The following is a 288,358-nucleotide window of genomic DNA, read 5'->3' as shown; positions in this document are numbered from 1 at the left end:
ATGAAGAATAAAGAATTTCTACAAATAATAATTTATTCTTTTGCAAAGTTGATCATAAAATTCAAATTTTTACTGTATTTAGGTCAACAAAAAACTAAATCATGAATATTAAGAATTAAAAATAGTTTAAAATTAATTTATTGAATGATTTAACTGTTATTTTACAGATTATGTTCTGTTTTGTTGAAAATAATGTCACCTCCAATCACAGAAATGATATAAATTTTAAATGTTGACTGTAAAAATTTTACAATAAATTCAACAGGTTCAAACTTTTCATTATGTCCACATAAATAATCTTTATTCCACAGATAATAAAGTTGAAATCATTTTACTGTATTTAAACCTACTGAAACAGAATTATTTTACAGATATTTGTTTCTTTTTTTCTCTGTTTTTACCTTTTTTGAAGGAGACAGTTTCATATTTTTGTTACATTTTTTTTATTTCATTGTATTTTTGTGTCTTTAATGAATTTCTCTCTCTGAAAACGGTCCTTTTCGGTTGTTTTTCTGTTGAATGAAGGCTCCGTGAAAAGTGGAGTGACGTCAGCACTTTGGAGACGGTGACGTCACGTGTTTGTTGACAGACAGCGGTGTGACGCATTCAGGGCCACGTGGGAAAAGTGAGTTACATAAGAGCAGCTTCAGCATTTACTCTGTTATCGACTGATCAGACATAAATAAAAACACCCAACTAGTCTGAATAATAATAACAATAATAATAATAATAACAATAATAATAATAATTAAAGGATTTAACTGTGGATTTTTCCAGGTCTCTACTTTTTGTCAGTGAAAGTTCAATATTTTACAGCTTTGAACTCTTTATGACAGTTTATCACTAAAGATTTACACTTTTTTGTGGACTTCTGTGTGATTTCCATGAATTTATTAAAATGTATTTATTTATTTGTTGGTTTCTGACTCACAGCAGGAAACAAAGAACAAACACTGTAAAACAACAACAACAATAAAAGCTAACTACATAAAAAAATCTATAGAAACTCGGCAGCAGCAATAAAAAAAAGAGCTTTTCTTAGGTTGAATTCATCAGTGTTTGTGAGGGTCGGTTGAAAACCGTTCAAAATAACTAAAGATGTCCAACAGTGCACTAAAGTGTTCCAAGATTATTTTAAAAAGTCAAAAAAAACTTCTAAAATGACTCCGCATTTCCCGAAATCATTCAAAAGATGTTCTAAAGCACCTGAAATTTTGTCCAAAATGACTCAAAGATTCTGGATTATCTTCAGACCGCAGCTCCTGATGGACGTAAAACTGATCCGGTTGGATGTAATCACATGGAAATAGAAGAAAAGCTGTTGATTCCAGTCACTTTGTGTTTGGATGTTTATTTAAATGATATTTTCATCACAGCATGTCGTTCTGTGCAGCAGAACATTCAGTGGATTCATAATTTCCACCAAAAAGCAGCAAATCTTCAACCCGTTGTTGAGACTTTCCACCACTAGATGGCGTCATTTCTTTGTTTTTCATTCAGATTCTGTGGAAATTCCATCAAAAAGCAGATTTCTGTTCTTAGAAGGTTAACTTTGGGTCTAAATGTTCTGAAATAAGAAACAAATCAGCTTAAAATGACTCCAGTGGTTTTTCTGCTGCATCGTTTAATAAATCTTGTGTTATTGGTCCACCGGGTGGCGCTTCAGCTGCTCCGTGCTAAAGTTCATCTTTATTTATCTCCAGCTGACAACCTTCAGCAGAATTTACTCCCCGATTAAAGAGCAGCAGAACACACCTTCATCACCTTCAGCCCACAAGAATTAAACTGTTTATCAGCAGCTCAGTAATGAGTTTTACCTCAGAGACGCTCAGCCAATCAGAGCCTCCGACCTCCTCAGAACCATCTGATCCTTCATCTACAGAAGCTCCACTTTATACCAAGTTCTACCTTAAGACTGGGAGAATTTGTGGACTTACAGGAGCTTAAAGGTCCACATTTCTCACTTTTTATGGACTTTTTCCATTATTTCTGAGCCTCATCAGTGCAGCAGGTAGACACGACATTTAGCAGGAAAACATTAAAACTAGAAAAGCACTCAGAGAGCACATACCTCCACCATGCCGTTTGTCTGTGTGTCCGTCTGTGTGTGTGTGTGTGTGTGTGTGTGTGTGTGTGTGTGTGTGTGTGTGTGTGTGTGTGTGTGTGTGTGTGTGTGTGTGTGTGTGTGTCTGTTTGTCTGTTAACAGCATAACTCAAAAAGTCATGGACGGATTTTCACCATATTTTTACAGGATGTCTGGAAGAGCAAGAGTAAGAATCGATTAGATTTTGGAGGTGATCCGGATCACCGTCTGGATCCAGGAATTTTTTGAAGGTCGAAGGACAATTGAGAGATGGCCGCCACTCTCCGAGTGCTCTCTCATTGCCAACAAATACATGCAAAACCACCAAAAAAGTAATAAAATGACCACAAAAAGGACTAAAACTACGACAAAACAGGTGAAAATGCAACAAAAATTCAAATTCAGCACAAAAAAATCAACCAAATCGGACAAAATTTCCTTCCTGACCTCCTCAGAACATTTTGAGACATTCTGACAAATATTGAAAAATCTGGGATGATTTTTGAATAATTTTAATCAAATTTCATGCAATTGGACCAATTTTAAATCAAACCCTATCTGAGTTCTGGTAAAAAGTGACACCAGATCAGTTCTACATCCATCCAGGTGTCTCAGTCTGAACTAAATGTAGTTCATTTTTTTTGTAGAATCAACTCTGAACAGCAATATTATGGGATGTGTCATAGTTTCATGTCACAAAGAGACAGAAAACAGGTGAAACGTCACAATAAATGACAAAAAACGTCTAAATCTAGACAAAGACAAATGATGGAAGAAAATCCATTAAAGAGTGATAAATCTGGACCCTCCTCTATGGACTTCAAGGACCAGGAATGTTCTAAGTGAGACTAAACTTAAAGACTGGAAGCAGGAAAGGAGAACGTCCAGTGGAGGAAGTTCTACAGTAGACCTACCGACAACTGGACAATTACCGGTAGGTCTACTCTAGAACTTTCTCCAGCTGTCGGTAGGTCTACTCTAGAACTTTCTCCAGCTGTCGGTAGGTCTACTCTAGAACTTTCTCCAGCTGTCGGTAGGTCTACTCTAGAATTTGATAAAGTTGACGTTAGGTCAACTCTAAAACTTTCTACTGTTGTTGGTAGGTCTACTCTAGAACTTTCTCCAGTTGTCGGTAGGTCTACTCTAGAACTTTCTCCAGCTGTCGGTAGGTCTACTCTAGAATTTGATAAAGTTGACGTTAGGTCAACTCTAAAACTTTCTACTGTTGTTGGTAGGTCTACTCTAGAACTTTCTCCAGTTGTCGGTAGGTCTACTCTAGAACTTTCTCCAGCTGTCGGTAGGTCTACTCTAGAACTTTCTCCAGCTGTCGGTAGGTCTACTCTAGAACTTTCTCCAGCTGTCGGTAGGTCTACTCTAGAACTTTCTACTGTTGTGGGTAGGTCTACTCTAGAACTTTCTACTGTTGTTGGTAGGTCTACTCTAGAACTTTCTACTGTTGTGGGTAGGTCTACTCTAGAACTTTCTCCAGTTGTCGGTAGGTCTACTCTAGAACTTTCTACTGTTGTGGGTAGGTCTACTCGAGAACTTTCTCCAGTTGTCGGTAGGTCTACTCTAGAATTTGATAAAGTTGACGTTAGGTCTACTCTAAAACTTTCTACTGTTGTGGGTAGGTCTACTCTAGACTTTCTCCAGTTGTCGGTAGGTCTACCCTAGACGTTTTGTGTGTTTTTCCTACTGAATTTGAATCTTTCAGGGTAGTTTTGTATCTTTTGTGGTGATTTTGTGTCTATTTGTGGTACTTTTGGCCAGTTTTGTGGTTATTTTTTGTGTTTTTGTGCCAAATTTGAGCTTTTGTTGCAATTTCACCTGATCAGTGGTAGTTCTTGTCCCTTCCAAGACAAATTTGGACATTTTTGTGGTGATCTTCCATGTTTTTGCTGGCACATTTAAATGTTTCAGGGTAACTTTGGCTCTTTTTGGGGTAATTTTGCAAGTTGTTGGTGCTGAATGTGAGTTTTTGTTGCAATGTCACCTGTTTTGTGGAGATTTGGGGTGTTTTTCCTGGCATATTTGAACCTTTCACAGCAGTTTTGTGTCTTTTTGTGGTAATTTTCTAGCTTTTTTCAGTTTAGTTGCAGTTTTTAGCAGAACTCAGATATGTCTGTCCTCCTAAATGTCATGTGTCTACCTGCTATACCGATGAGGCTCAGAAATGATGGAAAAAATCCATTAAAACGTGATAAATCTGGACATTGAAGGGCTGTAAGTCTGGAAATACTCACAGTCTGAAGGTAAAATTTGCCATAAATATACTAAAGTTACTGTAGATAAAGGATTAGCTGATTCTGAGGAGGTCCAGTTTTTTTATATATATATAGATTTGATCGGTTTTGTGTGGAGTGACACTGTTTTTAATGGTTTAGTCACATTTTCAACATTTAATTTCCTTCATTCTGGTGTTTTTTGTTTTTCCTTTTGCATCAATTTGTGGTGAAAATATAATAAATTCTGCATCAGTCTGGGCTGAAGACAAACATCAGGACAGAAACGATAGATTCTGAATCACTTTTATTGCATAAACAAGCAGCAGCAGGGTTACACGTGGTTCTGGTTCAAGGAATCAAACCGCCCCTGAAAAGGCACGTTTTTGTTGAAAACCTGAAAACTATACCAGCCGTTTGTGCATTTTGCTTTTTAAACCAGCGATCAGGATCTCGAGGCAGGATTTGGCAAATCTAGTGCATTTTTCTGTGATTTTCTTGAAATAAAATATTAAAATGCAGTAAATCTGGAGATACAATTCAGGCATTATTAATCCATCTGCTGCAGCTGGTTGAGAAACAGAAAAGCTGGATTCTGGTTAGTTGTTCGCTCATTTCTCTCGACTCTGCAGCTTCAGACAAACGTGTCTTTCTTCAGATTTCACCTTTTTCCTGCTGATTCGTGATTAACTTCCTTCAATCAGAGCTGCTTCACGTTCACCAACGGATAGAAAAAGAACAAATTATACATCCACGGCTTCAGATCAGACAGATTCTATAAACATCGGTGTTTCAAAAGGCAACAGGATAAATGACGTGTGATTGGTTAGACAGGCTGAAATGGATTGTGGGTACGGTGTTCGTGGAGCAGACGCCTCCTCTGGATCCTCGTCTGCTCCACAAACACCTCCTGCGCTGGGAGGAGCCTCTGCCACCTTCGCTCCAATCAGACGCCGGGACACGGGACCATAGAGCCTGCTGATGACATCACAGCTGCATGTCTGATGATGTCATTCTGATGTGTAGATGCGGTACATCAGCGTGACGACGGCCGCCGCCAGAGCAGGAATCACCAGGCTAGACCACCAGCTGGAAGACAGGACAGCTAGTTAGCCAACCAACTAACTAACCAACCAACTAACTAGACCACCAGCTGGAATACAGGACAGCTAGTTAACCAACCAACTAACTAACTAGACCATCAGCTGGAAGACAGGACAGCTAGTTAACCAACCAACTAACTAGACCATCAGCTGGAAGACAGGACAGCTAGTTAACCAACCAACTAACTATCTAGACCATCAGCTGGAAGACAGGACAGCTAGTTAACTAACCCATAATAATAATAATAATAATAATAATAATACCTTAGTGAACAAACTGACTAGAATACCAGCAGACTGATGTAGTTGGTTAGTCGGTCAGTTAGCTGGTTGGTTGGTTGATTGGTTAGTTAGTCATTCAGTTAGCCTGTTGGTTGGTTGTTAGTTAGTCGGTCACTTAGCTGGTTGGTTGGTTGGTTGGTTGGTAAGTTATTTGGTTGGTTAGTTGATAGTTAAATATCAAATAAACTAACCAACTACTCCATAGCAAAAGAGAGGTGGATAGTGAGCTGACTAACTATAGCTAGTTGACTACTTAGTTAACTAACTGTGGGTGGTCTGGTTGGTTAGTTATCTAACTACAAGCAGACAGCTGCAAAACTGGTCAGTCTGTTGGTCGGTTAGTTGGTTGGTTAGTTACTTGGTCAGTCAGTTACGTGGTTGGTTGGGTCAGTCAGCTGGTTTGTTGGTTAGTCAGCTGGTTTGTTGGTTAGTCAGTCAGTTAGTTACTTGATTGGTTCGTCATTTGGTCGATTGGTTGGTTGGTTAGTTAGTAGGTCAGTTGGTTGGTTAGTCGGTCGGTGTGTATGTGTACCTGTTCTCGTCCTTCACAGTCGTCACCATACTTTCCTGTAAAACAAACAGAGTTGACGTCAGAGTCGCTCATTTACAGTAAAAAGGAAGATATGAAGAGAAACCAGATTCAGAGTTCAGACTGAGACACCTGGATGGACGTAAAACTGATCTGATGTCAGTGTTTAATGAGTTTTTCCTCCTAAATGTCATGTGTGTATCTGCAGGCTCCGAAATGATGGAAAGGGTCCATAAAAAGTGATGAAAGTTTGAGGGCTGTAAGTCTGGAAATACTAAAAGAATGAAGGTAAAACTCTGATCTTTAATAAAGTTACTGCAGATAAAGAACCAGGTGGTTCTGAGAGGAGCTCTGTTCAGATTTAGTTTTTTTTATACGAAGTGATTGAACTCTTTCCGCCTCCATTTCCCATCATGCATCAGACTCACCGGAGGTTTCACCAGCTTGTGTCGGTCGTCCTGCAGACAAACACAAAAACACAGCGTCAGTGTTTGAACCTCAGCAGGTGAAGTTCACAGCGTCTCCTGCCTCCTTACTGACCGGGTGGACCTCTCCGATCACCATGCCGCTCGCCATCTCACGGGCGTCCGTCGAGTGTCCCACATCCTCGAAACTCTCCGTCGCGTCTCCTCCCGCTTGTTCCCTCAGGACCTCCTCTCCTCCGGGGTGCTGACAGGAAAAAACACAAAACAAAACACAAAAACATGTAGTTTCAGGTTTTAACCGGCCGCTGTTTCTGAAGAAAGCTACAGCCGAGATGGATTCAGACCAAACTTCCACCATTTACCAGCCACAAACAGGAAGAACTGCTGGATTTTCAGATTCCCAACCGTCCTTGAACTAATCATCAGTCACGCGCTGTCAACTCAGGAAAAGTCACCAAATCTAAAAATGTGATATTTTGTCAAAATCATTTTCTTCTACGGTATGCAGAAATTAACTGTTTCCTCTCATCAAAATTTTATTAAAAAATAAATACATTTTTAAAAATTCTGCTCTCAAAAGCGTTGAGCTACGACAAACGGTTGTAAAAGACAAAATGACTAAAAAGAGCTAAAATGACCACAGAAAGACAAAAAAAATTACCACAAAAAAGCAGCAAAATAATCAAAAAGCACACATAATGACCACACAAAGATGTAAACGGACCACAAAAATACATGAAATTACTCCAAAAAATCATTACCATTACTATCTGTAACTGAACACAACAATCCTTCTAAAAGTCATGATTGTTCTGTTTCCGTAGAGACAAAAACACCCAAAACCTGAGGATTACTGATCTGTAAATCCTCTTGTTGTTTTTGTTTCTGTAGTAAAACAACCTGTGGAGAGCAAATAAATGTCGATGCAGTCCAGAGTTGGACTAGCCTAGCCGCGCTAGCCCCATGTTCTGAAGGCACAAGGGTCTAGGAACACTCGACAGGGAGGGAGGCGGGCTAAAAGGTTGTCTATCAAATCACTCTGCAGCAATTGGGTAGGTATACAACCAATCAGCGCAACGAATAGGCTGACGTAGTTCCTGGAGCACCGGCGGATTGTGGCTAAGTCCCATTAGCTTCCCAACCAGCGGAGCCAACTGGTATATTAAGGATTTGCCATATCCCGTCGGCATAAGTCCAAATACATCTTTCTTCTCAATGAAACACTTCAGTGCCGTCCTTTGTTTATCTTTCAAGTTGAATTTTAGCTTCAAATCTTTAAGGGCTGTGGCCAAAGCCGAGTCCAAAGATAACTGTTTATTGTTTCCGGTTGTTTCTGTCAGAATCGTCGTGCCTGTCATCACTTAGTTACGCCTGCCTTCTGACTCTACACTTCATGGTGATTGGTCCGGCCAGTTTTAGGAGAATCCAGCCTCGAGCCTTATGGAGGGTAACTAGACCCACCCTGGCAGAGAATTAAATTCGTTGCCGTGGGTTGTCTAGCACGGCTAGGCTAGAGTTGGCACTGAACCAGGTTTGACTGAGTCTGGTCCCGTTTCACACAGTTCCTGCTGATGATTGACAGAGTTTACAGCTCAGACTGTTACCTGCAGAGAACCATGAAAACATCTGGATCCAAATGATGTCGTCAGGCTTCCTGATCTAGTGTCACCTCTGAACACACAACCCGACCTCTGAACACACAACCCGACCTCTGAACACACAACCTGATGAACAACCTGAACAACAGCCTAACCTCTGCACAGCCTGAACTCAGAAACCCGCCGATCAACTCGACTCTCAGCTCAAAGGTCCAAACCTTCTGTTTGTCTTTGTGAGTCGAGACGGCAGATTTCTGCAGCAGCTCCTCAGAGCGGTGTCGTCCAACAATTCAGACATTTTTTTTGTCATTTTCTGACTCTTTGAGGCCACGAGACACAAAGTAACTGCAACAAGACACTAAAGTCACAAAACTAAAACAAATGACCACAAAGAGAGACGGAATTAACACAAAGAGACACAAAATTACCAATAAAGACAGACAATGACATGAACAAAAGACCCATAACAACCATAAAAACACACAAAATGGTTATGTAAGGACAAAAATGACCACAAAAAGACAAAAATCTGCATAAAATGACCACAAAAATACACAATGTGTCAATAAAAACCCATAAAATGATCACAAAAATACACAATGTGTCAATAAAAACCCATAAAATGATCACAAAAGACAAAAATGACCACAAAAAGACAAAAATAGACACTAAATTTACCTTTAAAAGACATGAAACGACCACAAAAAGATGCAAAACAAAGAAACACAAAACAAACGTAAACATTTGCAAGAGACCCCACAAAACAATCAGAAAAAGATATAAAATGAACATAAAGGGACACAAAACGACCACAAGCAGATGCAAAATGACGACACAACCACCATGTAAAGGTCAATTCATGATGTCAACCATCATTGATGGCATCTAAAAAAAAAAAAAACCTTATCTGTTCTTTGGTGCAAAACTACAAGCCTGATGGATGTCAGAGAACATTCTTTGGTCAGATGATAAACTAGCTGGGCTCAGATGGAGTCCAGGATGTTTGGAGTGAACCACAGTGAAGAACGGAGGCATTCTGTATGACTTGGTGGTTGTTTATTTCTCTTTGTGGTCATGACAGAACATTCCATGATTCAGAATACATAAACATGAGCTAGAAAGACAATAAATACACACAACAACCCAAAACAGACACAAACTGACAACAAAGACAGACCAAATTACCACAAAAACACATCAAAATGACCACAGAGACAAAAAAAATACACAAAATGACCACAAAGAGACAAACGATACACAAAATGGCCACAAAAAGACAAACAATACACAGAATGACCACATAAAGACAAAAAAAAACACAAAATGACCACAAAGAGACAAACGATACACAAAATGACCACAAAGAGACAAACGATACACAAAATGGCCACAAAAAGACAAAAAAACGACGAAATCATTACAAGAAGACAAAAATTGACCACAACAACATGAAATGACCACAAAAAGACATAAGAAGAAGCTGGAAGAAGACGAACATTGCAGCATGAAAACGGTCCAGAGAGTTTCTACAGTCAGATATTAGATCAGATTATTGGACTGAATTTAACTCCAATGCTGGGAAATCTGACTTTATCGAGTTCTACTTCTTCTAAATTAATTGAACTTTAGTTCACTGGTTGTTCAGTCAACTCCTTATTTTAGATCAAAATGACTCAGGAACTGTAAATAAAAGACTTTTAAACTCTTATTAAGCGTTATGAACTACAGAAGCTGAGCTGACTGGATTCCTTCTCCGTTTGACTGTTGGAGTTCATCAGCTGCTTGAAGTCAGACAGAAAGTTTGTTTTTGGTCTAAACGAACACATTTATAAAAAGTGAACTGGTTTCCTGTGTTAATCTGAGCTGAGCCTCCGGTAGCTCTCATGTGATCCGTTTATTTCTACCAGAACCAGAACTAAGGACCCTGTTTGACCAACTTCCTTATTTCCGGTCCCAGATGGTTCTTTCTGGTCCTACTGTTCCATTTCCTGCTTTAAGTCTCAGAACCTTGTGGAACCGGACCGGGATGCTCACCTCCTCCAGGAACTTGGTCAAATCGTAGACTTTGTGGTGGACGATGATCCAGGTGGACTTGAAGGAGTTCTGCTCCTCGATCTCGGACAGTCGGAAGTACTTCACCCCGGCGGGGCTCTTCTGCTGCTGTTCCCCCATCTGTGCGCCTGGAAGTCGGCCTGTGTGGACGCGGAGAGCAGACGGACGGATGGACTCACGGTGCGGTTATATAACCCGACACGAACGGCGACATTTACTCTACTAACTATCTGTCAGCGCTGCTCGTTTCATCAGGTAAATCACCTGAGCTCAGCACGGGCTGCTGCCGCCGCCTTCAAAATAAAAGTCTCCTTTAGAAGGTTAGTCATGGAAGGACAGAAAATGACCACAAGAAGACCACAAAAAGACACAAAACTGCTATAAAAGAAATAAAATGACCACAGAAGACACAAAAATTGTCAAAAAAGACAAAAAATCAACAAAATGACCACATAAGAGACATGAAATGACCAAGAAAGACCAAAAATATGCAAAATGACCACAAAAGACAAAAAATTACCACAAAAACACTTAAAATGACCACAAAAATACACAATATCATGTGAAATACTGATTTACCAGAGTAGTTTAGTGTTGATGTTAAGTGGTTTTGCACATTTACTGAACAAATCCAGACCCTACAACGTTAAATAAGTATTTACCCAAGTAAAGACGCTATATAAATAATTGTAATTTGTTATTCTAATGAATTTGAATATTTAGACTAAAAGCCCACAATATTATTATTCAAACACTCTACAATATTATAAAAAAAATACAACTTCACCAGATTAAGTTAAATATTAAGGAAACAATATTATTTAAAACACAAAGTCCCTTCACCAAGTTAAATATGAAGGATAAAAGCCACCAGTATGGTTTATTATGTAAATAATTTTAGTTACCTGACAGTATTCAGTAAAATTAAAATGGACCTGATTAATTTAAATGCAATGCTTTGTTAATTATGCTTATTTACCTAAAAAACATTTAAACAATACAATATAAAATACACATTCACCTGAATATTTTTTAAAATAAAGGTCAAGACATAACAAAAAATAATTAGATTTTTTTGTTATATAATTTTCTGCAACAAGTTCAAATATTACGTTTAAAATCCTAATTTATTATTATGTAAACACTCTGCGAAATTATTAAAAAATGGTATATTGCAATTTATCATTTAAAATTATCATTATTTTAATTCCCTGACTAAGTTAAATATGAAATACATTGAATAATTAAAGCTTAGCAATGTTTTTATTATATAAAGTACTGAAGCTACCCGACAATATTCTATAAATTCAGGCCCTCTAATATTATATAAAATATGAATTTACCTGACTACTATAAATATTGAAGTTAGCGGTAAAGATCACAACAACAACAACAATATTAATAATAATAATACAGTTATTTAAAGCAGGCTCATACTCACTTAAATAGTTTAAATTTAATTTCAATTTTTATGTCTGAAGGTAATATTTTGAGGAGTTGTGTTTTATTTTGAAATCTCGCTCTGCGTTTCCTGGTTTGAGCGGGTCGATCTGCGCATGCTTCACGGCGTTTCCCAGTTCCTGGCACAAACATTCTGAGCCCGCCCCCCTCTGTCCCGCTGCCGCTCCTATTGGCTGACCGCTCCCTCACTGCTGGCTGTGGGGGCCTGTGATTGGTCAGCTGGCCGCCTGTCGTCATGTGAACTGTGGGCGAGGACGAGGCGAAAGTTCACTGGAGTTCAGCTTTCAAGGAAAAACCGCTTCTCACGCGAAGCGACGGCTCCGTTCATGTCTCTCACGTACCGATCAGGTACTGGACACACTCTGGTGTTTGTGTAGGAAAAAAACTGACAAAAATAAAAAAAATAAATAAACACTAATTGAAACAAACGCAAAGAGACTCTGACCAACACTGTAAATATCAACTTTCCCTGTTTCAATTTTCAGGTTTTTGAAGGCATTTTTAAAGTCAAATCACAGTTTTACAGAATTCCAGAAAATACTCTTTCAGTCCAGTTTGATTCCAAATGGACTAGACCAGTAAAAACAGAGCATAGAAACCTATAAATAAGCAGAACTCCAAAATTTTCATTTCTTTTAATGCTAAAATGTTCACATTTAAGGAATGATTACACAATATCTTGTGTAATCATTCCTTAATTAGTCAGGTTAATACCTGACTAATTTACATATTAAGTATGAGATCCTGCAGTATTAATATTAATGAAGATTAACTTCACTAATTTACATATTAAGGCTAAGATTCTACAGCATCTTTAATTTTAGAGAACAACCCTGCTAATGTAAGTAACTATCAAGGCTAAGGCACAAAAGTATGAATAATAATGGAGATCGACTGATTTACATGAGTTAAAAGGACACGTTATTGTTAATCATTGCTTTTTTTTTAACCAGTTGTAGATGTCAGGTTCATGTTAACAGTGTTAAATCTGAGCTTAGTTTGATGTGAGTTTGTTTTACACTCTGTTAAATACTAATTTTCATGTATTTCTTTATTTTTATTAGTCTAAAACTGGTCAGATTCAGTGTGAAAACAACAACAACACAAAAGCCTTTAAACAATCAGCTATAGTCACTGCGAACTACATATAAACCAGGAAATAAACTTCTGGTATTCAGATTTTAAAATCGTAATAAAAATCGACGCTTATAGTTCTGATCATATTTGTATAAATAAGAAGGAGTGAGAGCTCCTCTCCACTCTTCACCCATCTTTGGCTAAAGCTGCTTTTAATATCAAAGTTTTTTCCTCAAATTGTCCTTTTTTTGTCATAATTACAGTCAAACAGAGAGTCCTCACAGTAGATAACAGCTCGAACAGTCTCGTGTAAGTGTAAACATAACGTTGGTGGCTTAGATATAAGTGTAAAAAATATATATATTTAGCTAGCTCACTTAGCATGAGCTGCCGCTAGCTTCTTGGTTGTGTTCACAACTGCATTCTTTTGAGGAGGTACAAGGAGGTGAGTGACACTGATTCATCACCTTAACCAACTATTATTTTCATTACTTAATACCTTAGTATTTTTTCCGTTTCTCTGTAAAGTGTCAAAAATGTTGTAATTTTGATTACATGTTAGCTAAAAAAATGCTATTTCCATCGGTTAGCTTAATTTTCAGTCAGTGACAACAACTTAAAAAGTTGTGCAAACAGTATTTTATTATCATTTAGTCATTTTGACTCACTTCTTTGTGAGATTATCACTCATAAACAAAAAGATATTCAGCTTACAGTTATAAAAAAAAGCAAAGAATTGTTTAGCTAAAGGGAATATTTTAGTAGTTTTAAATTTTGTTTTGCATTAGCTACCACTAGCTTCTTGTTAGCGTTAGCTTGTTTTAGCTAATTGTTAAACTTTTTGTTGGATCAAGGAGGTACAAGGAGGTGAGCGAGACCAAAGAAAACCTTTTAAACCAGTTATTTTAAATAATTAGTACATTTTTGACTTTGTTTTTTGACTTGTATGGTGTCATAATGTTGTCATTTTGATTGTAAGTTAGCTAAAAGTGCTATATTTATTATTTAACTCAATTATCAGTCAGTGACAACAATAAAAAAGGGATGCAAACAATATTTTCATTATCATTCAGTCATTTTGCACTTTTTTGTGAGACTAACAGTCATAAACCCAAAGATATTCAGTCTACAGTTATACAAAACAAAGAAGCAATGATTTCTCACAAGCACGCAGCTCAAGAATATTATGAAAATATCATATTATCGCTTTACAGATTACATTTTTTTGTCATTCACTTCATGGATTAACTGAGGAAACATTTCAGCCGTAATTTTGTGTTTAAGAAGTTAATAACCAGCAAATATTAGTAATACCTGATATTTGAGTCAGTAAAAGATCTTTTAAGTTCATTTAAGCGTTGTAACGGTTTTCATTTTGTCTTTGTTTTAGTGTAGATATCTGCTAAACTAAAATCCACCATCACTGAGACGCTTTAGTGTCTCACAGTTTATTTAATCTGTGTGGAACGTCTGAAAAATTCACAAAAATTACATAAAAAGAGGCAAAAGTGACATAAGAGGCAATAACTACACAAAAAATAATTACAAAAGTCACGAGTGGACTCTTATCTGGTTGTTTTGTTCTTTGTTGTTGTATTTTTGAGCTCTTCTACATTTGGTGTTTTGTCTGGATGTATTTGAATGTTTTTTTCTCTGTGCAGCGTCCTGATACTTTGAGCCAGACTCTGTGTTTTGCCGGTAATGCGGATGGTTGTGGTTGTGTTTGTGTGTCTGTGAGCAGGATGAGTGGAGGCGTCCAGCAGTCGCTGTTTTTCCTCGGACTTCCAGATCTGAAGCAGCTGGTTTGTGTCACTCTGAGTCTTCAGGATCAGGACGAGGAGCCGAGGAGCAAACAGATCAAGACCTGCAGGTGAGTTAGTGGTTTTCCAACTCAGACTGAAGGACAGTGCCGTGTTTTCCCGGTTCCCCTGAATGCAGCGTTCTGATGTCTCCTCACAGGGAGCTGCTGCTGCTGTTCTCTGAGGTTCTGGCTTCTCCGGCTCTGGACTCCTTCACTGACATCACAGCGGTCATGGCTGTAAGAAACACACGCTTCACCCCCCTCAACACTTTTAACTGTGTCACACAAAAATAGACCAAAACAACACAAAAATTGGCAAAAATGACCCAAAAATAGGCAAAAACGACAAAAACAGGCAAAAATGACGCAAAAAGTCACAAAAATGACAAAAGAAGATGTAAAAATGGCTCAATGAAACATAAAAGCGACCCACAAAGAGACAAAAAGACAGAAAATGACACAAAAAGAGAAAAAATGGCACAGAAAAATACTAAATTGAATCAAAAAGACACAAAATACACAAAAAGTCACAAAAGTGACGCAAGAAGATGTAAAACTGAGATATCAATGGCACATGAAGTTGTAAAAAATAGCACAAAATGACACAAACAAGTCAAAACTGACACAAAAGTGATACAAACAAGGCAAAAATTCCATAAAAATTGCACAAAAAGAAGCGATAATTACACAACAATGATAAAAACAAGGCAAAAATGACACAAAAGAGGTAAAAGTGACACAATAAGACAGAAGAACAGGAAAGAATTCCACAAAAGTCACAAAAATCAGACAAAAATACACAAAAATGACACAAAAAATTAAAACAAAAATACACAAAACATTCAATATGACATAAAAAGAGACGGAAAAGGTAAACAAACACTTCTTCCACTATCAGACTGTGCGTTTGTGTTGCTAATGTGTGCGTTTGTGTTGCTAATGTGTGCGTTTGTGTTGCTAATGTGTGCGTTCGTGTTGCTAATGTGTGCGTTCGTGTTGCTAATGTGTGCGTTCGTGTTGCTAATGTGGGTGTTTGTGTTGCTAATGTGTGCGTTTGTGTTGCTAATGTGGGTGTTTGTGTTGCTAATGTGTGCGTTTGTGTTGCTAATGTGTGCGTTTGTGTTGCTAATGTGTGTTTCCGTTGCTAATGTGTGTGTTTGTGTTGCTAATGTGTGTGTTTGTGTTGCTAATGTGTGTTTCCGTTGCTAAAGTGTGCGTTTGTGTTGCTAATGTGTGTGTTTGTGTTGCTAATGTGTGCGTTTGTGTTGCTAATGTGTGCGTTTGTGTTGCTAATGTGTGTTTCCGTTGCTAATGTGTGTGTTTGTGTTGCTAATGTGTGTGTTTGTGTTGCTAATGTGTGTTTCCGTTGCTGAAGTGTGTGTTTGTGTTGCTAATGTGTGTGTTTGTGTTGCTAATGTGTGTGTTTGCATGTCTCCACTCAGGAAGAGTCGACACACAAACAAAATAGTTGGTCTGAATTCCGGACATTCTTGTTTAATCACACACACATCGTGTAACATAAACATTTATGTGACTCTGGCCTCATTATCCTGCTGAGAAAACCTAAAAAATAATGCAAAAGGACAAAAAAAAGACACAAAAAAGGTAAAAATGATGGCTCAGAAATATTCAAAAAAAATTACAAAAGAACAAAAAAAGCACATGAAAGATGAAAATTACAAAAAGATGAAAATAACACAAGAACGGCACAAAAAGATGCAAAAAATTCTCCAAAAGGACAAAAAATTACGCAAAAATATTTAAAAAAATTACACAGTGATGGCACAAAATGAGGAAAATGGACATTTTTAGTTGTTTTAAATGTTCATAAATTAATGAATAAATAAACAGTGATACAGTGAACGGTTTTTACTGAACAGATGAAGGTTCTTTAAAAACTCCTTCTTCTTCTTCTTCTTCTTCTTCTTCTTCTTCTTCTTCTTGTGCAGATTTCTTTTTTCCAGAGAGGAATCCTCCAGATGTTTGGAATCAGACACAGACTGCAGGTGGATCAATAGATTTATGGATTTATACAGTAATAGACGGACTGATTGTTGTGATTAAATCTGTGTGTGTGTGTGTGTGTGTGTGTGTGTGTGTGTGTGTGTGTGTGTGTGTGTGTGTGTAGCTGGGCCCTCCACAGTGTGTGTTTCCAGGTGTCCTCCAGTGTTGTGTGTCCTTCTCTCTGGTCACCAGGTTGTCTCCCAGCTGGAACAAAGCCGGACGCTACCTGATCTCAGGTAACTCCTCTGTGATTGGTTCATCTAAAACTACCTGATCTCAGGTAACTCCTCTGTGATTGGTTCATCTAAAACTACCTGATCTCAGGTAACTCCTCTGTGATTGGTTCATCTAAAACTACCTGATCTCAGGTAACTCCTCTGTGATTGGTTCATCTAAAACTACCTGATCTCAGGTAACTCCTCTGTGATTGGTTCATCTAAAACTACCTGATCTCAGGTAACTCCTCTGTGATTGGTTCATCTAAAACTACCTGATCTCAGGTAACTCCTCTGTGATTGGTTCATCTAAAACTATCTGATCTCAGGTAACTCCTCTGTGATTAGTTCATCTAAAACTATCTGATCTCAGGTAACTCCTCTCTGATTGGTTCATCTAAAACTACCTGATCTCAGGTAACTCCTCTCTGATTGGTTCATCTAAAACTACCTGATCTCAGGTAACTCCTCTCTGATTGGTTCATCTAAAACTACCTGATCTCAGGTAACTTCTCTCTGATTGGTTCATCTAAAACTACCTGATCTCAGGTAACTCCTCTGTGATTGGTTCATCTAAAACTACCTGATCTCAGGTAACTCCTCTGTGATTGGTTCATCTAAAACTACCTGATCTCAGGTAACTCCTCTGTGATTGATTCATCTAAAACTACCTGATCTCAGGTAACTCCTCTGTGATTGATTCATCTAAAACTACCTGATCTCAGGTAACTCCTCTGTGATTGGTTCATCTAAAACTACCTGATCTCAGGTAACTCCTCTGTGATTGGTTCATCTAAAACTACCTGATCTCAGGTAACTCCTCTGTGATTGGTTCATCTAAAACTACCTGATCTCAGGTAACTCCTCTGTGATTGGTTCATCTAAAACTACCTGATCTCAGGTAACTCCTCTGTGATTGGTTCATCTAAAACTACCTGATCTCAGGTAACTCCTCTGTGATTGGTTCATCTAAAACTACCTGATCTCAGGTAACTCCTCTGTGATTGGTTCATCTAAAACTACCTGATCTCAGGTAACTCCTCTGTGATTGGTTCATCTAAAACTACCTGATCTCAGGTAACTCCTCTGTGATTGGTTCATCTAAAACTACCTGATCTCAGGTAACTCCTCTGTGATTGGTTCATCTAAAACTACCTGATCTCAGGTAACTCCTCTGTGATTGGTTCATCTAAAACTACCTGATCTCAGGTAACTCCTCTCTGATTGGTTCATCTAAAACTACCTGATCTCAGGTAACTCCTCTCTGATTGGTTCATCTAAAACTACCTGATCTCAGGTAACTTCTCTCTGATTGGTTCATCTAAAACTACCTGATCTCAGGTAACTCCTCTGTGATTGGTTCATCTAAAACTACCTGATCTCAGGTAACTCCTCTGTGATTGGTTCATCTAAAACTACCTGATCTCAGGTAACTCCTCTGTGATTGATTCATCTAAAACTACCTGATCTCAGGTAACTCCTCTCTGATTGGTTCATCTAAAACTACCTGATCTCAGGTAACTCCTCTGTGATTGATTCATCTAAAACTACCTGATCTCAGGTAACTCCTCTGTGATTGATTCATCTAAAACTACCTGATCTCAGGTAACTCCTCTGTGATTGGTTCATCTAAAACTACCTGATCTCAGGTAACTCCTCTGTGATTGGTTCATCTAAAACTACCTGATCTCAGGTAACTCCTCTGTGATTGATTCATCTAAAACTACCTGATCTCAGGTAACTCCTCTGTGATTGATTCATCTAAAACTACCTGATCTCAGGTAACTCCTCTGTGATTGATTCATCTAAAACTACCTGATCTCAGGTAACTCCTCTGTGATTGATTCATCTAAAACTACCTGATCTCAGGTAACTCCTCTGTGATTAGTTCATCTAAAACTACCTGATCTCAGGTAACTCCTCTGTGATTGATTCATCTAAAACTACCTGATCTCAGGTAACTCCTCTGTGATTGATTCATCTAAAACTACCTGATCTCAGGTAACTCCTCTGTGATTGGTTCATCTAAAACTACCTGATCTCAGGTAACTCCTCTGTGATTGGTTCATCTAAAACTACCTGATCTCAGGTAACTCCTCTGTGATTGGTTCATCTAAAACTACCTGATCTCAGGTAACTCCTCTCTTCCTCCGTCACTTTCAGCACAAATCTGAGCCGCATTATTTTTGTGTCATTTTTGTGTATTTTGTGTCATTTCATACCATTATTGCATCATTTTTGGGGGGTTGTCGTCATTTTTGTGTATTTTCAAGACATTTTTTTGTCATTTTTGTCTTTTGTGAAATTTTTGTGCCATTGTTGTGTTGTTTTTGTTTTTCTGCTCTTTTTTGTGTTTTTTTTTTTTTTTGCCTTTTTGGGCCATTTTTTGCTCATTTTCAAGACATTTTTGTCTTTTTGAGCCATTGTTGTTTTGTGTTTTGTTATTTCGAACCACTTTTGTGTCATTTTTAAAACTTTTTGGCTCTTTTTTTATGTCAGTTCATGCCATTATTGTGTCATTTTTAGTCTTTTTGGGCCGTTTTTTTATGTCCGTTTGTGTCATTTTTGTGTCGTTTGGATCGAACGCGTCATACAAGGTGTGCTGTTCCTGAATAATATTTGCCAAAGGATCCACGAAAGAGTAAAACCGTTTTCACAACACAACAGGTGGTGTTTTAGGTCGGTGTTGTGTTCTAACATCTAATAAAGACGTTTTAGACTCGTTTCCTCCTTAAACAGACGCTGCTGTTTAAAGACATCCGGAGTTGCCAGAGAAGAAACTCCTAGCTGTGGTTTTCTGTCTGTTTATTTGTTTAAGGAGGGCTTTATAGAGTTTACAGATTAGATAAAGCGAGTAAGTGGCACAAAAGTATCCGTGTACAGATTTGGCTCCAGATTTATTGCCAGAAACAAAGACAAAAAACCTTATCTGCCTTTAATATCACTGACGGACTGTCAGCGTTGGAATGACTGTGCTGTTTTCTGTCAGCCTCAGCAGCAAAGTCCACGTCGTAATCGCTGCTCTCATACAGGATATTTGTAGTTTATCAGGGCCAAAGTTTGGCCGTCGTTGTGTTTGTGCGTTTGATCAAAGTCACAGCTGAGTGTTGCAACACCGGGGCGAGCCTTCACCTCGGACCAACTCTGACATAAAGTAGACGTGCGTGGGCGTTTACAGAAGAGCTTCTACAGAGTCTGAAGGAAAATCTGCCGTCAAACCGAGTTCAAAGACAAAGAGAAACATTAAATATGTCGACAAATCTGCAATTAAAGACTAACAATTCTACGTTTGTGTTTTGTTCAACAAATAACTAACAGCAGCTGAAACCAGGACGTCTCCTTTTTACGTTTTTATTTCTAACTGTGTTCACTAACTAAGATGTAACGTGTAAAGAAATTAACTCATGACTTAGACTTGAATGGGATTCAGTTCATGGATGTCATGACTTTTACAAATCTAAAAACAAAACTTGGTAACTTGATCTGGACTTAAACTTCTTTAATTGCACTTGAAATTTGACTTTAATTGGGACTAGACTTGGGACTTGCTAGTCTTATCTGAGACTAGATTTATGGCTTGAATTCAGACTTGTCTTGAGAGTTGTTAGTCTTATCTTGGGGCTTGAAATTGGACTAGACTTGGGACTTGCTCGTCTTATCTTGGGGCTCGAAATTGGACTAGACTTGGGACTTGCTAGTCTTATCTTGTGGCTTGAAATGGGAGTAGACTTGGGATTTGCCAGTCTTATCTTGGGGCTTGAAATTGGACTAGACTTGGGATTTGCTAGTCTTATCTTGGGGCTCGAAATTGGACTAGACTTGGGATTTGCTAGTCTTATCTTGGGGCTTGAAATGGGAGTAGACTTGGGACTTGCTAGTCTTATCTTGGGGCTTGAAATTGGACTAGACTTGGGATTTGCTAGTCTTATCTTGAGGCTTGAAATGGGAGTAGACTTGGGACTTGCTAGTCTTACCTTGGGGCTTGAAATGGGACTAGACTTGGGACTTGCTAGTCTTACCTTGGGGCTTGAATAGGAATCGGACTAGTGTTTCTAATCTTAGCTTGAAGCTTGATGTTGGGTTTGAGTTGGAACTTGACTGAGGACTTGTTAGTCTTGTAACAGGTCTTAAATTGAGCTTTGACTTGTGATTGGACTTGAACTTAAAACATGTTGGACTTGACTCAGGTCTGGATTTGGCCCTGGACTTGGGACTTGTTAGACTTGACATAGGTCTTGATTTGGAACTGGACTAAGATCATGTTAGTCTTGATTCAGGTCTGACACGCTAACATGCTAACAGCTTAGCGTGCTAACAGGCTAACAACATGGCTAACATTAGCTTCACTGTGTGTGTTTTGTTAGGAAAAGACTTCCTGACTGAAGGAGGGAGGCTCAACGCTGTCAGTAAGTTTCACCGTCATTTTTCCTTCTTGTTTTTTAAAGTTTTTCTCTGATGATGGATGAAATAAGCAGATAAAATGATATAAATGTGTTTGTTAGGTCTGGAGCTGAGCACCAGTGAGGGCCAGCTGTGCATCAGTGTTGAAGCTAACGCTGTCCGACTGCCTCCGACTACAGTAGGAGAACAGAACACTGACCTGATAAATGAAAGCAGCTAATTAGAACCTATAAAGGCTCATTTAGAGCGGTCATTAAACCTATTTACAGTCTAGCAATAAAACTAGTTCTGGGTGATGGTTTACTGGGTGAGGAAACATGAACAGAAAGTCGTAAACAGTGATACCAGTGACGGTGTTGTGGTCCCAGCTGGAGGACTTCCACCTCCCCCGCTGGTCCTGAGGAGGTTCTGCAGCGATCCAGACTCCGTCCTCGACCCCACTTCCACCGGAGGAGCCCTGTGGTGTCACGTCCTGCCCAGGTAGGACGCCGCCACCTGCTGGACGCAACACGAACAACACCAGAGAAGACAAACCTCAGAACTTGAATTTTTAACCTTCTGAACCCAAGAACCCACGGCCACGTTTGAATGGAGGCTTTTACAGCAAAACAATCACATAAATTACAGCATTTATCAGCCAGAAACTGTAAAAAAAAAAAAACAAATGTCACCTTAGAATGTGGTGTGGTGTGTGAGCCATTCTGGAGAATTCTGACTTATTGGTCAGATTTTGAGTTATTATGGAGAATTTTTGACTCATTTTAACCACATTTTTAGTCATATTGGAGAATTTTAGTCATTTTGACCAAATTTTGAGTAATTTTGGGAATTTTCTAAACTTATGCTCACCACATTTTATGAAGTTCTGGAGAATTTTTGACTTATTTTGAACACATTTTCATTCATTTAAGATTTTTTTTGACATTTGTTCACATTTTAAGTGATACTGAATTTTTTTGACTTTTTTTTTTTTTTTTACCAACTTTTGAATCACTTTGGACAATTTCTTTAAACTTATTCTCCCTACATTTTATGTCTAGTTGGATATTTTTTTTAAACTTATTTTTACCAAATTTTGAGTCACTTTGGACAATTTTTTAAAACTTATTCTCACCACATTTTAAGTCCATTTGGAGAATTTTTGACTCATTTTGACCACATTTTGAGTTACTGTGTGCAGAATATTGTCAGTTAGGACAATTTTTTATTTTTATTTTTGAATCTTTTTGGACAATCTTGGGTTGTTTTGGATATTTTAATTAGTTTTGCTGCATTTAAAGCTGCTAAAACAGTCCCATCATTCTACAGAGGTTTGCTGTCATTTTGAAAAGATGTTCCTGGTTGTATTCTGATGGCTGACAGGAGTTTTGTTTTAAAATATCTGCAGTAGGTAGACACTGATTTTTATTTATTTATAACTGTGTCATCCTGCACTACCGGCCTCTTTTATTTCTGCTCCTGGTTCTTGTGTTTCCATGAAGCTGCAGGACTTTAGATTGCAGAGAAAAATGAACCGACGTGGGTAAAACCGTGTCAGGAAGCCGCTCAGGGTTCAGCGGATAGTTCGGCGTTATTCCGACTGTGAGCAGCAGGTGGAGCTGCAGGCCTGCTTGATTTGTCTGCTGTTTGTGTGTTTTCAGCATGAAGAAAGGTCAGATCATCAGCATCAGCCGCCAGCTGCCCAGAGACGGACCGTTCAGAAGCTACAGGGAGCTGCAGAACCACTGGAACCTCCTGGTATTCATCCGTTCATCACTAAGGCTAGAGCAGGTTGGCATGGCAACGGGAGGCTGGACTCAGACTGGATCTGAGGAGTGAGGACAGAAGATGGAAAACGTGATTTAAAGTCTGGGAACTGACACCGGACTGTTTATTTATCCTGTAACCTGATTAAAGTCAGAGTTTACTCATCTAAAGCCTCATCTATATGACATTAAAATTAATTATTTACTGTTTTAAATGGATTATATCCTAAATGAAAGATTTTTTAACTGTAATTTTTTGAAAAACTTCCTGTTATATTACAGATTCCCTCTGTTCTAAGTGACAGATTATAAAAATATATTTTTAAAAATCATTTTTTTAAACAAATCATGATTAATACTTTTACATTTGACAATAAAAAAGAATAAAACTAAACTGAATTTTACATATTTACATTGGGTAGCACGGTAAAATTGCACATTTTTGCTGTATTTAAATCAGGGAAAAATCTTTATTGTACACAAAATAATTCAAATTAAATGTTTTTTATTTTGTTAAAGATAATGTGTATTAAAATCACTGAAAAATAAATAAATTACATGTTGGCTGGAAAAAAGAAAAAAAAGGCCATTAAATAAATAATATGTAAATAAAGTTCACATCAGAAATCAGTGTTTTTAAAAATAATATTTTTTTCTTCTTCAATGTGAGACCATAAAATTACAGTTTTTAGTAATTAGTGACTGACAGCTGGTGTTTTCAACATGTTTTTATAACTTGACAAAATTTTGAGTCATTTTGAAGAATCTTTGACTTATTTTGACAGTTTTGTGTCTTTTTTTAAACTTATTTTGACCAAATTTTGAATCAATTTGAAGAATTTTTGACGTATTTTGACTAAATTTTCAGTCATTTTGTAGAATTTTTTGACTTATTTTGACTAAAGTTTAAATCATTTTGTAGAATTTTTTGACTTATTTTGACTAAACTTTGAGTCATTTTGCACAGGATGTTGTCAGTTTGGACAATTTTTATTTATTTTTATTTTCACCCGATTTTAAGTCATTATTTGTCAAATTTTAGATTGTTTTGGACATTTTAACCAGTTTTACTGCATTTAACTCTGCTAAAATGTCATAATTTTAGAATTTTGCTGTTATTTCTACAGCTTAAAAACGATGTTCCTGGTTCTGTTCTGACGGCCGGCTGATAAAGTTTTATTTTATTTTTCCAGTACGGTTACAGACTGCCGGAGCAGGAGGCGGTTTACTGCAGCGTCTACTTCAGACCGGTGGGACAGAAACTCTTCACGTATCCTCAACTTACTGACTGGATCAGTCATGGCTCTTAATGTCACTTTAACCCTCTGAAGCCCCTGCAGCTGCTGCTTTTATTTCCCTTTACCTCCATCCTGACCAGATACCCTCTGAGCTGCATCCGCCTGCAGCCGGTGCAGCGCTGCCCTGGCCTCGACCTGCAGGGGGCGCTGGCCTCCTTCCAGACCGACATCAGAACTCGACTGCTCACCGTTTGTGGCTTCCCTGCAAGACTGAGCAGCAAACCCAGTTTCCACTCAGTCGGCCTGAAGACGGCCGCATCCCTGCAGGTAAACACCCAGAAGGAGGCAGAATTATCTGGGTTTTCTTTAGAGATATCTGGGTTTTCTTTAGAGATATCTGGGTTTTCTTTAGAGATATCTGGGTTTTCTTTAGACATATCTGGGTTTTCTTCAGAATTATCTGGGTTTTCTTCAGAATTATCTGGGTTTTCTTTAGAGATATCTGGGTTTTCTTTAGACATATCTGGGTTTTCTTTAGACATATCTGGGTTTTCTTCAGAATTATCTGGGTTTTCTTCAGAATTATCTGGGTTTTCTTCAGAATTATCTGGGTTTTCTTTAGAGATATCTGGGTTTTCTTTAGACATATCTGGGTTTTCTTTAGACATATCTGGGTTTTCTTCAGAATTATCTGGGTTTTCTTTAGACATATCTGGGTTTTCTTTAGACATATCTGGGTTTTCTTCAGAATTATCTGGTTTTCTTTAGACATATCTGGGTTTTCTTTAGAGATATCTGGGTTTTCTTTAGAGATATCTGGGTTTTCTTTAGACATATCTGGGTTTTCTTTAGACATATCTGGGTTTTCTTTAGACATATCTGGGTTTTCTTCAGAATTATCTGGTTTTCTTCAGAATTATCTGGGTTTTCTTCAGAATTATCTGGGTTTTCTTTAGAGATATCTGGGTTTTCTTTAGACATATCTGGGTTTTCTTTAGACATATCTGGGTTTTCTTCAGAATTATCTGGGTTTTCTTCAGAATTATCTGGGTTTTCTTTAGACATATCTGGGTTTTCTTTAGACATATCTGGGTTTTCTTCAGAATTATCTGGTTTTCTTTAGAGATATCTGGGTTTTCTTTAGACATATCTGGGTTTTCTTCAGAATTATCTGGGTTTTCTTCAGAGATATCTGGGTTTTCTTCAGAATTATCTGGGTTTTCTTCAGAGATATCTGGGTTTTCTTTAGACATATCTGGGTTTTCTTCAGAATTATCTGGTTTTCTTTAGAATTATCTGGTTTTCTTCAGAATTATCTGGGTTTTCTTCAGAATTATCTGGGTTTTCTTCAGAATTATCTGGTTTTCTTCAGAATTATCTGGGTTTTCTTCAGAGATATCTGGGTTTTCTTCAGAATTATCTGGTTTTCTTTAGACATATCTGGGTTTTCTTCAGAATTATCTGGGTTTTCTTTAGACATATCTGGGTTTTCTTTAGACATATCTGGGTTTTCTTCAGAATTATCTGGTTTCTTTAGAGATATCTGGGTTTTCTTTAGACATATCTGGGTTTTCTTTAGACATATCTGGGTTTTCTTCAGAATTATCTGGGTTTTCTTCAGACATATCTGGGTTTTCTTTAGACATATCTGGGTTTTCTTCAGAATTATCTGGTTTTCTTTAGACATATCTGGGTTTTCTTCAGAATTATCTGGGTTTTCTTCAGAAGTATCTGGGTTTTCTTCAGAGATATCTGGGTTTTCTTCAGAATTATCTGGGTTTTCTTCAGAGATATCTGGGTTTTCTTTAGACATATCTGGGTTTTCTTCAGAATTATCTGGTTTTCTTTAGAATTATCTGGTTTTCTTCAGAATTATCTGGTTTTCTTTAGACATATCTGGGTTTTCTTCAGAATTATCTGGGTTTTCTTCAGAGATATCTGGGTTTTCTTCAGAATTATCTGGGTTTTCTTCAGAGATATCTGGGTTTTCTTCAGAATTATCTGGTTTTCTTTAGACATATCTGGGTTTTCTTTAGACATATCTGGGTTTTCTTCAGAATTATCTGGGTTTTCTTCAGAGATATCTGGGTTTTCTTCAGAATTATCTGGTTTTCTTTAGACATATCTGGGTTTTCTTCAGAATTATCTGGGTTTTCTTCAGAGATATCTGGGTTTTCTTCAGAATTATCTGGGTTTTCTTCAGAGATATCTGGGTTTTCTTCAGAATTATCTGGGTTTTCTTCAGAGATATCTGGGTTTTCTTTAGACATATCTGGGTTTTCTTCAGAATTATCTGGTTTTCTTTAGAATTATCTGGTTTTCTTCAGAATTATCTGGTTTTCTTTAGACATATCTGGGTTTTCTTCAGAATTATCTGGGTTTTCTTCAGAATTATCTGGTTTTCTTCAGAATTATCTGGGTTTTCTTCAGAGATATCTGGGTTTTCTTCAGAATTATCTGGTTTTCTTCAGAATTATCTGGTTTTCTTTAGACATATCTGGGTTTTCTTCAGAATTATCTGGGTTTTCTTTAGAGATATCTGGTTTTCTTCAGAATTATCTGGGTTTTCTTCAGAGATATCTGGGTTTTCTTCAGAATTATCTGGTTTTCTTCAGAATTATCTGGGTTTTCTTCAGAATTATCTGGTTTTCTTCAGAATTATCTGGTTTTCTTTAGACATATCTGGGTTTTCTTCAGAATTATCTGGGTTTTCTTTAGAGATATCTGGTTTTCTTCAGAATTATCTGGGTTTTCTTCAGAGATATCTGGGTTTTCTTCAGAATTATCTGGGTTTTCTTCAGAATTATCTGGGTTTTCTTCAGAGATATCTGGGTTTTCTTCAGAATTATCTGGGTTTTCTTCAGAGATATCTGGGTTTTCTTTAGACATATCTGGGTTTTCTTCAGAATTATCTGGTTTTCTTTAGAATTATCTGGTTTTCTTCAGAATTATCTGGTTTTCTTTAGACATATCTGGGTTTTCTTCAGAATTATCTGGGTTTTCTTCAGAATTATCTGGTTTTCTTCAGAATTATCTGGGTTTTCTTCAGAGATATCTGGGTTTTCTTCAGAATTATCTGGTTTTCTTCAGAATTATCTGGTTTTCTTTAGACATATCTGGGTTTTCTTCAGAATTATCTGGGTTTTCTTTAGAGATATCTGGTTTTCTTCAGAATTATCTGGGTTTTCTTCAGAGATATCTGGGTTTTCTTCAGAATTATCTGGTTTTCTTTAGACATATCTGGGTTTTCTTCAGAATTATCTGGGTTTTCTTCAGAATTATCTGGTTTTCTTTAGACATATCTGGGTTTTCTTCAGAATTATCTGGGTTTTCTTCAGAATTATCTGGTTTTCTTTAGACATATCTGGGTTTTCTTCAGAATTATCTGGTTTTCTTTAGAATTATCTGGGTTTTCTTCAGAATTATCTGGTTTTCTTCAGAATTATCTGGGTTTTCTTCAGAATTATCTGGGTTTTCTTCAGACATATCTGGGTTTTCTTCAGAATTATCTGGGTTTTCTTCAGACATATCTGGGTTTTCTTCAGACATATCTGGGTTTTCTTCAGAATTATCTGGGTTTTCTTCAGACATATCTGGGTTTTCTTCAGAATTATCTGGTTTTCTTCAGAATTATCTGGGTTTTCTTCAGACATATCTGGGTTTTCTTCAGAATTATCTGGTTTTCTTCAGAATTATCTGGTTTTCTTCAGAATTATCTGGGTTTTCTTCAGAATTATCTGGGTTTTCTTTAGATATATCTGGGTTTTCTTCAGAATTATCTGGTTTTCTTTAGAATTATCTGGGTTTTCTTCAGAATTATCTGGGTTTTCTTTAGAGATATCTGGTTTTCTTCAGAGATATTTTTCTTGTGTAAACAAACCACAACTTCATCCAGACTCTTTAAGAAAACAACAAAAACACCATTTAGATTCTTTACTTCATTCAAGCACAAATAAAAACAGTGATTCTTTCTCTGATTTTGTTCTGATTTAACTTATATATTAATGTCGGACCAAAGGCACCTTCTGACCTTATCGGAACTTCTGATATTTTGACCACATTTTGATTCATTTTGGAGAATTTTTTACCTAATTTGGCAAATTTTTGAATAATTTTGGAGATTTTTTAGCTTGCTTTGACCACAATTTGAGTCACGTTGGACGACTTTTGATTTATTTGGACAAAATTTTGAGTCATCTTTGAGATTTTTGGACTTTTTTGACCACATTTTCATTAATTTTGGAGAATTTTTGACTGATTTTGACCAAATTTTGAGTCATTTTGAAGAATTTGTGACTTACTTTGAATGATTTTTGATTCGTTTTTAACGGCTGTTGTTTTATTTTGAATCACTTTGATTCTTTTGAACGATTTTTGATTAATTTTGAACTATTCTTGCTTTATTTTGACCATTATTTTTTGTCATTTTGAAGGATTTTTGTCAGTAATACTCAGTGAGACTACATTTCTGTGCCTCTGATGTGCTGAACTCGTTTGACTACAGCTCTGCTTCTTTGTCTGTTTTCTCACTCTCTCGCTGTTTTATGCAGAATATTTTATAAAAGACATTTCCCACGTTGTAAAATCCTCAGCAGCGGTTTTATGAGCGAAGCCGAGGGATGAATTTTCCTGGTACAGATGTTGGTGTGCGTCCAGAGGTTATTTCTGATTAAAAAGAAAAGTGTTGGGGATGCACGTCTTCATCCTGGCAGCCAATGAAAAGCTCTGCCTCTCTTCATAAAGACGATAGCCAGCGTTACTCATCTTCAGGGCAGCAGGTTGACAGTCGTTCATCATCGCGTGAAGAAGCCTTTCTGCAGATAAAATGCACTTTATGAAGAACAGATGACTTTTTTCTCATTTCCACGTGGTTTTTCTCCCACGAGATCAGAGTGAAACATCTCTGTTAGCATTTAATAGTTTTAATAATCGTGTTCATTCACTTCCAGTTCCCTGAGCAGCTCCAAACCCTCGGCGAAGTCTAAGCTGAAACCAGCCAATGAAGCGCAACGAAGCAGCTGGAATTAAAGCTATTTCTCATGTCGAGGGGAAAGAGGTGTTTCTTATTCACCCGGTGCAGCCGAAGAGTATTTTATCAGCCTGGAGAAACCCTCGGCGATAAAACACCCGCCGAGATCGATTCAGTTCTCACAGAATAAAACTAAAATATTTATGGTGCTCAGTAGAAGAAGAGAAAAGCTGTAAAAGTCTCTGTAGACTGAGCTGAGTGGGAGAAGCTGAAGTCTGTCAAACGTTGTGAGAGCCAGCTAGAATACAGTTCTTGTGTCTATTTTGGAGAACTTCTGATTTATTTTCACCACATTTTGCAGACTGAAATCTGTCCAGTACGACTCCACAGCTAGAACCAACGATGAAAGCTGTGCAAAATGACTCAAACATAGTCTAAAATGACTTAAAAAAGGACTAAAGAATTGTCAAGAATGACTTAAATATTGTCGCATATGATCCATAATGAGATGAACTCTGTCCACAGTTGTTCAAAATGACTGAAAATCATCCAAAATGGGATAAAAACCTGTTCAGAATGACTCAAAAATGGTCCAAAATGACTCAAAAATGGTCCAAAATGAATGAAAAATGGCCCAAAACGACTCAAAAGTGGTCCAAAATTACTCAAAAGTGGTCCAAAATGAATGAAAAATGGCCCAAAATGACTCAAAAGTGGTCCAAAGTGAATGAAAAATGGTCCAAAATGACTCAAAATGGTCCAAAATGACTCAAAAGTGGTCCAAAATGAATGAAAAATGGCCCAAAACGACTCAAAAGTGGTCCAAAATGACTCAAAAGTGGTCCAAAATGAATGAAAAATGGCCCAAAATGACTCAAAAGTGGTCCAAAGTGAATGAAAAATGGCCCAAAATGACTCAAAAGTGGTCCAAAATGACTCAAAAGTGGTCCAAAATGAATGAAAAATGGCCCAAAATGACTCAAAAGTGGTCCAAAGTGAATGAAAAATGGCCCAAAATGACTCAAAAGTGGTCCAAAATGACTCAAAAGTGGCACAAAATGACTCAAAAGTGGTCCAAAACGACTCAAAAGTGGTCCAAAATTACTCAAAAGTGGTCCAAAATGAATGAAAAATGGCCCAAAACGACTCAAAAGTGGTCCAAAATTACTCAAAAGTGGTCCAAAATGAATGAAAAATGGCCCAAAATGACTCAAAAGTGGTCCAAAATGAATGAAAAATGGCCCAAAATGACTCAAAAGTGGTCCAAAGCGACTCAAAATGGTCCAGAATGACTCAAAAATTATTATTAAACCTATTATTAATAATCCTATTCAAAACTGAAAAATGCAACAAAAAAATCCAGCTGTGAATCTTGTCCAAAATGACCCAAAAATCTTTCAAAATGACACGAAACCTGTGCAAAATTATTCAAATATGGTCCAAACTTATATAAACCTACTCAAAGTGTTTCATAAATCATCCAGAATGACTTACACTTTATCCAAAATGGCTTAAAAATGTCTGGAACACTTGAAATACTGTCCAAAATGTGGTGAAACCTGCTCAGAATGACTCAGAAAATGTCCAAAATACACAAAGCCTGTCCAAAATGACTTAATGACTCAAAAGTTGTCCAAAATGAGAAAGAATCTGTCCACAATTCCTCAAAAATGGTCCAAAATGACTCAAAAGTTGTCCAAAATGACTCAAAAGTGGTCCAAAGTGAATGAAAAATGGCCCAAAATGACTCAAAAGTGGTCCAAAATGACTCAAAAGTGGTCCAAAATGAATGAAAAATGGCACAAAATGACTCAAAAGTGGTCCAAAATGAATGAAAAATTGCCCAAAATGACTCAAAAGTGGTCCAAAGTGACTCAAAAGTGGCCCAAAATGACTCAAAAGTGGTCCAAAGTGACTCAAAAGTGGTCCAAAGTGAATGAAAAATGGCCCAAAATGACTCAAAAGTGGTCCAAAGTGAATGAAAAATGGTCCAAAATGACTCAAAATGGTCCAAAATGACTCAAAAGTGGTCCAAAATGAATGAAAAATGGCCCAAAACGACTCAAAAGTGGTCCAAAATGACTCAAAAGTGGTCCAAAATGAATGAAAAATGGCCCAAAATGACTCAAAAGTGGTCCAAAGTGAATGAAAAATGGCCCAAAATGACTCAAAAGTGGTCCAAAATGACTCAAAAGTGGTCCAAAATGAATGAAAAATGGCCCAAAATGACTCAAAAGTGGTCCAAAGTGAATGAAAAATGGCCCAAAATGACTCAAAAGTGGTCCAAAGTGAATGAAAAATGGCACAAAATGACTCAAAAGTGGTCCAAAACGACTCAAAAGTGGTCCAAAATTACTCAAAAGTGGTCCAAAATGAATGAAAAATGGCCCAAAACGACTCAAAAGTGGTCCAAAATTACTCAAAAGTGGTCCAAAATGAATGAAAAATGGCCCAAAATGACTCAAAAGTGGTCCAAAATGAATGAAAAATGGCCCAAAATGACTCAAAAGTGGTCCAAAGCGACTCAAAATGGTCCAGAATGACTCAAAAATTATTATTAAACCTATTATTAATAATCCTATTCAAAACTGAAAAATGCAACAAAAAAATCCAGCTGTGAATCTTGTCCAAAATGACCCAAAAATCTTTCAAAATGACACGAAACCTGTGCAAAATTATTCAAATATGGTCCAAACTTATATAAACCTACTCAAAGTGTTTCATAAATCATCCAGAATGACTTACACTTTATCCAAAATGGCTTAAAAATGTCTGGAACACTTGAAATACTGTCCAAAATGTGGTGAAACCTGCTCAGAATGACTCAGAAAATGTCCAAAATACACAAAGCCTGTCCAAAATGACTTAATGACTCAAAAGTTGTCCAAAATGAGAAAGAATCTGTCCACAATTCCTCAAAAATGGTCCAAAATGACTCAAAAGTTGTCCAAAATGACTCAAAAGTGGTCCAAAGTGAATGAAAAATGGCCCAAAATGACTCAAAAGTGGTCCAAAATGACTCAAAAGTGGTCCAAAATGAATGAAAAATGGCACAAAATGACTCAAAAGTGGTCCAAAATGAATGAAAAATTGCCCAAAATGACTCAAAAGTGGTCCAAAGTGACTCAAAAGTGGCCCAAAATGACTCAAAAGTGGTCCAAAGTGACTCAAAAGTGGTCCAAAGTGAATGAAAAATGGCCCAAAATGACTCAAAAGTGGTCCAAACTGACTCAAAAGTGGCCCAAAATGACTCAAAAGTGGTCCAAAGTGACTCAAAAGTGGTCCAAAGTGAATGAAAAATGGCCCAAAATGACTCAAAAGTGGTCCAAAATGAATGAAAAATTGCCCAAAATGACTGAAAAGTGGTCCAAACTGACTCAAAAATGGCCCAAAATGACTCAAAAGTGGTCCAAAGTGACTCAAAAGTGGTCCAAAGTGACTCAAAAGTGGTCCAAAGTGAATGAAAAATGGCCCAAAATAACTCAAAAGTGGTCCAAAATGAATGAAAAATTGCCCAAAATGACTGAAAAGTGGTCCAAACTGACTCAAAAATGGCCCAAAATGACTCAAAAGTGGTCCAAAGTGACTCAAAAGTGGTCCAAAGTGACTCAAAAGTGGTCCAAAATGTCACAAAATGTGCAAAATTGTTCAAATATTGTACCAAACACATACAAAAACATAAACCTTTTCAAAATAACTCAAAAAGTGTAAAAAAAAATGTTGTGAAGCCTGCTCGAAAGACTCAAAAATGTCCCAGATGACACAAAACCGGTGCAAAATTATTCAAATATTGTCCAAAATGACACGAAACCTGTTCAGAGTGTTCTAAAAATCATCCAGAATTACTTCAATAATGTCTAAAATGATGCAAAAATTGTCCAGAATGCGGTGAAACTTGTTCAAAATAACTCAGAAATCATCCAGAATAACTGAGACGTGGTCAGTGATGCTGTCAGGGAGTTTTCTTTTATCTGCTGCTGTTCTCCACCTGTCCACCAGGTGTCCTCAGTCTCCTCCTACTTCCTGTCAGCTCACCTGTTTCTGGTTCTCTGATCAGATCACCACCTGGTTCCTGTTCAGCCTCAGAGCTTCTGTTCTCATTTCAGCTTTAATTCTGCTGCGTTTGCTGTGAGTTTAATCAGAATTATTTAAAAGAACGTCAAAGATTCAGGAGTTCTGGTGGACAAATAGTTTGTTTTACGTCAGTGTTTAGTGGATTCCTTGAAAGTTTTACTTCATTAAATCTGGTTTTTATGGCTGCGCTGTTGGATGAAATGGAAAGAATCCTGAAGTAAGAGTTTAAATTCTGCTTCCTTTAGTGTCTGAGAAGAACAAATTAGTATTTCCTATATACTGAGTATCCTTTCTGACAAAAAAAATATTTTAGATCAAACATTTAAAAACAACAAATGACCATTTAAGGAACACGGATACATTTTTAATCCTTAATAAACAATTTTTCTTTCAAATAACGGCTATTAACTGTAAAATAAATAAATACTGTAAAAAGCTTGAGTGTATATTTTTCAGTGATTTTTGCTTTTTTGATAAATTTACTAGATATTAACTAGAATTTAACAAAATTGGGAAACGTAAAAATATTATTCACCCAATTTTCAAAAAATAAAAAAGCTCTGGTTTTGCTGATTTTATTGTTGTAAAAATGTGCAACTTTACTGTAAAAGAGTTATTTACAAAAGTACAGATTTCATCAGTTTTAACGGTAGATTTTTTTTTCTGTCCTTTTTTCTGTGTTTTAATGGTTGATTTTTCTCTTTTCTTTGCTTTTTTCTATGTTTTAATGGTTGATTTTTCTTTTTTAAAAAACTTTTCTGTATTTTAATGGTTGATTTTTTTTCCTTTTTTAAAAAAACTTTATTCTGTGTTTGAATGGTTGATTTTTCTTTTTTCTTTTTTAAACTTTTTTTCTGTGTTTTAATGGTTGATTTTTCTTTTTTTCTTTCCTTTTTTAAAAAAACTTTTTTCTGTGTTTTAATGGTTGATTTTTCTTTTTTTCTTTCCTTTTAAAAAAACTTTTTTCTGTGTTTTAATGGTTGATTTTTCTTTTTTTCTTTCCTTTTTAAAAAAAACTTTTTTCTGTGTTTTAATTGTTGATTTTTCTTTTTGCTTTCCTTTTTTAAAAAAAACTTTATTCTGTGTTTTAATGGTTGATTTTTCTTTTTTCTTTCCTTTTTTAAACTTTTTTCTGTGTTTTAATGGTTGATTTTTCTTTTTTTCTTTCCTTTTTAAAAAAAACTTTTTTCTGTGTTTTAATTGTTGATTTTTCTTTTTTTCTTTCCTTTTTTAAAAAAACTTTTTTCTGTGTTTTAATGGTTGATTTTTCTTTTTTTCTTTCCTTTTTAAAAAAAACTTTTTTCTGTGTTTTAATGGTTTATTTTTCTTTTTTTCTTTCCTTTTTTAAAAAACTTTTTTCTGTGTTTTAATGGTTGATTTTTCTTTTTGCTTTCCTTTTTTAAACCTTTTTTTCTGTGTTTTAATGGTTGATTCTCTTAAACAGGGAAAACCTGTACAATATTCCAAATATTTTAGCTAAAATTGTTTTATTTTTTATTGTTCTTAATTTTCTGGCCTCCTCAGGTGTTGGACGCTGAGCAGATCAACCCCTCCACCTCCACCTCCACCAGGCCGGTCCTCTCCCAGCTCCCTGCTCCTCCTCCTGCCCAGCCCCAGAGGCCCTCCTTTGGGTCTCAGCCGCCGTCCTGGACCCCCGTCTCCCAGCAGGGTGGAGCTGTGTGTCATGGAAGTGGATTTCAGAGCAGAGCGACGCAGACTTTCCTGCCGCTCTTCCAGCCGGCTTCATCCCTCACCTCCTCCTCCTCCTCGGTTCTCCCTCCTCCTCCTCCTCCTCCAGTAAACCCTCCTCCCAAACTGGTTCCCATCTTCAGGAACAAAACTCCGTCTCGTCACGTCAGCGTCGCCCTGCTGAGGCTCCAGGAGCAGAGGGAGCAGCTGAGCAGAGCAGCACCGAGGGTGACGCTACCGGCCGTCGGTAAGAAGACTCCCACTGCTCCTCCTCTTCCTCCTCCGTCCATCCCGACTCGTCCTCCACCAACCGTTCCAAACTTCAACCGTCAGCCCAAAGTCAAACGCATCTCCAGCCTCAGTCCTGCTTCCAGGCCCAAACCGAGCCTCGTCGTTCTGAAGCCGGAGGTCCGGATCAAACCCGAGTCCAGCTCCAGAAACGCCCAGCAGGTTGCCAGGGAAACGCAGGAAAAAGCAACAGAACAACAACCAGCAACTCAACCTGTGACATCAGCTGACGTCTCCAACGAGAGCACGTCCAGCAGCAGCAAAAGGGTGAGTCCGGTCGGTAAATTAAGGACCAAAACTACCACAAAGCAGGTGAAACTGCAACAAAAACTCAAATTTGGCGCAAAAACCATACAAAATAACCACAAAACCGGAAAGAATCACCCCTTAAAGAGCCAAAACTACCAGGAAAGGTTCAAATGTGCAGGAAAAACACCCAAAATCACCACAAAAAGTAACAAATCACCACAAAATGGACCAAAGCGACCACAAAACGTGAAATTGCAACAAAAACTCAAATTTGGCGCAAAAACCATACAAAATAACCACAAAACCGGAAAGAATCACCCCTTAAAGAGCCAAAACTACCTTGAAAGGTTCAAATATGCAGGAAAAACACCCAAAATCACCACAAAATGGACCAAAACGACCCCAAAACACGTGAAACTGCAACAAAAACTGAAATTTGGCACAAAAAACATCCAAAATAACCAGAAATAGACACAAAATCACCACGAAAAGAGGCAAAACTACCCTGAAAGGTTAAAAAAATGCCAGGAAAAACACTGAGAACAGGTGAAATTATAACAAAAACTCAAATTCGGCAAAAAAAAAAATTTGCAAAAAGAGCCAAAATTACCCTGAAACAGCAACTTAACCTGTGACATTTTGCTAACATCTCCAATGACAACACATCCAGCAGCAGCAAAAAGGTGAGTCCAGTCGGTAAATTAAAATTCATTACAACTTTAAAGGAGTTCTCTTTAGGTTTCTGGCCTCTACTAACTTTTAGTGGTTCAATTTATTTGTTTATCTTCATGAGTGGAACTCCAAGCAGCAGCAGCCTCTTTGCTCCTGTCACGTTTTTCTTCACGGTTTTATTCATTTTTTCACTGCAACATAAAGTCCTGCAGCTCTGTGGAAGCAGAACAACCATGAAGAACTGCTCAGAAATGTCTTCTGTTAGCTGGACACAGCAGAGTTTCTTCAATGATTTATTTTACAAGTATTAAAAAAAAACATAATTAACATGTCCAGCATTTTTCTGAGGTTCCCCAGATGTTACCAACACTGGAAAATAAAATACAAACTAATGTATGTTTATATTTTTCTACCTTTACAATCCTTTTCATAGTCGTCTGCTCATCATCTGTACACTGGAAAAAATGCTCCTCTAAAAACAAGAAAAAAAAAACTTATTTCAAGGAACTTTACCTTGAAATAAGTGTAAAAAAATCTGCCAATAGAACAAGTGAAAAATGGCTTCATAACATTTCTTGAAATAAGATATTTAGAATATTGAGATCTTAAAATTAGACTTATTTTCAGCTCTATTTTACCAGGATTGTCAAGCCTCCTGTTGTCCTCATTTATGGCACCAAAAAAATATTTTGCCCTGTCTGACAAAAATCCAAAAATTCAGCAAAAAATTCCCCAAATATATAAAAATTTGCAAAATCTTCAGGAGGAAAATTCCTTAAAAGTTTCCCTTTTATTTAAAAAAAATCCCCAAATTTGGCAAGAAATTTTTTTTAATAAATACAGAAATAGAATTGCAAATATTTTTATTTAAAGAATAAATAAAAATCTTCAAAAAAAATCCTAACAATGTCTAAAGTGATTACACATCTATCAGTGAAACTTTAATATTTTCTTTAAGAACATTCGTGAAAAAAATCAACCAAAATCCAGCGAAATTCGCTGGATTTTGGTTGATTTTTTTCACGAATGTTCTTAAAGAAACTTCTTTTTTTTTAACGTTTCTTTTTTCCATCAAAAAATGTTCAAAAATTTCCCAAAAAATGTTGAACATGTAAAAGGGTTCACTGTGAAAATATATTTTTTCCCCACATTTTCAAACTTTAAAACGGGTCAATTTGACTCGCAGGACGACACACGGGTTAAACAAGATAACTTGAAAATTGTTTGACTTGACGAGATATTTAAGATGCGTTGCCTTAATACAAGTCCGTCCATCTTGCTAGAATGTCACTTAAGTGAATTTATCTAAAGTCAAGTGGGATGAGACATTTTGACTAAAAATAAGACAAATAGACTTGGTAAGATTTTGAGTTTTTGCAGTGTAGAAAGATGTTTCTCCATGCTGGATGGATCTCCAACAACTAGAAGATGTTTCTCCATGCTGGATGTATCTCCAACAACTAGAAGATGTTTCACCATGCTGGATGTATCTCCAACAACTAGAAGATGTTTCTCCATGCTGGATGTATCTCCAACAACTAGAAGATGTTTCACCATGCTGGATGTATCTCCAACAACTAGAAGATGTTTCACCATGCTGGATGTATCTCCAACAACTAGAAGATGTTTCTCCATGCTGGATGGATCTCCAACAACTAGAAGATGTTTCTCCATGCTGGATGGATCTCCATCTACTGAAGATGTTTCACCATGCTGAATGGATCTCCATCTACTAGATGTTTCACCATGCTGGATGTATCTCCAACAACTAGAAGATGTTTCTCCATGCTGGATGGATCTCCATCTACTAGATGTTTCACCATGCTGGATGTATCTACAACAACAAGAAGATGTTTCACCATGCTGGATGGATCTCCATCTACTAGATGTTTCACCATGCTGGATGTATCTCCAACAACAAGAAGATGTTTCACCATGCTGAATGGATCTCCATCTACTAGATGTTTCACCATGCTGGATGTATCTCCAACAACTAGAAGATGTTTCTCCATGCTGGATGGATCTCCAACAACTAGAAGATGTTTCACCATGCTGGATGGATCTCCATCTACTAGATGTTTCACCATGCTGGATGTATCTCCAACAACAAGAAGATGTTTCACCATGCTGAATGGATCTCCATCTACTAGATGTTTCACCATGCTGGATGTATCTCCAACAACTAGAAGATGTTTCTCCATGCTGGATGGATCTCCAACAACTAGAAGATGTTCCACCATGCTGAATGGATCTCCATCTACTAGAAGATGTTCCACCATGCTGAATGGATCTCCATCTACTAGAAGATGTTTCTCCATGCTGGATGGATCTCCAACAACTAGAAGATGTTTCTCCATGCTGGATGGATCTCCATCTACTAGAAGATGTTTCTCCATGCTGAATGTATCTCCAACAACTAGAAGATGTTTCACCATGCTGAATGGATCTCCATCTACTAGATGTTTCACCATGCTGGATGTATCTCCAACAACTAGAAGATGTTTCACCATGCTGGATGGATCTCCATCTACTAGATGTTTCACCATGCTGGATGTATCTCCAACAACTAGAAGATGTTTCTCCATGCTGGATGGATCTCCAACAACTAGAAGATGTTCCACCATGCTGGATGTATCTCCAACAACTAGAAGATGTTCCACCATGCTGAATGGATCTCCAACAACTAGAAGATGTTCCACCATGCTGAATGGATCTCCAACAACTAGAAGATGTTCCACCATGCTGAATGGATCTCCATCTACTAGAAGATGTTTCACCATGCTGGATGGATCTCCAACACCTGGCTGCTCTGTTCACTGTTTCTGAGCCATGCTGCGTTTATTTATTGGTCCAGTAGCTGTGATTTTCTCCACATGAACATTTTGAGCATGCTTTGAGCCCTTTTGGACAAACCAGACCGTTATGTACCATCAGCAGCGACCTTCAGGTTTCCATCCTTGCTCTGCTCTGCTCACTTACTCTGGTGTGTTTCTGTGTCATTTTTAAGAGGGTCACTTTTGACGTCAAACCCAAGAAATCCAGATCTGCAGCACGAGACGTGGACGTGGAGAAAATGGCTCGAAGCAACCAGGTGAGGAGACCACCTGCACTTCTTTCTACTTCATCTGCCGTTGTCTCTTTATTTAATGAAGCAGAGTTCTGCCTTCAAACTGTGAATATTTGCAGAGTTCCAGGTCATTCAAGTCCATATAGGTGGGTCCAGGTTTATCGCTTTTTAGTGGACTTCTTGGATGGATGGTGTCAGTTTTTCATGTTTTTCCTCCTAAAATGTCATGTGTGTATCTGCTGTCCTGATGAGGCTCAGAAATGATGGAAGAAGTCCATAAAAGTGATAATTCTGGACCTTTGAGGGTCTGTAAGTCTCAAAATACTCACGGTATGAAGATAAAACTCTGCTGTATTAAATAAACTGAAGTTATTTTACATAAAGATGAGGCTGATTTTCAGTGGAAATCTCAGTGAAGTTAAGTTTCACCAAGTCGTCTCATGGTGCAGTGATGCTCTGCTCCCAGTGCTCCTGCACCGTTCCTCTGTGGACTTTAAGGACCTGTAAGTCTGAAAATACTCACAGCATGAAGGTGAAACTTGGGAAAAGTGAACTAAAGGTACTGCAGATGAAGAATCAGGTGGTTGTGAGGAGGTCAGGTGGGATTTTTAACAGATTTGGTTGGTTTTAAATCTTGTTAAAGAGTGAAAATTCTTCGTCCACGTGTTGTTTGGATGAAACCTGCAGCGTTCAGGAGGTGAAGCAGCCAAAGCTTTGTTCCAGAACAATGGATTTCCAGCGTTTCCACTCGATGTCCGAGCGTCCGCCTCATAAATGTCCTTGTGGAGGGCCGAGCGCGTTAGCGTGATGCATTGGAGAGCGTTAGCGTGATGAACAGCGTACACAGCATTGTCGGTTCCCTGCAAACATCCATCTGGAGGAGGGCGAGGACTGTTAAAGTGATGGATGGTGAGGAGGAGGCGGGAGCCCACGAGGAGCTGAGCAGATTAATAACAACATTCATCAGTTTTACAGCTCCACTGTGTCCCGGCGCATCGCTGGACACTTTGTTCTGCAGCTCTTCTGTCTTATTTTGTGCTCCATGCAGCAACATTTCCTAGATAAATATCAGCGTTTACACTTTGTTTTAATAAACAGGACAGATGTCAGGATGTTAAGTGAAGCTGACAGAGACTGAAATGAAAAGGAGGCGAGTATTTATGTTGTTAGGGGATATATAGTGTTTTTCTCTGGTAGATTTAGGGCCTTTTTGTTTTAACTTCACACTAAAGATCTTTACAAAATGATCTACTGTTAATCAATAACTTGATAAGTCTGAATCAGAATTGCTTGTTGCTCCCTTTCAAAGTCAGAAATATGAACAGCAAAAACTATATAAACGTAAGTAGAAAATATGAACTAAAATATAAATAAAAGTAGAAAATTAGGCCTTAAAGCTAGAAACAAACGCAGAAACAGTATCAGCATAAATGTAAAATGTGCTTCTCCTAAGAAAACAATGTAATGTAGCATAGCATAACAAAACAGGACATAACATAGCATAACATACCATAGCATAAATGATATAGCATAGCATAACATGACATAGCATAGCAGAACAACGTAGCATAACATAGCTTAACATAACACAATGTAGCATAGCATAATATAGCATAGCCTAAGAACATAGCATAACATAAAATAGCGTATCATAACAAAGCAAAGTAAAACGTAGCATAGCATTACCTAACAGCGAAACGCAGCATAACATAACATAGCACAACACAATAGTATGGCATGTCATAACATAGTGTATCATAGCATAACATAATGGAAATGTTAGCTACATTAGCCGCAAAATGGTGCTAACAGTAAGAATTTTGCTGTCGTTGTAGAGACACTCCCCTCAATAATACCCATAATCCACTGGGAGTGCATGAAGACTCGTGTTCATTCCTGCAACCGTAAACCAACCTGGAGGATTGAGAGGAAGCTGCTCGTTCTGATTGGTTGACCTGGAAAGTTTAGTTTCTAAAATCAGGAGGAGAAAATAATCCTGACAGTCCAGTCTTTCAGTTTTTCTCCTCTGCTGTAACATGTTATTGTTCCTGATGCTGCTGCTGTCTGCATCAATCTGCTGTTTGCTTTCTCCTGTCGGTGGAGATGTGTGATTTGTTGTTGTTGTGTGGGCCGGTGATGGAGGTGTGATGATGGCCGGCTGGGAGGTTTGCATTCTCCTCCCACGGACTGATTTATCACCTGTCGTGTCCAACATCTCAGATGACGCTGGAGAATAATGTGTCTCATTCCAGCATGTTTAACCGACTGGCTGTAAATATTAGCATGTTAGCTTCTGCACATTGACATTAATTTAACTCATCAGGAACAAATTAAAAAAATGTTGTTGCATGATTTTGATCATAGCGCAGTGTTAGCATTAAAAAATCCTAACTTAGCATTAGAAAATCCTAGCCTAATGTTAGCATTAGAAAATCCTACTTTAGTGTTAGCATTACAAAATCCTAGTTTGACATTAGCATTTGAACATCCTAGTTTAGTGTTAGCATTAGAGAATCCTAGCCTAATGTTAGCATTACAAAATCCTAGTTTGATGTTAACATTTGAACATCCTAGTTTAGTGTTAGCATTAGAGAATCCTAGCCTAATGTTAGCATTACAAATCCTAGTTTGACATTAGCATTTGAACATCCTAGTTTAGTGTTAGCGTTAGAGAATCCTAGCCTAATGTTAGCATTACAAAATCCTAGGCTGTGTCCCAAATCGCATACTAACGTACTACATACTACATACTCAATGAGTATATACTGTATACTACGTACTATAAATATGATTAGAATGCCGACCGTTCACACTGTAGTATACTACTCCGTTTCCCATAATGCATTTCAAACCTCCGACGACAAAACCAGAAGTACGGCTATCAAATATCTCGGCTGAATGCCGGCTTCAGGTCGATTTTACGCTAACAAACAGTAGCATAATTAATGTGGCAATTTCAAGCCGGCACTCCTCATGCAGTTATTAGTCAGATTATGCGAATCGTTTCAGTTGTAGCTGCAGGCTACTGGAGGTAGCTGCTACTTGTTCTGTATGCAAAACGAGCTGCTGCAACTAGCTGCTAGCATTCAGTAGCACGTTGTGAGGCGTCTGACAAATTTAAAACGTTGGTCAGAAAACACCTATTTCTCAAATCTGTGGGGTGATTAGGATGACTACTTAACCACATAAAATAAAATAAAAATCGCCGCGGTCCGGCCACATATCCCGCGGAGGCTTGCATTTTGGTGGATAGCTCACAAAGCATTATGGGGCGGTTGAGTATTACTAGTGTGGTCACCGCGCATACTTAAAAATTTTCCGGATATAGTATACATCCGGGTATTTCTCGCGTACTCAATCTATTCATACTATCCAGTATTAACGCACTACATACTTATTTTGACGTCACATTTAGTATGAGTAGTACGTTAGTATGCGATTTCGGACACAGCCCTAGTTTGATGTTAGCATTTGAACATCCTAGTTTAGTGTTAGCATGAGAATCCTAGTCTAATGTTAGCATTACAAATCCTAGTTTAGCCTTAGCATCAGGCAGCTTCTTTTGTAAAAACTTGATGCTACAGAGTAGATAATTACACTGTTGGGTTTTAGCCTTCATATTTGAATTATTCAGGTGAATCTATATAATAATACTATACTTCTGCGTGTCTGCCGTTGTCATCTTTCTCTGATTTTCTGACTTTCTTCTCCTCCTGTCGTCCTCCAGCTGTCTAGGCTGAACTCTGCCACTCTGATGCTCTGGCTGAAGGAGAGACGAGTTTCTGTCGGAGCCAAATACAAGAAGGAGGATCTGATGCTGAAGGTTATGAGCTGCCTGGCTGAGGCCTAACTCACACTAAAACACACACTAAGCACACACTAAAGCACACTCTAATCTGTCGTTTCATCTCCTCTAACTGAGAAGTTTCTCCAGAGTTAATTCTGGCGTCAGATAAAGTCCAGCAGAGACTCAGAGAAACCACAAAGTGAAATCTGAGTCGATGGAAGTTTTTCTTTTCCTTTTGTTTCGTTCCGGTTCACTGATGTTGCCTCAGTTCCATTTTTCTGGGTTGTGAAGTTTCATATTAGTTTGTTCAAAGTGTGATTTCTCCTCTTTAACGTCTGCTGATGTTTCTACGGCAGCAGGTTCAAGGTTCTGCTGTAAAAATGAGTTTTATTCCCCTGAAGCTTTAAATTATTCCATGTTGAACCGTCGGTAAAATATGTGCTGTTCAAAAAATGTGAATGATTGTTGTTCAGGAATGTGCAGTTCTGTTTGTTTACTGTAAAGATAATTTAAAAAAACAACTGATTGATTAAAAGCTGAAATGTGCTGCCAGATGGTTTAATAAGTCTTCAGTGGTTTGTTTGTATGTCTTAGGTCTGCAGGGCCAACCAGAGGTGATTGATCGCCTCAGAGGATGAACCTGAACGATCTGGTTTATCCTCATTTTATTCACAGGAATCAGACTAAACTGCTACATGAACCAGGTGGTGATGAATTCATGGGAAAATGGGAAATATAGGTATTGTATTAAAACCTGAAAAATGATTTTAGTAAAATTTTGCTTTAGTGTACAATCAGTGATGCTACTCGCTTGCCTATTGATGTTAAAACTAGCCTATCGACACTAGTGGCTAGCCTTTTGATGCTAGTGGTTAGCCTCTTGATGATAGCCTATTGATGCTCGTGGCTAGCCTATTGATGCTTGTGGCTAGCCTATTGATGCTAGTGGCTAGACTCTTGATGCTAGTGGCTAGCCTCTTGATACTAGTAACGAGCCTCTTGATGCTAGTGGCTAGCCTAGGGATGCTGATAGCTAATGTATTGATACTAGTAACTAGCATATTGCCTATTGACGCTAGTGACTAGTTTAGGGATGCTACTGGCTAACCTATTTATGCTAGAGGCTAGCCTGTTGATGCTAGTAACTAGCCTGGTGATGTCTGTGGCTAGCCTATTGTTCATAGTGATTAACATTGGGATGTCAGAGGCTAACCGAGAGATCCTAGTGATTAGCAGCCAAGGGATGCTAATGACTAGCCTAATGTTGCTTGGGACCAGCCAAGGGATGCCAATGATTAGCCTATTGATAGCAGTGACTAGCCTCATAATGCTAGTGACTAGTCTATATATCTAAGTGATTTACCCAGCAGTGCTAGTGACTAGCCTAATGATTCTGGTGTCTAGCCTATTGATGCTAGTGGCTAACCTAGTGTTCATAGTGGTTAACTGTGGGATATCAGAGGCTAACCTAGAGATCCTAGTGACTAGCCCACAGATTCCAGTGATTTACCTAGGAACGCTAGTGACCAACCTAAGGATTGTAGTGTCTACCCTAAGGATGCCAATGATTAGCCTTGGGATGCTAAATATTATGCTATCGTTGCCTGCCACTAGCCTAGGACTAGTAATGACTATCCAAAGGATGGTGGTGATTAGCCAAGACATGCTAGTGATTAGCCCATAGATGCTAGTCAGAAGCCAAGGAAGGATAGCAACTAACCAGGGATGCTAGTTGCTAGCTAAGACATGCTAGTTAATAAGGATCCTACTGACTAACCAGTAGATGCTAGTGACTATTCCTGAGCTGCTAAAGATTAGCAGCCTCTTCAGTCTGTGTATTTACTGTAATCATGCTAATATCGACACAGATGATTCACTGATGGAAAATGATCGTTTTAAGTATTTAAAAACAACTGAACGTAGTTTCAGTAAATGTTTTTTTTGCTGTCCAGTTATTCAGGAGACGTGATGAAGGCAGGCTCTGCTCAGTGTTGACGTGATGTGTTTGTGTAAACTCTACAAATCCATCTCTTCCTGGGAACAAGAGTAAAACAAATCAGTTTTTAAAACACACAGAGCTGAGATGATGGCTGATCCTGCCGTGTCTGGTGATTCTGAGGGGAAATATTTGTTCAGAGTAAACATCTCAGTTCTCCACTTAATGAGACAGTCATGTAATCTGCTCTGTTTAGCTGGAATAATAAAACGCACCAACATTAGTTGTTGGACCACTGGAGGGAGATTTGTGGCTGTTTGTTTTTCTTTGAAAGGAGGTTTTTCAAAATAAATCTTCATCTGTGAGTCGTCACATCAGTCAGACTGTAAGACGTGTTTCTGGAAACGCGGGACGTGTTTTAATCAGAATGATAAACCTCTCTGTGCTGTTGTTGAGACATTTTATAAAATATTCCTCCATTTGTCGACTGATGAGTTCCAGTTTGGTTCTCACATCAGTCAGAGTTCTTGGCTGCGTTCATCAGATTTTCATGTTTTATTTAGAGAATGTTTTTTTTTTTGCTGCCAATGTCAACAATCACGATAGTAATTTAATTACAGGATAAGTTGTTGCTGTTTTCAGCTTCAATCTGAGCTAATGTCGCCTTGTGTTGTCTGATGTTAGCGTTTCCATCTCACAGGGGTTTCCACATCTTCTAAATCACTGACATCCCAACAGTCTCCATTCTGGTAATGCTCATGGATGGTAGATGTTAGCCTAGGGATGCTAGCAACTAGCCCATAGATTTTAGTGACTAAGCTGGGGATTCAAGTGACTAAACTAGGAATGCTAGTCACTAGCCACAGAATGCTAGCAACGGACCAGGGGATGCTAGTGACTAGCCTATGAAGGCCAGTGACTACCCATTATGTTAGTGGTTAGCCTATATATTCCAGAGACTATCCTATAGATGCAAGCACCTAACCAAGGATGCTGGTGAGAAGCTCATAGATGTTCGTGAATATTCCACAGATGTTAATTACTAAACTAGGGATGCTAGTCATGAGTGAAGGAATACCAGCAATGACCAAGGTATGCTAAAAAACTAGCCCATAGATGCTAAAGTCTAACCTAGGGATACTAGTGATTATCTTAGGAAAGCTATCAACTAGCCTTGGGATGCTAGTGGCTTGCCTATAGATGCTAGTCACTAGCCTAAGGATACTAGCAACTAACCAAGGGATGCTACTGACTTGCCTCAAGATGCTTGTGACTAGCCCATAGATGCTAATCTGCAGGCAAGGGATGATAGCAACTAACCAAAGGGAGTCTAGTTGCTAGCCTGGAGATGCTAGTAATGACACCTAGGAATACTAGTGAGGAAGAAAAAAGTGCTAGTGACTAAACTAGGGAGGATAATCACTAGCTAATGAATGCTAATAACTAACCAGGAATGTTAGCGACTAGTCATTTGTTGCTATGACTGTTCCAGGGATGCTAATGATTAGCAGCCTCTTCAGTCTGTGTATTTACTGTAATCATACTAATATCTGCACAGATGATTCACTGATGGAAATGATCGTTCTGAGTACTTAAAAACAACTGAAAGGAATTTCAGTAAATGTTTTTTTTGCTGTCCAGTTATTCAGGAGACGTGATGAAGGCAGGCTCTGTTCGGTATTGACGTGTTGTGTTTGTGTAAACTCTACAAATCCATCTCTTCCTGGGAACAAGAGTAAAACAAATCAGTTTTAAAACACACAGAGCTGAGATGATGGCTGATCCTGCCGTGTCTGGTGATTCTGAGGGGAAATATTTGTTCAGAGTAAACATCTCAGTTCTCCACTTAATGAGACAGTCATGTAATCTGCTCTCAGTTTAGCTGGAATAATAAAACGCACCAACATTAGTTGTTGGACCACTGGAGGGAGATTTGTGGCTGTTTGTTTTCTTTGAAAGGAGGTTTTTCAAAATAAATCTTCATCTGTGAGTCGTCACATCAGTCAGACTGTAAGACGTGTTTCTGGAAACGCGGGACGTGTTTTTAATCAGAATGATAAACCTCTCTTTGCTGTTGTTGAGACATTTTATAAAATATTCCTCCATTTGTCGACTGATGAGTTCCAGTTTGGTTTCTCACATCAGTCAGAGTTCTTGGCTGCGTTCATCAGATTTTCATGTTTTATTCAGAGAATGTTTTTCTAAGCTGCAAATAGCAGCAAACAACACGTTTCAACACTTGTTTTTACAGCATTAGTTGTTGCTGTTTAATAATGCTAGTGGCTAACCGAGGCCTGCTAGTGACTAGCCAATGGATGTCAGTCACTAATCTAGGGATGCTAGTCACTAGCCTAAGGATGCTAGCAACCAACCAAGGGATGCTAGTGAATAGTCTAGAGATGCTAGTGACCCAACCATGGATGCTAAACTAACCTAAGGATGCTAGTGAGTAGCATATTGTTGCTACTAGTTTAGGGATGCTACTTCCTACTAATGGATACTATGATTTCTGCGTCTAGTCTGCTACGTAAATCAGCCTTTCATTTATTCCTGTGAACGTTTGGTTTGTCTCTGCAGCCTGCTGTTGGTTGTTCCGTGTAGTTTTATCGTGTCCTGTGTCGATGAGCCTCCGAGTGGAGCCCAACGTTTCCCACCATGCATTTTGATAGCCTCCCGGTCAGGAAACTCTACCCTGAGTTATGGGACGCTGTGGAATTCCATTATTTCAGCCTTTCGCTGCGTGTGTGCGTCCGGCCGGATTCCCTGCAGGTGAAATCACCGCGAGCCGTCGGCCGTTTTATCATTTCACGCTCTTTGTTTACGTATCGGCTGACGTTTGGAGCAGAGTGTGACACAAAGCTCTCCAGAGTCGAGAGGCTCTTAAGGTGGAAAAACTAAACCAAAGCTGGGGTCCGTTCCAGCATCGACTATAGATATATACACGGGCCAGAAACAGATTTAGTGCCTTCTGGATCCTCTGCACAGTTACATCACAGATCTGAACCACGTTTCACACTTCAGGCTGCAGCAGTTAAAGCATAAGGCACATTACTGTGACAAAGTAGTTTGTTTCAGCTGTGTACAAGTGGCAGGGAAGCTGCAGTAGGAAGTAAAAATGAAAAATATGGAACTTGGAAGGCAGGTCTAGAGTCCCATGCAACATTTTTGTGCTTTGTAATGACCACAAATGACTCCACTAGATGCAAAGTTACTGTAAAAAGAGACAAATCTAGAAAAAAAATGCAAAATAAACACAAATAGATGAAAAACTGATGTATAGAGACAAAACTACAAAGACACACATTACTCAAAATTAACACCAAGAAGCACAAAATACAACTACAGAGACCTACATTATCATAGAAATACCAAACCAAATAAAACTGAATACAACCAGACAAAAAACTACAGCTTTGACCCACAAAATGTCTCTGATTAGATGCAAAATTGCTGCAGAAAGACACAAACCAACAGAAAAAATCCTGCTAAGTTAACCCAACAACGGACACATTGTTGACCTTTTAATGTTGATAACGTGAGCCGTGTGCACACATTTGGTATAAAGTTTGACAAAAGTGTGTATTTTCATGGAGGGAGGGGGGAACAAAAGTTTTCACATTAAACCAGATATTTTTTCTGAAATTTTGGCTTTAAAACCTAATTTCATTATTTCATATTTGGCCTGTCAAGCAACTGACTTTAAAAAAAAAGAAGTGTGTGTGTGGGGGGGGGGGGTGTGTGTGGGGGGGGGTGTTACACAAGAGTTAAGGTGTAAACAAAGTGGCATTTAAAGGGTTAAAATCCTGAAAATTAATGAATATTTGTTTTTTATGATCAAGACTGCTGTAAATAACTTTAATATCTATAATTTTGTCCCTAAGAATTAAGGTTGAAGTTAAGAGATAGAGATAGATAATATAATGGTAAAAGAGATAAAATCACAACTTTGACGAACAAAATGATCCCTACTGGATGCAGAATGACTGCAAACTATATAGAGATAGAAATAGATAGAGGTTGACAGAGATAGATGGGGTAGATAGAGATAAACGTGTAGAGATTCAGAGATAGAGGTAGATGGATGTAGATAGACATAGAGGTAGATCAAGAATTAGAGATAGACATGGGCAGAGAGTAGATACAGATAGATGGAGATAGGTAGAGGAAGAGGAAAATAGAGGTACATAATACAATCACAATTTTGATGCACAAAATGATCCCTACTGGATGCAGAATGACTGCAAACTATATAGAGATAGAAAGAGATAGAGGTGAATAGAGATAGATGGGGTAGATAGAGATAAACATGGGTAGAGATAGAGTAGATACAGATAGGTAGAGGAAGATGGAGATAGAGGTAGATATAGAAACAGATAGGTAGAAAGAGAGAAAGCGATAAATAGAGATAGATGATAGAGATCAGTATAAATAGAGGGATTAAGGTAGAGGTAGATAGAAATATGAGTAAGTAGAGATAGACAGATAGAGATAAAGGTATGTAGAAAACTAATGTGTAACAGGTTGAGAAAGTAAAGTGTAAAAGTTGTCGATATTTACAATAGTTGCGAAACTGCTAGTGTTTACAATAATTTGTTTTATGAAATGGGTTCTGGTTTGTTCACTCATTTATCGTCACTGTTGTTTCATCGCTTTCTCATTTTTGGAGTTAAATATCTTAAATCCAACCCGGCCTGTGAGCGCTCAGATTCCTTCTGGAGATATTTATCAGAAATTAAGCTGAGACGTTCTGCAGGAAGAGAAGAACATCTGGACGGCACAAATGTTGGAAGCAGTGAGTTGATTATTCTCCTGATAAACTGCTTGTTGTTTAGCTGTGAAAAGAGTTTTCAGACTGAAATTGAACGATTTGCATCCCGTATATGAAAGAGATTTAGAAGTCGGCAGCAGGAGTTTTCTCTACATGACTGCCATTCTTCAGCCTGATGAAACTCTGGAGTTTATTCAGAGCAAAACAAAACATTTAAAATGTCTCTGGGTGATGAACGAGGAGAGTTGTGCTCCACTGTATACAACGCTGCAGTGTTTGATATTCAGTCCCACGGCTCCGACTGACGATTGATTGGTCTGGTGCAGGAAAAAAAGTCCTTCGTGTTGAAATCACTGGATGCAGCACAGAAACCAACCAGGCCACGTTTTGTTCTTCTTTTTCTGAGAACTACGATGATTCACCTGCCTCAAACCTCGTTTTTACCAGGAAACCTTTAAAAACCTTAAAGAAACAGAAAACAACCTTCAGGCTCCCATATCTCACAAAAATTATGTTTCTACACAACTAAACTGCATTTTCAGATGGAGATGTTAGATGGAGAAAAGACTGGAATTTGCCAGAAAGAAGCATGAGGCCGACAGGAAGCTCAGTCTTATGCTTTGTTTTCACTCACTGTTTGGTTGGTTCAGGCAAATTTAGTTTTTTATATCTCAGTGGTAGAGGTAGATAGAGATAGTTAGAGGTAGGTCAAGGTTGATAGAGGTAGGTAGTGGTAGATAGTGGTAGGTAGAGGTAGATTGAGATAGAAGTAGATAGACACAGGTAGGTAGTGGTAGATAGTGGTAGGTAGAGGTAGATTGAGATAGAAGTAGATAGAGACACAGGTAGGTAGAGGTAGATGGAGGTAGATAGAGATAAAGAAATATATAGAGGTAGATATATAGAGATAGATTGATAGTGATAGATGGTATGTAGAAAACTAATGTGCAATAGGTTGAGAACATAAGGTGCAAAAATTGGCGATATCTACAATAAGAGAGACAAGAGACAAAACAACACCAAAGACACACAAAATTACTGAAAACTAACACCAAGAGGCACAAAATAGACACAAAGACACCTGAACAAAAGCGAATGGAGCAAACTGAGATGACAGACAAACCTTTGGTGTTTCTGTATTTTCTTTAAACTGATGACCAAAAGTCAAGCAAGTCGCAGCTCATAAACCAACAACTAGATCCTGTAAGAACAGTAGTCTGTGTTGTGTTGACATGAAGAGAATCTAAACCTCAGCTCTGGTGCAGATTCAGTTTTTTCCACCTCAGATCTTGATTCCTGACTCCATTTACACGCTCATGTCAACGTTCTGCTGAAGCGTTGCTGTGATTAACGGTCGGATTTCTCTCCTTTTTTATTCCCTGATTCCTGAACGAGGAGAATCTGGCGAAGCTGAGGAGAGACTCGGCCCAGATCGAACACAAAGAATCCTTTGTTTCTGCACAAAGTCAGAGTGATGGATGTGCAGCAGCAGCGTGAGCGGGACGACAGTTTATTGTTTTTTATTGAGCGTTAGCGGGTCCAAAAGGTGGAACGCCTCCAGCTGTAAATACCCGTAAAGGTTAGCGGTGAGAAATCACAATGTAAAAGTGACTCTGTCACAAGAACAACCTGCAAATCAGACAATCAGCCGGTGAAACAGCTCTGAGCTCAGGTTTATTGGCTTTAGCACCAAGTGGTTCCAAATAAACGCAAATAGTTGCCAAATCAACATAAACAGAAACCAAAATAACAGCAAGGACACTCAGAATGACTCAAAAGTAACAAGAGAAAAATGACACAAAAAGATGCAAAAAATGACGAGAAAGCTACAGAACTAAATACAAATGGATGTAAAATGAACACAATCAGATGCTAATTTAATGGAAAAAGAGATAAAACCACAACTTTGACACACAAAATGACCCATACTGGATGCAGAAAGACTGCAAAGTATTTAGAGATAGAGGTATAGGTAGATAGAGATAGAGTAGATAAAGATGGGGAGATAAGTAGAGGGAGATAGAGATAGAAGTAGACAGATAGAGATATATAGAGAGGTGGAGAGAGAGAGAGATGGAGGTAGATATCGATAGAGATAGATGGTATGTACTGTAGGTCGACAAAATAATGTACAAAAATTGTTGATATTTCCAATAAAGTTGTAAAACTGCTTGTGTTTACAATAAAGAGGATCATAGTTTGTTTTCGGTTCTGGTTTGTTCACTCATTTATCGTCACTTTTCTTTCGTTTGTCATTTTTGGAGTTAAATATTCTCTTAAATCCAAACCGGCCTCTGAGCGCTCAGATCACTCTGGAGATATTTATCAGAAATTAAGCTGAAATATTCTGCAGGAAGAGAAGAACATCTGGATGGTACAGATGTTGAAATATCCAGCTGATGATGGAATAGTGAGATTCCAGACGCCATCCTGCAGCTACAAAGTGTTAAAAGCAGTAAAACGTTGTAGCTGTTGTGACCCAGAAACAGGAGGTGAACCGAGCCAACTCCAGGTTTCTTTTGTCCGCTGACATTTCACTGAGCTCCTTCCTCCCAGCCACCACTTCTCTGCTTCTTTTATCCGGCAACAGTTTTTCTTCTGGCCGAGACAGTCGAGTCCTCGGGCCTGAAATGGATTCGTCCTCGTCTTTTCTTCCCTCCTGTTTATGCAGACGGATAAAAGGCCAACAACGGGAACAAAAGAGTCGCTGACAGTCCAGGACAAAGACACAAATGTGTTGTTGTTGCTCAGAAGACTGTCTGGAGCTGCACATTTCCTCCTGGAAGTTTCCATCACACGTCCCACTCTCAGTTTTTGTTTTTGTTTTTTACTGACAGGAGGCACCAAAATTCAGTAGTTACTTTTCTAATCATAAGTTAGCAGATTCTGATAATCTGTGTATGTTCTGACGTCCTTCGTCTTCTGCTTTATTGGTTCATATATTATCTTATTAATTAACGTCAGTAGAAACCATCCAGCTGTGACTTTTGTATAGTCTCAATCATTCTGGTTTGTTAAATTACAAATAATAATAGAATAATCTCAGAAAAACTTAATGTACACGTTTCCTGTAAAATAAAACTGTAAAGAATCTGTATTTTTTTTTACAAATCGTTCTTTTCCAGTGTGTAATGTTTTAACTCTTTTGCTGCCAGATTTCCACTGTTTTCCCAGTATTATGGGATGTCGGTGGTGTAAACGGAGCATGCTCGGTGAGTCTCCTCCTGTTTAAAATGGACTCTGAGTCTCTGACGCCTCTGAGGATTAAAAACATCTTTTTAATGGATGCGTGTTTTTCCAGAGCAGCAGAACGCCTCTAATGAGCATCCAGCTCGTTCTTATTCATGTATCGATTCGCTCTCAGTGATCTTTCTTAAACTCGAAGCTGCTTCAGGGTTTTCATGTCTTCAGTTAAACTCTCTGACTTCACTGTTCTCAGCTCCACATTTATTTCCATCTGCTCTCTGCTCAACACTTTCCTCTGAATGTGTTTACTCTCGTACAGGAGAACAGAAAACGCTGTTTCATTATTAACTCCAAGAAACAAAAACAGCATGAAAGATGCAAGAGATGTAGAAATGACACGAAACAGGATAAGAAAGACACAGAGATGGCACAGAAATAACACAAAGAAACAAAACTGCCTGTTGTATTGTTATTTTATTGGTGTTGTGTTGCTGTTGAATTGGTGTTTTGTTGTCGAGTTGGTGTTTTGGTGTTGTTGTGTAGGTGTTGTGTAGGTGTTGTTTCGGTGTTGTGTTGGTGTTGTTTGTTGTGTAGGTGTTGTGTTGGTGTTGTGTTGGTGGTGTTTTGTTAAGTTGGTGTTATTTTGGTGTTGTTTTGTGGTGTTTCTGTGTTGTCTCGTTGGTGTTTGATGGTGTGTTGGTGCTGTTTTGTTGTTGTTTCGGTGTTTTGTTGTTGAGTTGGTGGTGTTTTGGTGGTGTTTCGGTGTTGTGTTGTTTTGTTGTTGAGTAGGTGTTATTTTGGTGTTGTTTTGTGGTGTTTCAGTGGTGTTTGTCATGTTTTTGTGTTATTTCGATGTTGTCTCGTTGGTGTGTGTTGGTGCTGTTTTGTTGTTGAGTTGGTGGTGTGTTGGTGCTGTTTTGTTGTTGTTTCGGTGTTTTGTTGTTGAGTTGGTGGTGTTTTGGTGGTGTTTCCGTGTTGTGTTGTTTTGTTGTTGAGTAGGTGTTATTTTGGTGTTGTTTTGTGGTGTTTCAGTGGTGTTTGTCATGTTTTTGTGTTATTTCGATGTTGTCGCGTTGGTGTGTGTTGGTGCTGTTTTGTTGTTGAGTTGGTGTTGTTTTGGTGGTGTGTTGGTGTGTTGCATCTTTTTAGTGTCATTTTGTGGTTTTTTTAAATCTTTTTGTCACTTTCTTGTTGTTTTGTGTGTCTTTGCTGTTGACTTTTTGCTTGTTGGATGTCATTTTCTGTCATTTTGTGTCTTTTTGGTCTTTGTTTCTTTCTGATGTTGACAACAGAAAGTGAAAATGCTGAATCTCAAAGTGTTTTCTGTCCTGCTTTATTATGAATATTCCTGTAACAGAGCCCTGGATCCTAGATTCAGTTTCTGCATCTCTGTGGTGTTTAAAATCTTCCTCCTCGGCTGCAGGACGTTTTATCTGTGACTTGATTCATTAGTTCTGGCTGTGATAATCCATCATGAGCTGCTGAGAGAATAATTCACATATTTCCCATGAAGCCTCTCAGCAGAACATTCGTCTTTCTCAGCGTTTATCAGCAGACGATCCTCCGAGCTAAACTCATCCGTCTCCTTCCTCCTGCTCAGTGACCAAATCATCAACTCCGCCTTCCCCACAAAAGATTTTCTTCTCCAAGCTCCGTCTGCAGCAGAACGAGGGCAGAAAGTTAAAGAAACCTGAAGGCTGTTCCAGTTTATTCCAGATAATCTGATTCCAGGAGGTTTATCTGTTTCCCGTAACACAAAGACAACTGAAAGGAAAACCGTGATCTGTTGAAGAACTGAGCAGAAACAGTCGATAAACAGGCTGATGGTCAAACAAACACCACAATGTTTGTTTTTCTCTGCTTCAGAGGTTTTCACTTGGTTTCTTTAAACCTTTAAACCGCCGTCATTTTGTTTTTTCTCGTTTTGGTCCTTTTTCTGATTCTGATTGGTTCTGGACCTGGTTCTGGCTTTGGTCCCAGTTTTGGTCCGATTCTTGGTCCTTGTTCTGGTCTGGGCCTTTGATTGGTCTTTGTCTTGGTTCTTGTCTTGGTATTGATATTGATATTGGATCTGTTCCTGGTCCTAGTTTTGGTCCTAATTTTGGTCCGAGTCCTAATCATGGTCTTGGTCCTTGTCCTTGCATTGAACTTAGTCTTGGTCCTGGTAATGTTATTGATCCTGGAGTTCCTGGTCCTGATCTTGGAATAGACCTTGATCTTGGTCTTGGTCCTGGTCTTGGTCTGAGTCTTAGTATTGGTCCTGGCCTTGGTCTTAGTATTTTTTGTGGCTTTTTTGTCTATTCTTGGTCATTTTTGTGTCTCTTTGTGGTCGTTTTGCATATTTCTGTGAGTTTTTTTTGGTCATTTGTGTCTTTTTGGGTGGATGTTTATATCTTTGTCTGTTTTGTGTCTCTTTGTGATTGTAATAGATCTGTTTAAATCCCTGTCGTTTTACCAGAGGCGTCAGTTGTTGGTCACAAATTCTAGATCTTGTTCTGCTTCTTGGAGGCTCGGCTTCGGTTGTGAAATCTGTCAGGTGTGTGGAGGCCCGCGGCGACTGTAACGTTACACCAACACTTAGTTTGACCTGCTGACCTTCTGGGGTCAGTAATTATCCCATGATGCTCCACTGGTTCCTGGAGGACTGTGAGAACATCCATGTGTTCAAAAAGTTACTGTGATTCAGAAATAAAAGCCGACTGGTGGTGAGGATGTTCCAGCCTCCTTCCTGCTGAGTTAATCCTCCTTTACAGCTGCCAACATCTGTGAACTCGTTGCTCTGAGGACTCTATTCACTGGGAGCCTTTACGAGGGTTTGGAGAAACATCTGGACAGATCTGCAGCTCAGAGACCGTTAACTGTAGCAGAATACATAGTAAAGGTTACAGTATGAAGTTTTAACAAGAAGAATCTGTGTATAAATCCTGATTTACAGTCAGATGGCTTCTAACACTAAAGTTCTGTTTATCCAAAATACAGGTAAATACTGGAACCTGTAACAATGAAGCTCTGTTTAGAGCAGCAGCTTGATTTAGCAAAGAATATCAAGTGATGATGCTGCCACCACCGTGCTTCATGATTGGAATGGTGACTTTGTGATTGTGTGCTGTGTTTGGTGTGAAAACAAACACAGCATCAAGTCTAAACTTTTTGTTTCCTATGACTAAAGATGCTTCTTAGATTGAATCCTATCTGCTGGGGAACTCTAGTCCAGATTTAATTGGAGCTTTTTCCATCAGAGTCTTTCTCTTTGTCTCCGTAAAGCTCTGACTGGTGAAGAACAAACAACAGTTGTTGGATGAACAGTCTCTAACATCTCAGCTGCTGAAGCTGGAACTCCTTCAGAGGAGTCATAGGAGTCTTGGTGGCCTCCCTCTCTAGTCTCTCAGATCTTGAGGGCGTCCTGCTCTAGTCAGATTTATTCATGTTCCGTCTTCCTTCCATTTCTTAATGATGGATTTAACTGGACTCCAGGAGATCTTCAGGAACTTTAAATGTTCTTGTATCATCCTGACTGATGCTTCTCAACAACCTTTTCTCAGAGTTTCTTGGAGTGTTCTTTGGTCTTCATGCTGTAGTTCTATCCAGGAGAACTGATACAGCAGAGACTGGACCTTCCAGATCCAGGAGTCTTTAGACTATAATCACTGATCCACATTCACTGACCTCAGATCATCATGTTCATAGACTTATTTTTACTTAACATCACTTTGTGGAAATCTGTTTTCTCTTTGACATAAAGGAGTCTTTCTTTGTGCTTTTATTTTTGCAACAAGAAGGGAAAACTTCCAAAGAGGGGTTAGTACTTTTTTTTAATCACCGCTGCACTGTTTCCAAGAATGAGGCTTTCAGTTTTCTGAGCAGTGCTGATCATCACAAACTCTGGGTTTGTGAGGACGTAAAATCTGCCTGCTCCATTAAAGATGATGAAACGTTGTGTTTGGAAGTGAACCTGAAAACAGAACGTCTTTATCCTCGAGCAGAACCACCTGAGGAGTCAGTGAGGGCTTCCAACTGGCATCAGAGGCTCTGACACGTCGTAGTGTTTTCACCGACGTATTGGTGGATTCACCGGTCGGAGCTGAAATCAGACACCTGAGCAGGTCTCTGGTTCCAATCAGCTGCAGGAAAATGGATTAGTGAAGGAGAAAGTGACGCATGTTTGAGCTTCACGGTGAATAAACTCTGAATAATGTACTTCAGCTGAGGTGGAGTTTACTGCACTGCGAGATTTTCCTGACTGTTGTACAACTCTTGTGTTGAGTTCTTTACACAACTATTATCTTTTTTATTCCCTCCTTTTTACTCATTTTCTTCCCCGTAGTCCAAATATTTAAATATTTAATGTATTGTTCCTTTAATACGCAGGTATGTTTGTTTGGTAAGCGTTATAGTGAGTATGTAGAGGTGGATTTGAGTTGCTTAGTTGCCTTTAGAGACACAAAATGACTATAAAGAGACACAAAATGACCACAAGGAGACACAAACCGACCACAAGGAGAAACAAAATGACCACAAGGAGACACAAAACGACCACAAAGAGACACAAAACGACCACAAGGAGACACAAAACGACCACAAGGAGACACAAACCGACCACAAGGAGACACAAAATGACCACAAGGAGAAACAAAATGACCACAAAGAGACACAAAACGACCACAAGGAGACACAAAACGACCACAAGGAGACACAAAACGACCACAAGGAGACACAAAATGACCACAAGGAGACACAAAACGACCACAAGGAGACACAAAACGACCACAAGGAGACACAAAACGACCACAAGGAGAAACAAAATGACCACAAAGAGACACAAAACGACCACAAGGAGACACAAAATAACTAAAGAGATGCAAAATTACTATGAAGAGACACAATAAAACCACAAAGAGACAAAATGACGATAAACAGACACAAAATGACTATAAAAAACATGATTGTGTTCTTACTACATGTCAACCGATGTGGACTACAGATTTTTTTAAAGATTTCATCCGTCAGAAATCGGACGATAACTGAGCAGCCTCAGTGGAGTTCAGCTCTCTGAGTGCTTTTCTCGTTGTTTGTTGTTATTATGGGTATATTTTTCATTTTAAAGCCCACTGGAGAAGCTGAGTGAACTTTTTACTCTTGAAGGTAAACTCTGCAACGGCTCCTATAAATATTCATCCTCATGTTCTCACACTCTAACTTTCCGTCCAGCTGTGACTTTGGTCCTGAAGGAAGCAGGAGAATCCGTTTTAATCCCGTCAAACTCAACGATGTTGGACCCGAGGTCGCTGAGGAAACCATCTGTGAGCTTCACGTTGTTGCATGGAGACACTCGGTCTCTGGTCCGGATGGTATCGGGTGATGAAAACACATCTGCAGTTCAGTCAGGAACATGTGAGAGTGTTTACCCAGACCATGACTTACATCAGCGCCGTGGCCTGGAGGTCGACTCGATAACTTCAGGTTACGTTAAAGCAAACACAGAAAACCCCACCATGAGGAGCGTGGAGCTGGTTTACCTTCAGTGGAGTGAAGATGAGCAGCTGGTTGGCTTTCTAATGATTGGTTAAATACGCTATAACCCTTTGATGTGCAACTTGGGTCAAAAGATACCCATGGTCAACGGATTATGGGTATGTGTTGACCCATGTGTATCAGAGGGTTAAAGAACAAAAAGTACATGTTGAGTGAAGTAACTCATTTTAGATGGTAAGAAAATGGAAAAGAACAGTTTCCAAAAAAGTGTAAATTCAAAGTTTAAAAGCTTGTGAGGAATGGGAATTTACAGTGAAATGCGTTTAGAAGTCTTAGATATTTTCATTTGTTTTTTAACCCTCTAAACCCCCCCAAAAACATGTTAGCTTTTAAAAATATCACACGGTTTATCAGAGCCACACTGTAAAAGAAGAATCCTGTGGTAGATCTGGTTAGGAAACACACAAAACCACCACAAAGAGAGACCACAGAGAGACACAATATGACCACAAAACACGTAAAAGGACAGCAAAGAGACACAATATGACCACAAAGACAAAAAATAACCACAAAGAGACACAAAATGTCAATAAAAAAGCCATAAAATGACCACAGACACATGACTATAAAGAGACCCAAAAATGACCACAAAGACACGCAAAATTACCACAAAGAGACACAAAATGACCACAGACACACAAAAGAAACCACAGAGACATCAAATGACTGCATAGAGACACAAAATAACTGCAAGAGACACAAAATCATTACAAAAAAAACACAAAATGACCTCAAAAAGACATAAAATGACCATAGAGAGACACAAAATGACCACAAAACACATAAAAGGACAGCGAAGAGACACAACATGAGCACAAAATAACCACGAAGACGACAAAATAACTACAAAGGGACACAAAATGTCAACAAAAAAGCCATAAAATGACCACAAAGACACCACAAACAGACATCAAATGCCTCCGTTCTTCACTGTCAGGACTATTCATTCACTTTTGCAGTTCTGGCCAGCTTCAGACCAGACTAGTTTTTGTTTTTATGTCCTCCGTCCATAGACGTAGATGATATGAAGTGTACTTAACACTGTCTGAGCTTCACTAACTCTGCTCTTCATTTTTTTACTTCCACTACTTTCTGGCTCCCTCTCGCCTCGTAGCTGGGAGGATTTACTGCTCAGAGCTAACACGGTGTGAAATTAGCCTCTGCAGAACAGAACCGATGTGCCGCCTCATCGTTCTCTAATTGAACTGGAGCAGAACTCAGACTGTGACAGAACCCGTGGAAATCAGACTCACAACAGATCATATTAGAAAAACATGTGAACACAGTTTGGGATTTCTAACCCGGTAGCCGGGGACGAATGAAGGACTGGGAGAGAAAAAACAGCCCAGACTCTGGTTTTTGGTTCTTCATTTGCTTCAGTGTGTCATGTAAAAGTCTGTAAATGTTCCATGTTTGCGTATTCATGGTGAAAGCAGCTGCAGCAGGGATTTGTTTCAGATATTTCAAAGTCAGATTCACATGTAATTTGTGAGGGAAATTCATTCCTCTGATGGATTCAAACACAAAATGTTTGCAGCAGACTTTAGCCAACTTATGGGTGATTTTTCTTGTAAAGTGACCACAAGAAGACACAAAATGAGCACAAACCCACACAGAATGACCACAAAGATACACAAAATGACTAGAAAATAGACATGAAATGACAACAAAGACATAAAATTGCAATGAAGAAACACAAAATGACCACAGAGACACGAAATGACAACATGAGATGCCCACAAAGACACATGAAATGACTAGAAAAAGACACAAAATGACAACAAGGAGACAAAAAATGACTATAAAGAGACATCAAATGAAAACAAAAAGACATAAAATGACAACAAGGAGACACAAAATGGCTATAAAGAGACATCAAGTGAAAACAAAAAGACACAAAATGACAACAAAGAGACATAAATGACTCCAAATGAGTGGTCATTTTACTCCAGAACTCGTACTTTATTTTATTAAATGGGTTTCGGTTGTAAAATCACTTTAAAACCTACCGTTGCGTATAAAATCTTCATTCTTGTTCTGTTTCCGTTTCTTTTTGCGAGCTACCCGTCAGAAGCCCCACTCTGAGCCTCGGGCTGCAGGTTTGTGTGTTCAGATCACGATGTGTTGAGATTTATGAATCTCCACGCCCAGCGATCTGCTTCAGGTGGTCCTGACGCCCACACAGATGGCGCTGGAACGTAATCGCTCTGACATCAGATTAAAGCGCCGTCTGAAGCTCACCGCTCAGGGATGTGTGGTGGCATCGCTCCAGCCCTGCTTTTATTTGTCACCGTTCACCTCGACTCAAACCGAAGACGTTTAAAGTGTGCTGAGGCTCCTAGCAGGATAATGAACTCCAGTTTGAGGCTGCTGGAAACCTTGGATATCCACAAAGTAGATGCAGATGACTTCACTGGTTCTCAGTCCAGGAAAACGTCGACGCTTGTTTCGGGCCAAACTGGCTTCGGTTGTATTTCCACTCAAGTGAAATCTCATCCGAGGCTGTGGTTAAGGCGGGAACCTCTGCTTTAGAACCAGACTGCTGTGTTTGACCAGCCTGAGGCCGACACCACTAACTGGCTCGGTTCCTTCAAATGTGATTGATCGGATTTTCTGGCTGAAGCATCTCGCTAAGAAACAAACGCCAAACAAACACGAGTCTGTAACGATGTCAACCTAAAGAGAAATGGAGTCAAACGGTGACTCTACTTGTCTCTTCTTGCATGAAAGGCTGCGAGTTTAGACTGGAAATTGACTTAACGTTATAAATCTTACTTGGTTTAATGAAAGGGTGTGGATTTGGTTTTTATGGCCAGGCTAAATGACATCCATTTAAATGTTCACAGATGAAAGCGTCTCAGACAGTTGATGATTCGTGATGCCAGTTTTTGTTCTCGTGGTACATCTACAGGTGTACACTAAAGCAGCCCCATATCATCACACTCCCACCTATGTTCTTCACTGTCAGGACTATACATTCACTATGGTTCAATCCAAACATTTTGGACTCCATCTGAGACAAACAAATGTATCTTATCAGACCAAAGACCGTTAGTTGATTCTCCTGGATCCTTTTCCATCTTTGTGAGGTCTCACAATCAAATCTCTGTCAGTTCTTTTCCATGTGGAGTCATGATGCAGACATAGACAGTCATTGGTCCACTAGCTGTAAATTTTACTGCTGTACTACTTGTAGAACTCTTAAGACTAGTTGTAAAGGCTTGATGACCAGTTGCGAAATCTGAGAACTAGTTGTAGACGTCTGCAACAAGTTGTAAAGGTCTGAAGACTACCAAAGGATGTCTGAAACTAGTTGTAGAGATGTGGGGACTAGTTGTAAAGGTCTAAGAAGACATTGCAAAACTCTGAATACTACTTGTAGAGGTCTGCAATGAGTCCTACAGGTCTGAAGACTACTTAAGTTCTGAAACTAGTTGTAGAGATCTGGGGACTAGTTGTAAAGGTCTAAGAAGACATTGCAAAGGTCTGAAGACTACTTGTAGATGTCTGAAAGTAGCTGTAGTTGCAGAGGTCTGCAGCAAGTTGTACATGACTAGTTGGAGCTGTGTGAGGGCTGGTAGACATCTGGAAGTAGCCATAAAGGTCTTGTGGTGTGTTGACATGTGTAAAGGAACCTGCTTTTCCCACACTGATTTACTATTAAACAGTAATTATCTCACCTTCTCTGGCTGAGGAACAATGAGGATTTAAAGCAGCGCTGCATGCTAGCGGCAGCATGAGGTAACTGTTAAACTCATTGCTCTGCTGTGCTTTATTTCACCACAAACCGAAGCTACAGCAGACGTTCTGTCCTCTGCTGTCTGCTACAGTCCCACGGGGGTTCGGCTCTCGGTTGGAGTTTGAGGCTTTACTTTATGGAAGCAGTGGAGCGACGCCAGCAGAGCTCTGGAGGACTTCCAGCTGAAACTTTCCTCCAAGAAAAATGCTCTGTCTGTCTCGGTTTCTGTCTTAAATGTCAAGGAATCAGCCTTAAGTGTAGCTAATGCACATCAGGGCCTCCTTCACATTTCTGCAGCGGTAATACGAGGCCTCAGCAGACTCACTTACACAAACAGCCGCCCAGTTTTTACAAAGAAATCCCCTCTGGATTCAGATACAAGTTTTACAGTGGAGAGTTTGGCTTGTTAGTTTCCTTCTTTCTTCTTTTGTTGCTGTGTTTTTGCTTCCAAGTTTGTTTTTCTTTTCAAAAACATCGTCCTGTTAACCCTCTGAACTCCAAGAAGCAGTTTGAGTGTTTTTAGCTCCCAATTCTTTTTTTCTTCACTCTGGCTTCGTTTTTCATTGCAATATAAAATCGCATAAAATGACAATAAAAAGACACAAAATGGCAATAAAGGGAGACACAACCATCACAAAGAGACGCACAATGACAACAAAACGAAATAAACTTACAATAAAGACACAAAATGACCACAAAAAGACACAAAATGACAATAAAAAGACACAAAATGGCAATAAAGGGAGACATAACCATCACAAAGAGACGCACAATGAGGACAAAACGAAATAAACTTACAATAAAGACACAAAATGACCACAAAAAGACACAAAATGACAATAAAAAGACACAAAATGACCATAAAAAGACACAAAATGACCACAAAGAGACACAACCATCACAAAGAGACGCACAATGACAACAAAACGAAATAAACTTACAATAAAGACACAAAATGACCACAAAATTTCGGAAACAAAATCCTACAGCTCTACGGAAACAGACTAGACAGAGAAAACTCCAACTAAACCAAAGAAAGGAAAAATAAGTTAATTTTCTTTATTGATTTTACAAAAATTAAAAGTCCTGTAGTCCACATGTACACATTTTTCCAAACATGTGTTCTAACAGTGGAAAATAAAGTGTCTCTTTGCATTATAAACACAGATTTTTTTGAGTTTTTTACATAATTTACTCAAATCAAACAGCTCATTTTTGGGCAAATATTTAAACATGACATGCAGATTATAATGGTTTTCATAAAATGTGATTTTTTTTTTTTTAGCTCAGATTTGTTTAATCTTTCTGATGGAACAGCACATCCTAGATCAGGATCAGTGGAAAGCTGACATTTTTGGTGATTTTTTTTTCTGTTTTTATAGTTTGTCTAAATGAGAAGTAAATTTGATGATCTTTTAATTTGGGATTTAACGCCAGAGGGTTCAAAGAAAATGAAAATAAACTCTAAAGCCATCGTTTCATCCACTTTGCTGCTATAATCTCTCTGTATATTGATGGTTTAGATCAGAACAGCCTTTTCCACTCTGCTCACAGCGACACTGAGGTCAGGAATCTCGTTCTGAACTGGTGAATGTTAGATTCAAACTTCCAGTGTCACATTTCTGGGGTCATTGTTGTAGAAAGAGAAGCTTCGAGTGTTTTGCTGCACTTCTAACCTGGACCTCGTCTCGTTCAGACATGTTACGTCTACATTCAGCCTCCTGCTTCTCAGTTTTCTTCTTCGTTTCTGCAGAAACCCTGAAACTCGATCTTGGCGGATGTGGAAATGCAGATGTAGGGAAAAACCCCCGGAGCTGGAGTCTTTCCTTCTGCTGAAATAAATGTGACAGATCTAAGAGCAACATCAACCAAACCGTCAGCATGAAGGCAAATGTCTTTATTTCCAAAACTTTTCCATGAGTTCGTACATTGTGTTTTAGTGGACAAATAATTAAATACAGTTTGAGGGAATTGAATGTGATCTTTCAAAAACAGATGAGATTAGCAGCTTCAGTCCATCAGTTATCTGCCTTCACAGTCTAGAATGACTAAATACAGGGAGTCATTTATAAACCACGGTTTTCAGTCATTCATACGTTGAATTATGCTCGTTACCAGATGTGTAAATGGTCTGTATTTATATAGCGCTGAAACGATACCCAAAGCGCTTTACGTTATACGTCACATTCACACATTCACACACCGATGGCGGAAGCTGCCATGCAAGGCGCTAACCACGACCCATCAGGAGCGTGTAGTGTGAAGGTGGACCGGTTCATTGGTTGGTCAGTATGTTCTCACTTCCTGTGAACACCCCCACATTTTTACAGCTGTGGACTGGTCCATCCTAATGAGACTGATAGGTCTGACTTTGTTGACATTTACTAAATGTTTACCCTCATCAGACGTGTGAGAGCTAGTTGTTGAGGTCTGGAACTAGTTGTGCAAATCCAAGGATTAGTTGTAGATTTGTGGAACTAGCTACAAAGTTGTGAGGACTAGTCGTAGATATCTGTAGACTACTTGTAGATTTTTGAAGCTAGCTGTAAAGTTCTGAGGACTAATAGCAGATGTGTGGTTGTTAGTAGAGATCTGAAAGTAACTTCTGGCACCGTTACAGTTGTGGAGGTCTACATCTAGCTGAAGACGTCTGAGGACTAGTCGTAGAGGTCTGCAACAAGTTGTACATGACTACTTGGAGATGTGTGAAGGCTAGTAGACATCTGGAAGTGGCTATAAAGGTCTTCAAACTACTTGTGGAGAATGGGTACTAGTTGTAGAGATCTGTAACTAGCTGTAAAGATCCAAGATTAGTTCTCGAGATCTGAAACTAGCTGTAAAGATCCAAGATTAGTTCTCGAGATCTAAAACTAGCCGTAGAGATCTGAGGACTAGAGAGTTCTACAACTAGGTGTCTGGAACTAGTTGTATAAAATTAAATCTGCTGCTACTACTGTCTGTTTATGTTTATTTAGAATTGAGGCTAATAAGTCTGCAGTTTGAGTGTTAAACATTCGTTTTTCTCATCAATTAGTTGAGAAGTACCTCCAGCTTCAGCCGACCAAGCTTGTGTTTGGTCGGATGTGTGTTAAACTGCACCTGCTGCTTTTAAATTGTGTGTAAATCTTTTACTTACTACAGTTTCTCTTCAAATGAGAGAGATCATTATAATCTCACTGAGACTAACTGGCTGGGTAAAGGAAGAGTAAAAGTGAGAGGATCCATGAGCACTGGATCAACAACAAATTCCTCTGAGGAGGACACGCTTGAAGCATCTTTCTGTTTCTTTTCTTCCATCCATTTCTGAATGTTTTCAGATTTATTTGGCGTCTTTCCACTGCAGGAACTCGGTTCAGGCTCGAGGTGACGGTTACAGAAACTGCCCTGTAATCTGACTTTTTGTTCTTTCTGTTTCCGCTGTGGCATCGAATGCAACGGCCTCAAACGTGATGGTAACTCAGAGTGTGACAAAACAACAACAAACTATAATAACTGGACGTCCAGTAAAATTAAACTGGTTGTCCTCTTTCAGGTTAATCCTCTGAACTCCAGAACAGTTTGCTGGCATTTTTTGCTCATTTTTCACACATTTTCGCTCATTTTCGTCACATTTTTCTTCACTGTAGTTCATTCATTCAAGTACAAACGGAAGCTGAAATAACCTGGAATCAACATGGGCCCAAGATATTAGCACTGTATTACAGGATTTCTTATTAGTTACGGTGTCTGGAAAGTCGTCATTCTAAACTAAGTCATAATTTTTGGATAAAAAAGATGGAAGGTACAAATTTGAGATACAAGCTTGAAATTTAGGTAAAAAAAACTCAAACTTCAGTGTTAAAAAGTCAAACTTTTAAGATATAAATGTGAAATTCAGATCAAAAAGTCAGGAAAAAATGGTGTTTCAAATCAACTGGTGGGTTTTGGAGTTCAGAGAGTTAACCAATCAGCTTCCAGGCCTCCACGGCTGTTTGTCACAGCTGCTAGAAACAGGTTGTTTATTCTCCTGAAAGACCTTCTGCAGCGACGGTTCCTTCAGTCAAGCAAATGCAGTGGAAAAGTGCCCACTGTGGTGAAATCCAACGTGATTCCATCTGATCTGTTCAGGAGATGGAAGAAGCTGAGGTGAAGTTCTGCTGGAATGAGATTTCTCCACTGTTGGCCTTTAATGAGCAGTGACCTGGAGGTTAACCTCAATCTTTATAGAAGTTGTCGGTTCTGTTTCACTGTATTTTGTTCTGTATTTTACAGACTGGACAGATTACATGATTAGAAGGTGGCAGCAGGACGGGTGTGTTTATAAAAGTTTGATGGTAGCTGCATTTAGTGGCAGCCAAGTAACCGTCCGTCCTTCTGCTTGTGCTTGAAACCTGCTTTTTTAAAATGGTGCCTGTGGAATTTTAGATTGATCTATCAAACACCTTCTGGGATATTTTTAGAAAATGCCCCACTTTGAGTCATTTCTTTCACACACTGAAGTTTGAGCCTATTTGAACGACATTATTTCAGAAACTATTGAAGCGAACAGCCTGAAATTTTCACTGTTTCTCATCATGTCGAACAAGGTTTGGAACTTGGATTGATTTTCCTAACACAGGGTTTGTTGACTTACGTTGGAATTCCGTTCCTACAGCAGGATGTAACGCGTCTTTTGTACATACGTCACTCACCTAGCAACTAGCCGATGTTCGTCAGTTTTTCGCCCTTTTCCAAGTTTTTTTTTTTTTCTATCTAATTTCACTTCTATGGAGATGACTTTCCTTTTCTTCGAAGCACTGCCATCAGAAGAGTCTGACTTACGCTTGGGAGCCATAATGAAGGGCAAAACGTTTCCAAAAAAACAACACAAACAGAAGAAAGTGAATGTAGCACAATCCAAGGTGGTGAATGTAGACCGCCTTCCTCGTATAGCGCCACGTGACGACGTATCCGTCCACTCCACTCGCCAACTAGTTCCCACGCAAAATTTGTTTTAGCGTCGCAAACACCGCATGTAGGAATGATGGAACAAGACTATCTGAATGAATTTATAGATGGTGACATGACCACGACCCCTGTAGGTCGAAGACGTCGTAAACCAAGGACCTGCTGTAATTAAACAATGGCTGATTCACTGATGATGCAATTTCCCAGAAGTCATGAAGCATCACAGAAACTTTGTCATGGTCATTATCTTCAATAGTTCTTGAGATATTGTCTTTCAAACATAGCCTAAAATTTTTATGGGTTCAGTTAGGTAGGGGCACCATGACAGTTTCTGTGATGCTTAATGACTCCCGGCAAATTATAAGTGAATCAACCATTGTTTGATTAGGAAAGTCATTCCAAGTTACAAAACTTGTTGACATGATGAATTACTGGAGGTATTTTAGATAGCAATCTGAAATTTCAGAATCATCTTTATAAATATCCATATTTTCTGCCACTAAAATTACAGTTGAATCAGAGATGGGTGAGTTGGAATGATGTAAGACCGTTAGACGAAGATGTCCGTATTTTATCTCTCTGTGGATTGAGAATCTTTTTGCTGAGTTAACTTCACCCTGGTGGCTCAAACTGTGGCTCTGGACCTTAAAATGAGCCACTGGACGAACAGTTTTCCATCGTTCGGGGCGTCTCGGCGCTTGTCTCCCAGCTTTCAGTGGAAAACCCGCCCTAGAAGGACCTGGAGATGCGTTAACATCAGAGTTTTGCTCCTGGAGAAGCTTCCTGAGGTCTTCGTGGGTCAGAAGTTCAGTGCCGTGTGGACGTGGTCTTTCCCCTCCCAGGCTCCGCCCCCTTCCGCTGAAGCCCTGCCCTCCTGGACGAGTCGGTTCAGGATGCTGAAGAGACGCTGATGGACGTCCCTGCCTCCTCCTCTTCCTCCTCCATCCTCGTCCTCCTCGCTCTGGTCGGTTTCTGAACACTCCTGGACGGCTCGCTGCAGCTCCACCTGGTAGGACGACTGTAAAGTTAATCCTCAGTTTAAACATGCTTACACCCACAACACTGAAGCTTCTGGAACATTTCTCTGCTGCTTTGGTGATCCTGGTTTATCCTCAGACGTTCATGATGCCTCTCAGGACGATACATCCACTGTGGTTCACTCAGACATACTAGACTTGATACTAGACTTCTTTGGTCATTCTGAGTGTCTTTGTGGTTGTTTTGTGTCTTTTTTTGAGTCGTACCTGCAGAGGAAGTCCTGCTTTGGCTCCGAGCAGAGTAGGAGAAAACCACGGCCTGAAAATCTTCTCACAAATCACCTGCAGATAAGAAGAAGAAAGTCAAGAAAGGATGAGTGAAGACTAGGCAGAAATTATGTTTAAGATTTGAGATGGACGAAAATAGACGAGTCGATAGAAGAACTGCACTTTATCAGTAACGGTAAGGATAGCATAGTGTGACAGACTGTCAACAAAAACACACAAAAGACACGAAAAGATTTACAAATGAGACAAAAACAAGACACAAAAGATGTAGAAAATGACACAAAAAGATGTAAATATAACAAATTATGAAAAGAGATGAAACTGGCATAAAATATTTAAAAATGACTCACAGAGACAAAAACAAGACAAAGGCGACACAAAAGATGTAAAAGTGACACAAAAAGACACAAAAACTGACACAAAGACATGTAATTGGAACACAAAAATAACAAAACGACACAAAACTGGGACAAAAGATTTAAAAATGACACGAATAGACACAAGACTGACACCAAAATAACTCAAAAAGTTGCAAAAAGACACAAAAACAAGCAAAAAAGACGCAAAATTGACGCAAAAAGATGTAAAAATGATATGGAAGCTGTGAAAACAACTCAAAAAGATACAAAAATGACGCAAAAATGTTTTGAAATGACACAAAAGTGAGACAGACATGAAACTGGCACTAAAGATTTAAAAATGACACTAAAAGAGGAAAAAACAACATAAAAATGACAAAAAAAGTTGAAAAAAACGACACAAAAACATACAAAACAAATAAAACCAACACTGAAATGACAGAAAAAGTTGCAAAAATAACACAAAACTGATACAAAAATGACACAGAAGATGTAAAAATAACTGAAAAAGGCACAAATGAGGCAAAAAGGCAGAAAACTGACAAAAAAATGCAACAATGACCCACAAACCTATAATAAAATGATACAAAAATACTGCAAAAATGAGCCTTTTTTTTCAGTACATGGTTGCTACAAACGGTTTATTTTTTGGGTTGTGGGTCAGACGGAGGTGAAACGGACGAAGAACGAGAGAAACGGCAGAAAGCTGAGGGAGCACGACGTCAGCAGAGAAACAGCGACGTGTCAGTGTGTCGTTATGCAGACGACGCCTCGCTTTTCATCGCTCATCTCCACACAATGGCTTCTTTCTCTGAGCGGCTGATTGGCAGGCGGAGGGTCGTGGCAGGTCAGGCCTCGGATCGACCAATGGGAGCGCGGCGTGTCATCGACATGTCATCGGCTCCGGCGCTCTTCACTCAGCTGCTTTTTCCTGCTTCCTCCCTTTTGTTCTTCGCCTCCTTTGTTCTCCATCTTCTCCTTTTTCCAGCTCGTCGTGCTCGTTTCTGATGCACCTCTGACTCTTTCTTTTTATTCTGGTCCTCTTTTATTTCATCTCTTTCCGTGTTTGTTCATCGGGACTTCATTCCTCATTTTGTTTCTTAAACTTCAGTTTTCTCATCTGATTTCGTTTGGTCTTCCACCTTTTTCCGTCTGTATTTCTCTTTTGTTGTGGTTTTCTGTTTTCTTGCTTTTCTTTAAATTTATTTTCCTTATCTTGGAAAATGACACAAAAAGCCAAAAAAATGACATGAAAGATAAAAAAATGACTTAAAAAACATAAAACTGACATAAGATTATAAAAATGACACAGAATTGACATAAAAGATTAAAATGTGACACAAAACTGACATGAAATATAAAAAAATTACACAAAACTGACAAAGATTCAAAAATTAAACAAAAAGGCACAAAACTGATATAAAATATTGAATAAAATGACAAAAAATGGCACAAAAAGATGCAAAACTGGCATAAAATATTGAAAAAATGACATGAAAGATTAAAAAGAAGACTTACGAAGACAGAAAGTTGACATACAAGATTTAAAAAATGACAGAAAGATACAAAACTTACATAAAAGATTTAAAAAATGAAAATACATATGAATAAAAGTGTTTAGTTCCACTTCTATTAGTATTCTGACTCATATTTGAGCATTATTAAGCAGGAAAACTGTCTATAATAATTATTAAAATGTTCCTAAACCTGATTTTAATTTAGTTTTCAGAATGACTTGATTAAAATGAGATAATTACCAAATAATTGTAATAATTAAATGAATTCTGCCGCTCATGACGCTGAATGTCAAATAAAAACCTGAAACCGTTATTTATTCTGTGTGAACAGAATAATAAGAAAAGGAAGAAAAATTAATGATTTTGATTAAAAAAACACAAACTAATGAACCAAAAAAGGAATAATTCAACAAACTCTCAGAGGATCCAGTAAATTCTTGGAATTTTGTTTGTATTTCTGGATATTTTAGTTTCTTAAATGAGTCGATTTAGTATTTGTAATTAATAAAACTAATTAAACGCAAAGATCCTTTAATATTTCATTCATTCAGGCAGATTTCAGCAGCTTTTATTTTCACTCCAACTTTAGTTGATGAGTTTATTTTGTAGAAACTGCTTTTATTTCCTCCTGACTTATTTTAACTATAAACTCAGTTATTCACTTAGTTTCTTTTTTACACAGAAAATTGAACATAATGTGAGGAAATGTTCTGAACTTCAGCGACTCAGTTTCTCTGTGCAGTAAATGAACCTTTCAAAATAAAACATAATTATTATATTAACACAACTGAAGTAAAAAAAATACACAGAACAACACAGAAATGAAGCTAACGGTAAACTGTCACCTTAAATCTGTCTGTCGGGGTTTGATTTAATTATTTCAGGTTTGTTCTGATTTATAGTTTTTGTCTTTTTAAATTAATTTCTTTCTGTTTTGTTTCATCTTTTTCTGAACTTTCTCTGTTTGAATCGTCTCCAGTTTCTCTGCTGCTCAGCGTTTCAGGTTTCTGGTGTCAGGAGACGGTCGGCACGGCGATGAGGGTCTGCGGCCTGTTGTCACGGCGATGAGGGTCTGCGGCCTGTTGTCACGGCGATCATGTCGGGTTTGGACTTTTTGGTTTCCTCAGTCTGACGGCCAAATTCTTATTTTAATAATAATAGTAAATTATTATAATAATAATTATTATTATTGTTATTAAATAAAAATATACTATTTATTATTTTTATCATTATCATTAGAATCACAGCTTTACTTGAGTTTATTTAGTTTTATTAATTGTAGAGATTAAACCGACTCATTTAAAAAACTAAAATATGCAGAAATCTGAATATTCTTCTCCTTCTTTTTATAATTATTCTGTTCACACTGATAGTTTATTTTTTATCTTGAAGCATTCAGAACATTTCTAACATGGATTATGTGGATTTTTCTGTGTCAAAAAAGGAACTTTGAATTAGTAACTGAAGGAGTTTACAGTTAAATGAAATCAGGAGGAAATAAAAACAGTTTCTACAAAATAAACTCAACTGTTGGAGTGAAAATAAAAGCTGAATAATTTAAATATGAAGGATTAAAGTCAAACAAAAATTATCTAAAACACAACTTTGCTTGAGTTTATTTAGTTTTACTAATTCCAGAGAATAATTTAAAAATCTAAAATATCAGAAATATAAACAAAAACCAACAAGAATTTACTGGATCCTCTGTGAGTTTAATTATTTCCTATTTTTGGGTCATTATTTTGTGTGTTTTTAATTAAAATCATTCTTTTTTCTCCTCATTTTTGTCATTATTCTGTTCACACTGATAGTTTTTTTTAAAATCTTGAACATTTCTAACATTAATTCTGTTGAATTTTCTGTCAAAACTGAACTTTCCGTCGCCTTTCTGTGGTTTTTTATTTCCAGCGACGCCTCCAGGCCTCGTCTGCTTCTTCTGCTCTCAGGAATCCGCAGCGATCGATCTTCCACAACTTTTAATTATTGTGGAATGAAAATGAGGGATAATTACGGAGCCGCTGACAGCTTGTTTTTCCTCTGATTTGGATCATTTAAAGGCTCCTGAAGACGACTTCAGTCTGAGGCTGAACCTGAACGTGTTTCTGCTGAAGCCGTAAAATAAAAGACGGCTTGTTGTTTTTATTTATTATGAGTTAAAGTCGCTGACGGATTAATTATTATTCTGAACATCATTAATCTGTCGCTGACTTTAATTCATTTTTACTGAAATTAATCACTGTGAGTAGAAACGTTCAGTTTAAAGCAAAAACCTTCATTTTAATCCACAAATAAATCATTTACATTCTACAATAAAAGTATTTATTCATGTTTTCATTCATTAATTATGAATCCGAAGGTCAGGAGAGGATTTCTGTTTTTGGTTAAACTTATATTTATCCTTTAAATGATCAGAAATTACCCAAAATTAAAGCTCAAATTCATTATTCTGATCATCATTTATTATTATTATTTTGTCATTCGGAGGTTTTTGTGTTTATTTAAATAATTGACACAAGAATAAGAAGAGAAGGAAAAGGAACAAGTAAAAATATTTCTGCATAATTTCATGTCAGTAAATTGTTAGGTGGGAATTATAACTGATATTAATATTTTTATTATAATTAGTGATTCATTGTGAGTGAATGAAGTCAATGGAATTAAAACGTTTGTTTGCCTGAAAACTGTAAAATGTGTTTGTTCTATTTCTACTTCTAAAAAGTGACACACTGCAGATCAAAGTTAGATTAAATGATTTACAGTGAATTATTCCTGCCTTTTCCATAAACTCGGACGTGTTTTATTTATTCTGGTTTATTTATTTCTGGTTTGAAAAGTGGCTCATTTCATGTGAAACCTCCAGAAAAGCGGTTGCTGCACCATTGACAGTTTTCTCAGGGTTTTATGTGCTGAAAGATAGTTACAATAGAACTTTCCATGCAAAATGGCAGGTCTCTGTCTGTACTAGTTCCAAAGTTATGACCTCTTCAAATCTCTGGAATTTGGACCTAAACCACCGCCTAAATCGTCGCCTAGGATTTTGGACTATTTAACTGCTTATTTCTGTGTAGCACACTTCAGTAAGCCAAACTGGGATTTTGTAGGCTTGTAGTAGCATGATGGAAGATATTTTATACAAATTTATAGATCTCTACCACCTGTGCCACATCGCCTTCCGGTCTCACCAAAATTGGTCACTTTTTGTGGGGTCCATACTTGAGCAGCTCATATCTTTCTCTATGATACCCCCAGAAGTCTACAACTTTGTACGTTATCATACAATTTTGTTGAGAATAGGACAGAGTGGTCCTTGGGTCAACATTTCTAACATTTCTAGTAATTTTAGACCCCTAAAACCTACTCGCGAGTGTGTTTTTCTTAATTTTTAGCATCTTTAGAAGGCTCCTGTAGTCTGTAGAGAGTAGCTAGGAGGCTGTGAGGCTACCTGTGATGTCAGATGGTTGCTGTGAGCTTGTCTGCCAAATTTCAGCCATCAATTATGTCTAAAAGCTGAGAAACAAGCAGTTAAATAGTGCAAAATCCTAGGTGAGGATTCAGGGGTGGGTTTAGGTCCAAATTCTAAAAAATTTAAGATCCAATAAGTTTGGAACTAATAGAGCTGGAGCTCTAATTGTTTGCATGGAAAGTTGTTTTGTGTCTGTCTTCCATCACAAGAAAATGTAGCAACACCATTATTGAAACCACATGAAATGACCCGAGTAGAATCTAAACGAGTCAGACCTGAGTCCAGCAGTGTTTTCTTTTTGCTTTCCTTACCTGCAGGTTCGTGTTCCGTCGGGTCGGGCTGCACCGGCGTTTCATCGGGTCACATCTGGACGAACAGTCGAAGAAGTTGCAGTCGTCGTCGCTGCTGCAGTTCTGGTCCAGGATGTCCCTCATCTTGGGCTCGAAGAACGCCATGTCCACGTCGATGGCGACCACCTGACGCAGGTACGGCAACGTTTAGGCTTCCATTTCATTTCACAACGACAACACAGTCAGAACTGAGAGATAACAGCCACGTTCAGAGATAAAAAGGCGAGAATTTAAGAGAGAAACTCACAATCTGGAGATAAAATGTCAAAAACGTTGAGAGAGAAAACTTCTAATTTGGTGATAAAAAAATAATCAAAATTTAGAGATAAAAAATGAGATAAACTAGAAATTCAGGTCAACATTTTTGAGATAAAAATTCCAAACTCATGCTTAAGTCAAAGCTTTTAGATGTAATTTTGAAATTGAGGGATAAGAAGTCAAAGTTTTAAGATGTAAACTTGAAATGGAGATCTAGAAGTTAATATTTTTAAAATAAAAAAGTTGGAATCCACAGATAAATATTCCAAATTTTGAGATAAAAACTTGTTCAGAGATTAAAAAAAGGCCAAAATTTTAAGAGAATAGCTCGAAATTTGGAGATAAAATGACCAATATTGAGATAAAAACTCAAAATTTATGAATAAGTTGTCAAAGTTTTGATATAAAAAGTTGAAATTTAGAGATAAAAAGCCAAAAAAAAATGAGAGGAAAAACTTGAAACTTAGAGATAAAAAAGAAAAAAGTTTAGATAAAAACCAGAATTTTAGGTGGAGAAGTCAACATTTTGAGATAAAAACAACAAATTCATGTAAAACAAGTAAAGATGTTGAGATAATTCAAAATTCAGGGATGAAAATTCAAAGTTTTGAGATAAAAAGTAGAAATTCAGAGAAAATCAATGCAAACATTTTAAAATATAAACTTGAAATATAGAGATAAAAAGACATTCTGAGATAAAAATCCAAAATCCAGGTGTCGACATTTTTGGATGAAAAAAAGAAAAAAAAGGAAATTCAAAATTCTGGGATAAGAAATCAATATTTTGAGATAGAAAATCTCAAAATTTAGAGATAAGAAGCAAAAAAAAAGTAAATAAAAGCTTTAAATACAGACTTAAAAGCCAACACCAAATCCAGGGATAAAAAGAACAAAAAGTGAAAATTTGGAGAAAAAAAAAATCAAAATTCATGAAGAAAAACTTTTTTTTTTTTTGAAAAAAATGAAAATTTTGATAGAAAAACTTGAAAATCAGCGATGGAAGACAAAATTTTGAGATAAAAATTTGAAATTCAGAAATTCTCTTTTTGTCGCTTTGGGTTTTTTTTTACATCTCTTTCTTGCATAATTCTGGTCTTTTCATGTCTTTTTGTGGTTCTTTAGAGTCACATTTTTGTCATTTTACATCTTGTTCTTTGTATTTTCTTTCTTTTAGGTAATGTTCCGTCTCTTTAAGGGTGTTTTTTGTCTTATGTTTGTTGCCTTTGACATTTCATTTCTAGCATCTCTTTCTGGCCATAATTCTTCTCTTTGTGGTCTTTTTATGTAACTTTATGGTTGTTTGGAGTCCCATTCTGCTCGCTTTGCCTGTGCTTTGTCGTCAAACCTTTCCGGACTCGGTGGAGCTCTCCTTTAATGTTCCACGTTTACGGTGTTGGCATTATAAACGGTGTGATCCTGCTAATCCTGGAGCAGCATAATGAGGATTCCTTGACGTTCTGTGGAGCCACGTTGAGCCGTCGTTTCCTCTTTTTCCCGATAATCGTCGGGCTGAGCAGATAAAACGTTTGAGTTTGGATTGTTGCTGGAAAAACAAACGGGCAGCTTAGATTCCCATCTGAAGGAAAGTCAGAGTTTTGTTTGGCTTTCCCCTTAGAGCTAAAATAAGCAGCTTGTAATTCCAGAAACGCTGCAGAAAGTCAGAATGAAGGATGAGGAGTGTGATAGCAGAGAGCTTTCCCACCAGAGCCACTGCTTTTATCACATTTTGGCCGTCTTATATTTCTCTGTTGCCATTTTACGTCTCTTTCTTGTCTTTTTTAGCCCTGTAATGTTAAATTTCTCCTTTGTGAGATTAATAAAGTCTATCTTATCTTATCTGTTTATTGTTGTTTTTAGTCATATTTTGGTCATTTTGCATCTTTCTATTCCCTGTTTTGTCCCTTGAAGATCATTTTATGGATCTTTGTGGGTGTTTCATGCCATATTTTGGTCATTTTGTGTCTGTTTGTTGCCTTTTTTTGTCTGTTTGTGGTTTTTTTGTGTCATATTTTGGTCATTTTGCGTCTGCTTGTTGCCCTATTTCGTCTCTTTGTGTCACGCTTTGTGTAAAAGAGCAGTTTGTTTATACCAAGAAACCTCATTTTTGTCGTATTTTGGACATTTTGTATTTCTTTGTTTTCATTTTATGTCTTTCTGATCTTTTATTTCAACCGAGAAAATAAATTTTTGTCATATTTGTGTAATTTTGCATCTCTTTGTTTCCTTTTTTCGGCTCTTTGTGGTTGTTTTGTGTCATGCTTTGTGTAAAACAGTTTGTTTACACCGAGAAACTTCATTTTAGCCACATTTGGGTAATTTAGCCTGTCTTTGTTGCCATTTTCTGTCTCCTTTACACTTTTTAAGGTTGCTTCCTGTCATATTTTGGTCATTTTTGCATTATTTTATGTCGCTTTGTGGTTTTTTTATGGCTCTGGGTGGTTGTTTTATTATCGTACGTTGGTCATTTTGCGTCTCTTTGTCGTCATTTTGCATTTCTTTATAATCATTTTGATTCCTTGTGGTCAGAATCTGCTGTTTTTTGTGTTTTTTACATAATCTGTTTCTAGCTAGCAGTTTATTTTGGGTGAATGTCTAAATTAAACTTGCAGAATGAAGTGATTTTAAGCTCAGATGTGGTAAAGTTTCCCAGCAGAATGACCCGTCACAGATGAGTAGTTCAAGGACCTGTGGAAACGGGACATTCTCTCTGGTAAACGGTGTCATTGTGGCTGTTTTTGAAGCTGACGTGTATTTTCAAATGGATGAAGGCTTAGACTTCCTGTCTGAGTCCTCACAGAGGCAGAAGCAGACCGGTGTTTTTCACAGTGACCTTCTCTTCCAGCAGCTTAAAAAAAAACATCTCTTCAACAAAAAGCTCACGTAATCCATCGTCCACCGTCTGATTTCCATCTCTGCTCTAATAGCGCTTTAAAACACGTCCTCTTATCTCTTTCCTGCCTTTTATCTCCTTCCTGCCGCTCTGCTTTCATCCTGCTCCTGGTCTTTCTGTCCTCTGAGGACCTTCTGAGGAGAAACGCTCTCAGACTCACCGTCAGGTCCTTCCTGATGGCGAAGTTCTCCGGCTTGATGTCGCAGAGGTGCAGCTTGTGGGTGAAGTCGTTGTCAAAGTGCCACACCATGTCCAGGAAGCTCAGAGCGATGCGGTGCACCATCTCCCTGGAGGTCCACCTGCCCCGGGCCCCGGCCTGGTTCTGGTCCTGCAGCCCGGGAACGGACACGTCGTCCAGGGAGAAGATGTTCTGGTCCCAGGCGTGTCCGGCCGACAGATACTCCACGGCGTAGAAGTGACCGCAGGAGCCCAGCACTCTGGCCACGTGGCTGCTGAGGTCCTGCAGGACTCTGGAGGACAGATGGAGGCTTTAGGGAGCAAAGAAGAACTCATCCTCACCTGGATGGACGTCAGAGGATCACATCTGACTCCTGGAACATGTTTCCTCACAGTCATTTTTCTGTTTAAAGGCTCGAACAACATTCTGAGACAAACGTCCTAATTTTGAGATAAAAAAACTTAAAATTCAGGCATAAGAACCCCAAATTATAAGAAAAAGACGTGAAGCTCAGAGATAGAAACTTGAAAGTCAGGAATAAGAAGTCAAAATAGTAAGATTAAGAGTTGAAATTCAGAGACAAGAAGTCAATGTCTTGAGCTAGAAACTCGAAATTTTGAGGTAAAGACACATTTTTTTTAGACAAAATGTTAAATTCAAAAATATAAACTGAAGCGTTTAAGATAAAAGCTTGAATTTCAAAATTAAGAATTCCAAATCTTGAGATTAAAACTTAAAATTCAGGTATAAGAACCCCAAATTATAAGAAAAAGATGTGAAACTCAGAGAAAAAAATTCAAAATCTCAAGATAGAAACTTAAAATTCAGGAATGAGAAGTCAAAATTGTAAGATAAAGAGCTGAAATTCAGAGATAAGTCAAAGTCTTGAGCTAGAAACCAGAAATTTTGAGGTAAAGACACAATTTTTAGACAAAATGTTAAATTCAGAGATATAAACTGAAACTTTTGAGATAAAACTTGAATTTCAAAATTAAGAATTCCAAATCTTGAGATTAAAACTTAAAATTCAAGTATTATCAGTCAGAAATTTAAAATACAAACTTAAAACTTAGAAAAAAGCAAAACGTACAGTTCAGTTTCACCAAAAACTCCCTGAATGCGCCTGTTGGTGTTTTATACGGAATCCTGAGAGTCCAAATAGTTTATTTTGGCAATTTTTAAATCAGAAATAAACTGATTTTCTGCTCAGATTTTCATCATTTCAGCAACACGCCACAGATGAGTTCAAAGACCGTCAGAAACTTGAAAATCTTTACTTTTTTAATGTTTCTACTCTGATAAATGACATGTTTGTTGATTTTATTTTTCCTAAAAGATAAAGCTTTGGGGTTCAGAGGTTTAAACTCTTACAGGCCAATAATAATAATCTCCATTTTTAAGGTAAGAAAATAAAGTCCATCAGAGAGAACAACGAGCTAACATCAGAGTTTCTATGAGCTCATGTCTCGTCTCTTCCAGATCAGAGATTCCTCAGGAGTGTTGTTTTCTGTCTGACCTCGTATCGACCGGCTACAGACTCGTCTCGTTGTGTATTCAGTCTGCAGATAAACAGCAGCAGGTGGACTTTATTTCTGGACTCGATGGACTTTTGGCTTCCAGCCGGCTGCTGTCTGACGGTAAACCTTTTGTATTGTTGCTCAGAACTCAAAACTTCTCACACTTTCAAGGTGAAACGAGTTTATTTCATCAAACCGCAGAACAAAGCTTTACTCACAGATCTCAGACGTTTGCTATGATGCACTGTAAAAAAAAAATGTTTTTAACCATTTGGAATTAGAATCTTTGAACAATTTGATATTTTTCAGATTTTTCATGTTTGCTAAATTACATTATAATAATACTTTAAATGCAGAGATAACATGTCAAAAAACTGAGATAGAAACTAGAATTTCAGAGATAAAATGTCAAAATTCTGAGATCAAAAAGTCTTTCTTGGAATTGGAAGACAAAGTCAAAACTCTTCTTGAAAATTCAAAAATTTTGAGGCAAAAGTCAAAACTTTGAGATTAAGAGGTTAAGATTTAAGATTAAATGTCGACATTCTGAGATGAACTTCACATTTTGAGCTGAAAACTTAAAATTCAGGGACAAAAAGTTTTGTTATGAAAAGGTGAAATCTTTGGATAAGTCACAGTTTTCATTCAAAATTCGACATTCAAAGAGAATTTAGAGATAAAAAGTCAAAACTTTAACATGAAATGTGAAATTCTGAGATAAAAGGTCAAAATTTTGAGATGAAAACTTGAAGTCTGGAGATGAGTCAAAAATGTAACTAAGAATTTAACATTCAGAGATTGAAAGTCATATTTATAAAATAAAACCTGAAATTCTCCTGTGAGACTCCAAATTTAGAGATAAAAGGTCAAAGGTTTAAGATAAAACATGAAATTCTGAAATAAAATGACAAAATTTTAAGATAAAACATGAAGTTCTGGGATAAACATTTAAACTTTAAAACACAAACCTGAAACTCAGAAATAAAAAGTAAAACCTTTGAGATTAAAAGTCTGTTTGTAGGAATTGCAAGATGTAAAATCAAAACTCATTTTGAAAATTCAACTTGAATTTTCAACATAAAAGTCAAAACTTTGAGATTAAACAGAGGAAATAATGTGAATTCAACAATTCGAGATAGAACTTGAAATTTAGAGATAAGAAGTCAAACTTTTGAAATAGTCTTTTAAAAGTACTGATTTTGACTTCAGTACTTGGAATTCAAAGATTAAACGTCAAAATGTTGAGATGAGAAACTGAAACTTTAGGACAAAAAGTCAAAGCTTTGAGAGAAACTTGAATTTCAAAATGAGATAAAAAAAAATCTTGAAATTCAGGGTTTAAAAGTGGAGCTTTTGAGATAGAAATCTTCTTCTTTACTGGTTAAATTCCTAACAATAATCAATCCTCCACATTCCTGGCATTGATCAGACAATAAATCAACATTTTCCTTGTAATAATAATAATAATAATAATAATAATAATAATGTGTAGAGTGCAGTGAGGCAGCAGCAGGCTTACCTCAGGAAGGTGTACTCCTCCTGCTGCAGCAGCGACCACAGTGAAGCCAGCTCTGCTCTGGAGATGCTCTTATCTCTGCTCTTCAGCTTCTTCCCCCACAGCCTGGCCAGAGAGCCGTTCCCTCCTCCTCCTCCTCCTCCTCCTCCTCCTCCGTCTTCATCCTCGTCCTCCCCGGCCAGCCCCAGGGAGTTCCGTACCTGAGGCCAGAAGAAGAAGAACACTGGAAAAAATGCTTCTCTCAAAACAAGAAAAAAAATCATTTCAAAGAACTTTTACTCTGAAGTAAGTGAAAGAAATCTGCCAATAGAACAAGTGAAAAATGGCTTGGTGAGATTTCTTGAAATAGGATGTGATATTTAGGCTATTGAGATCCTAAAATTAGCTGGAAAAACTTATTCCAAGCTCTATTTTACCAGGATTGTCAGGCTTAGGTGTCTTAAAATCAGACATGCTAAAAAATAGCAGTTTTCCACTCAAAAATAGATTTTTACTTTCATGTAACTTCTTAAATTTGATATGTATTAACCCTCCCGTTGTCCTCATTTACAGGCACCGAAAAATATTGTTTGTCTGAAAAAAATCAGCAAAAAAAATCCCCAAATTTCTGAAAATTTGCAAAAACGTCAGGAAGAAAATTCTAATAATTCTTTAAAAGTTTCCCTTAAAAGTTTTTTTGAAGCCCCCAAATTTGGCAAATTTTGCAAATATTTTCAGAAACTGAGTAAAAAACTTCCAAAAAAATATCTAAAGTGATTACATAAATGTCAGTAAAACTTCTTATATTTTCTTTAAGAACATTCAGAAAAAATCAACCAAAATCCAGCGAATTTCGCTGGATTTTGGTTGATTTTTTCTGAATGTTCTTAAAGAAACATTTTTAGCATTTCTTTTTTTCCACCAAAAAACGTTCAAAGATTTCCCAAAAATGTTGAAAATGTGGACATCAGAAGTTTCCCATATTTTCAAACTTTCCAACGGGTCAGTTTTGACCCGCAGGACGAATAAACAAGATAATTTCAAGATTGTTTGACTTAACAAGACATTTCAGATGCGTTGTCTTAAAACAAGTCCCTCCATCTGCTGAAATGTCTCTTGTTGAGTGAATTTATCTTAAATCAAATGGGATGAGACATTTAGACTGAAAATAAGACAAACAGACTTGGTAAGATTTGGAGTTTTTGCAGTGAAGAAGCAGCGGCGTGAGGTTTGAGTCCACAGAACGGTTCTTCATCAGCTAGAACCTGGCGTGACTCACCTCCAGAGTGGCGTAGAAGACCACGTCCAGAGGGGACAGCTCCTCCGCCGTGTCCTGTGGAGCAGAAAGGAGGTTTAGAAACGAGCCGAGCTCCCTGAAAGGACGAGAGGACCGGACGTCACCTGGTAGTCCAGGATCCCCAGCGGCTCGTACGAGGAGAAGTTCTCCAGCTTGGACTTGAGGATGACGGGGTTTCCCCTCCAGCGAGCCTCGATCACCTTCTTCCCGTTCTCGTAGTAGAGGCAGCGTTTGTACTCGACCAGACCCAGAACACAAAGATCCTCACACATGTCGCCGGTCACCGAACCCTCGCCGAACTCCAGACACTGTGGACAGCAGGCAGCATCATGAGACCAGAGCAGAACCTCCAGCACCTTTCCTTCTGCCTCCGTCACATTTTTATTCACCGTGGTTCATTTTTAACCTGCCCCTCTAAATGAACAGTTTACAAAAGGAAACTGGAATCAACATGTGGCCGACAGAGTTCAGTTTTTTGTTTTGTTTTTTAGTGACAGTATCTGAAAAGTCAACATTCTGAAACTGTCACAACTACAAGAAAACTAGATATTTAGAGAAAAAAGGAAATATTTAGATTTGAAAACTCAAAAGTTACAGATAGAAAGAAACATTTTAAGGTAGAAACCCAGAATTCAGAGTTAAAAAGTTAAAAATTTTACAATGAAAACTTGAAATTCAGAGATAAACGTTAAAATTTTACAATGGAAATGTGAAATTTGGAGATAGAGGCAGCAGTCATGATTTTTAGACAAAATCTTGAAATTCAGAGATCAAGAGTCCAAACTTGAGATAAAACGGTGAGTTTCAGAGACTAAAAAGTCTGAGAGATGAAGGTTTTTTTGTGAGGTTAAACATCTAAATTTAGTAGAAAAAATAAAATTAGGAGATGTAAAGTAAAAATTCTGAGATATCGTTATAATCTTGAGATAAAAAAATCAAGCAAAAGTCAAAATTTTGAGATTATTCGACCAAAATTGCAAATCAAACTGAAAGAATTCAAGATAGAGTCAAAATTCTGAAGTAGTTCTCGTTTCAGATGGAATATGCTTTTAGATGAAAACTAGAAGTTTTAGGAGTTAAAGTCAAAATGTTTTGAGATAAAAACTGAAATGTACGAGATAAATGTCAGCATTTAAAGAGAAAGATCTGAGATAAGATGTGGGTGTGCTGAGCAGAGCTTCATGTTTAGTTTATTACGTTGATGATTGTGTTTCTGGTGAGTTTCTAAATGTCGACATTTAAACTAAATGTTTCTGATGAAATGTGAGGATTTGAAGCTCAGATCTGGTTATTTTTCAGATAGAATGACTGTTCTCTGTCAGCACGGCTATCTGATGCTACGTTTATCCTCCACAGCTGTTTTCCTTTGTCCTAATCCGTGAAGGAGATGAACCGACATGTGAGTGGACACGGTAATGAACGTCTGAATCGCTCAGCGTCTGCAGGTGCCGAGGTTCTGGATCAGCGGCGTTTCGGTCGGAGATTAGCCGGCTAATCCTCGCTCTGCCCACATTCCAACACAAACATCCGTCAGCGAGGAGCTCAGAGGCTGAAGCCTGACATCAAACACCTGCTGGACGGTCGCTGGTGCCTCGTACCGGCTGGAAAGCAGGTTTTAGCTCTTTATCGAAGCGCTAAGATCCTAAAGTTTCCTCTGTTGCTTCTCAGCAGACCATTGATTCAGAATCTGTCGTAGATCTGAACGTAGATCAAACAATCTCCAACTTTGGATGAGTTGATATGAAAAAAAATTAAACCACCCATCTTTGAGGACACTCAGTCTCAGAACAATCAATCTAAAATGGTTCTAAAGCATGCAGAACTTTGTCAGTTTTGGACTTTATGGACTGTTTGTATCTTCATGTCTTCATCATGGCTCCACGTGGAAAAGAACTGGCAGAAAAGTCAGACTGTGAGACGCCACAAAAATGGAAAAGAACCCAGGAACATGAACTAAAACATCAGTGTCAGCAGTAATCAGGAGGTCTAGAAGGAGTCATAGTTCCACTAATCAGGAGGTCTAGAAGGAGCCATAGTTCCACTAATCAGGAGGTCTAGAAGGAGCCATAGTTCCACTAATCAGGAGGTCTAGAAGGAGCCATAGTTCCACTAATCAGGAGGTCTAGAAGGAGTCATAGTTCCACTAATCAGGAGGTCTAGAAGGAGTCATAGTTCCACTAATCAGGAGGTCTAGAAGGAGTCATAGTTCCACTAATCAGGAGGTCTAGAAGGAGCCATAGTTCCACTAATCAGGAGGTCTAGAAGGAGTCATAGTTCCTCTAATCATGGCTGCAGAAGGTGAACTACTTCCACAATCCAGCTGTAAAAACAGACAGCAGCTGCTTCAGACTTGGTCCAGGAGTTAGTGTGGAGCTCAGACTCTTCAGAACATCAACCTCTATGGACGGAGGACAAGAACAACGCCTTTGTCTGCTGTGCGGCCACAAAACTTCCAGATGGAACTTTGATAAAGAACATGATGGATGGTGGGAGCACATTCCTTCCTAAATGACGTCAGCATGAATTAGTTTGATTCATAGAGTCCAGCATGTTTGGATCAAATCTGACCAGGACTACCACAGTGTTAGTGAAGCATGGAGGCTTTTTGTGTGACTCTGTGGACATGTTTTTGTTGTTTTTAGTGGTCATTTTGCATCTCTTTGTGGTCGTTTTGAGTCTCTTTGTGGTCTTTTCAGTCTCTTTGTGGTCGTTTTGAGTCTCTTTGTGGTCGTTTTGAGTCTCTTTGTGGTCTTTTCAGTCTCTTTGTGGTCGTTTTGAGTCTCTTTGTGGTCGTTTTGAGTCTCTTTGTGGTCGTTTTGTCTCCTAACTAGAACTACCACAGTGAATGTATGATCTTGACGGTGAAGCATGGAGGTGGCGGTATGATAATGTGAGGCTTCATGAGTGCACCAAGAGTTGTGTAGATGATGTTTACAGATGGCAGCATGAATGTCTGTAGATAAACCAGAACACTGTCTGACAGGACGACTCCTAGAGCATCTTTGGGGTAGTTTAAAGAGAAAAACAGCAGCTGAACAGTTTAACTAAAAACTCTGCAGCTGTTTGAGACGAAGGTAACCCGAGTCAGGAAGCGCAGCAGACGGAGAAGACAGCAGGTATGCAGACAGGCTTAATTGGCCTGAGAGAGAGACGCTGATAAAAGCGATGACAGCCCAGCGTCCTTCATCTCCTCGGCGTCACACGGTTCATCTGGTGAAGGAGGAGTTCAGATAAGGTGGATACGACTCTTAAACATCTGCAGACGGTTTATAAAGTTAATCTGAACATCTTAACGAGGTGCGTTTGTCAAAGTGACACAATGATCTGTTGAAGACCAGAGTCAGCTGCTTTCACGTGGGAAAATAACTCCAGATTGTTTTTGTTCCGGTCTGCGATTCTCCACTGCTGTGATTTCTAGATATGCTGTTAATGCAGCTGCAGGAATGATTCAGAGGCTGACGTCTCTTAAAGAAAACACGGTGGGAACATGAATAAATACAGTTAACATAGTGTTAGATGTTGTTTAATGTTGGTAGAACTTCATGAACTTTGGTGGTGACGCAATTAAATGTCACAATATTGAACTGAGATTTGGTAAATTTTCATGAAAAAAATACAAAGATTGGATCTTTCCTTGTCTCTTTGTAGATGTGTGTCTTTTTTGGTCATTTTCTGTTTCTTTGTGGTTGTTTTGTGTCTGTGTGTGGTTTTGTGTTTCTAAGTGATTTGTGTCTTTGTGGTTGTTTTCTCATTTTTGTTGTTTTGTATCTTTGTGTTTGTTGTGTATTTGTCATCATTTTGGATTGTTTTGTGTCTCTGTGGTTGTTTTTCATTTCTTTGTGGTAATTGTGTGTTTCATTGTGGTTGTTTTCGTGTATTTGTCCTAATATGTGGCTATTTGTGGGGTTTTTTTTGTCTCTTTTAGTCCTTTGTGTCTCTTTCTGGTTGCTCTGTGTCTTTTTGCCATCATTCTATGTCTGGTTCTAGTTATTTTATGTGTCTTTGTTGTCATTTGTGTGTCTTTATGGTTGTTGTGTGTCTCTGTAGTCATTTTGTGTGTCTTGTTGCTACCTGATCTGTACTTGACATGAAATTGAGTTTCACAGTGTAACAGCACAAATAATTTTTTTTCTGTTCTTGTCTAGCCTTTTTTACGTTCTTAAACTACAAGCTTACGCTTACAGCACACACATACATTTTTATAAATATCTTACTTATTTCATGTGTTTTTATTTCCAGTGTGGAGCGTTTTCCCCCTCTGGGATCACATCTTTATTCTGGGTGTTTATTCTGGGTCTGCTGAAGGCTGCCGTGCATCAGCGAACCTCTTTCTTCTGATTCTGAAGCAGAGGCAGCGGATGAATATTTAGTTGAGGAATGATGAATTGTAAAGTCCTGACCTCAGACGACTCAGGAGACTTTGTGAAACACTGCGGCTGGAGGCTGACGCAGTGACCAAGCTGCAAAAACTAAATAGTCGAATCAGTACCATTAGATAAGAAGGCTGGTTTAGAAGATGTGTGTGTGTGTGTGTGTGTGTGTGTGTGTGTGTGTGTGTGTGTGTGTGTGTGTGTGTGTGTGTGTGTGTGTGTGTGTGTGTGTGTGTGTGTGTGTGTGTGTGTGTGTGTGGATGGACTCAACAGGTGTGGGAGGGGAAGTGTTGAGAGTTAAAGGAGACTCTACAATTATCGTCTCTTTTGATTCTCTAATGGCTCCTGCTGTCTTTCATCACAATGAATTACAGACACTGCTATGTGTGTTAGCGTGTGTGTGTGTGTGTGTTATCGTGTGTGTGTGTGTGTGTGTTACATCAGTTCTTCCTCAGTTCAATCACTAGCACTCCTTGGATAGTTGCTAGCGTCCCTGTACTGGTGACTAGCGTCTTTACTATATTTATTAGCATTCCTAAGTTAATCTCCAACATTTCTTGACTGATTAGTATCCCTGTACTAACAACTGGCTTCTTTACTTTATTTGTGAACATCCCTAAGTTAGTCACTAGCACTCTTTGGCTACTTGCTAGCATCCCTGTTCTAGCAACTAGCATCCCTACTTGATTTGCTAACATTCTAAGTTGATTACTAGCACCCCTGTACTGGTAACTACCATCTTTACTTTATTTGTTAGCATTTCTAAGTTAATGTCTAGCATTTCTTGACTGATTATTAGCATCCCTGTACTGGTAACTACCATCTTTACTTTATTTGATAGCATTCTGAAGTTAATCACTAGCATTTCTTGGCTAGTTGCTAGCATCCCTGTACCGGTAACTACAATTTTTACTTTATTTGTTAGCATCTCAAAGTTAATCTGTAGCATTTCTTGACTTCTTATTAGCATCCATGTAATAGCAACTAGCATCCTGACTTTGCTAACATCCCAGGACTACAAACTAACATCTCCAGGTTAGTCACTAGCATTCCTTCGTTGCTAGCACCCCCAGACACGTCCTTTTGTGTCTCTTTGACACTGATTTATCTATTTGTGGCTGTTTTGTCTTTCTTTGTAGTCATTCTGTTTCTTGTTTTGTTTTTTGTGTCTGTTTTCAGTCCTTTTGTGTCTTTTCTGGTTGTTTTGTTTCTCTTTTCAGTCATTTTATGTCTCTTTGAAGTTGTTTTGTGTCTTTTTAGTCCTTTTGTGTCTTGTGTTTGTTTTGTCTCTTTGTAATTCTATGTATATTTTAGGTTGTTTTGTGTCTCTTTGTGGTTGTTTTGCTTCTCTTTTCCGTTATTTTGTGTGTCTTTGAAGTTGTTTTGTGTCTTTTTAGTCTTTTTGTGTCTTATTTGTTTTTTCTCTGTAATTCTATGTATATTTTAGGTTGTTTTGTGTCTCTTTGTGGTTGTTTTGTGTCACGGTTACACACTAAGTTACAAACGTCCACAGTGATGTTTTCAGGCGTCTTTTGATTTGTAGGTTTTTACACCAAGACTCTTTTTTTTTTCTTCTTCTCGCCGCTGTTTGTGGCTCCAACTTGTGCAGCAAAATCTTTGAAATCCTCCGTTTTTGTCTCTTTTCTATCTTTAGCTTCTCGTCCGTCGGGGCCAGACGACTCCTTCTAGAAGAGGAGGTTCTCTGATATTCTCCCGGAGGACTGGGACATCTGCAGCCTGTTGTCCAGCGCTGCCTCCACATATCCGCTGTAATTCCCTGGATTTCCTCCGTCTTGCATCAGGTCAGGCCGTGCAGCTGCTGGAAACTGTGGACAGATCAGCTCCATGCCTGTTCAGGAGATTATGTCTGTGCTGCCAGAGCTCCACTTTTACAGATTTCTTGCAGTTAGTTGGACGTTTTCTGAGGTTTGAAGTGAGGCGAACAAAGACGATCAATGATCTTATTTACTACGTTGTTGTTGTACTGTCCAGGAACATGAACAGACCTGCAGACATTCTACTGTTTCCTCCTCATTTCTCATCCAACTGAAGTCAAACTTTACTGTCAGACCTACAAAACTTTATATCGTCCAGGTTTGTTCCAGGTTTCACTGCAACTCTTTGTTGTCTTTTGTATCTCTATAATGTCACTTTATGTCTTTATGTGGTTATTTTGTGTTTGTTTAGTCCTTTTACATCTATTTGTGGTTGTTTTGTGTCTCCTTTTGGTTGTTTTGTGTCTCTTTGTGGTTGTTTTTGTGTCTCTGTGGTCGTTTTGTGTCTCTGTGGTTGTTTTGTGCCTCTGTGGTTGTTTTGTGTCTCTTTGTGGCTGTTTTGTGTCTCTTTGTGCTTGTTTTGTGTCTCTTTGCGGTTGTTTTGTGTCTTTTTGGGATTGTTTTGTGTCTCTCTGTGGCTGTTTTGTGTCTCTTTGTGGCTGTTTTGTGTCTCTGTGATTGTTTTGTGTCTCTTTGAGATAATTTTTTGTATATTTGAGATCATTTTGTGTGTATTTGAGGCCATTTTGTGTGTGTTTTTTGTCCTTTGCGTCTCTTTGTGTTTATTTTATGTCTCACTGTCATTTTTTAGGTCATTTTGTCTATTTGTGGTTGTTTTCTGATTCTTTGTAGTTGTTCTTGGAGAGTTTTTTGTCTTTTTGTGGTCATTTTGTGTCTCTAAGTTCATTTTCTGTCTGTGGTCTTTTTATGTATATTTGAGTTTGTTTGGTGTTTATTTGAGATTGTTTTCTTTTTTTCCATCCTTTTGTGTCTTGCTGAAATTTTGTGCTTCTTTTTAGGTCATTGTGTGTTGCTTGTCATGAATTTTGTGTCTCGTTGTGGTTGTTTTGTGTCTATCATTGTTTCGTGTCTCTTTGTGGTCTTTTTTATGTCTTTTTGTGGTCATTTTCTGTTTCTGTTTTGCCATTTTGTGTCTCTTTATGGTCGTTTTGTGTTTGTTTGTGGTCATTTTGTGTCTGTATGTGGTGGTTTTGTGTCTCTTTGTGGCTGTAATGTGTGTCTCTGCTGTTGTTTTGTGTCTCTTTGCCTGTTGACGTGGATCATTGTGGATGTAATGTCAGATCTCAGTGTGTGTGTTGGTCCGTTCTGATGTATTCTTGTGGAAATGTTGCATCCAGCTGCTGATTTGAGACGCAGCAGGTGTGTGTCAGCAGATGTTCACGTCCGCCCAGTGGCAGTCTGGGAGCTTTTCTCAAAGTGGATCTGATCAGCGCCAACAAACGACGAATGGATTTGATTAAGGATCTGCTGCAGCCTGAGAGCAGCACAAAGCCTCGATGTTTATGTGGCCCGGGAGCTTCCAGCTAACAGCACAAACAAATAGCTACAAGAAGTAAATGAGCTCCAGACCGGAGCGTTAGCATCTGGTAATGAACTCTGGCTGCCAGGCTGCAGTGTGAAGGATTGGGCTTTAAACCAGCACTTTTAAATCACTGTGGACTCAGTTTTCAACATGAAGTCCTGCAGCTCTGTAGAAACAGAATGAAGGAGAGAGGACTCAGAAATGTCTTCTATGCAGGACGACACCGTTAGAATGACAGAAATCATCAAAAACTGGAACCAGCATGTATGTTTTTCCAAATGTCCACAGCTGTTACCAACGCTGGAAAACACAGAGGCTCCACATGCTGTAAATATTTAACTATTTCCACGTTTCCAGCCTCCACAAACTTTATCTCTACTCTGCTCATCATCTGTAGAAAAATGTTTCTCCATGCTGAATGTAGCTCTTCTCTGTTTCTGAGCCATGCTGACTTTATTTTACTCATTCAGTAGCTTTGATTTTCCTCCACATGCAGCCAAAACTTCAGATATGTGATTGCAGTACTTTAACTCCAGAGTGTTGTGTAGCACTTGTTGTGTAGTACTTGTTGTGTAGCACTTGTTGTGTAGCCGATGAGCAGAAAGCTGAGCCTCTGTGTGTTTCTCGGTCAAAGAGCTTCTTTGTTGTCTCCATTACATTCCATAATGGTAAAGCCAACATTAAAACGCCTTAATGACATTCCTGAGAGCCTGAAGCTGCAGCAAGGAGACTGAAACTAGAAAGACTGAAGCTAGAAGGTCTGAAACAAGAAGGTCTGAAAGTAGAAGGTCTGAAACTAGAAGGTCTGAAACTGGAAGGTCTGAAACTAGAAGGTCTGAAAGTAGAAGGTCTGAAACTAGAAGGTCTGAAACTGGAAGGTCTGAAACTAGAAGGTCTGAAAGTAGAAGGTCTGAAACTAGAAGGTCTGAAACTAGAAGGTCTGAAACTAGAAGGTCTGAAACTAGAAGGACTGAAACTAGAAGGTCTGAAACTAGAAGGTCTGAAAGTAGAAGGTCTGAAAGTAGAAGGTCTGAAACTAGAAGGTCTGAAACTAGAAGGTCTGAAACTAGAAGGTCTGAAACTAGAAGGACTGAAACTAGAAGGTCTGAAACTAGAAGGTCTGAAACTAGAAGGTCTGAAAGTAGAAGGTCTGAAACTAGAAGGACTGAAACTAGAAGGTCTGAAACTGGAAGGTCTGAAACTAGAAGGTCTGAAACTAGAAGGTCTGAAACTAGAAGGTCTGAAACTAGAAGGACTGAAACTAGAAGGTCTGAAACTAGAAGGTCTGAAACTAGAAGGTCTGAAACTAGAAGGACTGAAACTAGAAGGTCTGAAACTAGAAGGTCTGAAACTAGAAGGACTGAAACGAGAAGGTCTGAAACTGGAAGGTCTGAAACTGGAAGGTCTGAAACTGGAAGGACTGAAACTGGAAGGACTGAAACTGGAAGGTCTGAAACTGGAAGGTCTGAAACTGGAAGGACTGAAACTGGAAGGTCTGAAACTGGAAGGTCTGAAACTGGAAGGACTGAAACTGGAAGGTCTGAAACTGGAAGGTCTGAAACTGGAAGGACTGAAACTGGAAGGTCTGAAACTAGAAGGTCTGAAACTAGAAGGTCTGAAACTAGAAGGTCTGAAACTGGAAGGTCTGAAACTGGAAGGTCTGAAACTGGAAGGTCTGAAACTGGAAGGTCTGAACCTAGAAGGTCTGAACCTAGAATGACTGAAACTAGAAGGACTGAAACTAGAAGGTCTGAAACTAGAAGGTCTGAAACTTCTGGTTGTTTTGTGTCTTTTTGTGGTTGTTCTGCATAGTTTAGTTAGCCTAGCCGCACTAGACAACCCACGACAATGAATTTAATTCTCTTCCAGGGTGGGTCTAGTTACCCTCGGTAAGCCTCGAGGTTGGATTCTCCTAAAACTGGCCGGACCAATCACCATGAAGTGTAGAGTCAGAAGGCGGGCGTAACTAAGTGACGACAGAGGCGCAACGATTCTGACAGAAACAACCGGAAACAACTAGCCTAGCCGCGCTAGACAACCCACGACAACGAATTTAATTCTCTGCCAGGGTCGACAACAAAAACGACAACAGTCGTTGAGCTCCATTAGCACAGACTCTGAATAATCTTTCTGTTAACATGTCTATAATATACTTGAGCTTCACCCATTGACTGTATAAATAAGGCTTCACTGAACTCCTGCATCCTCTGATTTCCGGCGCTCTAGGAGCCTATTCGTTGCGCTGATTGGTTGTATACCTACCCAATTGCTGCAGAGTGATTTGATAGAACGTTCCTAGACCCTTGTGTCTTCGGAGCTGGGTGTAGCACGGCTAGGCTATAGTTTAGTCATTACTTTGTCCCTTTATTGTGTATCTTAACACTTGTTTTGTGTTTCAGTGTGTTGTGCGACTGGATGCAGCAGGTTAAGCTGCACTGAGCGATGCTGTCGATGACAGCTGGAGGCTGAACTCCTGTCAGGAAGTCAGCACCTCAGAAGTGTGGAGCAACAGCCTGACTGTCCCACAGCACCAGGCTGAATGAGCTGCTCTCACACAGACTCACACAGACACACACAGACACACACAGACTCACACAGACACACACAGACACACACAGCGTGGGCGGACCGGTCGACCTCGGGGTCGGTTCACTGGAAGTGTGGGCTGATCTCACAGCTGGTGAGTTCACAACGCTCCACTGTTCCACCATCAGCGCTCTGGCAGGTGACCAGGGTTAGTAGGTGTACGACTAATGAGGCTCTAAAAGACTCGACAACAGCGAACACACACAACGTTGTGGTCTTATTTATGCTGCACAGTTCAGATCCCTCACACAGCAGCAAAATAGTGAAACGGAAACATTCACTGCAAGCTGAAAGCAGCTTTTATTGTGGTCAGTTTGTCTGTCTGTGGTCGTTTTGTGTCTCTTTGTGGCCACATTGTGTCTCTCTGTGGTTGTTTTGTGTCTCTTTGTGGTCACATTGTGTGTCTTTGTGGTTGTTTTGTGTCTCTTAGTGGTTGTTTTGTGTCTTTTTGTGGTTGTTTTGTCTCTTTGTGGTTGTTTTGTCTCTTTGTGGTTGTTTTGTGTCTCTTTGTGGTCATTCTGTGTCTCTTTATGGTTGTTTTGTCTCTTTGTGGTTGTTTTGTGTCTCTTTGTGGTCATTCTGTGTCTCTTTGTGGTTGTTTTGTGTCTCTTTGTGGTTGTTTTGTGTCTCTTTGTGGTCATTCTGTGTCTTTTTGTGGTTGTTTTGTGTCTCTTTATGGTTGTTTTGTGTCTCTTTGGTCACATTGTGTCTCTTTATGGTTGTTTTGTGTCTTTTTGGTCACATTGTGTCTCTTTGTGGTTGTTTTGTGTCTCTTTGTAGTTGTTTTGTGTCTCTTTGTGGTTGTTTTGTGTCTCTTTGTGGTCACATTGTGTCTCTTTGTGGTTGTTTTGTGTCTCTTTGTGGTCACATTGTGTCTCTTTGTGGTTGTTTTGTGTCTCTTTGTGGTTGTTTTGTGTCTCTTTGTGGTCACATTGTGTCTCTTTGTGGTTGTTTTGTGTCTCTTTGTGGTTGTTTTGTGTCTCTTTATGGTTGTTTTGTGTCTCTTTGGTCACATTGTGTCTCTTTATGGTTGTTTTGTGTCTTTTTGGTCACATTGTGTCTCTTTGTGGTTGTTTTGTGTCTCTTTGTAGTTGTTTTGTGTCTCTTTGTGGTTGTTTTGTGTCTCTTTGTGGTCACATTGTGTCTCTTTGTGGTTGTTTTGTGTCTCTTTGTGGTCACATTGTGTCTCTTTGTGGTTGTTTTGTGTCTCTTTGTGGTCACATTGTGTCTCTTTGTGGTTGTTTTGTGTCTCTTTGTGGTCACATTGTGTCTCTTTGTGGTTGTTTTGTGTCTCTTTGTGGTCACATTGTGTCTCTTTGTGGTTGTTTTGTGTCTCTTTGTGGTCACATTGTGTCTCTTTGTGGTTGTTTTGTGTCTCTTTGTAGTTGTTTTGTCTCTTTGTGGTCCCATTGTGTCTCTTTGTCGTTGTTTTGTTTGTCTTTGTTGTTGTTTTGTGTCTTTTTGAGGTCGTATTGTGTCTCTCTGGTCCAAACTCTTGTCCTGCAGCCACCTTTTCATTCTTTATTATTTTCTACCTTCACTGTGTGCAGACAGAAACCTTCATGCTGCTTCCTGCTCTGACTGATAAACCAGCGACTCGACTCCCAGCGAGGCGTCTGATTGGCTGCTGTGAATCTCCTGTGGTCAAACGGCGTGTTCAGACTCTCTGCGTTCTGAATCATGAACCCGAAGGCAGAAATCCAGTCAGTAAAACAGACAGACCTGCATGTGAGCGGCTGCAGGTAAAATCCCATCGATTACCCAGAGCATGTCTGAGCTGCCGCCTCTCCCTGCAGGCATCACCACAAGTATGTACGACGAGCAAACACACATTTAGGAAACGTGTCTGAAGGCAACACAAACAAAACCAAGTGAGGGGTGTTCATAGTCACAGATAGGAGGTTTTAGAGAGAGTTTGTCAGCTTTCACAGTGAAATGTGACAGAAACTCAGTGATCAGACAAGAAAGAATGACACAGAAAGATCCTAAAATTTCACAGAAATATTGTAAGATGTCACCGAAGGACGTAAAAAGATGCTAAAATGACACAAAAAGACACAAAAATGACATAAAAAATGCTGAAAGGACACAAAAAGATCCTAAAAGTTCACAAAAATACTCTGACGTCACAAAAAGGCGCAGGAAGATGCTAGATTGACACAAAAATGCTGAAATGTCATAAAAATGCCCTAAAATGTCACAAGAAGTCGCAAAAGATGGTAAAATGTCACAAAAAGACACAAAATAACACAAATATATGCTAAAATGTCACAAAAATATTCTAAGATGTCACAAAAAGTTGCAAAAAATCCTAAAATGTTACAAAAAGACACAAAATAACACAGATGCTAAAATGTCACAAAAATATGCTAAAATGTCAGAAACAGACACAAAAGGGAACAAAAGATGCTAAAAATAAAAATCATTTTGTGTAGTTTTTGTATCTTTTTGTCATTTTAGCGTCTTTTTGTGCCATGTTTGTGACATTTGTCATTTTTGTCTTTTTCTGTCATTATAGCATCTTTTTGTGTCATTTATCATGTTTTTGTGTCATTATAGCATCTTTCTGTGTTATTTTTGTTATTTTGACATCTTTTGTTGTTTTTTTGTGTCATTTTAGCATCTTTTTGTAACTCTAGTCCAAGCAAACACTTTATTTTTGTGAATTTTTATCAATAAATAAAACTAGAATCAATAAGTCCAACGTGTCCACAGCTGCTAGAAACACTGGTAAAATAAATAGTGACTTTATGAACTACAGATATTTAACTTTCTGCATCTTATTTCATTTCCTGCTCTGTGTAAAAAAAAATAAAAATAAAAAAATTGTTGCAGATGAGTCCCTAAAGGCTTCTCAGCTGCACAGAAAGGTGCAACATTTTTAACGATTTTTACAGAATCTGATTCGAGCAAACTGTTTATTTTTGGTGTTTTTTTTTCAGTGAGCCTTGATTTTGAGCTCGAAGACGTCGGCAGGTTGGAATTATTAACCGTTATTTCTGTTTTCATAGTTTCTGTTGCTAACAAACAGTGTGATTTCTGGGTTTTTCTTTTAATATCCGGCTCGTCTTTCAGAGGGTTAAAGGGCCGTGAAGGCGGCTTAGCGTGTTTCCCTCGGTGGCTACAGACTAGATCTGTTGTTTTGGATTGGTTTCCTCTTTTTAAGCTCGTCTTTCCTCCAGGCAGCAGCTGGCTTCACTTCACTGGTTTCTGTGAAAACAAACTTGCACAGACTTGAGATTTCTGCAGAAGGTAATCTGCCTGTTTTTTTGTTTTTTTTTTGCCACATTTATCTTTGCAGTTACTTGTAGCTGCAAGTGTCTGTTTTTAAAAAGCGGTTTAACTTTTTTTCTGTCTCAGTGCTGCTTTTATCAACAGTTCTTTAGGTTTTCCTATATCTACGGTGCGTTCAAGGACAGCACAGACTTCAGAGCTACTTTTTACACTGGCTGCTTTTCTGCATCTTAACTTTTACATTTCTGTGAACCCAGAAGTTTTCATTGCAGTTTTTTTGTAATGTAAATGATTGTGAGCGGGAGCAAATATTTCACTTAAACTCAGCGCTGAAAATAACAGCATGGAGACGTGTGTGGTGTAAAAACCTCCCATCAGACGCAGTGAAACTGGTCCGATAAATCTGAACGTTATCACCTAATTACAGCACTTTACTGACTGAAATGACACAAAAAGACGCCAAAATGACAGGAAAATAAACAAGAATGATATAAAACGAGAAAAATTGCACAGAAAGATGCTAAAAGATGCAAAAATGACACAAAATAGACACAATTGCACAAAAAAGATGCTATACAAAGACAAGAATGGCAGAGAAGCATGTTAACATGTCACAAAAAGAAACAAGAATGACACAAAAAATGCACAAAAGATGCTAAGATTACACAAAGTTGCTAAAATGAGATGAAAATATGCTGAAGTGTCATAAAAAATATGCTAAAATATCTCAAAAAGACACAAAAGAGGCTAAAATTGCACAAAAAGATGCTGCAATGACACAAAATTGACACATAAAAGACAACAGTTGCACAAAAAGATGCTAAAACAATATAAAAAGACAAGAATGACACAAAAATATGCTAAAATGTCACAGAAAGATGCTACAAATGAGACCAAAATTACACAAAAATTGTTACAATGACACGAAATTGACACGACAAAAATTACACAAAGACAAAAATGACACAAAATCTGCTAAAATGTCAAAAAACGAAACAAGAATGACATAAAAAGGTGCTAAAATGATACAAAATTTACACAAAAAAATGCTAAAATGACAAAGATGTTAAAATGACAGACAAAATACACTAAAATGACACAAAAAGATGCTAAAATGTCAAAAAAACAAAACAAGAATGACATGAAAAGATGCTAAAATGACACAAAACGTACACAAAGCGATTTATAAAGAAAATGGCACTAAAAGACTTCCTCCATACCCCGTTTTTAGCTAACTGTGTCCTTTAGCAGGATCAGCTGCAGTCAGACCATTCTACACAGCACCATGTAGAATGGTCTGACTTTCAAAAGTCTCTGTTTTCGTTTCCCTGAAGCACTCAAACAAAGTGGATGTTCAGGGGAAAAGTAGCAGAATTAGCATGAATGTCACCCAAATCTCCTGCAGGCTTTTTACCCTGAAAACAAACTGAAACCAGCAGCCGCCTGGAAGACGGGAAATCGATGAAAAGCTGATGAGCTGAGTGGGAAAATGGATCAGGAATCCCAAACATGGCCTCCAACGCCCAGCAGCATGAGCAGAAAACCAAAACGGAGAGTCGCTATTGATCCGGAGACGAGCAGAAATTTAATCTGTTAGAAATGAAACGTGTTGGCAGGTGGCCTACATGTTCCTCCTCGTTTATGAGAACAGAGTTACTGCTCATCAGTCCCATCACACGCACCTTCTTCTTCATCCTCAGAGTGAATGGATGCTGTCAGGTAATATGAAGCTCACACAAACTACATATGAGTTAATGTAAACGTGAGTGATCCTCCTACTAATTAAAGCTGCAACACATTTAACCCCTGAAGACTCAGTTATCCTCCTACTAATTAAAGCTGCAACACATTTAACTCCTGAAGACTCAGTTATCCTCCTACTAATTAAAGCTGCAACACATTTAACCCCTGAAGACTCAGTTATCCTCCTGATAATCATGTGTGTATCAATTTAGTATCTTTTTAGGTCATTTTAGCATCTTTTACGTCATTTTAGCATGTTTTTGTTGTCTTTTTAGCATCTTTTTGTTGTCTTTTTGTCTCAATTTCGCATCAGTTTTGTGTCATTACAGCATCTTTTTTGTCATTTTAGCATCTTTTTGTTCTTTTCATGTCATTTTAGCTTCTTTTTGTGTCATTTTGTTTCAGTTCTGTTTTTTGTGTCAATTTCATGTTATTATAGCAACTTTCTGCGTCATTTTAGCATCTTTTCATTTCATTTTGTGTCAGTTTTGTGCCTTTTGTGTAACTTTGTGTCATTTTAGCATCTTTTGTTGTTTTCATATCATTTTAGCATCTTTTTGTTGTTTTTGTGTCATTTTAGCATATTTTCATGTCATTTGGTGTCAGTTCAATGTCTTTTGTTTGTTTTTGTGTCATTGTAGCATCTTTTTGTGTCAATTTTACATTAAGTTTGTGTCATTAGAGCAACCTTTTAATGTCATTTTAGCATCTTTTTGTTGTTTTAATGACATTTTAGCATCTTTTTGTTATTTTTGTGTAATTTTTGCATCTTTTTGTGTTATTTTATAATAATTTCTTGTCATTTTAGCTTCTTTTTTTGTCATTTTTGTGCCATTTTAGGATCCTTTGTGTCTTTCTGTTGCATTTTGTGTCATTTTGGCAACTTTTTGTGCTGTTTTTACCTCTTGTCATTGACCTTTCTGACTTCTTTCTCCTCCTTCATGTTGTTCTGTTTCTGTCGAGGTGCAGGACTTTATATTGCAGCGAGTGAAAGTGTGTCAGGAGCAAATAAAACACCCCGAGGCTCAGACGGTTAATGAGCTGATAACGGTGGAAGCAGGAAACTTTGCCAAAAACGAATACCTGCTCGATGAGAGCTGTTTTTCTGTCGGCCGGCGTGAGCAAACACTCGGCAGAAACTGTGTCAGGTTTGAGTGTCGAAGGATCACAATTCTGTTCAAACACCAATATCCAATAAATTAGAGTCAGGACAGTTTCCTCTGAGCACAAGATTTATGTCCTGGCAAGCTGGTTTTCCTACCTTCCAGCACTGAAATAAATAAAACACAACAGCAGCGTCGTTTCAGACACAGAGACACGATCACAGAGCTGAATTGGACATGATTTATGCGCCTCAGGATAAATTCGACCTCGCAGCATCGATCCTCTGGTGTAAAATCTGCTCTCAGCCGGTCTGATGTGATAAGAAAAGCCGATGTTCAGGCTCCCTGTTCTGCTCGGCACAGAGTTTAACCTTCAGGTAGCGGCTTCAGCTGCAGGCCGGGGCAGGAATGATCGCTGCAGGTTTTCTACTGCAGCTACAGGACAGAGTTCTCAGAGGGATTCATCGCGTTAAAATGGATCTCAGTGGTTTTAACACTGAGAGTCGACCAGAAACAAGGACACAAAGAGATGCTAAAAGGACTCGAAAAGACACAAAAATGACAAAAGAAGAAGCTAAAGGACACAAAAAGACAAAGGAAGGACAATAAAAGAAGCTAAAATGACACAAAAAGATACAAAAATGACAAAAAAAGAAGCTAAAGGACACAGAAAGACAAAGGAATGACAATAATACATGGAAAGTTGCTTAAATGACATGAAATTGACACAAAGACAAAAATGACTCAAAAGGAAGCTAAAGTGAGACAAAAACACGCAAAAATTGCACAAAAAGATGCTAAAGTTCTACAAAAATTGTCAAAATGGCACAAAGACACAAGAATGACACAAAGATGATACAATGACCAAAAGGATGAAAATAGACACAAAAACACGCATGAACAACACAGAAAGATACTAAAATGACACAAGAAGATGCTTAAATGACACAAAAAGTGCAAAAAAAGACACTAAATTACACAAAAAGATGCTAAAGTGAGCAAAAAAGACACAAGTAGACACAAAAATGACACAAATAGATGCAAAATGACAAAAAGTTATGAAAATAGACAGAAAAGGATGCTAAAATGGCAAAAACACATGAACAAAAAAGATATTAAAATGACAAAACGGTTGAGTGAAAATGACACAAAAATACACAAAGCTACACAAAAGGATGCTGAAGTGACAAAAAAGACAAAAATTGCACAGGAAATTGTCAAAAAGACACAATAAGAGCATAAAAAGATGCTAAAGTGACACACAGACAAAAATTACACAAAAGTATGCTATAATGACCAAAAATATGAAATAGACAGATGCTAAAATGACACAAAAAGTTGCTTAAATGGCATGAAAATTACTAAAAAATATGCCAAAATTGCACAAAGAATGATACAAACAATGCTAAAATGACCAAAAATGACACAAATGGATACAAAATGCACACAAAAAGAAGCTAAAATGACAGAAAAAGAAACAAAATGACACAAAAAGATGCTAAAATGACACAAAAGATGCTAAAGTGACACAAAGGATCCTAAAATGAGCGTTTTGAACCTTGTTTTTGTAAAAGCAGCAGCCTGTTGTTGAATTTTCTGCATGTTTTCTGATGTTTCAGTGCAGGTGAAGCTACGTTCATTCTAATGACTGCATCTCTGTGCAGCCTGAGGGCCTTTAAAAGCTGCTGTTCCATAACGAGAAACAAGCCCAGCGTCCCAGTTCACATTAATCACTGCATCTGAGACCTGCTTTCATTACACTTCAACCCAGCACCCAAAATAACGATGTCTCTGGTGGAAAAACCTCCCGTCTAACTCAGTGAAACTACTGCTGTAAACCTGAACATTGTCACCTAAACAAAACACTTAAGTGATTTTTTTTCATGACACACAAAGTTGCTTAAATGACACAAAAAATGCTAAAATGATATGAAATTGACACAAAAAGACAAAAAATATGCTAAAATGTCACAAAAATGACATAAAAAGTTGCTTAAATGACACAAAATTTACAAAAAAGACAACAATTGCACAAAAAGATGCTAAAATGACAAAAAAATGAGGTAAAATGACACAAAATACACAAAATGACACAAAAAGATGCTAAAATGACACAAAATAGGGTAATTTACACAAAAGACACAAAAATTACACAAAAATGCTAAAATTACAGGAAATTGACATAAAAGAAAAGAAAAATGTGTTAAATGTCTCAAAAATAAACAAAAATGGCACAAAAAGATGCTAAACTGACACAAAAATACACTAAAAGACACAGAAATGACACAAGAGAAAACAAGAATGACACAAAAATGCACAAAATATGCTAAGATTACACAGAAAGTTGCTAAAATGAGATGAAAATGTGTTAAAATGTCATAAAAAATACGCTAAAATATCCCAAAAAGACACAAAGAGACTCAAATTACACAAAAAGATGCTGCAATGACACGAAATAGACACAAAAAGACAACAATTGCACAAAAAGATGCTATAACGATATAAAGACAAGAATGACACAAAATATGCTAAAATGTCACAAAGATGCTAAAAATGAGACCAAAATGACATGAAAATGACACAAAAAATTGTTACAATGACACGAAATTGGCACAAGACAAAAATTACACAAAGACAAGAATGACACAAAATATGCTAAAATGTCACAGAATGAAACAAGAAATACACAAGAAGAAGCTAAAATAACACGAAATTGACACAAAAAGACAAAAGTTGCACAAAAAGATGCTAAACTGACACAACAATACACTAAAATGACACAAAAAGATGCTAAAATGTCTCAAAAGAAACCAAAAACTGCACAACCAGATGCTTACATAACATAAAAAGACGTGAATCCCACAGAAAGAACGAACGCAGTGAAACTATTCCGGTAAACCGACACGTTGTCGTCTAATTGCGGCTCTGTGTCGCCGTTTTCCTCCGCTCTCTTCAGCTGCTATCGGAGGAATCGTCCAAACCTCGCCACGGCTTCTTGATCTGCATTCAGCCGTGGAAGGAGGTCAGAGAGGGGGAAGATAAGACGAGAGCGGAGCCACTTAAAAGAGACGAGCGCCGCATACCAACGAGGAGGCCTGCAGGGTCGCAACAAAGAGTCGAGCGTCGTCTGACTGACCCCGGACCAGCCTCTAATGAACGAGTTCCTCTGATCTGCAGCTCCGCTCCACAGCAGCACGTTTCAGTTTGATCTGCAGACGGACCAAAGACGCAGCGCCTCGGGTCGTTGTCGGGACGCTAATTGGCCTCTGGTTGTCCCGACAACAACCAGAGGCGTTTTCTCTTTGGGCCGTCTGCACATCAAACGGCCAAAAATATCACAAAAGACGCAAAAACTACTCAAGAAGATGCTAAAACGACACAAACAGATACTACAATGACACAAAAGGACCCTAAAATTACACAAAAAGACCCCAAAATGACACAAAAAAATGCTACAATGACACAAAAAGACCCTAAAATTACTCAAGAAGATGCTAAAACAACACAAACAGATACTACAATGACACAAAAAGACCCTAAAATTACACAAAAAGACCCCAAAATTACACAGAGATGCTAAAATTATTCAAAAAGATACTAAAATGACACAATAAACCCTAAAATTACACAAGACACAAAAAGACACAAAGATGTCACAAAAATTACTCAAGATGCTAAAACAACACAGACACTAAAATTGCACAAAAACATGCTATAATGACACAAAAGACCCTAAAATGGCACAAAAGACACAAAAAGAAACAAAAATTACTCAAGAAGATGCTAAAACAACACAAACAGATACTACAATGACACAAAAAGACACTAAAATTACACAAAAACATGTTATAATGACACAAAAGACTCTAAAATGGCACAAAAGACCCTAAAATTACACAAAACACACAAAAATGACCAATTAATAAGCCAACATGTTCAACCAGTTTAATCTTTTTGTTGTTTTTGTTTCTTTTGTCATTTTAGGATCTTCTTGTGTCATTGTAGCATTTTTTGTTGTCTTTTGTGTCATTGTAGCATCTGTGTCTCATTTTTGTGTCATTTTAACATCTTTGTGTGTCTTTTTGTGTCATTGTAGCATCTTTTTGTGTCATGTCTTTCTATGTCATTTTTTTGTCTTTTTGTGCCCTTTTAGCATCTTTTTGATGTCGTGTCTTTTTGTGTCATTACAGCGTATCGTGTCGTTTTAGCATCTTTTTGGGTCATGTAAGCATCTTTGCGTGTCATGTCTTTTTATGTCATTTCTTTTTAGTCTTTTGTGCCATTCTATCATCTTCTTGTTGTCTTTTTGTGTCTTTTTACGTCAGTTTTGTGTCCTAGCCTCTTTTGTTGCGGGTCTTCTTTGTTGTTTGTGTCTCTTCCTGTCGTGTCACAGCCACAGGTTTCTGAGCTGTCTGTCCTTCACGGTCGTTTTTTAAAACTGACCCACAGTGAGTGAAAGCGAGGCGGGAGCCGACAAATGGCTGATTTGAGCCCGGTGGACTTCTTCATCTCTGACAGTTTGATGATTTGGACTTTTCTGTGCCGTGGCTCTCTGATTGCATCATTCTGTCAAACTGTTCTAAGAACTCATGAAATATTCAGAGCGGCTGCAGGACGCCCGAACAACAAACGGCAGCCGCTCTGTGTGCAGCAGCGTCGTCTTTTCTGAACAACGTAGTTTTCCTGCAGCTAAACACACCAGCGCAATTAGCTTAAAAATCTGCAAAACTTCATTAATGACGGTTCTTGAAATTAGCATAAAAGTCACTGAAAGAAAACTACTTTTATAGCTTGTGTTTGAATATCTGAGATGTTTAAAGATCAAAGATTTTTTAAATTCAGACTGAGCCCAGAACAGACCAGGTTCAGTCTAAACAAACATCTGTTTGTGTGTAAATTTGATCTGAATAACGACCAGAAAGTGACACAAAAATACCACTAAGAGACACAAATACATTCAAATAGACTTAAAGAACACAAAAACAAGATTGCTACAAAAACAAAGACACAAAATTACAAAAGGGCCACAAAACAACCACAAAGATTCACAAAACAACCACAAAGAGACAAAACAACCACAAAGAGACACAAAACACCAGACACAAAACAACCACAAAGGGCCACAAAACAACCACAAAGAGACACAAAACAACCACAAAGAGACACAAAACAACCACAAAGAGACACAAAACAACCACAAAGAGACACAAAACAACCACAAAGAGGCACAAAACAACCACAAAGAGACACAAAACAACCAGACACAAAACAACCACAAAGGGCCACAAAACAACCACAAAGAGATACAAAACAGCCACAAAGAGACACGATATGACCACAAATAGACACTAAACAACCACATAACGACAGAAATCAACCACAAAGTGTCACTATATTCCAACAAAAAGACACAAAACAACCACAAAGAGAGACACAATGACCACAAAGAGCCACAAAACGACCACAAAGAGACGAGTCATGTCAACACAACAACAACCAGCCAACCACTTTCAAAGCTCCGTTATCTTTTCAAAAAAAGCACCAAAATTTCCCCATTTAATCGACAGAAACTGTTCCAAAAAACTAATAAATCAGTGGATGTCCATCTTTCCAACAGTCCTTGAACTGCTCACGTGTGGCAACATCAGAAAAATGAACCAGATTTCAGTCTAAAGATGTGATATTTCCTTAAACATAACTTTATCCCACATGTCTCATCTGAAGGTTTGCTCCGGTAGAGTATTTCCACCCCTGTAGACCTGGACGGTCAGTAAACGTGTCTCATCTGAAAGGTTTGCTCCGGTGCAGTACTTCCACCTGGACGGTCAGTAAACGTGTCTCCTCTGAAAGGTTTTGCTCCAGTGCAGTACTTCCACCTGGACGGTCAGTAAACGTGTCTCCTCTGAAAGGTTTGCTCCGGTGCAGTACTTCCACCTGGACGGTCAGTAAACGTGTCTCCTCTGAAAGGTTTGCTCCGGTGCAGTACTTCCACCTGGACGGTCAGTAAACGTGTCTCAGCAGGTTCTAGCTGCTTCACTCAGCTCAGTCAGGACATGAAACAGTAAAGCTGACTTGAACTCAAGATGTTTCGTCTGTTTCCCCTAAATCAGAGACAGCTGAGAGTCGGGTCAGCTGACCTCACCGTCGTCACGGCAACGTGTTTGTTTTGAGTGTCAGGACCTTGAAGGAGGAGGAGGTAATGATGTGTCAGCCACAGATTCTTTGTCGGACTGAAGTCTGAGCTCTGACTCTCCAGAACTTCCACCTTGTTGTCTTCAAACCATCTGTGGCTTCAGCTCATTGTCTGGATGGAAAACTGATCTTCTCCAAGTCTCACTTCTCCTCCTGGATTATTTTGCCCTCAACCTTTACAAGCCTTCCAGGAGGGGATGGTGTGTTTGTGTTGATGTTTAGTGGTTGATGTCCAACAAACACAACATCTAGTCTGATGGACATAAAGCTCCATCCTGGTCTCCTCAGACCAAACAACCTTCTTCCAGGTGTCTTCAGAGTCTCCACATGTCTTCTGGTGAACTCTAGTCCACATTTAATTGGAGCTTTTTCCATCAGAGTCTTTCTCTTTGTCTCCATGAAGCTTTGACTGGTGAAGAACAGACAACAGTCGTTGGATGAACAATCTGAAGCTGAAACTCCTTCAGAGGAGTCATAGAGTCTTGGTGGCCTCCCTCTCTTGTCTCTCAGGTCTTGAGGACGTCCTGCTCTAGTCAGATTTATTCATGTTCCATCTTCCTTCCATTTCTTAATGATGGATTTAACTGGACTCCAAGAGATCTTCAGGAACTTTAAATGTTCTTGTATCATCCTGACTGACGTTCTTCAACAAGCTTTTCTCAGAGTTTCTTGGAGTGTTCTTTGGTCTTCATGGTGAAGTTCTATCCAGGAGAACTGATCCACCAGAGACTGGACTTTCCAGATCCAGGAGTCTTTATGCTATCATCAATGAGACATTCACTGACCTCAGATCATCTTATTTCACTGTTGGACTTTTAGCACCAACTGGCTGCTCCTGTGTTGAATTAGTGACTTTACAGGGGGTGAATGCAATCACTTCTCTTATGTTTTGCATTTTTAATTATTTCACATTGAATGGTAAAAGTCTGTTTTCTCTTTGACATGAAAGAGTTTTTTTTGTAAATTCTTGTCAACAGAGCTAATTTAAATTGATCATGAATACTTTATTTCGGCTCTTTATGTCCAGCTGTCTTTCATCAGTGACTGACTTTATAACCTCTGTGGTAGGAAATTCAGCTGCATGAACAAATTCTTCATAGAAAATCAAACAGACGGCCTGGACGGCCACACAGCATCATGCAGCGGCTGGTTTGTAGTGCAGCAGAGTCCTGGTCCACAACATAAAGCTCCTCTCTGTTCAGGAACAAACCAGGCTGCATTAAAAAACAGTTAAACCATTAAAAATGTCGGCCATAAATAGTCAAGGAATGCCAGAGACATGCAGGGACAGGGTGAGACCAGCTACCGACTATGAATAGAGCTGCACAGCAAAGACAGCGCTGATGAAAGGCTAGATGGAGGCGGTGGGATTGTCGGACATGAATTACAAAAGTCAATTATCCATCCAGACGTTTTATATCGGACTGAAGTTGATTCATTAATTAGTTAAAGAAAACAGCTGTAACTGTTTCCAGCTCCTCAGTTCCAAGATTTGATGTTTTTTCTTCCTTCAACTTGAAGCTCTTTGGGTTTTGGATTATTGATCGAGCAAAACAAGTCATTAAAGACGTCACTTCGGTCTGTAACTCATTATATTTTCTTCAAGTTGCCGCTGTTTTCTTGGCGTTTCAGAGACGAAACAATCATCGGAGTAACAGCACAAACCCCAAAACCTGTCAGTGGGTTTGAAAGGCATGCTGTTTTTTTAAAAAAATCACCAAAACTACACAATTTATGAGAAGAAGAAACTGTAAAACGGAAAGAATCAACGGATTTTCAGCCTCCCGACAGTACTTGAACTAATCGTCAGTGACTGTCGGTTCCAATATAATCAGATGTAAGTATTAGTTATAAGAACAATAGCTATTTAAAAGAAGAGAAGTGAACCACCAGCAACTTTCAAAACTATCAAGTGCTGAAGCTGCAGTTCCTCAGATGTCCACTAGAGGCTGCCTCAAAAGCGAGTCGATCCCCCATAGAACCTCCATGTTAAAACATCCAACATTGCAGCAGAAATAAACCTATTCACAGCCTTGGAGCAAACCTGGGTTTAGTTTCTGTAGCTAATTTACCCAATTATGACGTCTTGCTGGGGTGAATTTATTTACAACTCATCACTTTAATTGGTATTACGACTTAAATTAAGCATCATTGAGGAGGTTGCTGGTCTGTCATTACTCACGCTCCGCCTCTTTGCTCATTTCTGAATCATTCTGGAGATCGAAGACATCACGTTTTCCCCGTTAGATGGATAACCTCACAGATCTGTGCGTAGTTTTTAGCTTTACCCACCAAATTTCAACCCAACCAGGAGATTAGTCCCTTTCCGCAGAAGCAGCTTTATGCTTTCAGATGTCTGTTTTATCAATATCACTCTCTCAGAAATCTGACATGAATAAAAAATGTGCAGAAGGAACACAGACTGCAGGGTTTTTCCACCGTGGAGGCGTTTTAACCCGCCTCAAAAGAATGGAGAATAAATTACATTATTGCTCCAGTTTTTTAAAATCAGGCTCTCATTTACTCAAAAATAATTGACATTTTGCTCATCAAATGGTCAGAAATAATTATGAAAACATATATAAGCTAACACAGACTGTTTTTTGTAGTCGCCCCTAGAGGCCCATTGTGAGCCTGGAAAGAGCCCGACTTAACAGGGAATTTTACATCATAACTCAGTTCGATGTTGTAATATTGACATCTGGGTGGAGAGGAGGAACAGCAGAGCGAATACTGCTCCTCTTTGATGTGTGTTTCCTCCTAAAGAACGAACTTTTAGTTGTTTATCCTGCAGCAGGAGGAAACGAAAGGAATATGAAGCACCGAAAGGTGTGGAGGAACTTCAAATAAATCCAGTTTTATCTTTAAATTTAAGAGAGGTGAAGTCAGTCAGTGTTTCTAGTCGGCAGGAACTTTGTGTTTGTTTTAGGCAATAAAACTAATTTATCGGCGATGTGGACGCGCCAATTTTCTCAGCAGGATCTTAAAATAATTGTTTTTACGCTGGAGCTTCATGTTTTCAGCCAAGAGTTAATGTCTTGGAGATAAACGAGCTCCGACTAGAGATTCCCAGGAGTGTATTTTTATCTTTATCCCACGACATCACTCCTGCACTCAGCGGACCAATAGTATAAACGCTGTTAGAGAAGGGATGAGTTATCCTTTAAGGCTGTTTCACGATCATTTAATCATTTAAATTCACAGATATTCAAGATAACTTTACGTCAACTTTGAATCTGAGTCATCACTGCAACATGTTTTGTTTCCTGCTGTGTAACCATGTGTTCTTTGGTTCAGAACTGGTCCAGAATCAGTCTGAAAACTAATCTAAAACCAGTCCATTAGCAAGTCCAAAACCAATCTAAAAGCAAGTCTAAAATCAAATCCAGCATCAATCCAAAACCAGTTCAAAACCAGTCAACAAGCAAGTCCAAGATCAAGACCAAAACCAGCCTAAAACCCAGTCCATGACCAGGTCCAAAACCAGTCAACAAGCAAGTCCAAGATCGAGACCAAAACCGGCCAACCCAGTCCACGACCAAGTCCAAAACTAGCCTAAAACCCAGTCCATGACCAAGTCCAAAACCAGCCTAAAACCCAGTCCATGATCAAGTCCAAAACCAGCCTAAAACCCAGTCCATGATCAAGTCCAAAACCAGTCAACAAGCAAGTCCAAGATCAAGTCCAAAACTAGCCTAACACCCAGTCCATGACCAAGTCCAAAAACAGTGTGTTACCAAATCTGTAAACATACCATTACCAAGTCCAAAACCAGTCCAAAATGAAGACCAACAGCCAAAGCCGAGTCCAAAACTAAATGTACAATTGATTAAAAACCAGTCCAAAACAAACCCCAAAAGCAAGTCCAAATCCAGTCCAAAACCAGTCAAAAACTAGTCTATTAGCAAATCCAAAATAAGTCCAAAACCAAATGCAAAAAAATCTAAAATCAGGTCCAACACCAGTTCACGACCAATCCAAAATCAGCCTAAAACCAGCCAACAAGCAAATCCAAGATCAAGTCCAACACCAGTCCAAAACCAGTTGAGCTATCTGGACACCCTACAACTCAATAAAACCCAGTCTGAGTCCAAAAAGAGCCCAAAATAAAAACCAAAACCAGTCCAAAACCAAATCCACTTCTGATTAAAATGAGCCTAAAACCAGTCCAAAACCAGTCAACAAGCGAGTCCAAACCACGTCCAAAACCAAGTCCATATGAAGTCCAAAAGCAAATCTACAACTGATCAACAACCAGTCCAAAACCAAATGCACATCTGATTAAAACGAGTCTAAAACCAGTTCAAAACCAGTCAACAACCAGTCCAAACTACTCTGTAAGCAAGAGGCCAAATCCAGAACCATTCATCCAAACTGGAGCGTGTTTTTGTTGTTTGATGTTTTCCTCGTTGTTCCTCTGAAAATAAAAGCTGAATGACCCGCAGGATTCCAGTTGTTTGACCAATAAAATGTGACTGCAGCCTTTGGTGGCTCAGAGTCAGGATGAGTCAGTCTGTCCTGAACCGCTGAAGGAATCCAGACGTTAAAGCTGCTGCTGTGGTCGATGTTTGGCTTGTGACTTTCTCTGTTTGTTTGGGATTTGGTCAGAAGGAAGCGTCGCTGTCTGCGTGATGGATAAAGTATTTCCTGTTATTAATCCGTTACAGCAGCGTTTGTACAATGCTGGATTTCATCAGCAGGTAGAAAACAAAAGAGGACAAACCGACTTAACCTGTTAAATCCAAAAACTGTTTAATGTTTCTACAGACTTTCTCTGTTCGATGTTCCACCATGCTGAATGTGTGGCTGCTTTTATCTGATTCATCCGCTGGCTTTTTTGTCGTCATCTCTCTGCTTTTTACATCAAACTTTATTTTTTTTGCAATTTTTTCCAAGTATTCATTTAATGTTTTTGTCATTTTAGTGTAATTTTAGTATCCTTGCGTCACTTGTGTCATTTTTCAAACTTTTGTGTCTTTTTGCGTCATTTTCATGTCAGTTTTGCAACTATTGTACAATTTTGGGGTATTTTTGTGTCATTTTGTATCATTTTTACATCTTTTGTGTAATTTTTGTGTATTTTAGTGTCTTTTTTAGTGTGATTTATTTGTCATTTAAAAAAAAATCTGTTCTTTTTTAGCATCTTTTGTGTCAGTTCTTGCGATTTCTTGTGTAATTTTTTGTGTCTTTTTGTCTCATTTTTACAACTGTTGTGCCATTTTGTGTTATTTTAGCATCTTTTGTGTCCATTTTGGGGTATTTTTCTGTCATTTTGTATCATTTTTGTGTCATTTGTGCATAATTTTACATCTTTTGTGTAATTTTTGTCTTTTTGTCTCGTTTTTACAACTTTTGTGCCATTTTGTGTTATTTTAGCATCTTTTGTGTCAGTTTTGTGTCGTTTTATATATTTGCATGCCATTTTTGCAACTTTTTTGGAATTTTTGTCATTTTGTGTCATTTTCATAGTTTTAGTGTATTTTTTTTTAATTTATTTATTTTTGTATTTTTTCAGTTTATTAATTTTTAATTTTTTTTGCCCCCTTTATGCATTTTTCATCCCATTTTCGCATATTTTTGTGTCATTTTGGCAACTTTTTGTCTCATTTTGGTGTATTTTTTGTGTAATTTGTCATTTTGACGTCCTTTGTGCCATTTTTGTGTATTTTAGTGTCTTTTTTGTCATTTTTGCGACTTTTTGTGTAATGTTTTTGTTTTTGGTGTCATTATTGATTTTTTGTATCATTTATGTGTCATTTTCAGCATCTTTTGTGACCGTATTAATGTTCTCTTTTCTGTTAATTTTGGGTTATCTTTAGGGTCATTTGTAAGCAACATTTTTGATGTCCTTTTCTGTCATTCATAAGTGTGTCGTCACTGCCTTATCACAGGAGACAATTTTGCTGAGTCTGCTTCTTTTCATGGTTGTTTCGTTTCCATGAAGGCTGCCAGGACTTTAGATTGGAAACTTAGAAACTCTATGTCCAGCGAAACTCAAAATTCCCCATAAAGTCTGAATAATTGTGAACTTTCGCTAATCGAACCAAAACTCTCAAACCAAACCGAGTGGCGACTCACCAGCCTCATGGCAGGATCCTTCTTGCTCTGTGGTCGTCACGGTGCCAGAGTAGTCGGACAGGATGGCTCCGGTGGATACGTAGAACCAGGCGTTCAGGGAACCAACCGATCGACCGAACCAAGAGCAGAGCGGAGACAGGGTCCCCCGGGCGGACCACAGCCGGAGGCCCAAGCCACCGGAGCAGCAGAGACCGCCGCCGCGACCCACCTCCTCCTGACGCCAGCCCCTCCAGGGAGCATGGGCGGCAGAAACTCCTGAGTTCAAGCTGGAGACGAGCTTCAGGTCCTCAGACATCTGCAGAAGCTTCAATAATCCACCAGGAAGGAACTCTCAGGGGTTTCAGAAAGCCTCAACAAACTCCAGCGTCCATCGACGGGCTTTCATTGGCTGCCTTACGTCTCCCATGATGCTCGGCGGGTCGGTATCCAACACCCAAGAATGCGCATGAAAAATATCCTCATGACCAAACTCTGCTGACGACCCAGAAACAGGAGGAGAAGAGCGCCGTCTGTAATCATCCAATCAGAGCAGCAGATTCCAGCTTCCCACCGCAAACATCCCGAAGCTCCGATTGTCCGTGAACAACATCGGCTGCTTTCATATCTGATGCACTGGTAAAAAAATGAGCAGTTTTTATCTGTTTATCTGCAGCATTTTACTCTAATTTCCCAGATTTCTCCCTGCTTTGTTTCTCTGATGTCAGGAAATCAGAACATGGATTCATACAGAGAGACTTCCTGCTCTGATCTGTGGAAGAAAGATGCCAAAGATCTGCATTAGATTCCTCTTTTGTTCAAGTAAACAATTAAAAACTCGTTAATCGGCTCGTCGTCGGCTACAAGACCTGGACTCCAGCTTTGGAGCTTCGTTTCTTTTGCAGCCTTAAAGTCGAGTTTTCTCTGCAGTTTTAAAAGGATAAAAGCTCAGCGGAGGGTTCAGCAGAGGAGAGGAATCTAATTATTTCTCCTTTCTGTGGGTTCGGCGGAGCTTTAGAAGATCTGAAGTAACTAAATATCTGAAGAAGGAAAAGCTGCTTCAAAGACTCGCTTCCTCGTGTGGTCGTCGTTTCTCCTCAAAACATCAGCCTCAACCCTCTGCTGACGGAAATTCTACCAGTTTGAAGTCATTTGGGACATTTTTCTGGTTATTTTGGAAAAATCTTCAGTCAGTTTGGAGATTTGATGCAACTCTGGACATGGTTTAAAATCACTTTGGACAGAAAAGAAACCAACTGGATCAGTAAAATAAAAGCAGCCCGGCTCAGAAACAGAATGGAGCAGCAAGTTGTTGCAGAAACATTCAGCATGGTGACACATCTTTCTACTGATGATGAGCAGAAGTGAGAGGAAACATAGGGATAGAAGAACATCTACAGTATGAGGAGAAAACAGAGAGACACACCCAATCAGGAAAATCGAGATAAAATTACACAAACAGATAATGAAACGACAAAACAAGACAAAATGACAAAAAACAAGAACCAAAATGATAAAAACAGAGACACAAAATAAGAAAAACGAGACACAAAATGACAAAAAGAAGATAATAAAAATGACAAAACCAAGACACAAAATAAGAAAAATTAGACATAAATGACAAAACCGAGACACAAAATCAGAAAAACAAGGACATAAAATGGCAAAAATTTGACACAAAATGAAAAAAAGGATCACAAAATGGTAAATCAAGGCAACAACAACAACAAAACCGAGGCATAATATGACAAAAACGATACATAAAATAAGAAAAACGAGACATAAAATGACAGAAAACCAGACACAAAACTGAGACAACACGATGCAAGTAGACACAAAATGGAGATGTCAAGAGAGACTGAGAGGAAATCAAAACTACTGGATGAATAAAATAAAGTCAGCGTAGCTCAGAAACAGTGAACAGAGTAAACTGTTGGAGAAACATCTTCCTACTGGTGATGAACAGAGAGAGGTTGTAAAAGATGTAGCCTGTTAGATTGCAGGAACTTTTGGAAAAATAACTAATCAGAGTAATTTGAGTTTGTTTTTTTTCTTTCTCTCTTGTGATCTGTGTGGTTGGAGGTTGAACTGGTTCTACGCTAAAGTGACGATCAGCAGCAGAAGAACGTCAGCAGGTGTCAGACCTTCAGTCTTCTCTCCTCAAAGGGTTAAACTGGTTTTCTCTGTACCGGAAAAGTTGATCTGAACAGTCGGTCGCCTGCAGCTCTGTCACGGCTGGATTAGAAAAACAAACTCACCCTCTCCTGCTGCGGTGACGAGAAGATAAAGCCCGGATCGGACTGCTGAGGACGTTCCCTGCAGAAGCTCCTCTGCTGCCTGGAGAACGAGAGGAAGCTGCTACCTGTGGATCAGGACCGGATCAGGCTCTTCTGGAGCTCCCAGCCCGGACCATCCCGTCCAGATGAGCAGCAGGTCTGCAGAGGGAACCGGAGGACTTCTCCTCCCGGCAGCAGCAGCGGCTCTGAGCCCAGAATGTGGACTGACAGGAGGCTGCAGCGAGCGTCTGGAGCCTCTGCTGCTGCTGCTCCCACTGCACGACTGGAGCTCCAACGCAGTCTGTGAGGGAAATGTGTGTGTGTGAGGCAGAATGTGTGTGTGTGTGTGAGGCAGAGTGTGTGTGTGAGGCAGAGTGTATGTCGCGCTCAGGCTTGTTCGTTCAGCCTCATTCTTTTTCCTTCTCCCTTCAGTCAGCTTCCTTTTCTTTACTTTCCTACCAGCTCTATATGTGTGTGTGTGTGTGTGTGTGTGTGTGTGTGTGTGTGTGTGTGTGTGGTGTGTGTGTGTGTGTGTTTTAGCATTTGCTACATTGTGGGGACCAAATGTCTCCACAACTGTAGGAAATCCGAAAAACTATGTCACTTGTGGGGACCTCATTTCTGTCCCCACAAGTTTAAACCGTGTTTTCCTTGGCCATGTTGTTGTTACTGAAAAAGTAAAAGTGCAAAAACGTTTCTTTAGGGTTAGACATTGTTTTGGTCTGAGTTAGGGTTAGATATGAATGGGAGTCAATGGTAGATCCCCACAATGATAGGAAACCACAGTATGTGTGAGTGAGTGTGTGTGTGTGTTTGTGTGTGAGGGAGGAAGCCGCCTCCCCCTCTCTCCTCCCCTCTCTCCTCTCCTCACCCCTTTCTTTTACCCCCGTTTCCACGGCAGCCGTCCTCTGTTAAGGTCCGGTCTCCACACTGAGCTCCTCCGAGCCTCGCCAAATTAAAACCTCCTCCACCTCCTCCACCTCCTCCACCGTTTATCTCACTTTTCCTTTTCCTCCCCTCTTCCTCCCCCCCTCACCCCACACAGCCAGCGCTTCAATAAAAAGGCTCAGAGGCCCGTGGCATGTCGGTAATTGCCCTATTTGTAAAAATGCCAATAAAGTTCAGCAGACATAAGCAAGGGCAGCGGTTTGATGCCTTCAGGGGCCAGAACATTGGAGGAGGTTTTGTTTTTAATTGGCCTGGTGTGTTTGTGTGTCTTCTGTAGCTGCACATACCAGGCTGCTAATTAGTGCGGTTGTACCAGAAAGTAAAGCCGTGTTTAGTCATTTTTAGCCACTAGAGGGCAGAAAACATGTCTGACATCAGTAACGTGTTTCCACTGATGTTAATGCTAATAAGTAGAAACCAAAGGGAGTCAATGGTTCCAGCTCAGTCTGTGACACGGAGTAAAATACTCCTCCAAGTCTTTTCTTTGGATTTCAGCTCCAGATCCAAAAAAGATTCAAGATTTCTCATGTAACATTTGAGCACAAACAGTCGAGTGAAAACAATCAAAATAGGAAGTAAAAGCCTCCAAAACACTCCACAGAGCGGCTTCATTCCTGAACTGGAGGACATTTGGGCTTCAAAACGTTAGAAAAATTAACATTCTCTTTCACAGTTTTTTGCTCCATATTCAAAATGAATCGAAAATGATTCAGAATAACTAAAAATTTGAACAAAACGACTGAAATTTGACCCAGACGACTCAGAAATGGTCTAAAACGTTCAAATACATGCAGTATGTAGTAAAACATGCTTTAATTTGTACCAGAAGAATTTACAGACACAACTACAGAGTTCACATCGACAAAGTTAATGCTCATTATTACTTAAAATACGGACAAACTTAACTCAGAAACTGTCCAAAATGAATCTGGACCATTGCTGATTCATTTTGAAATCAAAATAATCCAAAATTTGGACCAGCTGACTGAAATGTGCCCAAAACGAATTAAAAAATGATTCAGAATTACTAAAAATTTGGACAAAATAACTTATACATGCCCAAAATAACTCATAAATTGCCCAAAATGAATCAAGAATGACAAAAAATTCGGACAAAATTAATCAGAATTTTGACAAAATAGCTCCAGTTTGACCGAAATGACTCAGAAACTGTCCAAAGCAAATCAAAAATAGACCAGAGTGACTAAAAATTTGGACAAATTGATTCAAAATCAAAACAAAATAACTCAAACTTGGCTCAGAAACCGTCCAAAATAAATCTGGAACGGCTTTGACTAATTTTGGAATCAAAATGATGAAACATTTGGATAAAGTAATTCAAAGTTGACCTAAATGACTCAGAAACTGTCTAAAATTACTCAAAAATGTTCCAGAATGACTAAAAAATCTGGACAGAATGACTCAAATTTGACTCTAAATCGCTCCAGAATCCCCAAAATTGGCTAAAAATGATTCCAAATGAGTTGAAAAGGACTCAAAAACTGTTGAAAAGGACTTGTCCAAAGTGTCCAAAGACGGTTAAACGCTGTCCATGGTCACTCTAAACTTTTAATGATCTCAATAATTGGAATCGGAATATATTTCTTTGACCAGAAATCTACATGACAATGTGACAGCAAAGATTTACAAGAAATGCAAGTAAGAAATAATCCTGTAGAATAAAGAAACAAGAGATAACTTTAAGAGACATGAAGTCTTTCTAATGGGACGGTGGACTAAAACGTAGGAACCCGAGTTTTGTTCAGACTTTCTGGAAGAACCGGCAGCGCTTCACATCCTCTAATTACCATTTAAACCTCCCGGCTGTGCAGCGAGCTCGTCTCTGCAGCGTTTTGGCCTTCGATCACTGAGCAGCTTTCTCGTTAACGTTACCCACTGGTCTGAGGCGCCATGTTGCAGCCCGCCACGTGTTACAGCCTCCTCGTTAGCCGCGGCCAATTATCTGAGGTCGCTCGTTAGGGGCAGCTACAAACTGTCAGGTTTGTTAAAGCACTAAAACACCGTCTGAGAAGCTGCTGAGTCTCACCGTCACACTTCCTCAAGTTCTGTTTTATGGGGCTTCATTTGTATTCCCAGAGACAAGAAAGACGGCGAGGCTTAAAGCGGTGGAATAATTCATAGGAATACCTGCATTCATTTGCATTGGCAGAATTTACACACAGAAGAGTCACATGTTTTATTATTACTGCCTTAGAGACTGTCCAAAGTGAGTCAAAAATGATTGAGAATGACTAAAATCTGGACAAATTGATTCAAAATGAGTCAGAAATGGCCTAAAATGTATCAAAAATAGTCCTGAATGACTCAAAATCTGGATAAAATGATTGAAAATGAGTCAAAAATAGTCTAAAATGTATCAAAATAGTCCTGAATGACTCAAAATCTGGATGGATTGATTCAAAATGTGGGCAGCATGACTCAAATGAGGCCAGAATGAATCAAAAAAGAAAAAGAATCGGTCAAAATTTGGCCAAAATAACTCAAATTTGTCCCAAATGAGTCAGAAACTGTCTAAAATGTTGATATATGTGCTGTATGTAGGAATACATGCTTTTATTTACACATCTATGACATTAATGCACATTTGCATCCACCTTCTCCACGGTTCCTGGGTCATTTTCCACTTAAATCGTGAGTGTTTTAATGTGGAATGTCTGACAGGTCTCAGTCAGGCTGTTTAATCCACCAGAGATACAGAAGTGTTGTTGCAGCACCCCCTGGTGGTCAATGATGATAACTACAGGACAGCAGTGGAGGAGAGAGGAACGAAAGAGCAATCAAGAAAAACAACAAATTTAGGAAAAATGCGTCAAAATTTTGACAAAATGACTCAGAAACTCTCCAAAGTGAACTAAAAATCATTCAGAATGAGGAAAAAATTGGAAAAAATAACTCAAACTTGCCCAAAATGACTCAGAAACAGTCTAAAATTGATCAAAAGTAGTCCTTGAATGACTAAAAATCCAAACAAATCGACTCCAAATTTGGACATAAAGGTGCCCAAAATTAATCAAAATTTTTTCAAAATGACTAAAAATCTGGACAAAATTCATCAAACTTTGGACAAAATAACTCAAATGTGCTCAAAATGACTCAGAAATTGTCCAGAAGGAATCAAGAAGGTCAACAAATCTGGACGGAATGAGTCAAAAGTTTGAAAAAATAGCTCCAGTTTTCTGCAAATTACTCAAAACTGTCCAAGATTCATCAAAAAAAAAATGTTACAGAACAACAACAAAAACTGAACAAAATCCCTCAAACTTGACCCAGAAGCTGACAGAAGGATGGAAATGAGCAAGAACAAGTTAAAGTTGCTCAATATTAATTAAAATTGCTCTGTACTGAAAATCGATTAACGTTGCTCTATATTAGCTAAAGTTGCTCCTTATTAGTAAAAGTTGCTCTGTCTTCGTTAAAGTTGCTCTATTTTAATTAAAGTTGCTCTAAAAGAGGTATATTAACTGTACTGTAAATGCAAACACCTTCCGTTGAACTTAGAAGTGGACATTATTTATAAATACATCAATATACACCACCTGTCAAAAGTTTTAGGACATTTTCCCATTCATTTGAATGAGAAAGCGTCCTAAAACTTTTGACAGTAGGTGTAAGTATTAGTTTGTTGCTAAATTATCTGCAGTCACACAGCATCATGTGATCAAACATTGTGGAAAAACAATATTTATAAAAATACAGATTATTAATGTGGTTTTTATGTACCTTTTTAAACTTTTAATTAATACGTTCTGTGAAAGTTTTCTTATGTCATTTAACAAAACTGGGAAAACAAAAAAAACATCTACTTCCAGATACATCGTTTTTATTTTAACGGAAAATATCTGTAAAATAATTTTAAAAAATGATTTTTTTGATTTATTTTTTTGCTGGTTGCAAACAAAACTGTGAAAATCTGTAAAATAACAGTAAATTAGCATTTAGAACTGTTTAAAAAAAACTCGTCCAGTCACTGTTCGGCGGCACAAATCCCCTAAAATGAACCAGAACGTGTGGAACGAGTCGCAGTGGAGCTTGGGTTGAACAGAAGTGGTGTTTGGTAACCATGGCGACGCTGCGTGACTCTGCTGAACGCTGCAGATGGAGAACGGACGTGCAGACATGAGCCCAGCGCTTTAGCCTCTCCATGTAATCCGCTGCACAAACAGAAGTGCTGGGAAATCAGCTCTGACACACAGCAGAGCTTAACGGCCTGTTGACGGCTGGAACCTTTTCAGTCTGCCTTTGTGAGCACAGAGAGGTGAGCTTAACCAAACCCTCCGTCTATTGTTCCACGCCCCGAAGCCCAAAACCCACAGGCTGCTATGAAAGGTACCGATTTTTAAATGTCACCCAAATGACACCTCATTGCTGGGTCAGTCAGGACAGAAAAGTGGCCTAGCTGACCTTTATCCTACATTTAAAATTTGCCAAAAGTTACATTTTTGCTGAACCAGATTCCATAAAAAGCATATTTTGCACTCTTTGGTGCAACTGTGAAGCCGTTATTGACTCGGACAGTAATGCAACAAACATTCAGGGACGTTTCTGATGAACTAACAACCTGAAGATATCGAACAAAAACTTAGTCTGCATTTAATTCACTGTTTCAGAGCAAAGAGGCCGTCAGAAGGTCATGCTGTGAGACTGAAACTGAAGAGAATCCTTCTGAAATGGTTTCCAGTCAGGAGAGTTGGAACTAGAAAAGCACTAAGAAACAGCAGTACTCTGTGGTCATTTTGTGTCTTTGTGTGGTCATTTTGTGTCATTTTGTGGTCATTTTGTGTCTTTGTGGTCATTTTGTGGTCATTTTGTGTCATTTTGTGTCTTTTTATTGTCATTTTGTGTCTTTCTGTGGTCATTTTGTGTCTTTTTGTGGTCATTTTGTGTCTTTTTGTTGTCATTTTATGCCTCTTTGTGGTCATTTTGTCTTTCTGTAGTCATTTTGTGTCTTTTTGTTGTCATTTTATGCCTCTTTGTGGTCATTTTGTCTTTCTGTAGTCATTTTGTGTCTTTTTGTTGTCATTTTATGCCTCTTTGTGGTCATTTTGTCTTTCTGTAGTCATTTTGTGTCTTTTTGTTGTCATTTTATGCCTCTTTGTGGTCATTTTGTCTTTCTGTAGTCATTTTGTGTCTTTTTATGGCCATTTTCTGTCTTTTGTGGTTATTTTGTGTTGTTTTATGGTAATTTTGTGTCTTTCTGGTCATTTTGAGTCTTTTTATGGTCAAACTGTGTCTCTTTGTGGTCATTTTGTGTCTTTTTGTGGTCATTTTTTAACTTTTCCATCCACCCATTTAACAGAGACAGCACTCAGAGACTTTTAAAGAAGCTTTTATTTGTCAGCCAGTAGAGATGTGCTCACAAGTACAAAAATCACAGCTTGAAAACAACAAACTCACTAAAACACAGTACAAAAAGGGAAACAGTCTGTTGTCGTGCATTCACGGCGCCTGCTGCATGAACTGAAGAGTTATTTTAACCAAAAATATTCAGTTCTCTGCAGTCCTGAAACAAGACAAGGTTTGGAGAAGTTTAGGCACTTTATCTGGTCGTTTTGTGTTTATTTTTAGTCCTTTTGCATCTTTTTGTGGTCATTTTGTGTCTCTTTTTGGTAATTTCATGTCTTTTTGTGGTCATCTTGTGCTTATTTGTAAGAATGTTTCGTTTCTTTGCAGTTGTTTTGTCTCCTTTGTGTCTGCAGTCACTGTCCTGTAAGGTGTTAAAATGAAAAGTCCTAAATTCAGAGCACATGACTCTCTAAATAAAAGGTTCTGTTACTAGAGTTAAGAAGTTTATCTTGAACGATGACACATTTAGTCACTAACAGATGACAGAAAGCGAGACAATGTTCAGGATTTTAAGGACACTTTCACTTTGAACCAACTAGTTGATTCATTCTTCAAATGTTCTATTAGTAGATTAAAGAGCAGACACAAAAGAAAACTAGGCCGAGGTCTTCTTTAAGATTTCTAATTAACACCAGTTCTACTGTCCAAAACCTGCTGTCTATTCTTTTTGTGGTCATTTTGTGTCTTTTTATGGTCTTTTTGAGTCTTTTGTCATAATTTCATCCCTTTTGTGGTCATTTTGTGGTCATTCTGTATCTTTTTGTAATAATTTTACATCGCTTGATGGTAATTTTGTGTGCTTTTGTGCTCATTTTGAGTCTTTCTGTGGTCATTTTGTGTGCTTTTGTGCTTATTTTGAGTCTTTCTGTGGTAATTTTGTGTGCTTTTGTGCTCATTTTGAGTCTTTCTGTGGTCATTTTGTGTGCTTTTGTGCTCATTTTGAGTCTTTCTGTGGTCATTTTGTGTATGTTTCTGGTAATTTTTAAAAATATATATTAATAAATAAATTTAATTTTACTCTTCTAAAAACGTTACAGGAGCTAAAGGTCTCCCAAAGCTGCTGAGAGCTAAGAGGGTTTCTGAAGAGACGGTCGTCAAATCAAAATATTTTTGTGGTCTAAATGCTTCAGAGTTCTCCCAGCTTCAGTCGTTGATCTCGTCCTCCTCGTCATCGAAGTTCTCCTCGCCGTCGTTGGCCGTGGCGTCCTGGTACTGCTGGTACTCGGACACCAGGTCGTTCATGTTGCTCTCCGCCTCCGTGAACTCCATCTCGTCCATGCCCTCGCCCGTGAACCAGTGCAGGAAGGCCTTTCGTCGGAACATGGCCGAGAACTGCTCCGAGATCCGCTTGAACAGCTCCTGGATGGCCGTGCTGTTGCCGATGAAGGTGGCGGCCATCTTGAGCCCCCGCGGCGCGATGTCGCAGACGGCCACCTTCACGTTGTTGGGGATCCACTCCACGAAGTAGCTGCTGTTCTTGTTCTGGACGTTCAGCATCTGCTCGTCCACCTCCTTCATGGACATGGGTCCGCGGAAGACGGTGGCGACGGTCAGGTAGCGTCCGTGGCGCGGGTCGCAGGCCGCCATCATGTTCCTGGCGTCGAACATCTGCTGGGTGAGCTCCGGGACGGTGAGCGCCCGGTACTGCTGGCTGCCCCTGGCCGTCAGCGGAGCGAAGCCCGGCATGAAGAAGTGCAGCCTGGGGAAGGGCACCATGTTGACGGCCAGCTTGCGGAGATCGGCGTTGAGCTGTCCGGGGAAGCGCAGCGAGGTGGTGACGCCGCTCATGGTGGCCGACACCAGGTGGTTGAGGTCGCCGTAGGTCGGCGTCGTCAGCTTCAGAGTGCGGAAGCAGATGTCGTAGAGGGCCTCGTTGTCGATGCAGTAGGTCTCGTCGGTGTTTTCGACCAGCTGGTGGACCGACAGCGTGGCGTTGTAGGGCTCCACCACGGTGTCCGACACCTGGAAACCAAAGGAAGGACGTGAAGTCTCAGAAATAAGAGCTGAAAACGGACTCTGCTGATTGGCTCCTGGTACCTTGGGTGAGGGCATGACGCTGAAGGTGTTCATGATGCGGTCGGGGTACTCCTCCCGGATCTTACTGATCAGCAGGGTGCCCATACCGGAGCCGGTGCCCCCGCCCAGGGAGTGAGTCAGCTGGAAACCCTGCCGTGAAGAGGAGGCGTTGGAAATAGTTAGCATTAGTTCTGCAGGTGTTTAGTGTTGACCTGATGGTGGCGCTAGAGGACAAGTTAAGAAATCACTCAATTATTGATTGCTTTTGGTGTTTATTTTGAGTCTTTGTAGGGTATTTTTGTATCTTTTTGGTGACATTTTTTCACCGATAATTCTTCTTGTGGTTATTTTGACTTTCTGTAGACATTTTGTGTCTCATTGTATTCTTTGTTTTGTTAGTTTTGTGTCTCTTGGGGGTCATTTTTTTCTGTTTGTGATCATTTTCTGTCTCTTTGTAAGAATTTTTGGTGTCTTTGTACTTATTTTGACTGTTTTCCATCATTTTCTGTCTCTCTGTGGTTGTTTTTTGTCTCTTATTGGTCACCTTTTCTCTATTTTTTTGTGATCACTTTGACTTCCTATAGTCATTTTTTGTCTCTTTGTGGTTGTTTTGTGTCTCTTTGTGGTTGTTTTGCGTCTTTTTGTGGTCGTTTTGTGTCTCTGTGGTTGTTTTGTGTCTTTTTGTAGTCATTTTGTGTCTCTTTGTGGTTTTGTGTCTTTTTGTGGTTGTTTTGTGTCTCTTTGTGGTTGTTTTGTGTCTCTGTGGTCGTTTTGTGTCTCTCTGTGGTTGTTTTGTTTCTTTTTGTAGTCATTTTGTGTCTCTTTGTGGTTGTTTTGTGTCTCTGTGGTCGTTTTGTGTCTCTCTGTGGTTGTTTTATTTCTTTTTGTAGTCATTTTGTGTCTCTTTGTGGTTGTTTTGTGTCTCTCTGTAGTTGTTTTGTGTCTCTTTGTGGTTCTTTTGTGTCTCTTTGTGGTTGTTTTTTGTCTCTTTGTGGTTGTTTTGTGTCTCTGTGGTCGTTTTTATGTCTCTTTGTTGTTGTTTTTTGTCTATTTCTGGTCACTTGTTTCTCTCTTCGGTCATATTAACTTTCTGTAGACATTTGGTGCCGCCCTGTGGTCAGTTTTAGTGATTTTTGTAGTCAGACGAGTTGATGACTCCAGGCTTCATCCTGTGGGGACTTTATGGTAAAAAGTCTTAATAAATCATCACAAATGTTAGTTAAGGAATGGCTCCAGATACAAACAGAAGGAACATGGTGGATGTGTTTACCTGGAGACAGTCGCAGTGTTCGCACTCCTTCCTCACCACGTCCAGCACCGAGTCCACAAGCTCCGCCCCCTCGGTGTAATGGCCTTTAGCCCAGTTGTTGCCGGCACCTGTCTGCCCTGCAGGCCACCAATCAGAACAAGCATGAGTGAAATGTAATCACGGGGCAGACGGGAACGCCGCGCTGCTGCCTCCGCTTCACGTCGTGTTTACAAGAGAGACAGAGTGGATAAAACAAACGCCGCCGTGGTTCCAGTCTGTTTACTGTACAGATCTGACACTGGAACGTCTCAGCTGCTGCACGTCTGTCCTCTGTGGACACAAACAGCAGCAGAGCAGGTTATAGAGCAGAATCACAGTTTGTAGGCTCCAGTTTTAGCTTTACTGTCTCAGCTCTGTGCTGACAACAAGATAGAGGGGCACAAAGTGTGTATTTGTGGTCATTTTGCTTCTCTTTGTGCTAGTTTTCTGTTGGTTTGTGGTCATTTTGTGTCTTTGTGTGCTACTTTAGTGTCACTTTGTGTTCTGTTTGTGTCTCTGGACATTTTGTGTCTTCTGTGGTAGTTTTACATCTGTTTATGGTCTTTTCTGTGTCTCTTTGTACTAGTTGTGTGTCTTTTTGTAGCTATTTTTGGTCATTTTGTGTTGATTTGTGGTCACTGTGTGTCTCTATGTGCTCCTTTAGTGTCACTTTGTGGTCAGTTTGTGTCCGTCTGAACAAAAAGACAGTCCTATGTCCTCTCCTTCTTCATGTTTCCGTGGAGCTGCAGGACTTTTTTACGTTGTGGTGAAAGAAGTCGCAGAAGAAGAAGAACAACCCGCTAACTGAATGCTAAGCAAAGCAAAATCCAAACTTTAGTTACCAAAGATGAAGTTGTCCGGTCTGAAAAGTTGTCCGAAGGCTCCCGAGCGAACGCTGTCCATGGTTCCTGGTTCCAGGTCCACCAGCACGGCCCGGGGGACGTATTTATGCGCTGCGCCAACAGAGGACAGTTTTCAGGGCGGCGCACCAACACTTAAAGACAAACTGAGACTGTACCTACAGGACGCCTCGTTGTAGTAGACGTTGACCCGGTCCAGCTGCAGAGACGAGTCGCCGACGTAGCTCCCAGCCGGGTCGATACCGTGCTCATCACTGATCACCTCCCAGAACTGGAGAGGAAGAGGAAGAAGAAGAAGAAGAATGATGCATTCACTGACTCTCCACCAGCTGGGAATGAGGACTAAATCTGTCCCTGCTTCATCTGTGCTCACTTTCTGTTTTTTTTGGATGTTTCTAGTCTTATGGTGTGTCTTTGTGGTAATATTGTGTCCGTTTGTAGTAATTTTATGTTTCTTTTTGTGTGTCTTTGTGGTACTTTTGTGTATCTGCACCAGTTTAGTGTCTCTTCTTGTACTGATTCTGTGTCTTTTGTGGTCATTTTGTGCGTCCGTGTCGTATTTTTGTACCACTTTATAGTAACTTTGTGTCTCTGTTTGTCTCTTTGTGTTCATTTTGTGTCCATTTCTAGTATTGTAGTGTCCTTGTGTGGCTTTATAGTGTGTCTTTACAGTAATTTTGTGTTTCCTTTGTGTCTCTTTGGCGTGTTTGTGTGAATTTCTCGCGTCTCTTTTCAGGTTTCACTTTCGTCTCTGACAGAAACCCACACTGGAATAGTTGTGTGATTGTTCAGAGTGTGTGTGTGTGTGTGTGTGTGTGTGTGTGTGTGTGTGTGTGTGTGTGTGTGTGTGTGTGTGTGTGTGTGTGTGTGTGTGTTCTCCCAGATTCCTTGGACAGTGAGTCGGCAGCTCACATGGCTTCACTCCTCCTCACCACATTCACTGCTCTCACTATAAACGCACAACTGCACAACTCCTGACCCACTGGACAGCTTGTGTATCGACACACTTCACTTTGTGGTCAGTTTGTGTGTTTTTGTAATGAGTTTGTGTGGTTTTGTGTTTCTTCGCAGTCATATTGTGTCTCTCTGTGGTCATTTCTGTTACTTTGTAGTACGTTTTGTGTATCTTTGTGTCCTTTGTTGGTCATTTTGTATCATTTTTTTGTCACTTCATGTTACTTTGTAGTCATTTTGTACATCTTTTTGTGTTGCTTTGTGGTTTTTTTCTGTGTGTTTCTGGTTGACTTATGTCTATTTGTGTCTGTCCGTGGTCAATTTGTGTTTTTTGTGTCACTTTCTGTCTTTGTAGTACATTTGTGTATCTTTGTGGTTAATTTTTTTCCATTTTCTGTTACTTTACGTTAGTTTGTAGTCAGTTTTGTCTCCGTTTGTGGTAGTTTTGTGTGTCCTTGTGTCTTTCAGTGATCGTTTTGTGTTTCCTTGTTGTAATTTTGTGGTCATTTTGTGTCTTTTTGTGTCATTTTATGTTACTTTGTTGTCATTTTGTGTCTCTAGGTGATGATTTTGTGTGTTTTTGTTTCATTTTGTGATCAATTTGTGTCATTTTGTGCTACTTTGTAGCACTGTTTGTCTCTGTTTTCAGTAGTTTTGTGTATCATTGTGTCTTTTGGTGCCCCTTTGTGTATCTTTTGTGTAATTTTCTGTCACTTTATGTTACTTTGTAGTACTTTTTGTCTCTGTTTTTAGTAGTTTTGTGTATCCTTGTGCCTTTTTGTGTCCCTTCATGGTGAATTTGTGTCATTTTGTCTGTCTTTGTGGTTGTTTTGTATCTTCTAATAGTTACTTTGTGTCTCTTTGTAGTATGTTTGTGTATCTCTGTGGTCATTTTGCGTCTTTTCTGGGTCAATTTCTGTTACTTTGTTGTAATTTTGTACCTCTTTGTGATGGTTTTGTGTCTTTATGTTTCACTTTGTGGCCAAATTGCAAATTTTACATCAATTTTTTTGTCATTCTGTTTCTTTTCGTGCCCCTTTGTGTCACTTTCTGTCTCTCTGTAATAACTTTGTGTGTCTTTCTAGTCATATTGCATCACTTCATGTCTTTTTGTTGTCATTTTTCATCTTTTTTTCTGTTTCACTTTGTGTCTTTTTGTTTTGTGTCTCTATTTGTGGTCATTTTGTAAATAATCTCCTTCTTGGACACCTGCAACATGTCTGTTTCTCCAAAGTGAAATATTAAAATATTCGCATCATTTCCATAAAAGTCTGTGAAGTTTTTTTTAAAGGCTGAAGCAGCAGAGGAAAGTTAGAATAATAATAATAATAATAATAATAATAATAATAATAATAATCCGGACATACCTTCGTCCCGATCTGGTTCCCGCACTGTCCCGCCTGGATGTGAACGATTTCCCGCATCCTGACCTCCGGTGTGTCCGTCCTCCTGTCGGTGCTGCTCGGTCTCTGTGTCCGTCCTGCTGTCGGTGCTGCTCGGTCTCTGTGTCCGTCCTCCTGTCGGTGCTGCTCGGTCTCTGTGTCCGTCCTCCTGTCGGTGCTACTCGGTCCCGCTGTCCGTCCTCCTGTCGGTGCTGCTCGGTCCCGCTGTCCGTCCTCCGGTGCTGCTCTCCGGTGCGCGTCTGTTCAGCGGGAGCGCGCCGCCTGCTTCTTGTCCTCTCGTCGAGCGCGTCCCCGCGGCCCCGCCCTGCTGGGAGGCCCCCGGTCAGCCTTCAGCTCCTGTACTGGGTTTACTGGGTTTACTGGGTTTACTGGTCCCAGCTGGAGCCGCTGGCCCCCTATTGGACTCACACTGGTAAGACGAACACATAGCAGCACGGGGATGTGAATAAAGAGGTAAAAAAAAAAAGGTTTAAAAACCCCAAATAATCCCCAAATGTTCTGTAAAATACCGAAAAATAATCATGTCATGAGAGCACAGGAGTTTTCCAGCATTAAAATGCTCCTTCCAATTTTAATTCCAGCTGAAGTCACCAAAATATACACGGACCAAATGTTCAATGAAGCATATTTACAGAAGTTAAAACAGTGACCAGAGTGTAATGTGTCTCAGTGGTTGTTATCAATTTGGTTGTGTCTACAGATACGGACCGTACCCGTAGCCTGTGGCCTGCGGATACGGCACTTTCCCTTATCATAAATATTAATGAGACGTACATGAATATTAATGAGCCGGCTGATGAACGCGCTTTGTGATTGGCTGGTAATCCGACGCACATAAATATTAATGAGCCGTCTTGGTAATCCGAGTGATGAAGGCGCTTCCGTGATTCGAGGTGAATCTGCGTGCCGAGCCTGTCATCTCAGTCATCTGCTGTTCTCTTTTCTATCATGCATAATGTCTTATAAATATCATTATCTGACTTTTTCACTGACAGCGATTTGGGGGTTGAAATCAGCACTACTATTAAAAATAGCAAAACTTTTTATTCACGTGACCCTGTTCTAATAAAGCACAAACAGCAAACAAAACAAATGGCGGAACTAACAGCCAGCAAACGAAAAGTATTTTTTACCTTCAAAAGTAGCGACAGACTATTACATATTAACAACCTAAACAAAACCCTGACGTATTTTCTGCGTCTGTCAACACAGACACTGTCACAGTCACTTTAATGTTAGCGGACTCTGTTGAATGGCTAAGTTACATCACCACAAACAAATCTCACAATATCACAGTAAATCGAGTTTGTGGTTTTTTTTAATTCATGCCGAATTAAAGAGCTGCTCCTCACCATTCACGAGTGTTTGTTTCATATTCGACATCCTTAACTTTATCTTGTAAATTAGCGTCCGAAATTAAATGGGAACATTTGCAATGGAGTTCGTCAGCCGCTTCCACCACTGAACGCGGTAAACTAATTAATATGAACTGGACTTCAAACAATTTAGACACGGTGTCTAAAAGCGTAAAAACTGCAATGTCTAAAGTGTGAGAGGAGACGGTGTATTTTTGGTTAAATTACACAATGTTCGCCGTCAAAGTCATTCATATAAACTGCCTGTAATGTGCAGCAAATAGTAGTTAACCGGCGCCAGCTCTTCAGTGACCTTAACGGTCCGTACCTCTAGTACAACCTATGAATTTTATATCCATGTTTTGTGTTTCTTTGTGGTTGTTTCATATCTTTTAATTGTCCTTTCACATTCATTAACTTCTTCTACTGGGTTTACTGTTCCTACTTCTGCTCATTTTGTGGTAATTTTATGTATCTTTGTCATCATTTTGTCTCTTAGTGGTCTTTTTACGTTATTTTTGACATTTTTTGGAAATTTTTTCACTTTTTGGTAAGTAATTGTGTCCTTGTTGTCATTTTGTTGTCATTTTGTGTTTATTTGTGGTCCTTCTCTATGCATTTGTGGTTAAATTCTGTGTATTTGTGGATGTTTTGTGTGTATTTGTGGACTTTTTTGTCTCATTTTGGTCATTTTGTGTGTATTTGTTGACATTCTCTGTGTATTTAAGAACATTTTGAGTTGGTATCTTTTAGTTAAACACCTGCAGTGTGTTTCCTGCAGGCAGTGAGACTTTCTCCTCCAGATATTTGGTGATTTTCAGAGCGAGTCAGCCAAACTAAGCTAAACTTAGTGACTGAACAGGCGAGGGAGGACGGCTGGAGGGGATTTCTCTGTCGGGGAACACGTGCCAGACATTCCCTCGGAGGGACCATGATGATGATGATGATGATGATGATGGTGATGATGATGAAGCCTGGGTCAGCTGCTGCTGGCCTCAGCAGTGTCGGTTTACAGCCAGTGTGAGCTGTTCAACAGGAATGTGTCGCCGTGCTGCTCGTCTTCATCAGCTGATCCTGAGCTGAAGTCACTTTGTAGAGAAAAAAATACACAAATCCATGAAAAAACGTAAAAGATGGAGTTAGAAGCTGATAATAGTCCAGCAGATGGAGCCACAAACACACACATATACATATACACCCCCTGTCAAAAGCTTTGAGACGGGTTCTAATTTATTTGAATGAGAAAGCGTCCTAAAACTTTTGACAGGGGGTGTCTCATTCTGGCCATTTTGTGGTAATCTGATGTCATCATTTTGTGGTAATCTGATGTCATCATTTTGTGCCTCTTTTTTGGTAATTTTGTGTGTCAACTTTTAGAGGTCGTCCTCAGGACTCTACAGAGGCATTAAAAACACAAATACACTTGAGGCAGTTCAGTGAAACATTAAAAAAAGACCAAACAGATCTAAACAATGAACATCTGTAGAACTACAGGTTTTTCTCACTATAATGATGTTATTTCAACAACATGTTTGAGGTGTGTAGAAAGTAAAACACAACTGGAAACATACACAAGTGAGAACAGCTTTACAAAACTCATCTTTATTTATGCAATTATTATTTATGTAACTATTTGCGATCACATTTTAATCAAACCCAAAGCTCACTACTTCATCATGTCGGCTTTTAAGTAGAAATCCTCAAATCGAAACTGAAACATCCAGACAAAAACAGTAATGGAAAAGCTTTCCTCTGCTGTTTGCATCTCAGCATCAAACACAGAAACACAAAGATCAGTCAGTTTGTAGCTGCACAGACTCACAAACTGCTGTTATAAATCCACACAACAGACACAATCTAGCTGTCGTCGTCGCCGGTGAACTGCAGCAAAGACGAAGACGTGCAGAGCAGCAGCTGTCCGCTCAGTCTGGTCACAAAGGTGATGCAGCGCAGCACCGACCTGCAAACACACAATACGGACACACAATCACACAATATGGACACACAAAGACACAATACAGACACACAATCACACAATACAGACACACAAACTGTCAGTACAGAGTGTGAAGAGAAAGGCTGCCGTCACACTGCAAACAGTCAACACACCAAGCAGAGTTGTTAATCCTTCTGAATTTAAATATTACGACTTTGAAGAACTTTTGACGCATGTTTGAAGAGGATCAGAAAAAGTTTCAGCAGTAAACAGAGTACAGATGTGGTGGAATAATGAAGACACAGTTCTTCTGCTCTGTGTTCCAGCAGCTGCATGTTGACATAATGCTGTCTTAGTGTATACTTTTTAGACACTGTGTTGTTTGTTGGTAAGTGTGTTATAAGTTGGACACTGTGTTGTTTGTTTTAATTGTACGACTGTCTGTTGTCTTTGTGGGGCTGTCTGTTGTCACTGTGAGTCTGTCTGTTGTCACTGTGAGTCTGTCTGTCGTCTTTGTGGGGCTGTCTGTTGTCTTTGTTAGTCCGTCTGTTGTCTTTGTGAGTCTGTCTGTCGTCATTGTGAGTCTGTCTGTCGTCTTTGTGAGTCTGTCTGTTGTCTCTGTGAGTCTGTCTGTTGTCACTGTGAGTCTGTCTGTCGTCTTTGTGGGGCTGTCTGTTGTCTTTGTTAGTCCGTCTGTTGTCTTTGTGAGTCTGTCTGTTGTCATTGTGAGTCTGTCTGTCGTCTTTGTGAGTCTGTCTGTCGTCTCTGTGAGTCTGTCTGTTGTCACTGTGAGTCTGTCTGTTGTCTTTGTGAGTCTGTCTGTTGTCATTGTGAGTCTGTCTGTTGTCATTGTGAGTCTGTCTGTCGTCTTTGTGAGTCTGTCTGTTGTCACTGTGAGTCTGTCTGTTGTCTTTGTGAGTCTGTCTGTCTTTGTGAGTCTGTCTGTCTTTGTGAGTCTGTCTGTTGTCTTTGTGGGGCTGTCTGTTGTCATTGTGGCGCTGTCTGTCGTCTTTGTGAGTCTGTCTGTCGTCTTTGTTAGTCTGTCTGTTGTCTTTGTGAGTCTGTCTGTCGTCTTTGTGGCGCTGTCTGTCGTCACTGTGAGTCTGTCTGTCGTCTTTGTGGCGCTGTCTGTCGTCTTTGTGAGTCTGTCTGTCGTCTTTGTGAGTCTGTCTGTCGTCTTTGTTAGTCTGTCTGTCGTCTTTGTTAGTCTGTCTGTCGTCTTTGTGAGTCTGTCTGTTGTCTTTGTGAGTCTGTCTGTTGTTTTTGTTAGTCTGTCTGTTGTTTTTGTTAGTCTGTCTGTCGTCTTTGTGAGTCTGTCTGTTGTCTTTGTGGCGCTGTCTGTTGTCATTGTGAGTCTGTCTGTTGTCACTGTGAGTCTGTCTGTCGTCTTTGTGAGTCTGTCTGTTGTCTTTGTTAGTCTGTCTGTCGTCTTTGTGAGTCTGTCTGTTGTCTTTGTGGCGCTGTCTGTTGTCATTGTGAGTCTGTCTGTTGTCACTGTGAGTCTGTCTGTCGTCTTTGTGAGTCTGTCTGTCGTCTTTGTGGCGCTGTCTGTCGTCTTTGTGAGTCTGTGTTGTCTTTGTTAGTCTGTCTGTTGTCTTTGTGAGTCTGTCTGTTGTCTTTGTTAGTCTGTCTGTTGTCATTGTGAGTCTGTCTGTTGTCTTTGTGAGTCTGTCTGTTGTCTTTGTGGCGCTGTCTGTCGTCTTTGTGAGTCTGTCTGTTGTCTTTGTGGCGCTGTCTGTCGTCTTTGTGAGTCTGTCTGTTGTCTTTGTTAGTCTGTCTGTTGTCTTTGTGAGTCTGTCTGTTGTCTTTGTGAGTCTGTCTGTTGTCTTTGTTAGTCTGTCTGTTGTCTTTGTGAGTCTGTCTGTTGTCTTTGTGAGTCTGTCTGTTGTCTTTGTGGCGCTGTCTGTTGTCATTGTGAGTCTGTCTGTTGTCTGCAGCAGAGGTCCACCTACTTGAGGATGTGTTTGATGCGGCTGCACCTGAAGTCGTAGCTCAGCGTGTACATCTCGTACAGGGTGGCCTTGATGGCGAGGCAGCACAGGAAGTCCTTTGGGTGCAGCTTGTAGAGCTCAAAGCTCAGCTTGGCGAGTCCAAACCTCTTCGGCTGACGGAAGCTGGGAAAGACCTGAAACATACAGGATAGAAAACCTGGAGCTCTGAAGGCCTCTAACCATCAGTTAGATGATGTCTTGGTACGTTTGTACCTCATGGTGCATGTTAGTAAAGGTTTAAAATCTGACAAAAACTATAGAAAACACATCTTTACTGGATTATAATGAATATCAAGGATTAAAACTTTACAAAAATCACAGAAAAATACAACTTATCTGGACTTTAATGAACAACAAGGCCAACACCCGACAGTGTTATTCCTGATGGAGATTGAAGTGATTCATTTAGAACTAACGTTACGACCCTGAACAGTGTAAGAATGATTCCCAGCACCTTGTTCTGTGTCCACACCTCGCCCTTCTCCAGCACCATCAGCGGCGTGTTGTTGGGCAGCGACTGGAAGAATTCCTCCGAGTCCACCGCCGTCCCGTCCTCCTCCAGGACCAGAGTCAGGAAGTGGCAGGACAGCATGAAGACTCTCGCCGCCTGAGACGCAAAAACCAGGAACCAGAGTGAAGCACCAGGAGGAGAAAGCCATCCAGGTTCTCTCTAAAGAATGTGACTCTTTACTGTTCTGACAAACATCCTCTGCTTCACCTGCTCGAGCAGCTCGTCCAGGGACGCCGCCGCCAGAACTCGGCGCCGCCTCCGGCTGGAGCTGCAGACCTTAAAACATCGAGAGTGAGCCGACGGCAGGATGTGACGAGAGATGGTGGTCTGGACCGACGACACGGATCTGACATGTCAATAAAAACAGGATTTAGAGATTCTCAGAAAATGATATGATTTAGTTTAGATGATGTCTTCGCCCATGTTGGTGCATCTGTGTGTTTTTAAGGGAATCTTAAAACATCCTAATGTGTGTTAGTGTGTCTTGGTAGATCTTAGTCTGATGCTAGAGTGTAAAAAGTTGGTGAAATGTCGACCAAAGACTGTATTTTAGTAGAAATATGGAATATATATACGCTTAGATGAACTTTGTGGACACACTAGACCAGCCTGGATTGAAAACTTGTGTCTGAAATGGCTCAAAATTGTCCAAAATAACTCAAAAATGATCCAAATGAACTTAGAATGGCATTTTGACGTGTCCAAATTACCAAAGTTAGTCTACATTGTCAAAAATGAATAAATATGTGTGCAAATTGATTTACAATTGGTACAAAGCAGCTCAAAATGATCAAAAATCCATCAAAACCAGTCCAAAATGGCTCAAAAATGGTCCAAAGTGACTCAAAAATGACCCAAATGAACTTATAATGGCATTTTAAAATGTCCAAAAGGACTCAAAATTTGTCTAAAATGAATTGAAAGGAGTCAAACATGACAAGAAATTTGTGCAAGATAACTCATAAATTACCCACAATGACTCAAAAATGATCCAAATTAACTCTCAATGGTATTTTGACATTTCCAAATGACCAAAATGATTCTAAATTGTCCAATGTGTGGAAATTGATTCACAATTTGTACAAAGCAGCTCAGAAATGGTCCAAAATGGCTCAGAAATGGTCCAAGATGACAGGTAAACACGCCCAAATTCACTCATTGATGCATTCTGACATCTTTTTTTTTTAAATAACCGTGTCTTGCCAAACTTTCCACACATCAGATTGTACTTCTAAGCTGAGAAGCTGGTCGACTCACCTCATCAGAGTCTCGGGCAGCAGCGTTTTGGCGTATTTCACCCCAGACTGGATGGACAGAGGAGCCATGTTGCTGCTGAGACTGAAGCAGCCGCTGAGAGAAAAAAGTCCAGATGAAGTTTGTTAGCAGCGAGGCCTCTGATTGGTCAGAAATCAGTGGGGAGCCAGCGATTGGACGAAGCTGAGTCCAATCACCCACACAGGAAAAACGTTAATCTGAAAAATAACAGAATTAAACACAAGAAGCAGGAAGAAAACGGATTAAAATGGAAAAAGAAGGAGCTTTTGTTTTTTTCAGAAATCACCTCCAGGAAACATGGAGTTCAGTTTTATTATGTTCAGATTGTATATATATTCATTCATTTGCTGTGAGGTTGACTTTTGTTGTTCATACGGAGAATAAAACGAGCAGTGACGTCACTCTGAAGTGTCTCAACCTGGATCCGGTCTGTAAATCTGTAATCCAGACTTTTAAGAGGCTTAAATCCTGCTGGTATTCTTTTGTTTCAAAATAAATAAGCCTGGAGATTAGGGAGGGCATTTTAATTAGGTGAGCAATAAATAATCAGGCCATTATTTGTAAGGAATGAGCTCAAGTTCACCGCAGAAACTCGGTCCGTTTGTTTCTATTTTTGCTCCGCAGCCTCCAAAAACCAACTCGGTTGTTTTTCACTCACATGATTTTATTGTTTCCAGCAAGATGGTACAGAAAAAATATGGATTATTGATGTATTATGAATTCTAAAAAGTAGAAAAGTGAGTGCATTAAACAAAGAGGGGGGAAGATATCAAACAAATATCAGAATAACCGCTAATTATTTGTGAAAACAGTCAAATAAACACTATGGAGTCACAGGAGTGCCACATCAAAGTATAAATAAATAAATGAATGTGGAAATATTAAGAGAAATAAATAAAAAAATAAAAAAAGGAAAATTTAGCTTTGCTTTTACCTTTTCTGTTTTTCCTTTCATTTATTTATTCATTTCTCTTTATATTTCCACATTCATTTATTTATTTATTTACCTATTTCTCTTTATATTTCCACATTTATTTATTTACTTGTTTATTTACTTATTTCTCTTTATATTTCCACATTTATTTATTTACTTATTTATTTATTTGTTTATCTTTATATTTCCACATTTATTTATTTATATTTTGATGTGGCACTCCTGTGACTCCATAAAACTCAAGATAGACAGACTTTCTGAAAATAAAAACACACTATTTTAACTTCATTCGGCCTATAAATTCTCCTGCTGTTTTCAGAATCATCTCATGACTTCTACAAGCTCAAACAAACTGAGTTAAAGTAACTTTCTTTTCATTTTTTCCAAGGTTGAAGAGTTTCTTACGGCAGCTGAAGCCATTTTTTGAACTGTTTTTGATCGTTCTGAAAACAAACAACCATAACTTCATTTAACAAAGATACACAGCAACGGATTAGAAAATAAAATAACAGAAAAAATTCCAAATTGACTTAAAAATAGTTAAAAATCAAAATGGCAAAAAAAAAAAAAAAACGGTTTAACAATTCTCCAAAATGATTGAAAAATTGTCAAAAATGACTCAGAATTAAATCAAAATTTGTCCAAAATTGTGTCACAAATGACTGAAAACTTGTCAAAAACACTATAAACTGAATCAAAATGCCAAAAAACACCTAAAATTGCTTAGTAATTCTTCAAAATGACTGAAAATTGATCAAAGATAATTCAAAACTGAATCAAAATGGCAAAAAAATACCCAAAATTTGACCAAAATTGTTTAGCAATTCTCCAAATTTACTGAAAATTGATTTTAAAAATTAATTTAAAACAGAATCAACATGGTAAAACATATCTGAACTTTGTCAAAATTGGTTTAAGAATCATCCAAAATGTCAGAATAATTGTGAAAAAAGACTAAAAACTGAATCAAAATGGCAAAAAAAAAATACACCAAATTTGTCCAAATTAGTTCAAGAATTCTCCAAAAATGACCTAAAATTTGTCAAATAAATGACTCAAATCTGAATCAGCATGGCAAAAAATACCTAAAATTTGTCTGAAATTGTTTAATAATTCTCCAGGATGACTGAAAAATGTCCAAAAAAGATTTGCTGTGTTGGATTTTATTTTTATTCATTATTGTAGTAAGACACTCAATTTTACTAAAATTATGTCAAGACTGGGGCTACAATTATTCTGTAATCGTTCCAGAATATTAATCATCTGGTTTTCAGCTGACATTTGCGAACATTTTCTGACATTTTATAAATCAAACAACCACAGGAGGAATCTGTCTGGTTTTAAAGAAAAAAATCCAAAAATCTCTGATTGCAGCTTTTTAAATATAAATACATTTTATGAATTAAAGCGACTAATTCATTAATCGAGAAAGTAAATAAATAAAAATGGGCGTAAATAAATAAACCATGGTGATAACTGATGTGTGCACTAGCCTTAAAAACAAGCCCACATTCCCTCCATTTTTCTCCTCGACCTGCTGGGCGGAACTATTGAGGCTCGCTGCGGTTCCCTTCGGACCTTTAAAGCGGACGGACCAAACAAAAAGTGTCCCGCCTGAAGTTCGTCCCCATCATAGTGGCTCTGGAGGGAAGAAGTCCGAGTTTAAGATGAAGTTTCGGGGGAAGATCGTGGACGTCGCCTGCCTGAACCACTTCAGCCGTGAGTCCGTCCTTTTCCCCGCAGACCGACGCTGCTCGGCCGGCCAGCCTCCTGCCGAAGATCCGACACCAGCGAAGGAAAACAACACCTGACAGCCCATAATAAGCAGCCTGAATAGCCTTTAACTACTGTGACATGTTGGTCTTATTTCAGTCTTTAATTCGGCTTCCAACATGTCCTGAAATATTGGGTAACTTTAACACAATTACAGCAAGTTAGCGCTAAATTATAATATTTAAATATCTAAAAATTAAAACGGAGTTTGGTGCAGAAATAAACTTCAAAATGTGGGCTTGTTTTTAAGATCGGTGAACACATCTCGGGCTGTTTGATGATTAATTATCACTGTAGTTTGTTTATTTTAGCCCATTTTTTATTTAGTTAGTTGAGAACATATCCAGTGTGGGGCTGCAGCTATTTTCTTTATTAATTAATTAGTTGTTTTGGTTATTGACACTGACTTTGTTCTTTTTCTTGATCCTCTCCAGGAGTCATTACCACCATCTCAAAGCTGACGAAGATGTGCGTCCTGCGGCTAACTCCAGACAACCTGTTCTTCGTTTTGTCTGAGAAAGTGGCCAACGGAGGAGTCAGCATGTGGTGTGAGCTGTCACAGGTGAGTCAGGATCAGTGATCGTCCCCGAAGAGAACTTAGCCTGTGTTGCAGCTGCAGACAGCACGATAACAAAAAAAGGTAGAAACTCTGCAAGTTACGACAACTTGTATTAAATCTGAGGAGAGAGTACCGATTGATTTTCAAAATAGCTGACAATCAGTGGAATAGTTGACAGATTATTGATTAATAAATCAATCATTGAAATTTAACCCTCCTGTTGTCCTCATTTACGGGCACAAAAAATATTGTTTCCTTGTCTGGAAAAAATCCAAAAATTCAGCAAAAAAATCCCCCAAAGTTCTGAAAATTTGTAAAACCTTCAGGAAGAAAATTCCAATAATTTCTTAAAAGTTTTATTTTAAAAAATCCCCTAAATATGGCAAGAAAATTCTTATAAGTATTTTTTTTTTAAATGAGAAAATCTTACAAAAAAAATCCTAAAAATATCTAAAGTGATTACATGTATATATCAGTAAAACTTCTAATATTTTCTTTAAGAACATTCACAAAAAAATCGAACTTCGCTGGATTTTGGTCGATTTTTTTTTTTTGTGTGTGAATGTTCTGAAGAAATATTTTTAAAATTTCTTTTTTTCCACCAAAAAATATTCAAAGTTTTCCCAAAAGCTTTGGACATGGAAGGTACCATGTTGAAAATGTGAACATCAGAAGTTTCACTGTGAAAATATATATTTTTTCCCATTTTCAAACTTCAAAACGGGTCAGTTTCGACCCGCAGGACGACCGGAGGGTTAACCAAACCTTAATCTTGTTGGAGCTGAGTCGAGCCGTACAGTGTAAGATGGTGCTACTAATTTCTCATAACTTTAATTCATTATAAACAATTGAGTTGTAAAAAATATTCACCACCTGCACTGTTGCCATAAACGAGTAACTGAGCTCTTGAGACCAAAACAGTGTTTAGCTCCAGGCTGGAAACAGGTTTATTTCTGCTGTAAAGTTGGACATTTTAATATGGAGCTCTATGGGGATCGACTCGTCTTCAGAGACAGCCTCTAGTGGACATTTGAGGACCTGCAGTTTTTGTATTTGTATTTTGTATTTGTGTTGTGTTGGATCCTGTCAGCGTTTCTTTGCTCCCCGCAGGCCAACTTCTTCGATGAGTACCAGATGGAGGGCGTGTCCCCCGAGGACAATGAGATTTGTCTGGAAGTGACTCCAGAGAACCTGTCCAGAGCCCTGAAGACGGTCCAGACCGCCAAGTCGGTCAAAGTCAAACTGACCAAGAAGCACTGCCCCTGCCTCACCATCGCCGCCGAGCTGGTGAGACCGTCTCTGCATCCACCACTCATCATTAGTAAAAGATTTGATTCTTTATGTCTCAGCTTTCCACTGCAGGAACTCGGACCAGTTTACAGGAACGAACCTTTCTGTGTTTGGTGAAGCAGAGCTGAATGTTGGACTTAGATTTGTGTGGTGGACAAGCTGCAGATGAATGACGTTGTTTCTCTGTAACTCCTGTTCTTGCTGCTTTAAGTATCGTCTAACCGGCAGATGTCTTCCCTCCGTCCCTCCAGCCCACTCTGTCCAGCGTCAGTCGAGTCGTCACTCATGACGTCCCCGTCGACGTCATCCCCCGGAGACTCTGGCATGAATTCAAAGAACCGAACGTTCCGGACTTTGATGTAAGTGACATCTCTGTGAGCATCTTGACCTCTTTCAGCGTTCAGATCAGGACAGATCCTCTTCCACAGCCGGTGAAGTGATGCTTGTTGGGTTTTTCCAGCGCAGTGCCGAAGCTTTCTCTTTCTGTCTGTGCAGGTCAGCATCTACCTGCCGCCTCTGAAGACCATGAAGAACGTCGTGGACAGAATGAAGAACCTCTCCAACTTCCTGGTAAAGTCACAGGTCTCCAAACTTCACCCACGTTAAGAGGTCGCTCATTCAAAACTTTAACAAAGTCTTCTGAACCCAGGGTTGAAAAGAGTTTTTTTTTTTTAAATCCCACAAATTACACCATTTTCAACTTTTTTTTTCTGTCATGTGCCATTTCACTCAGAAAATGATTCAAGTCTAAGCTTCAAATTGTTATATTTCATCAAAACCGCTTTATTCTACCCGTCTTATTTAAAAAAAATAAATAAATAAATGAAGAATTCTGCTCTCCTTTGGCACAACTTTGAACCAACCAGGGACTCATCTGTGACCAACAGACACCAAATTCAGGGATTTTTCAGCTGAACTGTCATAAAATCTTTATCTACAGAGAGAAAAATGAGCCACAGTGGAGGAAAAAAATGTGACGAGAGAAAATGGAAAAAAACAGGAGCTGCTTGAAGTTCAGCGGATTAATATTCAAAAATCATAAGTCAGTCTTCCTGGAAGCTGCCTCGTGTTTCTAGGTGTGTGAGTGAATGAGAAGCTTCACTCTGTTGGATTTAAATGAGCCTTTGTGTGCGTTTCAGGTGATTGAAGCCAACCTGAACGGAGAGATGAACCTGAAGATCGAGACGGATCTGGTTTCTGTGACCACTCACTTCAAAGACCTGGGAAACCCTCCGTGGGGTAAAAACACGTCGCCTGGTGTTTAGCCACCCTAACAGAACAGATGTTAGACTGAATTCAGGGTAGAAGTTTAAGTTTCTCTGACGTCGCCATGAGGTGGACGTTGTGAGTGAAAGTACCAGCATCAACATTTAGCTCCTTCTTTTTTAAGGTTTTATTTAGGGCTGGACCCAAATATCCCGAATATTCGTTCACGACGGCGGTATCCGGATATTAATTTTGGTATCCGAATATTCGACCTCCGCTTTTCGGGAATTCTTCAGTTTAACTGAAGACATAACGAAGGCAAAATTTGGACCTGGGAGACCAGAAGAACGGACCGTCTGGGCCACAGCCCCCCCCCCCCCATCAGCCGTAACGGGGCGGAACGAATATTCGGACCAGAAACCACTATTCGGGCCAGCCGTAGTTCCTGTTGTGCCCAGTAGATCAGAATGGCATACGATAAAATGTTCCATGTAGGATAACTAGTCAGTATGTAACAAATGAAACGTCCCTCAGTGTCAGCTTGCTGTAAATACATCACTTCTAAGTTGAACAGCACAGTTTTTGCTCTGGTGTCAAATTAAAAACATACACTATCGTTCAAAAGTTTGGGGTCGTTCAGACAATTTCATGTTTTCCGTGAAAATTCACACTTTTATTCATGTGCTAACATAAGTGCAAAAGGGTTTTCTAACCAGACTGTTTGCTTTCAGCGATCAGTTGTTTCATGGTTTGTATTTTGAACCTTGTATTTTCATTGTAGTCTCAGTAAAGTGTGATTAAACACTGTTCTGACCCTCCAGGTGATGACTCCTCTCAGGACGGTGGTCCGTCTCAGAGCAGAGACCCGGACAGCATGGCGGAGGCCAGGGTGGACGTCAGGAGGCTGCAGCAGTTCCTCATGGGACAGCAGGTCAACCCCAGCAAGGCCATGTGCAGTAAGTCAGACACAGCTCATTTCTGACCTTCACTGAAATTTCATCCAAATCTGTTCATCTGTCTTTGAGTAATGTTGCAGACAGACAGACGGACAAACGTATCCTGAGTGTCGCATAACTCCACCACGTTCCTTAGTGAAGTAAAAAGCCTATTAAAATTAGATTACTGAGACTCATTAGTAAGGAATGTCGTCCAGGAACTGCTATTAGGTTTGTTGCTTCCAGCTGTTTAGGAGTCCTTCCTCTGAGACAGCAGCAGCGTCTATGCAAGCATCTCCAACATCAGCAGCGTCTATGCAAGCATCTCCAACATCAGCAGCGTCTATGCAAGCATCTCCAACATCAGCAGCGTCTATGCAAGCATCTCCAACATCAGCAGCGTCTATGCAAGCATCTCCAACATCAGCAGCGTCTATGCAAGCATCTCCAACATCAGCAGCGTCTATGCAAGCATCTCCAACATCAGCAGCGTCTATGCAAGCATCTCCAACATCAGCAGCGTCTATACAAGCATCTCCAACATCAGCAGCGTCTATGCAAGCATCTCCAACATCAGCAGCGTCTATACAAGCATCTCCAACGGCAGCAGCGTCTATACAAGCATCTCCAACATCAGCAGCGTCTATGCAAGCATCTCCAACATCAGCAGCGTCTATACAAGCATCTCCAACATCAGCAGCGTCTATACAAGCATCTCCAACATCAGCAGCGTCTATACAAGCATCTCCAACAGCAGCAGCGTCTATACAAGCATTTCCAACATCAGCAGCGTCTATGCAAGCATCTCCAACATCAGCAGCGTCTATGCAAGCATCTCCAACATCAGCAGCGTCTATACAAGCATCTCCAACATCAGCAGCGTCTATACAAGCATCTCCAACATCAGCAGCGTCTATACAAGCATCTCCAACATCAGCAGCGTCTATACAAGCATCTCCAACATCAGCAGCGTCTATGCAAGCATCTCCAACGGCAGCAGCGTCTATGCAAGCATCTCCAACGGCAGCAGCGTCTATGCAAGCATCTCCAACGGCAGCAGCGTCTATGCAAGCATCTCCAACGGCAGCAGCGTCTATGCAAGCATCTCCAACGGCAGCAGCGTCTATGCAAGCATCTCCAACGGCAGCAGCGTCTATGCAAGCATCTCCAACGGCAGCAGCGTCTATGCAAGCATCTCCAACATCAGCAGCGTCTATGCAAGCATCTCCAACGGCAGCAGCGTCTATGCAAGCATCTCCAACGGCAGCAGCGTCTATGCAAGCATCTCCAACGGCAGCAGCGTCTATGCAAGCATCTCCAACATCAGCAGCATCTATGCAAGCATCTCCAACGGCAGCAGCGTCTATGCAAGCATCTCCAACGGCAGCAGCGTCTATGCAAGCATCTCCAACGGCAGCAGCGTCTATGCAAGCATCTCCAACGGCAGCAGCGTCTATGCAAGCATCTCCAACGGCAGCAGCGTCTATGCAAGCATCTCCAACATCAGCAGCGTCTATGCAAGCATCTCCAACATCAGCAGCGTCTATGCAAGCATCTCCAACATCAGCAGCGTCTATGCAAGCATCTCCAACAGCAGCAGCGTCTATACAAGCATCTCCAACATCAGCAGCGTCTATACAACCATCTCCAACATCAGCAGCGTCTATGCAAGCATCTCCAACATCAGCAGCGTCTATGCAAGCATCTCCAACATCAGCAGCGTCTATACAAGCATCTCCAACATCAGCAGCGTCTATGCAAGCATCTCCAACATCAGCAGCGTCTATGCAAGCATCTCCAACGGCAGCAGCGTCTATGCAAGCATCTCCAACGGCAGCAGCGTCTATGCAAGCATCTCCAACGGCAGCAGCGTCTATGCAAGCATCTCCAACGGCAGCAGCGTCTATGCAAGCATCTCCAACGGCAGCAGCGTCTATACAAGCATCTCCAACGGCAGCAGCGTCTATACAAGCATCTCCAACATCAGCAGCGTCTATACAAGCATCTCCAACAGCAGCAGCGTCTATACAAGCATCTCCAACATCAGCAGCGTCTATGCAAGCATCTCCAACGGCAGCAGCGTCTATGCAAGCATCTCCAACGGCAGCAGCGTCTATGCAAGCATCTCCAACATCAGCAGCGTCTATACAAGCATCTCCAACAGCAGCAGCGTCTATACAAGCATCTCCAACATCAGCAGCGTCTATACAAGCATCTCCAACGGCAGCAGCGTCTATGCAAGCATCTCCAACGGCAGCAGCGTCTATACAAGCATCTCCAACGGCAGAAGTAGCTTCATTAGTAGTTAGAATACCTAGATACTTTAAAGTAGTAGTTAGATTACTAAGTCTTTAGTTTATTATGTATTATATGTCACTAGATGTGCTGTTGAGTCTCGAATGAATGAAAACGTGGTACCTAGACTGTGGTTGAAAATCCTTCACTGGACCACTCGTTGCTTTTTAATAAACCGAGAAAAGATAAGAAAACTCTGACAGATTTGGGATGAAAGTGTCCTGACGCCTTATTTGCTGCGAGCCTTTGCATCCAGCGTGTGAACATCCAGATTTCACTCAATCCGTGAGGAAAAGCAGAAATAGCTTAGCATAAGTAGACGGCAGTTGAAGTTTTCACGGTGACGCTGATTTGGCTGTTTGTTTGATGTCTCTCTAGACTGCATTTTCCTTGACGCCACCCTCTTGTCTCCTCAGATATCGTCCATCAGAGGATCCTCCACCTGATTCTGCTGCATGAGGACGTGTCGCTGCAGTATTTCATCCCCGCAGTGGCGTAGACGCTCTGCAGACCGCTCAGGTTTGCTGAGGGTTTGAGGTAAAGAAAAAGGGGATGTGAACTGGTTTGGAGTAAACCCCACATGCCAAAGGAATCCTCCGAAACTCAGCGTGTCTGGGAAGTCTGTCCTGCATTTCAGTGACGATGCAAAGTTCGTTTGATTCGTCACCACAGGAAGACTTTACCCTCTGACCTCTGCTCGGAGCAAAGTCACGCTGATAAATCCACATTTATCAGAGCAGGAGGGGCATTTGGACAGTTGAGACAGAAGTTGCACATTTATTGTTTGTGAGTTTCAGATTGTTGCTTTTTTTTTTGCTTTAAAAATGTTTCAAATAATTAAAAAATATTAATCCTTATGTTTAATTTCTTTTTTCTAAATCCCAATCACACATGCATAAACATTTTCCCTCCGACCCCTTGTGGTTTTCATTAATTTTGGTTTCACTGTCCCATTCCTGGGCTGCACAGTGACGTAGTGGTTAGCACTTTGGCCTTGCAGCAAGAAGATCCCTGGTTCAAATCCCGGCCTGGGATCTTTCTGCATGGAGTTTGCATGTTCTCCCTGTGCATGCGTGGGTTTTCTCCGGGTACTCCGGCTTCCTCCCACAGTCCAAAAACATGCTGAGGGTAATTGGTTACTCTAAATTGTCCGTAGGTGTGAATGTGAGTGTGATTGTGTGTCTGTATATGTAGCCCTGTGACAGACTGGTGACCTGTCCAGGGTGTCCCCTGCCTTCACCCGAGTCAGCTGGGATAGACTCCAGCACCCCCCATGACCCTTGTGAGGAGAAAGCGGTGTATAGAGAATGGATGGATGATTTTGACAGAACTTTAGGCCCATAAAGAGCATGAACAGCTCTGGATGTCTCACTGCATCACTGCTGTTCTCCTGTGGAGTGTTGGTGTCTCTGCAGAGCTCCAGTTCTCTGATCACACCTGAGAGTTTGATCCTAATAAGTGACTGAAAACATGTTTGTCAAGTAATAGCAATTTCAGCCAACCCCTTTAGTCTGCTGCTCGACTACTACTGATGGCTGAGTTGGATTTTGTCTTGACACATGCAGATAAAGATGAGGAGTAAAAGTTGATCCAGTCGGTCCCAATGACCATTTGTTCCATGTATTGTTGTTCAATGAATTGCAGATAAATTGAAACAAAATAACAAAGCTGTAAACTAAAGAGTCTTTAAGAAGGCCTTGTTCCTTCACGCAGCCACATGGTCAAAAAACTTTTTCTGTCCTCAGCCACACCCAGATGCCATGGCAGCTGGTCTTTAAGCCTTCTCCTTGGGCTCCACTTACGGCTTCCTCAGCCAGGTGGCGTTAGACTGCATGGTCTCCTCCCATTCACATCCACATCCACATGAGAAAGAATGTGTTAAAATCAACATAAATCTCAATTTGCCCCCTACAAATGGCATCATTCTTCTTTCAGTGTTGGAACAACAACTGCAGCACCATCGCATCTCTGATCAGTCTGTCCACAGCTCTGTTAGTAAATGTGTCTTCAGCTGAGCAGCATCAGAACATCTGTTGAAGAAAGGAAGCCCACAGCTAGGAGGAGTTAGCTGGAGTCATGTGATTTACAGGAAACGGTAGAGGAGCAGTCATATTAGAACCCATAGATATATAAAAAAAACACTAGATGCAATGACGTATATATAGAGCTGTTGTCCGCCGAGCAGTGAGCGGTCTAGCTCTATATATACGTCATTGACGAGATGTCTCAAGACGGAGTCGGCGGCGTCGTGACGGCCATCTTAGTGTAAGGGGATGGGTTTAGGACCCTGGGGAGCCTTTAAAGGTGTGGCGGAAGCAGTGCTCGCTCTCTCTCTCTCTCTCTCTCTCTCTCTCTCTCTCTCTCTCTCTCTCTCTCTCTCTCTCTCTCTCTCTCTCTCGGTTAGGGTGACCAGATGGCAATGACTAAAATCCGGGACGCTGTGCCGGGGGGGGGTACACTGTTTTTCTTTTTTCTTTTTTTTAATTTTATTATTATTATTAATTTCGAAGACATTTACACATTTATTTCTTTAGAAGTTATAGTTTTATTTAACAACAAGCATTGTATTTTGACAAGTTGCCCAACTGAAAACAGTTCATTGTAGGCCTGCTTAAAAACAGAACAAAAAAAAGGTAATTTTAATTCATTTAAACTCTTAGCATAGGCCTAATTAATTCATAAACTAAAATCTCTTGGCAACGGTTTTTATTAGATTATGACGTTTCTCCCATATCTCTGCTGCCACGGGTGTTGTCTTCATTTGTTTGCCTATGAGACAAAAAAACGGGAATCAGTGACTGTTATTATAACAAGGTAAAGGGTAAAACGCATCTTTCATAGTCTGGCTTCTACCTCGAAGGAGGCTTTTGTGACGACTCGGTGCTGTTGCTGTATTTCGCGGATGATTTCACAGCAAAGAGGGCCTTCTTGTTCTCCAGGATGAATTTGTAGAACTCTGCACAGGTCATAGCCAGATTCATTTTAATTTTTATCTCTGCACGGACAAGCTCCATTGAACACCTGTTTCGCACGTCAGTCCAAGCGCCTTTCATGATGGAGAAGACCCGCTCTGAGTAAGCATTGCTCACAGGAACGCTGAGGACGAAGGACAATAATTTTGTAAACTGCGGAAACGTGGACGGGGTCTTCAGTACTTGGGCCCAAAGATCGCCAACTGAGTTGCTGCTCGTGTCCAGATGGGCCAATACATTCTTCAGAGCGCAGTTTTCGTTATAGAGCTCATCCAAGTCCAGATGCTCTTCCATGTTAAGAGCGCACACTGCGTCTTTAAGTTTACTGTATCTGATCTCTCTTTGTTCCTTGATATTTAAACACTGTACATTGTAGAGATATCCAGTTTGTGAAAAGTCGAACCACTTCTCCAAGTAATCCACAGCAACTTGTAAGAAAGAGCTAAACTCTTGGCGTAGCCGGTCAACTTTATTGCTGGGAGAGGAAGCCATAATATCATCCACTTTTGTGCCAAAGAAAGCGTCGTTTTTGCGCTGCTGCAGTTTGACTCGGAGGTCGTTCATCACTCCATATACCTCAACTGAAGTGAGACTGTTGCTTTCAAGACTGAGGACAGCTGTGGAGAATATTTTGAGAACATTCTGAAGGAAGAAGAACGTGATTTCAAGCTCATTTGGATCATCTTGTTCGCCATGCTCGTGCCCCTTGAGCGCATCCCAAATGGCACGGGGGCATTCCTCCTGGCCCAGCGACAAAAAATAACTTTTCACAGCAGGCCAGATGCTCACCAGTCGATTTATTGCAGGGAGCAAGCTCAACCAGCGTGTGGGGACGTGGCGTAACAAGGTAAGATACTCCATATCAACAAATTCAAACATTTCTTTTAAACTGGCAACTCTTTTTGCGGAGCAGCTGAAATGGTTGAATGATTTAAGAACTATGTTTTCAACATCGACTTGTAGCACATTGCAGGCCCTTTTAACTGCATTGTGGATGATGTGAGCTGGGCAGTTTGCTGGGATGATCTTGCTGTTTTTCTGCTTTAGATTTTGGTAAACTGAGTGTCGCTTGCCATAATTTACTGGCGCATTATCAGCGGAGAAAGCTGATACGTTGTGGATGAGGAGGTTGTTTTCCTTTAACTTTTTTAACAACATGTCAGTGATTGCATCCGCACTTTCCTCTGCCTGTTCATAGAAATCCAGCACTCTGTTCTGAATGCCTTGCTCTGGGGTCCAAAATCTCACTGAGAGAGGAAATGTTTTCACATTGCCTTTATTTGAAGCATCAGTAGCGATAGAAAAAAAGAGCTGCTCTGTGCCAAGGCTATGGGTGAAGTCAGATGCAAGAGGAGCCAGTACATTGGTGACAAGGGCCTCTGCTTTGGTGCGACCACAGCTTATGAGTTTGGCAATGGCTGAATCTTGGTACAGTTTTGGTGTCAGTTTCATTGCGCAGTCAAGGGACCGGTATGACTGCTGATGAGAAACGCAGTGAAATACAGAAGTTAACTCTGCAGCAGCAACCTTACTGTACACTGAGTCATCCTGTGGCTTGAAGAATGATGATAGCAAAGTGTTGGTCTGTACAGCGTTAGTGTTATTTACATGCTGCTTGCCGCTAGCGTGAGACTTGAGGTCTGACTCTCCCCCGTGAGAAATACTAAAGTCTTTTCGGCACACTTTACAGAACGCCTTATTTACATCCCCAAATGCAGCCGTTACCCATGTATATTTCCTCGTCCATTCCTCTCGGTATTTGCACAGACGTTTTTTCTTTGCTGGGGGTTCATCAGATTTTTCCGGAGCATTGTTCACCTCCATTTTAACAATGAATGTGTGTTAGCATAGCATACATTTCGCGCCTATAAAAAATATAATACAAACGTCATAATTCATGCGCGAGTGACCACTGCGCAGGCTGCAGAAGGCCTGAGACATGAAGGCCTGAGACGAGACGGCCAGGCAGCGGCCCGGCAGTCATGTTTTTGGACCGTGATAACAGGTGTATGGCTAATTTCGGGACAATTAGAGCAAAATTCGGGATCCGGGACAAGCGGCTGAATTTAGGGACTGTCCCGGATTTTCAGGGACGTCTGGTCACCCTACTCTCGGTACGCAGATAATGAAGTGCAGTCAGACGCGTCAAGCACGCCAAACAATTGACTCGAACTCAGACAAGCGACAGTTTATGACAAGGTTGGTGAGACTTTGGGAGGCTGAGTAGAAGCGGTGCTCTCCCCTTTTCCCCCTCTCGCTATCGGTACGCAGACAGGGAAGTGCATTTAGATGCATGAAGGACGCCAAACATTTGATGCGGTATGTAAATGTTTTTACCGATAAAACATTAGAGTGTGACTGCGGCATAGATGCTGATGTTTAATAAATATATTTTATTTTTGGAACTCAGGAGTAAATCAAGGAAAGACTGTGCATCTCTCCAGCCATCTGCGTACAGAACGCTGCGGTGTGAACCTTGAGCAGAGACTGCGATTGTAAGTCATGTGATGGTGTATTTATGTTTATTGAAGAGACGATTTATTTAAATGCGATCTTTAAAGCTCGTGTCCGGAGTTTGAATCGCAGCGTCTCCCAAAACACTGTTGGTCCCTCCCTCTGATTTCGTCCCTTTATTTGTGCACGCGCGCAGTACATGAGAGAAGTGCCCGGAGTGCTGCAGCATCTCGCCTGTTTTGCTGTTTTCCCCTCTTCTACATTTAGTACATTTAGTAAATAATAAAGGAATTACGTTAGAATGCTGTATTGAGTCTAACTTGTCCTAATACCAAAATAACATGAATCTGCTAGGACGAACTAGTAAAGTTTCAATATGTGATTACACTCGTGTATCCCTCTGGATGACGTTGTTTATCAAACTTAGTGCATTTACGCGTGTATATGTGTTAGATTGTTTATTTATTTCTATCTAGAGTTCAGAATTGCATGACTCCTCTGACGAAGAGTATGTCCCAGACGCCCCAACATCTTCCTCCAGAGGTCGGGCATCTAAACGAAGCCGTCAGCCGGGCTATGGAGGCCGTGGTCGGGGAGCGACGCGAGCACCCCGAGCCAAAAAACGTCCTGCAGTCTCTTGGCCTGACAAGCCGTGGGATTGGTAACTTTTCTGGAAGTTGCTGATCCCTGATGCTCTCTCCTCCACAAGCAAAACAAATGTGCGCGCGGTTGCGTAGTGTGTAGCTCGCCCACCTCTGCATGGGCGTGCTTGCTGTGCGCGTAACCGTTGATTGACAGCATGACAAAGCTGAAGCTCGAACTTGATTGGTCGGCAGCGACCGGCGCTTTTTGGAATAACATGGGGGTCTATGAGAGGAAGGCGAAGCTCAGGAATAAATTTTCATATCGCGTCATACTAACTTTATATTATAGTATCGAACTAGACTAACACATTTAAGCTTTGTTAAACAATGATACATAAATTGAAAACAAACGGAAACGCCGGACACGAGTTTTAGATATAGTTTGTGTTTCTTTTTAGTGGCAGTCATCATGATATTACGCACACTGCTGGTCTGAGTTTGCCTGGGGACCAGACAGCCTTTATATTGTGTATTACAAATACACATAAAGTCAGTCTGGAACTGCTCCATTGAACCAAATCTAGCCCAGAGGCGGGACTACCGATCACAGCTTGAATTGGAGAGAGCCAATCAGCGTAACACATGTGTGACGCAATCACTAAGCGACCTAACAATTGCCTTTCCGCCATGATGTTTTGTAGTTTTAACAGCTTCCTTCGCCTTACAGGGGTCCTGAGGAAAATCTAAGCTCTCCCTTTCAACAGTGGAGGGCAGCATTACGCATTCTATCGTACAGCCTGCCAGAATTAAAAATACATCCTTTTTTAAAAAGAAAAGCTTTAAGAGCTGCTTCTTGTTGAGGTTTTAAGGACAAATTCAGCCGGTGCAAAACAGGAAAGCGCATGAAAGAAACCTCGCTCTGTTGCGGTCGCCAACTCGGCCCTGAAGATGACGCATCGTTAACTCCCGCCTCTGGTGCTCTGATTGGTTCGGTCTGATCTGCTCGGAGCTTGAAAACCTGTCAAAATGTGTCAATGGAGGAGGGCTAGACCGTATTCCCGTATATCCCTTATAACGGGAATACAGTCTAGCTAAGCTAGGCTAGGTCTGAGTATTGAGTATACGATGTAAAGGTACGGCATATAGGTTAATTATGTTATCAGCAGAACTGATCTTTAATATGCCGAATATATCTTAACCTCTGACTGTTTTATAGGACTGTCTGCTAGTGCGGTGACTGTCACTGTTTTTCTTTCACTCCATGACTTAGTTTTAACGGGCCTTTGGTTTATTTTGTTTTTGTTTGTTTACTTTCTTTTCGTTGTGGGCCTTACATTTGGTGACCCCTTTCGTGTCAAATTTGATCATTGGTGATTCTTAAACGGTTGCAGTGGTTGTAGATCCTACGGGATTTCGTGAGTGTGTCGGTCCCACCTACCATTTCGCCCTACCCTCTTCCTTCTTTGTTTCATAGGCTGCTATTTTACTCACAACGCACAATCGCCTTCTGCCTTTGGCATATTTTGCACAATTGTATTGACTACTGTGTAGCTGTAGCCCCATTTATTATCCGAATTTTACTGTTTGGTTTATATTGTAATAAATTTTTGTAATTTTGTAAGCCGTCCGCCTCCCATCCTGGTTATTCTGGACACTTACCTGTTGTGTGGTGAATCGGAATGAGAAACACTAATTATTCTATAATATAGTACTCATTCGATCACTACATTAGGACAGGGGACTGCTCTGGGGCGCTGTACTGTAGTCAATGGTAAGGTGGATGATTTCCTCACTTTAACACTCACAACTCGCTCAATTCTTGATTGATTTACAAACGGTTTAGTTTATTACAAACCTTATTAACGTGGCTATGATTCGGGCTCAATTCCGAAATTGCAGCTTTTCGTTTTGAAAAATGCGGCATAGTTGTGTCTTTTCTGCCTGGCTACTCAAGGCTGAGAACACAATCAGATTTTCAATTATTAGGTTTTCCTGAGACCAGCGTTTTTTGAGAACCGAATCTTTAGGCGAAATTACATTCTTTGTGGTTGTGGTTGTGTTTATTTGCTTGTTAAGAGACTTTGATTGAGACCTTAGACTTATTGTTCGTATACATCTATGCCTGGATTAGTTAGCCTGCAGCCGAAATGCATTGTGGGTAATGTAGGCACCAGGTTCATGAAAAGAAAAGACAACATCTGTGTTTGTTGTGCATTGATTTTGGTTGAGCTTTGTTTTTATCTGTGCATTAGAAAGCTGATAGTAATAAAAAAAAGTGCAATGCTAAATAATAAAATTACATTTACATCCATTTATGCTGAAAAAAGATGATATCTGTGTTCATTTTTTATTTTTTTGCAGTGGCAGCCTGAAGTTTAGAGAAGTGGAAGGTCCTCTGCAATCCTCAAACCAGCAGGATAAAACTGTGAAGATTACAATATAAGTACAAACCATAAATTAAGAATAGTACGACACTAAATAACCTTTGACTAAAAAGACAGCCAGCAGACAATTTTCATGCCTGAGATTTAGAAATAAATAAATTCAAAAAGCTTAACATGATGCTGTGCAGCTAGTTAGAGATATTGGTCATCAACCTTTAATCTTGTTTTTTAAAGAAGGCGAGATTAACTTAAAAATTGCCCACTCCATTGTTGTAACTTCAGTTGTTTATGGGACACTGCAGAAATCCTGGAAAATGATTTATTGAAAAGAGTGGGAACCTTGTTATTATTTTTCTTTATGCATTATTTATTTTTTTGTTCAAATGTCATTTTTCATTTTAGCATTACTTTTTTGTTATTTGTTCATCATGTATTTTGTCTATTTGAATATTGTAAATATTAAAGATTGACAGTATAATATCTGTGTGTGTATAGCTATTTCTTCATTACCTATCTACTTAATATAAGTTTTATATGAATTCAATGGTTTTAATTATTCTTATGTAAGCAGTAAAACAAGTACATCTCTGACGTTTATAACAAACCAAGCTGTTGTAAAATCGGTTGAAAGTTGAGCAATCTACAGTGATTTTAAAATCCATGCTCCATTGACTTTAAAGGCATTAGAGGAGATTTAATTTCCTACGACTTTGAACGTAGCATGCGCACATACAACCTCTCCTCACCCCCCTCAAACCTCCCCCCTCTTAACATGTACGAAGAAACGCCCCCCTCCAGAAACTTGCGTAGGACTCGTGAAGTTGTCTTTTACGGCTGGGTCCCCCTGGATCTTTATCTGCCATTATGTAAAAAAAGATGAGCAAAACAAGTCGCCAGCTAACTACGAAGCTATACCAAAGCAACACATACAGAAAACACGTAAGTCCAAGGCGTACGTAATCTACGTAACTAGGCCTGAGCCGGAAGATTTTTGATTGACAGAAAAGGGAGCAAACCAAACGCCTCGGTCCGAGCGCATTGATTGGCTGATGTTTTTCAGGTCCTGCCATGTCCACAGTTATTTTTATTTTATTTTTTATTCTTTTAGAAACCATAAATACAAGTCCACTAAAGGTCAGTATATTCATTTTATGTGAATCAGACCAATTAAACAAAAAAAAAAAAACATCCTCCATAATGACTTTAATGTTATGAGTGATCGAGCAGCCCTGTCCCAAGATGGCCGCCATGTGGCGACGTTGCTCCCCATAGGCTGACAGCGCTCATGAGCCATCTAGTGTTTGTATATATCTATGTACGGACCGTTAAGGTCACTGAAGAGCTGGCCGGTTAACTACTGTTTGCTGCACATTGCAGGCAGTTTATATGAATGCCTTTGACGGCGAACATTGTATAATTGCTCATTAATATTTATGGAAAGGTAAAGTGCCGTATCCGCAGGCCACAGGCTACGGGTATGGGTCCGTATCTGTAGACACTACGATATTTTAAATGTAGCAGATATTTAAACATCTCGGTAACTACAGAGCTGCTGGTGCAGCAGAGAAGCAGGTCCGGGAAGAGGAAACACTGTTGGGGTGTTTGGGTAACAACATCTGGATTTATTATCAGAGATGAAAGATGATGAGGAAAGAAGAAAAGAGGAAACACAAGATTGATGAGTAAAGTTTTCCTCGTAAATAGAAGCATTTAAAGCCTTCATGTGGAGGTTAAATGAATGCTGCAGTGGGATGAGGTGGAGCATCAGCACAGAAAGAACTATTAAACTTTGCTCTTTATAAACTGTGAAATAGAACGTTGTCCTTGAAGAGGATGTGTTTTAGATCAGTTTGTTTAGTCAATTTAAAGTTCACAGCGAAACCAACAGGGCGGGTCCAAATAGCAATTTCTGGGCTCCGGATATTTGTTCCCAATTAATGACGAATATCCGAATATACTAACATGTGCGAAGTGAAGTGTGGATGTCAGAGTTGGTAGTTCCGTGTGATGCAGCAGCGGGGCGGGAGGGGGGTCTCAAAACGAATATTCGGATACCATCACAGCGACCGAATATTCAGGTCCAGCCCTAGAAACCAAACGCCAACATCTGGAGCAGAACCTTTGTTGAAGCCAAACAGATGTTCAGATCCATCATGTTGCTCTGAATGAACACCAGAGCTGAACAGAAATCATCATTTTCTGGGTTCTTCTTTGGCCTCGGTCCACCTCTCCTCCACATGTAGGAAATGTGAGCTGGTAGTTCTGGAGGAATCCTGCTGACAGACAGACAGACAGACAGCAGTGATCTCAGAGCTCAGAGTTCAGCTGGAAATGGAGAGGAGGAGCAGCACTGAGCAGGAGATCCAGGAACATGAGAACAGGGAGGAAACATGCAGCTGTCGGTGAGTTCAGACTCAGAGGAAGAAAGCTGGTTGTGGAGGAGGTGAGAGTCCGTTTTCTCTCTGAGGACTTTCAGAGTTCACTTCTGTGGACAAAGAACCTGAACGAAGACAAACATAAACTAAAGTGTTCCTTTGATTTTTGTTATTTCCTGAACTCTCACTCAGTGTTTCTGGTTTTCCTCTCAGACTGACTGAAGTCCACAAGATGAGTGAGCGTGAGGAGGAGTTTCCAGCCTCCAGCCGTCTGTCCATGAAGAGTGACTGGTCCAAAGGTCTTCAACCAGACTTCAGAAAAGAACCTGAACCCTCAGACACAAAGTAAGAAAGCTGATTCATAGGTCTAATTTATTACATCTGTCAGTTATATGTTGATTGTAGAGGCTAATCCTTGGTTCGTTGCTTTCTTCGTTTTCTTCATTAACCTCTTCTTTGAAACGACCGACACACAGACTTGTCTTTTACGCATGGGCACGGCATGAAGACCGTGTTTCTCCGTCGGCCATCGCTTTTATTCTCTCACAGTAAACAAACAAACAACGTTTTCTTCTTTGGTAAAGACAGATAGAGCACAAGTGCGCCCTCTACAGCAAACCGCACGCACTGATCCTATTGCAACTCATGAAGTCAAATCAAATGCATATGAAATGTAACATTTCTTTCTAAGCAACAAATACAAATGCATGAATTTATCAAAACATTAATATATGAACTGATCATTCATGTCGGATACAAATCTTATAAAATGGTGCTTACACTGATGATGGTTGATTTTAGTTGGTAGATTAAAATGAACTTTGAAAAGGTTTTTGTGACACAAACAGAAGTCATCTGCCCTGTTTTTCTCTCAGCATCTGTGACAGTAGAAAATCTGTAATCAAAGAGGACAACTGCAAACGTTAACCATCTCATCATCTGCAAGTTGTGTATTTCCAACGACATATATGATCAGAGAAGTGATCAGTGATTGATGAGAGTACAACCATGTGTTTCAGCAGGCAGAGAGCAGAGTCTGCGGTCTCCAGCTGTCTGTCCATGAAGAGTGACTGGTCTAGAGATCCTCCTCCATTCTTCAGTAAAGAACCCAAACCCTCAGACACAAAGTAAGAAAGTGTTTCTGCTGTAAAGATGAAGGTTTAGGATGAAGGAAGATGCTCTGCTGAAACAGTCACACAGTGGTCAGAATGCAGAACTCTTTCAGACTGAGATGGATCCTGGTCTGGGTTTTAGAAGCAGAACTTCTGATGGTGTTTCTGTGGTAAAACAGCTGAAAACCTGGATTTGACCATTTCCAGCCAATATTCAAACATCTTCATCCCAATGGTGAAGTCACTGTAAAGACTTTCAGATTTGCATGGTTTGTACTCTGAAAGTGAACTGAGCCGAGCTGAGCTGCCAAAGTGAGTAAAGCAGTGAAGAACAGAAGCAGCTGTCTGTGATGGAAGGCTGTTACTGTGAAGCTGCTGCACAAAGTGTTGAGTTTGTATGAACAGCAAACTGCAGGCAGATGAGTGAGAGTTTAATCAGACAGCTGATGGGAAAAGAAGTGAGTGGAGTTGATAATAAAAGGAAGCAGCTTTTTATTAGCGGCTGAACTCAGACAGAACAGTAGCCTCACTTTTACTGTTCTCTTCTGCTCTGTGGAGTCACATGTGGATGTTTTTCTCCAGATGATGTGAGATGTGATGAATAAATGTGTTGACAGAGTGATGAAGAGGAGGGGAGTTTGTGTGGAGGAGCAGCCGTCCTGCTGTGCTCGGTGTCAGGACGTCCTGAAGGATCCAGTCTCTAGCAGCTGTGGACACTGGTTCTGCAGACAGTGCATCAGCTCATACTGGGACCAGTCTGCTCCATCAGGACACTCCTCCTGTCCCCAGTGTGGAAAAAGATCCAGAAGCAGCAGCTGTGGACAAAGTAAGACTGAACATCTGCTGGTGGACTGATGTGTGGAAACTGAGCTTGTTGTTGTGTTGTCCAGACATGAAAGATGTTTGTGTTTGCTGAGTCTGATTGTTTGTGTGGTCTGTGAGCAGGTGTTGGTCTGCAGGAGGTTCTGCAGGAACATAAGATGAGTCTGAGGAGGAGATGTGAACATGTGACTGAAGGAAGTGATGAAGCAGGAGGTGGAACCCTCCTCAACAGGATCTACACTGAGCTCTACATCACAGAGGGACACAGTGGAGAGGCTGATGTCCAACATGAGGTGGGGCAGCTGGAGACAGCTTCCAAGAAGAGCCTCCATGACACTCCCATCAGGTGCCAGGACATCTTTAAAGCCTTACCTGAGCAGCAGAGAGCCATCAGAGTGGTCCTGACCAACGGCGTGGCCGGCGTGGGAAAAACCTTCTCAGTGCTGAAGTTCACTCTGGACTGGGCAGAGGGCGGAGAAAACCAAGACGTCAGTGTGGTGGTGGTGCTTCCGTTCAGGGAGCTGAACTTGATCAGAGATGAGCAGCACAGTCTTCTCACGCTGCTCCATGTTTTCCATCCAACATTACAGAAGGTGACGGCAGAGCAGCTGGCTGTCTGTAAACTTTTGTTCATCTTTGATGGTCTGGATGAAAGCAGACTTTCACTGGATTTCACCAACAGGAAGGTCGTGTCTGACATCAGCCAGAAGTCATCGCTGGACGTTCTGCTGGTCAACCTCATGGAGGGGAATCTGCTTCCCTCGGCTCTGGTCTGGATCACTTCCCGTCCTGCGGCAGCCAATCAGATCCCTCCTAAGCGTGTGGACAGGTTCACAGAAATACGAGGCTTCACCGACGTCCAGAAGGAGGAGTACTTCAGGAGGAGGATCAGTGATGAAGAGCACTCCAGAACAATCATCTCCCACATGAAGACATCCAGGAACCTCCACATCATGTGTCGACTCCCAGTGTTCTGCTGGATCACTGCTGCAGTTCTGGAGCACATGTTGACCACAGAGCAGAGAGGAGAGCTGCCCCAGACCATGACTGACATGTTCTCACACTTCCTGCTGGTTCAGACACAGAGGAAGAAGAAGAAGTACCATGAGGGACCTGAGACGAGTCCACAGGAGCTGACGGAGGCTGACAGGGAAGTTCTTCTGAAGCTGGGGAGGCTGGCCTTTGAACATCTGGAGAAAGGAAACATCATGTTCTACCAAGAAGACCTGGAGCAGTGTGGTCTGGATGTGACAGAGGCCTCGGTGTTGTCAGGAGTTTGTACCCAGATCTTCAGGAGAGAGTGTGAGATGTTCCAGAAACCAGTCTACTGCTTTGTTCATCTGAGCGTTCAGGAGTTTCTGGCTGCAGTCTACATGTTCCACTGTTACACCAACAGCAACGAGGAGGTGCTGAAGAAGTTCCTGGGAGAAAAATATCTGAACTCATCCCTGAATGTTTTCCTGGACAGTGTCATGGAGAAATGCCTTGAAAGCAGAAATGGTCACCTGGACCTGTTTGTTCGCTTCCTCCATGGCCTCTGTCTGGAGTCCAACCAGAGAGTCTTAGGAGGTCTGCTGGGTCAGACAGAGAACCGTCCAGAAATGATCCAGAGAATCATCAAGAACCTGAAGGAGAAGGAAGCAAAAGAGTCTCCAGAAAGACATAGGAGAACCCCCTTCGGTGGAATAACTTCGAGGATTTATGACACATCTCCAGACAGAATCTTCAACATCTTCTACTGTCTGATGGAGATGAAGGATCTCTCAGTCCAGCAGGAGATCCAAGAGTTCCTGCAATCAGAGAACAGATCAGAGAAGAGACTCTCTGTGATCCACTGCTCAGCTCTGGCCTACATGCTGCAGATGTCAGAGGAGGTTCTGGATGAGTTGGACCTGGACAAGTACAACACATCATCAGATGAGGGAAAACGGAGACTGATTCCAGCTGTGAGGAACTGCAGAAAGGCTCGGTGAGTCCACATGTGATGAACATGATCAGAGTAGATCAGTAGTTGAGTTCTTCAGATCTTCTCAGTCTGGTGGTTCTGCCTCAGTTCTCAGAATGCTCCACGTCTGACCATCTTCACTTCAACTCATTTGTGTTAAAGTGGTGAATACTGATGGAGGTGATGATGTGTCAAATCTGGGCTCAGAGGTTCCTGCTGTGGTAGAATAATACAAACCAGCTCTATGATGGTGGAAGTTTGCTCCAGAAATCTCAGCGTTTGTGTCCATTCTGATGTTCCACCAACCATCAAACATTTATTTTCACCCTAAGAGGATGAATTATTTCCTCTGATTTTAAAGCTCCTATTGGAGCCGATCACAGGACAATAATTCCTCCTCTTAGTGTGTAAAATGAAGGTTTTGTGGTTGGTGGAGAACCAGAACAGACAGAAACATGGAGATGTTTGGACCAAACTTCACCTCATAGAACTGCTTTGTTTTATTCCATCACAGCAGGTTGTTCCACTGAAGACCACATGTTCTTATTCATGAGAAGATTCATTTCAGGACTGCAGCTTCATTATTTCTCCAGTTGTGGCTTCAAACATCCACAGAAATCAACACCACCCACCTTCTTTAAGAACTTCTACCTCAAAGAGTTCCACCACCTGTGAGCAGAGATTTTCCACATTTTCCTGAATCAAATCACTGATTTAAAGCGATGTGAGATGGTCCGGTGTGAAGTGGATGGAGCCTCTAGAACGTTCTCGTTCTTCTCAGTGTTCCTCTTGTTGATTTCAAACTCCACATGTCAGCTGTGTTTGGTCTCAGATGTTCTGGAGCTGCTTCAAATGCTGGAAAAAGTGCATTTTTTAGTGGGTGGTGTTTAAAGCTGATGAATAAATGAAGAGTTTTTCTGCTTGGTTCTGATCATTGTTCCATCCAACAGTTTGTTCTTCTGGTTCTTCCTTTGGCTGATGGAGGAAACATGCAGATCTGCTGGAACTCATGAAGAACTGTAGAGGTTCTTTCTGTGGAAGCATTTGACAGTTTTCAGTGAAGCAGTAAAGTTCTTCTCCCATGAGGAGCTTCTGAAATCAGTCTGATCTGATCAGACAAAGCTTTGAGCAGATTATTTCACTCTTTAGAGTTTAACATCAGATCTGTGTCATTAACTAACAATATTTCTGAGAGAAATGATTGATGGAATTATTGTTGTCACAGTTGGAAATTAGACTTGTATTAGTTTGACTTGTGAGTTTTCATTTCAGATTATTTAAGTCTGATTTAATTCCAGTCATAAAATAACATTAATTCTGTGTCATGTTGAGTTTTTGTGCCTTTAAAAGACTCAGAAGTAGTTTGTGAAATGTCCTGGATTGATAAATAATGACAGTAAATGTTTAAAGCTAACTTTGTGTGACAGTGATGAGGTAATCTTGATGCTGTAGCAGTGATTTGGTTTCTCAGGTAGAGAATAATCCTGAGATGAGTGGAGTGATTGAGTCTCTTGTCCAACAGTTTGTCTCTAAAGCTGGTTAACTTGGACATGAGGCTCCGTAAACCACTGATCAAAGACTGAGTCATGGAGCTTTTTATTGATGTGAACTCAGCTGTTGGTTCTAAAGAGGGAAGTGGTTCCAGAGTCCAGATGTGACGTCTTTCCTGATGTTCAGTTCCTCACAGAGAAACTCTGGTGTTTTGTGTGTTGTTGCTGCAGAGAAGAGTGGAATCAGGAAATGCTCAGAGGTGTGAATATTTCAGAGCAGAATGCTACAAGTCAGACTGTTTCCAGAGATGTGATGGACACAAAGCTCAGAGTTGTGTTTTTAACGCTACAAACCCTGATAACATGTTGGTGAGACGTTGTGGTGGAAATAATTCAGCCTCAGTGGTTGTTTGTGTTCAACAAGTTCTTCAGAATATCTCTAAAGAACATTGAGGACTAAAGTTGACTCAGTGGTCTGTCATCACAGGAGAATATTTCCTGATGTTCCTATTCTTGGTGTTCAGATGTGATCAGTTTGGTTTGTGTAGCGTTTGACAGCAGACTGTAAATGTTGAGTGATGGAGGTGAAGCTGACAGCAGCAGGTCCACAGCAGAGACATCATCATCTTTCTACTGGAACTGTTGACTGAAACCAACTCAGTCACAACATCCTGAGTCCAGGAAAAGCAGGACAGAAAATGTTCTTAGCAGGAAATATCAAGTGTCCTCTCTCACAATAACATGTTTTATCTTTTATTTCTCATTACAGACTTGCTGACTGTCAAGTCACAGAGAGTCACTGTGAAGTCGTGGCCTCAGCTCTGAAGTCCAACCCCTCCCATCTGATAGAACTGGACCTGAGAGGGAACAGGCACCTGCAGGATTCAGGAGTGAAGCGTCTTTGTGATGGACTGCAGAGTCCAAACTGTAAACTGGAGACTCTCAGGTCAGTTCACTGAATGTTGGTGGAATTTATTCACTTCAGATTGTGAAGTGAAGGTTTCAGTTTTGGTTTGTAAATGTGGAGGATTTTTCTGCAAACAGTCTGAAGACGTTTTATTTTGTGGATAAATGCCCTGATGAGCTGACTGCAGAGTTCCAGTTGGAGGACAGAATCCACAGTCCTGCTGTGTGTCTGAATGTAAAGCTGATGTGAAAGTGATGTGAGGCTTCAGCACATCCAGTCAGTATGTTTGTGTTTCCACAGTGTTTGTGCTGAGCTGCAGTGGAGCCTCAGGAAGTCAAAGAGGAGTTTAGTTGTCAACAGTGTGGAAGTTGATTAGTGTGAGTCAGAAGCTGAAGCTTGATGTCAGTGTGAGCTGAGCTGATGAAGTGATTCCTTCCAGTGGAGTTGTGTTAGGAAGAGAGCAGTGGACAGTCAGTGTGGACAGCAGGAATCAGAATCCCTCTGTAATGTACAGATGACATGTGACTGTTGTTGAAGACACACTGGAAGATGTGAAGGAGACAAAGCTAGCAAGCTGATTTCCACAGAAGAAGAAGAAGGTGATGGAATAAATGAAAGAATGAAGAGATTTGATGTTGATCCTTTGATGAGAGAGTGGACTGAAGTCAGCAGATGTTACTGATGTGTGGACATGAATAGGTGGATGAATGTTGTGCTGACATGTGGATGATGTGTGTAGAAGGCTGACATGATGATGATCCACAATAAGAGAAGGACAAAGTCACTGTGCTGCTTTTAGAGAAAAGATGATTGATGAGGACAAAGTAATGTTGATCTGCACATTCAGAACCTGAACACATCTGATGGATCATCAATGATTTTATACACATCTTTGTTTCTTTATTCAGCCTGCGGCACTGCTGGTTGTCAGAGATCAGCTGTGATTCTCTGGTCTCAGCTCTGAAGTCCAACCCCTCACATCTGGAACATCTGAACCTGAGCTACAACAACCTGAAAGATTCAGGAGTGAAACATCTGAGTGGTTTTGTGGAGAGTCCAGACTGCATCCTGAAGACTCTGAGGTCAGACATCATGTTTTGTTTGTTCTCTGAGATGAATGTGATGTAAAGTTGTGGTGACTCTAAACTGCAGCCATCAGGCTGATCTTCTACTGATCCACACTGAGGATCTTCATGGGAACGTCTGTTTTCTTCTTCTCTCTGGTTGGTCTCATTTAAATGTGAAATCATGATGTCATATCTGGCTGATGGAGCTCCTATCAGCTCACACACACATGTATGAACGTGCACACTCAGGCCTCCAGACTCAGTAGAAGATCATCAATTGTCCCTCAAACGTCCAAAATATTTCTGGATAGGAGTTACAGTAGCTTAGTGTGTGTGGTGGGGGTGTGTTCATCTGAAACTCTACACAGATGAAAAGAAGATGTTTGTGTTAGAGAAAAGAGTCTGAAGACGTCACCTGGTCCTCTGAAAACTGTGATGGACACTTTCCACCATCAATGACAGATGGATGAAGAATGAAATGATGTTTAGTTTAGTTTAGTTTAGTTTCAAGTTTATTTGTAAAAGGACAGCGTGCAGTTACATTAAAAAGATGGTTGCACCAGATTTAGCTTCAAGCTAATTTCCATCTGTAGTCCTTGGTCAATAAAAAACATTCATTATTTAAAACAACGCATATAAAACGCATTACCTTAATGCAAAACAAAATCAAAATCAATCTTAAAATATTTACAAATATGTATGGAACGTTGTTGGTTTATAGAACAATAATCAAAATGCAAAAGTATAACGAGGAAGACTGTTTTCAAACCAATTACAATATATTTAAAGTGCATTTAAATGACAAAAACAGAGTGCAAAAGTACAAAGATAAAGTGCAGAGTTGTATGCGAAACAATAGTTTCATAAATCCTAAAGGTGGTAGCTATCAGATGGTACCGACAAGGGTAGCATCTGATAGCTCTATACCAGATTGGTACTATAAATACACACTGTACTATTTTTACACTGATAGTCTGGTAGTCTGGCAGCCATCAGATGGTACCCACGAGGGTATCATCTGATGGCCAAATACCCGTCTGGTATTATTAATGCGAACAGGACTGATGATCAAACAGCCAGTTTTTAACAGCCCGAGAAAAGGTGTGGAAATCTGCCATGTTCTTAAAATTGTCAGGCAGCCCATTCCATTCCTTGATGGCTTTGTAAGAAAAGGCTGACTGAGAGAAGGCAGACTTTCTTTTGGGAATGTGGCAGTCACCCCTTAGTTGAGAGCGTAGCTGTACATAGGTCTTTAGAGGGGGTGGTGCTGCGTCATATTAGATTTTATGTACCAGGCGGATATCAGAGTACCTGATCAGGTTGTCAAAGCTTAAAATTTTATATTTTTCCAATATGTTGCAATGGTGGTACCGCCGGGGCTTTTTATCTAGGATTTTCAAGGCCTGATTATGTAGTGCCCTGAGAGGGTTTAGAACTGTCAGTTTGGCTTGAGACCATGATGACATACAATACAACATATGGGATATAATTATAGTATTGAAATAAGTTTTTGCAGCTTCCAGCGACAAAGAGCTCCGAATGTGCTGGAAGTTCACAATGTTAAATTTTAGAACCTGACAGATCTTTTTGACGTGCTTATTAAAATTAATCGTAGGATCCAATATAACACCTAAGTATTTTACTTCCTCTACGTTTTTGATCATATGACTACCGACATAGATATTAGGGGGGCATTTAGATTTTGCTTGTTGGAGAAATACATTGTAACGGTTTTCTCTGTGTTCAACGTAAGGCATGACTTGTTAAGCCATTCAAGTGCTTTTCCCATTGTAACTGAAAGCTTAGATGCGACAGAATTTGCATCAGAGCCATGTGCAAAGAAAACCGTGTCATCAGCATACATCAAGACCTCCACATCATCACAGATGGAAGGTAGGTCATTGATGTACAAACTGAAGAGTAACGGCCCCAGAATAGACCCTTGGGGCACACCTGTAAAACAGGTTGTGAACGGCGAAGTTTTGTCATTTATTCTTACGCACTGTTGGCGATTTGCTAGATATGACTGAAACCAACTGATAGTGTTTGCGGAAAGGTTAAAATTTTGCAGTTTTTTCAGCAGCAGAGAGTGGTTCACTGTATCGAATGCCTTACGAAGATCCAGGAAAATGGCCCCAACTACCCCTCCCTTATCAAGACTGGATTTGATCACCTCGAGGAAATAACAACATGCCGTGTCGGTAGAGTGTTTTGAACGAAAACCAAATTGCATGGGATGTAAAATATTGCTATTATCAAGGTGCTCAATCAGCTGTTCTGCAACAATTTTTTCAATAACTTTAGAGACCGCAGGCAGTATACTAATGGGTCTATAGTTCTTAATATCCTTTCTGCTACCTGACTTGAAAATAGGTGTTACAATTGCTGTTTTAAGAGAGGAGGGAAAAACACCTTCACTGAAAGACTGATTTGTTATATGCACAAGTGGTGCTGCTAAAACATTTTTATATTTCTTTACAAACAACGGGTCAAGTCCCCATGAATCCTTAACTCTGGAATGAGAGAGTGACGAAATAACTTTGCTGACCTTTTCTTCATTCACATATTCTAAATTCAGAACATCCAACAGAGAGGGAAGTGACCCTCTAGTAAAACCACAAGCTACAGACCCTACAGAGGCTGATAGTGATGTTGTGGGCGCCTCGATGTTAGAGGGACCACATAGCTCTGAGATGGAGGTGATAAAATACTCATTAAACATATTTGCAACCTTCAAGCTGTCCTTTACAGTTGTTTGTATAGCAGGAGCAGATGCTCCACTATTTTGAGAGTTTACATCAAGTTCAATGGTTCCTTTGCTAGTCTGCTCTTTCCCAGATAGTTTATCAATACACCTCCATATCAGTTTACTGTTTCCTTTGGCCTGTTGTATCATTTCTAGAAAAAAGTCAGCTTTTGCTTTTCTCAGCTGTCCTGTGACTTTGTTTCGTAGGCTTTTAAAGAGCAGCTGATCAGTGTTGAGCCTAGATTTAAGATACCTTTTCAGGGCAGCATCCCTTTCTTTTATTAAAAACCATAGCCTCTCACTTAACCATGGGAGCATTTTTTTACTTTTAAATTTCCGCACCTGGGTTTTTGTAAATTTGGAGAGAGTTTGAAAAATATAATTTTTAAGAGTGCTGCAAGCCTGCTCAGTGTCCTGCCCACAAACTAGATCTTTTTGAACAGTATTTGTAATTTCAATATCAAACAGCTCTATATCGCGTTTTGGAATATGAGATATATATACTTTATCTCTATTTTGATTTCGATACCGAAACCTTGAAAGTTTTCTCGATACCAGAGTTAAATTGTGGTCCGATAGACCTGTTATTAAGTTATAAGTTCTATTTACACGATCCCATTTATTAGTAAAAATCAAGTCCAACAATGTTTTGGTGGACCTAGTTATTCTCGTTGGAATGTAGAGTCCTGATTGAAAGGTCTCCATGGTTCCAGAACATGAAGATCTTTTAGAGTCTGGAGCCTCATTTTGTCCACGTTTCCTTCTTGTGTGTTTGTGTGACTGTGAGCAGAAAGTGAAATAAATGTGTGAGTGTTTTTCCTTGTGTTTGTTGCTCAGCATGAGTTTGTCTGAATGGAGCTACTGGTGGAGCTGCAGAGTTTCAGAGCTGAAGTCACTCCGTCTTTATTGAAGCAGCAGCATGTTGTCATTAATATTAATGAGAGCTCTTCTTCACTGCTTCTGTTGGACTGTTTGAAGCTGCATCCTGTTGGCTTCAGCTGTTTAGAGTTTCCATTTACTAAACTTGGACCTTCTGAAGCTTCTTCAGCTCTAAACTCATGATGAAACTCTGAATGATTTCAAACAGGAACTTTGTCTCCTCAACTCACACCTTTGATTCTTCATTCAGATTGGAGAAATGCTGGTTGTCAGAGATCAGCTGTGATTCTCTGGTCTCAGCTCTGAAGTCCAACCCCTCACATCTGGAACATCTGGACCTGAGTGAGAACAACCTGAAGGATTCAGGAGTGAAACATCTGAGTGGTTTTGTGGAGAGTCCAGACTGCATCCTGAAGACTCTGAGGTCAGACTTCATGTTTTCTTTGTGCTCTGAGATGAATGTGATGTAAAGTTGTGGTGACTCTAAACTGCAGCCATCAGGCTGATCTTCTACTGATCCACACTGAGGATCTTCATGGGAACGTCTGTTTTCTTCTTCTCTCTGGTTGGTCTCATTTAAATGTGAAATCATGATGTGATATCTGGCTGATGGAGCTCCTATCAGCTCACACACACATGTATGAACGTGCACACTCAGGCCTCCAGACTCTGTAGAAGATCGATTGTCCCTCAAACGTCCAAAATATTTATGGAGGAGTTACAGCAGCTTAGTGTGTGTGTGTGTGTGTGTGTGTGTGTGTGTGTGTGTGTGTGTGTGTGTGTGTGTGTGTGTGTGTGTGTGTGTGTGTGTGTGTGTGTGTGTGTGTCTTTGTTGTGTACTTTTGTTCCTCCATGCAGGTGTTTGTGGTCACATGATGATCTGATCTGAGAGCTGCTGGTTGGAACAGTTTGGTTTTTGATTCACTCTGATTTATACAGAGATGGAATGAAAACACACACACACACACACACACACATATTCATTGAAAGTAGAAAATAATGATTTCACATCACATTTATGTGGAGATTTTTAAATGTTCCACTGAATGAAAAATAATAAACTCTGAGAGTTTCTGGAACCTTCTGAAGCTTCTTCAGCTCTGAACTGATGATGAAACTCTGAATGATTTCAAGCAGGAACTTTGTCTCCTCAACTCACATCTTTGATTCTTTATTCAGATTACAGGGCTGCGGTTTGTCAGAGATCACCTGTGATTCTCTGGTCTCATCTCTGAAGTCCAACCCCTCACATCTGGAACATCTGGACTTGAGCAACAACAACCTGTATGATTCAGGAGTGAAACATCTGAGTGGTTTTGTGGAGAGTCCAGACTGCATCCTGAAGACTCTGAGGTCAGACTTCATGTTTTCAGTGATTCAAAGTTCTCATCTTTGGGTGAATGTTTCTTTTTTTTCTCATTACTTTTAATTTAGGGCGTAAAAGCTGTGACTCTTTGATCACTGTTATGCGGCTTGAAGTGAACTGGTGTTTGGCTATTAAAATTATGCATGAAAAGACTGCTTTTATTGTCTTAAATGTTTCCACTCCATTTGATTGTCTGAAAAATGAGGAGGAATACCTTGACAGATTAGCATTTATTGGGTCGTTTATTGAGGAAAGTGCTCACACAAATATATCTGTGATGGGTGATCTGAATGCTGACGTATCCGATGAAAAGTCTGGCTTCGGCCAGCACCTCCTACAGTTTTACCAAGACAGTAAACTGGTTCTTTCAGTCAGAGACTCCTGCCTGCTGACAGTTCTACATACATTAGTGAAGCATGGCATACGACATCATGGCTTGATCATATTATGTGTACTGCTGATGCCCACCATAGTATAATAGCGATGGATGTCCTGTATGGGTTTCTATAACTGATCATATTCCTGTTTTCATGGTGCTAAATGTTGGTAGTTTACCTGAATATAATAGTAGTTAATTGTGAGCAGAGTATAAAACTGAATTGGGCGAACCTTACAGAAGTTGATCTTGAACATTATAGATCAGTGACTGATCGTAATCTTAGCAACATTAATCTATCTGTTGAAGCTATAATATGCAGTAATATTAACTGTAAGGATCAAAAACATATTGATGATCTGTGTGCTATGTATGAATCCATTGTGAATTGTTTAGTGAACGATGACAAAACCTTCTGCCAAAAGAGGAAAAAATATAACATGAGACCTGGGTGGAATGAATCTGTGCGGGAAATACATGCGGAAGCTAAAGAAGCTTTCAATAACTGGGTGATATCAGGGAAGGCAAGGTATGGCCCAGAATGTGAAAGAAAGAAAAGAACTAATGCCAGATTTAAACATGCTGTAAGGTTTATAAAGAATAATGAGGACGCTATGAGATCTAATTCTATGGCCAAAAAACTTCAGCAGAATGAAATCTATGAATTCTGGAGTGAAGTTAGAGCAATAAATAACAGCAAGATGCCTTTACCATCTAGCATCTCTGGTATCTCAGGATCCCAGAATGTTGTTAAGCTCTGGAGGGATCATTATTATCATATTTTAATGGTGTTAATAACCATACATTTATAGCTGGAGATGTTCCTCACCATGCTGGTGTGGTCATCAGGGCGGGTGAAGTATGTGATGCAATAGAAAAACTATCCCTGAATAAAGCATCCGGGCCTGATTTAATAGCAGCAGAGCCTCTAAAGTATGCCAGCAGCAGATTGTCAGTGGTAAGTGCTCTATGCTTCACTGGGTTATTAATGCACGCAGTTTGGCCAGAATCCTTATTAACTGCAGCCCTCGTGCCGGTTGTTAAGGATCAAACTGGAAAGATAACTAGCATAGATAACTATAGACCTATTGCTTTGGCAAATGTACTTTGGAAAGTGCTAAAAAAAATCTTCTTGGACAGACTTGAACAGTATATTTACAGCCATGATAACCAGTTTGGTTTTAAAAGTAAGCATGGGACAGATTTATGTTTATATGCACTAAAAGAGATTGTTAGCACTTATAAAAGAAAGAATAGTACAACCTTCTGATGTTTTTTGGATGCATCAGAAGCGTTTGACCGAGTCAACCATGGGAAGCTATTTGCTAAACTTCAGCATGGAGGGGTCCCAATGTACATGATTAGAATATTACAGTACTGGTAGAATGACCAGACAATGCATGTACGCTGGGGTACGAGCACCTCTGCTCCCTTTCTAGTGTCCAATGGTGTGAGACAAGGAGGAATTCTATCACCTCTATTTGTTCATTTATACATGGATGATCTGTCTAGACAGTTGAACCAGTGGAGAACAGGATGTATGGGGGGGGGTTGCTTATTAATCATCTGGCATATGCTGACGACTTGGTCATCATGTCGCCCTGGAGTGCAGGTTTACAACAACTGCTTAGAATTTGTTCTTTTTATGGTGTACAATATGATCTCATGTTCAATTCAAGGAAGAGTGTTATTTTAATTGTAGAAACCAAAGAGGACCAGAAGTCAGAATTTCCCTCATTGGTGTTAGCAGACCAAGTGCTGGGTGTTGTTAGTGAATTCTGGTATCTTGGACATGTGATCAGAGACCATCTATATGATGATGATGACATTCAACGTCAGTGCCGTAAATTGTATGCACGAGCTAATATGCTAGCTCAGAAATGTGGTAAATGTACGGATAATGTCAGATTGCTGTGTTTAGATCCTACTGTACACCATTGTATACAGCACATCTGTGGTGCAGGGACAGTGCTGCAATGATGCTTTTAGGATTCTACTCAAGCATCCGACATGGACTAGTATTAGTCACATGTTCATAAATAGTAATGTGCCAACTTTTTATGCCATCCTGAGGAAAAGTATGTATAGTTTTATGTGTCGTCTTAAAGTGTCAAACAGGGTCATTATGGCCCTAGTGATGCCTGAAACTAAGAGACACAAAATATATGTCACGCTTCTGGAAGCACTGGAATAGATGCTGATATGTTTTTAACTGGTTTGTGCTGTTTATTTAATGTATTGTTTTTATTGTCTGTGTACTTTGTGTATGGACCTGAGTCTGGAATAAAGTTTATTATTATTATTATTATTAATGCCTGATGTGAATCATCCACAGAGTTTTTCTTTTTAAATGTAGTAGGGGGTCATAAAGTCTAGACTCAGTCCAGAGTCAAAGCTAAAGTGTCCTTAAAGTTCTCTGTGCTGAGCTGATAGAAGTCAGTGAGTAGAAGAACTCTCCTCACCTGTCAACACCTGTTGTGTGTCACATCACTGCAACACTTTAACTGGAAGCTCACCAGTGGCACAAACTCTCTCCTTCATCCTTTCCAGCATTTGGAGCTGTGAGATGACTGAAGTAAAGACAGTGGCTTTATCTGCTGCTCAACCTTTAGATGCTTTTCACCTTTCTGTCCTGGAAGCAAATGTATTTGTCCTCTGTGGTCCAGCAGCTTCTCCTCTGGTAAAATCAATGAACAGATCTCATTGATGAAGCTGCACGTATGAAAAGAAGATTTGAAGGAGATTTAAGGTTGAACTTGATGCATAGAAATCCAGATTTCTGCAGCTCTGAACTGATGATGAAACCCTGAATGATTTCAAGCAGGAACTTTGTCTCCTCAACTCACATCTTTGATTCTTTATTCAGATTACAGGGCTGCGGTTTGTCAGAGATCAGCTGTGATTCTCTGGTCTCAGCTCTGAAGTCCAACCCCTCACATCTGGAACATCTGGACCTGAGAAACAACAAGCTGAAGGATTCAGGAGTGAAACATCTGAGTGGTTTTGTGGAGAGTCCAGACTGCATCCTGAAGACTCTGAGGTCAGACTTCATGTTTTCTTTGTGCTCTGAGATGAATGTGATGTAAAGTTGTGGTGACTCTAAACTGCAGCCATCAGGCTGATCTTCTACTGATCCACACTGAGGATCTTCATGGGAACGTCTGTTTTCTTCTTCTCTCTGGTTGGTCTCATTTAAATGTGAAATCATGATGTGATATCTGGCTGATGGAGCTCCTATCAGCTCACACACACATGTATGAACGTGCACACTCAGGCCTCCAGACTCTGTAGAAGATCGATTGTCCCTCAAACGTCCAAAATATTTATGGAGGAGTTACAGCAGCTTAGTGTGTGTGTGTGTGTGTGTGTGTGTGTGTGTGTGTGTGTGTGTGTGTGTGTGTGTGTGTGTGTGTGTGTGTGTGTGTGTGTGTGTGTGTGTGTGTGTGTGTGTGTGTGTGTGTGTGTGTGTGTGTGTGTGTGTGTGTACTTGTTTCTGCTATACCGGTGGGGACTTTGACCTGACTATTTGCTATTAAGGTGGGGACTTGTCTTACGGTGGGGACCTAAAATGAGGTCCCCACGGGTGGCAACACCGTTTTCTTGGCCATATTGTTGTTAATAAAAAATGTAAAAGTGCAAAAACGTTTGTTTCGGGTTAGGCATTGATTTGGTGATGGTTAAGGTTAGGGTTAGGGAAAGGGTTAGGAGTTAGATATGAATGGGAGTCAATGGTAAGTCCCCACCGGTATAGAAAAACAAACATGTGTGTGTGTGTGTGTGTGTGTGTGTGTGTGTGTGTGTGTGTGTGTGTGTGTGTGTGTGTCTTTGTTGTGTACTTTTGTTCCTCCATGCAGGTGTTTGTGGTCACATGATGATCTGATCTGAGAGCTGCTGGTTGGAACAGTTTGGTTTTTGATTCACTCTGATTTATACAGAGATGGAATGAAAACACACACACACACACACACACACACATATTCATTGAAAGTAGAAAATAATGATTTCACATCACATTTATGTGGAGATTTTTAAATGTTCCACTGAATGAAAAATAATAAACTCTGAGAGTTTCTGGAACCTTCTGAAGCTTCTTCAGCTCTGAACTGATGATGAAACTCTGAATGATTTCAAGCAGGAACTTTGTCTCCTCAACTCACATCTTTGATTCTTTATTCAGATTACAGGGCTGCGGTTTGTCAGAGATCACCTGTGATTCTCTGGTCTCATCTCTGAAGTCCAACCCCTCACATCTGGAACATCTGGACTTGAGCAACAACAACCTGTATGATTCAGGAGTGAAACATCTGAGTGGTTTTGTGGAGAGTCCAGACTGCATCCTGAAGACTCTGAGGTCAGACTTCATGTTTTCAGTGATTCAAAGTTCTCATCTTTGGGTGAATGTTTCTTTTTTTCTCATTACTTTTAATTTAGGGCGTAAAAGCTGTGACTCTTTGATCACTGTTATGCGGCTTGAAGTGAACTGGTGTTTGGCTATTAAAGTTATGCATGAAAAGACTGCTTTTATTGTCTTAAATGTTTCCACTCCATTTGATTGTCTGAAAAATGAGGAGGAATACCTTGACAGATTAGCATTTATTGGGTCGTTTATTGAGGAAAGTGCTCACACAAATATATCTGTGATGGGTGATCTGAATGCTGACGTATCCGATGAAAAGTCTGGCTTCGGCCAGCACCTCCTACAGTTTTACCAAGACAGTAAACTGGTTCTTTCAGTCAGAGACTCCTGCCTGCTGACAGTTCTACATACATTAGTGAAGCATGGCATACGACATCATGGCTTGATCATATTATGTGTACTGCTGATGCCCACCATAGTATAATAGCGATGGATGTCCTGTATGGGTTTCTATAACTGATCATATTCCTGTTTTCATGGTGCTAAATGTTGGTAGTTTACCTGAATATAATAGTAGTTAATTGTGAGCAGAGTATAAAACTGAATTGGGCGAACCTTACAGAAGTTGATCTTGAACATTATAGATCAGTGACTGATCGTAATCTTAGCAACATTAATCTATCTGTTGAAGCTATAATATGCAGTAATATTAACTGTAAGGATCAAAAACATATTGATGATCTGTGTGCTATGTATGAATCCATTGTGAATTGTTTAGTGAACGATGACAAAACCTTCTGCCAAAAGAGGAAAAAATATAACATGAGACCTGGGTGGAATGAATCTGTGCGGGAAATACATGCGGAAGCTAAAGAAGCTTTCAATAACTGGGTGATATCAGGGAAGGCAAGGTATGGCCCAGAATGTGAAAGAAAGAAAAGAACTAATGCCAGATTTAAACATGCTGTAAGGTTTATAAAGAATAATGAGGACGCTATGAGATCTAATTCTATGGCCAAAAAACTTCAGCAGAATGAAATCTATGAATTCTGGAGTGAAGTTAGAGCAATAAATAACAGCAAGATGCCTTTACCATCTAGCATCTCTGGTATCTCAGGATCCCAGAATGTTGTTAAGCTCTGGAGGGATCATTATTATCATATTTTAATGGTGTTAATAACCATACATTTATAGCTGGAGATGTTCCTCACCATGCTGGTGTGGTCATCAGGGCGGGTGAAGTATGTGATGCAATAGAAAAACTATCCCTGAATAAAGCATCCGGGCCTGATTTAATAGCAGCAGAGCCTCTAAAGTATGCCAGCAGCAGATTGTCAGTGGTAAGTGCTCTATGCTTCACTGGGTTATTAATGCACGCAGTTTGGCCAGAATCCTTATTAACTGCAGCCCTCGTGCCGGTTGTTAAGGATCAAACTGGAAAGATAACTAGCATAGATAACTATAGACCTATTGCTTTGGCAAATGTACTTTGGAAAGTGCTAAAAAAAATCTTCTTGGACAGACTTGAACAGTATATTTACAGCCATGATAACCAGTTTGGTTTTAAAAGTAAGCATGGGACAGATTTATGTTTATATGCACTAAAAGAGATTGTTAGCACTTATAAAAGAAAGAATAGTACAACCTTCTGATGTTTTTTGGATGCATCAGAAGCGTTTGACCGAGTCAACCATGGGAAGCTATTTGCTAAACTTCAGCATGGAGGGTTCCCAATGTACATGATTAGAATATTACAGTACTGGTAGAATGACCAGACAATGCATGTACGCTGGGGTACGAGCACCTCTGCTCCCTTTCTAGTGTCCAATGGTGTGAGACAAGGAGGAATTCTATCACCTCTATTTGTTCATTTATACATGGATGATCTGTCTAGACAGTTGAACCAGTGGAGAACAGGATGTATGGGGGGGGTTGCTTATTAATCATCTGGCATATGCTGACGACTTGGTCATCATGTCGCCCTGGAGTGCAGGTTTACAACAACTGCTTAGAATTTGTTCTTTTTATGGTGTACAATATGATCTCATGTTCAATTCAAGGAAGAGTGTTATTTTAATTGTAGAAACCAAAGAGGACCAGAAGTCAGAATTTCCCTCATTGGTGTTAGCAGACCAAGTGCTGGGTGTTGTTAGTGAATTCTGGTATCTTGGACATGTGATCAGAGACCATCTATATGATGATGATGACATTCAACGTCAGTGCCGTAAATTGTATGCACGAGCTAATATGCTAGCTCAGAAATGTGGTAAATGTACGGATAATGTCAGATTGCTGTGTTTAGATCCTACTGTACACCATTGTATACAGCACATCTGTGGTGCAGGGACAGTGCTGCAATGATGCTTTTAGGATTCTACTCAAGCATCCGACATGGACTAGTATTAGTCACATGTTCATAAATAGTAATGTGCCAACTTTTTATGCCATCCTGAGGAAAAGTATGTATAGTTTTATGTGTCGTCTTAAAGTGTCAAACAGGGTCATTATGGCCCTAGTGATGCCTGAAACTAAGAGACACAAAATATATGTCACGCTTCTGGAAGCACTGGAATAGATGCTGATATGTTTTTAACTGGTTTGTGCTGTTTATTTAATGTATTGTTTTTATTGTCTGTGTACTTTGTGTATGGACCTGAGTCTGGAATAAAGTTTATTATTATTATTATTATTAATGCCTGATGTGAATCATCCACAGAGTTTTTCTTTTTAAATGTAGTAGGGGGTCATAAAGTCTAGACTCAGTCCAGAGTCAAAGCTAAAGTGTCCTTAAAGTTCTCTGTGCTGAGCTGATAGAAGTCAGTGAGTAGAAGAACTCTCCTCACCTGTCAACACCTGTTGTGTGTCACATCACTGCAACACTTTAACTGGAAGCTCACCAGTGGCACAAACTCTCTCCTTCATCCTTTCCAGCATTTGGAGCTGTGAGATGACTGAAGTAAAGACAGTGGCTTTATCTGCTGCTCAACCTTTAGATGCTTTTCACCTTTCTGTCCTGGAAGCAAATGTATTTGTCCTCTGTGGTCCAGCAGCTTCTCCTCTGGTAAAATCAATGAACAGATCTCATTGATGAAGCTGCACGTATGAAAAGAAGATTTGAAGGAGATTTAAGGTTGAACTTGATGCATAGAAATCCAGATTTCTGCAGCTCTGAACTGATGATGAAACCCTGAATGATTTCAAGCAGGAACTTTGTCTCCTCAACTCACATCTTTGATTCTTCTACTGATCCACACTGAGGATCTTCATGGGAATGTCTGTTTTCTTCTTCTCTCTGGTTGCTCTCATTTAAATGTGAAATCATGACGTCATATCTGGTTGATGGAGCTCCTATCAGCTCACACACACATGTATGAACTTGCACACTCAGGCCTCCAGACTCTGGAGAAGATCGATTGTCCCTCAAACGTCCAAAATATTTCTGGATAGGAGTTTGTGTGTGTGTGTGTGTGTGTGTGTGTGTGTGTGTGTGTGTGTGTGTGTGTGTGTGTGTGTGTGTGTGTGTGTGTGTCTTTGTTGTGTACTTTTGTTCCTCACATGATGATCTGATCTGAGAGCTGCTGGTTGGAACAGTTTGGTTTTTGATTCACTCTGATTTATACAGAGATGGAATGAAAACACACACACACACACACACACACACACACACACACACACACACACACACACACACACACATTGAAAGTAGAAAATAATGCTTTAATAACACATTTATGTGGAGTTTTTTAAATGTTCCACTGAATGAAAAATAATAAACTCTGAGAGTTTCTGGAACCTTCTGAAGCTTCTTCAGCTCTGAACTGATGATGAAACTCTGAATGATTTCAAGCAGGAACTTTGTCTCCTCAACTCACATCTTTGATTCTTTATTCAGGTTGGAGAGCTGCTATTTGTCAAAGATCAGCTGTGATTCTCTGGTCTCAGCTCTGAAGTCCAACCCCTCACATCTGGAACATCTGGACCTGAGCAACAACAACCTGCAGGAATCATCAGTGAAACATCTGTTAGATCTTGTGGAGAGTCCAGACTGCAGCCTGAAGACTCTGAGGTCAGTAGAAGGTTCCATCAGTCTCTGCTGCTTCCAGCAGTTTTCTACTAAACACAGTCAGTATCAAAGCAAAGATCCAGTGTCTCCTGTAAACCTGCAGCTTCTCAGTGAAGCTGTGAGAGCAGAATGGAGACAGAAACACAGAGACAGCAGTCAGCCAATCAGAGGAGCCACAAGCTTGTTGTCATGGTGTGTTTGATGGATGTGAAGCCGACTGTTGTTGTTGTGTTGATGTGTTGAGGAAATAAAGCCGATTCCAGCTGACAGCCTTCCAGATGTGCAGAGACAGTGGTCCTCCTTCATCAAAGTGTCCATCAGATCTGATCTCACTGTTTGTTGTCTCATTCCAACAGTGATCAGCTGATCAGTGTGATGTTTGTCACAGCTCTGAGATCAGTGAGACTGAAGCCTGCAGACCAGCACCTCTTATTTCACAGAAGCAGCATTAGCATTAGCAGCAACATTAGCATTAGCAGCAGCAGCAGCATTAGCAGCAGCATTAGCATTAGCAGCATCAGCGTGACTTTTAGGGACCACGTGGTCTTTCTACAGACCAGAAGCTCTGCTCAGCTCCAGGAGTCACATCTGGATCTGTGTCCTTGTGTCTAAAGTCCTGCTGCTCTTTATCCTGATGAGCTGCATCACTGACTGACAGCTGATGAAGAGTCTCTACAAACTCACTGATCTGCTCTCATCTTTATTCTTCTCTCTGCAGATGGAGGTGGTGATCAGGAGGATGTTTGTGGTGAGAGGATGAAGGGTGTCCTGATGGTCCAGAGGTTGAAGCAGCAGCAGCAGCTGGTGTGTACAGACTCTGACTGGTCCATGTTACTGGGAGGTGGAGAGCTTCATGCAGCAGTGACTGACAGGAAGCAGAAGAAGTGGAGATGAGTGTGAGTGCTGCAGTGTGAACTGATGTGAGAACAGCTGTCCAGCATGGTCCCTGTGTTCCTGTGGATGTGACAGAGGATCATGAGTGGATGTGGACTGCTCTGCTGCTGCTCTGTCCTTCTGCTGAGACTCCTCCACTCCTTCTGCTCCACACTCCTCCTCCACCTCCACCTGGGCAGGAAGCTCAGCGTCAGTCTGCTGCTGGCTTCAGCTTTTGCTCCTTCAAAGTCTTCCGGATCAGATTCAGCAGAAAACCTCTGAAACATGTTTAGTCATGAAGATGGAATTCCTCCTGCAGGTCACATGTTCTGTCTGGTTGCTCTGAAATCTGTGAGCGTCTGGATCTGTAGAACTCTCCACAATGTTCTCTTCATGGAGTCCTTCTTGTTGTTTCATCCATTTCTCTTCCATCAGTCCTGATCCTGTCTCTCCTGTTTCCTTCACAATCACTGCAGTCCAGCTGCTACAAACTCTCATGTTTCCACACATTTCCTTCCTCTGTGGAAATAAATCACGTCTTTAGTTGTTTGTAAAGTGGAGCTTTGTAAAGATCCTCTGAGGTTTCAGTAGAAGCTCATGATGGAGGACTTTTTATGTCTCAGGACTCAGCGGCTGCTTTCATCTTCTGTTTAGTCCGTCTGAGAATCCTTTGTGCTTTTTCTCTCATTCTGAGCCTTTTGACAGATGTTTAGAGCAGACTTAAAGACGAAGGCGTCCTCATCCAGGTTTTCTGCTCTTTTTTTCTCATGTTTTATCACATTTTACACCAATAACAAAAAACAGACAAACTAAATGTCTGGGTTGCACAGTCTTCATTATTTTCTATCTACAACGTCCGTTTTTTCCGCTTTTTGTCCATTTGTGGTTCTTGTAGTCTCAGTCGATGGCTTAGTTTTTCCGTGGTGAATATGTCTTCAACTGTAGCTATCCATTGTTTCTTTGATGGGACAGTATTTGGTCCCCATTTCCTTGTTCTACATTTTTTGCAGCCATTAACATTATCTTTATCAAATATTCATCACAGTCATGGACAGTACCATCATCAAAATCACATCAATCAAAGAATTCAGGTTTCATCAGGATCGTATAACCAAGTACTTTTCTCAGGACATTAGAGATGATTTTCCAGAATCCTGAAAGTTTTGGACATTTCCAGAAAATGTGTGAATGGTGGACATCTAATCCTCCACATTCTCTGCAGCATTTCTGATGTGTCTGTAACTGTTTACTTTTAGCTTTGGTGGAATAAAAATGCTCTGAGATGTTTCCAGGTGAACTCCCTCCACATCAGAGCAAGTAGTCGTGTGATGAAGTTTCCACATGTTCAGCCAATCTCTCTCTTTGATTATTATATTGAATTCTTTTTCCCATTTAGTCTTAACGTTTTTAGTTGTGTGTTTGTCTGCATTTACTAAAGCTTTCTATAGAATAGAGATTGTCCTAACATTGCTGCCTTTGTGTGCTTTGGTCATTATTTGAACCATATCGCTCTCTTCCATGGAGGAATCTACCTGGAGTTCTTTTTTATTTAGAATAGTCTCTCATTTGAAGATAGCAAAACAAATCATGTTTTCCAAGTTGGTCATTTTGTTTCAGGTTGTGGAAACTCTCCAGCTTCCCATTATTCTCCAGAACACACCAAGCTGGAACTCCCCTAGTTGTCCAATATTTATAGCTTTGGTTAAATATCTCAGGCACACATTTAATATCATACGCTATCCATTTAAACTTTTTACTTTGTTGTTGGATTTTATGTTTCTTGAGCGTTCTAAACCAAACATTGAATGTATGATTAGTTATTGAATCTAAGGGTTAGAACAAATATCCGGATCTTCGTCTTTAATATTCAGAGAGCAGAAACCAGTCTTTGGAGCAGCCCTAGTAGGTAGAGACTGATGTGGTTGTTCCAGGTATGCTGTCACATCATCTGCAAAGAGAGCAATCTTATGTTCTGCTCCATTTATCAGAACTCCTTTGATGTCTTCATTTTGTCTTACTGCTTGTGCCAGGGGTTGGATACAGATTGAGCAGAGCGTAGGGAAAGCCCACAGCCTTGTCTTGTTGATCTTTGGAGAGTCATTTTATCTGGAACATTTCCATTGATTTTAATCCGGCCAGTTGGTCGGCTGTATAGTGTTTTAATCATTTGCACTGATCTGTTATTGAAGCCCATTTTTTCTCAAACTAAATCTAGAAAGTCCCAGTGAACTCAATGGAACGCCTTTTCAGCATCTCTACTCAGTAGAACTGTGCTTTTTTCTCTCTCTGTGCTCTCTGTTTTATGTACACTTTTCCTGATATTATCATGTTTGTCTTTCCCACATAAACCCTGTCTGATCTTCATCACTTCATTCTGACACAAAGGTATTTAACCTTTTGGAAATGATTGATGTCTACATTTTATCATCAATATTTAGCACAGAAATGGGTCTGTAGTTAGCACAGCTCTCCTTATTTTGACCTGCTTTTGGAATAACTGAAAGCTGGCATTGTGTTTTCTTTTCAGGTCCAGTTTACAGATTTCTAGAGGATCGTGACCAGTTCATCTTTGAATACTTTATAGCATTCAGCTGGGAAGCCGTCGCTTCCTGGTCATTGATTATCTTTAATGTTTATGGCTTTTAGTATTTCATCTTTTGAACTTTCTGCTGTTATTGATCATTTTGCTTTGTTCCTATTGATGGAAGGTCTGATGTTTTTTCCTCTTCCCTTGCTGAGGGAGGCTGAGTATAGAGGTTTTCATAAAACGTTTTAAAGATACTTTGGATTTCTTCTGGCTTATGGGTTTCTAGCTCAGTGTATGGATCTTTAATTTGATGAATTCTATTTATCATTTGCTGTTTTCTGAACCTTTTTGCTCAGAGTTTTGTAGATCTCGGTCCCGTTTCCTAATACCTCTGTCTAAAATAAATGTTTTTCTTCCATTTCCTCCTCTACTATGTTATTAATACACCTTTTAGTGTCCACAATCTGCTGATGAATTTCTGCTGTTGTTGTTTTCAGGAATTGCAGTTCCAGTTCTTTGAGCTTTCCAGAACGCTCCTCATCAGTTTGCATTTCATGTTTTTAATCCACGCTGTTTCAGATCTTAATTTTCCTCTAATCACGGCTTTAAGGGCATCCCATGTGACTGTTGGATTCACCTCCCCGTTATCATGATGTTCCATGGATTGTTTAGTTTCTTCTTTGATCTCATTGTTCCAGATACCAACATTGAGCCTCCATAAGGTCTGTTTCTTCCTGCTGGATAGATTCATTTTCATACATAAAGCGTTACGATCTGATTAGTTTACAAAGAAATAGTCCGTTTGTGAATGTACTTTGTGACGAGCAGAATAGTGACGATCCTCTTTTTTAAAGGATTAAAAGTTCACCACACATCGACCAATCCTACTTCTTCCACTGATAATTCTACAAATCTAGACAAGGCCTTTTCATTTTCATTCTTGTGTCTAATTTCTGATTTAAAGTCACATTAAAGTCCCTCCGACCGTTAAAATTCCTTCTGCTTCAGTCGCTGAACGTTGGTTTGAAGAAATGTTTGTCACTTCCAGGAGGTAACACGTTCACTAGTGATCATCTCATCCTCCAACCTTCCCTCAATAACAGACCGGCCGTCATTTTCTTTCATCTCTTTCTCAGAATAAAACTTTGTAGAGTTACAAACTAAAATTGCTCCTCCTCGTTTGCGGCCTTGTTTATATGAGCTATAGTATGTGTTTCTGAATCCCACTTTTTGGTTTTCTCATGTTCATCTTTGTGTAAATGTGCCTCTTGTAATAAAGCAAACTGTATTTTCTCCTTTTTCAGTTTTCTTCTTACCTTTCCTCTCTTCCTGGGTGTAGCATAACCCTTGATTGAAGGATGACACTCACTGATCAGATTTTTGGATTTATTGGCAGTAAACCCTCAAAATTCACCGTCAGAGCTCGAAAACACAAAGCAACGTGTAAGCTATAAATGCTAACTCTTCCAACCATTAGATGAACCTTAGCTTTAGTGATAAAACAACAAATGTACACATTCAGGTCCAAACTGCTCTTCTTTACACACAAACACACTTTGTGCGTCTTTCAAAGGGGCTGCTCAGTTCAGAACACATATTTATGAGCCAATGTCTCTCCGTGTCCTGATCCTTTTCCTTCTTATCGTTGCTGATGAGCTAATTCGCGCTCAGCTGCAACAGGAAGTAATTATTTCAAAGTAAGAGCGTGAACCGGAAGTTACATTTAGCGATTGTAAATAAAGGTAAAACTCCAAAATAGAATCCTGCAGTTATCTTTGGCAAATAAAGATCCTCGGTTATTTACACTAGGGGTTGTCAGGCCACCAGGTTTTCTGCTCTGACTTTATTTCTGTCATTTACAGGGACTCACGTCAACTCACTGTTTATTTAAAGCAGCAAAGTGTAAAAAGCTCATGAATGTTCAGCATGAACACAGTAGAAATGTGCTATCTATGGTGTAATAAACACATGAAGGATTCAAAGCTGACTGACACATTTCTATCTGCTGTCTCTCATTCAGTGTGGATTTAAATCTGGGCCTCTTTTTTCCATCACCACCACTGATGATGTAAACGTGTAGAATGATTCCAGAACACGTTCCAAATGCATCCATCAGGATTTTATGGCTCCATACGTGTCCGTGTCCACATGTAAACTCAGCAGATCGTGTCAGTTTCTCCCTCATCATGTCTGTGAGAAGTTGTGCTGAAGCTCAGTCTCCACTCTCCAGCTGGACTCCATCCTCAGATCCGTTTAGAAGGACGCTGGTTCTGACATAAATGGAATGTGTGGTGTGGTGGCTGGAGGCCGGTCTGATGTCGGGAGCTTTGAGCAGAGAGCTTCAGTCTCACACTTAGTTTGTTTTCCGCTGGGATCGATTGAAATCTGGAGTTGAATGAGACGTTTTCCAGCTCTGAGGCTCCTCCTCCAGTTCCTGTGTTACCGTGGTGACCATGTGGAGGGCTGGGTTAGGATGGAGCAGTGAGATGATGGGCTGAGATCCGTCAGCGGTCCGTTCCAAAGCAAACGTCGCTGTAGTTTTGTGCAGACTGAGCTGCTCGCTGTGTTTGGGCTTCAGAGGGTTTGGGTCCTGGTTCTGGTTCCTCATTTGAAGCCCTCAACTCTTTGCCCTCCTCACCTTTTGTTGTAGCCGCTGGAGCTGAATGATTGCTGTGGCAGGAAAAAGGTGATTTTGGAGCTGCTGTGTGGACGCTGCTTGTTGTGAGCTTCAGTAGGTGGAGACAGAAGGTAGAACCACTGGAGGACTGATGCTGTTTTAGTGCTGCTGGTGGCTGAAGGACTCCTGCAGACGTTTGAAGCGGCCGACCGCTCCGTTAAGAGTCCGTCTGAACAGAACCCGTGCGGGTTTGGTTCTTCAAACAGACTCTGAGAGGCCGAAGGAGACGTCAGCTCCGTCAGCTCCGTCACCTCGCCGGTTTGGATGAAGAGCCGCTGATCCCCGGCACAGAGAGCTGTGGTTCCTGGAAGAACCGACAGCAGGACGGTGACATCAAAGCGTCTGTCTGGATGCTGCTTTGTGCTCCTTTTCTGTCTCTGTGTGCTTGTTTTGTGTGTCTGTGCTGGTTTTGTGTGTTTTTATGGCCCTTTTCTCTCTTTCTGCTTGTTTTCTGTGTGTTTGTTTTGTGTGTTTGTGGGCAGAACATCCAGTGGTCTATGATCCAGAATCACTAACAGACTAAAGTAAACTAACAGCAGCTAATCTCAGTCCTTCCTTAGCAGCAGTAAAGTGATGGAGGACAAACGCTGTGGAAGAGATTTACCTGATAAACTGTGACTCAGTGAGACAGCTCACCTGTCTGAGGTGAACTAAAGAACACAGCTGCTGTTAGATCTGATCATCCTGTCTGCATGTCAGGGATCATTATCAGGAATCAGTCACTGCAGACAGAGAGTCACACAAACCTGACCAGAAAGAGACACACAACAACCACAGAGACACACAACAACCACAGAGAGACACAACACAACCACAGAGAGACACAAAACAACCACAGAGAGACACAACACAACCACAGAGAGACACAAAACAACCACAGAGAGACACAACACAACCACAGAGAGACACAAAACAACCACAGAGAGACAACACAACCACAGAGACACAAAACAACCACAGAGAGACACACAACAACCACAGAGAGACACACAACAACCACAGAGAGACACAAAACAACCACAGAGAGACACACAACAACCACAGAGAGACACAACACAACCACAGAGAGACACAAAACAACCACAGAGAGACACACAACAACCACAGAGAGACACAACACAACCACAGAGAGACACAAACAACCACAGAGACACAAAACAACCACAGAGAGACACAACACAACCACAGAGAGACAGAAAACAACCACAGAGACACAAAACAACCACAGAGAGACACAACACAACCACAGAGACACACAAAACAACCAGAGACACAAAACAACCACAGAGACAGAAAACAACCACAGAGAGACAACACAACCACAGAGACACAAAACAACCACAGAGAGACACACAACAACCACAGAGAGACACACAACAACCACAGAGAGACACAAAACAACCACAGAGAGACACACAACAACCACAGAGAGACACAAAACAACCACAGAGAGACACACAACAACCACAGAGAGACACAACACAACCACAGAGAGACACAAAACAACCACAGAGAGACACAAAACAACCACAGAGAGACACAACACAACCACAGAGACACAAAACAACCACAGAGAGACACAACACAACCACAGAGAGACAGAAAACAACCACAGAGAGACACAAAACAACCACAGAGAGACACAACACAACCACAGAGACACACAAAACAACCAGAGACACAAAACAACCACAGAGACACACAACAACCACAGAGACACACAAAACAACCACAGAGAGACACAAAACAACCACAGAGAGACACAACAACCACAGAGAGACACAAAACAACCACAGAGACACAAAACAACCACAGAGAGACACAACAACCACAGAGAGACACAAAACAACCACAGAGACACAAAACAACCACAGAGACACAAAACAACCACAGAGACACAAAACAACCACAGAGAGACACAAAACAACCACAAAATGACACAAAACAACAACAGAGAGACACAACACAACCACAGAGACACAAAACAACCACAAAGAGACACAAAACAGCCACAGAGAGACACAAAACAACCACAGAGACACAAAACAACCACAAAATGACACAAAACAACCACAGAGACACAAAATTACATCAACAACATCATTAAAAGGCATAAAGGGACCACAAAAAGACACAAAACAACCACAAAAAGACAAAAATAACCACAAAAAGCAGACAATGACATCATAATTAGACACAGAATGACACAAAATCAGCATAAAACCCAGAAAACCATAGCAGAAAGACAGGAAGTGACACAACGACCCCAGACACACACAAACAGCAGATCAGAGTGTAACACCAAGTAGAATCAGTGCAGCCAAAAAGGGTGAATATGAACTACTACAATGGGAAGCTAAATCTCATCAAATATAGAACACGACTTAGTGTATATTATGGGCTTTATCTGTTGCCATGGTAACGTTAGGTTCATCTAGAACGATAGTTGGACAAGGACAATATTTCAGTGAAACAGCTTTCATTGAACATTTATTATTAAAGTGATAAACCTTAAATTGTAACTGGTCACATCAATGACCATTCAACTCTGCACAAATCCCAACAGAACAGAACCAGTAAGTAGAACCAGTTTGGTACCAGTGCACCTGGAAAACAATAGAAGAAAATTCAGTTCAGTTCATCTACCCGGGTAGTATGATTGTGTTTGAAATGTCTTAGCCAGAGACGGGGACTTGACACTTGATGACTTGGACTCGAGTCAACTCGAGTCGCTGTTTTAATGACTTATGACTTGACTTGAAAAAAATAAAATACTTGCGACTTGACTTGGACTTGGAAGTTAAAGACTCGGGACTTGACTTGAGACACGACGACTTGAATGACTTGAGTGTTCTTATTATTCTTCACATCATGTTTTCAGTTTGAATGACGTTGTTGATATGTAAAATGCTGGATAGTCCAACATAGGCTTTTAATTTGAAATCGGCTTGCCGTATCAATCAGCCCCGCCCTCTCTACGTTGGCTACCTTAGTAGGCCTCCACGGCAGGGCCCACCGCCGGATATACATGTCAGCCGTACCCAAGGTAATCATCACCTTCAGGTATCAGGATTTCTATCAAGACGGTAAACGACCAACAGCAGTTTGCAAGACGTGCAACGTGAAAATCACAGACAGTCAGACGACAACGTCAGATTTTGTCCGACATTTGAAAACCCATTCGGCCCAGGAAGTGCTTGTCAATTTGTTTTTAATATCAGAGCCCGTTCACATTGTCTGGTTAGTTAGCATTTTAGCTAATGTTAGCTTAATATAACAGTAAGGAGTGGGGGGATGAGCTGCTGCCTTGGGTAAAGTGCGCCGTCACACAATCAATAATACTAAAAAAAATGTTATTCTCTTCATAAGTGCTTGTCAATTTGTTATTAATATCAGAGCCCGTTTACATTGTCTTTTTAACACGTTGGGCACATTAAGCCAGTGATGTTTACTGATAGTTACTGATATCTTGTCTTTTCACTTCATTAAGATCATATTCTGCAGGTAAAATTACAATAATGTGACTTGACTTGACTTGACTTAGGACTTGACATAACCTGTGACTTGACTTGGCCAAGAAAAAATACTTGGGACTTATTTGAGACTTGAAGGTTAAGACTTGGGACTTATTTGAGACTTGAAGGTTAAGACTTGAGACTTACTTGAGACTTGAAGGTTAAGACTTGAGACTTACTTGAGACTTGCACATGTGTAACTTGGTCCCATCTCCAGCTGGATTTCAGCAGAGACCAGTTCCTCCTTTTCCTTTTCCCACCATAGAGCAGAGTGGAGGTCTCCACCCTCCACATGTTGATCCACTCCTCACTTTAGAAGCTCACAGGAACCTGGCTCTCCGTTCAGCATCCACTTCAACCAGGATAAAAACAACCTGCATACAGCAGTAGTTTTACAATCTAAATCTAAATCTGTCCACTCACTGTACAGTTAATATTTCTCTGTTTGTGAAGCATGAATTCAGTGATAACAGAAAACACAACACATAAAGCTGTGGAAATGGATTAACTCAATAGCATTAGCTTTCAGTAACACATCACACAATTCACCAAATTTTCATCAAACATATCACAAGACACAATCACTGTCTGTCTCCCATTGTTTTTTTAAAGGTTTTCATCTCCATGAATAACAGAATGCACACAGACACACCGTAACATCACCTCGCTAGCATGCTAAGCCAGTGCCAGATAAAAGTGGACTCACCGGAGCTTAATCCAACAGAAACAATCAGAAAGATGTCACTCAGCGGTTTATCTCTGCTTTCTCAGCGAGAAAAGTCTCCACAGTTCAAAAACTCCAAGGAAAAATGCCTGGAACTAAACTTTTTAGAGAAGTTAGCAGCTTAACACGATCCGATGGAAAAACATCTTGCTCAAGTCTCTGCCGTAAATAAAAGTAAAAGAAGAGATCTGCAGCACTACAGCGCACTCTGCTGGCGCAACGAGAAAACTACACTGAGTTAAGATTTTTTGAACAGATGAAAATGATCAGCTATGGAGTCACAGGAGTGCCAAATCAAAATATAAACAAATAAATAAATAAGTAAATGGGGAAATATAAAGACAAATAAATAAATAAATAAATAAAAATGAAAATTTTGTCTTTGCTTTTACCTTTTCTGTTTTTTCTTTTTATTTATTTATCTATTTATTTATCTTTATATTTCCACATTTATTTATTTACTTATTTATTTATATTTTGATTTGGCATTCCTGTGACTCCATAATCACCCACTGTTTTTAGGGAGTGAGTTTTATTATATTTGGGTTGTTTATTGCCATATGATGTTATGTACAATATTTATACCGGTTAAAAAATCTGTCTCAACAAAACAAATTCAAAACAATGGACAGTTTTTCTGGAATTACTTCTGAAAGAGTTTTGATCTTTACTCCAGACCAAAACCCTCTTATATCTGATAAGAGCCTAACTTGTGTACAGCCTCTTCAACTGTAGCTGCTGAACAACACACAATACCAAGAGGTATTTTTGTATCTTTTTGATCTTCTGGCTGCAAGGTGAAAGTGTTAACCACTACCTCACTGTGCAGCCCTAATAGCATAATAATAAAAAAATCCTGAAAATTCAGATTTTTAATTTAGCACCAAACCAAGAGTCGTAGTATGACCAGCAGGAGCCCATTGAAGGCTGCAGTGATTTTGGTGTCTCTACAGTGTATCAGAGTGAAGTTATTGAATATTTGTGTCGTGTCTCTTTTCGCTGTTGCAGCGGTTGTGCTATGTGCAGACGGTCCCTGTTCACTCGTCGCACCGCCAGCTGCTCATAGACGCCAATGTTATTTCTGCAGCTTTAAAGACAGCGACTTTTGATAAAACTGGCCTTGTAGCACATTGTCTAGCTTACAACGATTTGAAAGAGGCATCGTTTATGTTTTGACAACATATATCTCATGAGTTATTGATGCCGGAAGTCCCAATCTGTGAATATCTTTCCAACTTTACCTGAACATTAGTAATAAAGAGACACGGTGACATGAAGCTGGTTGTCTGCTAACTAACCTCAGTGCTCTAATTAGCTTCATGCAGCTGTTAGCGAGGGATGAACCATGTGAAAATAACACGACAGGGAGGTTTTAGTGTTCATTAAACAGTGAATATTTGCTGTGAATGAATGTGCTGCTTCTCTGCTGATTTATTGAAGAAAGGAAACCCACAGGTAGCTAGGAGGAGTTAGCTGGAGTCATGAGATTTACAGGTAGAGGAGGAGGAACAGAAGAACGAGGAAATGAAGAGTTCAGACTCCATTTTACAGCCGACAGAGGACAACAAGGTGAGAGTTAGTTTAACGTTGTTATTCTTCTGCTGTCAGAGTCTCAGTCAGCTGTCTGTCTGTGGACTGAAGCAGAAAATCAGGATGTTTTCATTCACCAGGTGGACTGTTGACTGGTTTAGTTCCTCTCTGGACTCTGTTTTATTTCCTGATGTGAAAGTTTGAGCTGATTCTGGAACACATTAGTTTGTTCTGATTCTTGTTGTGTCACTCAATGTTTCTGGTTTTCCTCTCAGACTGACTGAAGTCCACAAGATGAGGGAGGAGGAGGAGGAGGAGTTTCCATCCTCCAGCCGTCTGTCCATGAAGAGTGACTGGTCCAGAGATCCTCCTCTAAGCTTCAGTAAAGAATCTGGACCCTCAGACACAAAGTAAGAAAGTGTTTGTGCTGTAAAGTGAGCTGTAGATGACTGACTGAGCAGGAAGCAGAAATGCTGCTGTGCAGAAGGTCTGTAGAACCTGCCAGAAGCTGTTAGAAAGCTGGTTCCATGTGAAGCCAGCAGAAAAACAGGTTTCCTCCAGGAGAACTCTACCTGCTGACATCATGTTTCTCTGATCCACTAACAGCTTCTAGTGATCAGTTCTCCTGTTTACACTTAGAAATGAGCCACCTACCAGATTCTATCCTGATCTCCACCATTTTCCACCTGCCTTTAAATCCTTTCATGGTAAACATCATGTATGTTCTCCTACACATGAGCGGGGCCACTCTCTGCTTCACTTTTTACCCTGGCTGTAGACAGGAACTCCCTCTGCCTGAAGGATTTGATCTCACATCACAAACAGCATCATTTGATCTAAACTGCATTTCTGTTCCTCCTGGTTCTAAGCAAACTCTGATTTCAGAAACTATTGATGCTGATTATTTATAGACTGTGATGCAGATACTTCATACTTTAACTGTATTTTCTATGAATGATGCTGTTCTCTGTTTGTTGTATTTTCTCTGATATTTTACTGTAAAGCTCTTTCTAACTCTGATTTAGAAAAGCACCACAGAAATAAGTTTATTATTATTATTCTAACTGTAACTTCACTCACTGAGCTGCTGGTTTTCCTCTCAGACTGACTGAAGTCCACAAGATGAAGGAGGAGGAGGAGGAGGAGGAGGAGTTTCCATCCTCCAGCTGTTTGTCCATGAAGAGTGACCGGTCCAAAGGAGGACTTCTAAACTTCAGTAAAGAAGCTGGACCCTCAGACACAAAGTAAGAAAGTGTTTCTGCTGTAAAGATGAAGGTTTAGGATGAAAGAAGATGCTCTGCTGAAACGGTCACACAGTGGTCAGAATGCAGAACTCTTTCAGATCAGATGGATCCTGGTCTGGGTTTTAGAACCAGTTCTTCATTCAGTTTTATTTCTATAGCACCAGTTACAGTTCAGATTGTCTGAAGACGCTTTACAGAACCCATAAGAACCCCCAGAGCAGAAATAAGGAGACAGTGGACAGAAAAACAGCCTTTAACAGGAAGAAACCTGGAACAGAACCTGGATCTTTATGTGGAACAGAAGAGGTAGAGGAGGAAAAGGAACATAGAACACACAATGAGATCCATGTATGATCAGAGTAACACAGATGATTCATACAAAGTAGAAGCTAACATGGAAACTGATCCATAGTTTCCTGTTCTGGTGTACAGCTCTGGCATTAAATCTACTACATATAGAGCTGGTAGTAAAATTCAAACAGTATGTAGAAGAACAGATCAAGTATAGTGAGGATGATGCAGAGACTGGTGGAAATGAGCAGCTGGAAGCAGTGGACTGGAGGAAGGTCAGCAGCAGCATCCCACAGTGGACATGATGGAGACTGGACCAGCTGGTGGAACATCGACCACAGATCTGAAGCATCCATCTCTGGGACCAGGGACACTCGGAGAAATAGCACAGGGGGAAACAGAGTGAATGTACTGCAATAACGGTATACATATTAAATGTAAAGGTAGATAGAGAAGGGCTCAGTGCATCAAGAAAAGTCCCCCAGCAGCCTATAGGCCTATAGCAGCATGACTAGAGGCAGAACGAAGGGACGTCCAAGAGGGAGTCAGCTGTGCAATGAAGACACAAGCCGAACCCCTGTGGGTCACCCAGTCAGCCCCAACTATAAGATTTGTCAAAAAGGAACGTTTTAAGCCTGGTCTTAAAAATAGAGAGGGTGTCTGCCTCCCGAACCCAAACTGGGAGCAGGTTCCACAGGAGAGGAGCTGATAACTGAAGGCTCTGCCTCCCATTCTACTTTTAGAAATTCTAGGAACAACAAGTAAGCCTGCAGCTTGAGAGCGAAGAGTTCTACTAGGATAATAAGGTACTATCAGATCTTTAAGATATGATGGAGATTAGTTATTAAGAGCTTTATATGTCAGAAGAAGGATTTTAAATTCTATTCTGGATTTAACAGGAAGCCAGTGAAGAGAAGCAAGTATAGGGGAAATATGATCTCTTTTGCTAACTCCTGTCAGTACTCTCGCAGCAGCGTTTTGGATCAACTGTAGATGTTTGAGAGAGCTATTTGGACAACCCGATAATAAGGAATTGCAATAGTCAAGCCTGGAAGTAACAAAAGCATGAACTAATTTTTCTGCATCACTCTGAGACAGAATGTTCCTGATTTTTACAATATTACGCAGGTGAAAAAAGGAAGTCCTACAGACTTGCTTTATGTGTGAGTTAAAGGACATGTCCTGGTCAAAAATAACTCCAAGATTCCTCACAGTAGTACTGGAGGCCAATGTGATGCCATCCAGAGTAACTATTTGCTTTGAAAGAGAGTTTCTAAGATGTTTGGGGCCAAATACAATGACTTCAGTTTTGTCTGAATTTAGCAGTAGGAAGTTAAAAAGTCATCCAGGTTTTAATGTCCTTAAGACAATCTTGCAGTCTAGCTAACTGATCAGTTTCATCTGGCTTCATAGATAAATACAATTGTGTGTCATCTGCATAACAATGGAAGTTAATACAATGCTTCCTAATAATATTGCCTAAAGGAAGCATGTATAATGTGAAAAGTATCGGTCCTAAGACAGAACCCTGAGGAACTCCGTGATTAACTTTAGTATACTCAGAAGAGTCAAACTGGAACCTGTCTGATAAGTAGGATTTAAACCAGTCCAGTGCTGTCCTTTTTATGCCAATAAAATGTTCTAGTCGCTGTAATAAAAGTTTGTGGTCGATTGCATCAAATGCTGCACTAAGATCTAACAAAACAAGTACAGAGACCAGACATTATCTGATGCTATGAGAAGGTCATTAGTACCTTCTACCAGAGCTGTTTCTGTGCTATGATGCACTCTGAAGTCTGACTGAAACTCTTCAAACAAGCTGTTCCTTTGTAAACGTTCACACAGTTCTGAAAGTGTTTCTGTGATAAAACAGCTGAAATCCTGGATTTCACAGTTTACAGCCAACATTCAAACATCTCCAGGCCAATGTTGAAGCCACTGTAAAGACTTAGAGTGAAAGAATGTTCTCCAGATGTGTAGCTGATGTTGTGGTTGGTCTTCATTGGTTCCTGGTCCAGATGATCCAGATGTTTAAATGAAAGCTGAACGCTGTGTGTCTGAGGCTGCTGCTCTGTCACAGTTTCTCCATGATTTGTTCTCTGAGTTAAAGTGAACTGAGCCGAGCTGAGCTGCCAAAGTGAGTAAAGCAGTGAAGAACAGAAGCAGCTGTCTGTGATGGAAGGCTGTTACTGTGAAGCTGCTGCACAAAGTGTTGAGTTTGTATGAACAGCAAACTGCAGGCAGATGAGTGAGAGTTTAATCAGACAGCTGATGGGAAAAGAAGTGAGTGGAGTTGATAATAAAAGGAAGCAGCTTTTTATTAGCGGCTGAACTCAGACAGAACAGTAGCCTCACTTTTACTGTTCTCTTCTGCTCTGTGGAGTCACATGTGGATGTTTTTCTCCAGATGATGTGAGATGTGATGAATAAATGTGTTGACAGAGTGATGAAGAGGAGGAGAGTTTGTGTGGAGGAGCAGCCGTCCCGCTGTGCTCGGTGTCAGGACGTCCTGAAGGATCCAGTCTCTAGCAGCTGTGGACACTGGTTCTGCAGACAGTGCATCAGCTCATACTGGGACCAGTCTGCTCCATCAGGACACTCCTCCTGTCCCCAGTGTGGAAAAAGATCCAGAAGCAGCAGCTGTGGACAAAGTAAGACTGAACATCTGCTGGTGGACTGATGTGTGGAAACTGAGCTTGTTGTTGTGTTGTCCAGACATGAAAGATGTTTGTGTTTGCTGAGTCTGATTGTTTGTCTGGTCTGTGGGCAGGTGTTGGTCTGCAGGAGGTTCTGCAGGAACATAAGATGAGTCTGAGGAGGAGATGTGAACATGTGACTGAAGGAAGTGATGAACCAGGAGGTGGAACCCTCCTCAACAGGATCTACACTGAGCTCTACATCACAGAGGGACACAGTGGAGAGGCTGATGTCCAACATGAGGTGGGGCAGCTGGAGACAGCTTCCAAAAAGAGCCTCCATGACACTCCCATCAGGTGCCAGGACATCTTTAAAGCCTTACCTGAGCAGCAGAGAGCCATCAGAGTGGTCCTGACCAACGGCGTGGCCGGCGTGGGAAAAACCTTCTCAGTGCTGAAGTTCACTCTGGACTGGGCAGAGGGCGGAGAAAACCAAGACGTCAGTGTGGTGGTGGTGCTTCCGTTCAGGGAGCTGAACTTGATCAGAGATGAGCAGCACAGTCTTCTCACGCTGCTCCATGTTTTCCATCCAACGTTACAGAAGGTGACGGCAGAGCAGCTGGCTGTCTGTAAACTTTTGTTCATCTTTGACGGTCTGGATGAAAGCAGACTTTCACTGGATTTCACCAACAGGAAGTTTGTGTCTGACGTCAGCCAGAAGTCATCGCTGGACGTTCTGCTGGTCAACCTCATGGAGGGGAATCTGCTTCCCTCGGCTCTGATCTGGATCACTTCCCGTCCTGCGGCAGCCAATCAGATCCCTCCTAAACGTGTGGACAGGTTCACAGAAGTACGAGGCTTCACCGACGTCCTGAAGGAGGAGTACTTCAGGAGGAGGATCAGTGATGAAGAGCGCTCCAGCACAATCATCTCCCACATGAAGACATCCAGGAACCTCCACATCATGTGTCGACTCCCAGTGTTCTGCTGGATCACTGCTGCAGTTCTGGAGCACATGTTGAGCACAGAGCAGAGAGGAGAGCTGCCCAAGACCATGACTGACATGTTCTCACACTTCCTGCTGGTTCAGACACAGAGGAAGAAGAAGAAGTACCATGAGGGACCTGAGACGAGTCCACAGGAGCTGACGGAGGCTGACAGGGAAGTTCTTCTGAAGCTGGGGAGGCTGGCCTTTAAACATCTGAAGAAAGGAAACATCATGTTCTACCAAGAAGACCTGGAGCAGTGTGGTCTGGATGTGACAGAGGCCTCGGTGTTGTCAGGAGTTTGTACCCAGATCTTCAGGAGAGAGTGTGAGATGTTCCAGAAACCAGTCTACTGCTTTGTTCATCTGAGCGTTCAGGAGTTTCTGGCTGCAGTCTACATGTTCCACTGTTACACCAACAGGAACGAGGAGGTGCTGAAGAAGTTCATGGGAGAAAAATATACAAACTCATCCCTGGATGTTTTCCTGAACAGAGTCATGGAGAAATCCCTCCTCAGCAGAAATGGTCACCTGGACCTGTTTGTTCGCTTCCTTCATGGCCTCTGTCTGGAGTCCAACCAGAGACTCTTAGGAGGTCTGCTGGGTCTGACAGAGAACCGTCCAGAAACCATCCAGAGAGTCATCAACAACCTGAAGAAGATGAACAGTGATAAAATATCTCCAGACAGATGCATCAACATCTTCCACTGTCTGATGGAGATGAAGGATCTCTCAGTACATCAGGAGATCCAAGAGTTCCTGCAGTCAGAGAACAGATCAAAGAAGAAACTCTCTGAGATCCAGTGCTCAGCTCTGGGCTACATACTGCTGATGTCAGAGGAGGTTCTGGATGAGTTGGACCTGGAGAAGTACAACACATCATCAGAGGGAAAACGGAGACTGATTCCAGCTGTGAGGAACTGCAGAAAGTTTCAGTGAGTCCACATGTGATGAACATGATCAGAGTAGATCAGTAGTTGAGTTCTTCAGATCTTCTCAGTCTGGTGGTTCTGCCTCAGTTCTCAGAATGCTCCACGTCTGACCATCTTCACTTCAACTCATTTGTGTTAAAGTGGTGAATACTGATGGAGGTGATGATGTGTCAAATCTGGGCTCAGAGGTTCCTGCTGTGGTAGAATAATACAAACCAGTTCTATGATGGTGGAAGTTTGCTCCAGAAATCTCAGCGTTTGTGTCCATTCTGATGTTCCACCAACCATCGAACATTTATTTTCACCCTAAGAGGATGAATTATTTCCTCTGATTGGCTCCAACTCGAGCTTTAAAATGTAGAGTTTGGTTCCAGTCAGAGGAACTTCATGAGAAAATCTATTAAATGATGTTTTTGCATTTCTGGCCGATATTTGAACAATCATTGATCAGGTTTGATCAATGGATCCACTCCAGTAGTGTCTAACTGGAAGAGTTCTATCATATCGTTACTGGACTAAAAGAAAAATCCGGGTTTTCTGACTCCTAGAGCTTCAGATCAGTTTGTAAAAAGTGGTTCCATCAGCAGTTTGATCCATTTTTATCTGGATGTCAGACATTTAGATTTAACTTGTTGACCAGGATCTGTTTGGATTCATTGAACTCACCATATTTTCCATTTTAAAGCTCCTATTGGAGCCAATCACAGAACAATAATTCCTCCTCTTAGTGTGTAAAATGAAGGTTTTGTGGTTGGTGGAGAACCAGAACAGACAGAAACATGGAGATGTTTGGACCAAACTTCACCTCATAGAACTGCTTTGTTTTATTCCATCACAGCAGGTTGTTCCACTGAAGACCACATGTTCTTATTCATGAGAAGATTCATTTCAGGACTGCAGCTTCATTATTTCTCCAGTTGTGGCTTCAAACTTCCACAGAAATCAACACCACCCACCTTCTTTAAGAACTTCTACCTCAAAGAGTTCCACCACCTGTGAGCAGAGATTTTCCACATTTTCCTGAATCAAATCAATGATTTAAAGCGATGTGAGATGGTCCGGTGTGAAGTGGATGGAGCCTCTAGAACGTTCTTGTTCTTCTCAGTGTTCCTCTTGTTTATTTCAAACTCCACATGTCAGCTGTGTTTGGTCTCAGATGTTCTGGAGCTGCTTCAAACGCTGGAAAAAGTGCATTTTTTATTGGTTGGTGTTTAAAGCTGATGAATAAATGAAGAGTTTTTCTGCTTGGTTCTGATCATTGTTCCATCCAACAGTTTGTTCTTCTGGTTCTTCCTTTGGCTGATGGAGGAAACATGCAGATCTGCTGGAACTCATGAAGAACTGTAGAGGTTCTTGGATATCAAAATAAACTTACACATAAACACTTACACTTAAACATAAACTTGGATATCAAAGTCAGAATATTTCCTTGTTGTCAATGAAAGCTTTACCCCCGACGAAAAACGCCATTTTCTTCTCCTCCCGGGCTTTTTGAATGAGGGGCCACAGGCAAATTCGTTTTTCGTGGTCCACCGACGTCAGGTCCTCCTTGAAGCGCAGGTTTCGCTGTTTCAAGTAGTCGTGGTTCTTTGACATCTTCCAAATGGCGTCGCGAAAGTGCCTCATGGAGAACTGCATGATAATGTCTCTCGCTTGGAATCTGGCCGGGTTCGGTCTGCCAAGCCTGTGCACCGAGTCAATCACCTCCACAAATTTCTCCTTGTATCCCGGGGCAATGTTTTTACTGATGTCTATCACCGCGCTCCTCACATCTTCTCCATCTCTCTCTGGGAGCCCGCGAAGACGTAGATTCCATCTCCGCTTGTAGCGCATCAATTCTGCTACTTGATTTTCAAGCATTTGGATCTTTTCTTCTGCTTTATCAACTCTTACTTCGGTTTTCTTAACTGTACTCTTCATGTCTTGTACTTCTGCAGATAGAAACTCGACAGACTTTCTCAGCTCGTCAATGGCTTTTCCGATAGTAGCTCGTTGCTCTTCAATTGCTAGCTTTATCATAAATTACTGTACAGTATTTTTCTGTTCTAGTATTAATTTCTTAATAGACTTAACACTTAACATAATACTTGAGTCGTCAGTTCAACACTAATGCACTGTTTCATGAGCTCAGCTGTAGAGATCATTTATTGCCTAAATTGTGGTTACACAATATGTTGTTCATGTTTTGTACAAAAATGCCTCAAGTCATTAATATTGGTGTTAAATAATAATGATTCACAGAGCACTGATATCCTGCCGTTTCTGTTCAGTTGTATCGGGATGGTTACTGAAACTGACTTGATGTGGCACAGACCCACCTACAATATTGTTCACCAGCCGCCACTGTTTCCTGATGTTCATATTCATGGTGTTCAGGTGTGATCAGTTTGGTTTGTGTAGCGTTTGACAGCAGACTGTAAATGTTGAGTGATGGAGGTGAAGCTGACAGCAGCAGGTCCACAGCAGAGACATCATCATCTTTCTACTGGAACTGTTGACTGAAACCAACTCAGTCACAACATCCTGAGTCCAGGAAAAGCAGGACAGAAAATGTTCTCAGCAGGAAATATCAAGTGTCCTCTCTCACAGTAACATGTTTTATCTTTTATGTCTCATTACAGACTTTCTAACTGTATTCTCTCAGAGACTCACTGTGAAGTCGTGGCCTCAGCTCTGAAGTCCAACCCCTCCCATCTGATAGAACTGGACCTGAGTAGAAACTACCTTCAGGATTCAGGAGTGAAGCGTCTTTGTGATGGACTGCAGAGTCCAAACTGTAAACTGGAGACTCTCAGGTCAGTTCACTGAATGTTGGTGGAATTTATTCACTTCAGAGTGTGAAGTGAAGGTTTCAGTTTTGGTTTGTAAATGTGGAGGATTTTTCTGCAAACAGTCTGAAGACGTTTTATTTTGTGGATAAATGCCCTGATGAGCTGACTGCAGAGTTCCAGATGGAGGACAGAATCCACAGTCCTGCTGTGTGTCTGAATGTAAAGCTGATGTGAAAGTGATGTGAGGCTTCAGCACATCCAGTCAGTATGTTTGTGTTTCCACAGTGTTTGTGCTGAGCTGCAGTGGAGCCTCAGGAAGTCAAAGAGGAGTTTAGTTGTCAACAGTGTGGAAGTTGATTAGTGTGAGTCAGAAGCTGAAGCTTGATGTTAGTGTGAGCTGAGCTGATGAAGTGATTCCTTCCAGTGGAGTTGTGTTAGGAAGAGAGCAGTGGACAGTCAGTGTGGACAGCAGGAATCAGAATCCCTCTGTAATGTACAGATGACATGTGACTGTTGTTGAAGACACACTGGAAGATGTGAAGGAGACAAAGCGAGCAAGCTGATTTCCACAGAAGAAGAAGAAGGTGATGGAATAAATGAAAGAATGAAGAGATTTGATGTTGATCCTTTGATGAGAGAGTGGACTGAAGTCAGCAGATGTTACTGATGTGTGGACATGAATAGGTGGATGAATGTTGTGCTGACATGTGGATGATGTGTGTAGAAGGCTGACATGATGATGATCCACAATAAGAGAAGGACAAAGTCACTGTGCTGCTTTTAGAGAAAAGCTGATTGATGAGGACAAAGTAATGTTGATCTGCACATTCAGAACCTGAACACATCTGATGGATCATCAATGATTTTATACACATCTTTGATTCTTTATTCAGATTGGAGGAATGCAGTTTGTCAGAGATCAGCTGTGATTCTCTGGTCTCAGCTCTGAAGTCCAACCCCTCACATCTGGAACATCTGGACCTGAGTGAGAACAACCTGAAGGATTCAGGAGTGAAACATCTGAGTGGTTTTGTGGAGAGTCCAGACTGCATCCTGAAGACTCTGAGGTCAGACTTCATGTTTTCTTTGTGCTCTGAGATGAATGTGATGTAAAGTTGTGGTGACTCTAAACTGCAGCCATCAGGCTGATCTTCTACTGATCCACACTGAGGATCTTCATGGGAACGTCTGTTTTCTTCTTCTCTCTGGTTGGTCTCATTTAAATGTGAAATCATGATGTGATATCTGGCTGATGGAGCTCCTATCAGCTCACACACACATGTATGAACGTGCTCACTCAGGCCTCCAGACTCTGTAGAAGATCGATTGTCCCTCAAACGTCCAAAATATTTATGGAGGAGTTACAGCAGCTTAGTGTGTGTGTGTGTGTGTGTGTGTGTGTGTGTGTGTGTGTGTGTGTGTGTGTGTGTGTGTGTGTGTGTGTGTGTGTGTGTGTGTGTGTGTGTGTGTGTGTGTGTGTGTGTGTGTGTGTGTGTGTACTTGTTTCTGCTATTCCAGTGGGGACTTTGACCTGACTATTTGCTATTAAGGTGGGGACTTGTCTTACGGTGGGGACCTAAAATGAGGTCCCCACGGGTGGCAACACCGTTTTCTTGGCCATATTGTTGTTAATAAAAAATGTAAAAGTGCAAAAACGTTTGTTTCGGGTTAGGCATTGATTTGGTGATGGTTAAGGTTAGGGTTAGGGTAAGGGTTAGGAGTTAGATATGAATGGGAGTCAATGGTAAGTCCCCACCGGTATAGAAAAACAAACATGTGTGTGTGTGTGTCTTTGTTGTGTACTTTTGTTCCTCCATGCAGGTGTTTGTGGTCACATGATGATCTGATCTGAGAGCTGCTGGTTGGAACAGTTTGGTTTTTGATTCACTCTGATTTATACAGAGATGGAATGAAAACACACACACACACACACACACACACATATTCATTGAAAGTAGAAAATAATGATTTCACATCACATTTATGTGGAGATTTTTAAATGTTCCACTGAATGAAAAATAATAAACTCTGAGAGTTTCTGGAACCTTCTGAAGCTTCTTCAGCTCTGAACTGATGATGAAACTCTGAATGATTTCAAGCAGGAACTTTGTCTCCTCAACTCACATCTTTGATTCTTTATTCAGATTGGAGCGCTGCAGTTTGTCAGAGATCACCTGTGATTCTCTGGTCTCATCTCTGAAGTCCAACCCCTCACATCTGGAACATCTGGACCTGAGCAACAACAACCTGTATGATTCAGGAGTGAAACATCTGAGTGGTTTTGTGGAGAGTCCAGACTGCATCCTGAAGACTCTGAGGTCAGACTTCATGTTTTCAGTGATTCAAAGTTCTCATCTTTGGGTGAATGTTTCTTTTTTTCTCATTACTTTTAATTTAGGGCGTAAAAGCTGTGACTCTTTGATCACTGTTATGCGGCTTGAAGTGAACTGGTGTTTGGCTATTAAAGTTATGCATGAAAAGACTGCTTTTATTATCTTAAATGTTTCCACTCCATTTGATTGTCTGAAAAATGAGGAGGAATACCTTGACAGATTAGCATTTATTGGGTCGTTTATTGAGGAAAGTGCTCACACAAATATATCTGTGATGGGTGATCTGAATGCTGACGTATCCGATGAAAAGTCTGGCTTCGGCCAGCACCTCCTACAGTTTTACCAAGACAGTAAACTGGTTCTTTCAGTCAGAGACTCCTGCCTGCTGACAGTTCTACATACATTAGTGAAGCATGGCATACGACATCATGGCTTGATCATATTCTGTGTACTGCTGATGCCCACCATAGTATAATAGCGATGGATGTCCTGTATGGGTTTCTATAACTGATCATATTCCTGTTTTCATGGTGCTAAATGTTGGTAGTTTACCTGAATATAATAGTAGTTAATTGTGAGCAGAGTATAAAACTGAATTGGGCGAACCTTACAGAAGTTGATCTTGAACATTATAGATCAGTGACTGATCGTAATCTTAGCAACATTAATCTATCTGTTGAAGCTATAATATGCAGTAATATTAACTGTAAGGATCAAAAACATATTGATGATCTGTGTGCTATGTATGAATCCATTGTGAATTGTTTAGTGAACGATGACAAAACCTTCTGCCAAAAGAGGAAAAAATATAACATGAGACCTGGGTGGAATGAATCTGTGCGGGAAATACATGCGGAAGCTAAAGAAGCTTTCAATAACTGGGTGATATCAGGGAAGGCAAGGTATGGCCCAGAATGTGAAAGAAAGAAAAGAACTAATGCCAGATTTAAACATGCTGTAAGGTTTATAAAGAATAATGAGGACGCTATGAGATCTAATTCTATGGCCAAAAAACTTCAGCAGAATGAAATCTATGAATTCTGGAGTGAAGTTAGAGCAATAAATAACAGCAAGATGCCTTTACCATCTAGCATCTCTGGTATCTCAGGATCCCAGAATGTTGTTAAGCTCTGGAGGGATCATTATTATCATATTTTAATTGTGTTAATAACCATACATTTATAGCTGGAGATGTTCCTCACCATGCTGGTGTGGTCATCAGGGCGGGTGAAGTATGTGATGCAATAGAAAAACTATCCCTGAATAAAGCATCCGGGCCTGATTTAATAGCAGCAGAGCCTCTAAAGTATGCCAGCAGCAGATTGTCAGTGGTAAGTGCTCTATGCTTCACTGGGTTATTAATGCACGCAGTTTGTCCAGAATCCTTATTAACTGCAGCCCTCGTGCCGGTTGTTAAGGATCAAACTGGAAAGATAACTAGCATAGATAACTATAGACCTATTGCTTTGGCAAATGTACTTTGGAAAGTGCTAAAAAAAATCTTCTTGGACAGACTTGAACAGTATATTTACAGCCATGATAACCAGTTTGGTTTTAAAAGTAAGCATGGGACAGATTTATGTTTATATGCACTAAAAGAGATTGTTAGCACTTATAAAAGAAAGAATAGTACAACCTTCTGATGTTTTTTGGATGCATCAGAAGCGTTTGACCGAGTCAACCATGGGAAGCTATTTGCTAAACTTCAGCATGGAGGGGTCCCAATGTACATGATTAGAATATTACAGTACTGGTAGAATGACCAGACAATGCATGTACGCTGGGGTACGAGCACCTCTGCTCCCTTTCTAGTGTCCAATGGTGTGAGACAAGGAGGAATTCTATCACCTCTATTTGTTCATTTATACATGGATGATCTGTCTAGACAGTTGAACCAGTGGAGAACAGGATGTATGGGGGGAAGGGGGGGGGGGGGGGGGGGGTTGCTTATTAATCATCTGGCATATGCTGACGACTTGGTCATCATGTCGCCCTGGAGTGCAGGTTTACAACAACTGCTTAGAATTTGTTTTTTATGGTGTACAATATGATCTCATGTTCAATTCAAGGAAGAGTGTTATTTTAATTGTAGAAACCAAAGAGGACCAGAAGTCAGAATTTCCCTCATTGGTGTTAGCAGACCAAGTGCTGGGTGTTGTTAGTGAATTCTGGTATCTTGGACATGTGATCAGAGACCATCTATATGATGATGATGACATTCAACGTCAGTGCCGTAAATTGTATGCACGAGCTAATATGCTAGCTCAGAAATGTGGTAAATGTACGGATAATGTCAGATTGCTGTGTTTAGATCCTACTGTACACCATTGTATACAGCACATCTGTGGTGCAGGGACAGTGCTGCAATGATGCTTTTAGGATTCTACTCAAGCATCCGACATGGACTAGTATTAGTCACATGTCGGATTCTACTCAAGCATCCGACATGGACTAGTATTAGTCACATGTTCATAAATAGTAATGTGCCAACTTTTTATGCCATCCTGAGGAAAAGTATGTATAGTTTTATGTGTCGTCTTAAAGTGTCAACAAACAGGGTCATTATGGCCCTAGTGATGCCTGAAACTAAGAGACACAAAATATATGTCACGCTTCTGGAAGCACTGGAATAGATGCTGATATGTTTTTAACTGGTTTGTGCTGTTTATTTAATGTGTTGTTTTTATTGTCTGTGTACTTTGTGTATGGACCTGAGTCTGGAATAAAGTTTATTATTATTATTATTATTAATGCCTGATGTGAATCATCCACAGAGTTTTTCTTTTTAAATGTAGTAGGGGGTCATAAAGTCCAGACTCAGTCCAGAGTCAAAGCTAAAGTGTCCTTAAAGTTCTCTGTGCTGAGCTGATAGAAGTCAGTGAGTAGAAGAACTCTCCTCACCTGCCAACACCTGTTGTGTGTCACATCACTGCAACACTTTAACTGGAAGCTCACCAGTGGCACAAACTCTCTCCTTCATCCTTTCCAGCATTTGGAGCTGTGAGATGACTGAAGTAAAGACAGTGGCTTTATCTGCTGCTCAACCTTTAGATGCTTTTCACCTTTCTGTCCTGGAAGCAAATGTATTTGTCCTCTGTGGTCCAGCAGCTTCTCCTCTGGTAGAATCAATGAACAGATCTCACTGATGAAGCTGCACGTATGAAAAGAAGATTTGAAGGAGATTTAAGGTTGAACTTGATGCATAGAAATCCAGATTTCTGCAGCTCTGAACTGATGATGAAACTCTGAATGATTTCAAGCAGAACTTTGTCTCCTCATCTCACATCTTTGATTCTTTATTCAGATTGGAGGACTGCGGTTTGTCAGAGATCAGCTGTGATTCTCTGGTCTCAGCTCTGAAGTCCAACCCCTCACATCTGGAACATCTGAACCTAAGAGAAAACAACCTGAAGGAATCATCAGTGAAACCTCTGTTAGATCTTGTGGAGAGTCCAGACTGCAGCCTGAAGACTCTGGAGTAAGTAGAAGGTTCCATCAGTCTCTGCTGCTTCCAGAAGTTTTCTACTAAACACAGTCAGTATCAAAGCAAAGATCCAGTGTCTCCTGTAAACCTGCAGCTTCTCAGTGAAGCTGTGAGAGCAGAATGGAGACAGAAACACAGAGACAGCAGTCAGCCAATCAGAGGAGCCACAAGCTTGTTGTCATCGTGTGTTTGATGGATGTGAAGCCAACTGTTCTTATTGTGTTGATGTGTTGAGGAAATAAAGCTGATTCCAGCTGACAGCCTTCCAGATGTGCAGAGACAGTGGTCCTCCTTCATCAAAGTGTCCATCAGATCTGATCTCACTGTTTGTTGTCTCATTCCAACAGTGATCAGCTGATCAGTGTGATGTTTGTCACAGCTCTGAGATCAGTGAGACTGAAGCCTGCAGACCAGCGCCTCTTATTTCACAGAAGCAGCAGCATTAGCATTAGCAGCATTAGCAGCAGCATTAGCATTAGCAGCAGCATTAGAATTAGCATTAGTATTAGCATTAGCATCAGCAGAATTAGCAGCAGCAGCAGCATTAGCAGCATTAGCAGCATTAGCATTAGCAGCAGCATTAGAATTAGCATTAGTATTAGCATTAGCAGCAGCAGCATTAGCAGCAGCATTAGCAGCAGCATGACGTTTAGGGACCACGTGGTCTTTCTACAGACCAGAAGCTCTGCTCAGCTCCAGGAGTCACATCTGGATCTGTGTCCTTGTGTCTAAAGTCCTGCTGCTCTTTATCCTGATGAGCTGCATCACTGACTGACAGCTGATGAAGAGTCTCTACAAACTCACTGATCTCCTCTCATCTTTGTTCTTCTCTCTGCAGATGGAGATGATGATCAGGAGGATGTTGTCAAGTAAAATGCAGATGTTGAGGTCTCAGAGAAGCACACTCAGGCCAACTTAGGCCTTAAGGTAACAAAGGTTTTGAAGCAGACAAATAAAGATCTACAGAAGAAACACTATAAGTTAACCACATGATTATGCTTTCTGAAATACATATATTCTAGACTGTTGATTTGATTTGATTAAAGTGATGATTCGGATGATTTATTATGTTTATTATATTTAGACTAAAAAGAATGATTTAAAGAGTGATTCTGTGTAAAGTAATCCTTGTTAGGCTCTGTGTGTGTGTGCAAGTTGATTGCATGAGTTAGACGGTGTCGGGGGCGTACCTAGTCAGAGATGTGTGTGGGAGAGAGAGTATAAAAGAGCACTGATACAAGCACCGAACGGGAGACGTTCGCCGGAGCTGCAAGAGAGCTGCAAAGGGGAACTTGGCCGGAGTTCTGAAGATTCTTCACCGCGTTTATTGCCCTAGAGACGGGAAGGCAACGCAGGACTTAGGCTCCAGAGATCGCTGAGGACATCGTTGGAAGAAAAGTCTTTTTCTGACTTTGTTCAACAAGCGAGGACCACACTCTGCCAAACAGAGAGTCCTAAGAGGTTCTGCAGTTATCCAGAAGAAACCAATAGAGGGAAGAACCGACTACATCCAGAGAGGCAAAGAAGGCAACAGCACTGGGCTGTTCCCCTCCCCGGGGCTGGGAGACCCAGTGACCCACTACAGCCTGAACAGACGAGGGTTCTCCATCACCTCCATCCAACAGAGAAGACAGCTGGGGCGTAAGCACTAACGTTCCAGCCGATTCCAGAGATAACTGCCAGACCACGATTGGCTCACAGGACTCCTCCGCTCCCCCCTGCTGAGGGATAAGATCCTTTTGTTCACAAAGAAGACATCGTACCGAGTCCTCTGGACAACTGAGTGCTTTTCCCAGACGCAAGTCAAGACCGAGTGATACGGTAGTGGCCATGCTGTTCGCTCTCTCTCCTAAATTTACTAATTAGAGAAGATTGACAGGTACGCTCAATTTAGTTACTTTAGTATCATTTTTAATCAGGAATAATTAATTGCTTAATCATGAATTGATGCTGTGCCCTTGCTAAACTTGCTTAATAAAACGCTTTATTGCATTTAAAGAGAAGCCTAATGAAATTATTATAAACCACTAAAAATCTGCATAGTGGTAAAAAGTTAAGTTGATTGTGTGCATTCAATCTAATGGTTCTTAAAGGTTACTTAGTCCAATTTGAGAGTGTTTAAACATTACCCCTGAGGTTAGTTCTTTCCAAACCTCTAAAACCAACCTAGGAATAGCACCAAGTGCATGCAGTCATTAGAGGGAAGCTGCCGCTAACAAACATGATTGATAGATCAATTCTACTACTTAGGAGGGCTGCTTTGTGAGATAGCATTTATCAGATATGAGGGGTGAGACATTCGGATGCAAGGCAGTCAGAACCTGGGCGAGTGTTCCTCGACTCCAGTGTAATTATTCTGCTGAAACCTGTTGGGTGGAATACTAATAGGCAGATAGAATCTAACCTTTTAAACGGAGAGCTGGACCAGACTTAACCTGAGGAAAGGGTTAAAGAAGGCTAGACTGGCGAACAATGTTTGTGGTGAGAGGATGAAGGGTGTCCTGATGGTCCAGAGGTTGAAGCAGCAGCAGCAGCTGGTGTGTACAGATTCTGACTGGTCCATGTTACTGGGAGGTGGAGAGCTTCATGCAGCAGTGACTGACAGGAACCAGAAGAAGTGGAGATGAGTGTGAGTGCTGCAGTGTGAACTGATGTGAGAACAGCTGTCCAGCATGGTCCCTGTGTTCCTGTGGATGTGACAGAGGATCATGAGTGGATGTGGACTGCTCTGCTGCTGCTCTGTCCTTCTACTGAGACGACTCCACTCCTTCTGCTCCACACTCCTCCTCCACCTCCACCTGGGCAGGAAGCTCAGCGTCAGTCTGCTGCTGGCTTCAGCTTTTGCTCCTTCAAAGTCTTCCGGATCAGATTCAGCAGAAAACCTCTGAAACATGTTTAGTCATGAAGATGGAATTCCTCCTGCAGGTCACATGTTCTGTCTGGTTGCTCTGAAATCTGTGAGCGTCTGTATCTGTAGAACTCTCCACAATGTTCTCTTCATGGAGTCCTTCTTGTTGTTTCATCCATTTCTCTTCCATCAGTCCTGATCCTGTCTCTCCTGTTTCCTTCACAATCACTGCAGTCCAGCTGCTACAAACTCTCATGTTTCCACACATTTCCTTCCTCTGTGGAAATAAATCACGTCTTTAGTTGTTTGTAAAGTGGAGCTTTGTAAAGATCCTCTGAGGTTTCAGTAGAAGCTCATGATGGAGGACTTTTTATGTGTCAGGACTCAGCGGCTGCTTTCATCTTCTGTTTAGTCCGTCTGAGAATCCTTTGTGCTTTTTCTCTCATTCTGAGCCTTTTCACAGATGTTTAGAGCAGACTTAAAGATGAAGGCGTCCTCATCCAGGTTTTCTTCTCTGACTAATTAGCTCTGACTTTATTTCTGTCATTTACAGGGACTCACGTCGACTCACTGTTTTTTATTGGACACATTTAAAGCAGCAAAGTGTAAAAAAACACATGAATGTTGAGCATGAACACAAGTAGAAATGTTCCATCCTGCAGTGGTATCTATGGTGTAATAAACACATGAAGGATTCAAAGCTGACTGACACATTTCTATCTGCTGTCTCTCATTCAGTGTGGATTTAAATCTGTGCCTCTTTGTTCCATCACCAGGACTGATGATGTAAACGTGTAGAATGATTCCAGAACACGTTCCAAATGCATCCATCAGGATTTTATGGGTCCAGTATTGTTATTCTCCTTGATCACTCATCATCAGCTTCACTATCAAAGACAAATGAATGAGGCCTTTCTAGGAGCCGAGTTTCAGAACACCTGCAGCTCTGTTTGGACAACAGCAAGTCACACATTTCCCTGAATTAGTGTTTGTCAGATGCAGATGAGTGCATCCAGAACAGCTGTGTGGTCCTCAGACTTTATTCCTTCACAGGTTGTTGATCTGAACGCTGAGAGAAGCCTGAAGGAATCAACGTGTGCAGTTAGTCCGCCGTCAGGACGCTGTGATGAAAAGCTGGGACTTTGTTTTCTGTCCACTTCATCACCTGTGGAGCCTCACATTTGTCCCAACCCCCGTAGAACTGAGTCCAGCCTCCGTCCAACATTTCCACTTATCTCTGTATTTGCTCTTATGTTGTGTATATTTATAGGGTGTGTTATATAGTTTATTCTTAATGCTGCTGTTCACAGAGTACTAAACCGATTTTCCTTGTTTTCTGTCACAGTGACAATAAAGATCTGTTCTACTCTTTCATCCCGTTTCCTGGTCAGGAAGCAGCCAGCAGGGCGTGCTGGTCCACGTCACTGCGTCTGAGTGTGTTCTATCCCAGCTGACGTCTCCATGTTCCTGCTGACAGTGTGGATGCGCTGTGACTCAGATGGCAGATCCAGACTCTCCGTCTCCAGCTGAGGTTCCACACGGAGGACGGGGGGACCGAGCTGTGTCCCAGAACGGAGCCTCGGTCCTGGGCAAACAACTGGTGGAGAAAATAATAGAGGAGCTGATTAAAAGTAAATGTAAAAGAGAAAAAGCAACAGGAAAAGACACTTCGATGTAAAACAGTCAAATAAAACACAGCAAGGAGCAAAACTAGAAGAATTAACTGGTACACTAATTAGAGCCCAGTGGAAGATGTGAATGAGATTTTACTGTAGTTACAAGGTTCACACATTTGCAACAAGATGGAATATGGAAACACAAACATGGGTAGATATGAGCAGCCTGCTCGATCCTCGAGACGCGTTTTGGGACTTGAGAAATCCTTTAAGACGCCCCAAGATCGATATTGAGCCGGTTGAAATTAATGAAATGAGATGAGGCTCTACTCAGCTTGCCTTAATTAGGTGTTAGCTAGCAGGTGAACAGCCAGGAGGACCCGGGACGAGCTTTTTATGGCTGAATTACAGGTGAGCTTTGCTGAAATGTATCTAAAGTGTACAGTTAAAGCCACACTCAGCTGTAAAGGTGAACATGTTGACTTTACTGTGACACCATTAAATTAATTGGAAAACGTCAGTTATTTATATCAATAAACAATAATAATGTTGATATATTTGTTGGCATCTTTCAGACGACTGAAGGACTTCTTTAGAAAAATATCAGGTATAACGAGACAGTAATTTAGCATCAAGGATACTGTTCGGATAAAAGATTAATCAATTACAACTGAACTGAGTAATTTATTTGGAGATTATAGTTGTATATGGTTTGTGCTGCTGACATCATCAGGATGAATGTTTTAAGGACTGCTTCAAAGTAGATCTAACTAAAAATATCAGATTGAGGACAGGCTCGTGATCTGAACTAAATCTAATCTCTCTCTTTTATTGAGGGTTAGAAACTCTCCAGAGTGGGAATAAAATCTTTTGGAAATCCCCAGTTTAAATAACATTTGGGCAACACAGCACAGATGAGCTGAAAGAGGCTGATCAGGAATAAAAACATCAGAGGGACGCTCCATGTGGAACCGACGCGATCTGTGTGTTCTCGCGATAGCTCAGCGGAGGGACGCGATTTGCGGATGTAAACAAACTCCGGTGATCGTGTTTGATTTAGGAGAAGTCCAGCGGAGTGGGATATTAAAGAGCTCTTGTGTGTGAGATTTTAGACGTTAAACGTGAGAGTTTTGAACAGCTGGTAGGAGAAAGTTGAGCAGTCCTGCGGAGGAGAAGTTAGCAAACTTCGGTCAGAGTTCACGGAGGACGAGCGGACTGGATGGGATGGAAGCTCCGGTGAAGTACCAAAAACTGACTGTACTTCATTTTTAAACTGGTTACTGCAGTGTTATATAGTACACAGCTACTTTTATCTGAATCAAGCAGTAATAACGTTAAAATGCACAGTTATATTTCTGTGGTCATAGAAAAAGTGTATTCTGTGAATGTTTTGTGTTTTCACAGTTAATATTTCATCAATACTATTAATTTCACAAATAAAACCAACACGATAAAAAGCATTCCGGGACAGTGTCAGACCTAAATCCACTTCAATTTATTGTCACGTTTAGATATACGAAGGTTAAAGTTTAGCAGCTTTAACCCTCCTGTTGTCTTCATTTACAGGCACCAAAAAATATTGTTTCTTTGTCTGAAAAATCCAAAAATTCAACAAAAAAAATGCACACAAATCTGAAAATTTGCAAAACCTTCAGGAAGAAAATCCCCTTTAAAAGTTTTGGTTTTTTTAAAAAAAAAAAAAATCCCTCAAATTTGGCAAGAAAATTCTTGTAAACATTTTCAAAAAATGACCAAAAATCTTCCCTAAAAATCCTAAAAATATCTGAAATGATTACATACGTATCAGTGAAACTTATATTTTCTTTAGGAAGATTCACATAAAAATAGATTTTTTTGTGAATGTTCTTGAAGAAACATTTTTAACATTTCTTTTTTTCCACCAAAAAATGTTGACTTATTTAGACATAGTTAGCTGTTAGTTAGCAGGTTTACAGTGTGGAGGACAAACCTGGTGGTGGCATCTTTTTATCAACCCTGGGTAAAATACATGTAAAGTAAATAGTTAAAACATTTTCATTTGAAAAAGTTAGAAGGTAGAATTTAATGTGACGCCAATAGTGACAATAAATTAATGTGGCAAGTATTTATTTTTAATGTTTTTCTGTGTCTTTTTATATTGTTGTTTTGGAGTATTTGTAGTTTTGAACATCGAATATTTGACTTTGTCCAGTAAAAGTGAAAAATGTTGAACACTGGAAAATAATAATAGAGTAAAATGTTCTAACCAACATTACTTCATGAATATTTTTCTTTATAGGGTAACGCGGGGCTATTCTGGCCCCTGCTGCATGAAATGGGCTACTGGGACTGTGTGCATGCCTGAACTAGATTCCTTTAAGTTATCATATTACAGGATACACAGGGGAAAAGATGCCAGTACTTTACTGGGGAAATCCCCTGTGACACAGTCCCAGTAGCCCATTTCATGCAGCAGGGGCCAGAATAGCCCTGTGTTACCCTAAATGTCCTGCTTCTCTGATCTGATGGTCAACACTGCATATCTTATTCCATTAGAGGTGAACTCCATTCAGAGATATTCACTATTTAATAATGATGTCATATTTCCTGATAACAGCCCCACAGATGTGTACTCCTGCTGATGTTGTTGTGTGTCTGTTGTGTTTTTAATGCAGTGTGTTTGTTTGCTTCAAGCTGTGAATAGTTCGTCTGTCAGTCACATCAGTAACACTGGTTGTGAATCCAGACAGTAGGAAGTTGTTTTTAATGAAAATGATATTGAACAAATGTAGTTAAATTATATTGAACTGTATATATGTAGATGTGTGTAGACTGAGAATGAGGCTGGACACACAATCATTTGGTGTGAGTGTTTGTTAACCAGATACACAATAGTTGTGTAGAAGTGAGACTCTGTGTGAGCTGTAATGTTTTCACTGAGTTTTCTATGTTAAAGTGTGTTTTGTTGTGAGCAGCTGAGAGGTGAAGAAGAGGAGCTCCAGTCCCAGATGCCTCCTGAGGATGCTGTGAGTGTGTCTCAGTGGATGTGAGTGTTGCTGAGGACAGTGAGGACAGCTCCCCTGTTCTACCACAATGAGGGACATGACTGGACAGCTGTCTGCATGGAGACAAAGAGGCTGCAGGAAGCAGGTTAGTTTGGAGCTCTCAGACTGAATCAGTGTCTCCTGAAGCTGCATGGATGAATTAAAGGTTGATGAGCTCAGATAAATTCAGAATTTCTTAGCTGACATGAAAGAATTTGATCCTAATAATTGACTGAAAACATGCTTATCAAATGACAACGTTGTACTTTAAGTGAACAACAACTGCAGCAGCATCATGTCTGATGAATCTGAGTTAGCTGTAGTTAGCTGTTAGCTTCACTGAATCCACTGTAGAACAGAACACAGGAGTTCTGTTCTACAGCTCCACTTCTGTGGAATTTAAAGCCACAGTCCTCAGACCTTCATCACGTTAAATTCAGAGATAAACACAGCTGCTGTGAGTGATTTACAGGAACAAGGATCATCTGCTGACCAACAGAAAGAGAAGTAAAACTGTGAAATCATGCAGATGAGCTGAGGAGAAAACAAGACAAAACCAGTTCAGCCCACAGCCAAACAAAGACCAGAAGTTCACTCAGAGTTCACATCCTCCACCAAGGAGAGGAAGTAGGCTGTGAGGTCACACAGCGACTGTTTGTGGTGGTGACGACTGAACTTTAGAGCCATAAAGAGAATAATAATAATAATAATAATAATAAATCATTTTATTTAAAGTGCTTTTCAAAGAACTCAAGGACACTTTACAAAGACATAAAAAAAACAAAGATAATGATTAAAAACTGTATGATAAAAATAACATGAATACAGAAAAGAGGTGTGACGCAGTGAGGTTAGGATGAGAGGGAGCATGCAGGCCTGAACAGATGAGTTTGATGTTGGATTTGAAAATTTGGAGGGTGTCACAGTTTGTGATATCTGGGGGAAGTGAGTTCCAGAGCTGCTGTCTCTCTGCAGAGCTCCAGGTCACTGATCACACCTGAGAGTTTGATCCTCATCAGTGAAAACATGTTGGTCAGGTGACGGCGTTCTTCTTTCAGTGTTTCAACAACAGTCTGTCCAGAACACTGCTAGTAAACGTGTCTTCAGCTGAGCAGCATCAGAACATGAACTGAAGGAAGGAAACCCAACAGCGAGGCGGAGTTAGCGGTCATCATGTGATTTCTAAGAAAGAGCGGACGAACGGAAGAATGAGGAAATAAACAGTTCAGACTCCATTTTACAGTGGACAGAGGAAGACAACAAGGTGAGAGTTACCGTTGTTATTCTTCTGCTGTCAGAAAACCTTATTTCTGTTCTGTTCTTATATCACTGCTGGGGAAGCTTTTTATCTGTTGGAAGTATCTTTGCTGAAAACTATTTCACTCCCTCTTTTATATTGTAAACGTAGCAGATATTTAAAGATCTCGGTAACTACAGAGCTGCTGGTGCAGCAGAGAAGCAGGTCCAGGAAGAGGAAACACTGTTGGGGTGTTTGGACAACAACATCTGGATTTATTATCAGAGATGAAAGATGATGAGGAAAGAAGAAACACAAGATTCATGAGTAAAGTTCGTAAATGTAGTAAATAGAAGCATTTAAAGCCTTCATGTGGAGGTTAAATGAATGGAATGGACTTTTTTCAGATTCACTTCTGTGGACACAAAGAACCCAAACGAAGACAAATCTGAACTTGTGTGTAACTTTGACTTTTCTTCTTTCCTGAGCTCACAGTCAGTGCTGCTGGTTTTCCTCTCAGGCTGACTGAAGTCCTCAAGATGAGTGATTTGGAGAAAGAGGAGGACGGAGAGCCTGCAGCATCCAGCCGTCTGTCTGTGAAGAATGACCCATCCAAAGATCCTCCAGAATCCAGTAAAGAACCTGAACCCTCAGACAAAAAGTAAGAAAGTGTTTGTGCTGTAAAGTGAGCTGTAGATGACTGAGTGAGCAGGAAGCAGAAATGCTGCTGCGTCTGTCAGATCACTTTCTCTGTTGTATCTCCACTAACACAGCAAAGCTCTGCCAGCTTCAGAGTTCTGGTATCTGTATGTGTGGATCAGACCTGAGCTCTAGAACAGCAGAGATACGGAGCAGAAACAGACACAAGAAGCAAACAGTTTGATAGAATGTTTGGTAGTTGATCAGATTCAAAGCAGCATGAAGAGATGAAAGAAAGAGCAGAGTTTTACTGCATGAACAAACTCCAAGGTAGCTTCAGGATCAGAAAGGATCAGAACCAGCCATGTCGGACCTTCCACAACCGCTGCTATAAATCTGTTCTATGTTAATATTAGTGTCCACTTTGACTGAGTTAGATTATTGATCAGCATCAGTCCTGATCATAAATACCAAATCCATGGCTCTAAGTATTCTGGCACCGTGCTGGATTTCTGGCATGTGGCGTTTGGCTCAGAAAAAAGACAGGACTACATTGCCAATCGAGTTTGTTTACCAGTGGAATGAGGGGAACGCAGCTTTGGCTCTCAACTAATATCACTAGCCAATGGGAAGTAGAGGGGGCGGGTCTTAGAAAGATGTTGAGATCCAGCTGCAGTTGAGTCCATACTGGAGTTTCACAGAGTTCTGTACGCTGATATCAGGAACATGGAGAACAGATTTTGAGGCCGAGGAAGATGTCCTCATCAACAAAGGACTTTAAAAAAAAAGCACTTAGAGAGCGCTTATCACAATCATGGTCGTCAGCAGGCAGCTCAGATAGTGTTCGCTTGTTGTCATGGTTACAGTGATGCCGTGGCGCTATCTCTGAGTGATCCAAACATCCTTAACAAATCTATGGATCCAATCTATAAAGCTGCATCACTGCCAGAATCTAATCAGCTGGTCCTTGTGTCGTTTTTGACCTTCCCTGGAAATGTCTTCTAAATCCGTTCATCCAATTTCAAGTAATGTTGCGAACACACCAGCAGATTAACAGAATATCGACCGTATGCCGATCATCACATAACTCCGCTGCGTTCCTTGGCACAGTCAAAATAAATGTTGCTGGCCGTGGTTGGAAGAGTTAAGCAGAGACGGCGAGCCCTGTGGTTGCTGCTGGAAAGAAACTGAAGCAGAAAAAAGCACAGTTATGCAACTAGAGACAAAAACGTGTTATCAGGTCACGAGTCAGACCCACAGAGCTGCTGTCTGCGCTCTGAAACCCACGACTCATTTGCTGCTATGACTTAAAAATGAGCGTTTGCTCGTTTATTGCAGAACACGGCTTGTCGTTCACCATGTTAGCAGTTCTTAGAGCGCTTTGTTTTTGTTTGAACTGAATTATAGTTTGCAGTTATATATATTTTAATTTTTATTCATTTTGTTGCACTGTAGCTGTTTACACAGTTGTATTTCAAAATAAATAGTTCAAATGGTGCACATATTGTTAGTGCCCTTTTTCCATGTCTTTTGCTGATATTCCTTTAATCTGTACTCTGAGTTTGTGAAGTCAGATATTTTAATTACTCCGCCAAGGAATGTGACGATCGGCGTACGTGTGTCTGTGAATCTGTCTGTCCGTGTGCTACTTTACTCAAAAACAGAACCACAGATTTGGATGAAATTCTCAGGGAAGGTCAGAAATGACACGAGGACCAAGTGATTAGATTTTGGCAGTGATGCGGCTTATAGTGTGGATCCACGGATTAGTTAAGGATGTCCCATTGGGAGATATTTGGGGCCACGACGTCACCGTAACTATGACAACGAGTGAACGCTGTGTCAGTCAGATATTTGCATCAATTCCTGACGACGGCTAAATATTTCGGTCATGCAGTTCGGTATCCGTACATAATGTACACACACCTGAGCTCAACACAAAGTAATGATTGATTTGTTTAGTTTGTGGGTCGATCTGTATAACATGGCCAGATTCTATGCTGTCATGATTTCTGGATCACAAATAGAGGAATTAACAGTCTTGATGGAGTACTGCGCTTTTCTCTTACTAGTTAAGACCCCCAAAAGAAAAGCCAGAAAGTTCAGGCTCAGGATTATTTTTTACTTTAAGCCCTGCAAATGTTATTTTTCAGGATTTTAACCCTTTCAATGACAATTTGCTTCTACTATGCGACTGAGGTTTAATGAAAACACATTTAAATTTATTTTTTCCCAGATATTAAATGCTGAGAGGATGTTTTTAACGTCGCAGTCTGAGGTCTGTCAGTTATTAGCAGCATTGTTATATTCTGGAACAGTGTCAGATCCTACAATCTGACGTGTTAAAGTCCTGATAAAATATTCACTGCTGTTTATTTCTGTGATCAAAGTTTGGACCTTTTTATTACTGTAGAAAAAAACAAACTCCAGGATCAGTTTGAACAAGATCCAGGTTTATTTTCCACAAATGAAGAACGTTGGTCCTCAGTTTCAGTCAGCAGAGTTGAGTTGTCATCGGGCTGCATGATTATCTCCAGAATATGAAATGAGCAGAACCCCCCAAGCTACGCATATTTCTAGTTTTGGTTGTAACAGCAGCTGGATAAACTCACTGCTGGTCTAAACCAGATCAATCTAGTTTTTTTTGTTGGTTTTTACAGCAGCAACACCTTTGAGGCCTCGTGGTTTTACTGCAGAAGTGCATGTGTTGCTGTGTTCACACTTCCTTTAGTCACTTCTTCATTTTATTCTCTTTTCATAGCTGGTGGCTTCATCTGTCTTTAATATACAGAATTTATTTATTTCAGTTTTAACTTTTTAACCCGTTGCGCTTCAGTGTTCCGCCCGCGGTACACTTTGAGATCTGCATAAGCAATTTGCTAAATGTCTGAAACTGCAAACGCGATTATATAAACACTACACGCCGATGGAAAGCTTAGATTCTCATGAATCCGCCGGTATAAACCACTTTCAGATGTGATTACCACAGCGGGTGAGAAAAACACATTTGTCCGACAAACAACAAATATCCATCCATCCGTTCTCTATACACGGCTTCAACGTACACAGCGCGACTCACATTTCCGGGTTTATTATTACACACAGATGAAAATATTCCACAAAAAACGGCCATAATCCAACCTTGGACATCCAGACGAAACGAGCCAGTAACATATTTTGTCCAAAACATGTCCTGAAGTCGGTATAAAATCCACGAATCGGTCGTTTTCAATGAAATGCACCTCGCGATGCCCGTCCAATATTCCCTGTATTTCTCGTCATATTTTTATTTACAAATAGAATATTAGCAATTTTTTGTACTGAAAATGGCTGGAATTGACTGCAGCTACTGTCAGAACTTAATGTCATCATAATTTGTACCTTGTGTCAGAGTTTGATAAAACAGCGACGTCTCACTCTCTTCCAGGATTCCTCTTCTGATCAAAGTCAGAGTTGAAGCTTCATCTAGAACTCTGAGCTCAGAAAGATTTTATTCTCGCTTCTCTTTCAGTTCCATTCCTCAAGTTGATCCTGAGACGATTAAAGATAAAACCAGAGAAGGACTTTAAACATGATTTACTTTGTCACTTCTCTGAGTCGGTGGATTGTAAAGCAGCTCACAGGTTCAAACTGTCTGGAATTATAGAAGCAAGAATCCTGCTGATCTGTTCTTTATTAGAAAGATTGAAGCAGTTTCACCTGCTAATGAAGCTTTCAACTGCTGTTTCAATCATGCTGAGTGGTTGTACAGGATTGATTTATTTTTTATTGTTTCTCTTGCATCTTTACAGGGTAGAAACACCTCAAACAGTCCTTTATGGGATTTTGGACGATTTGATAGACGAGGAGTTTAAACGTTTCAAGCGGTGCTTGTATAATAAGTTCCTAAAAGGCTTTGAGCCCATCCCAAAGTCTCGACTGGAGAGAGCAGACAGGACAGACACAGTGGATCAGATGTTCCAGAGCTACTGCATCTACACGGTTAATGTCGCTGTAAAGGCTTTGGAGGAGATTTTCAGAAATGATCTGGTGGAGAACATCCCAAAAAGCATCAAAAAACCTAAAGGTAAGTCAGAGATGAAAACTGAAATGTAGCAGAGATATTAAGGACGATATGTAGACGTTAGAATGATCAGTGCACATCATAGATCTGGAACAACCATCCACAGGACCAAGGAAATCCACAGCAGCAGAACAAATGCATGGGTGAAATGGAGGAGTTATCGATGTTGAGAGACAAGCTGTTATTTGTGGATAAAATGGACTTGGTGCTGATAAGGAGAACCTCAGTTTTATAGCTGTCTAAGGAAGTTTAAGGTAAACCATGTTATTATTTCAGCAATGCAATCGGTGAGGAATGTGGGTGGGAGAGTGGATGAGGGTTTACTGGTAAAGTACAGCTGGGTGTCATCCGCATAGCAGTGGAAATGAATGTTGAATTTGTGAATGATACTGATGAGGGGAAGGAGGTAAATGATGAAGAGGAGGGGTCTCTGCATCATTTAGAGGTCCCTCCTCTTCATCCTCTCACCCAGGGCAGAGCCTCTAAATCAAAGGTCGGCAACCCGTGGCTCTTTCATCCCTCTGTTGTGGCTCCCTGTAACTTTGGAAAATAAATAATCAGCAGGCTATTTAATTAAAATTTCTTTTTATTTAGTTGGTTAGTTTTTAAAATTTAATTCTAAATTTGAAGATTATGGTGATCTTGTAACATCAAAATAAAACTTCTTAATTTTTGTCTGTCAAAATATGCGTCCCAGCCATCAATCTCCAACACTCGCCGGCATGCGGGTATTCATTTGGAGTCCTGTTGATCTTTGGATCCCAGTGTTTGCTCTACATTCATTCAGCAGCAGCGGGCCATCATTCCTACATCCTAGCCGTCACTTCTTCAAATTTATTTCTTTTTCTTATTGTCGCAAATAGACCACTGCCACATGTCTCCGCCTTCACAGCAGAGTCCTTCATTGTGTCAGGTACTCGTGAGTACTAAGGTAAACTACGGATGATTGTCTTGCTCAGTATCTACTCTTTGATATGTCAGGTTAATACGACGTTACTCGCAAGAGCACGGCTCAATGTGACGTAGAGCCAGAGAGTCAGAGGAGTGTCGTCCTGGAAAATAGGGCAGCGACTTACCGGAGAAAAGTTATTAGCTTAAGATAAATAGATAAATAGATTTTACAAGTTAAATAGACATTCGCAAAATATTGATTTCCAGCTAACATTACGTAACATATGAGGTCCAGGAGCAAAAATGACATTATCCAAGTAAGATAAATATTAGTGGAAGGACACAATTAAAAAAATGAATCTATCTAATGAGAGGCTTTGTAATTAATGAATCACGACTGATTAACAAGGGCATAGAGGTACAAAACCATATATGCAGTGTTGTCTTCATCTTAAATGCCAAAAGGTTTTTGCGGCTCCCGGTGTTTTCTTTTCTGTAGGAAACGGATCGAAATGGCTCTTTGAGTGTTAAATGTTGCAGACCCTTGCTCTAAATGATGCTCTGCCCTGGGGAACACCTGTGGTGACGGAGGAAAGGCTGGATATAAAGGATTTGAGTTGAGTGAACTGAGTGTGGCCAGAGAAGGAGGAAGTGAACCAGTCTAACGGACTGTGGGTGATGCCAATGGAAGATGGTTCACTCTCCTCCTTCCTGCTGTAAACTCTTGACCACATTGTCTTTGTTCATTCAGCTAAGTGTTCCAGACTTGTTTGGTCTTACCTGTTCTGATCTCTCAGCTGTTTTTGGACTCTGGTTGTTCTCTGGTTCAGTTTTCCACCTGCCGTACTGTCAGGAAAACACTCTAAAACTGTTTCTGTCTGGTCTTTGTGATTGTTTGGATCCTCCTCCTGGTTTTCCTGATCCCCTTTGTGACAATATTTTGGGTGCTGTTGAATATCGGTGGATGATTCCTTCTTAAACCTTCTACCCAGTCAGGATGTGACAGTCTGAGGATCTTAACAGATCCCACTGATCAGAAAAAGTCTCCGTCATTGTTGTAGCGTATCTTCTCATTGGTGTCATTTGTTGTTTATTCATTCAGAGATTCTCATTGAAAGTCAAGCCAAGCTGAAGTGTACTCTGAAGAAGAAGTTCCAGAGAGTGTTTGAGGGTGTCTCTACAGAAGAACAAACCCTCCTGAATGAGATCTACACAGAGATCTACATCACTAAGGGAGGGACTGCAGAGGTCAGTGATGAACACGAGATCGGACAGATTGAAGCAGCATCCAGGAAAGCAGACAGAGCAGAAATAAGCATCAGGCTAGAAGACATCTTTAAAGGCTCCCCTGGAAGAGATGGACCAATCAGAAGAGTGATGACAAAGGGAGTGGCTGGCATCGGGAAAACAGTGTTAACACAGAAGGTGACTCTGGACTGGGCTGAAGACAAAGCCAACCAGGACATCCACTTCGTGTTTCCATTCACTTTCAGAGAGCTGAATTTACTGAAAGAGAAAAAGTTCAGTTTGGTGGAACTTGTTCATCACTTCTTCAGTGAAACCAAAGGAATCTGCAGGTTTGAAGACTTCCAGGTTGTGTTGATCTTTGACGGTCTGGATGAGTGTCGCCTTCCTCTGGACTTCCACAACAAAACGCTCCTGACTGATGCTACAGAGTCCACCTCAGTGGATTTTCTCCTGACAAACCTGATCAGGGGGAATCTGCTTCCCTCTGCTCGCCTCTGGATAACCACACGACCTGCAGCAGCCAATCAGATCCCTTCTGACTGTGTGGACATGGTGACGGAGGTCAGAGGGTTCACCGACCCACAGAAGGAGGAGTACTTCAGGAAGAAATTCAGAGATGAGGAGCAGGCCAAAAGGATCATCTCCCACGTCAGGAAATCACGAAGCCTCCACATCATGTGCCACATCCCAGTGTTCTGCTGGATCACTGCTACAGTTCTGGAGGAGCTGCTGAGAACCAAAGGAGGAGATCTGCCCAGAACCCTGACTGAGATGTACATCCACTTTGTGGTGGTTCTAGCCAAAGTCAAGAAGGTCAAGTATGAAGGAGGAGCTGAGACAGATCCAGACCGGATTCCAGACAGCAGGAAGATGATTGAGTCTCTGGGAAAACTGGCTTTTGAGCAGCTGCAGAAAGGAAACCTGATCTTCTATAAGTCCGACCTGACAGAGTGTGGCATCGATATGAGATCAGCCTCAGTGTACTCAGGAGTGTTCACACAGATCTTTAAAAAGGAGGGTAATCTGTACCAGGACAAGGTGTTCTGCTTCGTCCATCGGAGTGTTCAGGAGTTTCTGGCTGCTCTTCATGTCCATCAGACCTTCATCAACTCTGGAATCAACCTGCTGGAAGAACAACAAACATCGCTGCTGTCTAAACTGTTTCGGATGCTAACTGATCCCACAACACGTTTCTACCAGACAGCTGTGGACGAGGCCTTAAAGAGTCCAAACGGACACCTGGACTTGTTCCTGCGCTTCCTCCTGGGTCTGTCACTGCCGTCCAATCAGAAGAAACTACGAGGTCTGTTGGGACAGACAGAAAGCAACTCACAGACCAATCAGAAAACAGTGGAATACATCAAGAAGAAGATCAGGAAGCATGTGTCTGCAGAGAGAAGCATCAATCTGTTCCACTGTCTGAATGAACTGAAGGATGTTTCTCTAGTGGAGGAGATCCAACAGTCCCTGAGATCAGGACGTCTGTCCACAGATGAACTGTCTCCTGATCAGTGGTCAGCTCTGGTCTTCATCTTACTGTCATCAGAAGAAGATCTGGACGTGTTTGACCTGAAGAAATACTCTGCTTCAGAGGAGGCTCTTGTGAGGCTGCTGCCGGTGGTCAAAGCCTCCACCAAAGCTGAGTATGTGGAATCATGAAACATTTCCTAAATGTTTTATTTTGTTCATGATGAATGAAACATTCTGTTTGTGTTCATTTCAATTCCTCAACAGGCTGAGTGACTGTAACCTGTCAGAGAGAAGCTGTGAAGCTCTGTCCTCAGTTCTCAGCTGTTCATCCTCCAGTCTGAGAGAACTGAATCTGAGTAAAAACAAGCTGAAGGATTTAGGAATGAAGAGTCTTTCTGCTGGACTGAAGGACCAAAACTGTAAACTAGAGTCTCTCAGGTATGGACAGACAGCAGAAGCTTGCACAGGAGCTCAGTTTTTACTTTTTTTTATAATACATTTTCTTCTTATTATGGGATAATGTCACTGTAATGCAAATTATTCTGAATTCAGGTTTTATTTACAAGATTATATTGACATGATTTTTTTTAAATTCAGTTTGAGGTTCTGCAGTTTGTCAGAGATCAGCTGTGATTCTCTGGTCTCAGCTCTGAATTCCAACCCCTCACATCTGAAACATCTGGACCTGAGTGAAAACAAGCTGCAGGATTCAGGAGTGAAGAGTCTTTCTGCTGGACTGAAGAGTTCAAACTGTAAACTGGAGACTCTCAGGTCAGAGTAAAGCTGTTTCACAGTTCAATTCAATCCTGCTTTGTTTTCGTGTTGGTACTGATTATCTACGTGAAGTAAAACATCAGGGATTTTATCTACATCTTTTATTTTTCATTCAGTCTGGAGAACTGCAGTTTGTCAGAGATCAGCTGTGATTCTCTGAACTCAGCTCTGAAATCCAACCCTTTCCACTTGGAACATCTGGACCTGAGCTACAACCAGCTTCAGGATTCAGGAGTGAAACATCTGTGTGGTTTTCTGGAGAATCCAGAGTGCCAACTGGAAAATCTGAGGTCAGACATCATGTCCCAGTTTTGTGCTGATTTGAATCTGATGTAAAGTTGTGGTGACTCTAAACAGCAGCCTTCAGGCTGATATTCTTCTGAACCGCACTGAGGATCTTCATGGTAACATCTCTTTTCTTCTTAAGATCAAAACCCCTTGGACCTTTTGAGATGGTAACAGTTTGCTGTTTCTGTTGAGTGACCTGGTCTGAAACCGAACTGGTGTGGATGAAGAAGTTCTCTGTCCTGTAGATAATCTGAGTTGTGTAGCGATTACTTTTTCAAGAACCTTAGACAGCACAGGTAAAATAGAGACTGGGCGATAGTTATTTATATCATCCTGACTTCCTTATTTAAAAACCGGTACAATGACAGCTTTTTCCAGTCAGATGTAAATTCACAGGATTTAATGGAGAGATTAATGAGATGAGTCAGTGGTTTTCTGAATATTTTGATGTGTGTTTTAAGAAAAGCAGTACTCTTGTTATAAATGTCATTAGTTTTAGAGTTAGATAATCTATTTATAATCTTAGCAACTGATTCCTCATTTACCTCATGAATGTGAAACAAGCCTTTAGCCCAGTTGCCCTGGTGTAAAACATTTTGCAGCTCAAAGTTTTTTGTTAATTTTTCCACTGACTCTACAAAATAAGAGTTTAATAAATTTGCCAAGGAGTCGTTGTTAGTGATAGACTCACCCTTGATTATAAGTTCCTTTACCCCTTTCTGATTGTTTGTTCTGTTAGTTATTTAAGTGCTTCCATAGAGAAGTGCTATTACCCCTTGCATTATCTGTTAGTTTACTGTAGTAAGATACTTTTGATTTGGGCAGTTCCTGTACAATTTTATTTCTTAAGCTTTTGTACACTAAGTGATCAGTTTGAAGTTTAGAGGTTAATGATTTCTTAAGAGCAGAGTCTCGTGTCTTCATCAGTATTCTTATTTCTTTGTTTAGCCGTGGTAGGTTAATCCTTTTTTAGTACATTTGATTTGCTTTGTGAATTTTTCTATAGATTTTCTGATTGTTGTAGTTATAGAATTACTACACTCATCCACTGCACTTATTGATATGACTTGTTCCCATTTTTGATTTAAGTCATTGTCAAACTGCACGGTTTTAGATTTGGGGATAGTCTGTTGTAATTTTGTAAACATCAGCACCACCAAGATATTGCAGTCGCTTTTTAGTAAGTTTCTAACTGTAAGTATCAAGTTGTGGTATGAAAGTCCTGTTACCAGGTTGTGGGTTTTTGTTGTGCGTTCTGGCTTGTCAGTGAGTGTTTTACAGTGTTTGGTTAACCTGGTGGGTCCTTGGATCATTTGTTGATAATTAAATTTAGTCATGATGTTTTTTTAGTTTGTTTTTTATTTTATCAACCCAGTTGATGTTGAAGTCCCCATAACGTATTGTTTCTCTGCGAACTTCTAGTTGTGTAATCAGATCAACTAATTCATTACAGAAGGAAACCTTATGTGAAGGAGGATTGTACAGTACTGCAACGCTGAAATTCATTGTTGGTAAGAGAATAACATTAACTGCTCGACATTCAAGGGGAGTATTCAAATCGCCCAGCTGACATTTAAACTTTTCTTTGATGTAAATAATTACACCTCCTCCCTTCCCAGCCTGTCTGTCTTCCCAATGTCTGTCATGTTGGTGAGTATGTTTTTATGTAACCAGGTTTCTGACAGATGGAGACAGTCCAGCAGCAGAGCAGATATCTCTGGATGGAGCCACTGGTGGAGCTGCAGAGTTTCAGAGCTGAAGTCACTCCGTCTTTATTGAAGCAGCAGCATGTTGTCATTAATATTAATGAGAGCTCTTCTTCACTGCTTCTGTTGGACTGTTTGAAGCTGCATCCTGTTGGCTTCAGCTGTTTAGAGTTTCCATTTTCTAGACTTGGACCTTCTGAAGCTTCTTCATCTCTGAACTCATGATGAAACTCTGAATATTATCAGGCAGGACCTTCATCTTCTAAGCTCCTATCTTATTTTCTTCATACAGAATGGAGAGCTGCAGTTTGTCAGAGATCAGCTGTGATTCTCTGAACTCAGCGCTGACCTCCAACCCCTCCCATCTGGAACATCTGGAACTGAGCTGGAATGACCTGAAGGATTCAGGAGTGAAACATCTGAGTGGTTTTCTGGAGAATCCAGGCTGCAGACTGGAGACTCTGGGGTCAGTTCACCGTCTGTCTGATACTGTTGAAGGTCTTCGATGTTTAATGAACAACTGGAGCTCATTTATGTTCATCAGAACTTCCATCAATAAATCTGCTGCTGTATCTGGATGATGTGTGTAGAAGGCTGACATGATGATGATCCACAATAAGAGAAGGACAAAGTCACTGTGCTGCTTTTAGAGAAAAGCTGATTGATGAGGACAAAGTAATGTTGATCTGCACATTCAGAACCTGAACACATCTGATGGATCATCAGTGATTTTATACACATCTTTTGTTCTTTATTTAGATTAATGAGCTGCAGTTTGTCAGAGATCAGCTGTGATTCTCTGGTCTCAGCTCTGAAGTCCAACCCCTCCCATCTGAAACATCTGGACCTGAGCTTCAACCAGCTGCAGGATTCAGGAGTGAAACATCTGTGTGGTTTTCTGGAGAATCCAGACTGCATCCTGAAGACTCTGAGGTCAGACATCATGTTTCAGTTTTGTGCTGAGATGAATGTGATGTAAAGTTGTGGTGACTCTAAACTGCAGCCATCAGGGTGATCTTCTACTGATCCACACTGAGGATCTTCATTGTAACGTCTCTTTTCTTCTCAATATCAAAAACCCTTGGACTTTATGAGATGGTAACAAATATATAATTCTATGATGGTTAAACAGTTAAAAGGTTCATTAATGCTTGTACTGATTGAAATATTCAGACACAAGATGCCACAATAACAAGACCTGTGTCAGTTTGTTTCAACACTTACATGTTAATAAATACAAATTTTACTACAGGAAGTGTTTGAATTCAATACAGATTTTTTGGGCTCTAAAAATCCATCTAATTATGAATTTTATAGAAATTTATTGATTTTTTTTTTTTTTTTTTTTAAGCATTGCCCCAATCAGTCTGATATGTTTGTTATCCTTAAACATTTGAAGCTCTTTAGTAGAACCTGAAATAATTTTTGCAGCTCAGCATGAGTTTGTGTGGATGGAGCCACTGGTGGAGCTGCAGAGTTTCAGAGCTGAAGTCACTCCGTCTTTATTGAAGCAGCAGCATGTTGTCATTAATATTAATGAGAGCTCTTCGTCACTGCTTCTGTTGGACTGTTTGAAGCTGCATCCTGTTGACTTCAGCTGTTTAGAGTTTCCATTTTCTAGACTTGGACCTTCTGAAGCTTCTTCATCTCTGAACTCATGAAAAAAATGTTGTCCTTGCGTTCCATCTTTTATTCTTTCTTCAGATTGTGGGACTGCAGGTTGTCAGAGATCAGCTGTGAATCTCTGAACTCAGCTCTGGAATTCAACCCCTCCCATCTGAAACATCTGGAGCTGAGCTTCAACCAGGTGAAGGATTCAGGAGTGAAACATCTGAGTGGTTTTCTGAAGAATCCAGCGTGCAGACTGGAGTATCTGGGGTCAGTTCACTGTCTGTCTGTTACTGTTGTAGATCTGAAATGTTTAATGACAACTGAAGCTTATTTTTGTTCATGTGATGTCATTGATAGTGTTTGATCATTGATATGGACACACACACAGAGATGAATCGTTTTTGCAGGTGTTTAAAGTATCAATGTAGTATTGATCCTGTAATGAGAGAGTGGATCATCAATGATTTTATACACATCTTTGATTCTTTCTTCAGGTTGTGGGACTGCAGTTTGTCAGAGATCAGCTGTGATTCTCTGGTCTCAGCTCTGAAGTCCAACCCCTCCCATCTGGAACATCTGGACCTGAGTAACAACCAGGTGAAGGATTCAGGGGTGAAACATCTGTGTGGTTTTCTGGAGAATCCAGACTGCAGACTGGAGACTCTGAGGTCAGACATCATGTTTCAGTTTTGTGCTGAGATGAATCTGATGTTTCAGTCCTTTGACTGCTTCAGAGAAATATTGAGCTGCAGATTTTAAACTTCAGTGTAAGAAAAAAATATTCTCCACTGATTAACTGTAAAATTCTGACGTACGTAATCTTCACCTCATATTGAAACTCACATTTTCCCAAAATAATTTTTTTTAATACAAGGCAGCAATTTAGAATACTTTGTGCTTTATTTTACTGTCACTTATTTAATTTTAAAAATCAACTAATAGTATAAAATGTTGATCCCACTTTGTCAGGGTTGAAAGTGACGTCTTCAGATGTCTGGTTTCTCCCAGCAGCAGTCCAAAACAACAAATATTTGGTTCACTGTGATGGAGAACTCAGTTTTTATAATGGACATACTGAGTTTGGATACACCTTCTGGTGCCACTTGGACACACCATCAGTAAAGAATCTGGGGTCATAAAGTGTTTTGGGTCTTTAATCTTCATACATCTTTGCCCAGGCGACCCAGCCAGGAGTGGTCAGTCCCCGGCTTGTGTCCGAGTGGCAGGTTGCTCCACGGATCCCCTCTACGGATCCACAGTTGCGTGAGGCCCTCTCTGCGGCCTCTAAGATACTCCTGATGGCTGTCTTTAATTGCAGTCCTTTAACTCCAAGGAGTTTGAGGGTTCGCAGAAGTGAGTGGCCAGCGAAGCCTTGGCCCTCGACCTCGGCTGGCTCACAACGGGCTTTCCAGCAATTGTTCCTTCCCTCTGGACTGAGCTCTGAGTATTTATCCCACTTACACTCGTGGGCCTTTTCGATGCTGTCTTCCCTGGGCACAGTCAGTTCCAGGATAACCACTTGCTTGGTGGACTCTGACGTTGGTACCACATCTGGGCAGAGCAAAATGGTTGTGATGATGGCTGGGAGCTTTAGCTGTCTTCCAAGTTCTACCTGAAGCTGCCAGTCACCAGTGGTGGTAAGGAGCCCCCTGTAGAGTTAAGTTAATGGAGTTGTGCCTTCTGCCCTGCTCTAATGGAAGTGAGTGACTGTTTGGAGTCTGCCTGGGTCTTGCTGTGCTGTATTGCTGTGCAGATGGAGTCTGCCAAAGCTTTTACAACTTGGTCGTGGCACCGGTGGTACCGCCCCTCCCCCAACGATTTTGAGCCGCTGCTCAAGATGTTCTCCAGGGTGCCCCTTTCCTGGCACAGTTTGCTTCCGGGAGTGTCTACCAAGCCTGGTTCACGTTCCTTGTTTGGACATGCATGCCATCTTGCTGTAGCGTTCTTCTTCCACCTCTGCTCGAATCTCATCCTGGATCAGGCGGCACTTACGAAAACAACCCAGACCTGCTCTACCCATTGCCATGGAGCCAACCAACATTTTCTGCCTCAGTCGTGCCTCAGCTTTAGTGACGGCTCCTTGAGTTTGCCACTTCCTCCTGGTCGTCGCGAGGATTCCTGCTGCTGCGACTTTGGCGTCTACGGAGTCCCTGTACATCAATGCCTCTCTGGAACGGGTGACTTTAAACTGCTCTGTTAGTTCATGAAAAGGAAGGTGCAGCTTGGTCGAGTCGCTGTACAGGGCAATGCTGCTCAAGGACCGAGGGAGTCCCAGCCATCTCCTGAGAAACTGACCGATGGACTTCTCTGGAGCCTCTACCGCTGTTATTGGTACTTGGTAGACTTAAGCTTGTTTTGTGCTTGCCACATCCGCGAGGTCCACGCGGCTCCGTGCGGACAAATTACGTCATTTTAGCAGCCACGCCCCCTCGAGCAGCCCTTCTCACGTGTAAAATGTCCGTGCCTGAAACCATGAGAATATTTTTGATCTCTTGTCCATCGATTGATTTTTTTTCAGCATCCAGTTCAATTCAGCCCATTTTTCAGTCCGAGACAGAAACAAATTTTCAGCATCTGCTGGTTCCAACACTTGCATGAAGTTGTGATGTTTTATAAAACAAAATAATAAAAAATTCAAGATGTCAGAATGAGATTTTACTGCTGATAAAATGTGGATCTGATCAGTTCAAATAGCAGAAAATCCAGCAGCAAAAGTTGTGACAGTTGATGAAGAGTTGAAGTCTTTTATCAGTGAGCAGTGGAAACATTTTCTGCTTCCAATTTCTGATAATTTCTTCTTTTTTTATCTTTGTCATTTGAAAGTAAAGACGCTTCTCTATGAGATGGAGATGAAGTCATGATTTCAAGCTTACATATAATTTATTCTTCATTCAGATTGTGGCGCTGCAGTTTGTCAAAGATCAGCTGTGAATCTCTGAGTTCAGCTCTGAAGTCCAACCCCTCCTATCTGAAACATCTGGACCTGAGCTGGAACAAGCTGCGGGATTCAGGAGTGAAACATCTGTGTGGTTTTCTGGAGAGTCCAGCGTGCAGACTGGAGAATCTGGGGTCAGTTCTTTCTGTTACTGTTGTAGATCTTTCATGTTTAAAGAGCAAATGAATCTCATTTATATTTTCTTGTCCTCAATGTAGTTTATTGTGACAAAAGAAATATAGAAATATTTATTTTCAACACACACACATAGATCAAACATATCTGCAGGCGTGATTAGATGTTGATCCTGTAAGGAGAGTGGACAGTGTCTCACCATCGATTCATTGATGCCAAGCTCGCATGCAGCGGCTCCATTTACTTAGCCCATAAAAATCTATAAATTAACCACATCATTGTATGAGCTGCACACACGCAAAATGTGTGGAAAAAAGTTGCAGCTTATAGTCTGGAAATGAAGGTATTTACAACTGGTGTCGCTCTACCTGCAGCTCAGGTTTCTTCCTCACCAGTGAGGTAATGTACACGTCCCCACAACAAGTCTACCCCACCAGGGGGCAGCATCCTTGTGTTCCTACTCCTGCCCACTGCCTGGTGTGCTATGCACAACGCCAATTGTTAACCCTGCAGATCGTGAGCCTGTTGGGTGGTGGCCGTGTGTTTTTCATGCTGTGCCCGATCGAGCGTCACGACATTTTGTCCCAGCAACATTCCAAAATGTCAAATACTCAGTTCACTGTGGTGGAAAATAGACAGCTTCTATAATGAACAAACTGGAGCCATTTTAGTGTTTTTGATAAACAGCTGAAATCATCATGAGAATGTTTTTAACGTTTTTTTCCGTGAGCTCATCAAGTAGTGGAGTCATAGTTTCAACCCTTATTCAACCAGTTTTTCAGTCTGTGAGACAGAAACAAATATTCAGCATCTGCTGGTTCCAACACTTGGAGGGAGTGAGGATTTGAAGCAGAAACTTTGTCTCATGCATTTTAGGAAAAATGTATTCTTTTTTTCAGATTGAGGAACTGCAGTTTGACAGAGATGAGCTGCAGATCTCTGAACTCAGCTCTGAAGCCCAAACCCTCCCGTCTGAAACATCTGGAGCTGAGTAGAAACAACCTGCTGGATACAGATGTGAATCAGCTGTTTGATCTTGTAACGAGTCCAGACTGCAGCCTGGAGACTCTGAGGTCAGTAGACCGAAAGACAGACAGACACTTTATTCCTCCATGTGGGGAAATTCACAAAAAGTTTCCAGTCAGTCTCAGTTTTCTACTGAACACAGTTTAGTATCAAAGCAAAGATCCAGAGTTTCCTGTGAAGCTGTGAGATCAGAACTGAGAGGAAACTGGCTTCTCTCCACAGCTGCTGCTCTTTATCCTGATGAGCTGCATCACTGACTGACAGCTGATGAAGAGATTCTCTGAAAACACTCATTGATCTCCTCTGTTCTTTCTTCTTCTCTCTGCAGCTGGAAGTGATGGTGATCAGGACAGTGAGTGCTGAGAGGATGAAGTGTGTCCTGAAGATCCAGACATGGACTAAGATGTGAAGAACTACCAGCCTTGTGTCATAATTGAGCAGATAAATAATTTGTTGTAAGACAGAAACCAGAGGATAAAATGTGAACAAAGTGGATTTAATCACAGCTTCCCTGAGGAGCCTGAACAGAGTAAAACATGTTGATCTTCTCTGGATTTTGGTGTAAAATCAGTAAACTCTGTTTGAACAACAGACTGAATGGAGGCAACAGGAAAGTTTGTTCCTTCATCACAGCTGGATCAGTGTAAATATGTTTCTTTGGTTTTCTTCTCATTGTAAATATTCCCATTTCATCATGATGCTCATCAGCAGGGAGAGTTTGACTGTATTTCTCCACAGTGCTGATTTACTGCTTCAACAGACTGACTTGATGAAAGATTGAAGTCCTTCAGCAGGATTTACTGACTGGACATTTCAACAACAGTCAGTTTTAACACACTTAATACAGTTTGTTTGTTTGTTCCCACAGAGTGAATGAAGTGTTTTGTGTGTTTTTATTGCAGGAAGTTGTTGAAAGCTGCAGAAGAAAAATGATGTGACATCATATGGCATTTTTTTACAACATGTTGAAAAAATGGAAAAAAATTTCGACATACTATACTATGGCATTTTTTTGGACAAAATTCATGATTTTATTATTTTTCAAAGAAAATGTCTGTAGTGTTTTTTATGGCCTACTTTACATTATTTCATCATATGGCATGTTTTATGAAATGTTGAAAAAATGGAAAAAAAATTTGACATACATATGGCGTTTTTTTTGGACAAAATTTATGATGATTTTTTTTTCAAAGAAAACTGCTCTATAGTGTTTTTCACAGCCTACTTTACATTATTTCATCATATGGCATTTTTTTACGACATGTTGAAAAAATGGAAAAAAATGTCGACATACTATTCTATGGCGTTTTTTTTGGACAAAATTCATGATGATTTTTTTTTTTCAAAGAAAACTGCTCTATAGTGTTTTTCACGGCCTACTTTACATTATTTCATCATATGGCATGTTTTATGAAATGTTGAAAAAATGGAAAAAAAATTTGACATACATATGACGTTTTTTTTGGACAAAATTCATGATCATTTTTTTTCAAAGAAAACTGCTCTATAGTGTTTTTGACGGCCTACTTTACATTATTTCATCATATGGCATTTTTTTACGACATGTTGAAAAAATGGAAAAAAATGTCGACATACTATACTATGGCGTTTTTTTTTTGACAAAATTCATGATGATTTTTTTTTTCAAAGAAAACTGCTCTATAGTGTTTTTCACGGCCTACTTTACATTATTTCATCATATGGTGTTACGGGCACTGCCATATGCGGGGCTGCTCCTCCTCCAGGTACTTGTGTGTATGTGTGGTGTGTTTGTGTGTGCGTGTGCCCTGTCTTGCTCTCAGGCTGCTGCTGATTGCCAATCCTCTTCACCTGTGTCAAGAGACCAGTAGTTGGAAACAGCTGAGGAGCAGGAGCCAGCCAATCCGGTGCAGCCGTGGACCGGCATAAAGACGCCAGCCAACATACAGACGGGGAGCTTGTCACTGTATCCAGCCTTGCTCCTGTGCCTCGCTAGATTTGGAAACCTTGTTAGATTTGGAAACCTTGTTAGATTTGGAGACTTTGTGAGACTGGCACTTTGTTTGACTTGTGGAAACTTGTGACCTTAGAGGCACTAGTCTTTTTTTGTTTGTTGCTTACACTCGCCACGCTACATTAATTAAGTTTTTAGGTTAGGATTTGTTTTTGATAACTCTAAGTTAGAGTTTCTTTGTGTTCTCGTTTGATTTTTTTATTTTGGGTATTTAAGGAGTCGTTGCCTCTCTTTTTCTGTTATTGTATCTTTTTTCTTTTATTTTATTGTAAATAAACCTCTTAAAACGCCAATTTAATATCTGGCCTTTTTATGTTGCCACCCTTTACCCATTAAACAAGCCCGGGTCGTAACATATGGCATTTTTTTACGACATGTTGAAAAAATGGAAAAAAATTTCGGCATACTATACTATGGCGTTTTTTTTTGGACAAAATTCATGATGATTTTTTTCAAAGAAAACTGCGCTATAGTGTTTTTTACAGTCTACTTTACATTATTTCATCATATGGCATGTTTTTATGACATGTTGAAAAAAATGACATTTTTTTTCGACATACTATACTATGGTTTTTTTTTTTTGACAAAATTCATGATGATTTTTTTTCAAAGAAAACTGCCCTATAGTGTTTTTTACGGCCTACTTTACATTATTTCATCATATGGCATTTTTTTACGACATGTTGAAAAAATGGAAAAAATTTCAACATACCGATGACGTTTTTTTTGGACAAAATTCATGATGATTTTTTCAAAGAAAACTGCGCTATATTGTTGTTTATGGCCTACTTTACATTAGTTCATCATATGGCATGTTTTTATGACATGTTGAAAAAATGGAAAAAAATTTCGACGTACTTATGGTGTTTTTTTTTGGACAAAATTCATGATGATTTTTTTTTCAAAGAAAAATGCCCTATAGTGTTTTTCACGGCCTACTTTACAATATTTCATCATATGGCATTTTTTTACGACATGTTGAAAAAATTTCGACATACCTGTGGCGTTTTTTTTGGAAAAAATTCATGATGATTTTTTTCAATGAAAACTGCGCAACAGTGTTTTTTACGGCCTACTTTGCATTATTTCATCATATGGCATGTTTTTATGACATGTTGAAAAAATGAAATTTTTTTTCGACATACTATACTATGGGATTTTTGTTGGACAAAATTCATGATGATTTTTTTTTCAAAGAAAACTGCTCTATAGTGTTTTTCACGGCCTACTTTACATTATTTCATCACATGGCATTTTTTACGACATGTTGAAAAAATGGAAAAAAATTTCGACATACCTGTGGCGTTTTTTTGGACAAAATTCATGATGATTTTTTTCAAAGAAAACTGCGCTACATTGTTGTTTACGGCCTACTTTACATTATTTCATCATATGGCATGTTTTTATGACATGTTGAAAAAATGACATTTTTTTCGACATACTATAAGTATGGCATTTTTTTTGGACAAAATTCATGATGTTTTTTTTTTTCAAAGAAAACTGCGCTATATTGTTGTTTACGGCCTACTTTACATTATTTCATCATATGGCATGTTTTTATGACATGTTGAAAAAATGGAAAAAAATTTCGACATACACACGTGGACAAAATTGTTGGTACCCCTCAGTTAAAGAAGGAAAAACCCACAATTCTCACTGAAATCACTTGAAACTCACAAAAGTAACAATAAATAAAAATTTATTGAAAATTAAATAATCAAAATCAGCCATCACTTTTGAATTGTTGATTAACATAATTATTTAAAAAAACAAACTAATGAAATAGGGCTGGACAAAAATGATGGTACCCATAACTTAATATTTTGTTGCACAACCTTTTGAGGCAATCACTGCAATTAAACGATTTCTGTATTTGTCAATGAGCGTTCTGCAGCTGTCAACAGGTATTTTGGCCCACTCCTCATGAGCAAACAGCTCCAGTTGTCTCAGGTTTGATGGGTGTCTTCTCCAAATGGCATGTTTCAGCTCCTTCCACATATGTTCAATGGGATTCAGATCTGGGCTCATAGAAGCCACTTTAGAATAGTCCAACGCTTTTCTCTCAGCCATTCTTGGGTGTTTTTGGCTGTGTGTTTTGGATCGTTGTCCTGTTGGAAGACCCATGACCTGCGACTGAGACCAAGTTTTCTGACACTAGGCAGCACATTTCTCTCCAGAATGCCTTGATAGTCTTCAGATTTCATCGTACCTTGCACACTTTCAAGACACCCTGTGCCAGATGCAGCAAAGCAGCCCCAAAACATTACTGAGCCTCCTCCATGTTTCACCGTAGGGACAGTGTTCTTTTCTTCGTATGCTTGGTTTTTGAGTCTATGAACATAGAGTTGATGTGCCTTACCAAAAAGCTCCAGTTTGGTCTCATCTGTCCAAAGGACATTCTCCCAGAAGCTTTGTGGCTTGTCAACATGCATTTTTGCAAATTCCAGTCTGGCTTTTTTATGAGTTTTTTTCAGCAGTGGTGTCCTCCTTGGTCGTCTCCCATGAAGTCCACTTTGGCTCAAACAACGACGAATGGTGCGATCTGACACTGATGTACCTTGGCCTTGGAGTTCACCTTTAATTTCTTTGGAGGTTGCTCTGGGCTCTTTGGATACAATTCCAACGATCCGTCTCTTCAATTTGTCATCAATTTTCCTCTTGCGGCCACGTCCAGGGAGGTTGGCTACTGTCCCGTGGGTCTTGAACTTCTGAATAATATGAGCCACTGTTGTCACAGGAACTTCAAGCTGTTTAGAGATGGTCTTATAGCCTTTACCTTTAAGATGTTTGTCTATCATTTTTTTTCGGATGTCCTGGGACAATTCTCTCCTTCGCTTTCTGTTGTCCATGTTCAGTGTGGTACACACCTTTTCACCAAACAGCAGGGTGACTACTTGTCTCCCTTTAAATAGGCAGACTGACTGATTATGAGTTTGGAAACACCTGTGATGTCAATTAAATGACACACCTGAGTTAATCATGTCACTCTGGTCAAATAGTTTTCAATCTTTTATAGAGGTACCATCATTTTTGTCCAGGCCTGTTTCATTAGTTTGTTTTTTTAAATAATTATGTTAATCAACAATTCAAAAGTAATGGCTGTTTTTGATTATTTAATTTTCAATACATTTTTATTTATTGTTACTTTTCTGAGTTTCAAGTGATTTCAGTGAGAATTGTGGGTTTTTCCTTCTTTAACTGAGGGGTACCAACAATTTTGTCCACGTGTGTACCTGTGGCGTTTTTTTGGACAAAATTCATGATGATTTTTTTCAAAGAAAACTGCGCTACATTGTTGTTTACGGCCTACTTTACATTATTTCATCATATGGCATGTTTTTATGACATGTTGAAAAAATGACATTTTTTTCGACATACTATAGTATGGCGATTTTTTTGGACAAAATTCATGATGATTTTTTTTTCAAAGAAAACTGCTCCATAGTGTTTTTTACGGCCTACTTTGCATTATTTCATCATATGGCATGTTTTTACCACATGTTGAAAAAATGGAAAAAAATTTCGACATACCTGTGGCGTTTTTTTTGGACAAAATTCATGATGATTTTTTTCAAAGAAAACTGTGCTACATTGTTGTTTACAGCCTACTTTACATTATTTCATCATATGGCATGTTTTTACAACATGTTGAAAAAAATGAAATTTTTTTTCGACGTACTATAGTTTGGCGTTTTTTTGGACAAAATTCATGATGATTTTTTTTTCCAAAGAAAACTGCGCTATAGTGTTTTTCACGGCCTACTTTACATTATTTCATCATATGGCATGTTTTTAGAACATGTTGAAAAAATGGCATTTTTTTCGGCATACTATACTATGGTGTTTTTTTTGACAAAATTCGTGATAATTGTTTTTTTTTAAAGAAAATGTCTGTATAGTGTTTTTCACGGCCTACTTTACATTATTTCATCAGATGGAATGTTTTTACGACATGTTGAAAAAATGGAAAAGAATTTTGACATACTATACTATGGCGTTTTTTTTGGACAAAATTCATGATTGTTACGGCCACCAGTATTGGTGTGCCGTTCGTTTTGAGGTGGTGCTTTATTGGGCCTTTTGTTTTGGAGTAATTTGTGTGTGGGTTCAGCTGGGGCTTTGTGCAGAGCTTTTGGAACCCCAGCTGCCGGCCGTTTCAGCTGACGACGGAGCTGATGACGACCTGCACTCCCGTCTGGTTCTCCCCGCTCTCCGGCCGTCCTGATTGGACCACCCTCCAGCAGCTCCTCCTCCAACCAACCAGAGGCAGCCAGGCACCACACCTGTTAACCATAAAGCCCCACCATGCCATTAGCCTGTGTGGCTGGTACTTTGACCAGTCCACCCTGGTGCTTTCCTTGTGTATTGTGGCTTTGTATCACTGTTCTGTGTGGTCTTTCGGTCTGGAAGCACTTGTAGTTGTGCCCAGACAACTCCGACCTTTCTGTTGGCGGCTTTTGTTTAGTGTGGAGGCCTATGTGTCAGTGGAGACTGAGGCTCCACTTTTGTAGTCTGGGTTTTATACCCTAGTTCGACTTCAGCTTAGCACATACACATTTTCACACACAATTCTAACTAATAGGTACGCCCAGGTAATTAATTCATAGGTTTAAGACACAACCTTCTTCCTATCACGCATACATCATTCTTTCCATCTTTTCTGTTAACACATCCACTTGTTACACACACTTCAGTTGTCATGACAATGTAGGCCTGAGCCCATCCTGTCATCCTGTGGAAACTCCAAGTTCCTCATTTCTGAGGAGACTTCTGCTTTTCCCATCCTGTCTGCATACAGCTCAGAACAGCACAGATTACTTCCATTCAAAACTCACTCAGTTACACTGAATCACTTCTTTAAATCATTTTTCTTAGCATGATCAAATAACTTATTTTAAATCATTCTCTTCTATAGCAATCATCATTTCCAGAATATATATCAGCCTATTAAAATCATTCTTGCATCAAGCATAAGCATAATCATGTGGTTAACTTATATAGTTTCTCATTTTAACTTTTCATTGGTCTGCTTAAAGCTTTTATTTAGGTGGTGGTTGCTCCTGGGATCTCAAATAACTAGGCCCCACTTGACATCTATTACATGTAGAAGCCATTTCGTATACTGAGCTTTTGTGAACTATGCACAGTATGTATACTTGTTCGGAGGCACCAGTTTTGTTTAGTTCGTTTAGTACACCTTTTGTATTAGTTTTTGTTCCTGGTGGTGGGTGTTGCTTCTGTAGTTCTGTTTGGCTAGGGAGTTTAGTTGTTTTCTTTGTTTTTAGCTCAGTTTCGAACTCTGTTAGCCTTTGTTATGTTTTATTCCGTTCTTTGTTTTGGCAACACCCACTCGTCTTGAGTTTGTCACTTTTTTGTTCCTTTTACTACTAAGCAATAAATCCCTTAACCTAAACCAATAACATCTGGTTATTTTGTTGCATCCAGCCAGCCCCTAGAGGTTTGATCGTAACAATGATGATTTTTTTTTAAAGAAAACTGCTCTATAGTGTTTTTCACGGCCTACTTTACATTATTTCATCATATGGCATGTTTTTACCACATGTTGAAAAAATGGAAAAAAATTTCGACATACTATACTATGGGATTTTTTTGGACAAAATTCATGATGATTTTTTTTTTCAAAGAAAACTGCGCTATATTGTTTTTCATGGCCTACTTTGCATTATTTCATCATATGGCATGTTTTTATGACATTTTTTTTCGACATACTATACTAAGGCGTTTTTTTGGACAAAATTCGTGATAATTGTTTTTTTTCACAGAAAATGTCTGTATCGTGTTTTTCACAGCCTACTTTACATTATTTCATCATATGGCATGTTTTTACGACATGTTGAAAAAATGGAAAAAATTTTTGACATACTATACTATGGGATTTTTTTGGACAAAATTCATGATGATTTTTTTTTCAAAGAAAACTGCGCTATAGTGTTTTTTACGGCCTACTTTGCATTATTTCATCATATGGCATGTTTATACGACATGTTGAAAAATTGGAAAAAAAATTTCGACATACTATACTATGGGATTTTTTTGGACAAAATTCATGATGATTTTTTTTCAAAGAAAACTGCGCTATAGTGTTTTTCACAGCCTACTTTACATTATTTCATCATATGGCATGTTTTTACCACATGTTGAAAAAATGGAAAAAAAATTCGACATACTATCGATGGCGTTTTTTTGGACAAAATTCATGATGATTTTTTTTTTCAAAGAAAACTGCGCTATATTGTTTTTCATGGCCTACTTTGCATTATTTCATCATATGGCATGTTTTTATGACATTTTTTTTCGACATACTATACTATGGCGTTTTTTTGGACAAAATTCATGATTTTATTATTTTTCAAAGAAAATGTCTGTATAGTTTTTTTCACGGCCTACTTTACATTATTTCATCATATGGCATGTTTTTACGACATGTTGAAAAAATGGAAAAAATTTTTGACATACTATACTATGGGATTTTTTTTGGACAAAATTCATGATGATTTTTTTTTCGAAGAAAACTGCTATAGTGTTTTTCACGGCCTACTTTGCATTATTTCATCATATGGCATGTTTTTACCACATGTTGAAAAAATGGAAAAAAAATTCGACATACTATACTATGGCGTTTTTTTTGGACAAAATTCATGGTGATTTTTTTTTTCAAAGAAAACTGCGCTATATTGTTTTTCATGGCCTACTTTGCATTATATCATCATATGGCATGTTTTTATGACATTTTTTTTCGACATACTATACTAAGGCGTTTTTTGGACAAAATTCGTGATAATTGTTTTTTTTCACAGAAAATGTCTGTATAGTGTTTTTCACAGCCTACTTTACATTATTTCATCATATGGCATGTTTTTACGACATGTTGAAAAAATGAAAAAAAATTCGACGTACTATACTATGGCGTTTTTTTGGACAAAATTCGTGATAATTGTTTTTTTCACAGAAAATGTCTGGATAGTGTTTTTCACAGCCTACTTTACATTATTTCATCATATGGCATGTTTTTACCACATGTTGAAAAAATGGAAAAAAAAGTTCGACATACTATACTATGGCGGTTTTTTTGGACAAAATTCATGATGATTTTTTTTTCAAAGAAAACTGCTATAGTGTTTTTCATGGCCTACTTTGCATTATTTCATCATATGGCATGTTTTTATGACATTTTTTTTCGACATACTATACTAAGGCGTTTTTTTGGACAAAATTCGTGATAATTGTTTTTTTTCACAGAAAATGTCTGTATAGTGTTTTTCACAGCCTACTTTACATTATTTCATCATATGGCATGTTTTTACCACATGTTGAAAAAATGGAAAAAAAATTCGACATACTATACTATGACGTTTTTTTTGGACAAAATTCGTGATGATTCTTTTTTTTCAAAGAAAACTGCGCTATATTGTTTTTCATGGCCTACTTTGCATTATTTCATCATATGGCATGTTTTTATGACATTTTTTTTCGACATACTATACTAAGGCGTTTTTTTGGACAAAATTCGTGATAATTGTTTTTTTTCACAGAAAATGTCTGTATAGTGTTTTTCACAGCCTACTTTACATTATTTCATCATATGGCATGTTTTTACGACATGTTGCAAAAATGGAAAAAATTTTTGACATACTATACTATGGGATTTTTTGGACAAAATTCATGATGATTTTTTTCAAAGAAAACTGCGCTATAGTGTTTTTTACCGCCTACTTTGCATTATTTCATCATATGGCATGTTTTTACGACATGTTGAAAAATTGGAAAAAAAATTTCGACATACTATACTATGGGATTTTTTTTGGACAAAATTCATGATTTTTTTTTCAAAGAAAACTGCTATAGTGTTTTTCACGGCCTACTTTGCATTATTTCATCATATGGCATGTTTTTACGACATGTTGAAAAAATGGAAAAAAATTTCGACATACTATACTATGGCGTTTTTTTGGACAAAATTCATGATTTTATTATTTTTCAAAGAAAATGTCCGTATAGTTTTTTTCACAGCCTACTTTACATTATTTCATCATATGGCATGTTTTTACGACATGTTGAAAAAATGGAAAAAAATTTCCACATACTGTACTTATGGGATTTTTTTTGGACAAAATTCATGATGATTTTTTTTTTTCAAAGAAAACTGCTATAGTGTTTTTTACGGCCTACTTTGCATTATTTCATCATATGGCATGTTTTTACGACATGTTGAAAAATTGGAAAAAAATTTCGACATACTATACTATGGTGTTTTTTTTGGACAAAATTCATGATGATTTTTTTTTCAAAGAAAACTGCGCTATAGTGTTTTTTACGGCCTACTTTGCATTATTTCATCATATGGCATGTTTATACGACATGTTGAAAAATTGGAAAAAATTTTTTTTGACATACTATACTATGGGATTTTTTTGGACAAAATTCATGATGATTTTTTTTTTCAAAGAAAACTGCGCTATAGTGTTTTTTACGGCCTACTTTGCATTATTTCATCATATGGCATGTTTTTACGACATATTGAAAAATTGGAAAAAAAATTTCGACATACTATACTATGGGATTTTTTTTGGACAAAATTCATGATGATTTTTTTTCAAAGAAAACTGCGCTATAGTGTTTTTCACAGCCTACTTTACATTATTTCATCATATGGCATGTTTTTACCACATGTTGAAAAAATGGAAAAAAAATTCGACATACTATACTATGGCGTTTTTTTTGGACAAAATTCATGATGATTTTTTTTTCAAAGAAAACTGCGCTATATTGTTTTTCATGGCCTACTTTGCATTATTTCATCATATGGCATGTTTTTATGACATTTTTTTTCGACATACTATACTAAGGCGTTTTTTTGGACAAAATTCGTGATAATTGTTTTTTTTCACAGAAAATGTCTGTATAGTGTTTTTCACAGCCTACTTTACATTATTTCATCATATGGCATGTTTTTACGACATGTTGCAAAAATGGAAAAAATTTTTGACATACTATACTATGGGATTTTTTGGACAAAATTCATGATGATTTTTTTTCAAAGAAAACTGCGCTATAGTGTTTTTTACCGCCTACTTTGCATTATTTCATCATATGGCATGTTTTTACGACATGTTGAAAAATTGGAAAAAAAATTTCGACATACTATACTATGGGATTTTTTTTGGACAAAATTCATGATTTTTTTTTTCAAAGAAAACTGCTATAGTGTTTTTCACGGCCTACTTTGCATTATTTCATCATATGGCATGTTTTTACGACATGTTGAAAAAATGGAAAAAAATTTCGACATACTATACTATGGCGTTTTTTTGGACAAAATTCATGATTTTATTATTTTTCAAAGAAAATGTCCGTATAGTTTTTTTCACAGCCTACTTTACATTATTTCATCATATGGCATGTTTTTACGACATGTTGAAAAAATGGAAAAAAATTTCCACATACTGTACTTATGGGATTTTTTTTGGACAAAATTCATGATGATTTTTTTTTTTTCAAAGAAAACTGCTATAGTGTTTTTTACGGCCTACTTTGCATTATTTCATCATATGGCATGTTTTTACGACATGTTGAAAAATTGGAAAAAAATTTCGACATACTATACTATGGTGTTTTTTTTGGACAAAATTCATGATGATTTTTTTTTCAAAGAAAACTGCGCTATAGTGTTTTTTACGGCCTACTTTGCATTATTTCATCATATGGCATGTTTATACGACATGTTGAAAAATTGGAAAAAATTTTTTTTGACATACTATACTATGGGATTTTTTTGGACAAAATTCATGATGATTTTTTTTTCAAAGAAAACTGCGCTATAGTGTTTTTTACGGCCTACTTTGCATTATTTCATCATATGGCATGTTTTTACGACATATTGAAAAATTGGAAAAAAAATTTCGACATACTATACTATGGGATTTTTTTGGACAAAATTCATGATGATTTTTTTTTCAAAGAAAACTGCGCTATAGTGTTTTTCACAGCCTACTTTACATTATTTCATCATATGGCATGTTTTTACCACATGTTGAAAAAATGGAAAAAAATTCGACATACTATACTATGGCGTTTTTTTTGGACAAAATTCATGATGATTTTTTTTTCAAAGAAAACTGCGCTATATTGTTTTTCATGGCCTACTTTGCATTATTTCATCATATGGCATGTTTTTATGACATTTTTTTTCGACATACTATACTAAGGCGTTTTTTTGGACAAAATTCGTGATAATTGTTTTTTTTCACAGAAAATGTCTGTATAGTGTTTTTCACAGCCTACTTTACATTATTTCATCATATGGCATGTTTTTATGACATGTTGAAAAAATGGAAAAAAAATTTCGACATACTATACTATGGCGTTTTTTTGGACAAAATTCATGATTTTATTATTTTTCAAAGAAAATGTCTGTATAGTTTTTTTCACAGCCTACTTTACATTATTTCATCATATGGCATGTTTTTACGACATGTTGCAAAAATGGAAAAAATTTTTGACATACTATACTATGGGATTTTTTGGACAAAATTCATGATGATTTTTTTTCAAAGAAAACTGCGCTATAGTGTTTTTTACCGCCTACTTTGCATTATTTCATCATATGGCATGTTTTTACGACATGTTGAAAAATTGGAAAAAAAATTTCGACATACTATACTATGGGATTTTTTTTGGACAAAATTCATGATTTTTTTTTTCAAAGAAAACTGCTATAGTGTTTTTCACGGCCTACTTTGCATTATTTCATCATATGGCATGTTTTTACGACATGTTGAAAAAATGGAAAAAATTTCGACATACTATACTATGGCGTTTTTTTGGACAAAATTCATGATTTTATTATTTTTCAAAGAAAATGTCCGTATAGTTTTTTTCACAGCCTACTTTACATTATTTCATCATATGGCATGTTTTTACGACATGTTGAAAAAATGGAAAAAAATTTCCACATACTGTACTTATGGGATTTTTTTGGACAAAATTCATGATGATTTTTTTTTTTTCAAAGAAAACTGCTATAGTGTTTTTTACGGCCTACTTTGCATTATTTCATCATATGGCATGTTTTTACGACATGTTGAAAAATTGGAAAAAAATTTCGACATACTATACTATGGTGTTTTTTTTGGACAAAATTCATGATGATTTTTTTTCAAAGAAAACTGCGCTATAGTGTTTTTCACAGCCTACTTTACATTATTTCATCATATGGCATGTTTTTATGACATGTTGAAAAAACGACATTTTTTTCGACATACTATACTATGGCGTTTTTTTTGGACAAAATTCGTGATAATTTTTTTTTTCAAAGAAAATGTCTGTGTAGTGTTTTTCACGGCCTACTTTACAGTATTTCATCATATGGCATGTTTTTACGACATGTTGAATAAATGGAAAAAATTTTTGACATACTATGGCGTTTTTTTTTGGACAAAATTCATGATTTACTCTCTGACCGTCAGTTCCACACGAGGCTCCTTCAGGTCTGGACTTCACTGGCTGCTGCTGTCGTGACAAACAGGCACGTGTAGATCCTCCTCATCATGGCGTCCATGTCCAGAGCAGTGATGACATCGTACTGCTTAAAGCCATCTTCACCAACTTCAGTCTGATCTTGGGGCTTGATGAAGTCATCCTGATGGACCACACAGCAGTTGGGCAGGTTCTTGATCAGGCGGATAGTGAGGATGGTTTTCCCTCCATTGGTGACGCCGCCGATGACGATGATGTACTTCGTGTTCTTGGATCGGTCTCCGTAGTGACCGACTAAAATTTTGATTAAAGATGGTACCTGACTGACAATAGGAAGAACTTACGCTATGAAGACACTTTCTACTCACTTAATCTATGAGGAAACTTTATACTAACATACATTAAGAAGACACTTTATACCAACTTACTCTAAGAAGACACTTTATACCAACTTACTCTAAGAAGACACTTTATACCAACTTACTCTAAGAAGACACTTTATACCAACTTACTCTAAGAAGACACTTTATACTAACATACTCCATTAAGACACCACAACCCTCCAGCACAAAGGCTGAAGTCCAACCTCCTGAGAAAAACGGTCGTGACAAGACTCAAGTTTAAAAAAAAAAAAAAAACAACTCAAGCACAACAAAAAATAGATGATAAATGCACAAAAAAAAGAACTAATATCTGAGTGAGTAGCTCAGGGGGATAAGAAGAGAGACTGCCAAGTGGAAGGTAGCAGGTTCAAGACCCACCACTGGTATTTTTCTTTTTGTCTAAGTTTTTCATAAAATTTAAGAAGGGTCTGTTCTTGAACTGGCAACCTGCAGCTCCATAGACAGTCACATACCAGACATCCTTCATGTCCACTGCTGTGTGAGGCTTCTTCTTGCTGTCTGACAGTCTCATAGCAGCCACACACTCATTTTCCTGTATCTACAGCTCACTGCAGGACCAACAACACACAAAACACACACAGTCACTACAAAAACATGCAACACAGCTGTGGATGTTTGTCTCATTTCACCTCATGTCACAGATAGTAAGTCATAGGAGATAAAAATACAACACAACTCAAGCAGTTCAGTGAACAACAGGATCACAATTCAGTTTCCACTCAGGTTTATTTCTGCTCAAACTGCTGCTTCCTGGAACTTTGTTATAAACCTGCAGACTGAACTGAGTTGATTTTCACTTCAACTGTCACATCACTTTTCTTCTGCAGCTTTCAACAATTTTCTGCAATAAAAACACTTCATTCACTCTGTGGGAACAAACAAACAAACTGTATTAAGTGTGTTAAAACTGGCTGTTGTTGAAATGTCCAGTCAGTAAATCCTGCTGAAGGACTTCAATCTTTCATCAAGTCAGTCTGTTGAAGCAGTAAATCAGCACTGTGGAGAAATACAGTCAAACTCTCCCTGCTGATGAGCATCATGATGAAATGGGAATATTTACAATGAGAAGAAAACCAAAGAAACATATTTACACTGATCCAGCTGTGATGAAGGAACAAATTTTCCTGTTGCCTCCATTCAGTCTGTTGTTCACTGAAGTCAAACAGAGTTTACTGATTTTACACCAAAATCCAGAGAAGATCAACATGTTTTACTCTGTTCAGGCTCCTCAGGGAAGCTGTGATTAAATCCACTTTGTTCACATTTTATCCTCTGGTTTCTGTCTTACAACAAATTATTTATCTGCTCAATTATGACACAAGGCTGGTAGTTCTTCACATCTTAGTCCATGTCTGGATCTTCAGGACACACTTCATCCTCTCAGCACTCACTGTCCTGATCACCATCACTTCCAGCTGCAGAGAGAAGAAGAAAGAACAGAGGAGATCAATGAGTGTTTTCAGAGAATCTCTTCATCAGCTGTCAGTCAGTGATGCAGCTCATCAGGATAAAGAGCAGCAGCTGTGGAGTGAAGCCAGTTTCCTCTCAGTTCTGATCTCACAGCTTCACAGGAAACTCTGGATCTTTGCTTTGATACTAAACTGTGTTCAGTAGAAAACTGAGACTGACTGGAACCTTCTACTGACCTCAGAGTCTTCAGGCTGCAGTCTGGACTCTCCAGAAAGTCACACAGCTGCTTCACATCTGAATCCTGTAGTTTGTAGTTTCCTCTCAGGTCCAGATGTTTCAGACGGGAGGGGTTGGACTTCAGAGCTGAGTTCAGAGAATCACAGCTGATCTCTGTCAAACTGCAGTTCCTCAATCTGAATAAAGAATAAAACACTGAGCTTAATGAGACAAAGCTCCTGCTTCAAATCATTCAGAGTCATCATGTGTTCAGAGATGAAGAAGCTTCAGAATGTACAAGTTGATAAAATGGAAATCTGAAACAACTGAAGACAGCAGGGTGAAGCTTCAAACAGAACAAATGAAGAAGAGCTCTCATTGATATTAATGACAGGCTGCTGCTTCAATAAACATGTTGTGACTTCAGCTCTGAACCTCCACTAGTGGCTCCATCTGTTAAAACTCACACTGCTCAACAAACACAAGCAAAAAAAACTGACATTTATTTCTATAAACCCGACCGGTCTGACCACTCGGTGTGTATTCACCCACACCAACTGCTGTGGACACTGTGGTAGTTGTCATTTGAGTGCTTTGAGGAGCCTTCAGCTTTAGTAGCTGGTCTCATTGTGAGCTGGTAGCACTGTGGGAGTTCAACTCGTGAAAAGCTTCCAACTGGGGCCTGACGTTCTCTGTCCTCCATTACGGGACCTTCAGTGTCAGGTGAGGTACTTGCAGTCTTGCTCACCTTTAGTCTCTAACCCCGCCTACAAAGTTACATAATCTCACCTGTGAGGCCTATCGACCTGCAGCCACAGCATCTACATTAATTCACATAGAACATCCCAGCCACTTCCTCTTTTTCCTCACTAATTTGTTTTATTTTTTCCATAATCACAGGCTACTTTCTTTGGAACACAAAACATCTAAATAATCTGGTCCCAGTACCAATGAAGTGAGTAAGAGTGAAGAGATAATCTGAAGACGACAGAGAGCAGTAGATTATCCATCATACGTGTGCAGTGACACCACAACTTCCACATAAGGTTAATTTCCACACAAACTAAAACATGATGTCTGACCTCAGAGTCTCCAGTCTGCAGTCTGGACTCTCCAGAAAACCACACAGATGTTTCACTCCTGAATCCTGCAGGTTGTTTCTGCTCAGGTCCAGATGTTTGAGGTGGGAGGGGTTGGACTTCAGAGCTGAGCTCAGAGAATCACAGCTGATCTCTGAAGAACTGCAGTTTCTCAATCTAAAAAAGAATAAAATATATAAATGATGTAACCAGATGTGTTTAGACTCTGCAGCACTACTTGGCTATAACTAATGAGCCTTTCTCTAAAATCATTAATGGATGGAAGTTCTGGATGAACACAAATGAGGAACACATGGGCATTAAACATTTAAGACCTATAACAGTAACAGACAGTGAACTGACCTCAGAGTCTCCAGTCTGCAGTCTGGATTCTCCAGAAAACCACACAGATGTTTCACTCCTGAATCCTGCAGCTGGTTGTCACTCAGGTCCAGATGTTTCAGATGGGAGGAGTTGGAGGTCACAGCTGAGACCAGAGAATCACAGCTGATCTCTGACAAACTGCAGTGATACATTCTGAAAAAACAATAAAGCACGTACGTTTAGAGGATAAAAAATGGAATTGTCTCTTTAGAGCTGAAGAAGGTTCTTCTAATCTTAAGTTGCTGGCCTGGTTAAAATCTGAAATGAAGCAACACACGAGTTCAGATTTGAGGGGAAGAGTCTCACAGTAAAATATGGAGTGGAAGTTTTTTTTCCTGTCATATTAATATTTAAAATCTGAACATTTCTGGAATAAATAAGTGAAGAAGAAAACAGACTTCACCATGAAGCTCCGCAGTTTAGTGTCACCACAACTTCACCAATCAAATTCATTTCTGCACAAACTTAAAACATGATGTCTGACCTCAGAGTCTCCAGTCTGCAGTCTGGACTCTCCAGAAAACCACACAGATGTTTCACTCCTGAATCCTGCAGCTGGTTGCAGCTCAGGTCCAGTTCTGTCAGATGGGAGGGGTTGGACTTCAGAGCTGAGTTCAGAGAATCACAGCTGATCTCTGACAAACTGCAGTTCATTAATCTGAATAAGGATAAAAACAAACGAGTTTAAAGGACAAAGTTGCTGCTTGAAATCATGCAGTATAATCAAATGTTCAAAGCTGAAGAAGCCTTATAATTACAAGTTCAGAAAATGGAAACTCCAATGAAATTCGAGTTTCTAAAAAGCCCCTGAATAAAATAAAAGTGAAAAGTCTGCTGTGCATAACAAAAGAAACACAACATATTTAGAGTGCACAAAATAGTGAGTCTGAAGTTTGAAATACTCAAATACTGCAATCACATGTCTGTTAAATGTGCATTGAACTGTAAGAATGCCAACATTTGGACTTGTAAAGAGCTGCTCATTCAGGATCCCCGAGTGACCCGACAGAGTTTGAGCAGTTTTACAAAGAAGAACTGGGTAAAAGTGCAGCATCTAGACATGCAAGGCTGACGGAGATCAATCAGCACTGGCTAAGTGCTGCAATAGTGTCCAAAGGAGCATCAACTAATAATCTTTCTTTACATTGTTTATATTTAATTAACATTACTATGTAGAAATCTATTTCACTTGGATATGAAAGAGGCTTCTTTGGTAAACTCGTCTAAAAAGCCAAATTAAACTGACTGTGATTCAATGTTGAAGAGCAATAAAAAGGAGGAAACTTCTGGGTTTTACCTGCTTGCTGTAGCAGCCCACCTCTACTGCAGCAGGCGGCTGATTACGTGGCAAAAGCTATTTCATCTTGAATGAGTTTGTGATCAGGTATGCAGATTTGTCTTTGTTTTGTTTTCATCTTTGTATTGGCAACTTTAGAAGACAGTAGTATCTTTAACGTAGATAAGGAACAGTGCATGTCCTAACAAGCCTAATGCACATGAAAAACACAAAGGCACCAACAATCAAAGTCGAATAAGCCCAGATCACAGCATAAACTCAGATTATAGTGTAACGTTTTTATTTAACACTAATCTAATAGAAATACTAAGGGTGCAGCCACTACTTTAGGGCTTTAAGGGTGTGTTTAATAGTTTCAAGGACAAAAGATAATAAAAAGCTGTCTCTACAGGTGAACAAAGAAGCCCTTGTGGTGATTTCGCCTTTTCCAGAGGTGCATCATTAGAATAGTGCCTGTGCATTGTGTTGTTGTGGCCAACCATCTAAACTCTGCACAGTGTACAAACCATCTGTTTGTTCTGTCATAAGCTGAAGTATTCCCACAGCTTTGAGGCCGTGGGTCCTTGGAAACTTTAACCCTGCAGCAACCGAACTATGCTGTAGAGCCTAACATGACTGACGCCATGACGCAACAATTACGTAGTTATACGAGAGAAAAACATTTGATAGAAAGGAACTGAATCAGATGTCCAAACAACCTCCACTGGTTCCTTCAGAGGTGAAGGATCAGCAGCTCTACTCTGAGCTCCCTCCAGATGTCTGATCCCCCCCCCATCTCTAAGGCTGAGCCCAGACACCCTACAGAGGAAGCTCATTTCAGACGCTTGTATCCACGATCTCTGATGATCATAGGTGAGGGTTGGAACGTAGATGGATGGTAAACTGAGATCTTAGATCTAAGGTGTTCTGGTACCAGGTACACCTATGAAAACCTTCTGCTCCAACATGGTGTTTTTTATGTCCAGTCTATGACTAACACAGAAGTCCAATAAGAGAACACCACTTGGGTTCAGATCAAGCACTTCAGAAAAGATCAAAGAAAGATATTTTGATGTCATATACTGATGTTGTTGCAAATTATGTTGACTAACTGCAGCAGACCTACAACTTTCACATCACATTCATCATCATCAAACAATCTAAACACGGTCATGGTGTCTGACCTCAGAGTCTCCAGTGTACAGTTTGGTCTCTTCAGTCCATCAGACAGATGTTTCACTCCTAAATCCTGCAGCTGGTTGTCACTCAGGTCCAGATGTTTCAGAAGGGAGGGGTTGGAATTCAGAGCCGAGTTCAGAGAATCACAGCTGATCTCTGACAAACTGCAGTGCTCCAATCTGAATAAAGAATCAAAGATGTGAATAAAATCACTGATGGTCCATCAGATGTGTTGAGATTGTGAATGTTCAGATCAACATTACTTTGTCCTCATCAATTCAACTTTCAATTCAATTCAATTTTATTTATATAGTGCCAAATACAGTCAAACTGTCTCAAGATGCTTTACAGAACCCATATGCCTGATCCCCAGAGCAGCCAGAAGGCGACAGTGGCAATCAGCTTTTCTCTAAAAGCAGCACAGTGACTTTGTCCTTCTCTTATTGTGGATCATCATCATGTCAGCCTTCTACACACATCATCCACATGTCAGCACAACATTCATCCACCTATTCATGTCCACACATCAGTAACATCTGCTGACCTCAGTCCACTCTCTCATCAAAGGATCAACATCAAGTCATACATGACTGCACATACATAAATAAGTTTCATTGAACAGATTAGATCTACAACAGTAACAGACAGTGAACTGACCTCAGAGTCTCCAGTCTACAGTCCGGATTCTTCACAAGATCAAACAGATGTTTCACTCCTGAATCCAGCAGCTGGTTGTTTCTCAGGTCCAGATGTTTCAGATGTGAGGGGTTGAACTTCAGAGCTGAGTAAAGTGATTCACAGCTGATCTCTGACAAACTGCAGTCTCTCAGTCTGTCTCACAGGGCGAAAAACAGGTCGAATTAGAGCTCAAACAATTAAGCTGCACTTTTTTCTTCTTTACTTGCTCAGTCTCTCCCATCTTGACACATGAAACAATCCGTCTGACTGTTCGCTTGTTCCAAAAATGAAGAAAATAAAGACTTTTTAAAATAACGTGAGGCGAAAGAGGAGGAGTGGTGGAGATGGAGAGGCCCTGTCTCAGATAAACCTCATGATAAATACTGCAGGTGCAGACAGGGAGACATTGAGTGAACCTGTGAAAACGGAACTCTGCTGCTAAAACTAATCACAATGTAAGGCCGCATTGAGTCAGAAAAATTACACACATGCTAATCCCAATCAGGACTTCGACTTCCCATAATTAAATGAACACTATTCTTTGTGATAGTGACAATAACAATGCTCTGCTCGCAGAAAACTTGCAAAGCTGCACAGAGCTATGGCTGTGCAAACTGAACTAGCTATTACTGGAGCAATGATGTAAACACGTTGGAACTAAGGGGTGACTTCCTCATGCTTTAGCAGTTCCTGCCAAAAAGATTTCAATGATGGTGCAAGTCATTTATTAGGTAAAAACACCAAATGGTTCCCAGAGGAAAGACAGTCTAAATGCCAAATATTCAGTTTAACTGCATATCTGAGTTGTGGACTGTTACTGGGACAGAATGAGACATTTCAAAACGTTACACTGAACTCTGACGAAGTGGGATCAACATGTGATGGTGTTTCTAACATCATATAAACTATTTAAATAACTGATAATAACAATATGGCTTGAATATAAAATGAAGAATATAAGGTCAAATTTAAAGTGAAGATCGAGTGAGGAGTTTTCTTAGCATATTGAGTTTAAAAAAACTCAAGTCAAATTGCTCTGCCATCTTCAATGGACTAAACCATGGAAGAAAAAAGAGACGTTACCATGAAGGTCCTCAGTGTAAATCAATATATTATCAATCTGACTGCTGCAGTTTAGTGTCACCACTACTTTACATCAGATTCATCGAGTGTAGCCAGACATGAGAGTGTAGCCAGACAGCATAGGATGGTGGTGTGTAGGATGACCCTGGTGGTGAAGAAGATGAAGAGAGCAAAGGCAGAGCAGAGGACCAAATGGTGGAAGCTGAAAAAGGAAGAGTGTTGTATGACTTTCAGGAAAGAGTTGAGGCAGGCTTTGGATGGTCAGGAGGTGCTTCTAGATGACTGGACAACTACAGCAAATGTGATCAGGGAGACAGGTCGGAGAGTACTTGGTGTGTCATCTGGAAGGAAAGGAGATAAGGAGACTTGGTGGTGGAATGAGGAGGTACAGGAGTGGATCCAGAGAAAGAGGTTAGCTAAGAAGAAGTGGGATACTGAGAGGACTGAAGAGAGTAGACAGGAGTACAGGGAGATGCAGCGTAAGGTGAAAGTAGAGGTGGCAAAGGCCAAACAAGGGGCTTACGGTGACTTGTATGCTCGGTTGGACAGTAAGGAGGGAGAGACTGATCTGTACAGGTTGGCAAGGCAGAGAGACAGAGATGGGAAGGACGTGCAGCAGGTTAGGGTGATAAAGGACAAGGATGGAAGTGTGTTGACAGGTGCCAATAGTGTGATGGGAAGATGGAAAGAGTACTTTGAAGAGTTGATGAATGAGGAAAATGAGAGAGAACGAAGAGTAGAAGAGGTGACTGTTGTGGAGCAGGAAGTAGCAAAGATTAGTAAGGATGAAGTGAGGAGGGCATTGAAGAGGATGAAGAGTGGAAAGGCACTTGGTCCTCATGATATACCTGTGGAGGTATGGAAGTGTCTTGCAGAGGTAGCAGTAGAGTTTCTGACTGGGTTGTTCAACAGGATCTTAGATAGTGAGAAGATGCCCGAGGAATGGAGGAGAAGTGTGCTGGTGCCCATCTTTAAGAACAAGGGAGATGTGCAGAGTTGTGGCAACTACAGAGGAATAAAGCTGATGAGCCACACGATGAAGCTATGGGAAAGAGTAGATGAAGCTAGACTAAGGGCAGAGGTGAACATCTGTGAGCAGCAGTATGGTTTCATGCCAAGAAAGAGTACAACAGATGCAATATTTGCTTTGAGGATGTTGATAGAGAAGTACAGAGAAGGTCAGAAGGAGCTGCATTGTGTCTTTGTAGATCAGGAGAAAGCTTCTGACAGGGTGCCCAGAGAGGAACTGTGGTTTTGTATGAGGAAGTCTGGAGTGGCAGAGAAGTATGTTGGAGTGTTGCAGGACATGTATGAGGACTGTAAGACAGTGGTGAGGTGTGCTGTAGGTGTAACAGAGGAGTTCAAGGTGGAGGTGGGACTACATCAGGGATCAGCTCTGAGCCCCTTCTTGTTTGCTATGGTGATGGACAGGATGACAGACGAGGTTAGACAGGAGTCTCCATGGACTATGATGTTTGCAGATGACATTGTGATCTGTAGTGAGAGCAGGGAACAGGTGGAGGAGAAGCCAGAGGCGTGGAGGTTTGCCCTGGAAAGGAGAGGAATGAAGGTTAGCCGCAGCAAGACGGAGTATCTGTGTGTGAATGAGAGGGACCCAAGTGGAAGAGTGAGGTTACAGGGAGAAGAGCTCAAGAAGGTGGAGGATTTTAAGTACTTAGGGTCAACAGTCCAGAGCAATGGAGAGTGTGGAAAAGAGGTGAAGAAGCGTGTACAGGCAGGCTGGAACGGCTGGAGAAAAGTGTCAGGAGTGATGTGTGATAGAAGAGTTTCAGCTAAAATGAAAGGAAAGGTTTACAAAACTGTGGTGAGACCAGCCATGTTGTTTGGTCTGGAGACAGTGTCCCTGAGGAAAAGACAGGAGGCAGAGCTGGAGGTAGCAGAACTGAAGATGCTGAGGTTCTCTTTGGGAGTGACCAGGATGGATAGGATCAGAAATGAGTACATCAGAGGGACAGCACATGTTAGAGGCTTTGGAGATAAAGTCCGAGAGGCCAGACTGAGATGGTTCAGACATGTCCAGAGGAGAGAGAGTGAATATATTGGTAGAAGGATGCTGAGTTTCCCACTGCCAGGCAGGAGGCCTAGAGGAAGACCAAAGAGGAGGTTTATGGATGTGGTTAAAGAGGACATGAAGTTAGTTGGTGTGAGAGAAGAGGATGCAGCAGACAGGGTTAGATGGAGGCAATTGATTGAAGGGAAAAGCCGAAAGGAAAAGAAGAAGATCTCAGCACAAAACTACAACATGGTTCTGACCTCAGAGTCTCCAGTCTGCAGTCTGGATTCTCCAGAAAACCACACAGATGTTTCACTCCTGAATCCTGCAGCTTGTTTTCACTCAGATCCAGATGCTTCAGATGTGAGGGGTTGGACTTCAGAGCTGAACTCAGAGAGTCACAAGTGATCTCGGACAAACTGCAGAGCCTCAAACTGAAAAAATAAATCACACATATAAATGAAATCTTGTGGATAAAACCTGAATTCTGAATAATTTGCATTACAGTGACATTATCCCATAGGGAGAAGAAAATGTATTATAAAAAAAAGTACAAACTGAGCTCCTGTGCAAGCTTCTGCTGTCTGTCCATACCTGAGAGACTCTAGTTTACAGTTTTGGTCCTTCAATCCAGCAGAAAGACTCTTCATTCCTGAATCCTTCAGCTTGTTTTTACTCAGATTCACTTCTCTCAGACTGGAGGATGAACAGCTGAGAACTGAGGACAGAGCTTCACAGCTTCTCTTTGAGAGGTTACAGTCACTCAGCCTGTTGAGGAATTGAAATGAACACAAACAGAATGTTCCATTGATCATGAACAAAATAAAACATTTAGGAAATGTTTCATGATTCCACATACTCAGCTTTGGTGGAAGCTTTGACCACTGGCAGCAGCCTCACAAGAGCCTCCTCTGAAGCAGAGTATTTCTTCAGGTCAAACACGTCCAGATGTTCTCCTGATGACAGTAAGATGAAGACCAGAGCTGACCACTGAGCAGGAGAAAGTTCATCTGTGGACAGACATCCTGATCTCAGGGACTGTTGGATCTCCTCCACCAGAGAAACATCCTTCAGTTCATTCAGACAGTGGAACAGATTGATGCTTCTCTCTGCAGACAAATTTTTCCTGATCTTTTTCTTGATGTACTCCACTGTTTCCTGATTCGTCTGTGAGCTGTTTCCTGTCTGTGTCAGCAGGCCTCCAAGTTTCTTCTGATTGGACGGCAGTGACAGACCCAGGAGGAAGCGCAGGAACAAGTCCAGGTGTCCGTTTGGACTCTTTAAGGCCTCGTCCACAGCTGTCTGGTAGAAGTTTGCTGTTGAATCAGATTTCCTTCTAAACAGTTTAGACAGCAGCGATGTTTGTTGTTCTTCCAGCAGGTTGATTCCAGAGTTGATGAAGGTCTGATGGACATGAAGAGCAGCCAGAAACTCTTGAACACTCAGATGGACGAAGCAGAACACTGTGTCCTGGTACAGCTCACTCTCCTCTTGAAAGATCTCTGTCAACACTCCTGAGTACACTGAGGCTGTTCTTACATCGATGCCACACTCTGTCAGGTCAGACTGATAGAAGATCAGGTTTCCTTTCTGCAGCTGATTAAAAGCCAGTTTTCCCAGAGACTCAATCATCTTCTTGTTGTCTGGACTCCAGTGTGAATTTGTCTCAACTCCTCCATCATACTTGATCTTCTTCTGTTTGACCAGAACCACCACAAAGTGGATGTACATCTCAGTCAGGGTTCTGGGCAGCTCTTCTCCTCCTCTGGTTTTCAGCAGGTTTTCCAGAACTGTAGCAGTGATCCAGCAGAACACTGGGATGTGGCACATGATGTGGAGGCTTCGTGATTTCCTGACGTGAGAGATGATCCTGCTGACCTGCTCCTCATCTTTGGATCTCTTCCTGAAGTACTCCTCCTTCTGTGGGTCCGTGAACCCTCTGACCTCCGTCACCATGTCCACACATTCAGGAGGGATCTGATTGGCTGCTGCAGGTCGTGTGGTTATCCAGAGGCGAGCAGAGGGAAGCAGATTCCCCCTGATCAGGTTTGTCAGCAGCACATCCACTGAGGTGGACTCTGTAACATCAGTCAGGACCTCATTGTTGTGGAAGTCCAGAGGAAGGCGACACTCATCCAGACCGTCAAAGATCAACACAACCTGGAAGTCTTCAAACCTGCAGATTCCTGCTGCTTTGGTTTCACTGAAGAAGTGATGAACAAATTCCACCAAACTGAACTTTCTCTCTTTCTGCTTATTCAGATCTTTGAAGGTAAACAGAAATGTGAAGTGGATGTCCTGGTTGCTTTTGTCTTCAGCCCAGTCCAGAGTCAACTTCCGTGTCAACACGGTTTTCCCGATGCCAGCCACTCCCTTTGTTATCACTGTTCTGATTTCTTCATCACTTCCTGCTCGGCCTTTAAAGATGTCTTCTAACCTGATGCTTATTTCTGCTCTGTCTGCTTTCCTGGATGCTGCTTCAATCTGTCTGACCTCGTGTTCATCACTGACCTCTGCAGTCCATCCCTCAGTGACGTACAGCTCTGTGTAGATCTCATTCAGAAGGGTTTTCTTTCCTGCTCTAGCGATCCCCTCAAACACAAACTGGAACTTCTTCTTCAGTGTCGACTTGACTTTGTCTCGACATCCAGTGAGAATCACTAAGAATAAATGAATTACAAAAAATGAAAATGTAGTGAAAAACAAATACAAGAGAAAAGCTTTTCTGAGTAATCCAACTCCACCTCACATCTATCAACTCTGTCCATGGGCACCAATCTGAGAGATGATTTCATCCAATTTTTACAGAAACACTATGCATCAATTGTCTGTTCTGCTACTGTGGAGTTCCTTGGTCCTGTGGATTGTTCTGCCAAAAGTATTAAGCTTACTAACTGGTCTATTGTCTATATATTGTCCTTGATATTTTTACAGTATCCTATTTTTCCCTGACTTACCTGCAGGTTCTTCGATGGTTTTTGGAATATCTTCCACCAGATCATTCCTGGATATCTTCTCCAACACCATCACAGTGACTTTCATGGTGTTGATACAGTAGGCCTTAAACATTTCATCCACTGTGTCCATCCTGTCTGCATTCTCCAGGACGCATTTTGGGATTGCTGGGAAGTCTTCTAGTGCCCCCTTCTGCCTCAAGAACCATTTGAATTGTTTGAACTCCTCTGCTCCCAAATTCTGCAAAGTGTCCCGTAGGACTTCCGGAGGTGTCAACATTTTTACCCTGTAAAGATCCAAGAGGTATGAAAAAATATATCAGCGCTGTAAAAACGTCTGCATAGTTAATTTCCTGCTTCATCAACACTCAGCAGCAGTTTAAAAGCTTCATTAGCAGCTGAAACCGCTTCAGTTTTTGTCATTCACAACACATCTGCAGGATTCTTGCTTCTGTAATCACAGAAAGTTTGAGCGTAAAGGGAATGTTCTTAGAGCTGCACAGTGGCTCGGTGGTTAGCACTTTTGTCTTGCAGCTAGAAGACCACTACCTACGGAAGCTGAGGAGCGCCCAGATCCCAAAGCAGCCGATGGTGAACTTCTACAACTGTGCCATCAGCAGTGTTTTAACGTGTGGATTTTTAGTGTGGTTTTCCAGCTGCATGAGGGTTGATCAGGAGGCATCCCAGCGGGTGGTAAAAACAGCAGGGAATATCATTGACATTGGGATGAGATCAGTGCCAGCTACACCCTACACCCATCTACGCTGTCTGAGGTAGAGTGCACAATACTCTTGGGGGCGGCATAGCTCAATGGGTAGAGTGGCTGTCTCGCAACCGGAGGGTTGCGGTTCGATCTCCGGCCTGTCATGCTCATGTCGCGGTGTCCCTGAGCAAGACACCTAACCCCTAATTGCTCCTGATGGGCCGTGGTTAGCTGCCTTGCATGGCAGCTTCTGCCATCAGTGTGTGAATGTGTGTGTGAATGTGTGTGTGAATAGGTGAATGCGACGTATCATGTAAAGCTTTGGATAAAAGCTATATAAATACAACCATTTACCATCAAGCAAGATCAACACCATCTGGCGCATCACATGTTTCACCTGCTGCCCTCAATCAGAAGGTCTCCATAAGAGCCCAAACAACCACATTGGCCCATAGCCTGTTTCCTCTCGCAGTGCAGCAGTGCTCTTTTGAAATTTCAAAAGAGCACTGACTTTAAAATTCAACAAATAGTGTTAGGTTAATAGAAAAATTTCAGCAACATAAAGGAGGACATTGACCACAAATAGGAACTGTGCCCGTTGTGTCTCGCAACTGTTACGCCGCATGAGGCAACGTGACTAATTAGTTTGACAGTTTAAATCAGCACCAAAAAGTTCTGTATGATGACTGCATAACCAGATCCAAAGCTACAAACTATTTCAGAAGCCGCCGTCAGAACACTGCCATATGGGAAAACAATAGGGCTGGACCTGAATATCCAAATATTTGTTCGCTACGGCGGTATCCGGATATTAATTTTGGTATCCGAACATTTGTGAAAATATTCAGAGCTCGTCTCTTCCCTTCGCCTTCGGCCCACTTCGGCTCATCTCGGCTCATCCACCCGAATGGCCAGGTGGCTGCCCACTCTGACGTCACGCTTCACTTTGTTGCATAAACACAAGACAAGATGCTGAAGACCTCTGCTGTTTGGAATTCTTCAGTTTAACTGAAGAATCCCCCCCCCCCCCCCCCGGACATTACGGGGCGGAACGAATATTCCGCCCCGTAATGTCCGAGGGGGGGCACAGTCTTTAATAGGGCCTGAATATTCGGAGGCCAGAAACCACTATTCGGGCCAGCCCTAGAAAACAATGCGTAATTTTTCATTTTTCTAAAAACAATGTTACTCCCCTATAAAATCATTCTACAATAACTATTCTTTCCAAATAGTTGTGCAAGTCACCTGGTAAAAATTCTTGTATTTTTTCATGTCGTTGAAAAACAAAACATCAACACTTCTGTCCAGTATTGTGCAGCTCTGGTAGTTGGTGTCGGCACGATGCTCAGCTGATGTTAATTATGCTGCCAACAGATGCACAGTTTAGCATAAAAACTAGCAAGAAGCGCGCGCACACACACACACACACACACAGAGAGGAAATTCACCAATCCAGTTGTACAGTCTTCTGTTTCTTATCTAACGTGTTCATGCCTGAACATGAAGAACATTCAGAGGCAGATCACAGAAAAAAAATTGTTTCGGATTCATACCCGACATGCACACCTTACGCCCACACACTATTAGTGATTAATATGATAAGTCTGGTTATTTCAGGACAGAATCAGAGATATACCAAGCTGTCATATTTTATGACTAATATTCTTGCTTTATGAGACTGATCTGAATACTCTGGTTGCACCTAAAGTTGTAAAAATTGTGTTACAAGTTGTTAAGGGGAAATTTGAACCTGAGTGCATCGTGTGTAAAGCTTCGTTAGTTTCTGTCCCCTGATGACTGAATCTGTAAACAGATGCAGGGACACAACCAGATACAAAACAACAGGGATCAAGTTATCATCGTGAATAAAACAGCAGCTAAAGCTAATTCTAAAGCAACGACATGAAACTGACTCGGCTCAGATTTAACACGTGTACTTGTTTAAGTGTCCTATTTTGAAAATCTACACTTCTGTGCTAAATTCTTTGGCCACCATTAAATTTGTTATTTTAGCAAAGATGTACTGACCCAAACTATTTATTTCTCATCTTTCTATTAGGATACAACAAAAACACACACACAAAGTACAGAACAACTTCTCCAGACACTCTGCAGGGATCACATCCTGTAGTCCTAAAGTTTTCATCAGTAATCTCGTGTTATACTACAAAGAATCAATCAGCCCTCCCCGGTAGTTTTCCTTCAAAGTTGGACTGCCTTATTCTTTTCTCTGCCAAGATGATTCCACAGACTCTGTAATATTCAGGTCTGCACTTGTCCTTCATTGACATGGTCGCTATTATTTGCACTTTCCTGACACTCCTGTCATACATAAAAACAGATGCTTGTAATTTATAGGCTCACTACAATAAAACCTGTTTTGTTTATTAGACTGTCTGTTGTCCGGTTTTTTATTTACTTTAGTGATTATTCCTGCATTTAAAGTGAAAATACTCAATAGACTTCCACGTAATAATCACTTGATGTGCCAGTAAAAATTTTATGATTCTCAGAAGGAAACTTTTTTAAATGAAAACAGAAAATGTTTAAATTATTCAAAGGACAACTGTTTTGTTTCCAATGATTCCCCAGCAGCACTGTGAATGTATGTAGCAGCATCACTGGTAATTTGCAGAAATTCTGTTTAACACTCCATAAGATCACATTATATCAGCAGATATAAATAATTGCTGCGTTTAAATTTTCACATTTCTCTGCTGTCACCATAAACCAGCAGCCACATTTCGCCCAATTTGATCTCCAGTGACCAGTAAGTCACAGCATTATAACCTATAAATAACCCCTTTGTTTTAGTGCAAGAAAGGACACTCTCAAAATGTCCACATTTAAAGAACTATTTTTTTATAAAACATTATCAACCTCAAATTTCTTAACAAAAACAAGCGAAATCTCAGTAATATAATGCCTCAGTTTAACATTTACACATTACAACCTCCAGCTCACAGAGTTTCTATAAAGGAAAAAAAAAAAAACAACAGGTATCTGGAACTGCACAATCTAGTATTGCAACTTTATGATCAAAACAACTTTCCAAGATCTAAAAATAATTTTAAATGAACATTCATTTCCGCATCTGTGTAAAAAATCCTGACTTCCTAAACTCACACACCACACAAACTAAAGTGGGAACCATTAAGGAAGAAGGTTAAGTTATCCCCCTGCCTTGTAAATGCATAAAATTTATACATTAAAAATACATAAAAGTTGTGGCGGTGCAGTGGACAAATTTAAAATAGCAGTTGGTTGAAGTGAAAAACTGTAGTTAATGTCTTCTCTGTAACTTTTACTCTTTGTAAAGTCATCCCATGGGTCGGACTGGACCTTCTGACGGGTCGGTTTTGGCCCATGGGCTTGTTTGACATCCCAGCCTTAGATAAACTGTGCGCTACATGCAAAGCTTGCTTCAATTAGCTCCCTACACAGCTAAATCACCTTGGCTAATACACAACTGGGATGCCGTCTGTTTAACATTACTAATCTTTGTCATTTATTACTCATCATTCCACACTAGCAGAATAAGCTCCTCTTACCTCACATCTGGCAGACTCCTCGTCCTTTTCTCCTCAGACTTGCATGAATCTCATAGGCAACCTATTCTGATCGCCAAACAGCGAGTTTCATGAAAAGAAGAGGAACATGCATCTCTATTTGACTAAAACAAAGTCTGCAACGCTCAAAGCTGAATGCAGCCTGCAGCCACGCCTTTCTACACGCTGAGACATGCAGACCAACTAGTCTGAAGTATGAAACCGTTACACAAAAATCTGATTTCAGATGGCGTCGGGTTACTGTGAGTTGATTACTTTGAACTTCCAGCACAGGTCAGGTTCTGTAACACTGACAGAAGTCTGTTCAAACCTCATGCGACCACGAGGACATTTTTGTCCTCTTCACTGGTGATTTCTTGTTAACTTTGACAGAATTAATGCATATGTCATACATTCATTTTTGAGGGTGATTTTGAAATTTCAACTCACATCTCAAGACACATTAAAACTACACTCAGGACTATAAAGACAAAAATGTATCCCACTACAATAACAGCCTGAAATCCTGCATTTAATGGTATTAAACTTTCACGCTGGAGCTTTGGTTTCAGTTTGTCATTTTTAAAATTGTGTGTATATATATATGGCCTCTGGAACAGGCACATCTGTTTTTGCTTTTTCCTCTTCTGCTGTATGTATGCATTTGTGTGTGCATGTGTACAATTATAAAACTGAAGAAGTATATTGAAAGAGAGGAAAGTCCAGCAGTTTTATTAATGAAGCTATGAGGACTGATACTTGCCAAACATGTTTTCATTATTGGCATCAAACTCTATAATCTCACATAAGAAATTCAGGTTTGAACTTGAGCTTTAGAGTGACGACCAGAACTACAAAGGACAACAGCTGTGATGCAGTGTGACATCCAGAGCTGTTCAGTGTCAGTCCACTTTGACACCTCAGCCAGCTGTTCATCAGTCCTGACACACACACACACACACTGAGGTCCAGCTTCAGGAGACACTGATTCAGTCTGAGAGCTCCAAACTAACCTGCTTCCTGCAGCCTCTTTGTCTCCATGCAGACAGCTGTCCAGTCATGTCCATCATTGTGGTAGAACAGGGGAGCTGTCCTCACTGTCCTCAGCAACACTCACATCCACTGAGACACACTCACAGCATCCTCAGGAGGCATCTGGGACTGGAGCTCCTCTTCTTCACCTCTCAGCTGCTCACAACAAAACACACTTTAACATAGAAAACTTAGTGAAAACATTAAAGCTCACACAGTCTCACTTCTACACAACTATTGTGTATCTGGTCAACAAACTGCTCTCTGCTGAGAAACACTCCAGCCTCATTCTCAGTCTACACACATCTACATATATATAGAGAGAGACTAAATATAACACTCTAAAGCTGTACATAAGCAGCATATGGGCTCTTTACAGTCAAAAGAACAGACTGCAGACTCTGTTATAAGTAAATACAGTGGAATATTTTAGAAACATTTCATTTTCTAAAGAACATTCAAAGCAAAGGTGTTTTCTTTATCACCAGCTTTTTAATAATAATAATAATAAAAATACATTTTATTTGTAAGCGCCTTTCTTGACACCCAAGGTCGCTTTACATAAAAAACAAATACAACAGATAAAAACCATACAAAAAGATAAAAACTATACAGAATTATTAGCATTGTTTGAAAAAAAGTCCAGTTTGCCTCTTTAGAATTCTACAATCTACAACATATTCAAGCAGCTGTAAACCTTCTGCAGTGACTATACATTTATTGTTTCCTGTCTTTTGGAACAACTACCTGCAGATTTCTGTCCACCTTAAATATTCATTTCACAAAGAGGCAAAACCATATCGAACACGAAAGTAGGATTATGGTCCAGAACTAAAAGTCCTTCAGTCTAAAAAATAAAATAAAATCCTAATACAGCTACTGAACCACCAGTGTCAATGTAAAAATGTGTCTGTGGAGATACGTCAGAGAAGGAAACAAAGATTTCTCCAGAAAGATGAGGGGTATAATCTGCACTCGTCTTTGTGTTGTTTCTCTGGGTTTCATTCCTGCCTTATGTAGCTCTGATCCGACTCCATCTTGTGGCAGAAACAAAAAACTCTGTCTCGTCTTTTTCGATTGGACCCCTTCATCTTCATCTTGGGGCTCCACAGTAGATTGCTGGTTTGTACCGTCGCCTTGCAGACAGAAGATCTCTGGTTGACGTCCCGGCCTGGGATCTTTCTGCATGGAGTTTGCATGTTCTCCCTGTGCATACGTGGGGTTTCTCCCGCAGTCCAAAAATATGCTGAGATTAATTGCTGATTCTAATCTGTCCATAGGAGTGAATGTGGCTGTTTGTCTCTATATGCAGCCCTGTGATAGACTGGTTACCTGTCCAGGTCTCAGCTGGGACAGACTCCAGTCCCCCATGACCCTAATAAGGACTAAACAGTGTATAGATAATGGATGGATCTTCACCTTGGCTAAATCCACAGACCCACTTACTGCAGACACCTGTTCAACATCTCAGAAGCAGTCCAGGTTTAGTTATATTCCAGTGACAAAATTAGTGTCAGAGCCAAAGACTTTAACAACAGAGCTTCTCATTTAAATGTAATCTGAGAGTGTACACAATTTGCTTTTTGTTGTGCATAAGAGGAATACTCTATGTGCAAACTGAGGAATGGAGCAAATATGGTAAGAAAAATTTTAATGTTTGACATCTAAGTGATGCTGCACAAGTGTGGACACTCATTTATCATTACATTCACCATCTGATCACCTTTGCATAATATACTGTTCAAACTCAAACTTTATTTATTTGTATAGCACTTTTCATGCAGAACAACACAAAGTGCTTCACAAGAATTAAAAACAAAGAAGACAATAAATAAATACAAAGAAAAAAAAAATCACACAACCATACAACATGACATCATCAGGACATGGCGAGGCACCGAGGCTAGAAGGAAGATGTTGTGTTCATGTCGTGAATTTAATTTCCTACGCTAATTACATTAAACCCTTGTGGATGTGTAGCCACAGTGTGTGAATACAGAGCCCAGAGGATTCATCTTCTGTACGGCCGTTGCTGGGAGCTCCAGCCAATCAAAGTCGCAAGCACGTCCATGCAAGTGGTTTGGTGGCTGGAGAAGCATGACATCATGCCCAGCTTCTGAAAAAAGCACGAGTAAAACATCTTCATTTCATTACAGATGACAGCACCTGACGACTCAGCTGTCTAGACCGTGAAATTTCGCTGTCCGTTAATCATCCCACTCCTCACTTTCTTGTTTTTACGTCTGGTTCAGGTTTCTGAAAAGGAAATTATCAACCTCACTCAGAGCAGTGGTCAAAACTGAAACAGCATCAGGTCCCTTGTTATCAACCCGGTCGATGAGCTGTCGTGCTTTATTTTCTGCTCCTGTCTGTCCTCCGACGACATTCTTCTCTTCTTTAGTGAAAACGCGCTTCTCATAGAGTATGTCCAGGAGCTGGTTGACATTAACGTCTGACAATCCCTTAATTAACTTTCTCCGAACTGATAATAGCCACTCCTGTGGTTGGAGACTCTGCTCTGTGTTCCTTGTTGGATCTGGAAGAAAACGGGCAAAAACATGTTTAATCACGAACAAGCATTTCTACAGTAACATTGTTCTGCTTCGGTTTGCTGCAGCATCCAGATGTGTTCTGTACTGTCCCCTGTTCTTCTTTACCACAGCATCAAACACAATTCATGTTCTCTGGCTTCATGACAGCTCACCCTAGTTCTGCACTTGTTTGTGTCCATCCACTTAGCTGAGAACCACGTTTGGATTCTGCTCCTTTAAACAGTGAAGTCAGCGTTGTAAAGGCAGAGTGGGCGGAGCCAGAGGGTGAACAGCAGCCCACACAGAGGACAGTTTATGACAGGAAACGCCCCTCTGGCTGCTGTCAATCAAACTAACAGGGACACGCCCCTTCTGCTGCTGTCAATCAAACTAACAGGGACACGCCTCTCCAGTCGACTGAGATAAAAAGTGTTTGTTTTTCTGATGTTTCCACATGGATAGCTTTCTTCCTTATAAGACCAGCGTTAGATAATCCACTTCCACAAAGGCCCAGAATTTATGACTACGCTGCAATAGTGCACATGCTCAGAATAGACATAACCATACTGACTCCAGCTGACTATAAAGTAGTTCAAAAACACCAACTACAGGTGTAATGTCTGCAACTGGCTGTGTGCACATCTGCAAAAGAGTGCAATCAAAACTTTTTAAAACAAAACCATTAACAACACACTGAAACAAACCGGCAGGAGTTTTGTATCAAATAAGAGGGAATAAAGGTGATACCAGTTGACCTTCAGCAAACTATCCCTGTAACAGAAGAAATCATTTCTGCCGCTGCAGGAAGGTGAAGCCTTTACCTTTCAGACGAAACTTATATTTCCAGACTTCTGTCTTCTCTTGGTCTTGAACCATCAAAGTCACTACACGTAGATTTGGAGTCAGGGAAACCTCAAATGTTGGATGGAAAATGGGTCCAAAATCTGGGTAGAACTTTGCACGCTGAAAACCAGCACAAACACAGCAGAAATAAATGTTTATCCATTCCTCCCTCCCTGTGAATCAGTTTTCAATGTCATTTTCTTTATACCATGTGAGATTTCACTTACTGTCGGCTGTATTTCTAAGCTCTCCTGTTCATCGTGGAGACTGTAACTCTGATCAATGATGAAAGAACAGTTAGCTGGGTTCTTGATGTATTTTGCATCTCCTTGTTGTTTAGTCACCTTCAAAAAAAAAAAAAAAACAACAACACATTTATCATAGAGTGAATGATCAGGAAGTCAACTCTATTTATTCATAGAGGAATTTAAAACCTTGGATGTTGCCCAGAGTTCTTTAGACTATTATAAAATATGTCCAAACAGCCTGGGATCCTACCAGGGAGAGTGGAAAGAAGAAAGAGAGTGGAAGTGGAGCGATGGTTACTGGTAACCAGTTAGGAGAGAACAGGACACCAATACAGAGGTGATATAGCAACTGGTAACCAGGAAAGATAAGACTCGGTTGATGGGGTTGACAGTTATGCTGGGTTCTGATTCCAACCACAACATGAGACACACATCTGTTCACTTTATTAACCACGCCTGACGTACGTCAGCGGGGTTACTGCATTCGGTGCGGTATCTGGCTGGGTAAGTGTGTGTGTGTGTGTGTGTGTGTGTGTATGTCCGTTCAGATATCGCTGCAAGTGCTGAAGTCAGGATAATCAAACTTGGCACTAAAGATCAGTCTAAGGTCCCCTGCTCAGTTGTGTAGTTAGAGGTCAGCAGATCAAGTAGGAAGGGATATACGTAGATGATCAAAATTGATACAGAGTCATATGCAAGTATTTAATGCCATCTACTAAAACTCGCCAGTAGATGGCATGGTTCTGCCATCTACTGAGGGCTCGTCCAGTTACCTTTTGCAGAGATACGTTTTTCTGCAGCAGAAACACATCAAGTGTCTGAGGTTCTGTCATTGGAGACCGGAGGAACAGCAGCACTTGGCCTGGTACTGAGAGCCACTTATTAAAAGGATTCAAGATGAGGCCGAAGAGACAGCACTGAGCGACCTTCACGACCACATGAGTGTCAGTGATCTGGAGCGGCTTCAAGGTGTTTATTTTGTCATGAACGAACTGGGCAACAGACAGCAGGCCATCAGTACACCGCGCTGTAGGAACACAGAAATGTTAAACTTCAGGCTGGTTAATCTCTGCCTAATTATTTTTAGTTCAGATGAATCTGTTGATATTAACTTCAGAAAGATGTCAAGGATCTCTAGTTCACCTCCATCCTGTCATTTATCTGTCTGGAAGTGTGCATTTAGTACAATAACTAAACTTCATCAAAATCTTGTTTTACTGATTTTTACTAAATGCAATGAATTTAACAATGTACCAGAAATAACACAGATCTTAAGCTGATGATTCTTTGCCTAACAACTACAGAGCACACTGCTTACAACTCTCTGCTGAGTGTGGGAAGTGGATCTGACGGACTGCATCCTCAGAACACTCGATGTTGAACAGCGGTCCTGCAGGCAATTTGACCTGATGGCAGCGGCTCTCGTCCCATTCAGTCTTCCCGTATCGCAGCTTCGCCCCTTGAGCCATGTCAAACACCAGTCCAGTCTCAGCACACCGGAACACACCTGGGCCAGGACACCTGAACCTGCAGGACAAAGAAAGGCTGAACAACTACAGCAAGCCTGTGTGAATCTTGAAAAGGAAATGTTTTATTATCAATGTTAAATGGTGGTTCTCAATCAGACTCCATTTAATGTTCAGATGAGAGAAAAAGGGCAAACTGTAGGGAAACAACAGAAACCACTGGGTTTACTGTTTAATATCCACTGTCAGTGGACGTTACAGTTGTACCATTGCTGCTGTTGTCCTGTAGTAAAGATTATTTGTCCTGAATTGTGGCTGAGATATGTCATTTTATTACTCCGAATTTCTCTGGTCTGGATGCAGGAGGCAAAGCATGCTGCTGTAGAACGACTGTGTGACTGAGGTGTTTGACAGTGAAGTTCCTAATACTGGACAATGCATTACAAAGCAGACTAACAGCTGATCCAGCTGAGATCCAGCTGTGCCATCATCATCAGAAAGTTAAGCGGCTTCACATGATAAACCTCTTGGTCACATTGAACATCAAAGAAAGGGAGGACAAGAGTAACCAGGAGACCAAGACTACTGCAGACATCGTATCACATCGGTACAGACATTTATCAGGTGGTTAATTACTGCTACAAGTACAGCAGCTCCTTCAAACAGCTGAGGAGGATCCTACTGTGGAACCAGTAATGTGGTCATCTGTGTATTTTGAAAGAAAACTTTGCTAAGTGTGACAGACTCAAAGCAGCTCAGACAGTGTAAAGTGATTTTAACGTGTTTATTACCTGTATGAGATTTGTTCAGACTCAATTTGGATTTCAGGTATGAAGATTGATGGGATCTGGAATTCAGAAACAAACAACATGAGGTGTTTTATGACAGATAATGAAGATGTGTAAAGTCAAAACATATTCCATGTCTGTTCACACTTTACTGAGGTGATGAATTAAATATGCAGTACATGACTCCAAGTCTAAAACTGGGAGTGAAACAGTGTTGAAAAAATACAGATGGAGTGTAAAAGTGAAGTTTGATGAAGCTCGATAACAACTTATCTGGTGCTGCAGTGGAACCAAATTCTAACATCAATGAATTTTAAATCCACTGAGGAATGAGGAGTCCTTTTCTTTCACTTTCGTTAAAGCATTCATCTCCTGTTTCACTTGAATTGTTGTTAAAGGACTTTTTTAAATCTCTTTCATTTTCATTATTATTATTATTAATAGTTTCTTTGTTCAGTGTTCAATTTAAGCATATGTACTGAAACATTGAGTAAATTAATAGGAAGAAAGTCTCATATGTTAATACATTTCAAGATGAAGACAACACAGAAAGAAGCTGTAACTTTGAACATACAACACAGGGCTCCAGACTGTGACCAAAATGGTGGCATTTCTGACCTTGTTTTAAGAGTGTGCAAGTTAAAATTTGAAGTGGTTGCAATATGCGAGAGCATGACGATCATTAAGATGTTTTGGCGCTGCTCTAACCGAGAGACAGCTACTGTGTTCACCACAGTGGTGAAAAGTAGTACTTTCATCACTTTATTCTGCTGCGGGATTTACACCTAAAAATGCACTCCTGATGAAATATGGAGTGCACCTACATGTGCCGTTTTTTCCTCTGATAGAAAAGACCACATGTAGAAAAAATCACTCCATTTCATCCTTGAAGAACAACCTAGCTGAACCAGTTTCAAAATAAGGGGTGTAGACGAAGGAAAGAGCCGAATATTCGGATCGGCTCATAACGTCGGAGGAGCGTGCGACATTGTCGGACAGACGGATGGACGGGGGGTTGGAGGTGGAGGAAGTCGAATATTCAGATCTAAAATTGATATTCGGATGCCACTGTAATGACCAAATATTCAGATATTCGGGTCCAGCCCTAATTGTAGTGTCTAGTGATAAGAAGAAGCAAGTGATGTGTTTTGCCTATGACAAGGTGGGAGATGAGACCCGCCTTGTCATAGGCAAGGCAAGATTAGGAATCAATTTCAAATGCCATATGACACTCATGAACCATTTTGGATTGTTGAAAATGCAAAAAACTGGAACCTTGGTCTGCTATACACACATCAGCTTCTACCGGTTTCAAAGGCCTCAACACCGACCTGGTTTAAAAAATTCTCGATTGTCGTCTATTTTCAAAGGCCAGTGACTAAAGATTTTTTCTCTGAAGGAGCCATTCAGTCATTTGGACCTCCTGGAATTAATTTTATCTTTTCCTCATCAAATTTAAAGGCTGTAGGGATTATACTTATGCATACAAGATTCTCTAATTCAGAACAAAGTGATGCGTTGAGCCCTAAAAACTATCTGGAATGTCAGTATACAGTCACTTTTCTCTCACCTTCGTCACCTTCGGGTCATCCTCAGAAAGCTCCGGCTGTGTGTCGGCTGTGTTTGTGTTTGTTTTAACGTCAGAGACACCTGATAGCAGAACACAAATAGCAGATGTTAGAAACCTGACTGGACACATGGAAATGTACAAAAAAAAAACTAAATACAGGATTGTTTATCTTTCTGACAAAGACATGTGTTTCAATGAGTCCATCATAGAAAATTAAGAGTTACAGGAGTCACTGGAAACTCAAGGCTGTCATGATGTATAAGGTCTTTAAGGTCTTTACAGATGCATGTAAACATTTGGTCCAACTGCAGGATCACAGTTTAATCAGCTGTTAGTTTTTCTTGAATGCTCTGTTAAATAACGATAACATATGGAGTAGTCCTGCTTAATCAGATTAGTTAATCAGACTTAATCAAATTCATTAATCAGGACTAATTCAATGCCCTTCAGAAAGTAATGCAAGATAGTAAAACTTTTTCACCACGTGCAGATGTCCAAGAAACAGCCTATATAAATATTATTGTGATGAAATGAGCACGTAATCGTTTAGTTTTACTGATGACTTTGTACTCACAGGGTTTGTTTCTGGAAGTTTCAAATACACAGCAAAGAGTGCAATCAAAGCTTTTTAAAACAAAACCATTAACAACACACTGAAACAAACTGGCAGGAGTTTTGTATCAAAAAGAAAGGAATAAAGGTGATATCAGGTGAACTTCAACAAACTATCCCTGTAGTAGGTGAAATCATTTCTGCTGCTGCAGGAAGGTGAAGCCTTTACCTTTCAGTTGAACGGTATGTTTCCAGACTTCTGTCTTCTCTTGGTCTTGAACCATCAAAGTCACTACATGTAGATTTGGAGTCAGGGAAACCTCAAATGTTGGATGGAAATTGGGTCCAAAATCTGGGTAGAACTTTGCACGCTGAAAACCAGCACAAACACAGCAGAAATAAATGTTTATCCACTCCTCCCTCCCTGTGAATCAATTTTCAATGTAATTTTATTTATAATCATGTGAGATTCACTTACCTTGGGCTGTATTTTCACGCCCCCCTGTTCACAGCAGAGACTGTAACTCTGACCAAATTGAAAGAACAGTTAGCTGAGATCGGGATGTATTCTGCATTTCCCTTTTGAGCAGCAACCTTTAACAGAAGAACACATTTATCACAGTGTGAATGATCAGGAAGTCACCTCTATTTATTCATAGAGGGATTTAAAACTTTGGATGTTGTCCAAAATTCTTTCAATGAGAATTATAGAATATGTCCAAAACAGCCCGAGACATAATAACCAAAACGAATATTCAGATATTTGTCATTAATTGAGGAAGATTATCTGGAGGGCAGAAATTGCTATTCGGGCCAGCCTTGGTGATGGTTATGTTGGGTTCTTATTCCGACCACAGCATGAGACACACATTTGTTCACTTTATTACCTGTGACAGAGGGATGTTTCTCTGCAGCAGAAAACATCAAGTGTCCGAGGCCCTCTCATTGGAGACCGGAGGAACAGCAACACTTGGCCTGGGACTGAGCGCTGCCATTTTAAAAGTATCCCAGATGAGGCCGAAGACAGAGAGGTGAGTGACTTTCACGACCACATGAGTGTCAGTGATCTGGAGCGGCTCCAAGATGCTTATTTAATCATGATCGGAGTGGGCAACAGACAGCAGGCCGTCAGTACGCCGTGCTGTAGGAACACAGAAATGTTCAACTTCAGGCTGGTTAATCTCTGCCTAATTATTTTTAGTTCAGATGAATCTGTTGATATTAATTTCAGAACATGCCAAGGATCTCTAGTTCACCTCCATCCTGTCATTTATCTGTCTGGATGTGTGCACTTAGTACGATAACTAAACTTCATCAAAATCTTGTTTTACTGATTTTACTAAATGCAATGAATTTAACAATGTACCAGAAATAACACAGATCTTAAGCTGATGATCTTTGCCTACAACTACAGAGACACTGCTTACAACTCTCTGCTGAGTGTGGGAAGTGGATCTGACGGACTGCATCCTCAGAACACTCGATGTGAACAGCGGTCCTGCAGCTTTTTTGCCAGTTGGTTGGAGGCGGCTCTCGTCCCATTCAACCACGTCGTATCGCAGCTCTGCCCCTTGAGCCATGTCAAACACCAGTCCAGTCTCAGCACACCGGAACACACCTGGGCCAGGACACCTGAACCTGCAGGACAAAGAAGGCTGAACAACTACAGCAAGCCTGTGTGAATCTTGAAAGGAAATGTTTTATTATCAATGTTAAATGGTGCTCTCAACCAGACTCCATTTAATGTTCAGATGAGAGAAAAAAGGGCAAACTGTAGGGAAACAAACCAGAAACCACTGGTTTACTGTTTAATATCCACTGTCAGTGGACGTTACAGTTGTACCATTGCTGCTGTTGTCCTGTAGTAAAGATTATTTGTCCTGAATTGTGGGCTGAGATATGTCATTTTATTACTCCGGCAAGGAACGCGGTGGAGTTATGTGACGATCAGCGTATGTTTGACCGTCTGTACGCAACATTACTCAAAACAGACTAATGGATTTGGATGAAATTTTCAGGAAAGGTCAGAAAAGACAAGACCAAGTGAATACATTTTGGCCATAATGCGGCTTATAGTCTGGATCCACAGATTTGTTAAAGATTTCTGTTATCATTGCAAAATAGCGGCACGGCATCACTGTAACCATGACAACAAGTGAACACTACATCAGCTCCCTGCTGATGATCACAACTGCGATCTACAAATTGATTGCTGCAGTCTGATCAGACTTATCCGTCGGAAATCATACGACTGAGCAGCTTGGTGGAGTATGCAGTCTGAGTGCTTTTCTTGTGTCACAAGTGGTCTAATCTGATAGTGTGTGACACTCTGACTACCACCAAGCACATTAACTATGTCACATAACAGACAGACACAGGACGGTTGTCTGCTGATTCATGTCACTGGATGTTAAAGGTTGTAAGGCTGGCCATGTGCTCATTTCTTTTCCATCCACCCTGCAACAGTTTCCATCCAGCACAATCAAAGCTGATTGATTAAAAAAATCTGAATCTTTACCAAATTTAAATCTGGCTAAATCCTGTCAAAGTGTTGTGCTGTGATGCACTGCTCCCAGTGCTCCTGCAAAGTTTGTACCGCTACCAGAAGTCCATCCTATGAACGTCAACATCTGATCTGAATCTCTGAACTGTGTCAATATGGTGACCCTCTACTTGAATTATATTCTGGGGAAGAGGAAAAACACAGAGAGCCAAATCAGATGAGTAGATGAAGAGACGTGTTGCTGCTGTGGCAAAAAACTCATCACAGCACATCAGAGCACCACAGACCAGAATTTCTCTGGTCTGGATGCAGAGGCAAAGCATGCTCTGTAGAACGACTGTGTGACTGAGGTGTTTGACAGTGAAGTTCCTAATATGGACAATGCATTACAAAGCAGACTAACAGCTGATCCAGCTGAGATCCAGCTGTGCCATCATCATCAGAAAGTTAAGCGGCTTCACATGAAACCTCTTGGTCAATTGAACATCAAAAAAGGAGGAAGAGTAACAGGAGACCAAGACTACTGCAGACATCGTATCACATCGTAAGACATTATCAGGTGGTTAATTACTGCTACAAGTACAGCAGCTCCTTCAAACAGCTGAGGAGGATCCTACTGTGGAACCAGTAATGTGGTCATCTGTGTATTTGAAAGAAAACTTTGCTAAGTGTGACAGACTCAAGCAGCTCAGACAGTGTAAAGTGATTTTAACGTGTTTATTACCTGTATGAGATTTGTTCAGATCAATTTGGATTTCAGGTATGAAGATTGATGGGATCTGGAATCAGAAACAAACATGAGGTGTTTTATGACAGATAATGAAGATGTGTAAAGTCAAAACATATTCCATGTCTGTTCACTTTACTGAGGTGATGAATTAATATGCAGTACATGACTCCAAGTCTAAAACTGGGAGTGAAACAGTGTTGAAAAAATACAGATGGAGTGTAAAAGTGAAGTTTATGAAGCTCGATAACATTATCTGGTGCTGCAGTGGAACCAAATTCTAACATCATGAATTTTAAATCCACTGAGGAATGAGGAGTCCTTTTTTCACTTTCGTTAAAGCATTCATCTCCTGTTTCACTTGAATTGTTGTTAAAGGACTTTTTAATCTCTTTCATTTTCATTATTATTATTATTATAGTTTCTTTGTTCAGTGTTCAATTTAAGCATTGTACTGAACATTGAGTAAATTAATAGGAAGAAGTCTCATATGTTAATACATTTCAAGATGAAGAAACACAGAAAGAAGCTGTAACTTTGAACATACAACACAGGGCTCCAGACTGTGACAAAATGGTGGCATTTCTGACCTTGTTTTAAGAGGTGCAAGTTAAAATTTGAATGGTTGCAATATGCGAGAGCATGAGATCATTAAGATGTTTTGGCGCTGCTCTAACGAGAGACAGCTACTGTGTTCACCACAGTGGTGAAAAGTAGTACTTTCATCACTTTATTCTGCTGCGGGATTTACACTAAAAATGCACTCCTGATGAATATGGAGTGCACCTACATGTGCGTTTTTTCCTCTGATAGAAAAGACCAACGTAAAAAATCACTCCATTTCATCCTTGAAGAACAACCTAGCTGAACCAGTTTCAAAATAAGGGTGTAGACGAAGGAAAGAGCCGAATATTCGGATCGGCTCATAACGTCGGAGGAGCGTGCGACATTGTCGGACAGACGGATGGACGGGGGGTTGGAGGTGGAGGAAGTCGAATATTCAGATCTAAAATTGATATTCGGATGCCACTGTAATGACAAATATTCAGATATTCGGTCCAGCCCTAATTGTAGTGTCTAGTGATAAGAAGAAGCAAGTGATGTGTTTTGCCTATGACAAGGTGGGAGATGAGACCGCCTTGTCATAGGCAAGGCAAGATTAGGAATCAATTTCAAATGCCATATGACACTCATGAACCATTTTGGATTGTTGAAAATGCAAAAAACTGGAACCTTGGTCTGCTATACACACATCAGTTCTACCGGTTTCAAAGGCTCAAACCGACTGGTTTAAAAAATTCTCGATTGTCGTCTATTTTCAAAGGCCAGTGACTAAAGATTTTTTCTCTGAAGGAGCCATTCAGTCATTTGGACTCCTGGAATTAATTTTATCTTTTCCTCATCAAATTTAAAGGCTGTAGGGATTATACTTATGCATACAAGATTCTCTAATTCAGAACAAGTGATGCGTTGAGCCTAAAACTATCTGGAATGTCAGTATACAGTCACTTTTCTCTCACCTTGTCACCTTCGGGTCATCCTCAGAAAGCTCCGGCTGTGTGTCGCTGTGTTGTGTTTGTTTTACGTCAGAGACACCTGATAGCAGAAACAAATAGCAGATGTTAGAAACCTGACTGGACACATGGAATGTACAAAAAAAAAACTAAATACAGGATTGTTTATCTTTCTGACAAAGACATGTGTTTCAATGAGATCATAGAAAATTAAGAGTTACAGGAGTCACTGGAAACTCAAGGCTGTCATATGTATAAGGTCTTAAGGTCTTTACAGATGCATGTAAACATTTGGTCCAACTGCAGGATCACAGTTTAATCAGCTGTTAGTTTTTTCTTGAATGCTCTGTTAAAAAATAAATATGGAGTAGTCCTGCTTAATCAGATTAGTTAATCAGACTTAATCAAATTCATTAATCAGGACTAATTCAATGCCCTTCAGAAAGTAACGTAAGATAGTAAACTTCTTCAGTACATGCAGATGCCAAGAAACAGTCTGTTGTTTATTTTGCGAGTATTACTGTGATGAAACGAGCACATGATCATTTATTTATTGATGACTTTGTACTCACAGGGTTTGTTTCTGGAAGATTCAAACACTCTGTTGTCGATTCTGCAGAGACAAGCATATACACAACAAGTGAAATAGAGTTTGAGTTAGCTTATTGAATGAAAGTGATGATTGCAGACAATCAGCATCATCATGCTGACAACCAATTCTGTTCAGTAGACCTGTTTAACGGGTTTGTCTCCCAACTCTAGGTATCACCACAGAAACCAGCATTGAACAGGAGTTTCATAATCAAAATGTACTACAGAACGGACAGACAGACACTGTATTCATCCAATTGGGAACATTCAATCCCTGTTTATTTCAGCTTTCTGAAACTGTTCCACTGGAGGCACTGGTGGTACCAAGTGTCACAGTTGATCACAATCATGGTGCAAAAACTAAATCTTTCTGTGAATATCGACAGATGCTACAATTTTACAACTTTCACATGCCAAACAGGAAGACAGACTGAATCAAAGAAGGAAAAGAACCACAATGGCTACAGCAGTAGCTGTCCTTGTCGGCCGGAGGGCACCAACTCAGCCCAGTTATCATCAAGCACTGACATAAATGTGACCACAAAATTTCACTGCACACTCTGAGAAAATGGTTTCTCTGCGTTTGGAGCTTGCATGCCTATGCAGGTTGGTGTTCCATCTCCTCAGCTGTCAGCTCCTCTGTACAGAGACTCGTCATCAGTATAGATTCAGTAGAGGATCTACTCACAGTTCTTCCCTAAACTCTCATTTCACCATCATGGCTCCAGGTGTCAGCCTCCACGCCTGATGCTTCCAATAACCACCAGTTCTGCTCACCTTGCTTCCCCTCCTGCTGCTTTAGCCAGAATACATAATCTCTAACTAACCATCTGAGTCTGCTCATCGCTTCTACCCATGTCCTGTCCTTTCTCAGATCACCACAATCTGCCTTCTCCAGCAACATTTGCCCTCTTTGAAATCTCTTCTAGTGTTCTTCCTCAACCAGATAAACATCCTGAACTTGTGAGCTAAAATGGCTAGAGAGATGCACCAACACTCTTCTGAATGGAGGTGAGATTTTAAACTATCAGTTTTTTTCTGTACCTGACATTAGCCTCATAAACCAGAATGTTAAACAGTGTCTGACCTCAGAGTCACCAGGCTGCAGTGTGGACTCTGTAGAAGATCAAACAGATGTTTCACTCGTGATTCCTGCAGGTCGTTCCTGCTCAGGTCCAGATGTTCAGATGGGACGGGTTGGACTTCAGAGCTGAGACCAGAGAATCACAGCTGATCTCTGACAAACTGCAGCTCCTCAGTCTGAAGAAGAACAAAACATTTAAGTTTAGGAGACAAATTTACTCCTCGAAGCATCAGAGTTTCATCATGAGTTCAGAGATGAAGAAGGTTCAGAAGGTCCAAGTTTAGAAATGGAAACTCCAACAGCTGAAAACAGGATGCAGCTTCAAACAGTCAACAGAAGCAGTGAAGAGCTCTCATTAATATTAATGACAATGCTGCTGCTTCAATAAAGACGGAGTGACTTCAGCTCTGAAACTCTGCAGCTCCACCAGTGGCTCCATCCACACAAACTCATGCTGAGCTGCAAAAATTATTTCAGGTTCTACTAAAGATACTCAAATGTTCAAGGATAACAAACATATCAGACTGAATTATTGTGAAAATGTCAAATATGTATATGATTTATATAAAATAACAACTGTATAGAACTTTAGAGCCAAAAACAACATGCACTGAGTTCGAACACTGAATGTAGTAAAACTTATTCAAGTGTTGAAACAAACTGACACAGGTCTTGTTATTGTGGCATCTTGTGTCTGAATATTTCAATCAGTAACATTAATGAACCTTTTAACTGTTTAACCATCCAGATTATATATTTGTTACTGTCTCACAGATTTAAAATGTTTTGTGATTTGTAAAAATCATAACAGTAAGAAAATCAACAAAGAAATCCTCAGTGTGCAGTGTTCTCCTCCTATATGACCGACGAGGTGGGCCGCCTCGCTGGTATAGGCCACCGCCTCACTACAATTTTGCGACATTGCCGCCTCACTGGTCCGCGCCAAAAAAAAAAAAAACAGAAAGCACCAAGCCACCGGAGCTGTCATTTTTAACTCTGCGGGTCCGCCGGCTGCTGTCCCTGGTCACAGACTGCTCAGACTCCCGGCGCTAGCTATTCCCCCCACTCCCACTCCCCCACTTTGGCCCTGCCTACACCCAACTGCAGTTTAGCGTCACCACAACTTTACATCACATTCATCTCAGCACACAACAAAACATGATGTCTGACCTCAGAGTCTTCAGGATGCAGTCTGGATTCTCCAGAAAACCACTCAGATGTTTACTCCTGAATCCTGCAGCTTGTTTCTACTCAGTCCAGATGTTCCAAATGGGAGGGGTTGGACTTCAGAGATGAGACCGAATCACAGCTCATCTCTGACAAACTGCACCACACTAATCTGAATAAGACAAAAATGCGTATAAATCATTGATGATCCATCAGATGTGTTCAGGTTTGAATGTGCAGATCAACATTACTTTGTCCTCATCAATAAACTTTTCTCTAAAACCAGCAGTGTCTTTGTCTTTCTCATATGTGGATCTCATCATGTCAGCCTTCTACAACATCATCCACATGTCAGCACAACATTCCACCTATTCATGTCACACAGTAACATCGCTGACTCAGTCACTTCTCATCAAGGATCAACATCAAATCATGCATGACTGCATTACAAATAATTTCATTGAATTTAGATCTACAACAGTAACAGACAGTGAACTGACTCAAAGTCTTCAGGCTGCAGTCTAGATTCTGAAAACACACAGATGTTCACTCCTGAATCTGCAGCTGGTTCCAGCTGTCCAGATGTTTCAGATGGAAAGGGTTGGACTTCAGAGCTGAGAAGAAGCACATGATCTCTGACAACTGCAGTTCTCCAATCTGAATATAGAATAAAAAAATGAAAATCACTGACGATTCATCAGATGTGTCAATCAAACCAAACTTTATTTATAGAGCACTTCATACAATTTAAAAATGCAACACAAAGTGCTCTACAGCATTTAAAAACTTCAAAAACAAGCAACCCATCCCTCCCTATATACACATAGTACAACTGCACAAGCACACACATGCACGCACACACACGCGCACACTCTCTCACCATGACTGTAGAACATAGCATGGCACTGACGATTGTGGAAACCCCTTTTTGGGGCGTCGGGAGGAGTCGCAGGCCATGTTTGCAGGGTGCTGGCCCAGCCACAACCTCGACAGACAGTGGGACAGGGGAGCTCTCCAACCAGCGGTCGAAGGACCATGGACAGCACCCAGTGTGAGGACCCCCTGAGGAAACACTGGAGTTACAAACTAAAAATTTAGCTCAGCACAACGCTGTGAAACACAAACATACTGACTGGATCTGCTGAAGCCTCACATCACTTCACATCAGCTTTACATTCAGACACACAGCAGGACTGTGGATTCTGTCCTCCATCTGGGAATCTGCACTCAGCTCATCAGGGGATTTATTCACAGTCAGAACAGTCAAAGGAATTATTACGACCATAAGAACTCTGAATGTACATGTGAACATGACGCTGTGCAGGTTAGTGATGGACCATTGATGATTATTATTTTGACTTGCTCATATTATGAATGTGTGATGATCAGTGTTAATCAGCACAATGACTCCACTTCTTCATTTAAACCAGATGTTTGACAACCATTTTCCATCTGACAGTCCTGACAAGTGCACTGTGCAGCCTGTTAGCAGCAGAGCATTTGGACTGTGTGGTGTAAATATATTGCATGTTTTCAACTTAAATTTAGAATAATTAGTGTCACAATGATATAATCTTATAATCTGAAAAAATGTGTTTGAAATTAGCTCCTGTTGTCTGTTCATAGCTGACAATATCCAGTCTGCAATGCGGATCCTGCAGGCAGCAGTGAAGCTGCTTCACTCCCAGTCTCTGGATGATTGTAGCTCAGCTCCAGCTCTCTCAGATGGAGGTTGGAGCTCAGTGCTGAGACCATAGTGACCATCATCCAGGAGACTCAGGAGAAGCTGCTGCACTGGAGGATCCACACTGCAGGCTGGACAGTCTCTGTGATCAGGCAAGCTGACAGCCTGGAGTCACACAGATAGAATCAGCTCAAGAAGAAACAAGGAAAATCCAACCTGAACCAAAGCAGGGCTCTCACCTGAGAGTCTCCAGTTTACAGTCTGGACTCTTCAGTCCAGCAGAAAGACTGTCCACTCCTGAATCCATCGTTTTCACTCAGATTCAGTTCTCTCAGACTGGAGGATGAACAGCTGAGAACTGAGGACAGAGCCTCACAGCTTCTCTTTGAGAGGTTACAGTCACTCAGCCTGAGGAGGAATTAAAATGAACACAAACAGAATGTTTCATTCATCATGACAAAATAAAACATTTAGGAAATGTTTCATGATTCCACATACTCAGCTTTGGTGGAAGCTTTGACCACCAGCAGCAGCCTCACAAGAGCCTCCTCTGAAGCAGAGTATTTCTTCAGGTCAAACTTGTCCAGATCTTCTTCTGATGACAGTAAGATGAAGACCAGAGCTGACCACTGAGCAGGAGAAAGTTCATCTGTGGACAGACGTCCTGATCTCAGGGACTGTTGGATCTCCTCCACTAGAGAAACATCCTTCAGTTCATTCAGACAGTGGAACAGATTGATGCTTCTCTCTGCAGACACATCCTCACTGATCTTCTTCTTGATGTACTCCACTGTTTCCTGATTGGTCTGTGAGCTGCTTCCTGTCTGTGTCAACAGACCTCGTAGGAGATTCTGATTGAATGGCAGTGACAGACCCAGAAGGAAGCGCAGGAACAAGTCCAGGTGTCCATTTGGACTCTGGAATGCCTTGTCCACAGCTGTCTGGTAGAAAGTTACTGTTGGATCAGCTGTCAACCATTTAGAAGACAGAGATGTTTGTTGTTCTTCCAGCAGGTTGACTCAGAGTTGATGAAGGTCAGATGGACATGAAGAGCAGCCAGAAACTCCTGAACACTTAGATGGACGCAAGCAGAACACCCTTGTCCTGGTACAAGCTCACTCTCCTTTTTAAAGATCTCTGTGAACACTCCTGAGTACACTGAGGCTGCTTCCACATCGATTCCACCCTCTGTCAGGTCGGACTGATAGAAGATCAGGTTTCCTTTCCGCAGCTGATTAAAAGCCAGTTTTCCCAGAGACTCAATCATCTTCCTGCTGTCTTCACTCCAGGGTGGATCTGTCTCAACTCCTCCTTCATACTTGACATTCTTCTGTTTGACCAGAACCACCAAGTAGTGGATGTACATCTCAGTCAGGGTTCTGGGCAGCTCTTCTCCTCCTCTGGTTCTCAGCAGCTCCTCCAGAACTGTAGCAGTGATCCAGCAGAACACTGGGATGTGGCACATGATGTGGAGGCTTTGTGACTTCTTCAAGTGGGAGATGATCCTGCTGACCTGCTCCTCATCCTTGGATCTCTTCCTGAAGTATTCCTCCTTCTGTGGGTCGGTGAACCCTCTGACCTCCGTCACCATGTCCACACAATCAGGAGGGATCTGATTGGCTGCTGCAGGTCCTGTGGTTATCCAGAGGCGAGCAGAGGAAGCAGATTCCCCCTGATCAGGTTTGTCAGCAGCACATCCACTGAGGTGGACTCTGTAACATCAGTCAGGACCTCATTGTTGTTGAAGTCCAGAGGAAGGCGACACTCATCCAGACCGTCAAAGATCAACACAACCTGGAAGTCTTCAAACCTGCAGATTCCTGCTGTTTTGGTTTCACTGAAGAAGTGATGAACAAGTTCCACCAACTGAACTTTTTCTCTTTCAGTAAATTCAGCTCTCTGAAAGTGAATGGAAACATGAAGTGGATGTCCTGGTTGGATTTGTCTTCAGCCCAGTCCAGAGTCAACTTCTGTGTTAACGCCGTTTTCCCGATGCCAGCCACTCCCTGTGTCATCACTGTTCTGATTTCTTCATCACTTCCTACTCGGCCTTTAAAGATGTCTTCTGGTCTGATGCTTGTTTCTACTCTGTCTGCTTTCCTGGATGCTGCTTCAATCTGTCTGACCTTATGTTCATCACTGACCTCTGCAGTCACTCCCTCAGTGACGTACAGCTCTGTGTAGATCTCATTCAGAAGGGTTTTCTTTCCTGCTTTAGCGATGCCCTCAAACACAAACTGGAACTTCTTCTTCAGCTTAGACTTGAGTTTGTCTTGACATCCACTGAGAATCTCTGAATAAATAAACAACAAATAACACAAATGAGAAAAAACTGTACAAGAAATAAAAGATGGAAACATTTTCTGATAGAATGTTTTATGGAAAAGTCATCCACTAAAGTTCAACAGTAACCAAAATGTCACAACGTGGGAAAGTAGGGAGGAGGATCCAAAAACACACCAAGACCTGGAAGTGAAACAGGTCCCTTTTAGTCAATTCAAGCACTACAACATATGAAGTAAGATATAAAGCCCTCATGTGGTCTAACTGAAGACAACCCTATTCACACCTTTATGTCAGATGATCTGTGATGACATATGTGAAGTCCTGCATGCGTATATTAATAACGGTCATCCTTCCAGTTAGCTCTTTAACCTGTAGGGTACTGTCACCTTGAAGTTAGCTTTAGACCCCCTGTTGGTGTTTGTCGTCCCTACCTCTGTGGAGTGTGGCTGCCCACTGAGAACCAATTATGAGTTTTCTGTTCATGAACTCTGTGTGTCAGTATGAGCACCAAGCCTAAGACAAAGAAGAAGTCTTCTGTTTGTCCCTGTTCTAAGGAATGTAGTTTCTCTTTGCATGACAAGGACCAGCATGAAGCAAATCCCATCTGTTTGGGAACTGTCCACACCACAAGAGTGTTGATGAGGCTGAGGAGTGGGAATTCTGTCACCAGCGTTGACGTTTAACTGTAGATAGACACTGAACTCTTGGAGAAAGTCCTGGTAAAGACCATGGCCACATAGCCTGACCGTCAACTCTTTGAGCTGAGGGACCCAGTCAGTCAGTGGTGCTTGATGTGGTCCTCCATTTGAACCTACTAAGTTTGTAGATATGAAATTTCTAGTATGGAAAACACAGGATTGCACCTCTGGTTCGGTTATGTATTATGTAATGTATTATGTAGCACAAATTGACGTGTCTGACCAAAAATAGTTTGAACTAAGTGAAAGACGGATTCTAATGTCAGATTTACCTGAAATTGAGTGACTTTAACTGGACAGACTGCTCAAAAACTACAGACAGAAATGATGGAGGACAAGATCACTACTAACCAATGAGAATATCTAATCTCACCTGACAGCCCTTTGTTTGTAAGATAGAGAACGGAAGGGTTTGGGCTAACTGTATTAGAAAGCTTGGAAACGTTTAAAGCAAGGGTCTCAAACTCAACTTGCCTAGGGGCCACTGGAGGTTGAGTCTGAGTGAGGCTGGGCCGCATTAAGTATTCCACAAAAACGAGTTTCAAGTATTCCAAAGAAAAGTACAACTGATCCAATCTTCTTCTTCCTCTTCTTCATTATCGATAACAGTTCTTCAACATGAATGTTTCTTCAGAATGTGAACGGTTCTGCTGAACATGAACATTTTTTCAGAACATGAACTGTTCTTCAAAACATAGGCTTCTCTAGCCTACTCCTCGCCACCAGAGACCTGGCAGTGCTTCCTCTCACACAGGTGAGCCACATTTGGCTTGAGGGAGGAAGCAGTTGAGACCATCAGTATGGCTTGAAGATGCTCATCAGTAAGTTTGGACCTGTACTTTGACTTATTGAAATTCATGGTGGAGAAGAGCTTTACACACAGATAAGTGCTCCCAAAGACACACGGTCCGCTTGAAGATCCTGGAAAGCTCAGGGAAGGTGGGGGCTAATTCTCTCAAAAATTGTCCAAGTTTGTCTGCTTTTCCACTCACCTTCCTGAACTTAGCTTTGAGTTCATAACTGCACCACAGTTCAATGAGCTCCATCTGAAGCACAGCAGGGGCATCCGGCACATCGAAGGAGGAGGGGTCAGCAAAAAATTGAAAAGTGGCTCTTGTTGTCTTGAAGTCTGCAAACCTGTGATCAAATTCCTCCTGTAGCTTCACAGTGACATCAGCATACTTCTCACCACTGAATGGTGTGCCTGCATCAAGGAGTGCCTTGCATGCTGGGAAATGGCAGAGGTTTGTCTGAGAGAGCTGTGCTTTCCACAACACAAGTTTTGTGGAGAATGCTCTAACATTGTCATAGGCAGTACTAACAAGCTGCCCCTGGCCTTGTAGCTTCTGGTTCAGTACATTCAGCTCCTGTGTGATGTCAACAAGAAAAGCTAAGTCCATGATGTCCAGATGTGATCTGGGATCACTGAGCACAGGAACAGCCATCTGGGATCACTGAGCACAGGAACAGCCATCCCATCCTTCTCCATGAAGGCTTTCACTTCTGCTCTCAACTCAAAAAACCTCTTCAAGACATTTCCCTTGCTGAGAAAATGTACCTCGGTGAAGCAGAGCACATCCTCATATGTTGACTTCAATTCCTCCAAAAAGGCATGAAATTCTCAGTGCTTTAAGGCCCTGGATCTGATATGGTTGATGCATTTCACAACAACAGACATCACACTGTCAAACTGAAGGCATTTGCTGCAAAGGGCCTGTTGATGGATAATGCAGTGCAGAGCAATGGCCTCCTCCATACCCTCCTCTTTCAGTTTTCTTTGAAAAGCACCATAAGTCCATTTTTCCTACCCGTCATTGATGGCGCGCCGTCGGTTGTTATTCCAACAAACCTCTTCCATGGCAAACCAGCATAGGGCTGCAACTAAGGACACGTCGACTAATCACCTGAGCACAATACGTCATCAAAAGCGGAAGTGAGCGTGCAATGCAACAGAAATCACCGTCCGACCGGAGCGCAGAACACGGACGGACATCGGCGCTGCATCGTGCATATATTATGTATGCACAATGCAGTACGGGACGTCTGCGTTTAGATACAGCTGTATAGTAAACGCTGACATCCGCGTTTACAATAGATCGCGGATGTCCGCACCGTAGGACATCGCTCAGACGATTAGTCGACGCATCGTTAGTTGCAGCCCTAAACCAGCATTCACAATGGCATCACATAGCTTGCAGAATACAGACTCTCCAGAAAAACGCGATTATGCAATCGCATGAATTCCCGCATTAATCACCAAAATGCCTCTGATTATGCGAGGGTCAATTATTTCCCAAAAGGCCGCATAATCCCCGCAAAACAGCGCATAATTCCCGCAAGAATCTCACATTTCCATGAAAAAAAAGAGAAATATGCGGGTCCCGCTTGATTTCACAATTTCCGCATAAAATGAGAAAACTATAACCAATATAAATGGAGTTGTGAGTGAGTTTTTATGTGACGCCCGGCCTGACGTCATCAGTTCGCACATTCACACAAGCACGAGCTGATGCAGAGTGCGGCGCCAGTGTTGCCAACTTAGTGACTTTCTCACTAAATCTAGCGACTTTCCAAAGCGTCCTAGCGACTTTTTTTTGTCAAAAGCGACTAGCAACAAATCTAGCGACTTTCTCTGCCGTTTTGTAGACTCTAACAGGAAAACTGGGATCATTCTGCAGTTACTGTCCTCAACAAGCAGCAGGTGCTGCTGTGAGCTTCTCCCCCTCCCAAAGCACAGGCTGTCAGTCCAGTAACCCCGCAGCAGTCTGATTAGAGGACACATCCCTCTGCGGCCAGACGGCAGGTGAATCGCGCATATTTTTGCATATTTTACAACTATTCGCATACTTTGCAGCTTTCCGCAATTTCCCCGCATAAAATGGCATAAAAACCCCGCATATTTATTCGCATAATCAATGATTTTAGCCCGCATAATCAAGGATTTTAGCCTGCGTTTTTCTGGAGGGTCTAAGAATATCTCCTGAGCAGTGGTCTGGCCATGCATTGGAACCACTGTGAGGAACTCCTCCAGTACTTCAAAATTGTCATCTACACCATAGACATAAATCGCAAGCTGCGCAGTGTCAATGATGTATGTGCTCTCACCAAGAGCGACTGAGTTTGCACAGAAACGTTTTGCTTTCTCATGCAGCTATTCATATATATTACCTGACAGGACACTTTGTTGGCTGAAAGGCTGATGTTGCTGACCCTTCTTCTCTGGACAGACTATATCATTTCTGCAGAAATCAGTCACTCAAATGTAATGCTTTTTATTGTCATTTTAATGCTATTTTAAATTTATTTTAAATTTTAATGACGTGACTGTGAACTCAATAAATTACAGAGGTTTGTTTTTTGAAAAACACAATTTTTATATGGAAACTGTCCCTTCATTTCACTATTTCTGAATCTGGAAACCACCCCTGACCACTCACGGGGTGTAGTCATTTTCTGATTGCTCGTCACCAACCTTTCTCTTCATGGCAGGTTTTGAGAAGGGCATGACTGAGGCAGGATATATTTTCCTTCCTTATATTACTTCCACTTGGTGTCGCTCTGGAATCACGTTTCAAGTGACTATCGTTGCTAATTTGCGTTGGCCAACTTGACCGCAAACACCAAAGGAACCTGCCATGAGCCTGAGCTATTTTGCAGTATGTATATTTTTATATGTTTATTATTTAAATATTTTTTCTGAAAAAATAAGCATTTTCTAGCCTAACAAATTGAAAACATATTAAAAAAATAACAATTAAAATGTATTAAAAGAATATTAAATCGAAATAAATACAGTGCTGGGCTCTGATTGGCTCAGCGACCGTAGCACAGGTCTCCTCCGTCTCCGTGTTTAGCAGGTCAACATCTTTGTCTGTTTCACATAGACGTCTGATCGCTGCGCATAGTGTTGCTCCCTTCCCTCTTTTCATATATAGATATATAAATACTAAAAATAAATTTAAAGTTGTGGGGGATTCAGGAACTTAATCCCCACCACAGAGGAGGGACCACTGTATATAATGTAGGGCAAGTGCAGCAAGGAAGAACTCGGCAGAAAGGGCAGTTTACCGCTCTCCCAGTCGCTCAACAGGTTGAGCTCTCAACCTGCATACAGTGGTTGTGAATTCGAATCCAGCTTGTGGCACTTTGCTGCTGTCCTTTGCCATTTTCCCTAAGTGTTGTCGTATCAACTACAAGGAAGCGTATGAGAAAAGTAGGCGGGCCATACTAACACTAAACTTTGATCTCAAGAGGGCCTCAAAATATCATTCCGTGGACCAACTGCGGCTTGCAGTTTACGAGTTTGAGACCCATGGTCTAAAGAATTCTATTTTGTTTTGTTAAATATGGAGGACTGCACCTTTACTTAATACGTAGATATTATAAACAGTAGTCACATTCTATTTCAGTTTAAAGTGATTCATTATTTTCTTGTGTCGAAGTTTGTGTTACATAAATTGTGTATATGATGTTTGATTTCTTCAATTTTCTACAGAACTCTCTCCTGATAAACTGTGGATTCGTAGATTCTCTGTTCATTGGTTCTGAACTCAATAAAACAAGTTATTCTCAGAAGTCATTGAGACTTTGTTTTCATGGACAAACATTTTTTATATTTATGGTTCCAAGTTACAATCTCATGTAGATGATGAGCACTGCTATGATGTCTCCTGTGTGTGGACACGTTCAGAACAGAAAATATTTCCTCATTCTATCCAGTCATCATCATAAGGGTCATGTTTAATGTTTCCCCAAAATTTAGTTCAATCGCATTAATGTGTGACGTTTCCACAGGGACACTATGGATGAACTGTTTGTTCTGCTACTGTGGATTTCTTTGGTCCTGTGGATGGTTCTGCCAAAAGTCTGATGTTTACCATCAGTCTAATGTCGAGCTATTGCAATTGATAACCCTACAATATCCCATTTTTTTTCTTTCCCTGACTTACCTGCAGGTTCTTTCATGGTTTCTGGGATGTTCTGCACCAGATCATTCTTGGATATCTTCTTCAACACCATCACAGTGACTTTCATGGTGTTGACACAGTAGGTCTTCAACATTTCATCCACTGTGTCCATCCTGTCTGCATTCTCCAGGTCACACTTTGGGATTGCCGGGAAGTCTTCTAGCGCCCCCTTCTGCCACAAGAACCACTTGAATTCTTTGAACTCCTCTGCTGTCATATCCTCCAAAGTCTCCAGTAGGACTTCTGGAGGTGTCGACATTTTCACCCTGTAAAGGTCCAAGGAAAAAATAAATCAGTGCTGTAAAAAGAACTGGACAGTTTATTTTCTGCTTCATCAGAAATCAGCATCATTGAAGCAGCAGTTTAAAAGCTTCATTAGCAGCTGAAACTGCTTCAGTCTTCGTCACTCACAACACATCTGCAGAATTCTTGCTCCATTAATCACAGTCAATCAATCACCTTTTCCATCACCCATTCTAAGTTTTTTCCTCTAACTTCCTGATCAGTGTTCTGGTGTCCATCTGAAGATAATTCCATAATGAAATAGAAATAAGGACTGACAGGTGTGTTTGGGGGCGTGGCCTGCTTCATTGACCGTCTGGTTGGGAATAATTGAATGAAGCAGCCATGATGTTCATTCACCGTCAGCTCAAGTCTCATCCTTGCTTTGATTCAGATGGAGCAGCAGTACATTTTACACGGTTTTACTGCTCATTGGCTTGTTTTAATGATGACTTCTCCTTCACTTTAACTGCACTATCAGATCCTCAATGGATACACAGTTCACTAACTGAATGTTTATTTTCTTAATGTTTACAATTTTAATGTACTTTACATTCAGTTTTAGCATTAAATATAAATGTTCAGTGCACCCCAGAATTTGAGCTTCTTTTAGCTGTGTGTTTAGATCAGTGAAGAGACCATTAGTATCACAGACATTAACCCTTTAGGCGCCAGAGTTTTTTCAATAAAATATTCAGTTTTGATATCATTTTTTCAAAAGGTTGTAGCTTGAAAATGGTTAGAGATAAAAGCAAAATGTAAATGAGAAAAATCATCAGTATGACCCAAAGTTTATAATGGGAGTAAATTCACTCATCTAATTTGCATATTATGACATCACCAGGTGGCAGACACATGGATTACATAACTTTATTGATGTTTATCGATCAAGATGGCATTGTTTGGCTCAGAATTTGGCAGATCCCTGTTTCAACGATACCCATCAGGCTCATCAAAATGTCTGATCCACTTGTGATACTCTTCCTCATCTGTCAAGCAAACCCAGCCATCATCATCGTCATTTACGACGGGGCCGTGAACGCCACTGCAGCCTCCACCGTTATTATCAGTGCATCTTCTCCCGCGTCTGCTGCTATTTCCACGTTTTTTTGTATCCCCGCTATCCCCCTCACCCCTGCTACACCCACCACATCCCCTCCTGTCACCCGGACCCCGTGAAGCAAAGCATCGGCTCCAGTATGTGGTGCTTGTGGACTGTCATGGCACACCGCTCCGCTGCTGTTATGCACAGACGCGGCGGCACTTTCTGTCTCAGTGGACGACTGAACAACTTCATCAGAGGATGAATATTCCTCTTTAGAATCATTACTTGACAAGGTACTTTGTCAGCGTTGACCAGACCTCTCGGTATGGTGAGTTTTCTCTCTCCAAAATGCGCCGTCTTGCGCTGTTACGCTCTGACGACGAGCCTCGTGTCCTCGGTTTTACTCCAAAACTTTGAATGAAAACACGCCCACAAATGACGCTCAGATTGAAGTTCCAGATGTCCGCCATCTCCTGGTGTAAAGTAGTAACTACATGAGGCAGTATATTTGAAGCTATGACTTGTTATGTTCAGCAATGGTGCTTGTCGCAATATTGCGACTTTGGCGCTTAAAGGGTTAACTTTCTGCCTTCATTAGGCAGTACTGAACACCTGCTGTGTCTGTGAAGATCACAGTTAGTCTGCGTGGTGTTGTACAGTCTGTTAATGGCTTGAATTAATGATTTTTAACATGAAAGAAGAGCAGAAAGGTTAAATTTTAATTTAATCACTTTAGTCTATTTCAGGGGGATGATCCAGGGAGGTGGAACGCTGGGAGTTTATTCATGCAATCAAACTTCAGCTTTTCAATTTTCTGTTTACTGCTGATGAAATGTCTATCATGGCTATCGTTTTAGTGACCAGATCTAATACAGATCCATGCAGACAGAAGAACTCCTTCATGTCTTTATCAGCCAACTGGAAGGTTGCCGGTTCGATCCTCGGCCCGTCGTGCTCATGTCGAGGTGTCCCTGAGCAAGACACCTAACCCCTAATTGCTCCTGATGGGTTGTGGTTAGCACCTTGCATGGCAGCTCCCACCATCAGTGTGTGAATGTGTGTGTGAATGGGTAAATGTGACATATCATCATGTAAAGCGCTTTGGATAAAAGCGCTATATAAATACAACCATTTACCACTTTTATCTTGCAGCGTTTTCAATACAAACAAGTTTCTCTGTTGGGAAAATAAACTGATCTTGAACTTCCTCCTTGAATCTCTGTTGTGTTTGTGGTAATGCAGCAGTTAAGTGAAGCAGATGACACAGCAGTGTTTTAACCTCCTGCTCTATGAATCTTGAAGCAGGTGTGGACTGTTGAACTCTTCCAACAGCATCATTGCTGTACTGACCAACCCTGGACTAAGTTCAGAGCGGTACTTTTCTATTTTATGGACTCATTGGCATTTGAGCCTGTATAGAAAAGTTATTTAATTGTATGTGTGTCTTTTTTTAATGGACCAGTTATTGTGTCTAAAATAAAGTATTGAATTGAATTTATCAGGTCAGTTTACACCAGAAACAGTCTCTTACTTTGTGTCTGAGAGTCCAGGTTCTTTCCTGAAGTCTGGAGGATCTTTGTCATTCTTCATAGACAGACGGTTAGATGCTGGAGGCTCTGATCCGTCCTTTTCCTCCAAATCACTCATCTTCATCACTCAGTCTGAGAGTTAAACCAGCAGCACTGAGTGACACACAACACAAGAATCAGGACAAACCAGTCTGTTAAAGATTCACACACAAGACAACATACAACACACACAGTCTAGAGTGTAACGGAGAAGTCAACTCTCCTCCTCACAAATTAATAGATGATTATTTTCTACAACAGTCCACAAAGAGAAACAGCTGACCGAGAAACTCTGACAGGAGAACAGCGGAACACAAACCAGAACTCCTGTGTTCTGTTCTACAGTGGATTCAGTGAAGCTTACAGCTAACTCCAATTCATCAGAGACGTGATGCTGCTGCAGTTGTTGTTCACTGAAAGAAACAACGCTGCCACCTGATCAACATGTTTTCACTGATTAGGATCAAACTCTCTCAGGTGTGATCAGTAAACTGGAGCTCTGCAGAGAGACACCAGAACTCCACAGGAGAACAGCTGTGATGCAGAGAGACATCCAGAGATGTTCATTCTCTTTATGGGCCTAAAGTTCAGTCGTCTCCACCACAAACAGTGGCTGTGTGACCTCACAACCCATTTCCTCTCCTTGGTGGAGGATGTGAACTCTGAGTGAACTTCTGGTCTGTGTGTGGTGCTGCTGTGACACACAGCTTTCATATACTAGTACAGTAAATGAAATGTGTTGTCCACTCTGGTGCTCATTCAGATGGACATCATGTATTTGAGACGTCTCTTGGCTTGAACAAACAACGGTCTTCACCAAAATATTAGCACTTGATTTCCCTGTTATGCCCTGTTTCACAGTTTTCAAAAAAGTGATCTGGATCTGCACCCAGACTGAATGAGTTCTTCCTCTGCTGATGCTCCACCTCTCTGATAGTTTCTCATCAGTTCAGGATGATTGGACTCAATGAGGCCTTTCTGTTTCTTCATCATGTTGACTACAGTAAACACCACATCTCACTACAGTTTTCATCTGACCACGACATGACAGCTGTTCTCTGTTAGACCCGTCACTCCTCACAGACCGCTGGATTCTAGAGACTGCTCCATCATCCACTGTTGTCTGAGAGGGAAACCAGCAACATCGAGTGCAAATGTTTCACCGCTCAGATCAGGACAGTATGGTGTAGAAACAAGAGTTCACTTTATTATTTCACCTGCAGAACTCATAAAACAAACAAGCTGTCCATGCATTACTAGGTACACACACCTCTCTTCACCCTGGACTCCGTCTTTCAGAACATCAACAAACAAAGAACACGACTTCTTCTACCTGTCAGTAATTTTACTGCACATCTCTTTGTGCTGCCCCCTACTGGAGGGTGTAATTACGCTTGAACCAAATAACTGGAAGTTTCAGCTGAATAAACTGCAGACAGTGTGAATACATGTACAAGGTTTATACTATATATGTATATAAACACAAAAAGAATATCTTTCTAGGTGTCACACAGTAATCATGATAAGACTCTTGTAGAGTCAAACCCAAGACTTTCAGATCAGGAAGTAGAACAAACACACAGAAGCCAGTGTGTAACAAAGCCAGCTGACTCTCCACCTGCTGAACGAACAGATCATGATTTTCTTCTACGGTCCACAGAGAGACAGCGGACTGAGAAACTCTGATGTTAAAAGAAGAATAATGTTGAACCAACACTCACCTGGTTTTCAACTCTAAAATGGAGTCTGAGCTCACTGAAAACGTACAGTTTCCTTCTTTCCTTATAAACGTGATTGCATAACAGGATGTGGGCGTGACACAGAGCAGATTCTTAAAGAGACATTAGCATATGTCTGCTTGAATATCACAAATTTAACACCTGAGAACTGAACATAATCAGGATCTTATGTTCCTGTCACTGATTAATTCAGCAAATTCTGAACATCACAGAGTTTTACTGATACATGCATCAAATCACAAACTAATGATGATTATGACTGATGATGATTTCATTACTTTAATCTATTATATTGTATTTCAGTTTTTTTGAGTATGTAACGCGTAGTTTTAAAGTGTGGTTAATGGGGTACAACTGTCCTTCAGGTATAATAATTCTTGCACATCATCAATAACTTGGACTTGCTGTATTTACAACCACAGTCTTCAGACCTTCATCAAGTTAAATTCAGAGATAAACACAGCTGAATATGTGCCTGAAACACACAAAATAAGAACGGTTTATACTTAAAATTTTACAGATTTGCGTCTGAATACGGATCCGTAATATGGCACATTGAACCAGTTCAGTCCACAGCAAACACAAACCAGAACTCCTGTGTTCTGTTCTACAGTGGATTCAGTGAAGCTAACAGCTAACTACAGCTAACTCAGATTCATCAGAGACATGATGCTGCTGCAGTTGTTGTTCACTGAAAGAACAACGTTGTCACTTGATAAACACGAGTTTTCACTCAATTATTAGGATCAAATTCTTTCATGTCAGCTAAGAAATTCTGAATTTATCTGAGCTCATCAACCTTTAATTCATCCATGCAGCTTCAGGAGACACTGATTCAGTCTGAGAGCTCCAAACTAACCTGCTTCCTGCAGCCTCTTTGTCTCCATGCAGACAGCTGTCCAGTCATGTCCCTCATTCTGGTAGAACAGGGGAGCTGTCCTCACTGTCCTCAGCAACACTCACATCCACTGAGACACACTCACAGCATCCTCAGGAGGCATCTGGGACTGGAGCTCCTCTTCTTCACCTCTCAGCTGCTCACAGCAAAACACACTTTAACATAGAAAACTCAGCCAGTCATGTTCAGTGAAAACATTAAAGCTCACACAGAGTCTCACTTCTACACAACTATTGTGTATCTGGTTAACAAACACTCACACCAAATGATTGTGTGTCCAGCCTCATTCTCAGTCTACACAAATCTACATATATACAGTTCAATATAATTTAACTACATTTGTTCAATATCATTTTCATTAAAAACAACTTCCTACTGTCTGGATTCACAACCAGTGTTACTGATGTGACTGACAGACGAACTATTCACAGCTTGAAGCAAACAAACACACTGCATTAAAAACACAACAGACACACAACAACATCAGCAGGAGTACACATCTGTGGGGCTGTTATCAAGAAATATGACATCATTATTAAATAGTGAATATCTCTGAATGGAGTTCACCTCTAATGGAATAAGACATGCTGTGTTGACCATCAGATCAGAGAAGCAGGACATTTATAAAGAAAAATATTCATGAAGTAATGTTGGTTGGAATATGCCACTCTTATTTTTCAGTGTTCAAATTCCTTCACTTTTACCCCAATAAATTAAATATTCAGATTAAGACTCTGCAATACAACTAAT

General features: G+C 40.2%; 10 protein-coding genes and 3 long non-coding RNA genes across 71 annotated transcripts in view; 5 read left to right on the top strand and 8 right to left on the bottom strand.

The window, feature by feature from the left end:
- Window positions 1-1,100: 1,100 nt before the first annotated feature.
- LOC127531334 (uncharacterized) lies at window positions 1,101-4,297 on the top strand. Its single transcript, XR_007938401.1, has 3 exons — window positions 1,101-3,121; window positions 3,188-3,253; window positions 3,320-4,297. It is a non-coding gene; the product is annotated as an uncharacterized LOC127531334 (long non-coding RNA).
- Window positions 4,298-4,594: 297 nt separating this feature from the next.
- Window positions 4,595-10,531, bottom strand: LOC110959723 (cytochrome b5). 2 transcript variants are annotated; one of them, XM_022206687.2, is made up of 5 exons: window positions 10,278-10,530; window positions 6,761-6,889; window positions 6,649-6,678; window positions 6,224-6,258; window positions 4,595-5,395 (listed from the first exon to the last, which is right to left on the bottom strand). In XM_022206687.2, exons 1-5 carry the CDS (start codon window positions 10,413-10,415, stop codon window positions 5,317-5,319), a joined length of 411 nt encoding a protein of 136 aa, XP_022062379.2. In that variant the 5' UTR covers window positions 10,416-10,530; the 3' UTR covers window positions 4,595-5,316. The 2 variants fall into 2 exon arrangements, with proteins under 2 accessions (XP_022062379.2, XP_051796530.1); XM_051940570.1 differs by lacking the exon at window positions 4,595-5,395 and adding an exon at window positions 5,438-5,459 and having other exon boundaries at window positions 10,278-10,531.
- Window positions 10,532-13,550: 3,019 nt separating this feature from the next.
- On the top strand, window positions 13,551-43,578 carry LOC110959727 (uncharacterized protein C18orf63). Its single transcript, XM_051940728.1, is given in 14 exon segments — window positions 13,551-14,703; window positions 14,793-14,871; window positions 16,584-16,640; window positions 16,763-16,874; window positions 21,218-21,259; window positions 21,356-21,432; window positions 21,623-21,638; window positions 21,641-21,734; window positions 22,895-22,991; window positions 24,193-24,269; window positions 24,378-24,564; window positions 34,805-35,524; window positions 39,186-39,269; window positions 42,973-43,578. Coding segments are annotated over 14 exon segments (2,004 nt in total). The 5' UTR covers window positions 13,551-14,464; the 3' UTR covers window positions 43,096-43,578.
- Window positions 16,916-19,196, top strand: LOC127531405 (uncharacterized). Of its 21 annotated transcripts, none has more exons than XR_007938530.1 (5): window positions 16,916-17,138; window positions 17,227-17,490; window positions 17,623-18,326; window positions 18,371-18,722; window positions 18,767-19,196. It is a non-coding gene; the product is annotated as an uncharacterized LOC127531405 (long non-coding RNA). The 21 variants fall into 21 exon arrangements; XR_007938515.1 differs by having other exon boundaries at window positions 17,579-18,326; XR_007938512.1 differs by having other exon boundaries at window positions 17,227-18,062; window positions 18,195-18,282; window positions 18,459-18,722.
- Window positions 43,579-64,075: 20,497 nt separating the features above from the next.
- On the bottom strand, window positions 64,076-101,209 carry dipk1c (divergent protein kinase domain 1C). Of its 3 annotated transcripts, none has more exons than XM_051940412.1 (8): window positions 100,900-101,209; window positions 81,813-82,016; window positions 81,691-81,744; window positions 80,436-80,632; window positions 77,382-77,691; window positions 74,035-74,199; window positions 68,364-68,438; window positions 64,076-68,137 (listed from the first exon to the last, which is right to left on the bottom strand). In XM_051940412.1, exons 2-8 carry the CDS (start codon window positions 81,978-81,980, stop codon window positions 67,919-67,921), a joined length of 1,188 nt encoding a protein of 395 aa, XP_051796372.1. In that variant the 5' UTR covers window positions 81,981-82,016; window positions 100,900-101,209; the 3' UTR covers window positions 64,076-67,918. The 3 variants fall into 3 exon arrangements, with proteins under 3 accessions (XP_051796372.1, XP_051796371.1, XP_051796373.1); XM_051940411.1 differs by lacking the exon at window positions 100,900-101,209 and adding an exon at window positions 97,862-98,603; XM_051940413.1 differs by lacking the exon at window positions 100,900-101,209 and adding an exon at window positions 97,862-98,594 and having other exon boundaries at window positions 64,076-68,125.
- A 9,719-nt stretch (window positions 101,210-110,928) lies between these two features.
- Window positions 110,929-113,064, bottom strand: LOC127531328 (uncharacterized). The gene is made up of 3 exons (XR_007938395.1): window positions 112,567-113,064; window positions 111,178-111,230; window positions 110,929-111,080 (listed from the first exon to the last, which is right to left on the bottom strand). It is a non-coding gene; the product is annotated as an uncharacterized LOC127531328 (long non-coding RNA).
- A 5,799-nt stretch (window positions 113,065-118,863) lies between these two features.
- On the bottom strand, window positions 118,864-125,721 carry tubb6 (tubulin, beta 6 class V). Its single transcript, XM_022206683.2, has 6 exons — window positions 125,382-125,721; window positions 123,223-123,331; window positions 123,043-123,153; window positions 122,183-122,298; window positions 120,934-121,062; window positions 118,864-120,858 (listed from the first exon to the last, which is right to left on the bottom strand). Exons 1-6 carry the CDS (start codon window positions 125,436-125,438, stop codon window positions 120,040-120,042), a joined length of 1,341 nt encoding a protein of 446 aa, XP_022062375.1. The 5' UTR covers window positions 125,439-125,721; the 3' UTR covers window positions 118,864-120,039.
- A 2,624-nt stretch (window positions 125,722-128,345) lies between these two features.
- On the bottom strand, window positions 128,346-133,585 carry cidea (cell death inducing DFFA like effector a). Of its 2 annotated transcripts, none has more exons than XM_051940760.1 (5): window positions 132,468-133,585; window positions 131,418-131,556; window positions 131,154-131,306; window positions 130,688-130,833; window positions 128,346-128,732 (listed from the first exon to the last, which is right to left on the bottom strand). In XM_051940760.1, the coding sequence occupies exons 1-5, from the start codon at window positions 132,533-132,535 to the stop codon at window positions 128,630-128,632; spliced, it is 609 nt and encodes a 202-aa protein (XP_051796720.1). In that variant the 5' UTR covers window positions 132,536-133,585; the 3' UTR covers window positions 128,346-128,629. The 2 variants fall into 2 exon arrangements, with proteins under 2 accessions (XP_051796720.1, XP_022062374.1); XM_022206682.2 differs by having other exon boundaries at window positions 130,661-130,833; window positions 132,468-133,580.
- Window positions 133,586-134,976: 1,391 nt separating this feature from the next.
- hus1 (HUS1 checkpoint clamp component) lies at window positions 134,977-142,334 on the top strand. The gene is made up of 8 exons (XM_051940659.1): window positions 134,977-135,138; window positions 135,627-135,754; window positions 136,862-137,038; window positions 137,293-137,400; window positions 137,537-137,611; window positions 138,181-138,280; window positions 139,069-139,203; window positions 141,894-142,334. Exons 1-8 carry the CDS (start codon window positions 135,087-135,089, stop codon window positions 141,974-141,976), a joined length of 858 nt encoding a protein of 285 aa, XP_051796619.1. The 5' UTR covers window positions 134,977-135,086; the 3' UTR covers window positions 141,977-142,334.
- Window positions 142,335-143,984: 1,650 nt separating this feature from the next.
- Window positions 143,985-146,556, bottom strand: LOC127531426 (uncharacterized). Its single transcript, XM_051940841.1, has 2 exons — window positions 144,331-146,556; window positions 143,985-144,246 (listed from the first exon to the last, which is right to left on the bottom strand). The coding sequence occupies exons 1-2, from the start codon at window positions 146,271-146,273 to the stop codon at window positions 144,192-144,194; spliced, it is 1,998 nt and encodes a 665-aa protein (XP_051796801.1). The 5' UTR covers window positions 146,274-146,556; the 3' UTR covers window positions 143,985-144,191.
- A 3-nt stretch (window positions 146,557-146,559) lies between these two features.
- On the top strand, window positions 146,560-227,694 carry LOC110968289 (NACHT, LRR and PYD domains-containing protein 12-like). Of its 14 annotated transcripts, none has more exons than XM_051940828.1 (21): window positions 146,560-146,768; window positions 146,860-146,944; window positions 149,849-152,273; window positions 152,471-152,591; window positions 153,266-153,373; window positions 153,976-154,184; window positions 154,304-156,149; window positions 158,385-158,561; window positions 159,431-159,604; window positions 163,465-163,638; window positions 164,394-164,567; window positions 167,823-167,996; window positions 169,134-169,307; window positions 173,206-173,379; window positions 194,975-195,148; window positions 220,461-220,634; window positions 221,406-221,579; window positions 221,807-221,980; window positions 224,208-224,381; window positions 225,282-225,455; window positions 225,737-227,694. In XM_051940828.1, exons 3-21 carry the CDS (start codon window positions 152,243-152,245, stop codon window positions 225,744-225,746), a joined length of 4,590 nt encoding a protein of 1,529 aa, XP_051796788.1. In that variant the 5' UTR covers window positions 146,560-146,768; window positions 146,860-146,944; window positions 149,849-152,242; the 3' UTR covers window positions 225,747-227,694. The 14 variants fall into 14 exon arrangements, with proteins under 14 accessions (XP_051796788.1, XP_051796787.1, XP_051796790.1 ...); XM_051940827.1 differs by having other exon boundaries at window positions 152,460-152,591; XM_051940830.1 differs by lacking the exon at window positions 149,849-152,273.
- Window positions 227,695-240,008: 12,314 nt separating this feature from the next.
- Window positions 240,009-288,358, bottom strand: part of LOC110971462 (NACHT, LRR and PYD domains-containing protein 14-like) — a 98,075-nt gene continuing 49,725 nt past the window's right edge. For 11 of the 21 annotated variants that reach the window (XR_007938434.1, XR_007938435.1, XR_007938436.1 and 8 more), the window contains 9 exons: window positions 271,278-271,450; window positions 270,172-270,212; window positions 264,304-264,383; window positions 262,737-262,792; window positions 261,798-262,006; window positions 261,253-261,506; window positions 260,459-260,575; window positions 260,210-260,351; window positions 257,330-259,393 (listed from right to left, as the gene is read on the bottom strand). Coding sequence is in view for 10 of the 21 variants with exons in the window: in XM_051940578.1 (XP_051796538.1) it covers window positions 240,707-240,716; window positions 240,948-241,124; window positions 242,010-242,183; window positions 242,370-242,543; window positions 242,875-243,048; window positions 244,851-245,024; window positions 245,503-245,676 (1,057 nt within the window). In the remaining 11 variants the exon portion in view is untranslated. Of the gene's footprint in view, window positions 240,717-240,947; window positions 241,125-242,009; window positions 242,184-242,369; window positions 242,544-242,874; window positions 243,049-244,850; window positions 245,025-245,502; window positions 245,677-257,329; window positions 259,394-260,209; window positions 260,352-260,458; window positions 260,576-261,252; window positions 261,507-261,797; window positions 262,007-262,736; window positions 262,793-264,303; window positions 264,384-270,171; window positions 270,213-271,277; window positions 271,451-288,358 lie in introns of those variants that run through there. The other 10 variants (XM_051940578.1, XM_051940579.1, XM_051940587.1 and 7 more) reach the window with 3 other exon arrangements.
- The window catches only part of LOC110968298 (NACHT, LRR and PYD domains-containing protein 6-like), a 38,436-nt gene continuing 655 nt past the window's right edge, over window positions 250,578-288,358 (bottom strand). Inside the window, exons 2-6 of one of the 2 annotated variants that reach the window (XR_007938445.1) lie at window positions 287,570-287,744; window positions 284,935-285,085; window positions 282,059-282,342; window positions 275,857-276,418; window positions 250,578-250,717 (exon numbers count right to left, since the gene is read on the bottom strand). Coding sequence is in view for 1 of the 2 variants with exons in the window: in XM_022218147.2 (XP_022073839.2) it covers window positions 275,910-276,418; window positions 282,059-282,342; window positions 284,935-285,056 (915 nt within the window). In the remaining variant the exon portion in view is untranslated. Of the gene's footprint in view, window positions 250,718-275,856; window positions 276,419-282,058; window positions 282,343-284,934; window positions 285,086-286,692; window positions 286,762-287,569; window positions 287,745-288,358 lie in introns of those variants that run through there. The other variant, XM_022218147.2, reaches the window with a different exon arrangement.

The sequence above is a fragment of the Acanthochromis polyacanthus genome, chromosome 20 (assembly GCF_021347895.1).
Source record: "Acanthochromis polyacanthus isolate Apoly-LR-REF ecotype Palm Island chromosome 20, KAUST_Apoly_ChrSc, whole genome shotgun sequence".
NCBI classification, from domain to species: domain Eukaryota; kingdom Metazoa; phylum Chordata; class Actinopteri; family Pomacentridae; genus Acanthochromis; species Acanthochromis polyacanthus.
Note: the sequence above shows the minus strand (reverse complement) of the source record. Positions and strands in the feature narration are given on the sequence as shown.

Excerpts from the sequence above, each read along its gene's own strand:
- dipk1c (XM_051940412.1), bottom strand. The coding sequence starts at position 81,980 with ATGTGTGAGGATCTTTGTGTTCTGGGTCTGGTCGAGTACAAACGCTGC. Across the intron at positions 81,745-81,812 it reads TGGGGATCCTGGACTACCAG|GACACGGCGGAGGAGCTGTC; the intron begins GTGACGTCCGGT and ends TCTGCTCCACAG. Across the intron at positions 80,633-81,690 it reads TCTTCTACGCCACTCTGGAG|GTACGGAACTCCCTGGGGCT; the intron begins GTGAGTCACGCC and ends TTCTGGCCTCAG.
- hus1 (XM_051940659.1), top strand. The coding sequence starts at position 135,087 with ATGAAGTTTCGGGGGAAGATCGTGGACGTCGCCTGCCTGAACCACTTC. Across the intron at positions 135,755-136,861 it reads TGTGGTGTGAGCTGTCACAG|GCCAACTTCTTCGATGAGTA; the intron begins GTGAGTCAGGAT and ends TGCTCCCCGCAG. Across the intron at positions 137,612-138,180 it reads AGAACCTCTCCAACTTCCTG|GTGATTGAAGCCAACCTGAA; the intron begins GTAAAGTCACAG and ends TGTGCGTTTCAG.
- tubb6 (XM_022206683.2), bottom strand. The coding sequence starts at position 125,438 with ATGCGGGAAATCGTTCACATCCAGGCGGGACAGTGCGGGAACCAGATC. Across the intron at positions 122,299-123,042 it reads ACCGGACAACTTCATCTTTG|GGCAGACAGGTGCCGGCAAC; the intron begins GTAACTAAAGTT and ends GGTGGCCTGCAG. Across the intron at positions 121,063-122,182 it reads AACACTGCGACTGTCTCCAG|GGTTTCCAGCTGACTCACTC; the intron begins GTAAACACATCC and ends TCTTCACGGCAG.
- cidea (XM_022206682.2), bottom strand. The coding sequence starts at position 132,535 with ATGGCTCCTCTGTCCATCCAGTCTGGGGTGAAATACGCCAAAACGCTG. Across the intron at positions 131,557-132,467 it reads CTGCCCGAGACTCTGATGAG|ATCCGTGTCGTCGGTCCAGA; the intron begins GTGAGTCGACCA and ends TTGACATGTCAG. Across the intron at positions 130,834-131,153 it reads AGGTGTGGACACAGAACAAG|GTCTTTCCCAGCTTCCGTCA; the intron begins GTGCTGGGAATC and ends TGTATGTTTCAG.
- LOC110968289 (XM_051940827.1), top strand. The coding sequence starts at position 152,203 with ATGGAGAGGAGGAGCAGCACTGAGCAGGAGATCCAGGAACATGAGAAC. Across the intron at positions 152,274-152,459 it reads GAGGAAACATGCAGCTGTCG|ACTGACTGAAGTCCACAAGA; the intron begins GTGAGTTCAGAC and ends TTTTCCTCTCAG. Across the intron at positions 173,380-194,974 it reads TGCAGCCTGAAGACTCTGAG|ATTGGAGGAATGCAGTTTGT; the intron begins GTCAGTAGAAGG and ends TTCTTTATTCAG.
- LOC127531426 (XM_051940841.1), bottom strand. The coding sequence starts at position 146,273 with ATGGAGGTGAACAATGCTCCGGAAAAATCTGATGAACCCCCAGCAAAG. Across the intron at positions 144,247-144,330 it reads TCACAAAAGCCTCCTTCGAG|GCAAACAAATGAAGACAACA; the intron begins GTAGAAGCCAGA and ends TTTGTCTCATAG.
- LOC110959723 (XM_022206687.2), bottom strand. The coding sequence starts at position 10,415 with ATGGGGGAACAGCAGCAGAAGAGCCCCGCCGGGGTGAAGTACTTCCGA. Across the intron at positions 6,259-6,648 it reads ACAAGCTGGTGAAACCTCCG|GAAAGTATGGTGACGACTGT; the intron begins GTGAGTCTGATG and ends TTTGTTTTACAG. Across the intron at positions 5,396-6,223 it reads ACTGTGAAGGACGAGAACAG|CTGGTGGTCTAGCCTGGTGA; the intron begins GTACACATACAC and ends CCTGTCTTCCAG.